Source organism: Pagrus pagrus (assembly GCF_965226575.1).
Source record: "Pagrus pagrus genome assembly, chromosome: 9".
Lineage (NCBI taxonomy): Eukaryota > Metazoa > Chordata > Actinopteri > Spariformes > Sparidae > Pagrus > Pagrus pagrus.
This window is the reverse complement of record NC_140193.1, coordinates 6,198,544-6,472,797: the sequence shown is the minus strand read 5'-3', so window position 1 is coordinate 6,472,797 and position 274,254 is coordinate 6,198,544. Positions and strand designations below refer to the sequence as shown.

Below are 274,254 nucleotides of genomic sequence, written 5' to 3'. Positions count from 1 at the left end.
AAAAAAAAGGGTCACTCTGGCTTAGCTCCAGAGATCCTGAAGGACAACCATCACTGCAACACTCCACTGATCTGGGCTTTATGGAAGAGTGGCCAGACAGAAACCTCTCCTCGGTGACAGCTCGCAAAAGAAAGCATCTAAAGGACTCTCAGACTGTTAGAAACAAGACTCTCTGTTTGGCCTCAGTTCTAAGCATCATGTCTGTAGAAACCAGGCACCGCTCATCGCCTGCCCAGTACCATCCCAACGGTGAAGCACGGTGGTGGCAGCATCATGCTTTGGTGGTGGTTTTCCAGCAGCAGGGACTGGGCAACTGGTCAGGGATGAGGCAAAGCTGAACGGAGCAAAGTAAAGAGATATCCATAAAATGCAAACCTAGTCCAGAGCACAACATCTCTGGAGAGATCTGAAAATGGCTGTCCAGATCCAACCTGACAGAGCTTGAGAGGATCTGCAGAGAAGAATGGCAGAAAATCCCCAAATCCAGGTGACAAATTAGTGTGCAACCCGTGTGCAGAGGCTTTGTCCTCACTGCAGCGGCCAGGGTTCAAGTCTGACCTGTTGCCCTTTGCTGCATGTCATCTCTTAGCCGTCCTATTGAAATATGGCCAAAAAAATACTTTAGAATAAAAAAGGAAATCCCCAAATCCAGGTGTGCAAAGCTTGTTGCGTCATACCCAAGAAGACTCGATGCTGTAATCGCTGCCAAAGGTGCTTCAACTAAGTACTGAGTAAAGGGTCTGAATACTGATGTCAATGTGATACTTCATTTTTTCCTTTTTAATAAATTTGCACTTTGTCATTATGGTGTATTGAGTATAGATTGATTTAAATGATTTTAGCATAAGGCAGCAACACTGAATACTTTGTCACATTTTATACATAAATACATTTCTTCATATATTTTTAGTAAATACTTTTTTGTGTATTTATTTATTTTGGCAGTTTCAGTCCTCCATACCAGCCTTCTTGAGTAAAAGGTGTGAAGGCTCATCCAGCCACTGGTGCAGAAAGTCTACTACTAGTTAAAGTCAAGCAGTCACACAGAGGGAAAGTGTCAATCAGCTACATGCGTCACCCGCCACCAGATGGAGCTGTGTTCATAACAGCCCGGGTGAAACTCGAACATCACGGCTGTACCACCGGCCTCAGAGATCAGTGTGGAGCGGGTTGATGAGACCGTTCCCTGTCAAAACCTCTCATTTAATGACACTGTCAGCTGGGAGTAATAGCCTTGCTCCCACATTCACTACCATCAGTTGTCGTGGCCGAGTGGTTAAGGCGATGGACTAGAAATCCATTGGGGTCTCCCCGCGCAGGTTCGAATCCTGCCGACAACGATACATCTTTTTTTTTTTAAATTTATTATTTTTTTAATTTTATTGATTATTATTATTATATGATGCCACCACAACACCAACAGAAGTCAATATGAGTAAGATCTACATTTTTTTTTCTGCACTCCTTTGGCCATGAACATAATTCCCTCCTTTAGCCTGATGTTATACAGTTCCCTTTCCTTCTTCTTTTTATTTATTTATTTTCATTTTCATTGTTTCTTGTTTTTGTTTTGTCCTCGTTTTGTTTGTTTTTGTTAGTTTGTCTGTTTATGTAGGCCACTTTGCTTTTCAAATCACATGCTGGGATGTGAAAATGATAAATGTAAATAAATTATGATTTAATGATCAATCCATGTCAATAAATACCCGCTAGTTTCTGGACTACCTCCGAGGTCCAAACTCATCCTAACATTTTCCTAACCGGGTCCAAACGCATCCTAACATTTTCCTAACCAGGTCCAAACACATTCCTAACATTTTCCTAACAGGTCCTAACCGGTCCGAACACATCCTAACATTTTCCTAACAGGTCCTAACCGGTCCGAACACATCCTAACATTTTCCAAACAGGTCCTAACCGGGTCCAAACACATCCTAACATTTTCCTAACCGGTCCTAACCAGGTCCGAACACATCCTAACATTTTCCTAACAGGTCCTAACCGGGTCCGAACTCATTCCTAACGAGATCAAAGAGTTTCAAACGAGGTCCGAACACAGTTCCTAACAAGTCCTAACAAAGGTCACGTGACGTAGGAGGGGGCGGGGTTATCTATTTACAGTGTCGGCCATGTTTTTCACCGGCACCGCATAACAGCCGAACACCAAACACGGAAAAAAGGTTGGAAAACTTGATTAATACTCATTAAAGCAACGCCATGTATAAGCCGAATGTTAAACCGTGTGACAAAACAATATACGATTTAATTTCCCGTCCCGTTAGCACGTAATTCAACTTGTATTTCAACTTTCTTGTTACGTAGCCGTTTTGCTAACGGAGATTCTGCCTGTAATGGCGTCGCTGTACATATACTAGCACTGTGTGGTGATGGTGGGGATATTGGTGATATGACAGAATCAGAAGACCAATAGTAACGTATTTCTTTGTTTATTTGCCGTATAAACTCTGCCGATTTCTCGGGAAAAGCCTTAAGATGTGAAAGAATTGTGCCAAGTGTCATTGTCCGTCAGTGGAATAGTGATTTATCGGCTATCTGTGGCGTTTTCTCCCCTCCGGTAATGGAGCCTGGTTATGTGTTTGAGCAGAGCAGACAGATGTGTCCAGGTGTTTTAAACATGCTTAATTGTGCCAAGTTTTCGTCAGCGGAATATTATTTTTACATCTGTCTGTGTAATACTAATAATAATTATAGTAATAATTACTTTATTTATATAGCACCTTTTAAAACATACATTTACAAAGTGCTTCACAACAATAATAAAACAGTAATGCAAAACATGCCTTCGTACATACATACATTATGTACCTACATTAACCTGTTTTAAATTTAATGTTTGCAGATTACTAAGACAGGGAAACCAGACCCTTACTGGAAGGACATCTGTATTAAATATGCCCAGGGCCAATACCACTTCTCAACTGGCAAAAGTCCAGGGGCCAAGAAATGGAAAAAGGCCCTGGAGAATATAGATGCTTGTCCCCTGCAGAGCCACACAAAGGATCTGTTTGGGAGAACAGATCCTGTGGGTTCCATAAGGTAGGTGAAATTATTTACTAAGTCCTGATGAGTCACTGTAGCATGTGGATTTATTTATTGAACAATATATATCTGCACAATTCTGAAGAAAACTGTTTGTGTAGTGTGTCTTAGTTGCATGTAGCATGGCCCTCTTTTTGTAAATTCTCTGAACACCTCTCTGACCACCATACAGAGGAGATGTGTGACACCTGTGCGGCCAAGGTGCAGGGTACTGTTGGTCTTTTGAACCACATCCAACTGGCTCACTATTCAGCATTCATCATGCCATCACCGTGGAAACCAACACCATCACCGCAAAGGCCAACACGCAACACAACACTGCAACTCCACTTAAACCTTCTTCAATTCATTGGAAAGGTTTTCTTCCTGAACAGTTTCGTAAAGTAATCCAGGAAGCTGATCAGGTGTGGATTGCTAAGTGCCTCTATGAGCCTACAGGCCAGCTGAAACAAAAAATCAAGGCCTGCTGGTTTCACCCACCACTGGAGCCCAAACCATCTCCTCCTGAGCCTGGGTGGTACTACCGGCAGAGGATGTTCATCTGGTCACCAATGAGGATGTGGGGGATTCCACTTAAATGCCTACAGTGTTCCCGGAAAATGAACAGCTCCGGCATCTACAGGAAGGTCAGGGAAGTGATCGATGTGGATACCGCTGTCCTCACAACACAGCTGGCTCTGGACAGAAAATGTATGTCTTTCCTGAAACCGAGGACCAGTGGTAACAGTTCCTCCTACCTCCAGTCTGCAATAGAGGAAGCGCACAGCAAGGAGTGGGCACGTCAGACCGTCCGCTACCTTTCGGACTGTGAGCACCATATGAAGATGGCTACCTTCGTCCCCTCTGCAGCTGTCCATCTTCCTCCACCACCCTTCAGGCCCCTTCCACTTGCCCAATGGTTTGAGACAGTCCACGCCAACGACATCCTCAGCCATCTGGATGAGATGAAGGGAGTGATCACTTCTACCTTTGGTGGTCAACAAAGAAGGTTAGGGTTTCAACAGTAAAAAATATAGAAAATAGAACATGTACAATTACAACGACACAGGAAATGGGTTTACTTCTTAGTGGGACAATGTCTTCAGTTTGTTTTTGAAAGCAGTGTTTGTTTTACAGATCACCAAGAAGCTGGCTGGTGGGATTGGGGACAGTGCTGCATGGATGACAAACACCGGCTATGAGTTTGGCCAGGTTCTGAACGCTGTTCTGACGACGGGTGAAGGTGCAGGGTTGGAAGAGTTGTGCCAAGGCATCGTCACTCGCTACAAGAATGCGGGCCAAGCTGAACCTGACGTCATCTATGTCGACCGGGACTGCTGCAGCCAGTCTTCTGCTTCTTTATCAAATATACGAATGAAAACCAAACTTCGCTTGGACAGCTTCCATTTTATGCGACGCTTTAACTGCGGCCTCACTACAGAACACCACCCTCTGTGTGGCATCTTTTGCGTGAAGCTTTCCTCCTGCATCTTTGAATGGGACCAGGAGGATGTGCAACGCCTGAAGGAGGCCAAGAGAGCGGAGTGGAAGAGCAGCCACAGCGGACATGCTCCCACTGAGGAACAACTCATGGCCACCATCAGCCCAGGGGAGCTGAAGAGGCACTGCAGAAGGAGGATACGTGGAGTGGAAGAGATTCGGAGCAAGATTTCAGGGCTGCTGGAATCAGTGTGGGAGCTGACGGGCACCACAGGGCTGCGTCTGGTGAACCATGACAGCATGCGCCACGTTTGTTAGGTGCAGCAGAAGCACCTGGAGTGCCTCCAAGACCCTGCAGGTGTTAAACTGTACACAAAGGTGGGGACACTCCAGAAGGGCGGCAAAGAGCTGGACATCCTTAGGTGTGGTAGGGGGTCCTCCTCCCTGGAGAGTTTTCACCGACACCTGTGTGCTTTCATTCCAGGTACATTTGCATCAAGACACACTGTATTGTATGTCTTTTTTTTATGTTATTTTCTATGTTATGACAGAGAATGTGTTGTAATTATTCAAAATAACACAATTACCACTGTCGGGTATTCATATGTATTCACTTTACAATAATGGTTGACTGAACAGAGTATTTTGTTTCTTAGACTGGCGATGCAATGCAGTGCACATGCAAATGTACATGCTGGAGGGAGCATCAAGGTGGAACATGGGCCGGGCCAAGGAGGCAGTAGCTGTGGAGGAGGCCTCGACCCTCAGAACCTTCGATGTCCAATTGATGTCTCACCTCAACAACATGAGACAGTGGGTTCTTGGTTGAGTGGTTAAGGCAATGGACTAGAAATCTATTGGGGTATCCCCGCACAGGTTCAAATCCTGCTGACAATGATTAGTTTTAATTTTTTTTTTTAAATTGTATTTATTATTATTATATGATGCCACCACAACACCAATAGAAGTCAATATAGGAGTTAGATCTACATTTTTTTTTTTCTGCACTCCTTTGGCCATGAACAAAATTCTCCTCTATTCCTTTTTTCCCCTCCTTTAGCCTCGATATTATACAGTTCCCTTTCCTTCTTTTTTTTATTGTTTGTTTTTGTTTTTGTTATGTTTTGTTAGCTTGTCTGTTTATGTAGGCCACTTTGCTTTTCAAATCACATGCTGGGATGTGAAGATGATAAATGTGCTGCCTGCTTTTTGAATTCCCATGATATTTTGTTTGTTCCTACCGTTTTATGATTTTATGATTAATCCATATAGATAATTATAATTTTTTATCTATCTTTATTGAGTGCAGGCAGCATGGTGAGTTTGTTAAAAAAAATGTTTTGTTTCGTTTTTTTCTGTATTTGTAAATAAATAAATAGAAAAAAATACATAAAAAAACGATTTGTTTTTAGTCGAGAGGATACCAGAGTTAATTTGCATATCAAAAGTTTTATCTGGGCTAATAGCTTTATCTATTATCTAAAATAATACATTCAAAAATGTGCTTTGGCTCTGATGCTGCATGCAATCTGCAAAGTAACTAGTTACTAAAGTAATCAAATACAAGTAGTGAGTATAAAGTTAAATATAAGCCTCCAAAATGTAGGTAGTATACAAACGTGGTAGGAGTATAACGAAGAAGAAAATGGAAATGTAAAGTGAGTAAAGTACCACAAAATTGGTCTTCAGAACTGTACTCTAGTAAATGTACTTAATTACTTCTAGTTTTGGAATGGAACTAAGTCACAGGAAAAACTATGTTTTCATTTAGGCCTCTTTTTTTTTCTTCACTCAGGACCTCAGAAGAGAAGGAGTCTATCACATATGGAGGACCAAAACTGCCAAAATCAATCGATAAATAAATACGCATTAAATGCACCAAAATAATATTATAACAAAATAATTCCCCAATTTATTTACTTTCCCATTTGTTTTAGCAATTCATTCATTAAAATTTGTATTTATTTATTTGTTTACACATTTACTGATTTGTTTATTATCTTGAAAATCCAAACAATCACAAATAAATGCAGCACTAAATGCTAAATACAGTTTACAATGAATAAATTACTACATAAAATGAAAAATTAGATGAGAAAGTAAATAAATAGGGGAATTAATATAAATGTAAATAAATACAGAAAGAAATACAGAAATATGAAGTGATGTCATATTTTATACATTAATTTATGCCTACATTTATTTATAATATGTTTGGCCTATAATTTAATAATTGAGCCTTTAATGAATGAATGAATGTTTGATATTGGCGGATTCAGTCGCAGTTTCAACTGGAATATGACCTCTTTTACTAAAACATAATGAATTTCTTCATTTTTATTCAACCAGGTTAACGAACACCACCTACAAGCCGCAGAATAAGTTAATCCATGTATTTATGTTTAGCCCTGAGCAAGGACAACGTGCACATTCCTCCCGTGTTCCACATGATTTAATGTTTTTCAAAACATGAAAGTCACATTGCTATTAGGAGCACCACAAGACTTTTCTAATAAGGGAAAAGATCATAGTTCATATATGAGGTTCTCATGTGGAACTGGGGTCACTCACGGGTCATTCTGGCAGACTTGAAATATGTTCCCAGCCTGTTTTTAATGGACCGGTAGGCCTACAGCACCGGCGTGTGTTTGTTTGTCTGAAGGGCAGATCCTCCGTCTTTTATTAACTTCAAACACGTATAAATGTCAGCCCGCCTTTGCCAAGTTTAACGCAGTAACTTCAGGCAATGATGCATCGATGACTGAGTGATTATGCCGGCACACACACAAAAGCCTGAGTGCAATGAATCTCATTTTTAAAAAACAGCACCGAGAGCTCCTCTTTTCTCCTTCACCTGCAGCAACAGTCTTGTACTAGACCTCCTCAAACATTAGGAGGAGTCTGTGAAATCCCCAGTGGAGAGGATGATGCAGAGAAAAACACCTACAACAGAACGCTGTTTGTCTATTTCAGCTTAGCATTCATCACAATCACACCCATGAAGCTGATCGGAAAACCTCACTCTGGGCTTGAGCACAACTCTCTGCACCTGCATATTGGACTTCCTCACAAACAGTCTCCAGACAGTTCAGATTGGCCGTCAAGCCTCCTCCACTTTGGCGCTAAACACCGGAGCCCCCGGCCGGCCTGTGAGCTCAGCCTCCTGTTTACATTGTACATCCATGACTGCACTCCCAGACATCAACTCTCTCGTTAAGTATGTGGACGACACCACCATCATCGGTCGCATTGCAAAGGAAAGCAGGAAAACAACAATCTTGCAGAGTGGTGCACAAAGAACAATATACTGCTGCAAACGTTGAGCAATAAACGTTTACCAATGTGAAAAAACGTTTCTTTTTAGGACGTATTTCCTCTACCAAGGAGGTTATGTTTTTCTTAAATTACTAATTTGTGCTCTCAATTTACTGTTGATGCTCTTAATGTTGTTTCTGGTTTGAGACAGACATTTTCAAGCTCTGTTTCACATCGTGTTTTTTGCGCATAGCGCGTCATGATCACTGGTCACTGAGCTGACGCTGATCCTGGGCCTCCATGTGGGAAATTGCCACCTGTTGTTTACACTGACAGGCAGAGTTCCCGTCATTGGTCAGAGAGGACGCAGTGTTGATTGCTGACATGATTTGCCCTTTAAAATATATGTTATTTTAGAAAGTTATGCAAAGTTCCTTGGATAGTGGTTTTCTTTTGTTTTACTTTGTGCCACAAGACACTTTGCAGTAGGACAAACACATGGATATTATTTCACATGCAATCAGTAACTGTGTCCCTACTTGTCTGGCTATGATATTCAGGCATCATGTAACTCGTTCATGACCTGACATCCAGATATCTGATGTCACACTCTGTCAGGCTACAATATGACCTGATATAATTCAAATTCATGTTTTTCGGGAGTGATGCAGCAGAGCTCGTTCAGCGTCTGGACCGATTACACTCATTCTGTTACATGTCTCTTCATGTCAGTGTGTATGGGAAACACACACTTCATGTAGCTTTCTCTTCTGCACGTCGGCGCGCACTGAACCTCAATTCATGGTATTAATGCTGATATTGACTGTACGCTCTGTTGGAACAGCTGTCACGATCGAAACGTCTCCAACAGGACTGGACACGCAACTCCCCATCGTGTAATTGGTTTTCATTTATGACTGTCAGATATCTGATTTCATGCATGTCAGGCTACAACATCAACTGATCTAATATACTGTATAGTTATCTTAAGTTTTATTGAGGTTTTATTTGCCAATCAACCAAACATTGAAGGGATTTCTAAGGCAAAGTACTGTTTCAGAACGATATATCATCTATGTCGGGTTCAGCGATGATGATAAATGATCTCAGGTGAACATTTGAGTCAGCGATGTTTCATTCGACTCAATAAAAGTCGCATTTCTTCTATGATTGGTCTGAAATTTGCACAGTTAACTTGATTAATCTCTCAATATTTCTGAAGTCAATCTTTTTGCTGTCTTTTGTGTGTTTTCAACCATTTCAGACGGTTACAGTTCAGTAAAAAGTGGCTGGATATTTACTATTTTCTTACTTTCACATACTGTAAAAATAATAATTTTGATAAACTCAAATATAAGACTCAACCTCCCTACACACACCACCACCACCCTAACAATTGCACGATGTCCCTTCTAAATTATAAATAGCAATCAAGTCCCTGCTGCTGTGCCGCATGCATCAACATGCCCATTCTTAATTTCATGTATTGTTCCCGCTGCTGTGCGAAGCCTCCAGGTATTTAATAATTAATAATAGAGACATTGTTCAGTGACATGTGAACGTAGCGGTCTGTGTGTTTGTTTGCGTGCCTCCACTAACTTCTTTATAGAGTTTGAAGATGGAGCGTGGGAGAAAAAAAAGAAAGTCTTACGTTTAGATGTTGTTTTGTGTGCGGAGGCAGCAGTTAACCTTTACTGCTACTGTATAGTTTACATTAAGGAGTGGCTTTGTGTGGCGAGAGAGCGAGACACAGCCTGATAGCAGCTGTCTCATGCCAAAAACAATACTAGGCACAAATTAGTAATTCAAGAGCATTAATTATTAACCCGTGAGCATGATTTAGTCATTTGAGAAGCACGGATACGTTTTTGTTTTTCTCAATGACACCCCCCGTGCTTCATACCCTGCAGTTCATCCCCTTGGCACACACCTTTTTTTGTGTATACTCATCTGTGTGTCTGCTCAGTACCCAGCAGACCCAGTCAGTGTAATCCTGTGAGTTTCCTGTCTTCTCCTGCTCGTTTCGGCTCAAATCCAGTGGGCCCGAGGCCAGGGAGGAGTGGGAAGGACACTTCTGTGAATGTCTGAGTATCTGCTCTCATCTGAGGTCAAAGAATGTGGTGAATGCTATCATTAATGGCCAGAGAGCTCATCCCACAGTGGACTTTGCTGTGCGTACTTCAGAGGAACGTTTGAACGACACGTGACACGCAGAGGGAAGTTGCTTTAAAAAAAGTTAAGCGCAGTCGGCTGCCAAAAGCAAAGAAATCCCACTTTGCTTCCAGAAATAAAGGAAGGCTTCTGCCATCTGTGGTTGTACCATTTGCTGCTACTACTTGGGATTTGCATGATCAAGTTCAAACAGAGTTTGTACAAGTAACAGCTTGCGAGGGGTGGCTGGTGGAGGAACATACTGTACCAGTGTTAAAGCTTAGATCCAACTTCAAATTGAATGTTAGTCTTTTAAGAAATTCAATGTTGACATGAAGCTGCTGCCAACAGTTCAGTCCGACATTACTGTCATTTTACACTGTCCCAGCTGCCTCAAGTTCAAGGGTCTACCTGCAGACCTCATCTGGGGACTCAAAAGTACTGCCACAGAAGGATAAAGGCAATATATGTTATAAGTAAGATAGAGAGAAAGTTTGATGTTAGTCAGCTAATGTGCAGTTAAAGATTAGCCTGCTGTATCTTCTGAAATTATGTTTGTTTCCACAGTTTGGTACCGTTACCTTCTAAAAACAGTAAGTATGTCCGCCTGTCCAGCCCAGAGACACTCTGGCAGCGAGGAGCAGTTTCAGAAGACATGTGACCCCGAGCAGCCTGGGAAGGAGGCTTGAAGTGGTTGGTGTGTTTACTAGGAGAACTACAGCTCATAAACCGCCACGACAACAACAAGAAAAAACAAAAAATTAGCAGGGCAGCCCAGTCACCGGGATATAATGTTAGCGGTTAACGTTTCTGCAAACTACGTGTGTCGAAATTAGTACGTGTCATAGGCATAGAAAAAGAGAAATACCAAAGCTACACTATGAGTTGACAGTTTAAGTCAAGCGTAGATAATAACAGAGGGATCCAGTATAACATGGTTTAAAATGCATCTTTCCTTTCTGTTAAAAAGACAGACAGTGCATCCGTCCGATCAGCAACGGTCCTTGTCGGTAGAACGTACAGTACCTACGTTTTCTGCAAGCCATTAATGTCAATGTGATTTCTTATTTGTTGTGTTTTTCTACTTGCTGTTGTGATTTGCGTTTCAGGGCCACAATACAACTGTATGTGTTGTTAATTTCTACCCCTTGTCATGATCTAATGTACAAGCGAAAGTGTGGCCATACAATGATGATCCCTGCGATCAATCTCAGATGGGTTGAGTTTGTACAAATACACTTAAACTAATCTGTTTTCATCACGACAACCAGTTCACACAGATGTAATTCCCTGCACACATTCCCAACCCAACACTGAGCAGATAAGCACTTAGCTTTGGAATCTGACACTTATCTTTGAAATGCATAACTCCTCATGTTGCTCCTCACCATTTAGGAAAGCATGTTTGAACATGCCGTCTTATTTTCCAGGGCATTGGAAAATGGAAAATGGCGAAAACTGAATAATAATTTTTCCTCTCTGTCGGTGGTGTGGAGAGAAACACCTGTGATGAATGAAATAACAGCAAAGTCAAACCATTTTTGTTCGGAGGCACGCGGCTGCCTTTCAGGAATCCACACTTTGAGAACCTTCAGGCTGAATGAACGGCCACGAGGGCCCTCGCATCGATTTAACAATCAACAAACTGCACCTCAACTCCGTCGCCAGGGAAGGCTTGGCAAATTGGTCTGAAAATTGATGGTGTTGGACACATCAACATACACACTCACATGAACAAACACACACAAACACACATTCCTCACATTTTGAGGGTGTGTAAAGCTCAACGCCTTGAAAATTGGTCCATTAGCCTCACAATTGATAGCATCAAAGAAATGACATACAACAGAAAACACATACGCACTCCTGTGGTAACGTACAAGGCCACCTTTAAGTGAGCGTGTGTTAGACACACGCTGGGCTGTGAAAAAGGGTCATTTAAAGATTCATCGCCATCTGTTTTGGTCCCAGCATGCCATTTTCCCCTCTGTGGGGGCCTTTGATTTAGCGACAAAAGGGTACCATTGCTTCCTTTTTTTCCCACTGCGCGACCAGACATCCAGTCTGAGCCGGTTATAGAAAATGAAACACTGCCGGGCATCCATCGTATCATCACAGGTATGACCACCTGTGTGGGACTGTTGATGGTAATCACAATCATTAGGGGTCCCATTTAAACACTGATCAGTGAACCTGTTTGTTGTCCCTTTGCAGATATCACATAACCAGGAGCGAACAAAACTGACTGAAATATGAGGAAGCAGGTGGATGAATGGTTCTGAGGGCTGACCTTTGTTTAAAGGAAAAGTTCACCCAAAAATGAGAATTCATGCATTATCTACTCACTCCCATGCCGATGGAAAGTCGGGTGAAGATCTGTAGTTCAGCAAAACAGCGTTGCAGCATTCTCCTAAACAGGTGAAGTAGATAGGGACTTATTTTTAAACATAAATAAAGAACAAAACATGGAAATCTCTTAATCTTGTGTTAACAGACCTTATTTTATGCATTTAACCAAAAACCCATTCAAAAAAAACTCACCGACTTCGAGGTGAGGGAACAGCAAGTGCATAAATGCTAACTTATTTTCTGTGTCTTAAAGCAACACTAGGTAGTCACTACACGTGAATTTGTTGACAGAGCCGGCGAATCACGAAATCGTCTAAAAAACCTCAACCGAGTGCCAACAACAAGCTAGATTGCTAGAGATAGCAGTTGGTAGTTTTTATTAGCATATAGGCTGCACAGCACATTAGCATGCTAGAATTATTCTCATACCGAATTGGTTGTAGTGATTGCACCGACTAAGTTACTTCCAAAACACGACGCTTGGGCGTGAATGTGTTTAGTAACATCTGAAAATATAACTACGTTTTCGGGAGTTACTAAATACAATCGCAAGTGACGTTGTGTTCGGCGTAATAACTACAACCAACTCGGTACAACAGTAGCTAAGTAGCATGCTAACGTTACCTCCCGATCACACTGGCTGTGTCCGTAATCACTCACTTATTCCCTACTCCCTACTCACTATATAGGGAGTCCAACATAGTGGACTATATAGTGAGCTCATCGGCAGAAAGAAAAAAGCACTTTCGGACACTACTCAGGCGCCGTTAATTACGTCACTGCTGTCGCACAGTTGAAATGCCAGAAGAAATGTTCTGGCAATGCATGATGGGATATCTTGCTTCGGTTAGTGACCATCAGATGTTCACTACATTTCGCGGTGCATTGTGGGACACAATGAGTGCACTATATCCTGATCACTATACATTCGGACACCACTACAAAATGGCGTAGTCATTAGGGGGTGATTTCGGACACAGCCAGAGTTCAACTATTACGTTGATTATCTGCATGAAATAAGGAATCCGCAACTTTTCAAGACAAGACGTTCATAGTGTTTTAGTAAGTTAGTCATCGTCTACAGTCACTACATGAAAACATGCAAGCTGACGTTGTGTTTGGTGCAATAACTACAACCAACTCGGGACGGCAACAGTAGCTAAGTAGCATGCTAACGTTACCGATAACAACAATAGCCTGACGTTACCTCCCGACCACACTGTTCAACAATTATGTTGATTATCTGCATGAACTAAGGAATCCGCAACTTTTCAAGACAAGACGTTCATAGTGTTTTAGTAAGTTGGTCATCGTTTACAGTCACTACATGAAAACGAGCAAGCTATCGAAACGGACAGCATTAGCTTATCTCCCGGCTTTATTATGGTTATAAACTGTGGACAAATAGAGCCCCAATGAACACCACATAACAACAAATCAACTCAAAGTAAAAGTCGGTAAGATAATAAATATGTATATATGTAATATATGACTTACAAATCCAGTAGCATCAAGACTAGGTCGCCGTCAGTTCTTTCAGCTCGCACCACCGAGCGTAAGCTGGTCCAATATTTATCCCTGTCCGGCTCATGTTATATCACTTTCTCTTTTTCTTTTTTCTTCGCCTCCTCAGACAATACCTTCTTGGGTTTTTTAGCTGGCTTGGCCATGGCATTGGTTTACAAAAAATCCAAGTAGCTGCTGGCTAAATCCACCCACAAATAAACGTGCCGTAAAGCAGGTCGCACTAGACTTCTTTACGTCAGGTATGTCCCTACCCGCTCTGGGAAGTTACACAGTGCGGTTTCTGCCTGCGCGACCCCCCTCAGGCTGCAGGGGCGTCACCGTTCACCCTATTAACCGTTATTTTACCACTTAACTGAGTTTAGAAATATTATTTTAAGGTCGAAAAGCTACCAAGTGTTGCTTTAAGACTCATTCCTACAGCACTTTATTGCACATCATTGCCTCTGCTACTTCTCATTTAGCAAGATAGCTGATAGCTGTTACAACCCCAAAAGAAAGCTCGTGGCCCAAAGAGGTCCAACATAATTACACAAGTCAAGGAGGTCCTAAATAGAAGAATTTTATTTCAACAGACAGAACATGACCATCAATCTAAAGTTAAACATAACTAACCCCCTACAAACTGATGGGCCAGCAAAAAAGAACAAAAAAAAGGAAGCCACCTCGGTCCAACCCTTACAGGGCCGTCGAAACCGGGCTCTTCCCTCTACCCTACCTAAACATTCCCAAGCTAAACCCTACAACAGAAATAGCGGCACAAAACTGAACCACCGGACCCACCAGAAAAGGCAAAAGAACAAACAATCAAAGCTACATGAGGCCAGTCTGAACAGCTACAGCTACTGCTGCTGCTGCTGCTGTCAGGCCAGGAGTGGGAAAGAGAAAGACTTGAGTCCCCTCCCCCTCTTTATTGACTCCTCAATCAGCCTGAGCAGGCTCACCTGGAGAGAGGGAGAAAACAACAGACCATGAGTAAGTGACATCAGGGCATCACATGATCAAGTAGTGCTTCATTTTTCATCACATCTATATTCTTGGAGGCGGGGAATGTATAAAAGACAGATCCAATAATGACCTTATCCCTGAGGCCTTCTAGTGTGGCAGCCCAGTTGCCAGAAATAAATGTTGGCAGTTAACACTTGTAAACATCTGTAAGTGTCACATGTATTATACTGAAATTTGAGCAACTCGTGTCATATCATGTTCACAGTACATGTTTATGACCTGACTCTCATGTCGGGAGGTGGAAGGCGATGGTGGTGGCGTTTACAGGCAATAAGGCTCCACTGGATATTTTTAAGTTGACCTCATGGGATAATTTCCAGCCATGTTTGAGTCGAAAAAAAAAAAACCCGATATTTTTAAGTCAGGACATCTCCAGCAGTGTTTGCGGTGACTAATCCGCAGATTCCACTGGATACGGTACGGCTGCGTTACGGCTCCGCCACGGCGGCGGAGCTGATCCGTAGCACTTCAGTCTATGTGTTAACTTCCACCAGGTCCGCTGCGCTGCGTGTCTGCTGCGTGCCAGCTCCGGCAGTCCGCAGCCCTGCGGAGCAGATACGCAGGACTTCTATTCTGGCGGACGCCGCAACACAACGCAGCAATTCAGCCGAATTTAGCACAGAGCAGACAGGAAGTCAGACACGAAACAACAACAAGAAATCCGGTTGATTTTCAAAATAAAACACTCCGTGTTGATACAAACACAAAAACCTCAAAAAAGAGACAAATACAAGCTCTTCTTCTTATCCGTCGGTCGGGAACACTTCGTGTTGTTGTGTTTATAGCACATACATATAACTGCGTTCGTGTGTGATAATGTAATTATCGCGGGAATTCCTCGGTTTCGTTTCTCCAGCTGATCGGCGGAGCTGCGCCGTAGCGGACTCAAAACGCAACTGGTGGGGGTTGCCGGACGAGGACGACGGAGCACAATCGTACCGGTGCCGTAACGCAGCCGTACCGTAGCTGTACCGTATCCAGTGGAATCTGCGGGTAAAGCAGGCATTTTAAGCCAAAACGTAATCTTTTCCGAACCCTCGCCAAGCGGCTTTTGTGCCTGAACCTAAGCAGAGCGTGAGCACAGTGCTGTCACAACAGAAAATTGAAAGTTGAACCTAAAAAAACATGAAGTTGCAACAAAGAAATGTAAAGTTTCAACACCCCTGGTTTGCTGAAATGTACATTGCTAACATTTATTCTAGCGATTGGGTTGAGCGCTCCTACATGCAGGCCTGCAACCAGAGGTGACAGAGGCTTCTTAATGTTATATATAAATATTGAACATAAAATGTAGATGTTGATTGTAGTGATGTAGGTAGATTGTTCCAAAGAGATGGTTGTCTGTATTTCCGATCGTCTTGTAAATACAAGTGAACATCTGAAGAAGGGTTAAATATTTGTTATTTGACCTTTTATCTGCATATTATATTATGTATCTTATCTTGTTTTATTTGTCGATGAGCTTTCTATATTCATATTCTCGTCTTCATTTTTGCTCTGTGAAGCATTTTGCAACAGTTAATTTGAAGTTCTTCTCATGGTAAGTTCATTATTAGTACTATTAGTATTGCTCTTTAGGTTTGCACTTTACCCCAGGACCTATGTATGTGCCAACATAGTGTGTACTACTGTAAACTGAGCATTAAACAACCTGTAAACAGACATACGGTGTCAAAGCAACAGTGAGTAAAATATGCAGACGGTACACTTCCATTGAGGGCATTTCCTCCTCAAGCTTATTGCATAATGTCTGTGTGTGTGAGAGAAACAGTCATTACAGTCCACACAAAGTCTGCCTCAAGGTGTTTCAGTTGCATTCTTGGTTCCTCAGTCAGCAGGGCACTCAGACAATCATGTGGCCTCGAATCACACAGAGGAGGATCCGGATCGTGTCACCACAGCAATGACAAGGACTGTAGAGTGTGCAAAGGTGAAATTAATATGTGGAAATAAGATTGAGGAAACTATTTTCTGCAGGTGATTTAGCGTGGATTATCCTTCTCTGCCTTTTTGTGTGTACAAATGCATTGTGTGAGGTGGAGCTTCAGGTAAAAGGGAGGGGGAAAAAAACAAGAACTCGTTCATCAACCATTTGTGGAAAATCCACCCAGGTAATTTGCCAACAGCCAACGGTCACAGCGTTACCACACCCCCTGCTGAAGGTTTTCGAAGCAATCACGGTTTCCCAGGAAGCAAAGCTCGTTCCCACAAGGATGCGACGTGCAGCGGCATGTTTGTCGAAATGATGGAATATGATGATTGCTGTTGCTGCTCCAGTAGCTTCACTCACTTAATTTCTTTCTAGAGGATTTCGACAGTAGAATATTTGATTATGCACTTGCTGAGTGCAAGAGTCCAAAATAATAAGAGAAGAATATAACTGAAGAAGGCGAGTCTTAATCACCTCTTGCAAAAAATTTAAAGGCATGAGTTATAATTGGAAATGTACACACACGAAACTGTTAGCATTAAGCCATGCACTTGCATTTCACGACCTCCAGAGGGCAATTTCTCCAAGCTAACATGTACAGATGTCCATCCACCGGCTCATCCTCTATCCGCTCGAGTTCATGACATAATTGTTTTTGCAGTATATTCCATTATATGTGACTGTAGGAAGGTTAACAGCAAAAAGATCCCTTAAATAAATAGAAAGTGTAGTCAGAGAATCGGCAAGGGAAAGACCTTCCTTTACACAACACTGGGAATGTGTGAAACATGCACCAGGACACTGGGAAAAACTGGAGGAAGTCAGGAAAGCAGATGATACGTTACACAGAGAGGAAGAAAAAGGGGAAAGGGAGGGATGGAGAAAAGGGGGAGCTGAGGAAAGGAAAGGAAAGGAAAGGAAAGGAGGGGGGACGATCGGAATAATGACAGGATGGGAGCGCCATTCCCCTCTGCTCCATCTCGGGGGCGAAAGTGGGAAAAGTCAGAGTTCGAGAGGTAGGAACGGGAGGTCACACTTTCATGTTGACAGAAGTGGTGTGTCTCCATGGAGAGGCAGTGACAGACAGAGACGGGTCAGAAACACTGGGGGTTTGTGTCAGAGGAGGAAGGAAATTTGTTGCGTCTAGCACTTCCACTCTACTCTGACAGCTTTGAAGCTTGTCGAGCGAGTAACCTCTAGGAGAGGTGTTAGTCTTGGATGTTGACATGGGAGAATCTGTCAAGAGCACTTCTGACTACATGTACTGCTGCGGAAAAGATTGAGCTGTAACAGAAAAATGGTGAACTACGACTATCAAGCCACCACAGGTAGCAGTGGTCTCTTTTTAAAGGAATAGGTTGACATTTTGGGAAATAAACTACGTTGCTTTCTTATTGAGAGTTATGGTAGGTGTCCACAGATACATCATTTCCATGCTTCCCATTTATTGTTAATGTAAGCAGCTGTGCAGTGAAGGGACGGGGCATCACGTTGGCCACTCCTCATTTGAATAAAGTTGAGGTCGAGGCTACGTTATACAAATCAGGGGCGTCCAGCACTACTCGCCACCTCTGGACACTCTCAAAAACCTTTGAAACAAGCCGTTGTCAATATAAAATGAAGACAGGTTCAGTAAACCCCATGACTTCTTCTTCTTGCCTTTAATGTTTCACAGAAACACCTTTCAAAAAACTACTTAAACAGGCAATTGACAACTTTTTTGTTTTAACTAACTTAGTCTGTCATTGCGCGACCAAAACAGGAAGAGGCATCGTTTTCCCTGATCACTATCCCCAGGTAACGATGGAACAACTGGAATATCCGTGGAAATATTTGAAGAAATGTTTGTGGAAAAAGTGATAGTAACCGAGGTAGAACAAGCTTGAGCTTGAATGAGAGTCCCGGTGTTGCATCAAAGTTGATTCCCCCATTGATATGTGTGGTTCCCCTTACCATCGGTACTCAAGCTGGTTCGATAGCTGCTTTCTTTCTACTGGATCAGTAAGTAACAGAACCTGCCTACTTATTAATACAACTGGGTGTTTTACTCGGCCTTTACATCGAGCTGAGATCAGGGTTTTGAGGTCAAATTGGGAATCTTGCGGTTGAATTTTTGCTTTGGACAGTAGCCAGGCTGCTAATGCTGCCCATGTGACCACGGCACCAACAGTACTACCACAGGTGAACACTGGTCCGGTTTGAAATCCAGGAGCACACATCCCATGAGCGAACGCGTTGGTCCCATCAGGTGCAGCCAGGAAGCGTTTGCACAGTTGCAAGAGGACGTAGCCTGTGCGGCCTTGAGAGCACCTGTCAGTCATCAATCACGACAGCACCTGGTGGCGCTCCCATCGAGTCCAATTCGTGACCTCCAGCATTTAAATCACCCCGGTCGACGCATGAAGCTACAGGCCACAGCCGATTAGCTTAGCTTAGCAAATAGACTGTAAACTGGGGGAAGCAGCCAGCAAACAAAATCCTGCATCTCTCAGAATCAAAGTGTAGATAAAAAGGACGTCAATGCAGCTGGCCAAGAAATAGTCACATGAACACATGAAAGTGCAATGAGTCATTTTACGGTTTGGGTTTTGTACAGATCAAACAAGCAAGATAACTGATGAGTGATCTTAAGGATGCTGGTGGGCGGCTTTTTTATCTTTAGATAGAGCCAGTCTTTGTGCTAAGTTAAGCTAACTGTGTCAGGCTGTCGTGTCATCTACCTCTCAGCAAGAAAGATAAAAATAAACATTAACTTCCTAAAATGTTGAGCTACTCCTTTAAGTCAGCAGATTTGAAGGCAGCAAAACTTGTCAAAATCAGTTCACCGAAAAAAAACAACACAATTTAAAAATAACTGCTTTTTTATGTTGTGGTTTGGACGTGAGGAGGACTGTGGACTCTGCCAACATTTTTTAATGTGGTGCGAAGGTGTGTCTTTTCTGTGCGTGCGCACACAAGCGGCTGCAGAAAGCCTAATCTCAGTTTAAGGGTGTGAATACTTTGTATTGATTTTTCGATGAGCTGGTCGCTGAACAAGCCTTTAACCATATCAGGCAGAATCCAATAAAAGCCAGGTGCTGTCTTGGATGCGTCCCAAAGTTTGCAGTGATAAAGTAGATTCTTGTCATAGCTGTAATGCTGTAGGTTTTTTTTCTGGGAGGGAGATGAAGACACACACGCATCCATCTTGTTGCAACAACATTCCTGTTGCCGCGTATTTACTTGATTTCAACACGTGTCAGATCGAACGAGCGATTGTGTCGCCGCGAACGAAATATTTACAGTCATGGTGACAGGGAGAAAAGGTTGAGAGCGAGGACAGGGATTCACGCCAGGGCACAGATGAGCTCATTGTTGAAACAGGGATTTCCACATTTCCATGTCGGTGGTGCCCCCATGCCATGACACAGAGCTCGAAAACAAGAGGGGTAGGGAGAGAGGAAAACGGGGGAGCTTTCAGAGGGCACGTGGGGGGAAACACATACAGCACATACACCAGACTCTGGTGATTTATCTCGGGAAAAGGGAAAAAAAGTCAGCTAAGTTCCTGGAGAAACACCGGCCTGTGTGGATTTGCAGTTTCATCTCCTCTTTATGGAGTTGTCCTTACTACGCAGTCCTGTACACACACACACACACACACACACACCACACACACACACAACCAGTGAGTGCAGTAAACAAAAGCAGCCTCCACGCACATTTTTGCAGGCGTGCACAAAGTGGAATTGTTGGCAGTCACATGGACACGAACAGCGAGCAGAGCATACAAGGAAGGACACACACACACACACACACACACTAAACTCTACCTCTGCTCTGTCAATAGGGCTAGGCCTGCACGGTTTCCATAGCAACCACGCCCCTCCCTTCTGGCTCGCAGGGGAGGTGTTTTGAAAAGTTCACAGCGTGTGTGTGTGTGTGTGTGTGTGTGTGTGTGGACAGAAACAGACAGACAGACAGGGGCGTGGATGCCGAATCAACTCCAAGAAGAAGTAAATCACTCTGCTCTCAGTTCCCAGCTGGAGCAAGACGTGACAGCAGCGTTCAGAGAAGAAGAAGAAGAAGAAGGAGAAAAAGTCAAAGAGCCACCACCAAACTTTTTGTGTTGCGGTGAATTACCCGGTTGCAGCGGGACATCCGACCACCTGTGAGCCATGGAAGACGACGCGTCCCACGCCGACCTCACCAACAGCGTCTCCGGCAGCACCCACACCATCCCGGGGCCGCAGGTCGAATCCACGCCCGAGAAAGACATCATCACCCCGAGCTTGAGCCCCTCCGCACCGGCCTCCCCGACCCCGACCAGCACCCTCTCCCGAATGGGCTTCAAAGGCCTGACCAGCCCGACCGCGGCCGCGCCGGGCAGCCCCGTCGCCGGCGGCCAGGTGAGCGCCATCACCGTGGTGGCGCTGCTGGACAAGCTGGTGAACATGCTGGAGTCGGTGCAGGACAACCAGCAGCGGATGGAGCAGCGGCAGGCCGACCTGGAGGGCGCCGTGCGGGTGGTGCAGGGCGACGTGACCCGCCTGTCCAAGACACACGTGTCCACCTCCAACAGCGTCAGCAAGCTGCTCGAGCGCTCGCGCAAAGTCAGCGGGCACCTGAAGGAAGTGCGGGAGCGCCTGGACAAGCAGGCGGTCCAGGTGAAGAAGCTGGAGTCGAACCACAACCACCTGCTGAAGAGGAACAACTTTAAAGTGCTCATCTTCCAGGTGAGGGGAACAAAAACGTGAACATTTAGGAATTTTAAAGGAGCAGTCCACTGATTTAAAGTCACTTTACTAAACTGTAATATTTTAAAGGAGAAGTTCACCAAAAAATGACATTTCAGTCATTATCCACTAACACCAATGCCAACTTTTATGGAGGTTCCCCTAAGACAACTAAAGAAGCCGGGGACTTGTTTAGAAATGTGAAAAACAACCAAAAATAAAATAAACCCAAATAAAATTGCTCCATACAGCTCGTCCCGCATAATCCAAGTGTCCCGAAGCCCACTTGATATGAAAAGACATTAATTACACCCTCAAGGCTTGGTAGAGCTCGTGCACCCACTTTAGACGAGGTGTGTGCTAACACTTTTAGCTTAGCTACTAAAGTGAAAAAAGAAAAAAAATAATATAATGGCATCATACTGCATAATCCAAGTGTCCTGAAGCCCAGAGATCCCAACTTAATTGAAAAAAACACCCACTTCACATGGGGTGTATGCTAACGCTTTTAGCCTAGCACCTAAAGTTAAGATTTCTGCTTTAGAAATGTGAAAAAACAACCGAAAACCCCACCATGAAATGGCTCCATACGGCGTAAGCCCCAAGATCGCAACTTGATTTAATGAACGTTATTTACAACACGCAGTAGAGCTCGTGCACCCACTTCAGACTGGGTGTGTGCTATTGCTTTTAGCTTAGCTACTAAAGTGAAGATTTCTGCTCTAGGAATGTAAAAAACAACCAAACCCCCCGCCCCTCAACACGAGGTAGAGCTCGGGGGTGCATGCTAACGCTTTTAATTTAAGCAGCCACAGTGAAGATTTCTGCTTCTGAACGTGTGTAAACAACGCAGGGGGAACTGATCCTTTAAGTGGCTCTGTGGTGGTATACTCCAAAGTTTTGTAAAATGACCCTGGTGATGTCACAGTGATGTCATCGGGGTCATCTCGGGCTGGGCTTGCGACGAAATATTTGTTGCTAATAGAAGCCTGTGTTACCAAATTGAGGTGTGAGGTTTGTGATAAGTTAGCATTTAGGGGGCAATTTGATGGCACCAAAGAAAGATACTATCAAGTTGCATTGCGGGTAATGTAGGATCCTGTTAGTCTAAAAGTCATGATATCTCTGTATCTGCTTTATAAAGACCAGCACTCAATAGCCGGTCTACCTCTTTAAGGTTTAGGCGTATAATATTTCTGTCATTGGATATATTTGCATCATAATCTCCTCTTGAGGACTCATTGTAGTGTGTGCGCGCCATATTTGCATTCATATTTGACTACAGTTGTGGGTGTGTTTTGGATGTGGGCACATTTCTTTTCTGCCTGCTTGGCACAGAAAGGCGATATGATGTCGGTGCACAGCAATTTATTACAATTTCGACACTTAAAAACTTGTTTAGCAGGACTTGGGCGAGCTGTGGAGATGATGATGTGATGATGTGCTGTTTTCTTACCCTGGGAATGTATTTCAGACACGCCTCTTCTCATATACATTAAATAACAACTTTGAAAATGATTTGGTTTCTTAGATAAGATCTTAATAGTTTTACTACACACATTTTTAAGGATTCTCCCTTTCCTGCCCTCTGTGCATGTATGTGTGTGTGTGAGGAGAAGGGTGTGTCTGGGAATGAAGCTACAGAGGATAATGGAGGAGGGCTCAGACACCGACTTCGACTAGATCTGTTTACACCCCACAGTCATAATTCAGACAGACAGATGGCTTTTGGATGGATTTACCACTCGAACTGCCATACCACACCTGTGAGGCTAAAACTCTATACTGCCTAGTGATAAACTTCCCTAATATCCTCAGGAAATTACGAGTGGAAACTATGAGGAACATCCTCGCATATCGCCATCTTTCACTTATCTCCAGGCATAAAAAAAAAAAGTATTCTGTTTACACAGATTGTACAAGAGAGATCTAAATTTCAGATTCATGATTTGCAGATAATCTTGTCATGCGAGATGAAAGTGGCCCTGGAAAAAAAAAAAAACATGGCCACAGAGTATGATTCAGGCATTAATAAGTGGATGTTTTTTTATGTGTGTGTTTTTCTGTGGGTGCGTCTGAGCCTGTGCGTACAAGTGTGTGCCCAGGACGCGAAAGGAGGGGGGGCCATTGTTGACACAGCCAGAGCTACTGAGAGCTTTTAACCGGCGTTGTTATCTGGTTTCCCAGGTACTGAGGCTCTGTTGTTCAAATGCAACAGGTGCCAAGACCTTAACCTGCACAGGGTGGCTCTGTGTGCGGTTGGGTGAGGCACCGCGGATCGATTTGATTGAGCCACCGGTCAGTTTTTTATGTGTTTTTGAAGGGGGAGTGCCCCGTTGCTATGGAGGTGGAGAGAGTGGACAGTGGAGCTGCAAAGATTTATTTGTTTTTCACCTTTCTGTGCATCATGTGAATGTATTTAGTGTTTTTTTTTTTGCTTGATTTTTATAATATTACCATTATAAGAGCGTGTAGAGGTAGAATTTAAAGTTTACTTTGTGTTTCATGAGTCTTGTGTTGTTCATAGGCTCCACGTTTTGGTTTATAATTGTGTCATAATCGCCAAAAGTTTCGGTCCCAGCAACACAATCCTTCAGGGCAACTGCGTCCGTCCACTAAATATTCTTCTCTTTGCTGCCGACAGGCTGAGATTGTTTTTCCAAATGTGTCTGACAACATTGTGGAAACGATTCATAGGGAGATAGACTTTTTGTTTTTGTAAAAGCGAGCAAAGTAGTTGGAAGAGCTGTTGTGACGACCGTTGTAGGCGACTAGCACTAGCATGTTCCTGGCTGGCTAGGCTGTTTCCATCAATGTATTGTTTTGGGCTTTTTAGTAGTAACAATAGTAACAATAAGCACCTTTTTGTAACCAGAACCTCAAGTCTCGCTCTGAAATCTTGCGTGAGTCATGTTGTTGGAAGACGACAATGGAATGGTAAAGTCTGAGTTTGTGAGATTTTTTTGGAGTCCATCCAGAGGATCTGCCATCACGAGTTTATTTCCAAAGACAACAACAATGACAACTCACCTCCCGAGATTTCAGAGCGAGACTTCTACTTGGGCAAGACCTGTATTTCTGGTCACAAAAAGAACCTTGATCTTTAACAAATGGTCTAATTCTGTAGGGATCGTTTCCATAATGTTGGCAGACACTTAGATTACCAACCTCAACCTGTGAGTGGCAAACAAACTTTAAGTGGACTCATTTTGACGGTCGCAGTTGCTCCAAAGTATTACTTTACGCAGCTGCCAGCTGAGGGATCTTCTGGACTGAATCTGAATCTTTAAGTATGAATCATTTACACATCAAAATATGTAAATACAGAAATCCCCCTTTCAAGCAACATTATGTAGAAATTGACACTTTGTGTGATGTGGCGCCTGGCGCAGTTTCTGAGTGCAACACCACTGTCCTAAATATAAAAACCCAGGTCTGTAACAAAGTGCTACATAACAAAGTTAAGTCTTTAAAACTTGTATCCTGAAGTAAACGTGTAACGCTGTGATCCTACCCTCTCACTGAGGTTACATAGTGCAGAAACAAGTGATGGCGGGCGGAGTGGCTGAGACAGAGACACCATTCACCCCGTTACAAGACACTGTACCATCAACGTGATTTTAAAGCTGTTATTTTAAGGTAAAAAAAGTTACATAATGTTGCTTGAAGAGTGTCGATCTGACTTCTGCCGAGTTGAGATTTTTTTCCTCTAATTCTGAGTCAAACTGAGAGCAGAGCTGTTGTAGGCGGGTGAAGAAGAAGCCAGGTATGATCCCAAGGGCGTGTGTGAGAGCTCCAGCATGTGTGTGCGTGCAACTTGCCCATTGGATGCTGATGTGTTGGGTCAGGTGTATGCAGTTACAGCGCGGGTAAATGAGACTTGGCTCGCCTGAGGGGAGCAGGAAATAAAAGAACTAAGTGCAGCCCTTGTTCCCGCTCCTCGCTTGAGCTCGTGTTGACTCTCTTCTGTGTCCATCACATTCTGCCTCGCCTCGTCTCTCTTTCGCCTCCAGGATTGTTCTTTTTCTTGATTTTTCTCCATCTGCTGTTTCGCTGTCATGTTCTTGTCTGATTTTTTCATTTTGGTTTATCTCTAAATGTGCAGCCATCTTTTCACCTCTCGCATTGTTCTCCATTGTCTTTTATGCAAACTCCAACTTCCACCCTTTTTTCCCTTTGGTCATGCCACCTGTCCTGATTCCCTGAACCTACACGAAAGCACATGCTGTGCGCCTCACGCCACTCTTTGATAACGCACATTCGCCGCACGCCCAAGAGCCAAACTTTTCTATCCAAGCCCTGCGGCTATTGGCCGAGGGGGCCCTCCTCCTCCCCCGCCCTGCTCGACAAAACAGATCCAGAACACTCATCACCCTGTACGTGCCAGCTGAGGTGGAAACACAGAGGGTTTCTGGGTAAACGCCCACTGCTGTACGGAGCAGGGGTCTATACCAGGCTCCAGGCTTTGGCCACTGCTGGGTCAGAAAAAATGACAGTGCTTTGTGCCGCTCCGCTGCGTTCCTGTGCATAACGAGGACTAATGAGGACTTAATTACCGCTGCTTGGGCCTTGTTTGTTTGTTTTTGTGCACCAGTGCTTTTCCTGTCTCCACATGGCCCTCCCTTCTCTAGGCCCTTTCTCTTGCACACACACACACACACACACAATACCCAGCCACGTGAGATTGCAGTGTGTACAGTGTAGAGCCTGTTTTGGTAATTACTTTTTGGAGAGGTAAACTGTTTTGTGTCTGATTACATGAAGCAGATTTTTTTTTTTTTCTCCTTTTCCTAGTGTTTGCCACACAGGTTAATTTCAGAGCTCATTACCCGAGTGTTTAAGTATCCACAGTCACCCTGGAGATCTTATAGCTTATCTCACCGCGGCATGCGACGTGAAATACGGCGCATTTTTGAATGTCATTTCCTGCGACAGACGTCATTTATTTCTGAGCAGATCTTAATCTCCCGGCCTGTGTTTATTTCACAGAGGAATTTCATCACAACAAACAAGTCGGCCACAATGGCAAATTGAATTGGAACGCCGTGAGAATTTCATTTGTTGTTTCTCGCTTTTGCACATGAGGGCCCAGATTCATAGTTTCTTTCTGCGAGATACTTAGCAGAGAGAGGGGATTTGCGCGGCTGTCCCTGGTGCGATGGGATGGGAAGAGGATGTTTGGTGATTGTCTGTGTTCTTAGGATCCCTAATCGCAGAGTGGCAGGGAGTGACAACAGTCAGAGCGCTCACACACTATCAAAGACCGCTCATATCACATTGCAGGGAAAGAGAAACATGCTCCCCAGCCAAACTAAACACCGTGACTGCAACAGGCTTTTAGTTGACACACGCTGAGCTGTAGATGTAATGGAAACTTGATTCTTTTGTTTGTCATTATTCAAATATACACATAAAGAGCTCCAACCAATGATTTATTTTATTATCGATTAATATGCAGATTATTTTCATGATTCTTTCTTTTGCCCAACCAACAATCCAAAACCCAAAGACTCTTCATTTATTATCATACGTAACAAAGAAAAGCAGGTCTTGGGGAGTACTATTACATATGTGAAGAAAGTAGCATAAAGCCTTTTTTGGCTCCAGAGGAAGCTGCATGTAATCTGATGAATTGCCTCCAGAGACATCGCTCAGTGGCTAAGTTGCATTGTGGGTAATGTAGGCGCAAGTTTTTAAAAAGGAAGAAGACTGCGTGGAATAAAAAAGGCGTTAGTTCTTGTTCTGCTGTGTCGATTCCAGCAGTGTTATGACTGCAATGCTGGACCAGTGGACTGCTTTTCAAAACCTTGCGCCTAGATTACCCACAATGCAACTAAGCCACTGGCAAATCTGTAGGCAATTTGTCAAATTACATGCAGCTTCCTCTGGAGCCACAAAAGACTTTGTACTACTTTTTTCACCGATGCAGTAGTACTCCACAAGACCTGTAAACACACGTAAGTATGTAAAATGTATGGAGTTACCCTTTAAGAAGCTAAAACCAGTGCATTTTTTGACAATTTTGCTTTAAGAAAATGACTGAAATGAATAATTGATTATCAAAATAGTTGGCGATTCATTTTCTTTCATTCTATTAATTGACCAAGCGAACTAATCGATGATACTCAGGTAGTAAGATAAAATTAATATATTGTAAATTAAAAGTTTCACAATCTGTGATGTTTCAGTCTATCACCACATCCTTACTCGTCCCTCAGTACATGAGATGGTTACAAAGGTTTAAAGGTTTTGACTGATTGGCTTAACTTCACTCACTGTCATTTTGTTTGCTCTGCTGCCAGTCGTCATTGAGCTTTTGTGTATCGACACTTGACCAAAGGTTGTGACTTAATCTTAGCTTTCAGCAGCTGGAAGTAAGGCTTGTTTTTCCACACACTGTTCAGACCCTAACATGGAGGACAAACTGGTAATTCTCAGCCTCGCCCCATGCTCGTACCTTTTAGTTTAATGACGCAAAGCTCAATACTCTGGAGCTGACAGAAGCTAAATAATGGTCGAGTAAATAAGTAGTGCTCCACTATGTCGGATCCAGTTGGGTCCCATTTTGTGCATACAATCAAATGTGACACAACTGGAGCTTTCGCAACAAGAGAAACCCCTTTAAGCCGAACAAACCGCAAGAGAGAGAGACGTTGAGAGTTGAACTTACTAAACTTGCCGCCTCCCAAACAATACAAGCTTAGGGGTAATTAGATATGCGAGGGTAATTGTGGTGCACATATTGCGTGTGTTCAGTGCAGAATCTTACATTATAAAACCATATCCATCTCCACAGGTTGGAGCAGGCCACTGGCTGTAGGCTACAGCTGGGAGTGTGTGTGTGTGTTTCCCTCGTCCAGGTGATATATTGAACCAGCTTGTAGCCCAAAGCAGTGCTCGCTGCTTTAGTGCATTCACACAGGCTGGGCCTGCATATTCCTGAGCTTTAGCCCATGGAGATGTTTAAGATAAAAGGATAGTTAACTCCAAGTAAGAGGCTAGTTGTTATAGCTCATGCAGCTAATGCCACTGTAGACAGACACATTGACAAAAACATTAAATAAAGAGAGAAATGAATAGCAGTCCTGCACCCATGGGCACATTAAAAAATACCATGTGACAAGGGTTTTTTATTTCTTTAAGCTGGATATATAACCAGAAGGAATGTGTTACAGTAATGTGATTATTTCTCTCTTTAGAAAGTAGGATTACTTAACTTTGGCATTTCAATGAATTGGCTTGATGTCTGTCTGACCAGGAGTTAGATTGGACAGTTGGTGGTGCTATAGATGTTGTATAAAACTGGATACAGGAAGCAAAGCTGGCATCTGAGAGTTGCTCACCTGGTGCATACGCCAAAAAATGCTTTAGCTTCCGGGTTTACTTCCTGGTTACGTGGCCCAATGAAGTTTCTCTCTCTGGTCTCGCCTGCAAATTACCACTTGGCCTGTAGACTTTAAATTGAGACAGGCTTTTAAACCGCTTTCCTTGGCACGAAGAAAGTTTTACAAGTGTGAACCTCCACGGATCAAACATTCCTAATAGAAAGAGTCATGATTGACCTTATTGCAGTTCGAGGTGTCAACATTTTTACAGACGTCTGGTTTATAATAGTTTTTGGGCTACAGGGGAATTTAACGCTGCGATACCGTGAGTGGTCACTGGGTAAAACTGGAAGCAAGGCTTATCAACGCCATTGTATACCTGTCTGAAAAATAAATGTATGATTCAGGAATCAGCTAGCCAGCGCAAAAAGAATAGAAATACATATTACAGTAACTCAAAAGTTGCTTTATTTATATTCTATGTCCTCTTGTCTTGCCGTTGCCATCGTTAGACACGGGTAAACTTACATTCTGGATGGTTTCTCGTTAAATACAATGCTGCTTTTTCTAATTTTACCACTACTTAATAGAAAAAATGTGACATGTGGCAGAGGCTTTGGTGTTGCATTAAGGTGCCTTTAGACAAACAGTCTAGCTGACAGGTAGCTGTCAGCTAAGTTAGGCTACTTGTTGAGTGTAAATGACTGAAAGCTGGTGGACAGCGAATTGTCAGATGATATGACACGACTGTATCGAGCCAGTTTCAGGGCTTTGGTATTGTGAATCGTGGCACACTGGAATAGCTTATTGTGACACTCTATGGAGATGAGCACTTGTTAACGAAATGAGTTACATGTGTGCTTTTCTGCCTCTGACAAGCGTTTTGTAAAAAAGGACACAACAAGTGACCTTCATGCATTTTGTCCTTTGCTATCTCAAAGTTGCATTTCCACAGGAGTGCTGTTGGACACTCTGAGGAGTAAAAACTGCTCTCAGAGATTGTTGTCCACACAGCCTTTGAGGCACGCTCTCTAAATGAACAATGAGGTTTGTTTACAGCACGGCTTCTGGCTTTGTTATCATTCTTTATTTTCCCTTTGGGGTTCATTCCTCAGATAATCCTCTGGGTTTTCAGAGAACAGCAAATAAAGACGGGAGAAGAGCAAAAGATGGATAAATATAGAGAGATAAACAATAGACAGAAGGAGAAAAGACAAAGTGACAAATGTGGCCTGTTTTTGTCACTTAATTATAAAAACCATAAGAGCGAGTTTGGATAAGAGATTATGCCTACATGTGTGTTTGCTTTAAGTATTTGTGAAAGACACGCATGTGGATGGGCAAGTAGTCCTCTGCATGATGTCACATTCAGGCTTGACGGGTTTGCTCAATTGTTTCGGTTTGTGAGGCAAAGGCAACACTTGTGCTGCAGATTAATGCAGTGAAAGTCTTGTTTTAACAAGGCGGGAAAGTGATGATGATGTTCCAACGTCTGAGCAAGCCTCCGTGACGTGACAGGACATGAAGTTGTGTGTAAATTGTGTTTTATTATGTTGTTTGCACTGCCATGACTTGAGTTGAGGGTATGAAATGATTAATAAAATCAGTCCCTAAGTTAAGGTCGTCAAAAGTATCTTTCTCAAAATTGTTCAATGTCAATTGATTATAAATAAATATAAAAAATAAAAATATAAAATAAAACAGATCTACAATCAGATTTTCAACCCAAGACTGCACAGACAGGCTACTTTACTACACTACATTCCTGCTTCTCCACGTTCACTACTCGCTTCATTTATTTGATACCTTAAGCTAACAGTTACTCTGCAGATTCAGATTATTCAGTATTGATAGGAATTACATGTGACATGTAATAACATGTGGCATGTAACCGATCAGATAGTGTTGTGGGCGGGATATTCAGTGAATCCACATTGATGACTACAGTTATTTCATCAGTAGTTGGACACAAAAAACACAAAAATGCAAAATATCTGACTTATTTGTCATTTCTCTGTGGTATCAAAAGAGTTATGGAGTTTCTTATACCAGTGTTGTATTAAAGTTTAAAATTCCTGAATACTGACAACCTTACCCTAAATGAAAGTACTGCAAAGCAATAGAGACAAAGCAGTGTGTTCAAAGATAAATAAAGGTGGAGGCTCTTAAGACAGTTTAGCCTCTCAGCATACCCCATGATGCACTGCTCTCTCCGGATCTGCCAAAAGCACATATTTAGCGTGTTTTTCATTAGGCTGCAGGTATTGATCAGGTAATGCCATTAAGCTCTTTTGCACACTTGCACTCAAATGCTCTTTCTTCGTTCTGGCTTGCTCTTTTTCTTTTGAGATTTCTCTTTTCTTAGTTGCATGGCATGACACGTTAGATTCAGGTGGTGCCGTATCAAAGGGGATAGAGTTTAAATGCAGGTATTAATCCAAAGAAGCTCAAGGTCCCATTATACAATGAGACAAAAAACAACTATCTTCTTTTGACTTCTGCTATCAAGTTCCTTATTTTCTGTCATTAGACGTCAGGACTCCATCTTCGTGTGTGCTCCTCCTTGACTTTTCAAACCCCAGTGTCCATCCAATCCACTTCCCAAGGCTGCAACATCCATGGCCGGAAAAGGGAAAACAATAGCCACGTTGGTTCTCAGTGTTCTTATTTCTCTGCTCTTAAATCAAACATTGAAAATACAGCACATCTGGAGATAACGTGATGACTTCCTGGCTTCTCTGCGGATACTCGCGCCCTCTGACCTCCATACAGGGTAAACATTGTGACAATTGGTGGTAGCCTTATCAAAAAATGCTCGTGGTATCTCTGCACAGCCCTTATCAAACAATGGCTCAGATAGGCACGGTTTGGGGATTGTACTGCAGCAATGTGTAGAGGGGGACCTTGGGGGGGTGGGGGGTCGAACAAAAGAGCCAAAGGAAGAAACAAAATGGAGAAACAAGAACTATATATGTACAGGAATGTGTTGTGGTGACACATTCATCATACATGCGGAGGAGAAAGTGCAAGATAAGCAGGGAAAGTGCGGGTTTAGTGATGCAAGCTGGTGTAATGAAGAGGAAGTGACAACGAGCCCAGTCAACCACGGACTTTATTATAATGAATACCACGTCATGTATGAAATTAATTATGCGCCTATCTAGCAGTATCTTAAAACATATCATCATCCCAAGTGCACAGACTGCTCTCTGGAGAATTACAGGTTGAGTGAACAGGTTTTCTTCAGACGTCCGACATCATCGTTTATGTCAGCAGGAATAATCGCCATGAACTTCATCCTACCAGCTCGTCAGCATGACATCGCGCCTCAATCGGTTATTGTGTTGTGCGATTACGCAAGCTCTGCGAGGCCAGTAAACATGCCGTGTTTTCTCTTGGTGAGGCAGATATGGGAGGGGTGCGGATGGGGAAAGAATGCCCTAACTTGTTGTGCAAAGCTTTATGGGTAATAAGCCAGAAGGCATTATTCAGGATTGATGTGAACGTGTTGACGAAATATTCATGATACTTGGAACAATAGTGATTGTCACAATATGAGAATACTCGGTGCGGTAGATTATTTCTATGTACATGAATCAGTGCAAGGCCGTGTGCAGAGTACAGTACAAAGAGTGAGAGTTTATCATGTCACCCCGTCCCATGACAAATAGCAGAATTCCATTTCCTTTCCTTCCTTTCCTCCCTACTTCCTCTGTCCACAGATGGCTCTTCAAGCACATTGAGATGGGGCGGAGGGGTCGCGATGTTACGCAATAAGCTGGGTAGGGGTGAACTGTAGAACAACTCTCTGCACTTAAATGGGAAGGATGCAATCAAAACATGTGCAGCTGAAAGCAAATTTGCACAGTGGATGAAGCGGGAGGAAATTTAGAGAAGAAAAAGGAGGAACTTTCGTTTGACCCCTTATTTGTCTTGTACATTTCAGTCAATAAAAAAACATCCGAAGCTGTTAACAAATTAATTGCAGGGGCTTGACAACAGCAAATGTGTGCACACATGCGTTTCTATGTGTGTGGTGGTGATGGTTTACCCTGTCATCGGCGCAGTCGCCCGCAGGCACCTGACTCACTGTGCCAACACACCTGTACTAACCTCGCCTGGTAGGATTAAGAGAAACTACATAAGTCGTCTTGAAAGGCCAAACACACAATCACGTATTTGAACATGTAACTATGTGTTTTTATTACTTTAAGATGTGTGCACATGTGTAAAAGTGTAACATATACAAGCTGTAGGTAGGTGTAATGTTTAGCATGTTCACAATTTGTGCAATAGTATGCTAAAGTGTGCAAATTAGAACTAAACACAGCTGAGGTTGACGGCAGTGTCATTAGCTTTGCAGTTATTTAGTCATGAGTATTGTACAAAAGGAAATGTTGACCAGATGGCTTTGAGGCACGACAGGAAAAGTCTGGGGTCACCAGATTTATTAGGTTTCATCCTCTGAGCATCATGAATGTGGTAAATATCCTGGCAATCCAACGACTAGTGATGGACTAACTGCAGTGGTGGAGTGTAACTAAGTACATATTCAAGTACTGTACATAGTCTATTTTTTACTTCTACTCCAATTCACTTCAGAGGGAAATACTGTATTATACATGCTGTTTATTCAACACTCATAGTTATAAGTGTAGTTTTTTGAGTCCTTGAGTCTTTTGAGGCTTTTAAAGGCCACCGAGAAAGATGGGGAAGGTATCATTTTTCATGTTGCATTACAGTCCACTCACATAAAGCCAAAAATGCTACGATTTGTACCACAGAGCCACTTTAAGCAATCGATCTGAGGGCTCCATCCAACACTTAGCAACTGACAGGCCGCGATACCTTTTCCTAGAGCCATGCCGCTAGCATTTACATTTATTTGTACATATTCATACTGATTTCAAACTGTCATCCAGCCGTAATTATAAGCCAGTATTTCGCTGTAGATGTCTGCACACACACATAAACAAAGGAGGTAGAACAGACGCAAGAGGAACAGTATAAGATATAATTACACATGTGGTATAAACAGAGGCACACATTCAGAGTAACATGAGCTGATTGGAGCTCTTTCAATCAGTGGCGACTCCGTCCTGCCCCGCCCTGATCTCTGTCATTTGAATAGAGCAGGACACTCTAGAGAACCGACTTATATAAGCAACCGCTGACTAACACCTTGCACAACTTGCAATTAGATGGTAGTTCTGCCATGCAACTGTTAAGTGAGCTCTTGAACTCCATTACATGAGCGTCCGAAATATCTCTGAAGAGTGTGGCCTTTAACATACAGTAAACTTGCTGTCGCAGAAAATTAACTTTGTTTTTTGGTTTCGGTCCAGTGTAGTTTAATTCTGTTTCATGTTGCTCTTTTAAACAGCTTTAATAGTTTTAAACAATGTCTGATGTCCTACATGGCTGCACACAGATACGCACTGGCACACAGATACTCGAACACACACGTATCACATCCTCTAGTGGATAATGAGCGCTTGCTTAGAGGGTACATTAATTAACAGGGTTCCCAAGAGAAAAGTGCCAGAATGTGAGGTACACAGAAACACACACATGGGACAGGCTCGGGTCAAATGGTATTTAGGAAAATGTTGTTTGTTCTAGCTTGCTTGCCAAGTTTGTTTGGGGTTAAACTGGGGACAAACTAATTTCACAGCATTTTCACCAGTAAAACCAAATAAAAGCCGGATGAAGTCAGGGCTGAGTGGAAAAGGCGATGATGAGCGCTTGGGACTCTTGCTGTTTTATCAGTATAATGACTCTGGTTAAAATCAACAAGTGAAGGATTGGTGGATTGTCTACCAAGCTGGCATATGATGATGTCAACAGTGAAACATTGAGATGGACAACAAAATTTTTTTTTATTTTTTTTACCTGTTTCTTTTTTATATTTTTCTTCCGCATGTCACAAATGCCAACAAAGTCCTTTCTTGGTCTTTCTTAGCCTCTTCACAGTGTTACAATGGTGGGGGGATTATGGGATGATGACTGTCAGCCATCTGCCATGGACGATTGCCATCGGTTCAACCCCCAGTTGGTGGTATTTGTCACCACGTGTAACACAGGAATCAATCAGAGCTCAGTCAGTTACTATTACAACTATTTAATTAATCGCCAACAACGGTAATTTAATGATCGTTGTGAATCATCTTTCAATGAAAAATTCAGCTTAACAAATGTGATATTTTCTGGTGTCTTTCATCCTCTGTGACAGTAAACTGAAATTTTTTGGGTAGTAAATAAAAACCAGACATTTGAGGAAGTCAGTGATCAACATTTTTGACTATAATTCTGAGATTTTATGGACCAAACAACCGATCCAATAACCAATACTGTAAATAATAGTTAGTTGTGGCCCTGGAATCAATCATCAGAACATGTTTTAAAACTTGTGTTTCTGCAGCTGGTCTGGTACAGTTTGTGGTAGGCGACCTCAAATTTCTTTGGAGGTTGTTTTGAGTTTCAGTTGCCGCCTCCCACACTCTCCAGAACTCCAAGACTGATTATATCAAACATGTTGAGCCAAATGAGAGAGTCTATGGCATGCCCAGACTGGAGCAGAGGTGTGAAGACTGAATCTTTAGAAACCTTAATGCCACCAAACAATCAAAACATTTGTGTTTATCTCAGGGAATGAGGAACCAGGAGAGGCCGTGTTGGCTGATTATTTAATCGTGACTGGTCAGATTTGAGGTGGGTGCTTAACCCCTATGCCATCTCACACATCTTGCTGATTAAAAAATTTTTAAGTGCACACAGAGAAAATGGAGAAGTCTAGAGTAATATAAACTTTCTATGTATAAGCAAGCTTTCTGGTATTTCTCCAACATGTCCTGTACAAGAGCCGTCGCCCACACAGTTCCTTTCTTTTTCTGATTTTGATTCTGCATGAACACGCTCAAATCCACACAGTCTCTGTGGGTGTGGCAGAGCAGCAGCAAACTGGGGCATCCAGATACTTCGCATTCACACATGACAGGAGGGAGCTACAGAGAACAAAACTGAAAGCAAGGAATTACAGCTTCGCCAAACCAAAGGTAGTGGTAACCAGAGCTGGTCCCCAGGGTGCTTCCTTTGTTTTTGATTTCAAATTACAGTGCAGTGCATCTCAACTCCCAGCTCCTATTGGATGATAACGTTCCTCTAGTGGTTCTTTATGGTATTTAAAAAACTCTAAAACTTTCAACATACACATTTATTGAGTTCCTTGATGTTTTACAAGTGTTACCTACAATGAGGAACACCAGTAAGTTATATGTTCCACTGTACTGTATGTTGTGTTGTGTGTTATAAAACATTTATTGTTCTCCTTTTCCCTTTAAATGTTGGCCTCTTCTTGAGATAGATGTTGTGCCTTTAAGAACACGCTGACAGATTTATTGGCATTAACTTGAAGATACCACACATGCTTGGCTCACACCTGAACAGTGAATCATGCCCGCGTGTTTGAGATCAAGGCAAAGGTGTCTGCAAGGTGGTAAAAACTGGCAGGTTTCTGCATGGCTTTCCCATTCTCTAGAGCTTTTAATACTTGATTAGGCGTCTAAATACAATGCTTTTAACTACTGCAGATGAGGGTAAAAGTGCTGTTGGACAGAGTCTCTGTAATCAGGAAAGTGCAGAAAACTTCTATAAATGGTTTTGGGAACAGGACACACTTTGATACTTTCTTGTGATGACCTAAATCTTCGGTAAGTATAGTATTTGACACTAAAATGTATTGATCAGATCTTTTAATCAGTACAGGAGTACTCCACTTTGCAGTTTTCAGATCACCATTGCACTCTCAGGCCTCTTTACCACACTATATCCTATAATTGTCACAGAAACTATCATCTTCTCTCACGCATGTGACTGAGTTCATAAAAATAGCATCAAATGACAGTGTCAGACAGGCTCAGGTTGGCAGTGACAGATTGCAGGTACAATAAGAATGTCCTTTCCGGCAAAAACACACCAGAAGTCATGAGTGAAAAATGGACAGAAGGCAGGAATCTTCCAGACCATCTGGTTGGCCCAGTCCTTAAGTATGTGTTAATGACAGCCCAGGAAAGATGCATTGCGTACTCCTTTAACAACCCATAGACATCCAGTTGCTTCAAGCACTCTTACGTCTCAAGAGCTGCCATGCATTCTTTGAATTCAGTCATACTTCAAATGTAGACACATTCTTACAACAATAGTGAACAGAAACTACTGTTTACAAAGTGTCATTCCAGTGTGTACTGAGGTTTTGACAGGGGAACACACTGGTGTTTGATTGTAAGTTATTCTGAGCTCAAATATCAGTTGTTCCAATATTGACCCATGACTGCATATATTTTGAATTCCAAATTGTTGCCCGAAAACTTAAAATAAACAGCCACAAAAAACTTGTAGTCTTGGCCCAAAGAGAAATTACTTTATAATTACTTACTTATCCAAAAATGTAAGCACTGTCGGGGTGTGGAAGCCATGAAGCCTTTGCTGGATTTGATTTGTTGTGGGCAAATGAAAGTGTTCATGTTAGCTGCTCATCCATAGACATGTCTTGTACCTGAACTTTAAAACTGTGCTGCATTAGTCATCTAAAAAAAACAAGCATCGTGATACTTTCAGCTGATGTCACTGGGAGGGTTTCTTTATGAGCATTTCAAATGTGTAGTGGAGTATGTCAACCACTGAAGCAGCACCTTCACTCTCCACTCACTCCTGGGTGTGAAGGCATGGGGGTGGGTGGGAACTGTAGCTCATAAATCCCCAGTGTGTGCCCGCATGTGTGTGATTGCGTGATTGTGCACAGATGGATGGGCAGCAAGTAAAAGGGAGGAGGAAGAAACTGAGGAGAAACAAACGGAAACACCGGATATTGAACTTGCTGCTCTCCATCTCACTCTTGTTTTGGTCATCATTGTGCTCAAGGACAGCGAGTTAAAGGCAGAGACTGTTATAAAAGAGAGAAAACGGAGAGAAATGTGTGACTCCTGCAGAGAAACATGTGGAATTCCGCAGATGTCTTGAGGAGAAGAAGGGGGAGGCATGCTGAGACTGGTTTACTCAGTCCTCAGCAGGCAGACCAACCTGACATGAGTGTATTGGACGCACTCATCCATTTACAATGGCCATACCATGGCCAGAGGTATACGTAAACATATTTATGGGGGTTGTGCGTTTGGAAATACACCTGAAATATCTTCACTTTGATCATCACGATAAAGAATTCAATAGAAGGCACTGGAATGTGCACAGTTGCCTAAAGTCAAACCCTGACCGTAACCAGTTCAAACAAAGATATCATGACGGTCATTCCTTGTCATACACTAAAACCTTGTTTAAGCAGTACCTCTAAACCCAACTTTTTATGTTCTTCTGTTTCCCAATAGGAAGACAATGAGATTCCTGCCAGCGTGATGGTCAAGGACTCCCTCAAGACCCCACAACCAAGCCATTGTGATGCAGAATCCATCCAGCCTGCTCCATCTGTCACAGGCTCTGTTGATGGCGCCCGTACCCATGAGGAGGGTCTTCAATCCATTAGCCTTTCCTCTGATGAGGGGAGTTTTGCAGCACACGCAGAAGGCGACGATATGCTGGAGTACGAGGATGCAATGGGTATGGGCACTTCCCGTACATTTGAGAGAAGGGCTGACAAATTCAAGCGTAACAGTCTCAAGAAGGTCGATAGCCTCAAGAAGGCCTTCTCGCGCCAGAGCATCGAGAAGAAAATGACCCAGATCACCACCAAGATTGTGCCACCTGAGAAGCGTGAGAAAATCAAGAAGAGCCTCACCCCTAATCATCCCAAGAGCCCGACTACAAAGAGCTCCTCATTCAAGGTGTCTCCCATGACCTTTAACGTCAGAAAGGTCAGAGATGGCGAGGCCCCAACACAAGTTATGTCTTCACCTGAGGAAGGAGTCCATGTGGAGATTCCTCCTCTGGGAAGCTTTGATGGAGAGATTCCCTCGGCAGAGATGCATACTGACGACGTTGTTTTTGAAGTGAGTCCCTCGGCAGAGATGCATACTGACGACGTTGTTTTTGAAGTCTCCAGCCCGGAGAGCATGAAGGTAGGGCTGGCAATCAATGGAGAGTCACCAAGCATTGGGCACCAGTTCAATGGCGATCGTGCTGACCTGGCAGTTCCAGAGGACGTCGAAGATGTTGGTGAGGAGGATGAAGAAGAAGAGGAAGAAGAAAAAGAGCAACACAAAAGCCTTGTTGAGACAGCAGCAGATATCCAGATTTCCTCAGCAAATGCTGTCGAGCAAATGATTCCCACAGCAACAACTGCTGTAGAGCAAACGATTGCTGTGGAGCAAACAATTGCTCAAGTGTCTTAATTTGATTTTAGCAAGCACCAATTCTAGTTTCCCATTCTGTCTTTCTCCCCAAAGTTTCGACATTTATGAACACCCAGCAGGCACAAATTATCCCTCCACTGTAAGCAGAGTAGTGTTCTTGCCACAAACACACATACACATGGAAAATACTCTCGGCTTCCTAAGATAGTCCATTCTTGGACGACTACTGCAACACAACCTTTGATGATCACTAGCACAGTCTAAAAACCTTGACACAAACTGCCTAAGCAACTAGACATGATAGGGTCTAGAATCAAAAATCAATGCAAATGCTTCCTAAACCCTGTAGAAGGGTTGTCCAAATAAAGGGACATTGCAGCAATGCACCATAACTCACTCCCATCAACCGGTGCCCACCTCTTCAATAGCAGCGCATCACCAGGGCGCTGGGCCAACTATCTCCCTCCTGCTGTGTTTGTTTCTGGAGCTGTTTTTCCTCACTGACAGATAGCCTCTTTGTTCTTTCTGTGTTTTTGTGAAAAATAGTAAATCTTTGGCAACAGTGGTTCTGCCCACAGTCTGTTGAGGCAGTGTGTTGCCAGGTTGTGCAAGAGTTGGAATGGGGGAGTTTCTGGGTTTTCGGGGAAAAGGTCCTGGGGTGTTTTGTAGTGAACTAGAGGTCGTTTACTGAATTCTTTGGACCTGCTCTGAAAAAACCCAGATCTTAGCTAACAGATGACTTTACTTCGGTAGAAGTGGCACTGCCTTATCTCCTGTCCTTTGGGACATCCAGTTCCTCATTTCCGGCTTTATCATCGATGGCCTACCTAGAACACCAGACGAGTTGCGTGTCTTATTTCAAAATATTTTAGTAATTTGTGTTTGCCAATTGAGTAAATAAGAATAAACCTCCAGGTGCTGAAAATTAGAATAGATGGAATTTGAAATAGTCTAAATGTTCTTGAGAATCACACTAATCAATACTTAAAGTAAAAAAAAATAACATTGTTTGAAAATACCAGATAACATGTTTGTGCTCCGTCACTATAATGCAAATGAAGGACATCAATGCAGGATAGATGGCGAGCAACATACCTTAGTGACACAAAGTACCCGACAGATTATAACACTGACACATTAATGTCCGTTTGCAGCCCTTTGTCTTTTCTGCAGGGCAACTTTGTATGTTTATGTACAGGAATCTTTTTGTCTTTTTCTTTGTGAGGCACACTACTCTCTAGGTATTTCCATCTTATACACCATGAATTAGTAACTTTATGATAACTGCCTTGAGTGTGTGTACTCTACAATAGTAAATGTTGTATCTGTGAATTTGTTTTTGAGTCACTATATGATACATGGGTGTTTGTAAGTCGTCTTTTTCTTCAGGAATCCATAAAATGCATGGTGAAATGTTTACTCAGTTTCAAATGTTTAAGACATAAATACTATCTTGTACATTTGCCAGGGCACCATCACTCTTACCCTCCTCCATACATGCACGCATGTACTCCTACAGTGCCTTTACCTTGCACAGGCTGGTATAAGTAAGTGCACTCCTCAAGGGGATGGATTCTTATATTTTTGTAGATAAGAGTGGGAGTTAAACATGCCTGATTATTATTTTCCTTTCAGCTATCACTTTGTGGGGCATAGTCAAGGTTTGATACCCACCTACATTAAAGCCAAGAAAGTTTTAAGTTCGAAGGAAAGCAAAAACCTTCACAATCAACTTCATATTTGCCTGAAAGTTAGTGTAAAAATGACCTTGCTCTTGTTGCACATTGTTAGTGCTTCACCAGCCTTGGCTACAGATGTCTAATGCCACGACTCCCCAAAAATAATTTCGCAAGCGGTACCAGGTGCCGAGGCTCCAGATACTAGAGAGGTCACAGAAGTGGATAAAGGCAGAGGACAGCATTCCTAGCTTTGACGGATGACTCCTGCTCAGCCCATTTTTCATGCTCTTCGCGTCCTTGTTTAGACGGTGCGAAGAGGGGAAGAAGCTCTCTGGAGCCACAGGTGTTCGGCCCCTGTGGAGGCTCCTGGGCATGAGCTTGTAGTGGAAGAGAGACAAGTGTGGGTGTTGGAAAGTGGGAAAGGACTTCAGCTGTTGGAAAGGATGATAAAGTTGCCTCGGGGTGAGCATATGGGCAGCTTGGCAGAAAGGTATTAAAATTAAGAGAGTCTGAAATGCATTAGAGCATGGGAACTGAAATATGTTGTAGAGGGTATATGTACCAGTGTCTGACCTATACGCCGTTACGTGCATTATAATTACTGTCTAGATAAGATAATTCAATGGATTCCTAACTCCTTAAGACACAATAAGGTGCCAGAAATATTTTGATATCTTAACTATGCAAGAAAATCACTGTCATGCTTTATAATTATCTGGTAAATACGGGAGAAATGAAATGGCACATTTTTAGGCCTTTTAAGTGCTTCATAACTTAGAAAAATGTACCTGCCAGTTTGCTCGATGGGATCTTTAAGTAAATAAATAATTCAACTTAAATGAGTGTTTATTAAATGTGCTTGTTCTTTTTTTTTTTTTTTTTATCCTTCTTTGTGTAAATCATCTTACTGAAAAGGGATCGAAACACTAGGCTTAAATGTACACTCTGTGTACTGTAGAAGTTCAAATGTGACTGGCTTCGAGGTATTTCTTTGTCATTCATGCAGTTGTGTTACTTTTGTGATATCTTTATCTGCTAATATTACAATTTCTGTATGTGTTTAAACGTCTGTTTGTATTTGTCCTGAAATCAGATGTTTAATCTGGATTATATGCGAGAACTTTTATTTTGTTAGAAAGTTAAAACACTACAGAATCATCTTTGTTCATACAAAGTTCTTACTTTATGGCCTGTTGGTGTAGTTGATCACATAAACCAAAGAAGTTTCCTTCACAGCAGAAGATTCCCCTGCCACTTGAGTGTTTCAATGTACTCCTCCTGACGCTCTTTTCAAGCATCTTGTAAACATGCCGGCATTTCCTTTCAAAATTTAGTATTGTATACATCAATAAAGATTTTATAACATTCAAATGGTGTTTGTGCCCTTTTTATTTGCTGTCCTTCAGGTCAAGTTAGATTAGTAAATGTCATTTAATACAAATTAGATAACGGTAGGCTGTAATGTTCTGTGCGTCACTCCTGTTCTGATCCCTGTGACTCCTGGAAACCTGTAGTTAAGCTTGCTGTCGCTTGGGCCACTGCGAGTTTGGAAATAACTGTAGGTCATAGCGGTGTAATCTGGTGAACCTAAGTGTAGGTGATAGGGTAGAGGAGGATTAATCTCACTGAAGGGAGTGGTTCAGTGACTCGGCCTTTATTTGCAACATACAGAGTGAGAGTGTCAGACTGCTTTATATTAAATCAAGATAAGACTTTGGGATCAAATAAAAGATCACTTGAAAAAAGTTATCGTTTTCATTACTTACCTGAGCACTAACATCCAAACACTTAGTGTTACTTGCTGATGTTTCTAGTATCTGTCTGAGATATATCCCTCCACCCCATCACAGTGAGGTTGAACGGAATTAAATTTTTTGAGCTCAAACATACTGTTTAAGTTTCCTGTTAGTCTTGAGTACAGAAAACACTAACATTTTTCATTGGAGCTACTTTGAACAGAAGAACTTTTGTGTTTTTCGAAGGGGAAATTAAATCACTAGCAGTAAAAAGCTAATGTTAGGCTATAAACAGACTATATTACGGTCGCATGGCGTAACATCACTACCACTAAACGTCTTACTACACAATTACTGTACATGTTTTCTATAACTGAATCAATATAAAAGTTGTAAAGTTAAGAGTTTGAAGATCTAGTGAGTAGATGAGTCTACGTGTTCGGTGCCATTACGTTGTATGTCCCCGACAACCTCTGTAGTCTCATTCAGATGCTTGTTAGCAACCGCCATTTTTAAGACACGTAAGCGCTTTATAATTAAATTGTGGGACGTTTAATGATGTATTTAATGTTGTAGGCTAAAACAAAAGTGATTTCCAGCTGTTACAGACCACACCACTCTATTACTATGAGCATCATAAATCAAATCCCATTGACCATTGTTTGGGGTCAGAAATCTCTATAATTTGCCTTTAGGTCTATTTTGTGGGGTTAAATAGGAGTGAATATTAAAACTGTCTGTAAAAAATAAAGACAATAAAAAAATCTACTCAAGAAAATGTCCTCCAAAGGAAGAATACAGTCAGGTTGAACAGGTAAGCAAGAAGCGTCGTGTCACACCACGTCACGTTACAGGAGCAAACCAAGGACATTTGCTTCACATCCAGTCACCGTAACGATGAAAAACATCTTAAAACTAATACTACAGTGTCGTAGATGTTCTGGTAACATATATGTTGCATTTCTCAAGTTATATGAGACGTTACCCTAACGTGTCAACTCCGATGAGGGATTTTCTTCCCAACTTCCGTGGGTGAGCCGAGATGTTTTGACGGAGTTTGTCTCCCCCCCCTGTCCAGACTCAAGCCAACACCCTGTGCTTCTTCCGTTCGCATTACCGACCGACATTATTATCGATGCCACAGCTACAATTAGGGAGCCAAATAATATGTTTGTGTCATTCTCGGAAATTTGTGTCCGTACACGCCTGAAGTCACTTTATTATTGTCACAAACAAAATGGGTCCTGGGAACGTAGTCAGTAGATATAGTCACGGTGGCCGAGAGGTTAAGGCGTTGGACTCGAAATCCAATGGGGTTTCCCCGCACAGGTTCGAATCCTGTTCGTGACGTTATTCCTTTTGCGTTACATACATGTTGTAGCAGCCAAAGCTAACCAAAGCCAACCAAAACCCAGTGGATTTACAACTAATATATCTCTGTAACACATTTTACACCACTGGGTAACTTATGTGCACTTACTATTTGGACGCATTTTGATCTCCAACCGCTGTGAACGCATCATTTGTCAAACGGGCAACACATTATGTTTAATAATTGAAGTAACAATTAGCCGCGATGACATTAAATTAATGAATAATGTGAATTCATGTGCAAAAAAACAAAAAAAAAACATCAACCCTCGCTGGATAGTTTCATCTTTCACACACTAAACTCTCACGTTGTCTTATTCTCGCGTTGTTTGTGAATGGAAGTCAGTTGGTTGGTACAAACCAACTACTTCTTTCTTCTGTCTGTTCACAGGTCATCACGTTGTCTATTTATAGCTGTTACCGCATTGTACGTAGAAACAGAAGCCCGATAATTGTCAGTATCTGTCGACTCGGTTGTATAAGAACACACAAAAAGAAGTTTCTAGCTACGTGTGACCCCCTTCTCTATGCAGAATAATGGAACCGGCCGAGTTATATAAATACGACCGGCAGTACACGCTGACGTAGTTTTTGGGGCATTGTTGAAGCAGGGGGAAAGCGTGTAGTCAACAGCTTGGTACAGATTTTAAATAGCGTTTTTGGGCTTTAGTATTGTCTAGGCATAAACAACCAGGACACTTAACACAAGGCTTTGCGAAAAACTTCAACGTTACAGGGGCCATAGTTTGGATAATAGACACACTAGACTTCCAACAAAGCATCTTGACCAGACTGCGCGCTAGCAAAGCTAACAGTTCATTTTTAGTCCAAACGAGACATACAAAGGAAATGCGGGATTTTGAAAATATTAAGGAGAACAGGAGTTGTCTGACGTTTAATGGTCGTGGGAGATAACCTAACTCTTATCACAGATAATTGCTCCAGCTCTGGTGTAACTTGCAGCCAGTGGAGCGGTCCCTGCTAAAAAAACAAAAAACAGAAAAGAAACCAAACATCTCAGATTTGACTCGCGATTCTGGATCTGTCAGCCTTATTAATACCATTTTATCTGATTTCGACATTTTGGCCACATCGTTCAGTGGCTACAGGGGCTACCATTAGTATGCCACAATACCTTATTTGAAGAATGAGGATGCCGTTATGGCGACAATCGTGAAAAGAAAGATGCACAGAGACTCGCATCCTGAAATTGAAAGAAGGTAGCTAGCTTATAGTACGAGCTAGCTGACGCTGAGCAGAGCTAACTTATCTTGCTAGCAAGTTTAGCCACACTGCTAGTGTGTTTGCTGCTTTGAAGAGGGACGTTAACTGTAATTTGTATTATGTGTCACCGTGTTTATGGAAATTGACTTGATGGTTATCACTAAGGAGCGGAGCCTTTTGTCTATAAACAGTTATTATAACGTTACAGTGTTTGAACTTGGCTTTAATTAGCACTCGGCTAACGGGCTAGTTAGCTTAAGCTACCGCTAACGTCGTAGCCTCCCCCCATTAGAAAGTATCGACAGACCCCGCACGACTTTCAAATGAGTTTAAGTGACAGGAAAGGGACGACCAGCGGGTACTCCTCGTCGAGGCAAACAATGGCAAACCCCACAAACGAGGCCTTGTTTTTGCTAAAGGATGTGAAGCCTGGGTCGAAAAATTTGAATATTGTATTCATCGTATTGGAAATAGGTAAGTAAGTTCGCCTGTGGCTCTTATCTCCACACCATCAACTCGTGTCTGTCTGTCTTAAAGGGGCCAGCAGCACAAACTGTGCATTATGACGGTTAACGTTTATCGATTAGCTTTGATTTGACCGGGTCGACACTTAACAGTCGCTCTTCCTCCATTAGGGCGAGTAACCAAAACGAAAGACGGTCATGAGGTTCGCTCATGCAAGGTGGCAGACAAGAGTGGGAGCATTGCCATCTCTGTGTGGGACGAGCTGGGCAGCCTCATTCAGCCAGGGGACATCATCAAGCTGACCAGAGGGTAGGAGTCATGTGCACTGTGGAGTGACAGATCAATGCACACAAGCAGAAATATGTGCATTTGACAGATAATGTATCTGAAATTGTAGGAGAAAGTATCATCCCCTAACTTGTAATGTCTTTTTTAGGTATGCATCCATATGGAAAGGCTGCCTGACCTTATACACTGGAAGAGGAGGAGACCTGCAGAAGATTGGAGAGTGAGTGGGAAGACACACATCTATTTATACTTTGGAAAGTTTTTGTCCCTCTTTTGGAAATCTGGTTGTCAGTTCTCCTTTTCATGAAAAACCACACAAGATTTTTGTTTACATGTTAGCTGAAAAACCCTCATATGCAACTTTATTATATCATGAGCACACTGAGAAAGTTTTATAACTGGTTATCAGATGTTTATATTTTTTCCCTAAATACCTTAGCATATATAATCTTTAAAGGGGCACTATGTAGTTTCGACAGAAAGAAATCAGAATTTTCATAATTACAGTATTAATGAGGTAATAATACAAACTCAGAAATATCATTTTTGCGATTACTGAATAAACAAACTGTTCTCAGAGGAAAATGAGGTCCCCAGAACACTGTTTGAAGCTAGAAAGGTGGCAGGGTCCGTCAAATATAAACAAAGTACAACGTATGAAAACAGAGTTTGTTTATTTAGTTCGTTTAGGAATTAAAAAAAACAAGACAATGAACGATTTCTTCCCCAAAACTACATAACGCACCTTTAATTCCAATTATTTAACGCTTCAGAGAGCAGCCTCCTTTACAGTTTAATGTTTTCCTCTCAAATCTAAATCTAGAAGAAAAACCAAATGCCTCCGTGTTTCAAACTGTCCTAACCAAACACATCATTTCTGAGGTTTGAATGTTATGTCAACACATTTTTTTCCCCTCCACAGGTTCTGCATGGTGTATTCAGAAGTGCCCAACTTCAGTGAACCAAACCCAGAGCTGCTAACCCAAGGGAACCAGCAAAACAAGTCTGTGAGTATCCATACACCCACTCCCAACTTTAATATAGTAATGGGAGTATTTTGCAAATGCAGAATAACACTTGGATCAGAAAAAACATAACTGTTTGATGGCCTAACTGGTTGTAGGGTGTTAAAGATGGTGTTCTCTTCCCATAACAGGGTAAACCAGACCAGAATCAGAGGGGAAGCTCTCCACCCAATCAGAATTCAGGTACACCTGCCCCACCAGGTCAGTATATATTCCTTTATCCAGTCAGGAAATGTGTGTGTTCTGTAGACTGGTACACACTGATGTTGTCAGTACAGAATGACTAGATTGTTGTGTGTAATTACTACAGTGAAAAATAGTATATAAATAAATAATACAATCAGTCAAAAAATCATTGTTTACTCTGCAAATCTGATTCAAATGAAGTGAGAATATGAATATTTTCAATGTATTTTCTAAATGTGTATGGTGAGTAGGATGATCAATCAGCCTTTTCTCACAGCAGACATAATAACTTTGCCATAGTAGGAAAATCCATAACATTAACAGTGGTTCTGTTCTTTTAAAGTGTCCTGGTAAGTCATGACAGGGAGCCAGCGTCCACAATGCCTGGACCCTGAAACAAAATGTATTAACTTTATTATTCACCGTTACCATTTCATACTGTGACATGTCAAAGTGCCTTATGTTCCCTATGGGATGAAATGTCTTAAGGTGCCTTTATTTGTCTCCGAGGACTGACTTGTATCCTTCCTCCCACAGGTAATGGTTCCATGCCGCCATTTGCCAACAACAACAACAACAACCCGCCACCTGGTGCAGCCCGCGACGCTGCGTTCGGGGGCATGGGGCGACCCAACGGTCGGACACCTGGAAACGGAGCGTCTCAAGCTGCTGTCGCAGGACCCCCAACGACCGCAAAGTCTTCAGTTACCATTAGCAACGGCAGGGACCCACGGCGTGCCAAAAGATGAAATTGGGGGTTACAGGGGATCATGTGGGAAGACGATGGACGTCCCCACTTCCCCCCTGCCTCCTTTTTTAAAAAAACTTTCACCCCCTTCCCCATCACAGCCTGTATCGGCTCTCAAAATAATTAATTAAATTAGGGACTACTTGCATCTTTTTTTATACGGGCTAACATAGTCGGATGTGTCGTTTGTCATGGGTCGTAGTGCTTTCAGTAAGCAGCACAGTGTGATTGTGATCTACCACTCGATGCACTAGCAGGACTTCTTATAAAGTCGAGCCCGGAGTCGTGGTTCCGCCTTCTCAGTCCACACCCTCGTCCTGGAAATCTCACTGCAAATTTGCCAGTCCTGTGCCAGTGTTACCTCCCCCTGACACACTGTCCTAACTCCCCCCTCCTTTCCTATTATGTTCTTTCAGACTATACACCCTACTTGAACACTTGATGCACTTTCTTCTCTTAATTTATGTCTGGGCAAAAGGTTGCCTGTCATTTAAATCAGGAAATCAGTTTCTGCTTCTTTTTTTTTTAGTGGAAAAGGCCTTAAGTTGGTGAAAATGACTTCTTGGACTGAATGCACAAGCGACATTCTTCACGAGGGTTTTCTCCCCTCCTAACCAAACTGTATCCGAAGTGACTCTGTGACAGGAAAAGGTGTTAGTTTTGAATTTTTAATGGTAGGTAGGTTGATATTAAAACTGTTTTTTCATACGACATGTTTTTTTTTTCTTCTTGTTTGCCATCAATTGTACCTTTTTGATCGAGGTGGGACCACTTTAAATACTGGTTAACGGTTCACCGAATAAATTTTACAGTAACTCTGCTGCCACATTTTGGTTTTCTGTAGTCTGTTTGACAGTTGAACACAAGTTAATATCAATAAAATGTATGCCGAGTTGCTCATACTGCACGTTGAAAGGTTTTAAAACTGCCTTTCAAAGCAGTATGACTACCGAAGATAAATTTACTGTTAATGTGCAAGGTTCCTGAATGTAGCGTTTGTTTGGGAACCAGGGGGATTCAAATATTTTCTGTTGACTCGCATGGTTTTCCACAAGTATCACAGTCAACAACCTGACACAAGAACTTTATAAAGGGTTCTGGAAACCCTCCAAATGACCACTAAGACCTGCCATTTTTGCTAGAGCTCCATGTTTCCACCAATAAATATAAAGTGAGCCTCACTTTCATAACTTCATGTTTAGATTCTACAGCACCATCTAGTGCCTACAAGCATAAACTACATTTGTTACTGTAGAAAATGCTCCAACATTTGAGTCGTGGGTTGAGTATCTCATCTTTTTTACCCCCTTTTTGTTTCAAAAGCAAGTTGTGGTAAAATCGCGCAATAAAGCCGAGCTGGAGGAACTTTTTTTTTTAATGATTTAACTTCCTTTCTCACAGCATAATGACGACATTTATACTGTTATAAATCAAAAAGCCCTCACATGAAGTATTCCAGTTTGAAGCAATGCATTGCGTACAACAACATAACCCCCGTGTTTCCTCACATCCTTTGTTGCACCAAGCATCTAAAACACAAGTGGTCTCCGGATGTTTCATGTCGCCCATTTCACTTTTGACGCACTTGCACTTTTCTTCTTCATAGTGTCCAAACTGGTGTGCTAGTCGAAGAGATTAATCCACGTCCACATTTTTGTATACAAAGGAATCTGTTAGACGAAATATAACAGCTCTCTGTCGTTCGAGCATAAAAGTGTCACATTTTTTTATTTCAAAGGCGAGATGAAAGTGGCCATCTGTCATGTTTTATCTGCCCCTTGAGCTACATGAAATTTAAAAGTTTCTGTCCAAAGTTTACAAATAGCAAACACCAGTTATCTTTATTTTTTCTCTCCCACGGGGCTCAGACCCATATGTACAAAACATGTTGTTGTAATTCCTCTTAAAATAAAAAAAACTGCAGCACTTGTGACACTGGAAGTTGAAACACATGAGAAGTGCGGCAGGAAATGTGATGCTAGTCGCTCATGTGTCAACACAGATGCATGTCATGAGCCGGGAACTTCCTCTCAGCAGCGGTCAAACAGATAACACAGTATCATCATGAGGCTGAGGGTATTTTAAATTTCACTGCAGGTTGATATCGGCCCAGATGCGAGTCTCAGCCTGTTGCCCCATCAGTTTTTGTGGGTTCTAATCTTTAAATTAACAAATAACCCAGTTTTTTCTTATGTTTTATACATTTCTTTTCATATAAATGTCTTACAGGGCATCAGATAAACAAGATGCGAGTAGAACATCTTGATCATTCATCCCGTGTTTATTTTGAATCAACAAACCTCACATGAACTAATGGTTTCTCTTTCGACTTTGCATACAGTGTGACAGCATATCTCATGACATCGGTGATTCAGGCATATTGTGGCTTGGGTTTGTTTATGGGGAAGTGGTTTAGGGACAACAACACAGTGACTACCGAAAATAGTCTGATATATTAAAAATCATCCCTGACATAAATAGAAAAGAAATGCAGTGAGTTAAATATGTTGTACGGATAAAAAAAGAAAGGGAAAAATGTCTAAAGAGAAGCTTGGCGAAACATTTTTATTGAAAAGGTAGTCATTGAAAATAAAGAATACAATAATTAGTTAGTGTACAACATCTACAGAAACATGACACTGATGAGCTGAAACACAACTTTCTTTTTTAAAAGGTGTGATATATTTTCTTTAATGTGTTTAAAATCATATCTTCCCTTTTTTAACTGGCAGAGAAAATCAAAGTATGTGTCCATGACGACAAACAGGAAAATGGGCTCTGCTGTGAGGGTGATGGGAGGGGTCTGGACCAATACATAGCGTTGTTGCTTGTCAGTTTGTGACATAGTCAGTGCCTCCTACAGAGAAGAGACCACAATGACTGGTGAGTAGTTTCATCCCTTAGAAAAATAACTTGCATTACAAATTATTGATATTGATTGAAACAACGAGAAGAGACAGATTAAAAAAATTCTGATGGAAAGTCTAAATAAAAATGTATGTCTTTTTTTTTAATTTTAGCTCCAGTTTCCTAAAAAAAAACAGTAAAAAATGTTTAATATTTTCATGTTATTTATTCCAGGATATGTTGACAACACTGTGCAGCACATTAGTTTGTGTTTCACTATAGAGATGTTGTGACAACCTTTGTATGTATATCTGTTGTCAGGGCGTCTGCAGGTCCTTAAAAAGTCTTAAAATGTAAAATTCAACGTTATATGTACGAGGCCTTAAGAGTTGTTCAGTAGTCTTAAATTTTAATTTGTGAGGTCTGAAATTATATCTAATTTTAAGCTGTTCTGCATGGAAGTCCATATTTCAGATTTTACAGATCTTAACCTGAACCTACCACTACTTTTGTACTTTATACAAAATGTGGATTATTCAACTCTAACAACTATATACCTACATAAATCCGACAGTTATGGACAGATCAGAGTTTCCCCCCGAGATCCTGATGTTAACAGGTGATTTCTCCAGATCTAGGTCACAGGTAATCAGGAGCTATTGGGCGCACCTGTGATGTTCTCCCTCAGCTGGCTGCAATCAGTCAGCTGGGAGTCTATATAAAGAGGTTGCAGTTCCCCTGCTCAGCTGGTTGTGTGTTTTCAGGGAGTCAACACCATCAGTTGGCTTTCTGTGTTTTCTGCTTGGGGTGAAAATCTGAGTTGAGTGTTTGAGATTTATTACTTTTGGCCAGTTTCTATAAATAATGTCAGTGACTCCCACTTCACCTTTGGTAGAGTCAGTGGGTGGCCGTGGGTTTTATTCCCACCGCCACCTTTTAGACACCAAGGCACCAGTTTGGTTTGACCCTTTTGTGATTCGTGCAGTGCCTTGTTAGTTTCCCTTGTTAGTTGTCCTTCAGGTTTTGTGTTCTGGGGAAACGTAACATCTGGGATATTGAAATAAACCTGTTTTGCAAGTATTTTGGTTGGTCGCTTTTTGCATCGTGGAATAATTTTGTTTACTGCAAAAAACATGGAGTTCACATCGGATTCATTTATTGAGAATCCTACTCAGGAGACGCTCGACTCATGTAAAAAAAGCAGATCAAATGCAAATTGCACGGCAGTTTGGCATTGCAGTGACATCAGGAAGTAGGAAAAGATGCAATAAAACAGTCGGTGGTCACTGGTTTGTTGGAAAAACAGATCCTCACTGATGTCTTCTGAACCCAAATCAGAAAGTGTGGGTGAGGAGGGTGACAGTGTTTCCCAACCTGTGACCACCTTGTCCTTCAGGTTTTGTGTTCTGGGGAAACGTAACACTAACTATACAGTTTACTACTTATACCTCCATATGATACAATTTTGATATTATACGATGCGAAACAAACTTTTTTGTCACTTTATACTGAAATTCATTTGGCATCCTCCACAAGAAGTTCACACTCAGGTTAGACATACAGTTACACATGTGACACACACAGTCGTGACCATGAAACATGTTGCATGATATCCTCAGATTCAGATCCAGATCCTATTTAGCAACACACTGATTTTGGTTTAGCAACAGTCTAGTAAGGTATAAAATAACATCCAGGATGTTGAAATGGGCTCTAAATTACCCATCGCAGAGCAGAAGCTCTCCATTTAAAACAACTGAATGGGCCTTAAAAATAATTCAATCTAAGTTTCTGAGACCTGCAGACACCCTGTTATGTTATGTTATGTTATGGTTTATAATAGCTACATGTATTTTGTATGATTAAAATGTTGTTTCACTTGCTGTCCTCAGATCCAAACTCATCTGCTTTTGTCTTAGACTTCGGCTCCATCTACGACGAGCTCAACTTGTCTTATAATTACAATTACACCGACTTCGTCGTCAACGAAGACACGAAGCCCTGCAACCCCTTCACCGTCCCAGATGCAGTGATGGTCGTTGTCTGCATCTTTTACATCCTCATCTTTCTGTTGGCGATTCCTGGAAATCTAATCGTGGGGCTGGTGATCGGCCTCAGCAAGCAGGCGCTGCCTCCCTCCGACCTCTACCTCCTCAACCTGGCGGTCGCAGACCTCCTGCTGGCCCTCACGCTCCCGTTCTGGGCCACCTCTGTTATGAAGGGTTGGGTGTTTGGAGACGCCATGTGCAAAATTGTCACCATCCTCCAAGAGCTGAGCTTCTACTCTAGCATCCTCTTCCTGACTTGCATTAGTATGGATCGTTACATGGTGATCGTGCGAGCTATGGAGGCCCGCAAGGCCAACCGACAGGCGTTCAGCTGGGGAGTTTGTGCCGGTGTCTGGGGTGTTGGAGCAATTCTGTCTCTGCCAGGGTTTTTTAATTCTACCCAACGTTCTCTAAACTCCAGCCAGTGGGTGTGCGACGAACAGTACGATCCCAGCAAGGCCGACATATGGCGGCTGGCCACCAGAATTTTTCGCCACACTTTGGGTTTTCTTATCCCCTTGGCCATCATGCTGCCCTGCTACGGCGTAACCATCAGGCGCCTCCTTCGTATCCGCGGGGGGTTTCAGCGGCAACGAGCCATGAGAGTGATTGTGTTCGTGGTCGTCGCCTTCCTGCTTTGCTGGACGCCGTACCACATGGCGGTGATGACAGACACGTTTTTCAGGTCAAAGATGGTGCCGTATCAGTGCCCGGCGAGGATGGCGGTGGATCAGGTCATGTTGGCCACCCAGAGCCTGGGCCTGCTGCACAGCTGCGTCAACCCGGTGCTGTACGCCTTCGTAGGAGAGAAGTTCAGGAGGAGGCTGTTCCAGATTTTGAGGAAGGCGGGCATCATGGGGAGGACATCTGTGTCGAGAAGCAGCAGGTCGTCGCTGTCGTCAGAAATCACTTCCACTTTCATGTGAGGACGCCACAGAGACACTTGGAACTGTTCAGATGAATCGATCACATCAGTGTATTTTACTGCAAATGAGTAGTTTTGATACTTTTTATCACAGCTTGTATTTTTTTCATATTTTTTTTTACTTTTTCAAACTCAACCAATAGAAAACAATTTATTTTTGCTAATTCTGTAAATATGTTTTCATGCCTTTGTCTATTTTTGCTCCTTATTTAACTTGAATTTTGGATCCAATTGAAAGTCATGCTGCTTTTAAAATAAGCTGTAAACATCCGTAGTGATTCCCGTCGAGTCACCTCGCTTTCTTCAGACGTGAAGTTCTGAGGAAACTGTGCAAAAACATGTTTGCCAAGTTTTAATTTCAAGTGTGTGTTAATACTGTGTCACAACATCAAGACAATACATCCGCTGATCAACACCTTGAGATGAACGCTCTGGAAAAAAAAAAGCTACAACTGGACTTTGATTATCAAAATATTTTTCTATGATTCAAATTTTCAAACTTCCTTCAAGGTCCTTTGAGAGAACTCAGGGTGTAACATGAAACTATCCTGTTTAGTTTTGTGTTTTATGTGTTGTAATATCTGTAAGACTGTCAGTTTGATGTTTATGTATATTTAGCTAAAGACAGCAGGGTGTCATCGGCGTGCCAAACAGTTTGCATTGTGTTAAGTTGCAATTGTCATTAAAGTTTTATTTTAAACATGCACCGCTCTGTGTCTCTGATCAATAAAACACCACAAAAAGCTTTTACATTTGCCATAAACAGCTGATAGAAGACAGGACTTCCCTCTGACTAATCCAGCAAGTAGTGTTTTTCTTTTTTTTACGTCCCCATCCACAGCAGCTCGAAATAGAAGATATGACTCCAGCAGCAACAATACAGAAATCGTTGGAGGTCAGGAGGTATTCTGCCTCTGTAAAGAAGAAAATTGCTTTAACAACAGTGCTGTAAAGTGATTTCTGGGAAGTGCAGCTGACAGACAAAGCTGCCTGTGAGAAAAGCAGAAGAAGAAAATGTTAGTGAAAGATTAGATTGCCACATTAAATCAGCGTTTTCATGGTTGATTGAGGTTTTAATGCGTCTGGAATGAAGATAAGACTTTTGTGCTCTTAGATAATCAATTCAGCACGAACATGACATTATTACATTTTACAGGCTGCAACAACTACTACTAATGTTACCATCGCCACTGCTACCAATTATAACAAACTGACATTTACTGTAGAGGCTAATGTTAGCTTAAGGTTGGCTGCTGTATCTGACTCTCTGACAACTGGATATTGTGTTTGTCACCTTGAATCTGCTAATGAAAGATAGAGATGAAGCTAGTAGACTGATAAGTTATGTGCTTTTCTTCTAAGGTAAGTCTTATTTAAAGCATTAAACTATATCATTCAGGTCCCACATGTTGGACTTACTGTTGTTTCAGGCCACCGTAGCTAACGATAGGCAGCTAGCTAATTTGTTGAGAATGTGTTGTTACCAGGGATGTTATAATTAGGTTGTTACAGCTAGCGTTAACTGTTAGAAACAACATGCTAGCTGTGTGTAGCAACACCAGAAGTTCACATTATAATATTATATACTTGTGTTTGAGCTATTACGAGTGACTTTATGAATTTATTTGACTGTTTGTTGGGAAGGAGCTTTTTTTTGCTTGTGGTGGTGGTGCTTTGATAAGTTAGCTAATGTTAGTAGGCTAGATAAATCCATTTTAAATACCCAGTTGTTTAGTTTTCACACAGTAAATTCTTATTTACAACGTTGAACTTTTGATATCTAGTAGAGTAAGTCCTGTGCTCTTCTTTCAGGAATTATTTCACAACTTTAAACCACTTCATTCAGGTCCTGTACGTTTAACTAAAAACTTCTTAAAGCAACTTCAGCTAACATTAGACATTAATTAGAAACATATAAGCAGTGTATGTGAGGCAATACTTTATATTCACAACCTCAAATCAGGTACCAAACGTTGGAATTACTATTGTTTCAAGCAAGTTTAGCTAACGTTAGGCACCTAGCTAATTTGTTGAGAATTTGTGGCAACAGCTTGCGTTAGCATTTAACTGTTAGAAACAATACGTAAGCAGTGTGTGTGTAGCAACACTTTACCTTCACCTTTTAATATTTTAATTTGTATTTGAGCTATTACAAGTGACTTTATTCATGTATTCGCTTGTGGTTTTTGGGGGTATTTTTTGCTTCACATTTGTCTTTCAATCAAACTGTTATGTTGATTTGATTGTTAGCTTATAGGCTAGTTAGGTTAATTTTACATTTTCAGTTCTTTGGTTTCGTTTGTTTTTTCTTACCTTGCAAGTTTTATTTTACACTATTGAACTGCTTGATTCTGGTCTTGTATAATGGACTTGGTCCATAATCCTTATAACAGTTTGCTAGCAGTAGCCTATATGTGTAGTAAGTAGCTATTTAGCTGTAATGTTAAGTTAGAAGTTGTAATTGCATTTTAAATTGTATTGATGAGCTATGACAGGTGATTGGACTACTTATTGATGGTGTTGTCAAATTTGTGCCAATGTTATAATTATATGCATTTTTTTGCCATTTATTAAGGCACTGATAGTAGGATAGCATAACTCATGCTAACTTACTACTTAATCACCAATTTCCAGTGAATGTACTTCATCATACTTCCTGTATTCAGTCTACGAGACCGCCTCAACTTTGTCAGTAAATATAGAAGATACTTAAAATATCCATTATAGGGCCACAGCTGCTAGTTGGCAGTGTTAATGCAGTGATAGTATTTTCTTTTTCATGATATTTGACCACCTCAACACAATCGGGAAAACCCACGTCAGCCTCTACATTTGACCTACAAATTAAATATCTGCCCCGTACAGACCACGCCCTCCTCAGTGCCAAGTGTTGCACCATCTCACATGTGCTACTGACCTCAGGTTGGCTAAAAATGACGAGGGGGGCGGGAGCCTAGCGGTGAGTGGGCAGACGGATCACCATGCAGCTGTCATTGTAGGACTTTCTGGTCTCTGACTGTCATTTCCCCCTCCGGACTGACTGGCAAGAGGTAGGGGGAGAATCATGAGTAGGGTGATTTAGCTCATGGGACAAGAGTGGGAGGGGGGGGACACTGTGCAACTTGCTGGACGGGACTTGATGCTTGCATTCAAAAAAGAAAGCCAAGACAGATCTGAAGGCCGCTGGGAATAAAGAGGAAACTCACTGAAGATTTACACACCTCTTGTTCTGCGGAGAAGTTACGAGAAGTTGCAAGCTTATTGGGAAATGGTTACGAGAGGCTGAAAAGTTCATCAGGAAAAGGAAAAAGGGAAAAAGCCAGGCCGTCACTTCCAAGAGACAAGTTAAGGGAGCTGTTAATGCAACATGATCCAGTGGGTCTTGCCCTAAAAATACCTCTGGGCAGGAGAGTGGAAGCTATCTCTATCTGCATAAGTACCTGGTAATCAACTATTTCTTTTTCTTCTTCGGACAACAACTAAGATCAGAGAACAGCAGTTTGAGGAGAATGAACCCATGGCAGTTATGTTTCTATTTTAATTTGCCCTCCTAAGTAAATGAAAGTTGTAGATGTTAAATTCAAAATGTGAGAATCTTCTTGACATTAATTTACATGTGAAGCCCGCTAATAAACTCTTAATGCCCCGACTGGATTTTGATCTAGAGAGGGCCTAGACTTAGTTAATTAGTTATAGTTATAATCCACATCCACAGTTACAGAATCCATTGAAGGATCTACCAGACCAGCTCAATCATGAGAAAGGCCGAGGTGCAAATGACCCTTAAAAAAGGGGCAGATGAAGCAGGGGCACCCCCGAGCCCCATCATCCCCTCAAAGCGGTCCAAAGCGAACCCCGAGCAAGTCGTCCCGGACCCTCGAGGACCCGGTTATCCCACCCAAACACCGCCTGTTTTTATCCGCAAAATGAGGAACGCTGCCGTGGGGACCGGCTGCGACATCCGTCTCAAAGTAACTGTGGCTGGAGACCCCCAGCCTTCTTTATACTGGTACCACAACGACGACCTCCTCAACATGGAGAACCAGGAGTACGGAGGACTCTGGATTAGGGATTGCAAACCCAGTGATGCTGGCCTCTACACCTGCATCGCCAACAACCACCTGGGAGAGGCACGGAGCAGCGCCGTACTGGCTGTCTTGGATCTTGGTGAAGGTAATACTCATGAGGAACAACTAAAGCATGACATTTAAATCAAAGTACTAAATAACTCATTCCTCTAATGCACCATTTTTTTATTGTCATGCTGACTGTTATCATGAGGTTTTAATTTCCTTGGAAATTACCCAGCAAGCCACAGTCATTCAAGAGGCCCGGCCGCCTGACTAGCAAGCACCAAGTAGAAATGTGAGCCTGTTTTACTTCCTGTTCCATTGAATGCAACATAAAATGACTAAAATCTCAACCAGGACACAAAATACAATCATTTCTATTATTTCAGCATTCATTTAGGCTGTTATAAGGCTCAATTGTTATTGTCTTTGTCTGATCTTTAGCTTTTTCTTTTGACTTGTGTTCCCCAGTTGTTTGAAAAAGACAAATGAAAAAGGATCTCATTAAGTTTCTCTGTCACTGCCCCCCAAAAAGCACAAACACACATTTACACCAATGAACATTGTTGTTTTTACATCCAAAGCCAAATACTCTCTTGTCCTTTTTCTCTATCAATGCCATTTAAATGTTTCTTTGCTACATACAATTAGAGTGAACTAGAGAGAGCTAAATATTACATGCAGTTGATTAATTTCACTAAGGCACATAAAGATAAGAGAGTCGTTATTGCTAATGCCTCATTTGGGGTTGGTTTCCCCACAACTGTTTCCCAAGGCAGCTGTAACGGGTCACAAAGGCAACAAGGATAAGCATCAGCTGGTACTGTACAAAGACATCAGTGTCAATACTGGGTGATTGCAGTAGTTCGAATTGTATATACTGTTTTATATACTTTAGTTGGATTGAATTCATCCCTCTGTTGTGGAAAAGGATAAAAAGATGCATAATTTCTGAAAGATGTTTTTCTGAAGCAAGGTGAGGTTTATCTTTCACGGGGAGCTCAGAGGAGGCCCTGGATATTTTGCAAACATAGACACTGATGCTCTTGAAAGTCCCTCAGCCCGTTAGCTAAATGTTTTCTGCTCTTGGAGATCCAAAATTTGAAAAAAGGTATTTTTGTGTTTGTTGTGGGTATCGCTGTTTGGGTATTAGCATATGAAGAGAAAGTTGAATTGATTCCCGTCACTGAAAACGATTCATTATTTACTTTTGACAAATTCAAAAGTGCACTTGGGCTTTGAGTGTTTCACAGATTCCTCAATGTCAAAGCGAGGATGCTCAGAAGTATCTTTTTTTTCTGTGAAATCCAACAAAAAAAGCTCTTTGGATGCATCTAGTGACCTCCAGCACTGATCTAAATTCAGCTCACCTGAGTGCTTCGACCACCTCGGCTGCTTTGAAAAATGACATTACCAGCTTCACAAATATGCCCTTCGTATATCAGCTCGAGTACTTTGTCATTGTTCTGCAGCGCTCGGCCTGACAGCGTAGCTGAGACTCATTCTTCAATTTATTTCTGCCTTTTTCCTGCTGAGAGAGGAAATGTGAGCATGGATTTGCATGCGCCAAGATGTCAAGACTCATCGCCGCTGAATACCCTTCAATCAGTTGAGCATGAGTAAAGGTCTGGCAAACGATAGCATTTTGTGATGACGCAGAATATAAAAGCACAGGGGTGCTTACATAACCTGCTTAGTTCACTGTGCTCACTTAAATCTGGGTACTAAAAGAACGGTGATGTCTGCAGACCGTACAACACGATGACAAGGAGTCCTTTTTAGTGTGGGCAGCAAGATTTCACAGCGTATTACATTTTTCCTTTGCTGAATAAATAGTGGATGTTTGGACGGAGGCCACATAAAAAGATGCACCGTCAAACATGACGTTACAACCCCGTCTGATGAGATTATGAAAAAGATGCTGACAACAAAACATGCTTGAGTCGCCGCATTAGTGTGATTCTTGGGAAAGAAACTCTGAGACTGAGCTTTTCTACTAAACTTTACTATAAATCAATGGGACCGACTTTGTCAGGAATCAACAGATTAGAAAATGAAGATAAGAGGCCTACAATATCAATATAGTCATTATTTTTAATCTATCGTTTCCAGTGTTCACAGTTTGATCACTGCGTCACCTCAATAATGTTTTGCATGCTTCTCATCAGGGGAGGCACCATATTTGGAAACACGGTACAATAGAGAAGTGGGTATTTCACCACAGCCCTGTGATACAGTATCGCAGTAATGATGCTACACTGAGGATATTACAAAAAAAAACAAAACAAGGTGGTTGCGTGTGAACAGGCAACAACAAGAGTCATCTAGATTCCCACAGATCTGTTTTGTGTTGTGGCACATTGTTTTATTTCTACGCAACATGTAGGTCATGCAGTATCAACGGCAGCTTTTAAAGGTTTTAAACCAGCTCTCAGTCCAAAAGTTTTCCTTTGACTCTCCATTTTAACCTTCAGTTTGATTCAGCTCTCGACTGCTTTGCCATGTGCGTAGTCTCCAGCTGTCCCATCACTCAATGATACTGCCCGAACCCTTTCTCTCTCTCTCCCTCTTTGAAAATGTCTCTCTGGACCGCCCCCCTCGTCCACCAGCTCTGCCTAGTTATTTATACAGAGGAATGTGCCAGGCCTTAGATTTTTGTGATGTTAGCAGGCCAACGTCTCTCCTGTTACATAGGAAGACATCACTGCTAATTTTAGCCTGGCCCTGTATGACTTTTTTCCCCCTCAACTAATCAGGCAAAAGGGCCAATTTAATTTCCAGAATCTCTAGTAATTAAGGATGCTTGACGTACGTTGTGATGTCATGATCCACGTCGATGTCTCTGTCCTCTTGTGCTGCGTTTGATTGTGTGGTCAGTCCATTATTCATTAATTCAAGATAGTTAATCAGCAGATTAACAGAAAAAGGTAAAAAAAAAAAAGGTTCATTCAAAAATAATAAAAGTAAAGATTCATGAAGATGTTAAAACTCAAAAACTTTAAATATACATTAATAGATTTCTTGGCCATGTGTCGGCAGTGAAATATGAGCATTGTATGAAGTTGTGTTGAAGCTAATTGACTAATAGTTGCTACTTCCTGTTCATGCATCTCAGCAGACACAGACCAACAAGTGTTTTTTCCCGGGGCGCCTTTTTTTTAGCTCTGTTTTAGTCTCCACCAACTACTACTCCCCAAAATAACTGGCGCTTTAGCATGTAAATGCTCCACTATGCTAACCTGCTACTTGCTAATTTTATCTATCTGCTGTTTGTCGCTTGTAAGGTAGCGTACAGTACGTTTAACAGATTTTTTTACCCCATGAAAATAGGTGATTGCTGCAGCTGAAAACAATGCAGATGGGGGAGTACATCAAAATAGTAATGCCGTGACCATAAAACACAAAACAAAGAGCTTAAAGATGCTAAAAGGGTCATTTTTGGGCTTTTCACTCCGAGTGACACCTTGAAATATTGATTATTGCAGCTTTAAACCAGCTTTAACTAATCGTTTTTGCTGAAGTGCAAACGAGCTATAAATAAAAGCCTGAGACATAATCACATTTTTAGTTGATATGGCTAACTTGTCAGCAAACAGTCGCCTCTTAACACATCCGGCTGGTGCAGGGCAACATTAAACTCTCATGTGGAGTTATGTCTGGAGGTCTCTGGAGGTTGAAGAGGTTGGTGAGACTGAACCAAACAGTAAGCTGGAGGCTGTGAAAACGAAACAGTTACTTTAAAAATGCTAAAAAGCTGCAGCTAATGGAGCTGCAGATATGGGTGATTAGCAACAGCTTAGCAGCTGACAGTTATTTCATTTAAAAAGATATATTGCCTGTTTAAAGCTTGCAGAGTAATTATACTGTTTGGAGAGACATAATACTGGGAACTTTAGATGTCGCTTCTGAGCGTGACGATGGCGTCTTTCCAGGGTGTTTGGATAGTTTCCTTGTGCTCCATGTTGTCTTCCTCCTGGTCCATGAATGTGAGTGAACAGGTGGAGCTGCAGTTACACTGTGGAAATCCCCTACTCCGCCATGTCGCTCTAATAAATAGCTTTAATAGTACGTCAACAAATCAATGTTGTCTAACGGATGAGACGTCCTGAAAGGTAACTACGGGGTTTATTAGAGCTGTTGAATGACTTTGTGATTCTGACAGAACAGTCCTCTACTCAGTTACTTGGTTTTTGAGGGATTTCTAGTTCTCATGTTCACATTCAGTAGAATATAATATAAAATGTGTAACAGCTCATGAAAGATAAAGGAGGACAGAGCGATGAGTAAAAGCGGTTCTGTCCAAGGTCTTAAATTATTAAGCCTCTTGAGAAAAGTAACCATCTTGCACAGTGTAGAGTGAAATGAAACTGAGCTCATACATCACCAGTATGTTAGAAAAATCTGGCCTTTTGTCATGTTGCATTATGTCAAACCTGTGCAGCCTATGTAGTTCTGCTACGTAGAAAATAATGTTATCTTACATATAAAAGTGAACAACAGCAAAACCTCGTTTGCAGAAAATTGCAAAACATCAGGTCAGCTGCACAAAGTCTCTTGGTTGCAGTTTTCCTGGTTTGGTATTTTGTCTTCTGTAAAGTGCAAGAAATACTTCTTTGTAATGAGTAAAATGCATAAACTATTGCAACAATATACAGTAAGGCAAAGAATTTTAATTGTCCATATATCAAAATAAAGGGGAAAAAAACATAAAAACCAATCGTATCTTGTTTTATTCACTTTAGTTGAAAATAGTTCAATGTGGAATCACATAATTGTACAGTTTTGGCTGCTGTAATTAAAAAAATCTGCTACCCAGCAACAAAAATGTCCCCGGCGCATTTCCAAGATGAGCGTAAATGTTAATTAACACTTGATTGTCTTCCACAAAGTCAGGATTCTGCCAGTGTGGTGAGGTAATTTCACTTATGGTTTATTTTTCTGGACTAGAATATTGAAACTAGGCAAAAAAAAAAGAGAGGAAAGAACAAATCACTTCTGACTTTAGATTAAAGAAAATTATGTAAAGGTGCAGTAAGTGATTCTGGAGAATCGCTCCTGGGTCATCAAGGTCTAGGAATGAGACTAAACACTCTCCAGAATCACTTAATGCAACTTTAAACAAGTTGATTTTCACTTCAGTAGTGTGACATTATCTTTCAAAACTACTTTTTCTTTTTTTAATTACTTTTTTGGCCACTTGGGGGCAGAAAAACTCCACAGTGTGCTGATAAACACATACAGCTTCCACATTACCATCGTCTAAAGTCGTAACGGCACACCAAACACTTTTCATGACAAATTAATCCACAGGCTGTAAAATCAAAACAAAGCTCAATCCGCCAAATTTAAAATCTCCCTACAGCTGACAGGAACTTCTAATATTAGGTTTCGTTTAGCGTAACTTGCTAATACAGGATTACAGGTGCGATATTTAGCGTTTTGGCATCAATAAGTCATTCGAACCAACCATAAAATAAGAAGAAAAGCTGGATGGACTGTCAGCCTCTGCGTTCATTGTGTTTCACCAGCAGTGTTGAAGATTACACGTTGTGAAATATCACCACAACACACACATTATTATCCTGAAACAGGTTATTAATCCAGCTCATAGCCTTTTGCCAAAGCACGCTGCAGCTAAAACACTGTTATTTTTGTCACAAAGACTTGAGGATCATGACGGATATCCCCTTTGTTGATTTCATATCTGAAAAAACAGAAAAGGTCCACAAAGTGCAGCTGCCAAGGAAACAAAGAGGCACTCTCTGTGACCTGAGATTACATAAGCAACAGAGCGTGTAATTAAACCTGTAGGTATTTACACATTTTATGCACAATACACAGTTGTAGCTGCACTGATCAGACGTTGAGTACGTATCGATGTAGCTTCATGTATAACGCTGTGAGTAACATAGTGCCTTTTTTAGCATAGGTTTATTTATACCTATTTACTGAAGGTGTGTGTGTGAGCGAACTCTCAGCATGCTCACGGTGTTATTTGGTCCTGAGCACTGTGTGATGCTATGTGAATTGAAATGTCATTCCTAAGCGCATCTATTTCTGAGTGCCGATTTATACTAGGTGGTGAAATGAAATGTGTAAGCAGTAATGCCTTTTTCTTTTTTTTGCCTCAGGGCGAAAGAAGTCTTATACATACTGAGTCATTCAAAATGTACCACGTTTATGGACTACTCGGCAGTTAATACACCAAATGCATCATGTACAATAACACAACAGCTACATTATCTTTTTTAAGAGTGCAGCAGTGAGAGCAGCAATCAAATCCATCATATCCCCTGGAAACAGGATTGCTTTGTGTTGTCAGTCTTAAGCAGGCAGTAACACGTTTTTTTTTTTTTTTGCTGTGAGAGCTCAATCGAGTGCTCGAGCAATGCAGAGGAGTGAGGAGCTCCCCGTTAGCTGTTGCAGCGATTCTCCCCGTTCTCTGCCGACAGCACAACATCGGCTCATTACACCAGTTGAAGAATAAGACACAGACACATGGGGAGGAAGGAAAAAATGAAAAATGTCATCCAATGCTGTGGAACACTGATCTCAAGAGGGCTGGATCACTCCCACTGGTTTTTCTGCCTATCGGTGTGCACTGCCTGTAGGGTGGAACACAGCGGGGGAAGATGCTCACACTGTCGCTGGCTATTGTGCGGACAGAGGGGCTCCCTCAGAGTGGATGATATGCATTCAACAGACATTCGCACCTGCGGACGGAGGTTTATGCTCTGTGCTTTTACAGTAATGGATTTCTCCCAGAAGAAGTGCTGACACTCTGAGGTGCAACTTGTTATGTAATGGACCAAAGTGCCTTCTTTCTCTTTGCATTTGATTGAGAAGCTTTTTACTTGCATGTCAGCAGACTTACAGTATATATATATGTAACAAGTTGGAATCTTTGACATCCAAGTGAGAGATTACTTGCCGATGCTGAGCTTTGTAGGAAACGTCCTGATTTAGGCGTGTAGTAATGGCTCGGAGGTACCCCCGGTGTATCTCGGGGAATACCCTGCCGCTGAATGTAAGCCAAGACAAAAAATACCTGTCGGGGACATACCAACAGTGGCCATGAAAAAAATCCAGACCAAAGAGAGAATCAGGCAAGTGTTATTTCATGTTATCTTTATCAAATATCTATTGATTCAACTATTTATTGTATGCCCGAACGTAGAAGATTGTACGACTGGCTACCAGAGTGTTTTCTCACCTGACAGTGCAAGATGCAACGACCAGTGACATCTTTAATCAAGCAGGAAACAAGATTATAAACAGTGTTGTTATGGAATATAGTCACCTTGGCCAACAGACACCAAACTCGAGGCATTGCTGTCGCTTTCGAACAAACTTCAAAGATTTGCAGAAGACTTTCAGAGTTTCACTAAAACGCTGATATATTGTAATGTTTCTAAGATGTTGCTCGTTAGGGTGGGGGGGGGGACATTTTTTGTGAATCTCAAATTGGCACAATTGAAAATAGGTTTTGTCTTTAAACCATCTTGTTGTTTCTATTTTTATTTATTGTATTTATTTTCTCTTACGTCACAACAAAGAGTGCAAAAACTGAGACATTGAGGTAGTAAATCTGAATCCCATTTTGGAAGATGTAACTCGAGCGAGGTTGCAGTGACAGGTTTATGAACCACACTTTTCTGGGGCTGTAGTGGGATATGTACAGTAATACCCCGTCCAGTAACTCACTGCCACCACACCAGAAACTAATTAAGTTGTGACATCTAATTGGTTTTTTAGGACTTCTTTACTATTAAAGGTGTGTTTTCAATCCAAAACTTTCCTATAAAGCAATTTAAAGTTGCATTTTCGTCCTCATTAACTAAATTCAAATCCATTTTTAAATATTATGAAACCTCCTTTGTTCACATTGATGTTTGCTAGCATGGACCTCCTCCCTCTTGCTGTTTCCGGTGCTTTGCTATTTTTCTTTGTACGTTCCCGGCATCAACTTTCAATCAGTGGGATTTTGTTAAATGTGTAAGGCGTGGTATGCTAACGAAACAACATGCTCAATAGTGCTACTAGTGGTCAACAAGTCTAAAGCTGTGTCCCTGTGTTTTATTTCATTCCATCTTGTAGTGACTTTTCATGAGATAATTAAAAAGCTTTGGCCTGCTGGTCGTGTTAACTGAAGAGTCAGGGAATCGCCAACGTCAGAGGGATTCATCCTCTTGGGACCATGAATGTCTGTATAAAATCTATGGCAGTTAATCCAATAGTTGTTGGGATATTTATGTCTGGACCAAAGTGGTGGACTGTCCGACAGCCTCCGAGCCAAATACTAACATGGCTAATACTAGCGTAGCTATAATTAAATGCTCTTGTGCATACCCAGACTTTAATGCAGCATGTACAGTACCGGCCAAATGTAAGCAGTTAAGTACATGATGCAGAAACGTGTTTTACTTTTTGGTGTTTCAGCTTTCTTGTGCGCTCTTTGTCATATTTCATCTCCTCATTAGTCACTTTTCTTTTTATCCTAAAACCATCCAAACCTACATCATATGTGACACTTCTTAAATCTTATTTTCTTATTTAATCTAGGCAGAGTAAAGACAGACAGAAGTTTGACATGGCTTACAGAACTCATTTGGATTAGCTGTAAGAAAAACGGTCAATATTTATTACTTTTTGGGTTTTAGGAGTGACTTGTGTTGGTCTCATGTTCTTGGTTGGCGAACATTGTTACAGTATTTGAGATTTGGACAAAATCTGTTTGCTTAAGATTGCTTTTGGGAGCATCTGCATTTGTAACTGCTTTATTAGCTTGTGTGCTATTCTGAGAAAAGGATTGCAAGGAAGTTTTATTTTGAAAACTGCAGTGTAGGGATATGACATGAATATCGCATTGATGTGCGGCTTACTTTGAATGTATATTTAATGGCTTTGCTTGACAGTTCCTAAATGTAAACCACTCAGAGACTGCACTGTTTTGCTTTTTCACTTAAAAATGACTTAGCTGACATTTAGGAACATGTTTAGGTGTAAAGTTTGGTGAATTTTGTGCTTCTGCTAGTATTTCTCTATCATGTTAATATGGCAAATACTATCCTATTGTCTTCTTTTACTGCAAGGGAACAACAGAGAGCCTCTGATTTTTTTTTATAAGTAATTCCACCTACTGTGAAGCAAACACCTCATGAGAGCTGCTGGGATGCCAATGACTCAATAGTGCTTTCTATTTTCAGTTCTACCAATGACTGTTTTTTTTTCTCTCTGCTAGAGGAAAATAGTCAAATTTTTCAGTGGGTGAAGCTGAAGCAAAGAAGGAAGAAAGAAGTTGATTTTCTCCTGAAACTACTGAAACGCTTCTATTTAATGCAGATGCTGATGAGATCGTTATAAAGGATAAAGACTCAGCAACAATTCAGCTGCAGCACATTTAGTACAATTAGCTTAGCTGTGCTAATGAGACCCTCAGGGTGGCAACTTTAAAAGTCAAATAATTGTAATTAAATAGAGTCCACTGCAACGGATAAACTCAATTTAATCTTGGATACGCAGATCATGAAATACTTATTATAATATGTCAAACTAGCATACCACTTTTGTCTTCACACCTGTGATTTAATCCTTAAAAAAAAATGCATGATTGAAATGTGTCACCTTCAGCATCGCTGGGAATTTTCAGTCCCTTTCACCAAACACTGTTAAAGACTAAACTGAACAGAATAATGTAGTTTGTTGGTTTCTATGGTAACAGTGTGCTCTCTCTGCTTCTTCTGCTGCCACTTTGTAAACATTGTTTTCCACTGATGCCAAAAAAGATCAAAAATTGTCTGACTTCAACTTTGTAAATGGTTTTTGTTTTGTCACCGATTTCTCCTGTACTTTCAGATTCATTGAAACATATTTTCAATTGTTTTATTTTAATTTATTTTTTATTTTTCAGATTCCGAAACAACAGAGGATGAAGGTGGAGACCAATTTGAGACCAAAGAAGATGGAGGGGATGTTGAGGACCAGGCTGTGCCCACAGGTATCCACCATGTCCCCAGCTTGCAACTATTCCTTTTGCTAATATAATGCCACAATACTACAACTTTTTTAGATACTGAGAATTCTGATATGTGTTAAAAGAAGCTGTTGCTCGGCTTCCAAGTGCTATATTGGCGGCAACTGGACTTGTTTCAGTTTCTCAAAGACATTTCACCTCTCATCTGAGAAGCTTCTTTAGTTCTAACTAACTGGAAGGGAGTTTCAGGTCCAAGTCCAAGTCCAGTTGCCTATGATCTAGCACTTAGAAATACCATGACCTGGTTGACTGAGAACCTTCATCAACATGTTGCTCAGCTGCTTTTCAAGCTGCATTAATTGATTTTATTCTATTTTTTGACCACTTACAGGCAGTGAAATGAGCTGAAAGCATTGCTTTGACATATTATCACATTATAAAGTTTAAGTCCAAGAAAGCATATACTTGTAATGTAAACATTTAGCATACCTAGAGCAACGTTTATGCTGGAAAACCAAAACAATGAGCTCAAAGGCACTAAAATGCTCTGTAGAGCTGAGGGGACCTGCAAAAAACTGATCGATCGTTAATTCCATTGGTTCGTCAGTAGAGTAACCCCTTTTAAAATGTGTCATTTGATGCAATGTTTTGGATCAGTGCATCTTTACATTTGCAAGTACCTGATTGCTTACCTGTACAATATGTCATACCTCCTCTGAGATGCAGTGATGGACAAATGTGCAGAAGATGACAAAAGAACATATGGACATGAGGATAGCTCTAATACATCCAGGTGAGAAAGAAATGTGCCAGTCTAAATTCCCTACTAAAATACAATACTTCACAGACTGTGAATTACTAATTACCGACTGATTCCAAGAGATTTTGCTTTAATCCTCTATTTCAGGAACCAGTCAGAGAATTTCTCAAGAGAATCTCCACCACAAGTCCTCCCACCACCATCCCCAAGACTTGTCAAACGTCCCTCGACCTCTCCCATGCCAAGTCGCTCTGGTTCAACTACGCCTATCAACTTACGGAAGAAGGCTCTGTTGCCAACTGAATACCAAGACACGGTGCCTGGGGAGTTTGAAGAAAAGGTTAAGCAGCCAAAGTCCCTTTCCCAAGGTAACACCCAGGACTCCAGACCACAGACTCCAGTGAGCGACTACTCACGGAAAGAATTTACTCCCAGACCGTCCCCGAAGCTTACCAGGGCAAGCTCAAAGGTCTTTGAGAAGGTCCGTGGCCTAGAAGAGCGGAGACGAAGCCTTGATATTCCAGAGGGTTCCATCTCGGGAAGATCCTGGGCGGGGTTCAATCGTGCTGGATCTGTGGATTCAGATGATGGAGGAAGCCGGTTAGGCATCTCTAGAGAAAGTTCAAGGGAAGATCTTAGGGAAGCTTTGAAAGAGGATGCTGCTGAACGAAGATCTATGTTCAGACAGAGAGCTGCTTCGCTGGAGGAGAAACCTCGCGTCTCCCAAAAAGTTCAGGACATTGAGAATAAGTTCACTGAGGAGCTGCAGCGCATTAAGAAACTTGTAGGTAAACCTCACATGAAGAAGTCATTTTCCACTGAACAGCTCTCTCTGAAGGCCAAGCAGCGCCAGCCTCTCAGGAAAATTGAACCTATTCCTCCACAAGTCCTTCAAAAGCTCCAAGAACGGGAACGTGCCCAGTGGGAAAAGGAACAGAGAGAAAAGGAACTAAGTCAGCAACCAATGCAGCAACAACAGCAAATACCGCAAGACCAGCATAGATCCCAACCCCTAAAGACAGCCAGTACTGGTACAACAACTGTAACAGTCAGTAGATTTGGAGAAGTTGCAGGCACCCCGGAGTCCATGCAGTTATCTGACCTACCAGGACAGCGATCAGTGAGGGAATTAAGTAGAGTCAGCCCAGTTACAGAAATCATTCAGAGGTCATCATCACCAGCGTTATATTATCAACAAAGGGCCGAGTCGCCAAGCAGAAATGTTGCTGAGATGACATTACGCAAGGTTGAGCGAAGGCCACCAAGTCCGCTTGTGCAAAGGGTATCTCGAATGCAAGAATCTCAGCACATCCAAGACGCTCTCGCACAAACATCACAAAAGGATGAGACTTCGGGGAGAAAGACGCCAATAGAACTCGTATTAAGAAAAATTGAAAACAGACCTGAAAGTCCACTGGTACAAAAAAGGTCAATCATCGTGCAAGACCTTCCTCCTCAACCTCCTCCTAAAGCCTCAAGGATGTCACCTGTAACTCCAATGGAGGAGAAAATGGAAGTGGAGCTATCTAAACCCGCCTTAAAGATAAGAATCCCCGCTATTATTGTTGAAGATGAAAAAATGGAGGAGGACGTTCCTGTAAAGACGAGTGAGCCTCAGCAGATTAGTACCGGTGCCAAAGAGGGACAACAGCCGAAGACCAAAGGAAAGAAACGTCGCACTCGACCCTTGTCTCCAGAGTTAGGTTAGATTTGTTTTGCTTCTTTCAATTCACTTTCCTAAAGCGTCGTGTGAAGTTCGATTCTGCTTGTTTTTCAATTAAATTAAGCAGTTACTCATTCCTTACTCGAGGGGGCTTTCCTCTAATTTGATCACAGAAAAAAAACATGACTTCAGGCTTGTGTTTTGTTAAACCGTGCAGATTCGTCAGATGATTCTTATGTGTCTGCTGGAGAAGACCCAATGGAGGCCCCTGTGTTTGAGTTTCCCCTCCACGACGCCGTAGCATCTGCTGGTGCAGATGTGCTACTAAAATGCATCATTGCCGGCACCCCAACTCCTGAAGGTGACATGTTGTACTTTGTGTTGTAACAACAAAAACCTCGAGGGTGAGCTTGAATTGTATAATTTAGCAATCATTTACCTTCTCTGCCATCTCTGTTAAAGTTACCTGGAGGAGAGACAACACTGAAATCACCAGCTTTGCACATTACACAGTCAAAGTGGAGGGTGAACGACATAGTCTGCTCATCAAATCAGCTAGAATGAGTGATGGAGGAAAATACTGTGCGACTGCTGCTAATCAGATGGGCAAAGCGTCCAGCAGTGCTACCCTTATAGTCAAAGCAGGTAAGTTTTTACTTTTGTGACTATATACAGAACTGATTAATGGAGATTTATTGTTCTTTTTCTTATTTCTGACTCTTTGAAACTTGAAACCTCATCTTAAAGTTGATATGTTTTCATCTACAGTTCAGGTTTTGATTGTGTGTTTGGTGCAGACATTAACAAAAAGAGTTCGCTGCTGCGACCGACGCTGATAAATATCTCTGCCCATTGAACCTGGATGAAGTTATTTATTCTCGTGAACAGAGAATTGTTGTGTGTTGTGTTTCAGCTGATTTCTCTCCTGCTCCTTTGTCATTATCTCTCTGAGCAAAATGTCTGTGCCATATATTCCAGCTGAACAACCTCACTTATAGTTACCATAGCAACTCAGAGGCGAAACTGAACCTATAATTTGCCCACTGAGGCTCCCTGACTCCACCCACTGTGAATCCACTATTGTTTAGATAACATATTTGACATCTCGGATTCTAATTATATTTTAAGGGGTTGCTTTGTTTTTTTCTTTTCTTTTCTCTCTTTGTTTTTTTTTTAAATACATGAACCCCTTGATCTCCTGTTTTCTCATCGACCTGTGCTGTCAGTCAGAAAAAATAAAGTTTCCAGAGTGAGCTGGATTGTACAAAACTACAAAATGAAACATAACGCAACACTGTTGTTTTTTGCAGAGACCGCACAAGAGCCGAGGGGAAACCTTGGCGTGCCTATGGATATCAGCAGCCCTATTACATCTGATGAGGAGTATCTCAGTCCCCTGGAGGAAAGCATGGATTTTGGAGGGCCAGAGCCGAGGCGAAGCATTGACTCACGATTCAGGAAACCCCCTGCATTCCTGGTGAGACCGTACAGAGCTGGGCCTAATTGTCTTCTCCTTTTAGAGTATGGCATATCTATTTTTAGCATTGACACTTACTCAACTGCATTTTTGACTGGTTGGTTGCAGACTATTGCATGAAAATGTTCTATGCACAGGATGTCCTTGATTCTGTCTATAATAATTCATCCCATCAGCACATCTGTCGATTAAAACTTGCAGGTAAGATGCATCTCTTCGGCTTTTAACTTACATTACATCTCAAACAGGTAACAATGAGTGATCAAGCTGTCATTGAAGGACAGGAGGTCACCATGTCTGTCCGAATAAGTGGACAACCCAAACCCATGCTCTATTGGTAGGTCCCCTCACTTCATCAAACTGCTCAAACTCATTGCGTGCATGGGACATGGAAAAGACTTTTCTCTGTGTCTGTGCCTGACTGCATACGTTTGCTCAGGATCATGCTGCTTTATTGCATCTGTTAAAGGAAGTGGAAGCTTAATGTTTACTGCCTAACAATCTCCAGGCTGACAGAAAGAGTCTTAATAGGGAAAGGGGATGAATAACACGCTTCCCCCAATTACCACGGAGCTGCTCAGTGCCCAGAAACACAAATGTCTTGCTGAACTAATGAGCCCTTCGACAACAATCTGGAATTCACATACAGTGCTGAAGGCATCCAAAAAAAGAGCCAGACCTGATTGCACTTCTTTCTTCACCATGGTCAGATCCTTTATTGTTTATAGAGCCCTTCCTCATGTCAGCCAGTGGTTCTTTATTGCTCTTGTTAGCTGCTGCAGCAGCTCCAAAGAATGAGGCTGAAGATATGTTCCATATTTTTCTCATCCCATAAAAAGACCAAAGCCGGATATGTCTTATTCCTCTGTGCAATACAGCTCAGTTGTTGTTGTGGAACTACTAAATCACTTTACTGTTAACTGCTCCTTCAGCACAGTGAGCATTGGCACTATGTTTGATTTTGAGTCAGTCCCACATGCACCATCCTGCTGCTGTAAATACTCACAAATGCACCATCTATGGTGTCGAATTAAAAATACTTTCTCACACCTCTCAATAGTGTGAGAAAGGATGGTGACGGTTATGATTATTCAGCACGGCTCGCTAGTTTTCTCCGTTTTGCGTTAGTACTAGCTCATTTTACTGATGAGGGGAACAGGGCATGCTCTGGGCCAGATGAGACGTGCATGAAGCACAAGGCAGGATCTGCTTTGCATATACCCTTTATAGAGTGTTTTGAATTCAAACAAATGATCACAGATCAACATTTACATTTTTCCTGCGTCCTAATGGCAGCTCAAATTTCAAATAAAAAGTTACAGATGAAATGTGTTGACAGATGGACTAACACATTGCAGGTTTTGGTCTTTTCATGGGAGACAAGAATAGGCTGAATCACTCTGGCATGTTCTGTCATTGCAGTTAGTCATGACTCTCGAGAGACAATAGCAGAAAAGAAAGTGCTAAACATAATACTGCCAGTCCTGGTAATAATAACGTATCCAACCCCACACCCACTTTTATACCACCCAGAATAGAGCTTGCAGTTGAAGGAGTGTGTGCTTGGTCATCCTTCATCGCATATATTAAACTGAGTGGCGTATGAGTGATTCATCTCTTGTTTTTATAACATAGCAACAATTGTTCCGTTATTTCTGCTCCATTGTAGGCTGAGGGACAGAGTCACGGTGAAAACGGGCCCACGTCACATTGTGCGGGAGACGGAAGATGGCACTTTCCAAATGACCATCAAGTCCGCAGTGAGATCAGACTCTGGGATTTACACCTGTAAGATCATTAATGAGTACGGCACCAAGCAGTGTGAAGGAAAGCTGGAGGTAAAAGGTACGCTTCTTTTTGAATCTACAGGTGTTTGCTGTTACTTTTTAACAAATCAGAAATACAGATTTTCCCTCTTACCTGTAGTGCTATTTATCCAATACCACTACAGGTAAGAGGGAAACAAGTGTTTTTGATTGTGGGGTGAACTGTCCCTTTAAGAATCTACAAGTCGTACAATACCATATATGTTAACTTCTTCCGGTGGATAATTAATCTGTTTTTTGTTACTCTGTCGTGAAAACTATTTGCTACTGCAAAAACACTCCTGCCACTAGTTTGCATATTAGACAGCATCCCTATACACTGATGTCTTTATCTTTATTTGATCACAACTATGTACAATACAGTGAAACTGGTTCCCTGCATTTAACCCATCCGGAGGAAACAGTGGGCAGCGGTTGTGCCCAGGGACCAACTCCAGATCTGAGTCAGGTCCTTGGTCAAGGGCACTGACTGGAGAATTAACCTAGTGTGCACATTTTGATGGTGGGGAGAAACCAGAGTACCTGGAGCAAACCCACGCAAGCACGGGTGGAACATGCAAAGTCTGCGCAGAAAGGCCCTGCCCCAGTGGGATTTGAACCCAGGACGTATCGTATCGTATCGTATCGTATCGTATCGTATCGTATCGTATCGTATCGTATCATATCGCGTCGTACCTTCTTGCTGTGAGGCAACAGCGCTAACCACTGTGAAAAAGTGAAATGGAAAAAAAAAGTGAAAAGAAACGCAAAATAACAAGTGATCATAGTTCACAATAAGTAAACAGTATACTGTGGTCTACATGGGATACAAACCCCTTTCTGCTGAGTGAGAGTTCTGCACTTAGCCCACTCAGCCAACAGCGTTTCCAGATGTGAGTTGCTTCCTCTGAATTTGAAATGATGGTCCTGGAACAATATTTACACAAGACACAAAAGTTATTAAATCACAACAGTGTGAGTGGTCAGTTGCACTGATGGTCCTGGAACAACACAAATTATCATGCTGTAGGAACAAACAAACAGGGCTATATCAGATACACTGACTGGTATCACTTGACAGCACTCTTTACAAAATGTATTTTATCTCCACCCAGCACCACCAGTTGAGCCGGGTCTGGCTGTCATCCGCCCGGTCAGGGACATCACGGCCAAGGCTGGAGAGACAGTTTTGTTTGAGTGTCATGTCATTGGACCGAAGGACACCGATGTGGACTGGCTGGCAGATGGGAAACTGATCCAGCCGGCATTGCTCAACTGTAAGATGCACTTTGATGGAAGAAAGTGCCGCCTGCTGCTCAACTCCGTCCATGAGGACGACAGCGGGACGTACATGTGCAAGCTAAGCACGGCTAAGGGTATGATTCATGATTAAATATCACAGTCTGTGTGATGTCAAATTAATTAATTTATTGTTCTGTCTGCCTCTTCTTCTACTTATGAATTAAAATGTTTACTCTTCAGAGGAAGTGACATCATGTGGCAAACTCAAAGTCATCCCTTCAATTGAACCTCTCTTCACCCGTAAGCTGGACGTTCTTGAAGTCATCGAGGGACGAAATGCTCGATTTGACTGTAAAGTCAGTGGGACGCCACCTCCTAAGGTCACCTGGAGCCACTTTGGTAGGGCTGTATATAGATTTTTTTATTATAACGTTTAACCAGACCATCCATGCCCTTTGTGAAATTGGGGTTTCCCTTTTTCTTTACTTTTTTCTTTTATTTCTTACCCTCTCTTTTCTGTTTAGACCATCTACTAAAAGAAAGCGAGGACATTCGTATTCTTCAGGAGGGCGGCCGCCACTCTCTCATCATTGCTCATGTGACCAGTGAGGATGAGGGTTTTTTCACGGTCACGGCCCGTAACAATCAAGGCGAGGCAGAGAGCTCCGCCGAACTTTACATACAAGAACCTCGGCCGGCCATCTCCTCACAGATGTAAGAGCGTGTTCATCTTTCACTGTTGCCGCTTATGGGTTAAAAAATGTCATTTCTGTGCAGTAACTGACATTTGTTCTCTTCCCTTCAGGGCTAAGCTGGAGAAGATGCCATCGATCCCAGAGGAGCCGGAGGTCCCAGAGAACGAGGTGGAACGTTTCACCATGCCCGACTTCATCAAACCGCTTTACGACCTGGATGTGATTGAGGGAAAGGAGGCTGTGCTCAAATGTAAAGTGGCTGGTTTGCCTTACCCCACCATCGTCTGGTTCCACAACGGCAAAAGGATCGAGAGCACCGAGGACAGAAAGATGACACAGTGTAAGTGGATTAATGTTCAATGAATGTTCAAGCATTTGCAAAGCTATTAAACTCTGGGCTATTTATTCCAGACTGCTCTTATTTTGCATTTTTATTGGAAGTTTTCATTAAAATTAATATTTTAATGAAAATGAAAATGAAGCAAGAGATTAATCAATTGACTGTAGGAAAGAAAACTTTAATATTAAATGACTATGGCCCTGTTATGGCTGTACAAACCGTATATTGTTTAAACTAACACTAACCTGCCCCTGTCCCTGCGTGTCATTAACCACCACATTATCAATGCAGTATATATTATATTAATGAATTTATAAGAAGAAAAGTTTTTGTTAATGTTTGCTTAAAGAGTCTAACTGACCAGTACACTTCATAGCCTTTCTTCTCTGCTTTCTCCTGCAGTCCGTGACGTCCACAGCCTGGTCATCCGCTCTGTGTGTCACGCACACGGTGGTGTCTACAAGAGTGTCATCTCTAACAAAGTTGGCAAGGCCACCTGCTATGCCCACCTCTACGTCACAGGTGACTTTCATTCATTTTTCGGCTTGCAGCTCAACAGAAACCCAAGGGGCCTCATGCAAGATCCAGGTATGATCTGATGCTACTTCAGAGGCAGCTGTACTATTATTATTTTCTTGTCTCTTTTTAAAATATTCTCAACAACAGAGAGGTCTATTAAAAGGACTACATGTAATTACATCTGACAGCAGTACTTGAAAGTACTTGAAAGGTAATATTTTTGTCAATGAAATTTGCCAAAAATGGAGCAGAACAGGCAGTCCTGTGTGACAATTGTAGGGCTTTAGATAATGCTAATGAGGAAATCTCACAAATCCACAACTCCTGATGAACAGATGGCATTCATCAGGCTGAAACGAGCAATTTCCGACAAATGTACAGGCAAGGGCAGATCAGAATCATTTATGGACCTCTAATGCCATTGTGATAATTTCCAGATATCCTGCCCGACCCTCCTGATGGGACTCCGGTGATAGAATCCATCACCGGTAAAACCATCACCTTAAGCTGGAAGAAACCAAGGAGGCTGGACCCGTCCATTGGTACGTAAGATTGATATTTTAAATTGATTTGTTCATCAGATTAAAAAAGGAAATTAGATTTTTATTTCAAGGATTTATCCCGCTGTGTGAAAGCTCATCTGACAAATGATCTCTAACACAGAAAAAGACATAAAGATCTTCAACAGTCTACTGTTGTAAAATGTCACTGACAGACAGATATACACATGTAGATTTATATGCTTTCTACACTGACTGATAGGGAAATGGACCTCATTTTAAGATCTTCATATTAGTTTCAACATTGTGCTGCAGAATTTTGCATTGAAACCCCTTTTCTTTTAGATCCCAGCTCCCTGATGTACGCCATCCAACAACAAGCCCTGGGCTCCATCCAGTGGACCATCATAGCTTCTGGCCTGAAGGAGACCACCTACACCATCACCACCCTCTCCAAGAGTGTGCGCTATGCTTTCAGGATCCTGACCATCACCTCCAAAGCCTTCAGCAAGCCCTCATCTGCCACGGACCCAGTGCAGCTCCTGGACAGAGGTACATTCAGATTCATAGAGCATCCGTCCATCTTTAAATGTGCATGACCTGTTTATTAAATATTATCTGTGCGCACATTGTCTTCCAGGTGCCTATCTTCAGGAGGCTCCAGTGATTATTGATAAGCCAGACATTGTGTATGTGATGGAAAACCAGTCAGTCTCCATCACAGTCACACTCAATCATGTCAACGCTGCAGTCATCTGGAAGAGGTATCTGTCTCTTTGTTGTCAAGCTTCTTATTAGTGTGTCTTTTTCTGTATTTTTTTGCTTAGAAAAAGAAAATATGAGTCAAAAAGCAACTTACTTTCCCAACAATTGTTTCTCCAATATATGCATTGTATTCGTATACAGTCGTCGTTGTTGTTGTCATTAAACAAATAAAAACCTTTTATACTGCAGTTGTAACTGTAGATTTTAACATCCATGCTGTTATCACATGATAAGCTATTTAATTAAGTCAAATGAGGGTGAGGTCACCACCTAGTGGATCAAGGGTATTGCAGGACGGTCAGGGTGTATGACCGACGAGGCATAAATACAGTATGACAGTGCAAACAGGCAGCTGTTTAATTCCAAGTGATTATCAAAGATTCCAGCACAGTGACAAAAGGGTCTATCGTTGTACCCTGGCTTAACACTCTAGCAAGAGCCAAACCTCCGCTGCTCTCCTATCGACAGTGTATTTATCTTTGTTGACAATATAAATACTTTTTCTGCAGGAGGGGAGCTGTTCTGTCCAGCAAGCCAGGCCTGTACGAGATGACAATGCCAGATGACGACCAGCACACGCTCAAGCTGCTCAGAGTGAAGAGTGCTGACATCGGAGAGATGATGTTTCTGGCCTCCAACAAATATGGCAGTGACAGCTGCACCTTCAATGTGGAGATAGCGGGTAGGCAGTAGATTCATTTATTCATCTGTCTGAACATGATGCAATTTGGTATTTTACCTTTGCAACTCCGTCCGCAGCTCCACCAACGTTTGAAACTATCATGGAGGACTTGGATGTCCGTACTGGGGAGACCCCTCGCTTTGCTGTGGTTGTGGAGGGCAAACCTGTTCCCGACATACTCTGGTTCAAGGTTTTTATCCGTTTTTAAACTTTAAAAATTGAAATGTACCCAAGTAGATTGTTTTTTTTTTAATAAATCTTCAAAGAACCATTGCTGAAATGTACAGTGTTTGCTTTCAGAATGACATCCTGCTGTCGGAGAGCAGTCATTACACGTTTGTGTACGATGATAATGAATGCTCCCTGGTTGTCCTAAACGCTCGTCCAGAAGACTCCGGTGTTTACACCTGCACTGCGAGGAACTTGGCAGGATCTGTGTCCTGTAAAGCTGAACTCACCATTCATGAAGGTAAGCGGTCGACAAAAAAGCTATAAAATCTAACAGTCTCTTGAAGTGAAGGAACATCCAGTCTCGTGTGTGATTAGATGTGTATTTCCCTTTATCCAATTAAAAAACTTGCTCATTACTGCAGCTAAAGTCAAAGAGGATCCGATGGAAGATGAGCAGACTATCCTGCGGAAAATGCGCAGACTGACTGACCACTACGACATCCACAACGAAATTAGAAGGTGAGCGATTTTTAAGGACACATTTAGTCCCATATTTTGATGCAAGAGAAACGTGTCATCATGCTGTTCTGAACAGATCGAGAATTATCTCAGATTTAAGTGTTTCCTCCTGATTTGTTTTCCTCCAGAGGTGCATTTTCCTATATAAAACGTGTGACGCAGAAGGTGGGCAAAATGGAGTATGCTGCCAAATTTATTTCCACACGGGCCAAGAAGAAGGCATCTGCTCTGAGAGAGATGAACCTGCTTTCCAAGCTGGACCACGAGAGAGTCCTTTACTTCCACGATGCCTTTGAGAAAAAGAACGCAGTCATTATCATCACTGAATTGTATCCTTATTATGCAGTGAGAACACAGAGTACTCACTCTGGTGCAGAGTACACAATTAGCCTCTGAAAGTAAGTGAAATGATCTGAATTAAAACGTTTTTTTACTGTCACTTCAAGCTTTGTGTTGTTCTGAAAAGCTTTTCATAAGAAAATACTCTCTTGTTAAAAGTGGAATAAAGATGCGTACGTACCGTTAAGCCTTAATTCATCTTTGAAGATGCCACGAGGAGCTGCTTGACAGATTCATAAAGAAATCTGCAGTAATGGAGTCTGATGTAAGTCCTTTTTCTTGACTGAACGGCAAATCTTAAACTAAACATTTTGGTGTTGATTTCAATGTAGTAATCACATGTACGTAATTTAAAGATCTAATAAATAACAGCTGTACTGGCACGTTTGTGTTCTGGGATCACCAGGTGCGTTCATGTATAAGACAACTGCTTGAGGGACTGGATTACCTTCATCATCTAAACATCATACACCTGGACATCAAGGTAGATACTCGTGGATCCTCAGTCATTGTCACTGTTTCATGTAAAAGCTTTATATTAAAAAGAAATCTTCAAACTCGCACTGGTACTGTTTTTTCTGATGGCAGAAATAATAAAATATATTTTTCTCATTCTCTCCGAAGCCTGATAACATCCTCATGGCGGACCCCCCTAGTGATCAGATCCGAATCTGTGACTTCGGCAACGCAGTGGTGTTCACACCCGATGAGGCTCAGTACTGCAAATACGGCACACCAGAATTTGTTGCACCAGAAATTGTCAATCAGACCCCTGTGTCAAAAGCATCAGACATCTGGTAGAGTACCTCTTTAAATTACCCCCCAACAGCCTGTTTGTTTTGTCTTTACCCACAACCTTTTTCTAATTATCTTCTTTATTTTCCCAGGCCAGTTGGCGTTATTGCATATCTGTGGTGAGTAAGATCACTGTCATTATAATAATTGATTTTCTTCATGATTAAACGTATTCCAGGATGCTGACGTCAGTGTCAGTTTATGACATGTTTGCCTATTCAGGCACAATTCATAGGCTTGTTACTAAATGTAAGTATTTCCTTATGTTATCAGTCTGACAGGCGTTTCTCCATTCGCTGGAGAGAATGACCGCAGCTCCGTACTGAACATCAGGAACTATAACGTGGCCTTCGAGGAGAGCATGTTTGCTGAGCTTTGCCGAGAAGCCAAAGGGTTCATCATAAAGCTGCTGGTAGCAGACAGGCTGTGAGTAACACTGCTGGATCTTTTTTTTTTTCAAGGTTTAATGTGTGTCAGTAAACTTTACAGAAAATTACTCAACACAAACACAAACACAAACATCACGTCAACAAAGAGATAATGACATGAATTGTGCTGTTTGTCCTTGCAATAGACGCTTCATTCACTACTCTCAGGTTTAATATCATATTTTTTAGATTTTCATGTAATATCATAATGTTTTTATTTAGTATTTCAAAATTGTATTTGCTATGTTTATCCTTTATGGCTTATTTTTATATAAGTTTTTATATAATTTCTTTGATTTACAAAGCTGGTAAACAACTCTGTAAGAATGACTCACTGTCATTGAAGCCACAACATTTTCTTACTGTCTTTTTACATACTTGATCAGGAACAGTTTCTCTATGCAAAGTCGCTCATGTTAATCATTTTGTCTGAATATTAGATGCTTATCAAATGGACATCTGGTATCATACTGCTTTTCATTTAGAGTTGGCTTAGACAGTGCACTTTATTAAGCCATATAATGTAACAAATGTTCATGAACCTGGAAAACTGAATTATGTCTTAATGTCTCTCTAGGAGACCTGATACTCAGGAATGTCTCCGACACCCCTGGTTCAAGGTAAGACGAGGCCAGTGGCACTTCACGCTACACTGATAACCATTCATAACCTCTTTCTGCATTAATTTCTACTTGACAATACTGAGCAAGGTCCCATTCTTAATTTCATTACAGACACTTAGCAAGGGGAAGGCCATAAATACAGAGGCCCTGAAGAAGTTTGTATCTCGCAGAAAATGGCAGGTGAGAGATGTTGTATTTACTATTTGGGTTTTCTACATAGCATTATTCCTTTATGCCTGTAAATTATTAAATGGCCATGTTTTTCCATTTTTTTATGGTATCAATTTTCTTTTTTCACAGCGTTCACTAATCAGCTATAAATCAAAGATGGTCATGAGGTCCATACCTGAGTTGCTAAACGATTCGTCCAGCCACATCTCCATTGCAGTACCCAGGCACCTTAAAGAAGGTTCGCCTTTGCCATCATCATCCTCCGATTCTGATGAAGACATTGATGAATTGCCATTTATTCCAATGCCGCTTAACATGGAATTCTCCGGCTCAAGGAAGTCGCTGAATGACATCCAGACCAGTGAGCAGGAAACGGGAAAGCAGGATGGAACCAGTAAATGGTCTGGATCTCCTGTTCAAGTCCAGGAGGCGATGGAGTGCGAGCCAAAACAAACGGAAAAAGAGGGGGTTGAATCAACAGGTAAAAGCCGTCAGCGGAAAAGGTCATCCCAGGACAATGACAAGGGTTCCTCAGATGAAGAATCGCCTGGTGAATTGCCGCAAAAGTCAGAGATGGCTAGAAAACCCCTGAGAAGGGGTTCAAGCATGGAGTCAGACAAACCAGAGGGCGGACGGCGAAGAGGAGAGCTAAGACGTGGAGGCTCAGCGGACAGTGCGTTGCTGCTCCGGATTACACCCGAGGAGGGACCCGAAGAAGGAAACCAAGAGGATGGCAGGAGAGTTCTCAAGAAAGCTGTCTCTATGGAACTACCGAGGAGAAGCACCAGCCCAGGAACTGCCAAGATGAGTCAAGAAGATTATGCTCTGAAACTGGAGATGATGAGGCAGCGACTGCTTCGTGGTGGCTCTGCGGACAAGAAGATGAGTGGACTGAGAGGACCTCTGTTGGAAACATTAGGGATGGGAGATGAAAATCGTGCAATATCCTCAGATCGCTACTCTCGTACTGCTCGTTTGGGCCCACCTCCGCTAACTAGAGCCGCATCGAGTGATTCAGCAAGGGACGAAGTTCCTAAACCCAAAGTTTTGCGCAAAACTGCATCTTTCAGTCAGGGTGATTCAGAACCCATACCTTTACACCGCCGGTTAGGAGCTCCCTTGGAGATTCCCTTGGCACAGGTAGAAGAGAGAAGACTCAAAGAGGCCATATCTATGTCATCTCTCACTGAGCAAATCAGGCTAGACTCCCGTCCAGTGACTCCCAGGGAACCTTCGCCAAGACCACCGACACCAGAGTCCATGATGCAGGAAAGTCCAACCAAAACAGAAAGCGAGGAATCATTTATGGAGAAAGAGACGAAGTCTGATGAGGCTATGAATGAAAAGATGGATGGGCTGACAACCGATAGCAATTTTGATGAGAGATCGAGCACAAGTGGCTTCTCAGAGAAGGATATGAGCATATCAGAAGAACCAATGATTGAATCCGAGTACATGGGCCAGAGAATTCCTACACCTCCTCTTGCAGTTCAGAGCTCTAAACTAGAGGAAAAAATGGAGGAAGAAGAAAGAGAAAAAGAGGAAGAAGTAAAGGAAGAGATTATGAAAGAAGAAGAGGAAAGAATTGTCAGTGTTGCTGAATTAAACGCTAAAGAAAATGAAAAGGTTTCTGAGGAAAAGATTGAAGAAGAAGTAAATAAGCCTGCTAAGTCTTCTGACATTATGATAACCACAAGCTCTGTTATGGTCAGACCAACACAAGAATATTCTCATAGCTCAGAAAATGTTTTGTCAACTTATGCGCCACCCTCGCTTCCTTCTCGAGTTGTTCTTCCAGATGGAAGGACTTCAGCATATGCCAGTATTATGCAGACCATCATGGTCCCTTCACTTCAGCCTGTCAGCGAAGAATCTTTAGGCCCCTCTTCACCTGTTGTTGTACCAGCCACCTCACCATATTCAACTGAGACAGGTTTACCAACATCCTCACCTGCCAGCTTACCTGGTCAACTAAAGCCAGTCATCATATCAACCACTGAACACCCTGCTGTATACTCCAGGGTAGCATCGCCTGAAATGATCACAAAAGAACCGAGTCCACCATTGACTGTCACACATTCCTCATCCCAACAAGAGCTCCCACCAGGAATGGACCTTAAAGACATTAGCTCTGAAGAGGTCTTTGAGGCTCGCTTCAAAAAACGTGAGTCTTCCCTGACGAGAAGTCTGAAATTTCTGTCACGGTCAAAGAATGAGGAAAAAGCACAAGCAGACTCTACAGAGTCAAGTGAGGAGATATACAGACCTGGGCCAATTGGTGCACCACTGGAATTATCACAGAGGAGACTTGAAGAGAAATCAAAGTCAGTCCAGGACCTTCGTGAAGCTCAAAAGGACCAAGGCTTTATGAGAAGGCTCTCTTTGCGCCTGAAGAGAACTCCGTCTGCTGAGCGCAAGGAAGAAACGACCAAAGACGAAGACTCATTTGCTTCGAGACGTAGGCTTTCTTGGACCCTCGGCAATAGAGGGTCACAGGAAAAGAAGGAAGTAGAGATGTCCCGCATGGATGGTGGAGGTGATGCAGTGACGGAACAAGATGAAAAGGATAAGAAACCTTATGAGTCGCCGGCCTTGGCAATGCGCAGAAAGATTGAATCAACAGTGGCTGGTATCTCCACAAGAATTCGCAGCTACTCAGAGGAAAGGAAAGCATCACAGGACAAAGACACAAAGAGGACACCCATTCTTTCCATGCTTCGGCGTTCAGTGTCCGAGAACCGTGGTCCAAAGGTTCCCAGTGTCCCTCAGAACCAGCTGGCATCTCAGGCCAGCAACGGTGCCTCAACAGAGTCTCTAGACTCTATGTCCAGCCTCAAGTCCGACACATCAAAGGGTATGAAGACATTACTTACACATCTCATTGAAAATTTGACTCCATGTTTGACTATAGAGTGCTATCTTAAATGCATAATGATTGATTTGTGGATCGGTTGATTTTTCTTGCTTGCAAAGGTGTGGAGGCTGAGCGCAGATCCCGCTGGGATCGATGGGGTCTGACCAGAGGGAGGCGAGACAAGACGGTATCACAGCCTGACATACCAACAGCAATCTCCAGAGACGGTAGTTCACTACGGTCACGCCAGTACTCCAAACTGGCTTCTGGTAAGTCACGCAAGAGTGTACAGCATATGAAGAGACTGTGATTGCACGGTGTCAATGAGAGTTACAATGAATCCTTTTCTTCTTTTGGGTTAGATAAGAAGACCAAATTTAAATCAGTCCATTAAATGTGAGGCAAAAGCCAGCAGCCGGTTAGCTTAGCTTAGCAGAAGGAGTGGAAACGGCTAGCGTGGCTCTGTTCTTCTCCTTCATCACCGTGAGGTTGCCAGGTAACCAGCTAATACTTCAGGAAGTGGCTGCTCCCGGCCAAGAAATAGTCTGGCACGTAAACCCGAGCCCCAAGGAAGTGCATCAAGCCTCGAAGCAAACACAGTGGCCAAGCCCTTTAATTACATCACCCAAGTCTTTGTCCCATTGATTTCACTGTGAAAAAGAAGTGGCTGCAAAATGATGGATTGACATTTTTGAGTGTCATAACTCCCACAAAATGACTCGTTTCTCCATCAGAATATAATCTGTTCAGTCTGATAACATTTGGAAAGTATAGAAAAGGCTGGCGGAGGTCTCCAGTGTGCACATAGACCATGCCCAGAATGCATTCATCCGCGTAATTTCTTCACCACGGGAAGTGTTTTGATTTTATTTTGGAAAGGGCCCCGCCTCCAACACTATATCCAGTTCTCCTTAATACATCTGCTGTTAGAAAGCTTTTGTTACCTTCAAAGAGAGCCTGAATAGCTGTTTCCTTGTTTCCAGTCTATATTCTAACCATCTATATATATATAACATCTGATATAAGTTGTTTAATCTGCTTTTCTCCCAGATTTCCCTCCAGTATTCCACATCAAGCTGAGAGATCACGTCCTCCTGGAGGGGGATCCAGTCACACTCAGCTGTTTGCCAGCAGGCAGCCCCCACCCACACATCACCTGGATGAAAGGTAAGGATGATGTAATTATGTAAATAAGGCAGTATCACACAAATAGTCGTACAGATGGATGATCAGACTTACTTCACTTGCTAATTACAGTAATTTACATAATTATTCTCGGGTGCATGAGTGCAGACACATAATGATGGCTTACATTGTATCTCGCTGTATACTAACATATGGTACCAGAACAACAGATGTTGCATAAAGTGTATAAAGTAAAGGCACTGATTGAACAAACAGTTATGTGTGTTCTTACAGAATGTTTTTATAATCTCGACAGAACTTTCTTTTCATCCTTTATCACTTATAATAAGCACTTTTAACCTAAATATATCCATCATTATGACGATATTTATGCATGTGTGTTTCCTCAGATAAGAAGCCCCTGGAGATCGACGCCAGGATGAACATGATCGCCTGCCCTGATGGCCGGCAGCTTCTGATGATCATGCAGACCACCAAAAAGGATGCAGGGGTCTATGAATGCGTTGCTACAAACCCTCTGGCCACCGTGTCTAGCTCCTGCACGATATCTCTTGCTCGTAAGACCTGATAAATATATGACTTTTATGTCAGTCTGTGAGAAGCAGTGAAGCAATATGCAGTATATTATAAATAAACAGAGTAATAAATAATGTCCTAGTCTTGGCTGGGAAGAAACTGGTGGGCATGTAAGAGCCCAAGGACGGATGATGTGAGTGTCATACTGATATATTCTGTGTTTACAGGTCTTCCCAACCGTCCTGGGACCCCTGAAATACCTCAGAAGTACAACAACACAGCCTTGGTACTGTGGAGGCCTTCAGACACAATGGCCCCGTGCACATACTCTCTGGAGAGGAGAGCAGAGGGTCAGTGTTTACTAACAGTGATTTAATGTTTTATTCAGTTTTTAAGCTGGGCACACACTGCACGATTATTGAAGTGTTGTTTACCTTATACTATACGAGTGAATCGTCTGCGATATAAAGCAAAAGCTCATGATTTATGTGCTCACACTGCATGAAAAAACAAGGAAAGAAATCAGCGCTCATATTAGTCGCTATAGGAGGAGGATACATTAAAGAGAGGCATCTGCTGAGGACCACAACTCAACAAACCTGTCGCCATGGCACTGTTTTTGCCACTTTAGGTAGGCGCAGTGAGAAAAAAGGTCAATCTGTTGCTGACCACAAATTTCTGACTTGTTAGAAATTCGTCCCATGGCAATTCTCGAACAGAGCGACCGGTTGGCCCTCACTTCCCCTTTGTATACAACACGGCAAACGATGCCTGACAAAGCAAAAAAAGATGAGTCATGCAGCTCAAAAACCAGGTCAGAAACAGACTCAAAGCATACAGTGTATCCCCAGCTTCAGAGAGAGGACACTGATCAGATGTCCAGGAAAAATGCTTTTTAGATTGAACCCCCATCAGTGTCTGACTGAACGGGTTACATAGATCCACACATAATGTTCTGCCAAACCATATGTTGTGTATTCCTTCAAGCTATATATACTGGAGGTATACATATGTTTCACTGTGCAGCACATCAACTCACATCATCAACAAGAGCACATCAATAATACAACATGATCTTAAGGTTGCTATGGCAACATGTTGGCCACGGCCTACAGGTGAAGATGAAGCAGTGATCTATACGGCAGATGAGATCTGCCAGCCTGGAACATAAATACATTATATAAGCCTCAACAGCTTACTGTAGAGCCAACACTCAACCGAATGGAAATGTTTAATCTACAGTATTGATACCCCCATAAATATGAAAAATAAGACTGGCTGAGGATTAGTGATATTGTGTATTTGATTTCTAATAATGGCAAGTGTGATATAATAACACTATAAACTGTGTCTTGAAATAACATACTGATGTTATTTTTCCTCCCCCAGGTGAGACCAACTGGTTGATCGTGGCTACAGGGGTGGCAGACTGTTATTACAATGTGGTTGACTTACCAGCAGGGGGCGCCTTCAGGTTTAGGGTGGCTTGTGTCAACAAAGCTGGCCAGGGCCCCTACAGCAACCTCTCAGAAGTCATAAGCATGGATGCTGCAGGTATGTATAAAGGAAAATATTGGATAATGTGTTGATTTTAGATAAAGCTGTACAAAATAATGTACGTTGGAACTGATTTTTATGTACTGTATTTAACCTAACTGCACAATGTGTTAAAGGGGAGGTGTCTTAGTTGTACATTGCATGTATGCAGTATATCAAGTCTTTTGTTTTTTATCAGAACCAGCTAAATCCAGCGCTCCTGTGGTGGTGAAGACTGTCCCAGCAACCACACCTCCTGCCCCTGTGGTGATGATGTCATCCATGAAAGTGCCTCCCATTAAACCAGCTCCTGGTAAATCCACCACAGTAACTCCCACCCCTCCCGCAACTTCAGCTCCTGCTCCATCTGTGACTAAATCTGCTTCTCCCGTAACAATCAAACCCCCAGTGCAGGCCGAAGCTAGCCGCCCCGCTGTCACTCCGCCCGTTACTACAGCTCCCCCCTCAGAACCAGCTCCTGCTCACACCACCACCGCTGTCCAAGCCCCGCCAGCCAAAGCCAAGACCACTCTTAGCATCAGTATGAGCAAACCTAAGAACAAGTTGGCGCCTCCGCCTGTTGTGCCACCCAAACCTCACAGTCCAATAAGCCTGGTCCCCACTATAATCACCAAACCTCCTTCTCCTGTGTCACCACCGGCACCCGTCATCGGGAAGCCTATTTCATCCGTTCCCATGTACAAGCCAACTGCGACCGCTCGTGTTACGCCGCCTTCTCAACCCAGTTCCACTCCGACGACCACCACCCCTTCAGTCACTACTGTGACCATCACACAGCCCGTGGTGGTGGTGCAGAGCTTGAGCCCTGTGCTGCAGGGAGGGGACAGCCGGAGTACCCCGTCCGGGCGGATCACACCGTCAGGACGAGCTACACCTTCGGGACGCAGGACGCCGCTGGGAAAGCCCGGAGAGGGATCTCTACGCCAGGGAGTTCCACAGAAGCCTTACACCTTTATGGATGAGAAAGCAAGGTAACGATAAAATCCCCCCCAAAACTGTATGTTGTTGTTCATTTTGTACATGATTACGGCTCTCTCTTCGCTCTTTTTACTCAGTGGACAGGGGTGTATTGACTTCTTCTTTATCGCACGCAGGGGTCGGTTCGGTGTGATCCGCGAGTGCCGAGAAAACGCCACAGGCAACCTCTTCATGGCCAAGATTGTCCCGTATGAGGCAGACAGCAAGCAGGATGTGCTGCAGGAGTACGACATCCTCAAGTCTCTTCATCATGAGAGGATCATGGCTCTGCACGAGGCGTACGTCACGCCGCGCTACCTGGTCCTCATCTCCGAGTACTGCAGTGGGAAGGAGCTGCTCTTCAGCCTCATAGACAGGTGAAGCCAAACAGCTGCACTTGTTGAGCTGGTTTGTCTGATGTGAAATCATTACGTGGTTTCTTATTAACACTGACTTCAAATATTCATCCTGGAGCTCTCCTCTAACAAGCTGTTTTTCATTTTCTGGTGTGTTTCAGGTTCCGTTACTCCGAGGATGACGTGGTGACCTACATTGTGCAGATCCTCCAGGGTCTGGATTACCTCCATACCCGGCGCATCCTCCACCTGGACATCAAGCCAGAGAACGTCATCGTCACCTACATGAACGTCATCAAGATCATTGATTTTGGCAGCGCTCAGACTTACAACCCACTCTTCCTGAAGCAGTTCAGCCCTCCTATTGGAACACTGGAGTACATGTGTAAGAGTCCTGTTTTAAAGCGGCTCTAATCTAAATTCTTGTGTTAACAATTGATCAGATGACTGTGTGTAATGTTAAAATGATCACCCGACTGCAGCTTTTTGCTATCTTTCAGCTCATTATTGTAGTTTTACGGCCTGCAACTTTATTGATTTTATTCAGTTCACGGGTCTCATTAGTGGTGTTTCTGATCACACAGAAAAATCCCTAATGAACCGACTGTGAGCTACCTGCCCTGCACCAAATGTCAGACATTTAGCATCTTAAGAGCCAGATATTTCCTTTAAGAGTTGGTTGAGACCAAAACAGAGCTAAAAGGGGAGCGATGTATGGCATTAATATTCACCAGGTGGATGGAAACACGACAGTATCAGTATCTGCTGGATGTAAAATTAAGCAACTCTTTGCTAACACATATTAGCCTGACGATTCGGACAACAAGCTGTGACCAGAAAATCAAGTCGCTTTTATTCCTGTATTTACTTTATCCGTGAGTTACCAAAACTTTAATTACTCAGCAAGTTTCATTAACGTCAAGATCTATTTTTACAAGAGGGACACGATAAAACACGCACAAGATTAAGACAAACTTAATTGTGACACAGACACTAAATTAAAGGTGCAATAGCTAAGATTTTTAGATTGAACCATCAAAAAACAGAATGTGATCAAATAACAGTGTTGATAACTTGTCAAAGACATCTATGTGTTGGGGTACAGAGATGTCTTCTCAAGTTAGCACGCTAACCAGCTAGCCCCTCACCACCTTTTACCTCACAAGGTAATAGTCCGATAGTAGAACACCTACACGCAGTCGGCTAGTAGGCAGCTACAGTTAACAGCAGTTATTGGTGTGGTCCCAGTGTGAGTGTGAACCTGACAGGTGGCCAATTCTCACATATTGCACCTTTAAACAATCACAAGTGTTATACATTTCAATAGAAATGTGTTTAATGGAAGTAACCGATGGTGTTAAGTTAAGTCTCTTAAAGGATTAAAACAGTAGAACTGACTTTAGATTTTTATTCAACATTTTATTACAGCCATTTTGATTAATTAAATATAACTTTTTGAACCTTTCAGTGCAAATCTTTACTTTGCTCTTTTGTTATAAAGAAAACGAAACAAAGCACACTTTATAGAGCGCAACCGAAAGATCTTCCTCTTTGTTGATATATTGTATTGATACAGATCTTCTCATGTTATTTGCTGATATCGACGGTTTATGTAACTGTTCTCTTTGTGGGCGTGCACCAGCATCTGAAACACAGGAGAGTTACAATCTAACTACGCATTCACACATTTTAAAAAGCGACACATGCCCTCACAGCTAATTAATAATAAAACCGTTGTTTGTGTTGTTACAAAGAACATTTTCAGATGAAATCAAAGTTCTGTACAAAACAATGACGGCTGTGCGTTGTTCCTTTCTTCTCCCTGCAGCTCCGGAGATGTTGAAAGGGGACGTTGTTGGCCCTCCAGCTGACATCTGGAGCGTGGGCGTACTAACTTTCATCATGTGAGTTCTGCTTTCACAGCTTCCACCCAGCAAGCCCTCTTTAAATAGCAATGTAATAGTGTTCTTTATGTGAAATGAAGCTTATGATTGAGCAATTTGTCTGCTGCATTCGCATTTCAGATTTCAGGTATTTTCCCTTATGCTGTGATTTTACATCTCGCTGCTCTTGTAATATTGAATTAATTCACTACTAACCTAACAAACCTTCTCAGATATTATTTTGCATTGTTCATATGTTTTGAGGGATCTTTTGTGAGTTTCATATCTTCCCCCGGATCTTCCAGGTTGAGCGGCAGGTCGCCTTTCGTTGAAATTGATCCTCAGGAGACTGAAGCCAGGATCCAGGCGGCAAAGTTTGACCTCTCTAAACTCTACCAGAATGTGTCCCAAAGTGCCTCTCTGTTTCTTAAGAAGATCCTCTGTAGCTACCCATGGTAAGATGAACATTAACTTATAGATCTAATATGTCAGATATTGCTTGTATTATATTATGAAACATTCAAAATGTGAAGAAATGTGTAGAGAAAGTTTTGACGTGATTTCACAAACATCTGTGTATTGTGTTGCTGAAATATCCACTGAAGTTAGCATGCTAACCAGCTAGCCTTGGCATGTCCTGACATAATAGTACTTAAAGAAGTATTTGTCCAATAGTATTACCCCGTCGTGGGGGGCAGGGCAGCAGTGTAGCTAATAGTTCAAGCAAGACACGGCTACAGGACGGTCACTGCACCACACCATGCATACGTCCCTCTAACATCCTCACTGTCCGGTCTTCAACAGGGCCCGTCCCTCCATTAAGGACTGCTTCAACAACTCCTGGCTTCAAGATGCCTACCTGATGCGCCTCCGCAGGCAGACTCTCACCTTCACAACCACCCGTCTCAAGGATTTCTTGGCCGAACAGCAGCGTAGGCGGGAGGTGGTGGCCACCAAGCACAAAGTTCTCCTGCGGTCCTACCAGAGCTCGCCACAAACCCCCACCAGCCCCGCCACGCCGAATGTGCCAACTTCACCCACCACACCTGTCGCCCAGTGAACACAGGCTTCCTACACACCAGTTGGGCGGGGACTGCAGGACAAGACGTTGAGGCGGTCCCTTCAGGTTTGAGTTGTCGAACTTGGTCGGAAGAAAAAAGAGAAACTCAAGAAACCAGCAGCGGCTGTGATCTACAGAGACGTCTTTTCTCTTTTCTGGTTCTGAGAGAGAATCGAAAAGAAATCTTTCACACCGAAGGGAACTCTTACTTACAAGAGCCTGAGTGCATTTTTTTTATACGGTGGACCTTTGTTCATACAAGGCGGAATGTTGTCTTCTAGCTAGTACCTCAAGGTTTGTAACTTTGCATACGTTTTGGATAAACGACTTCCTTTCTTACCGTCAACTCTACAGTCATTAGAGGGGACACAAGCGAATACCATGAAAGGCCTAAAATTACTGTTTCATTCAAGTTGCTCCAAGATTATGAATATTTAGCACCATTTCAAAACAAAGAGTGTTTAAACGATTGCTACACCTCCACTTAATCAGTCTATACAACCATAGCCACCTGTTTCCTGACCAGATTTACAGTCTACGACGTCTAATTCTGCGTCCTTGACGAAGGCCAGCCTTGAATGCTACATCTTTCTCTCCGTAAACGTAAGAATCAAAGCAGTTAGTCGTGCTACAGCACCTGAGTTTTTATACTGCTGTAGCATCTCAGTGATTGTCAGGATTGTAGCAGTTCCAGTTCAAGCTCCTTTTTTGTTTTGAGTTTTTTGAGTTGAGAGGAAACATCGGAGGATTCTCTACAAGGGCTACTAGAAAAAGCACTCTTACAATCAGCACAGATTTCTTCCCTAATGTTACTTAATAGGATAGTAATGATTCTCTCACTCTCAAGGGCAGAACTGATTGTTTTTTCAGGCCATCATTTCTGCTCTGAGAAACGATGTTGACAGCACAAGTGGCTCCATGCGGGACTGTCACGGTCGTAGCTGCCTGGCAGGCGCTAGTTCCTTCAGCACAAATAAGCTAACAACCACCACATTGGCTTCCAGGTAAACGAAACTCCTCCACTCAGCCCGGCGTAAAGGATCCAGCGTGATTAGCCTGTTAGAGAAAATGAGATTTACAAGTGTGCTGAGTCAGTCAGTCATTAAATGTCAGATTATTCAGGGGGTTAGTGGTGATATGAATCCCTTTAGAAAACCCACTGGTGATCCTGGGGTGCCCCCAAGTGCCCTTAACCAGTCAGCAGTAGTCAGCATTAGAAAATAGCCTCTTTAATTCATTGATAGGATGTTTATTGAGACGTTACTGAGTGTATTAGTTCTTATTTTAGCTGTAATTTTCAATCGCTAACAGCTTTGAAAAAAAGGTTTTGCTTCATTTGGTTTATATAAATTATAGTTTTTAAATGGCAGAACTTTTTATAAATAAAGTGAAGTAAGATTTAAAACGGTTATAATTATATTATAATTGATTATTTATTTATTCCCTTAAGATGAAGTGTCAAACGCCTGTTTGGTTTCCAGCCCACAGAAGCTCACAGGACGCTGTACACAGTGATCAACACATGAATTAAATACATATGCAAGACTGTTGCCCCTGCAGACTGTACAGAGCATAAAATCATAGATGTTAAAATCTTAATTTGTAAATAAGAGACGCTCTTATTCCATTTTCTATACCTCTGTCTGTACCTCTTCAGCCCTGTTCGCACAGGACTAGTATTACCTGGGGAGCTCTGGTCATTTTTAATAATTGCAGACGTCTTAATCTTAATCTGTGATTGAATCTGTGATCTTAATCCTGTGTAAATCTGCCATGTCCGTAATTTAAACCATATAACTACCATATTTCACCAAACACCGAGGTCATGTTAGTCTCTTTGAATCGGCATCTCTGTGATTAGGGATTGTATTTTTTTTTTTTTACATCTGAAGTAAGAAATTTGATCACAGTTCATAATATATGAGCAGCAGTTAACAGCTACACTGTGAAATTGGCTATATTGGCATTTAAAATGAGTGGCAGGGACAGTTAGGAGGAAAAGTACAGCTATAAAGCAACTTTTGCTTGATCTAAATGAGCTGGAAATGTGTATTTATGCTTCTAGCACATGCAGAAAATTGGCAAATCAACTTAATAATGTGGCTGCTGAAGAACAGACACTTGGATATGAGAGCCTCGACATCATATCCAGGAGATTATGTCAGTACATCAGAGTAAATGCGCCTCACAAAACACAAACGTGAGGTGATGATTTTGTCCCCTGGTGATACCAGTCCTGTCCAAATACGGTTTTAATCAATCAATAAAATAACAGAAATCAAAATAGGTACATGTTCATCGTCAAGATGACGTAGATAAGAGGACACATGCCTCTCAAACTTTTTATTTTTGTTTATTTTTGTTCTCTCTGGTTTTAGTCCCATAAAACTCTTAACTTTCATTTTCGAGGACACGATTGAAGACTGCAGTTGGACACATACTGAAACTTGTCCCTGGTTAAAAGTTGAACACGACTCAGTGGTTTAACAGTGTTTAAAAGTTATTTACGTTTCTCAGTTTAGTCATATGCAAAAGATGAATACACTGAATAAAGAACTATGTAGTTTAGAGTTTCCAGATGTGTTTATTATATAAGATATATACAGAAGTTTATCCTCCCAGTACATCTGCTTCAACATCACATGGATGGTTTGATCTCTCCTCGTTATCTTACAGTAGATATAAGTTGTACTTCTTTGTTTCTTTTCACTTTTTAAGACCAGCATGTGAAACATTTGCACAAATGTCAGATTATTTTTGATCACCTTTGATCATTTTTACTGTCACGTGTGTCGATATCAAGTACAGATTTTCACACTTCACACACACACAGAGTGTCATTTCTGATTTATTTTTAATAAAAGAGGTCATCAAGAGGTCATAGTCAGACGCTGACGAGATGATATTCAGAAACACCATCATCAAATCAATCTGTGCATTGACTGACAGAGATTGTTGGTTATTCTATGAGATTATTTTACTACTTCTATATATTCTAATGCTACTGCTAGATGAAATACTGCCCTCTCCTGCAGCTCTGCGTCTCTCAGAGGGAGCTGTTTTTAAAATCTGAATGAACACATGCAAGATCAGCATGAGAATGCAACGTCGCATTGAATTTCTAAACGTCTGTGCAATATATTTTTGTTCTTTAGTCGTACGAGATGAAAAACAAACAGGGTTTTGAAGAAGATGTTGAACGCTCCACATTTTGTATTTAATAAAAAAAAAAAACCTACGCCGTATTTTGTGGCATGTGTTGCGGTGCCTCGTGATGGATATTAGACCCACAGAGAAAATAGTTTGTTCAACGAACGACAAGTTCTTTATTTTGATTATATGAATGTGACGGCTTCGTGTGTGTGTGTGTGTTTGCGCAAAACTTTGTTTATTTATTGAGTGACTGTATTTGTTATAGCTTCTGCTTTTTATTTTGTGAAATTTCTGAATCCGGCATGGAAAAAGGCATGACAGCTGTTAAAGGCTATGAACAAATAAAGGAAACATGACAAAGATGTGAACGCAGTGAAGCTGTTTGTTGTTACAGAGGATGAAAACCTGGTGCGAGGGTTACGAATTGTTTGTTACATGTATAATTGTTAAGAATGTGTTAATAACCAGTGATGAAATGTAACTAAGTATTTTTACTCAAGTTCTGTACATTTTGAGGTATCAGTACTTTACTTGAGTATTTCCATTTTCCACATTTTGGAGGTAAACATTGTACTTTTTTACTCCACTCTATTTTTTTGGCAACTTTAGTTACTAGTTACTTTGCAGAGTGTGTGTTGCATCAGAGCCAAAGTGATGCTTTTTTAAAATGAATTCAATTTAACAGCAATCAAATTAATTAAACACTGATTACAATAATCACAAAAATGCTGAATATCACGTCTGATAGTATAAAGTATATACATTCATGTAAATGTATCTAGAATTGACATTTACATGTACTTTTGATGCTTACCTTTAGCATTTAATGTCCGATACTTAAAGGTGCAATATGTAAGAATATTCCTTTAAATATAAAATTGGTAGTTGTTAGTTATTAGCAGCTATATAAGTATTAGTAGTTATTAATAGTAACAGTAACAGTTCTGACGTTGATGGCATGCTAACCAGCTCCTGTGCTAGCCGTGTAAACAAGACCCAACACTCCCCCAGTGCTCCTAGCTCCCAATCCGGACAGCTAGCTGCACTGCTAACTGAGCTAAAGAGCTAACAGCAGCTACAGTTAACGATTTCTTTGTTGGGAGCATGAATTTTCCAAGTGGTCAACTCTTACATATTGCACCTTTAAAGCGTTTGACTCACACTGTCACTTTTACTAAGTAATATTTTATCATGGTCACTCAAGTATGACTTTTGGGTACTTTTTATAACAATGCTCTGAATTTACAATGTTATAAAACTGACTAATTTCACTCTTTGGTGCTAGAAGCTGATTAACACAAAAGATTGGACTTGATGAGACACTAGATCGTACGGAAGCGTATTGCTGCCACACCAGCAAAAATAAAAATTGATCAGTATCATGAAATAACGTGATACTTATCGTGAAATAACGTGATATTTATCATGAAATAACGTGATATTTATCATGAAAGAACGTGATACTTATCATGAAATAACGTGATACTTATCATGAAATAACTTGATATTTATCATGAAATAACGTGAAACTTATTGTGATAGCTTTGCCTATATAACACTGTTAATATATCCATGACAGATACTGAACACGGAGCCTACTTGCAAACGTCTGCCTTCTTTATTGCAGTTCTCAGACAACACAAAAACAGTAAACCCAGGTATTGCTGTATTACCAAAAGACCACTAGATGGCGGTGGTTAAACACAAACTGTGTAACATATATCAGCAATGCAATTATAGTATCAATATACTACACTTATCATGAAATAACATGCTAAATAATGGTCTCGGACGGAGGTAGTCCCCGCATGATCTACTTCCGGTTGTGAACCGCCAGTGGTCTTCAGCAATGAATTCGCATCACCATGGCCCAAAACACGGATGTTACCCCACTTTTCATATTTTTACGAAATCCAGTGTACCAGAGGAGTGCCTCTCATGCTTCCGTAAACATCCGTGTTTTGGGCCATGGTGATGCGAGTTCATTGCTGAAGACCACTGGCGGTTCACAACCGGAAGTAGATCATGCGGGGACTACCTCCGTCCGAGACCATTATTTATTACGTTATTTCATGATAAGTTTCACGTTATTTCATGATAAATATCACGTTATTTCATGATAAATATCACGTTATTTCATGATAAGTTTCACGTTATTTCATGATAAATATCACGTTATTTCATGATAAATATCACGTTATTTCATGATAAGTATCACGTTATTTCATGATACTGATCAATTTTTATTTTTGCTGGTGTGGCAGCAATATGCTTCCGTAAGATCGCATGTAAACACACACAGAGAAAGTTCTGAGGTCAGTCTAAGGCCACTCCCGTCCACATGTCCCCTACGACCAACAATCATGTGTGTATTTTCACCGGGGATGACTCACATTTCAACCACGACCACGACTATTAACTGCTCCAAGAAATCACAGGAGTATTTGATATGGAGGCTTTATAAGGACGGAGAGGATCTCTGTAACATTTGTCGCACATCTTCAATCAGTCTCGTCATCGTCTTAATATCCATAATGGGAGGGGAAGGTCTGGTTAATGAGTTTTTCCAGCCTGATCCTGGAGGACCTACAAGACTCCTCCTGACCTCCACATATAAAGCATGAAGTCTTTAAGGTTTGCTGACTCTGGAGTGGATCTGAAGGGTGCAGCTTCGAGAGGATCTCCGAGGTAGGAACTGAGACGCTACGTTGTATGACAGGACTTTTTCACAGAAGAAATATTGACATGTCACAGTAAAAAAAAAAAAGCAAAGGTGTCATTTACTAAATTAATGATGGCTAACTTTTAATACGCTGTATAGCATGTTCTGCTAACTGCTCTGACCACTGCAGATATCCAAGGTGAAGGCTGCACCCCCTCCTGGGTGCACTCTGAACATCAACGATCCTCAGGTCCAAGAGGCAGCCATCCGAATCCAAGCATCCTATCGAGGCCACAGGTACCAAAATGTCCAATGTGTTCCTGGTGTCATTGATATTCAGCTGCCTTTTGAGCAGAGTAGAGCCCAACCAGTACTCGTTTTTTACCAATACTAGGGAGTAATTCATATATTCCTGTGTTTCTCATTCAGGTCGCGTAAAGAGCTGAGGGAGAAAGGCCCTCCGAAGATCCTGCAGGATCTCAAAGACGTGGTTCTCGTCGAGGGCAGCGCCGCAAAGCTGGAGTGCAGGGTCAGCGCCTTCCCCGACCCTTTCATCGTCTGGTACAAGGACGGCAAAGAGCTGAAGGACGGCCCGAAGTACCGCTACGTGTTTGAGGACCCAGATTTCGTGGCGCTCGTGGTTCGAGATGGGGTTCTGGCTGATCTGGGAAAATACAGTGTTACCATTAAAAACCCGTTTGGAGAAACACGAGGATCTGCTTGTATTCTAGTGGAAGGTGTGTAGGTCTTGTTTCTATACTGTCTGCTCCTGTTTTGAAGCATCTGTCTCGTAGATCTTTATCTTTGAGACAATATCCAATATCACTGTATTTGCATAATGTTCTCACAGTCCCTGCTAAGGTTTCCAAAGGTCCAGACAACCTCAAGGCCAAGAGAGGCACAACGGTGGTGCTGAAGGCTGAAATAAGTGGGGAGCCTCCTCCGGACGTTGCCTGGCTCAAAGATGGAGACGACATTGAAGAAGACGACAGGTGGGCTCTCCTAAGAGGAATGCTGTATTACTTAATAACTCTAAGGGAGGCATGTATAACAAATTGTGCTGATGAAGGTGCTTCAAATGTCTTTCAGGGTTTTCTTTGATATCGGAGACACCAACACAATCCTGACCATCAAAAATGCAAAGTTGTCCGACGCCGGGAAGTACGAGGTGTTTGTGGAGAACAACCTGGGCACGGATCAGTCCTTCGCTCGGGTCGACATCCTCTGAAGTCCTCTGACGATATACTGTATTAATGCTGTGTGACAACCTGTATATAACTTTAATCAAGCTCATAATAAAAAGTGGACTTTCTTTCCGTCACCTTGTTTGAGTGTTTTTTGTCTTTTTTAGTCGATGATGAAACCATGTTATATTGTGATATCAACCATCTTTTCATTTAACATCTGGATGAGAGGTTTGTTTATTTATTTTTTATTTATTTATTTATTTATTTCGGCATGTTATTAGACAGTCATCATCACACATCATCTTAGTTAAAAATCAGGTAGTACACATGGCCGAAAGGGAAAGCGGGAGAAGCAGATGCTTATCTAGTCCCGCCCCCGTTGCCCACAGAATACATTATTTCCACAAGTTATATTTCTTTTGTATTTTGACGTACATGTTACAGCAGCATGCAGTGAACAGAGCTGCAGTCCAGCTCTAGACAGTCAACAGACTACGTGTGTGTCTGCACAGTGTCTATATTGGTCCATCATGAGTGAACAACAGTCTCTACTTGTTGCCTGGAGTGTAACACAGTCATAAGGTGATCCAATCGATATAGGTTAGTTTCAGTTATTTGGTTGTTAACTGGGATGGTGTGAGAGCCAGTATTGCCGTCTTTATTCATCCATCTCTTCTGTAGCTTTCGCCGCGCTTAGCTTCACCAAGACCTCTTGGTTAGAAGCCACGTCTGCTCGCATCTTTCCCATGTACTCGCACATTGTGGAGATGCCAGATCGCATCTCCACCACAGCACTCCGAGTTTTGGCGTTGTCAGCCCTCACACTGGTCTGCTCGGCAGCGATCTTTCTCAGCTTCCGAAGTAGCATGAACATTCCATATCCCAGGGAGAGCATTCCGATTGTCATGAACGTGAATATGTACACGTCCTCAACGTCCTCTATATCCATTACGGCAAGGCACAAGACTCTCCATTTTCCCCATCCATCCATTGTGTAGCCGGCCATGAAGGTCCCGTCCGGGCATGTAGGCTCACCAGAACCAGTACGCCTTGTTGAGAACACTCTGTCGATTGCATTCAGTGACCAGTTTAGCAACTCCATCATGGACCAATTGATTCTCCTTTGTGTCTCGATTAACAGAGTCAGTTGAATTCTTCACAAAAGTGGATATTTGTACTTTTCAGTGTCAGCTATTGTTTGGGTACAGTTGGTACTTGTTTAGTCTTCCCTGTAGTCTCAACATAGCGTTTGCTGATTCCTGCCTCTGACCTTTACCAGACTCTCTTGTTGGTTCAGTTTATAACGATCAATAATCATATTTACATACTTTTTTTTGAAAACACTCAGATTTGCAGATTTTTTGAGTTCCTCATCAAGATTATTCCATTGTCTGACACCCATGACCGACATGGTAAAAGACTTTAATGTAGTTCGTACCTTTCTCTTTCTGAAAACAAAGTTCCCTCTCAGATTGTGTCCCTCCTGTCTATGTAGGAATAGTGTTTGTAAGTTGTGAGGGAGGCTTTTGTTGGCAGCCTTGTACATCATTTGTACTGTGCGGTAGTTTATTAAATCAGGTAATTTGAGTAATTTTGATTTGATATATAATTGATTGGTGTGTTCCCTGTAGTTGGCAAAATGTAGAATTCTCAAAGCCTTTTTTTGAAGCATTAGCAGGGGATGTGTGTTACCTTTATACGTGTGTCCCCAGACCTCTGCACAGTATTGTAGGTGTGGAGAGACTAGTGCACAGTACAACAGATATAGTGCTTTTTGATTAAGTAGTTTTTGCGCTTTCCAAAGTATGGACACACTCCTGGCAAGTTTGCTTTTTAAGTGTTTAATGTGGGTTTTCCAATTTAACCTGTCATCGATAGTCACCCCCAACACTTTGTATTCATTGACCCTTTCGATATTCACTCCATTGACTTGAATGTTAATACTCTTGTTGTGGCCCTTCTTCCCATATAGCATGTATTTAGTTTTCTCTAGATTTAGTGATAGTTTATTTATATTGAACCACAAGTGGAGCTTGGCCATTTCATTATTGACTGTTTCCACTAATTGGTTCAAATCGTTCCCCGAACAAAAAATATTTGTATCATCTGCGAATAATATTAATTTCAAAATATTGGTTACTTTGTATATATCATTTATATATAGTATAAACAGCTTTGGACCCAGTACCGACCCCTGCGGGACCCCACAGACTATCTCCAAACAAGTTGATGAGTTCTCTCCCATTTTAACATATTGGGATCTCTTGTGTAGGTAGCTCTTGACCCACGTCAACACTATGCCTCTAACACCATATCTTTCCAGTTTAGCTACCAAAATATCATGGTTAATTGTGTCAAATGCCTTTTTTAGATCTATAAAGATTCCTATTGAGTGTAATTTTTGGTCAATAGCATCAGTGATGAATTCCACAGATTCCGTTAGAGCTAGAGCAGTTGAGTGTTTCGTTCTGAATCCATATTGGCTATCGTATAATAGATTATGTTTGTTGATAAAGCTATCTAGTCTATTGTTAAATAATTTCTCTAGGATTTTAGACAGTTGCGGCAGTATTGAGACTGGTCTGTAATTTGTAAATTCATGTATATCACCTTTCTTGTACAGTGGGACCACTTTTGCAACTTTCATTTTGGTAGGAAATACTCCAGTTTGGAATGACAGGTTGCAGATATATGTGAGAGGTGAAATGATTCCATCTAAAACTGTCTTTATTAGCTTCATGTCGAGGTCATTGACATCAGTGGATGTTTTGGATACGCATTTGTTGACCAGGTGTCTAATCTCTGTGTCCTTCACTGGTGTGAGAAACATTGTGCTGGGATTTCTGCCTCTGTCCTTATCAAAGTGGTCCCAGTGTAGGGGTGAGTCAGGAATGTCCTTGGCTAGATCTGGCCCCACATTAACAAAGAAGTTGTTGAATCTTTCTGCTATGATTTCCATATTGTCTTCTTTCATATTATTATCCTTAAAGTAGGGAGGGTAGCTGGGTTTTGAGTTTTTGTTCTTGATCACATCATTTAGAATATCCCATAGTTTTTTGGTATAGTTCCTGTTTTCTGCTAGTAGATTACTGTAATATTCTTTTTTGTGATTATTTAGGATATTATTTAGTTTGTTTCTGTATCGTTTGTATCTCATTTCTGCCTGGTCCGTCCTTAATGTTATGTATTGTCTGTACAGGGTGTTTTTCTTCTTGCAGGCATTTATCAATGTTTTTGTCAGCCAAGGTTTCATGTCTTTGCTCTGTTTAGTTTTTCTTTTTTCTACCGGACAGTGCTTGTCATACAATGTTTTAAATATATGCAAAAAGGCATCATATGCATCATTCACATCTGTTGTATTGTAAACACTGCTCCAGTTTTGCCTTATTAATTCATTTTTTAGTGTATTCAATCCTTTGTCATTCCTAACCCTTCTATACGTACAGTTGGTCTGTATTCTTCTCACAGTGTGTTTCCAGTCATAGATAGCAAAGATTGGTAGGTGGTCACTTATGTCATTTATCAGTAGTCCGCTTGTTATGTCGTTCCCCATAATATTAGTGAAAATGTTATCGATTAAAGTGGCACTGTGGGTAGTGATTCTACTTGGTCGTGTAATGAGAGGTTGTAGGCCCATCGAATACATCGTATTGGTAAACTCATCTATCATCGTATTATTTTTTGGGTTAAGTAGGTCAATATTTACATCACCACAGATGAATACCCTCTTTTGGCTAGTTTCTGAGAATATCCCACCCACACATTCATTGAAATCATCTATCTTGGAGTCTGGTGCTTTGTAAACACAACTTATCAATATATTTCTACCTTTTGCAATACAGATTTCAATTGTCACACATTCCATTAAATATTCAACAGCTATAGACATATTTTGTACCGTCTCGAACTTGATGTTATTGTCAATGAAAAGGGCCACTCCACCTCCACCTTTGTTTCTTCTGTTCACACAAACAAGCTTATATCCTTCCAGGCAAAAATCTGCGCCTTTGTCTTCATTAATCCATGTTTCCGACACCGCAATGATGTTGAAAGGATTTTTGAAGTGGTGTAGGTATTCCTTGATGTGGTCAAAGTTGGTATATAGACTCCGGCTATTAAAGTGAATGAGAGACAGTTTCCCCTCCATCTCAATGCTCCCATTGTATTTCTCATCCGTGTAGTATTGGCATTTCTCAGTCATGTTACAGTAGAAGTGATTTTCCGGGTCAATTCCTTCATTCGGGTCTGTTAAGGTGTGTTTCACATGTTGATGTGTTATCAGCTCCACATTTTCATGTGTGGCAATCCTCTCTGTTATATTCATTGTCTTTTTGTACTGTGTAAGAACCCTTAACCTTTGTTGCTCTGTAGTTATGGAGAGATCGTCAGCCATACCTTAATTGTTGAATTTGTCCAGTTCTTCCTCACTCCTGATTTGCATTATTTTGACGTCTTCTGGTGAAGATCCATTCATTTTGATGTAGATTCTGCAGTTCGCCGTCCAGGTGTGTTGGATCTTGCCTCCTTTCTTCAGTTGTCGAGCTTTTCTGGCGATGCTCGCATTCTTTCTGGTGAGATTCTCGTTGATGTAGACGTCCGAGCCTTTGAGCTTCCTGCCCTGCTTCAGCAGTGCTGTCTTGTATTTTCTGTTGGTGAATCTCAGCACGACAGCTCGTGTTCCAGAGTCCTTCCTCCGGGGTAAGAGGTGACATACTTCCACGTTGTTGAAATCCACATCGATATCTTTGCCAGCCAGGAACTCAGACACCTGTTTCTCCACAGATTTGATATCTGATTCATCAGGCTCCAACGAGTTGGTCGCCGTCGCAGCTGCCTTTGCGTAGGTCTGATGCTTAATCTTGAGGCCCGTCACAATCACCTCGTTGAGTCTCCCTTGCTGTTCCAGGTCCTCCACTCTGTTCCCCAGCTCCTTTAGCAGCTGGTCTTTTTTTGCATTCTCTTCTTGGAGCTGTTTGATTTCAGCCGTCATCTTTTGGAGAGGTTCCATCTTCTTCATGATTTCGGTCATGCTTGTCTTAAGCATTTCCTTTATCTCCTCTCTCAATGCGTTCATAGCCTCCACCATTGTCTCAGATTCGGCTCCACTGGTTTTATTAGGTCTTCCCATTTCCTTTTCTTGTCTTTTTCTCCTTTTCTGCTTTTCTCACTTGCTTTGTAGTGCAAGTTGTCTCAAACTTGGCTCTGCTGCGCTCTGTTGCTGCTTGCAGCTCCACCAAGGACGAATGAGAGAGAGAGTTTAAAAGAGTATAAGAGGATAAGAGGTTTCTTATTGTTGTAATAAATTATTAATTTGTACGATCTCACTTGTCCTGGTTGATAATAACAGCTGAAGTCTGATTTGAGTAAATGACATTTTGTACTACGTGGACACAGTAAGAGATTTGTTTTGCTGTCAGCACCATCTAGCTGTGATCAGATGAATTACAGCTGGATCAGGCTCACCACAGAGAAAGTCTGCACCTATACTTTCCATGTCTCTATATCTATTAATTAGTTGCAAATGGTGAAACAAAGACTAGATTTCCTTCTCAGATTCATTTAGAGATAGAAAACAATCAAATATTTATACACACACATACAAAACAATAAAAACTGTTTGGAGAATATTTGTGAAAATATAAAAAAAATTTCCTGTCTTTCTCTTTTTCATATAAGATCTAAGATATTGTTTCTTTTAAGGTGACTTCTCCCATTCAAAAGACAGTTTGTTAAATGGGGCATTCAGGCTCATTCTGGTTGGTTAATTGTAAATAATGATATATTTGTCTTTATCTCTGTCATCATGACGCTCTTCAGAATCAAAATCAGCTTTATTGGCCAAATATATGTACACATTACAAGGGATTTGACTTGAAGATAGATAGCCTACCGATATTTGCTAAGACAACATATCTGAACAAAGATAAACACTGAACTATACGGTTAAAGGTGCAATATGTAAGAATTGGGCCACCTCACCAACAACTAGGGGGCAGCAGATCACCAGAGTAACAGCTAACTGTAGCTGCTGTTAACTTTGGTAGCTTAGTTAGCCGCACAGCTAGCGGTCAAACTGGAAGCTCGGGGTGGTATTGAAAAAAATGCTGCATCCAGATCTCTTCCCTCCGGACTTCAGACTGAGCCCTGGCGGACTTCAGTCCAACGTACCCCGACGCTTTACTTCTACGTATTTCTGTATCATGATGTGGTTAAATATTATATCTGTTTCAATAAAGTAACTGCTTAACACATTCGTAATAACGTCACACCTGTATCAGGATGAATTATGGATAACTACATCACTGAAGTCCGGAGAAGGCTGCAGAAAGTCCACTTGAGAGCCCTTGTGGACCGCGAGTCTGCAAGTGCGGTGACGTTCGGACGTTTGGATGCAGCTGACTGGACCAGGGCTAGCTGGTTAGCCGCTACTTTCAGTAGATATCTGCAACGCGACACATGGACGTCTTTAATAAAACACCAAATCTCTTACTTCTTCACATCCTGATGTTAATTCTTACATTTTAATCTCAAATTCTTACATTTTGCACCTTTAATAGGCTAGATGAGGACAAAATAATCCTATAAGTATGTTTAAAAACACACAAGTTGAGCTGTATCTGTGAATTTAACATAATAAATTAATAATGAATTATCAACAAGTCTTTATTTTATCATTCGTGATCAATAAATTCGTTTGTGTGTTGTGTATTTCGAGCAAAAGTCTTTTTTTTGCAGATTTAAAGACCCACTTTAAAGTTTGGCGTGGGCACTTTAAACACAGTCCCTAACTTCCTCTTTTTCCCTCGGTCGGTTTCAAGGCTGCCCCCAGTGAGCTGACACCGTCTCAGTCAAAGTGCAGCCTGGACTCATTTTAAAAAACACAAGAAACAAAAAAAAAAGTCATAATTAAACTCCAGAAAAGTGAAATTAATCCACTTTAGACGCACAAACTTGTGGTAAAATACACGTTTCATGCACTTTAATTCTCATTCCCACTCAAAATAAAACAATACAAAATAAAATACTGTTTTTTTTTCTTTGCAATGTCTCCACGACATTTAAAAAAAAAAAAAAAAGTAGTAATAAATAAGTAATCGAGTAAACCGCGTTACATTGAGGTGATGCTGTGTGAAGCAGCTTCACATCCTGCATTGTGGCTTTAAGAATGGGGCTTCCTTGAAACCGTCCAGGTCCGTGTTAGCGTGATGAACTTCTCCAACGTGACAACTTTTTAACAAAACACCTTTTTATTTTCCCAGAACACGTTTTAACCTTTAACACTTTTTACACCGCGTGTTTTTAATCTTCTTCTTCTGCTCAGCGTCCCTTTTCTTCTTCTTCTTCTTCACTTTGACGCTCAGTATGCGGACAGTTTGCAGACAGGGAGTGGCGAAATATAAATAATTGTTCTGTTTTTTTTTTCTCTTTTCTTTTCTTTTCTTTTCTTTTTTTTTGTGTCTTTTAACTCCTCGGACATTTTTAATCACGTCCTCGCTGTTTGAGTGACGGATCTCATGGACCACTCGCCGTCGATAATCACGCAAGTAACCAGAGACGAGGAGGAAAATGCGGCTCGTCGTGATGAAGGTGAGTTTGGGACAAAAGTTTTGCTGCAACTTTTTATGTGTGTGTGTGTGTGTGTCCAGCTGCGCATGACACCGGACAGGACAGCTGTGTGTGTGTGTGTGTGTGTGTGTGTGTGTGTGTCCGTGCGTCACCGCGATATAAAGCCTGTAGCAGCTTTAACACCGTCGGTTCCGCTTTATTGTTACACTTCTTGCGTCCTTCACTGACTTTTGTCGCGAACACCGGTTGTTTCAGTCAGTTTGTAGCCGGGTGTCGTGTGTGTGTGGGCGGGTAGGAAGGCCGGAGTCATGCGCAGCTGCTTTGGGTTTTTCCAAAAGTCCAACAACAACAACAACAACAAAAAAGTACAAGAAGTTTTGGATTTGGAAGATTATGTGATGAAGAAAAAGTCCAACATGTTGGTTGTGTGTCCGTGTTTTCCGACAGTTTGTGTGTGTGTGTGTGTGTGTGTGTGTGTGTGTGTGTCCGGAGGGGGCGTGGTCACTGTGACAGCTCACTGTTATTGTTTTGGCCGCTGCAGCACTTTGTCTTCACTAGGAGGTGTTTTTACATTAATGGACACAGTGTGATGATACAGTGGATGTTTTATGCGCCAACTTCAGCCTCGGCCACGTGTTGTGTCACTGTGGGGACTGGAAAGCACCGGTGTTACTAAATAGTCTGTATTCAAATGATTTACTTGAGTCAAAAGTGCTTTTAACACCATGTGAACATACTTTGTTTCATGTTAAAGTCCTGCAAAATGTTACTTAAGTAAAAGTATGTGAGTATAGTCAGGAACATGTACTGAAAGTATTCAAAGTTAAAGTCCAACATCAAGAAACATGTCCCTTGTGACCGTAACATATTATTTATCGTGCATAAATGTTCATTTTTAACTATTTTGTATGAGACTGCAAGTAATGATTACTTTCCTTAAAGGATCATTATGTAGTTTTGGTGTAGAAACTTTAGGCTCTGTACACACGTACACAGATATTTCTTAAAACTCAGCTTTTTCTGTGTTTTGGCTTCTGTACAGACGTAAACAGTGTTTCAGGTCACTGAAAATGACGCTTTTGGAAAACTCCTGCCAGCGCGAAGATATTCAGAGATGCCGTTTTCATACCGTTGGTGTGGACGGGAAATTCTTTGACAGCGGAGGATAGAAAAAAATGCGTTTTCAAAAATACCCGTGTACAACAAGGTCTTAATCAGAAGAGAAAGATCTTCATTGACTGATTTTATGCTTAAACAATCTAAATAAACAAACTGACCTTAAAGGACAACACAGTTTTATACTTTTTGACTTTGTTTATATGTGGCGGACCCTGCCACCTTTCTACCTTCAAACAGTGTTCTGGGGACATTATTCTCCTCTGAGAACAGCTTTTTTATTCACTTATGAGAAAAATAAATATTTCTGAGTTTCCATTATTACCTCTTTTCTTCCACAAGATACACAGTGTGCCTTTAATGGATAAATCTCCTGATTGTGATTATTTTTGATTGATTATCTGAGTCCACAGTGACACCTTCACCCTATTTGTTTGGTCCAAGCAGCAGCACAATGACCATAAATAGATTAAAATCCTTGAAATAATTAAAAGGAAAAGCAGCGAATGATTATTAAAATAGTTTTCTATAATTTTCTGTCAATTGACTGATTATTGTTGCAGCTGCTTTTGCATTTACTGTTGGCTAGTTTCTTCATGTGCTCTGTCTTGTGATTTATTTGAACAGATATTGCGTCATGATTCACGATTAGTGGGAATGATTAGATTTTTGCAGCACAATTTTCATTTTCACTGGGGAAAAAAAGGAAAGTCATGATGGCGTGACATTTGTTGGAGTCTGTGCCAACCAAACATGTTGTTTCTTGCATCTGGAGAACAGGATTTGTAGGTCAGGACATCTTCAGCACTACACTGCTTCATTATTATACTGTCACATTTTACCTTTATTTGTGATTTGGATTTTTCACTTGGCCGTATTGTGATTTCGATTATTGTGCAATCAACTGTGCATGTTTCCATGACTTTCCTTGAGTAAATATACTTAGTCACATTTCACCACTGGTCTCAGCAGTGTGGCTCCTTCTCCTTCTCCTTCTCCTTATTATCAGTAGTTCTGGACTATTAGAGGCTTCCTGAACATACAGAAAGGATAATTGTACTAACAAATATTCGTGAAATGCACCAGAGAACTCATGAAACCTGCGGTGGAAATCAAGCTGCAGCATCTCAGCCCGCTGTAAAGACGCTTATCAGTATCCTCTAATGAATCCATGACTCTTACGAGTACGGTGCTCATCTCTTTGGACTCACTCGTCTTTAAGTTTATCTTTTTTCCCCTGACAAATCTCACTATCACATTGCACAAGCTGCTGTTTTCCTCAGTACTAATGCTGAGTAAAGGTTATTACGCCAGACGTTGCTTAATACGAGCTTCATTTTTTTTTTTTGCACCATCATGAACGAGGCCTGAAGGCTTTGAGCAGTGGCTCAGTGGTTGGCTGTGTCTCCTTACAGAGTTGATCTGCCTGTTTGTGCTTGTGGTTTTACGCCTCGTTTCTACCACACGGTCCGGTTCAGTCCAGTTACTTCCACATTAGAACGGTTATTTTTACGTTTCTATTATCAAAAGTTGTGGACGGTACCTAAAGAAGCCCTCGGCCGTCCTGTTTTGTCGTAAAGGTACCGAGCACACGGATCTGACACTTTGCTTCGACTTCCTCCCACGCTTAAAGACGTAAAGGACTAGTTTAAGGAATAGTCCGTAGCCCTCCTGCTGTGGTATTCCCTTATCAATTGAATCTAAATAAATGATTGAAAAGGAGTTAATTCATTCCTTAAATAACTAATCGACAACCGAACCGTCTCCCAAAGGGCTGCAGCTTGTTAGGAAGCAGGATGAAGAAGGGAAAATCCAGCTGGTGCTTAACTGAGTCCAGCCAGAAGGTGGCGGCAGTGTCCAGCTTACCAGCATAAGCCGACACCAGCCTGCTCTTGGGTTACTTCTTCCTGTCCAAGAGGTCATGAGTCCAAAACACGGCTGCTGTCCAGAAGAGAGGGGCCGGAGAGAAAGCAGAGGGGGAGCTGTCTTCAGTTTCACATCTTTTAGATTTACAAGCAGCTGCAGACTCTTTTAATTAAGCAGATTTTCTTTCAAATGTCTTGGAAAGTCTTCAAACCTTCTCCACATCACAGTTCCTTGATGTTTCAGTTAATGTTTGGTGGCATATTTATGATCTCGTGTCTCTTCTGCGCGATTATAAGTTTCACGGCCATATTAAAACTCCAATTAATGTATATTTATAGTTTATATTCTTTTCAGATCATCTTCTGCACCACCGAGACATATTTCCTTCTCGCTGAAGTCAGCACAACAACTTCAACTGTAATAGCTACACCGCTTTTTTTTTTTTTTTTTTTTTGTCACTGGACACGAGACAGACTGTAAGGTGGACATTTTCCGATTGCAAAAAAAAAAAAAAAGGGCTAAATCTTGATCTGACCTGACCTGAAGTCGCGCTCGAAACCCACCGTGCCATTTGCTCCGGCCGGGGGTGTGAAGCAAGTTGTCGGATTGTAACAGAATATCAGGTGTCAAAGTGGCAGAAAGTCGGCCGCGGGAGGCCTCATTCTTCCTGCGTCTGGATAGGAATAGCAGCAGAGGCATGCCTAACCGAACGGGTTTCAGATAAGCCTGCTTTCAACTAAGTAGGCTGAAACATGCTGATGTGGCGCGAGGTCGTTGCTGCCCCTCGGAAATGCTGTAACCTCATTATCAGTGTCTGAGCCTCTTGGATGGGGAGGTGTGAGGAATGCGGCGGTACAGTTCAGCTTCTTACTCATTCCTGCTACTTAATTGCACACCTGAACCCGATTAAACAAAGAGCAGGAGAGCGGAGAAGGTGCAGCTAATGAATCGAGGTGCAGTCACATCAGTGTGGTGAATTGCAGTGAAGGAAATGGTGTGAATGAGCGTCCTTGCTCAAACTTGGCTGGCTATGTGTGTTTTACTCTGGTAAAACTAGGTTTATAGTCTTGGAGAGGTCTTTAAAATCAGGTTTCAGAGGACTACCGTCAGTGTGTGTAGCTCTTAAATACCAGACGAGCGAGAGGTTTAAAAGTTTTGTCCTTGGTCCAGCGTGCCATCAAGATGAAGATGTAGGTGACCCACTTACAGATGAGGATCCAAACCTCACCTTGTATTGACTGCACATGTAAATGCACCCTCGCAGAGTTCAAGTGCTTTGACCATGTGCTGAAATCCAGTATTTTTTAACACCAGGTCCACAGAGCCTGCGTAGGTGGTGCAACATCCTGCATGCAACAGGTTACAGCAGCCACACAACCCACAATGCGAGGCTGCAGCGGCACATCGTCTCTAGTCTTGCCTTTTTTTTTGCCACGTCACGTGCAGCTCTCAGCAAAAATAGACCTGAAAATAATCTGTACCCGTGTTTCACTACAGTTTAGCATCTTTATCTGTGGATGATGCACACAACAGGTGAAGAGCAGTATTTTTCTGGTGTGCTGTCTTTGTCTTTCTTTCTCTCTTTCAACACTCGATCATCTTAATTGATCGTCAGAAGCAAACTGTGAAGCACTGCTGCAGCCGCCTGTGTGGACACACATGCATGTTAGCAGCAGTAGTTGAGCGACGCAGCTGTCATGTGCTGCTCATGCAGGCAGCGTGGACTGAGCTTCAGACTCGCCTTCCAGTCTGCTTTTGTCGACACATTTGGTTGATGCCTTCATAAATGACCAGGGGGAGTCAAAATGTAGTTTTTAAATTGAATTGAGCTTATTCTGTGAAGACGACACAGTGAGGCGAACTGATCAGTGTCAAAAGCACAACTCTTCCAACACCTCCTGCCTCCTGGGAGCCTCAGGTTGACTCGGAGAGGACGCACCACCTCAAATACAGAAACACAGTAATGAGAGGACAGTCTGTTACAGATCCCTTCTGCTCCGTTTGTTCCAAATTGAATGTTATATTACACTTGATATCATAAACCATCTTTTATAAGAAGAAGAAAATGTAAATGACAGTTGACACAGTTTAAAACTAATAATCTATTGATCTTTGACCAATCAAGACTCAATAGTCTAACAGTGGTATAGCTGTTTAAATCAAAACAGAATTGTGACCTCGACCCTCATCTTCACTTCAACAATTTGACACTAATCGTTGTTCATTTTCGTTTTAACTAACCAGAAAGCTGTAGCGCTCATAAAGTGAAGCAGTGGTCTGATCATCTGAACAGGCTGCTGGTTTAACTCTGCCGCTGGCCGACTCTTTCAGTTGGCATCCTCGTCCCCTCCAGCTATCTGCCTGTTACCGTCCCAATCATGACACCGAAGACGGGACCGTGGCTCGAGTCGAGACGACGGACGTCTTTTACTTCGCTCTTGGTTTCAGAACCATTACACCCATAACCACGTGTTTCATATTTATTTGTAAAACTTCACGTCTAATTCAATTTCATAGCTTTCTAATGTGTTTAACTTGATGCATACCATAACGATGAGGAAATGTGTACACCCATGTCACGTTCCCACTTTATTTTTAGCCCCGCTAACAGCAGGGCTCTAGGGACGGCCGTGTTGGTCAAGTCCATCCAACCAATTTGGTCCGGACTGAAATATCTCAAAAGTATTGGATGGATGGATCGCCGTTACATTTGGAACGCACATTAATTAAAGTGATCCTTTTAAACTTCCTCTCGCGTGATCAAAAATACATTTTGGTTTCTGACCAAATATCTGCAAAACTAATTACATTTCCATCAGCAGCGGCTGTACATCGTGTTTCCTGAACACAGTCAACATCACCTGCTCGACATTAGGGTGTAAAAACTGCGAGCGTGCCAGCATGCTGACGTTAGCATGTAGCTTAAAGCACCACTGCTAGCTTTTAGCTTACTTACTTTCCAAATAAGCTAGTTAGCTCCGTAAGCTCTGGCGACAGAATGGAAGTGTGGCACAAAAACAGGAAGTTGACCAACTTTTTACATCTGCGTTTTTGAAATAAGGTGAATATTTTTGCTTTGATAGAAAAAAAAAACTAATTTAGAATTGATTGTAAATGTAAATGGCCTAAATATTCATGCCATGTCCTCATTCTTCACCACTCAGCCCACCTGTTTCCAATAACTTTTTGTTGTTGCCTTTCCTGAGGAGTAAGCAAAACAATATCCCATAATGGGCAAGATCACAAGGACACTGAACCAGTTTTGTCATTTCAAATGAGATTTAAATCAGATCATCAAGTATTGAAATTACTTTTAAACAATTAATTTTATTCTCCACGAGCCTTTTCTAACTGACTCTCCTGCAACTGTAGGCTCATAGCAGACACACAGTGATACGCTGCACACCTCTTCAAGTGGTCGTGTTTTTTTGACTCCTAACCACAAATGTGTGTCAAAAAAGTTTGAACAAAGGAGAATCTGGTGAATTGAGAAAGAAAAGTTTCACCGTTGTCACTTTGCATTTCTCTGTCACACGCACATTGTCACAATCATCTATCTTTCTCCAGGAAAGATGCTTTAATATTTCCCAAATATCTCCCCTTTATTTCCCGTCTCTCAAATGGTTTTCATGCAAATGTCTGAATATGTAACGTTTGATTAGAAATTTACCTATTACTTCATCCACCCTAAATGTCTTTCGAAACATTATCTATCTTTAACAGCATGATGGAGACCATGTGAGACCAGCAGCTTTTTGTCTGAACTTTATGAACTCTCTTTTTTTGGACCTCGTTCTGTCAGGAGCCGGAGCCATCTGTGCAACCCGGGTTTCTGTTTATGTTGACATCTGCAATATAGACGTGATGGTTAGGAGGCTTTGGGGATGACGTGATGTTGCCGAGTATACGGTGTCGCCGATTGAATTGAATTAATTTGCACTGAAGCGTCTCCTTCTGTCCGGTGTAAACACGCAGCTCGGCCGCGTCCCGCTGTGAGTTGTAGGTGACACAACGAGGTTTTGTTTGTGACTGTTTATGGGCTGGTGAGAGTATGCGGCACTAAATATATACATAGAATCTCATCATTAACCGCTGTCAGCAGCTGCTCTGGCAGGCTATTTTAAGCTCTCCGATATGTAATGTCAGAAGAGGTAATGCACCGAGCAGCGTGATGTTTTTTAAGACTACGAGCTTCACCTGCCCAGTTCCTTCACACGTGTTTGCACACAAACCTTTCATCTAGGGACCAACAGAGGTATGTCCCAACAAGCACGCCCAGGCCGTGATGACCACTCTCCAGGGGCTTTGTGCACTTTCAGCCCCAGTTGAATGAAGTAGTCAACAGGCTGAAGCCATACTGAACAACACTGGAAAGTAGGTCGGGTTGTTCTGGGATGAAGCTGAAACTGGGCCAAACTGAAAAGTTAATACATGTTGTTCTTTAATAATTTAGAATTGCGATAGTTGAGATAAATACAGTATGTAAAGGAATCTGATCAATGTGTTATGGCTTTTGAGTCATTATGTTCATATTTAAAGTGTTTTCGTCTTCTTTTTGGGGGTTTATATGTCTCAGTTTGTGTTTTGTTTTTAAATTGACCACCTGATTTTGTTAGACGACTAAAAAACTTTTAATGTTTAACCAGAAGTAGCCACAAAGTTTTGAAGAAACAGTAATTTTATTGCTGTAAAACACACTTCAAACTCATAATAAACCCCTTCTCGGTTTGTCTTTCCACTGTTCCAGCAATCACCAACTCTGGTTTGGTTGAAATAAACACGTTAGATGTGAAAATATTCACGTGGCTCTACACGCTGTTTCCCCCCAACTGCTTCTCCGATGTCTGACCTCCCTCTTGCTTCTCTCCCAATATTTACACGTCTATGGTGGTTAATAAAGAGTTTACCTAGACTAATTGTTGGTGATTGTTTGGTATAAGACTTTACCACATCCAGATCAACAGTAAACGTACAGTTTAGGTCTGCAAGCAGACATGTGACTCAAGTCATTTGGTCCAAGTATTAAGAAAGACCCAAGTCGTTTTTTCTTGGGCAAATCAAGTCAAGTCACAGGTTGTGTTAAGTCAAGTTGAGCGAACATACCTGTCTGATAGTAATATTATTGGACAGTTTATTTAACCTATTCAAAAAAGTCTGAAAATGAATCAAATTTGTATTATAATCATTCATACTTGGTGAAAAAATGCAATAAAAACCTAAAACAAATGACTTTATTTAACCTTATTTATATCTTAATTTCTTCACCATCAAGTATTTGCTGTCCGTCTGTTTGCAGAGTATCTCAGGTCTGAACAGATTCAGGCTCTTCGGCTGCATGTGTGCTAACCCTCGCCCTTTGAATAAACATCCCGCTGAATTAAATCAACTACTCAAACATAACATGAACACAGACAAGTCATTTGAGTCATCATGTTTCAAGTCACATTACATGTCTCTGAACTGTGAAGTCCAATTCTCAGTCTTTCGCACCTCCACGTGTTGACTCCTAAACAAACGCATCCACTGCTGCCCAACGACTTTATCAATCATCCCACATTTTACACCCAAAGCAGCCTGACGGGTTCGTGATACGCCCCCACACCGAGGCATCAGATTTAACCTTGTCTGAGCAGCATGCTAATGCCTTAGCTGACAGCTCTGACTGGCCATCAAGTCTCAGCCAATTTGTCACTGCGTTTTTTCTTTCTTTGAGAACACCAGCTCTCATCACTCCGACACCAGTTGATGGGATGGTTTCTACCACTTGTGTATGCCAGTAGCTGTTGTTACACGGGTCGGATAAAATGCAAACGGTGTCGCAACACGTTGTCGCAACACGCTGTAGCAGTGTCAGGCAGACATCTGACCTGACCTGTAAGGAGGATTCAGGCTCAAACTGCTGTCTGTAAAATAATAAAGTTTTATTTTTCACATTCTTGGATATCGACGATGCAAATATATTGAGCTTGCACATACAGGACCTTTGACAGCAGCTTCTAACGTGATTTTACTTCATGGTAGCATCAATTAAACTCTTTATCTGTTCTTTCAAGTCATGAATATTTCCCTGCTGAGGCCTGTTACACCACATACAACATCATACATCATCACTGTGACTGTATGGTATTTTTAATGCCTTTTCTGTGAGATTGATTTGCACGGTGATCACAAAAGTAAGTAATTTAATGTGCAATATGTAAGATATGGCCAGAAATTGTATTTAAAATCATCCAAAAATTTTAATTTAATAGAATGTGAGAAATAACAGTTTCTGTCATGTCCAAGACGTCTGTGTTGCAGAGATGTCTGCTGAAGATAGCAAGCTAACCAGCTAGCGCCTGCCTGTCCCGTCTTTTAATACACTCGTCGTTTCAGCTCGGAGATCTGTGTGAGCAGTGAGCTCACTATGTTTCACAAGCTCGTTTGGTTTTTTGTCTTATAAATTAACAAAATAACACAAAAAATGAATAAAAGGAAATATTTTACACCTGTTTTCCTTATTAAACTGAAAAATACAACCATACACCGTCTGAATTTAGGTTTCTTTCTTTTACCGATCGAAGAAGCTTGTTAACTCTTCATAAAACACACTTGGTTCAAACTCACGCCCTCTCTCTGGCTCCTAGTCGTTATGTTCCTCAGTTTGGGCAAATTCTTGCTATTTTAAACAACAAAATCTACTTTGATAGCGAAACTGGTCGAGGATGTCTTCACCTGACTATTTTCGGGGCTGAAATGTACACCTATACTTTGTTATGCAATGTCTTATAACCTTTTGGCTGCACGGCTGAAATAGCCATATGCGAGCAATAAACAACCTGTCGATTCACGGTAGGGGTCCTGCTGACAGACCAGCTGGACTCCTGCTGAGTGGGATGTACAGATCAGATGGACCAGCCCAGCATGAGCGCCAGTGCTAACGTTAGGACAAGGATCATGTCCTGACCAGAAGGGCTGAAGCTCAATACATTACATAACATAAGTAGAAGTATCTTTAAAAAAACATAAAATATAAAGTATAATTGAAGAATTGTCCTAATCAGCTCCACTTAGCGAGGTTTAAGGGTCGATATTAGCCCACTTCCCGCTGTGGAAATACTGCAATCAGTATCAGGAAATAATAAGTTATTAACTATGCATCTCTGTCATGTTGGTACAGGATGAAAGTTATATGTTTCTTTTCTCTTGTTCTGTTCCAGGTGATTCCCAGGTCCCCCCCTCGAAGAAGCCTCGCAGCAGAGGCCTTTTCCACAGTCTCTTCTGCTGTTTATGTCACAAAGAGTCAGAGCCACCTCCACTAAAAAACAATGCCCCCCTCCTGGTCGAAGAAAACGGGTCTCTTTCAAAAGTAAGTTAATCTAACGGCAACCCTTTCTCGATCTTTCTTGTCATATCCACTTTCTCTTTCCTCCCCTCATCGTGTTCAGCTCGATCGACAGCCATGTGATTCCTAAAACACATGTTTTCTTGGCTCCGAGCTTTTCATGTTTACAAGCGCATCTCTCCAAGGCTGGTGAGTAATGTACAGCCGTGTTGAAAAGTACTGCATGTTCAGACATCCATCAAGATAAAGTGGACGTCACATGAAGGGGCGGAAATGGTTACACAGGTGGACTGGGAAATCCAAGAACGGGTACTGTAGATGTGCCGTGAGCTACGAGGGAGAGGCCCCTTGACTTTCAGCCGAAAACTTTGATGTAATTTATGCGTCAGCACTGAGAGAATGTGGTCTTGAAGTCTTTTAAACTTCCCTGGATTCATAAGAGTTTATTTTTAGAAATTAGGGCTTCAACACTTCAATGTCTAGTGTGTAAAATGTCAAAAGTTGCGGGAAAGTGATCATCACAATTTCCCAGAACCCAAACTAATGTCTTAAAATTCCTCCTTTCATCCAACCAACAGTCCAAATCCCAAAGACGCTTGATTTACTGTCACATATGACAAAGAAAAGAAGCAAATCATCACATTTAACAATCTGGAACAAGCACATGTTGAACATTTTTACTTGAAAATGACTGAAACGGCTTTTAGATTATCAAAAAAGTTGGAAACAAATTTTCTTTCGATCATTTTACTTTTAATTAATTAATAGACATCTTGTTAAAGCTTGTTTGAATATGAAAAAATATGCATGCTTAGTATGTTAACTTATGCTAAGACAGTGCTTGATAGTCCACCAGTGACTGACCACTCTTCATTTTTGGACAATTGACAATACTGCCTTTAGATAAACTGAGTGTATTCCTGGAAAAAAACATGACTTCTGGCAGTTGTGGCCTGAGGATCAAGTGGTCAAGACGTTCTCAGGTGTCAGTTTCAGATTAATGCCTCGGTTCAGCCTTTTATAGAGATTTGATATTCTAGAAGTTATTTGTCACATCTTTCCAAGCCCCCAAAATAAGTTGCTTGGTCTCTGGCAAAGGAGGAGGGGTTGAGTCAAGTGCTAGGCTCAGTTTTGGTTGTGACAACCTGTCATGTCAACGTGCATGCTGCTCCTGTGGCTCTCTCAGTGACTCCCCCCACTTGCCGTGTGGATTTCCACTCTGAATGGACCTTTACAGTTACCTGCCACTCACTTGAACTCAGACTCTGCAGGATGAGGAACCAATGCGTGGAGTAAAACCTTTCTACAAAGTCAAGACTGAGTAAAAAAAAACTTCATGATGTATCTGGAAAACTCTGAGAAAAGTAAAGTCTCCGGAGAAGGGGAGCCGTCTACTGAAGTCATGCTTGCTGAACAATGCCAGCTTCTTCCCAAAACAGAAGATTTAAGCAGCTCTTCAAAGGGAAGTGCTGAACTTGACATGGAAGTCCTTGTGGAATATACTGATCAGACTGTTGTCAGCCAAGAAATGGACTCTTCCTGCACATTTTGCAATGGACTCTCTGAGAGCTTTGAGCAATACTCAACAAGTGATGAATTTTCTGACTCCGACCACATCGTTGATAAGTGTGAGACTTCTGGGTTAAGCCAACCATTCGATGAATGTGCTCAACACCGTGAGTGTTTTAAACCTTGCGAGTCCCCTGAGCACTGTGCTAATCATAGCTTAGCTTCCAAATGTAGTCCTTGCTGCGAACATTGTGCAGAACACCTCCAATTATTTCAGCAATGTAAGCCCTCTGATCAACAGCTCGACTTTGACTCGGACGAATTGGCAGTGGACTGCGATGGTTTGGGGCAGTGTGAAATGTCTGATTTCATACCTGAGTGCACGGACCACCTCGAGCTGCTGCAACAATACGAGCTTCCCGATCAGCAGCCTGAGTGCTTTGACTCTGAGCCAGACGCATCAACAGAGGACTCTGAGCAATGCGAGATGACTCATTTCACACCCAACATCTCTGATTCAGAGGACTTATTGGACTGTGGCACCGAACTTTGTGACGAAAATCTAAATCAAACTGATGATGATGAAGATGATGAGAGCTATCCGTCTGAGCAAGAAGACGAAAATGAAACGGAGCTGATTTATGAAGAGTCCGAGTTATCGGAGGATGTAAATTCCTCAAAGTTTGGCGCACCTGTTCACGTTTATTTTGACGAAAGTGACGATGTTTTCTTCGGGAGTGAATGCTGTGAGACACACCAGCAAGCTGACATGTCCACAGATCACTGTGAAATGTGTGAAGCTGACTACTCTGATGACTCCCAACAGCAAGACTCAGAGTTTTGCCCTGAAGAAGACGCCGCCTCTGATTGCTCTTCGATCGAAACCAAGTCCTTCAAGACTTGTCCTGATGGCAGTCTTCCTTCACTCCCCTGCTCTGATTCATCGGGGGAGTCAGAAAAAGGAACGCAGGAAGATTCAAGTGATGAGCAGACGCAGTGGGAATCTTTCGAAGACGATGAAGAAATAGAGCAAAGCGATATTAACAGAAGTAATGAGGACAAAAAGAAGATGTCCACCGTTGATTTCGTCATTGACGATTACTTCAGTCTGTTCGACAGATCTGACTATTACGGACACGCGTTTGCGCAGCAACAGCGTTACATCTCCTGCTTCGACGGGGGAGATATCGACGACCAAGTTCATTCTAAGCTTGCCAAAAATGCATACAAACGTAAAGAAGTCAATGAGGAAATTCAGGTACAGGAAACTGAAACGTGTTTTGATGCTCCTGAAGAAGCGCCTGAAGATACTACAAACGAGGAAGATGCAAGTCAGAGAGATGATGCCTCTTGTGGGTCGTGTGAGTCGGAGAGACAACCTGAAGACTGGACTGTAGAGTCAGAATCGTGTTTGGCAGAGGATGAAGTTGAAGAAAGTGAATCAGACGCCCTTTATTCAGAGAACTGTGAGGAAGCAGAGGAAGATGAGGAAACTTGTGAGTTTGACGACCACGTTTCTGAAATTTGTGATGAAGAAGATGTCGAGGTCTGCCTGCCCTCTGGCAACGGGGAGAATATGTGTGCGCCATGTGCGGACGACATTTCTGTCGAAGGAGATGCTTACGAAGATGAACTCTCCGATGCCCAGAACAATGAATCTCTTGGTGATGAAACCTCTACCATAACAACTGTTACAGATGACAACAAGGAGGAGAAGTCTGAAGACAAAGACTTTATTGATAGTTCAGAAATGGAGCCATATTGGTCACTTGTAGATCATGAGGAGGACGAAGAGTCGTGTGAGCCAGGCGTCGAGGAGTATTACTTATATCAGATTAAAAGCATTCAGTCGTCTGAAGCCCTGAATGGATCATACAATCAGATAATCTGTGGAGAACCTGATGGGGATGATTCAGGAATTGAAAAAGAAGTTGCTCTGTTATACCTGGAAGAGACCGACTCACAGACGAGCCCAGAGGAATGCAAAACTGTCCGATTTGAAATAACTGACGTTGTTGAGCTGAGTGAGATTTTAGCCGACTGCTCTTCTGCTGTGGAAAAAACAACCAGCGAAGAAGCTCCAGAATCAGACGACGACAGCGGATTCAGTGAAATTTCAAGAGGCATAAAACCTCCTTTGGACATTATTCACAGCGTTGTCGCCGAAGAAAGCGGGGATTCGGAAGAGGAGCCGAGTGACGATGAATCCTCTGAGCCGTGCGAATGCGATTACTGCGTTCCCCCGATTGAGCAGGTATTATACGACTTTGCACCTTAGCTGAGAGATTTAATTGACGTGTGGGAGAAACTTTGAATCATTGTGTTTGAGGTGAATCTGTCAATACTGCTGCTCTATTTTTACACTCATTAGGACTGTACTAGCAACTGTGGCAGTGAACAAGTTACAGCAGATCTCAGCTTGGCAGATTGTTTGCGGTATCTGTGTCAAACTCCAGCTCTGCCATTATCATCACGCGGCTGTTCTCTACACGGACAAACACATGCATCGGTGTTACAGGCGGCCCGTCGGGGTCATGCCAACTTGTTTTTAGCATCAAGAATCACATTAACAAACACCGATCTCCGACCACTTGTTGACGGACGGTACACAGCGCGGTGGCACTTACATGCTCCATCAACGTGGCAGCAGCTGTAGGCTTCTTGTAAACCCCTCAGCCCGAAACACCGCAACACAATTCAGTCTCTTAAGTGACGAAAAGCACACGCACATGCACACAATGAGCTCCCACACGACAAAACGAGATGGTAATGTCTCATGTTAAATGTAATGGCAGCTGGACTTTAAAAGCTAAAAGAGCGTTTTGAAATAAATGAGCTTTAGGTCTTAACTCTGCGTTTCTCCTCAGGTTCCAGCCAAACCGCTGCTCCCACGGATGAAATCGAACGACGCGGGGAAGATCTGTGTCGTCATTGATTTGGATGAAACCCTAGTGCATAGTTCATTTAAGGTACGTTTGGCCGGTGTGACCGCCTTTCTCATAGTGATACGTTCATTAAAGTCTTCATGGGATCATTAACAGGTTATTAACCACAGGCATGCATACAGTATACTGATGTTTCTCATTAAAAAATACTGAGAGCGAGCTCATCCAAATATAGAGCTGGGATCAGTCCGATCAAATATCAGTATCAGGTGCTAATACTTATGTTATGGACTATGTACTTGGACTTGTTATGTTGTGGACCCTCTTCAAAATTTGTTTCTTTAGTTTTGATCTCATGTATAGAAATATAACAATTTGCTCTCCGACACCTGTTGGTATATAAATCCTACTTAACCTTAAAGGAGCATTATGTAGTTTTACAAAGGAAAAAAACTGAATTGTAATATTTACAATATCAACGACGTAATAATACAAACTCAGAAATATAGATTTATTTTCCATAACTGAATAATCAAGCTGTTCTCAGAGGAACATAAGAGCTACAGAAGCTACAGTAGAAAGGTGGCGGGGTCTGCCACATATAAACAAAGTAAAACAGTATGAAATTGGATCAGAATTGCTTTTATTGCCAAGTAAGTTTACACATACAAGGAATTTGCTGTGGTAAAGACTTAATAAAACCATGAAAATATAGATAAAGTGTGATTTTAAAGTAGGTGAAGACTGTCCAGATTTGTCCAGCAGTGCAAAAAGTTTGACCTAGATTGTGCGAGGTCGCAGTAGAGTCTTTTTTTTTTGTTTGTTTGTTTTTTTTTCTGGGTCTGAAGGTTTCCCCCATGAGTTAACATTATTACATCCCACACATAAATGTTTTTCTTCCAGGAACACTGTGATTTCTTGTAATAAAGACAGATCATTATCAATGTGATGTTTTAATAGAGCTGACCTGGGTTTATTACTGGCACAGTGTTGGTTTGTGCCAGTTGGGTGTGACAAAATGGCACATGATGCTTATTTCTTGGACAAGAGCCGTAACTTCCTGGAGTTTTACCAGCAGGTTATGAGACGACCAACAGAGCCTCCAGGAAGTTAGTGCTCCCAAAAAAAGTTATGTATGTATGTGTATATATATATATATATACATATATATATATATATATATATAAATATGAGTAAACATGGGATGATTTTCATGTCACAGTGGTTTACTGTGTTCCGATCCAAATAATTGTGATTCATGATTTTATCCTGATAATCATCAAAAGTTGCTTAAAACTCTTAAAATGATGCTGAAACATACTGGAATCACTTAATCCTACATTTTGTTAAGAAACAATTACGAACATACATGAAAAACAAACTGTTCAGTGAACAGAAGTAGATGGTCATCATGGAGATGGGTGTGGTGGGGAATACAATGGGGCAAACTGAGCTTTTCAGCCATGTTTTTTTAATGCAGTTGTACATCCAAAAGCTCAATGGCATTTTCAAGTTACTCGTGATGATATTTAAAATAATCCCAATAATGGAAATTATCGAAAACAACGTCAGGCAAGCCGTTTCCTTGTTTTTACCGTGTTTGTTCTAAACCAAGCTGACTGGTTACAACTATATCCTCACAATCTTCTCATCTGACACCAAAAAAATAGAGTAACTGTATTTTACACCCTTTGACGTGTTGATGTACTTAAGTATTGAGAGGTTGACGTTAGAGAAGCATGTATACAATCACTGCAGTACAGTGTAGCTTTGAGTTTGCACCTTCACTGTCATCCCAAGCACACTCAAAATACGTTTTTGCATCAAGATGTTAATGAGCTCATCGGAGTAAATAAATAGTTCTCAGTTAAATCATACGCAACAAAGTCTTAGTGAGTAACAATGACATTCTGACGGCGTGACTGTCTGAATGCTGCCATTAGGCCATTAAAGCATGCTGGGTAAGTAAATGTTAAGTTTAATTTAGATATGTTCACTCTCTGTAGACATCATACGCACGTTCTTCCAAATCAGTTTCTATATCAACTTCTTTGATTTGAAATAAATGGCTTTAATAGCCTTTTATTTTTATTTTTTTTTACCTTTTGCTTTTAATAACTTAAAATGTCGTCTCTGCAAATATGCACAAATAATCAAGACGTTAATTGATATTGAGTGTCAAAGCAAACGTTCTACTTGCCAAGCTAAAGCAGGCCTCGCAAAATAGCAACAGGATTTGCACGCCATCATTTTGTATACTTTTACGAGGCACATGACTTATTTTTATCTTACAGGACGGAGCTCATGTGCCACCTATAGCCTACATTAACCATTTCATGGGTGCTCTAGTTTCACGATTCAAGTGAGATGTAAAAAACTTTATTACAATCTGATTTCCAGGAATGAGAAGCAAACACCTTTTCCAAAAAAAAAAAGAGTCTCTGCACAACATCAACTTCAAAACTGTGAATAAACCAGTGTTAATATACCTGAAGTAAAGATTTCAGATGAACATGTTAACTTTTTACATTGTTCCCACAAATAACTGGCTTCCTTTTGATCAGTTTGATGCCTTTTAAGGTAGCATTCGGTGAACAAAGTAATCAATGCCACAAGTCAAGGCTCCTGTGTCACGACAAATTATGTAATGAATGCCATGTGGTGTCTTAGTCCGTCTCAGGTCACAGACTGTTCTGAAGGATGTCACTGGATATCGCCACCAGCTATGTGTAAACAGGGTCAGACTCTGTGAACTCCGTCAGATAATAAAACTGGATAATAAAACTCATTATTACTTTGACATACATACTAAAAATAGAGTTAGGTAGCACAGTTTTGGAGACGCCTACATGTGAAAGGCAGCGGAAAGCCAGTGTGCTGTGTGAGTCTTTATATTTAGGCTGGGTGTTGGTGCGGCCCCCTAGACATGTTTTAGTGGGGAAAAATTAATAAAAGAAAATGATAATATGATTCTCAGTTCATGATGCTTTATTTTTAAATGCTTCTAAATAATAGGACACCTAAGCAAATATGTCAATCACAGATATTACAACCACAAATAAATGTTAATCATACAGTGCAGGGCCTTAAACAGTGTGTAATCTTGTGTGCAGAAAGAATCATAAACTCATTTATATTTCAGTTCTGCTCCTCAGTGGCATCATGTAGGACTAAAATTGAAATATAAGTATAATATATAATATTAGAGTATTATAGCAGAATTAAAACAAAATTCAATCCAATTGTGGTAAGCATGATCGTCCCTTGTGGAAAAAAATTACTTTGGAATAAAAATATAACTCAACAACTTGCAAACTGAACCTTTTAAATGTTTTGTAACAGATCATAGGACAATAGATACACTAACACCCCTTTTACACTTTTTATGTGAGTTACAAACAAATACGCTGAGGCTATGTTGTGTTCGGATGCCATTATGTTGTACGGATTGCGTTTACATCGACCACAGTCTGCAACGTTAGGCAGATAGATCTCACTCTGATCAAAGCACATTCACATGTTGCATCAATGTGCGTTTTTTCCTTATCCAGATAAGACGTCCTGATACAGATTGCAAATTGATACTGTGCACCAACAGTGACAAATATAAATCATACAAACAGCTGATAAACTAATTGAACTGACTAACAGATACATCAACCAGAACTTAAAGCTGCGTTTCTACCAAAAAATGTGCTGTAGTTGGACTTCGAGCATCTTTGTGCCCAGTTTCTTGGTGTCTGACGAAAGATCAGAAGAAATTATTAATTTATTCCCATTAATTTGTTATTCAAATACAAAACATTTGATCCAGCAGGTGCAGGACTGAACACAATAAGCCTGCAACACTGGGGAAAAAGACTGCATTATTTCTAAACTTTCTGGTTAAGATTGACGTTAAACTTGTTCTGTCTTACATGCATTACCTCATAGTATAACAATTTAGGCCAGGGTGTTATTCCTTATATAGAACACACATGGTGTGATACTAACATTTGAGAATACATTTCAGGTGTGAGACTTGGCTTTAATAAATCCTGACGACTTTACGAGCCTTGTCACTTTCTGTAGTGCCTGTATTTCAATGATGGAAGTCACAAGAGTCGTATTATTTACAGTGTTGTGTTATTTAAAAGTGAGGTGGCGTCTTGGTGTCTATTTGACACATCTCCACTGCAGATTTGTTGCTACCACTCTCGGCTCTATGAGTCTTTTCAGCGAGTCTCGTTGTGTGTTTAACGTTTCTTCTTCTCTTTTCTTTTTGTTTTTAACAGCCAGTGAACAATGCTGATTTTATCATTCCAGTGGAGATTGATGGAACAGTTCACCAGGTAGGCACTTTATATGCTTAAGTGACTGTTTGCTGCCTTTTTATGTCGCTTCAATCACATCACCACAATGTCAAAGCATAAAGCCATCATGGAAGTTTCTACGAACTTGCTAGACTTCCTGCCACAACCCCCAAAGATGTGTGTATTAAAAAAATGTGCAGGCAGGATTGACAGAGCACCATTTTATGTGCACTGACCATCAGCATCTGACCAATAAGATCCTTTATGAACTGAAAATGAGCTCCCAAACACAAAATTAAAGGAGTAAAATTTAAAAAAATCCTCCATGACACCACTGCAGACACTTGACAGTGCTGTGGCCCGCTCTGTTGACGGCTCCAAGCAGCAGGTGGCTATTTCCATGGCCTGACGAAATGAGGAAACCCTGGCAGGCTTCTCAGAAATCACAGGCCATCAATCTCACACTGTGGCGCGTATTATGTATGCCCTGCTTATTGGTGCAGGGGAACGGCAGTGACTATTCCCCTGCAGGAGTTTAATGGTCACTGCAGGCTGTTGTGCTGGGCCTCCCAGAAGACACAGGAGCTTTGTTGTCCAAAGGGCCTGGGTCTGTTTCAAGTAATCCAGGATAGGCTTGTTAAAGTGGGGAAGGCCTATTCGGGATGACTTGGTTCAGAAACAAGGCTGCCAGCATCTTAGTGTAAGTAGATGTAAAGACCTGTTGGGGTGTTTTCTTTTCCTTTCCTGCAGTATTTGACATCATTATAGCAACATGGAATCATCAACATATAAAATAAAATGTTAAAGGTGCAATATGTAAGAATTGCACTTTAAAACATTCATAAATGAACAGAATGAAGAAAAAACTGTTCTATTGAAGTTAGCATGCTAACCAGCTAGCCCCGACCCGTCTTGCCTCATAATACCACTTTGTATAGTGAGTCACTGTAGTGTTCAGTCTGTCCAACAACACCAAGGGGGTTTTCTTGCTGGGTTTGGCTCCTGGCACCCCAGGGCTGACCTCGCTGTCACCCTCGTTCAGGCCTCTGCACTTATTGCCTGGTGTCCTCGCCGCCCCAGAGTCTGGTGCTGGTTGGAGCTGTTGTCAATCACCTCTGTAGTTTTTCCCTATCAAACTAGCCTTCGTCGGTCTTGGACCCAGGCTGCTGAGCTTGGTTCTGTTGCCTGATCACCCGGCTTCAGTTCCGGTGCTCATTCTAGTGACGCTCCCTGTACTGGCAGAATTCTGCTGGATCCCCCACGACCCCGGGCCTGAAAACCTCCTCTTCCCAGTGGTTAAAAAGCTCTTGCGTTTGCGGCGTTACCTAAACACCAACACTCCCCTGGTGCTCCGCGCTCCCAGTCCAGGCAGACAGCATAGCTAACCAGCTAACAGCAGCAACAGTTAGCAGCAGTTAACAGTTATATATCTGATGATATGCTGCATCCTTTTTGTTTGGAGTTTTACAGGTGGCCAATTCGCACATATTGCACCTTTTTAATGGTAGAGAAAATCAGTGCAGACGCTGGTTAACACCATAAAATGTATTTTATCACTTTTCATCCAATATGACATCTTGATAATGACAGATATGTCATGTTTGGTGACTATTATATGAATTATATAATATATAAAAGCCTAACTTTAATATTCTGGACACATGGGTCAGAAGCAGAATTACCATTTCCTTTATTTATACATATTTCCCCTTGAGTAGTTTGGGTTCCTGAACATATTCCTAATAACAACTGTGGATTTCATACTTGTTTGCTTTTTGTGTCTCACCCCAGGTGTATGTGTTAAAGAGACCCCACGTTGACGAATTCCTCAAGAGGATGGGAGAATTGTTCGAGTGTGTTTTGTTCACCGCCAGTTTATCCAAGGTCAGACTGCTGCTGCTGCTCATTCTGTGTATTTTATAGCTGAAATTGACCTAATTCTAGCAGACAGGCTGCACACAAGCTGACCTGATGTGTCAAGTGACACCTGTTGTTTCAAAACATTATGCTTACTGGAAGCTGCCCAGTGTCACCTTCCACATACACGCTCACACATAAAGATATATTTATGATACCTGTCAGACATTTTAACCTCTAACATTTACTCCAAACTGTGTCAACCTCAGTCTTAACGCTGCGAAGCATTTGAAGCATAACTCAGTGACTCACTCATACTTGATTAAATAGGTTTTAGTTGCCAGGTTGGGCTGCAGCACATGACAGTATCATGGATATATTTTAGCATACATCGTCTGAAATCAGACGCCCGTCTCGTGAAAATGTCCAAGATTAAATGTTGCAGATATCACTTGTCTACGGTTGACACATACGTCAGTGCTTAAACTATGCGTTGAAATTTGATGCAGGTTGGTTGATGGCCTTCTTAGGCCATAATGTCAATTTTTAAAAGGCTTAATATAAAAAATAAAACACTATCAGCTAAAGATAATGCACAAAACAGCTTTTTTTAAGTACCATGACATGAGTAGACTAATGTATAATGTATAATTTAGCTATAGAGATGATAGAGAGGCTAGTCCCCTCTGCTCTTCAAAACACAGAGTGGGAAGACTAGCCAGATACATAAACAATTTGCTAACACAGACACATGTTGCGAAGTCAATGTCAAAACCCAACAATTTTTCATCTCATTCTTTTGGCCTGAAGTGGTTTTCAGATTCAGCAGTCAGTTGTTTTTAGTGAATAAACTAAGAACTCAATGTACATTACTGAGCATCAAACAACAGACAAAGTTAGCAACTAGCTAGTGGTCATTGCTGACCATTTTCCTCGAAAGTTGGTGGTGGAGACCAAAAATGGAGCTAAAAACAATTTTAATGTTGGAGTTAAGTTTTTCAGTTGTACAAACACTTGAATATGAATGTATATTAATGTTGCTGTGTATCTGCTGGTGTAAACAGGGAACTATTTGCTCACCATTTCAACTTGTTACTTGCGATAATAATGATGTTTTTTTCACCTGCAAGGTACCTGCCTTGTGTAAAAAAAAAAAAAAACACACTGTAAATTGTTGCTTATTTTCTGCCATTTAGTTTAGTAGTCTGTTTTAGTTATGTAAAAAAAACAGTTTAAACTAACATACCAATACATAATTCTCTATATCAATAAAATACCATGTATATGTAGCTCAGAAAAGTTTAAAGCTTGTTTCTGGGTTTTTCCTGCTACAACAGTACGCAGACCCTGTGTCGGACCTGTTGGACAAATGGGGCGCCTTCAGGAGCCGCCTCTTCCGGGAATCGTGTGTCTTTCACAAAGGGAACTACGTAAAAGACCTGAGCCGTTTAGGAAGAGACCTGAACAAGGTCATCATCATCGACAACTCCCCGGCCTCCTACATCTTCCATCCCGACAACGCAGTATGCTATTTATATTTATTCCCCTACAACGCATTTCTTTAAAACACACTTAAAAAGTTGTCTTTTGTTCACTAAATATTTTTAAATCCACTGTATCTTTCTTCTCCAACCCTCCAGGTTCCTGTAGCGTCCTGGTTTGATGACATGTCAGACACTGAGCTCCTCGATCTTATCCCCTTCTTTGAGAGACTAAGCAAATCAGATGACATCTATGATTTTCTCACGCAGCAGAGGACTTCAAGTTAACCGAGGCAGGACATTAGGAGGAAACTAATCACCAGCAGCTGTCGTCACGGGGCCACGGAGGCTGGTGGGCCGCAAGCTCCACGCTGCTTCCAACTACAAGGACCACACTGCAAAAAATGCCTGTCATTCAATCTCGTATTCTTACGGCTTCTTGTTGCATAAAAAAGAAATCCGCTCGATAAAGACTGAATATGAGATTCAATGACCTCTGTAGATATCTTTTGCAGTGCAGCTAGTGTGTTGTTGTTGTCGTTATGTGACAGCAGTGACCTTTGTATGTGTGCTGTAAACCTAGATCGTGTGAACAGTTGTTCCGTGCCATTTTACAAACGAACCACATCAATCATTTCATGTCAGTGCAGCGTAGCATTCGTAATAGTATTTAAAGCTCTCGCACACATTGTAACAAGTCACTGACGACTATCCTCTAAATCCCATTAACGTTCTTTCTTTGTTGCCTAAAACAGCCAAATGTGTTTGTAGTAAAAAGACAATCATTAACTTTAGAGAATTATGGTTTAATAGTTTAATAATTAAAACACGATGTGACACATTTCACTACAAAAAAAACATATTTTTGATGTGTTCCAAATACTGAGCACTTACTGTTTGTCTTTGAAAGTAATGTGGAAGAAGTTTGGCTTCAAAAACACAATATAGAGATATTTTATTGATTCAGATTGAAAAGAAGCCGAACAGAAATCAAAGGAAACCATATCTAGTAGTGGATTGCCTTTGTTCGTAGTCTTTATTCACTACATTACAGATGATTGAGAAGGTTTCATCACTAATATTACTGGAATCTATATCTGTAATCTGTAATAACCCTTTTCTATGTTATCTTATGCACAGTTCAGTCACAAGAAACCAGCCTTGACTTGCCATACCAACAAATCTTGAAAAAAGCTAATTATAAGTAGGGGTGTCACAAGTTCAATCCTTAAAATGAAAATGGGTTGAAATGAGCGTCAGATTTTCGATTATGGAAATCAAAAACAAGAAAGGTGATTCTCTCAGTATTTCTGTTCCTCCTCCCCTCCCTACTTACCTGAATGTGGCACACATTCGTCATGTGTCCACCGGTGGCTTTCTGCAGATGAAGAAACTCCAGCTGTGATTGTAAAGTAGCCTTCTGCCATCTAGTGACTCTTATTTTTAAAGAAGAAGGTGAACGTGGAAATGACTGGAAGTTGTCAGGGCCTGAAGTCATTGATCTGTCGATCTTTACACATGGCATAGTCGTCTGTGATGAAAAAGTTTAAAGGCAAACTCCTAGATTTACTTGTTCTGGTCTTAAGAGTCGAGTTGTTGCAGGAAGACATGATGGAAACATGATTCAGAGTTGGGGAGAAAGTTTGCTTCAAGGAATTACCAGCAATAATGTATTTCCAGAGTCATGGCTGACTATAAAATTAATTATGACAATCTAGAACAACTGTAAAGACCCACCTCGCGAGATCTCAGAGGGAGACTTTTCCTTTTCCTTTTCCTACCTTTGTAGGAATTGTTTCCATATTGTTGTCGGACACTTAGAAATAACAACCTTCGCCTGGGAGCGGCAAAAACAAGCACTTTTTAGATGGTCGCTGTTGCCCCAGAGGGTTACACTGCAGCCATTGCGGAGATCTATTAGACTGATTCCAAATGAATTCATATGAATCATCTGCAAACAAAATATGTAAATATTGGGTCTAGGTTTAAAAGTAACAGAACCTAAACACTGAAAGTCAAATAAAATTGTGGATTTGGAGACTCGTGACACCCCTAATTATAACACATACAATGATGTATGTTGGACAGTTCTTGCTCGACAGTAAGAAAACAGATGAGCGCACACACATCGGACCTTTCACACCACTGCAGAAATGTTGAGATTATTTTTGTACATACAGTATATCAGGATTTTTAGGCAATTGTTCTGAATTGGTTTTAATGTTATTTTACCTTTTTTTGTTTTTAGTTGAACCGGCCGCAACAGCGTTCAGCTCGTCAATGATGCAATACTGTTTTTATGTGAGACTGTAACTTTAAATACGCCTGACGTTTCGTTTGAAAGCACACTTCGATGCCTCCTATCGGTAAACTTGAATCCGAGATGTTTCGCGTAAGACATTGATGCAGTTGAGTGTGCCGCCTTATCGTTCTGTATATTCAGTTTCACGGGGGAAATGTGTGTGTTCGAGCCCTGATTGATGTCGCCTCAGTCTGGAGCGAGTGTGTATATTTGAATGTGTGTGTGTGGGTTTCAGTGTGATTGCGTCAGTGTGAGTATTTACATCGGTTTAAGATTTTAAAGAAAGACACTTTGACAAATATGTGAAAAACCATAACCTGTCTTTGAATAATGATTTAACTTTTTTTTACTGTATGCAACAAGAGTATTATTAACGTTGTGACTCAAGTTAAGAAACTGTTTCAAGTTTAGTTTTCAAGTTTTTAAATTGCTGCTGTTAAAATGTTAAGATTGAGGAAAAAAAAGACAACCAGAGATATTTTTACCTTGCATCAATAAAGCATGTTTTATTGAAACAGGTCATATGTCACTACAGAACTTTTTTTTTTTTTTTCAAAACATACCGAACGCTCAACACGACATGGCAGAGGTGGAAACAAATGGAAAAATGGAATAATGAACAGATTTCATATGAAAACAACTATTATTCTCCGTTAAGTTCAAACACAATATCCACTCAACAATAACACAAACATGCCCTGATTATCAATCAAGGTGATCAAGTAATTTTATTAAACGTATTTCTTTCCTAGATTACCGGATTTTTGGCCCAATGTATTTACATTACGAGCCCGTTTCTGCAAGACAGAACTCTCGTCATTCAAACTGCAACTTCAGGTGTTTCGTGAAAACGTTAAAAAATGTCTATACAATAAACAAATGGTGGAAATAGACATGAATTGTTAGACGTAAGTAATTAACAGCTGTTGTTTAGATGATCCTGTCTGCAGCCTGAAGCTATATATAAGTTTGAGATGACGCGTGGCTGTTACGGAAGCCCTGAAGGGGCAAGAGAGGGAAGGATTTTCTTTTCTGGTGATCCATTTTTTAAGTCTCTGTTGTGTTTATGACTGGAGACTGGTGGAAAAAAGATGCCTAGGGATTTTTTTTTTTTTTTTTTCAGGAGAATAATTTTTTTCATGTGTGAAACCAAGTCGGAAAAAAAAATAAAAAAAAAAAATTGAGGAAAGACAAATCCTAAATTTGCTGAAACTCCTGAATTTTTCCTGATTTTCTCTCCTGAATTATAAATAACAAGAAAAAAAAAATCAATCAAAAGAATTCAGGAGATTTATTATTATTATTTTTTTATTTCTTCAAGGAATTTTTTTCACTCAGTTTCACACACGAAAAAAAAAAATCTCCTTGGAGAAAAAACAAAATCCAGTGTGTTTTTTTCACGTTTACACGGACTAACATTAAAAAATTAAGAAACGTAGAAAGGTTGTTGTTGCATTTTTTTTCACCAGTTGTCAAGTTTTAAACACAGGACAGAAATAATATATATAATCTATATAATTTTCCTCATTTTGCCCCTCAGGGCTTCCGTAGATGTCGTCAACTGGACATTAACATTACGTTTTCTATGGTGTAATACTTTTGTCTGAGTACACTCGATGTCACAACAGCTGCAGCCATAAGTGATCAACCGGGGACGTTTCACTGTGATATCTAGCAGTTAGTTTCTTGTAGTGTCTCCCCACTACACCTGGAGTGGACAAGATCAGGTCTGACAGTTATACAGTCCAGATATAATCTTAGAGTTTGTTTTACCTTCAGAAACTGAGCAATTAAATCAGATGTCTCTTCACATGCATCGTGGCCGGGTTGCATTCAAACTACTGTACGTAAAACTGAACTCGCACTCCACTTGTTTCATGAATCAAACCACATTTTTTTTTCCCACTAGTGAAGTCATTTAATCTTTACAGTATTGAAATCAGATATTTATTGTCACAAATACACATTCGGCTTACACCTCAAGTCAGACAGTCAGCAGATCACTTACACACAAAAACATTATTTACATCCAAACTGCAATTTGTATTATGATGATAAAGGAACCATTTCTTCACACTCTTGACTATGACACATTTTATATATGAACAATAAATGTAAATCCTTAAATGCAAAGTTACTGAAAGAAAATCCATCACAACCCTGTTTAAACCTCTTTTATAGACATACGGTTTGTAAATATGTAAGCAACGTCAATGTTACAACTTAAAAGCAAAGTAATAATCAATCTCTGTCAATTAGGCCGGCGATGACAGACGGATGATGTCACTCACGGATCACCTGTGAAATATGAGGAGAAAGAGTTAGACGGAGGGCCGGAGGGCGTCGGTCAGCATGTTCGGCCTGATTCTGTCAAAATCTACACCTGTCTGCTGCAAACTGTCCATGTCAGCTGTTACTTAACATATTGACATATTATTAATTAGAATCTGCAGCTAATAACGTCAAGGATCATTCCATGAAAACTGAGCTCCTAAAGTCAAAGCCAGACCTTTTTAGCTTTGACCTCTAAAAATAAATCAGTGTCACTTAAGACCTGTCAGCAGTGTGGACAGAAGCTGTGAATAGTTCGACCAGCGAAGGATTTTCTCTTCTCAGTAGTGTCAAACTTAAGAAAAAGTGCAGCTAACGTATTAAAGTATTAATTGGTACAAGTGAAAAGTACTTGAGTAAAAGTCCGAAAGTATCTGATATTAACTGTACTTCAGTATGAAAAGTACAGGTAAAAGTAAATTAAAAAATATATTAACATGTATTTATTTACTGTATAATATGTGTCAACTGATAACTGGCCTAGCCGGTTATTGGATCAGAAAGTTAGTATTTTCAGGTATCAGAATCAGTATTTTGTTTTGTTTAATCTAATTGCAGACTTTTTTTTTTTTTTTTTTTCAAATGTGCTGCTTTGGCTCTGAGTCAATCTGCAAAGTAACTAGTAACTAAAGTTATCAAATACATGTAGTGGAGCAAAAAGTACAATATTTGCCTCCATTATGTGGTGGAGTGGAAGTATGAAGTAGAAGAAAATGGAAATACTCAAGTAAAATACAAGAACCTCAAAATGCGCTTAATTGCAGTACTTAATTAAATGTACTTAGTTACATTACATCTCTGCTTCTCAGATTGTTTTATTTGAATGATTTTTAAAGACAGAAAAAGACTTAAAACTGGAGCAAAGTCAGAAAAAGTTAAATTTTGTGCAACAGAAACACCTGTTTTTTCTTCCTTTTACTCATATTGTGACCACTGAGATTTATCTCTTGACCCCTCACGACCTTCAGCTTGGGAGCTGCTGGTTTAAGCTCAATTTAAAACTTGCTGCAGATGTTGACTTTTGGATTCCTTCAACCTCTGGATACTTTTGACAATCCTGAAATCGATTTCTGATTAAGCTAAAGACCTGAAAAAAGTCATCATCCCCCAGCTGTAAGTACATCATTCTAGCTTAATAACGCTGTGTGACTACAGAAACGTCACAAGTAGCAGCAATAATGATGCATTGATTCAAGATGGCATCCTAATGCAGTTTTTATTTATCAAATGAATAAACCAAAGGCAGGTTTTTGCATTAGAAGCATAAAAACCCTCATAAATCCTTCAGTCTGGTTCTGAACTATCAGGATGGCGTGTTAAAGTAGGTTACATGACTGGGCACCGTCCATGTAGCACACAGTCATAAATACAGTAGATGTTTTGGCTGCTGGAGCGCAGCATTCTGTAAATGGTATAAAGTGTTTATGGTCCGACTCGATGTGCGAGCATGCAGGTCAAGCAGCAGCAGCAGAGAGCGCAAACCCACGAGAACCTTCTCAAGCTATTTCAGATGTGTAGGAGAAACTATTTTTAGTTTTATTATGTTGGCTTTAGACTAAAGAGTATTATGTTCAATCATCTGGCCCAGGTAGTGAATTCATTTGGATTGGTTTTATAGGGCGAGGAGAAGCATCACGACTAACGCTCAGCCTGGAGAAATTAAAACGGTCGGAAGGTATTTCAATTTCCATTTCTACTCCACTACACCAGAGACAAATCCTGTACTTTTTACTTTACTACGTTTAGTAGTTACCTTTTGTAATAGCAGATTGTTTGTGCTTCCTTGTACCTGTGCCGCCCCTTCCTGTCACTCATGTCCCCTATATGCATCTAATGACTGCCATCAAGTGTCCGATATAATACTGCATGTGTCTAATCAAAGTAACATAACATATAAACAACAATAAACAGAAATGGCTCCTTCACCTTTAGTTTCTTGTTACTTTGCAGATTCAGGTTTGTAACACAACATATAATCAACAATAAATGATGATGATGATGTTACAGTTTAAGATTCACAAGGTACGCAGCACTACAGGAAGTCATTAGCTCTCCACCTTTAGCAGCTGTAACATTAAAGTAATGTACATATTAATCATAATCAATATATCATACTAAAATGTGCCACTGTGCATATTAAGTACTTTTACTTTCTGTACTTAAAGTATGTGTTGATGCTCGTACTTTTGGACTTTTACTCAAGTAAAAATGTAAATGTTACAGAGTATTTGTACACAGTGGTACTGCTACTTTGACGTAATTCACCACTGATCTCAGTCTATACAATATAATCACTGGCAGTGGAGAAAGATTAGATTTTCTCTGACATACACTATGCATGGGACAGACCCATGACTTTGTTATTACTTCCATCTAGTGGTGATTCTTCTGTATTACACCACCAGGCTACAAATGTAATGCTTCACCAGTTTGTCAGCTAGATGGCAGTAAGGAGCCTGACTTCTCCCCCTACAGGTGCATGTGACTGTGATAAATGATAAATAATGAGCTATTGAGAACTTCATTTTGTCTTGTGTGTGAATGCTCTGAGATCATCTTACATAAATGCAACACTGTGATAACTTGAAACTAAAGCATAATTCATCCCTGCAGCCTTATATGAATCCCACATGTAGGTAGATAAATCCATAAGTCCATAAATCAGCATCCATAAGTACAGTTAAAATGTAAATACATTCGAAAAGAAATGTAAAACCTCAGATAAAACCTCTACTCCTTCCACTTACTGAGTACTCGCAGCTGGGCCGTGCTTTTTGCCTTCCCAGAGGTGAACTCCACCTCTCCGCTCATGTCCGGGGAGGTCTGTCGCAGGGTCAGCCTGTGGACCGTGCCCATCTTCTCGAGTCGCACCTGAGAGCTCGACTGCAGAGGCTCCCCGTTCAGACTCCACACGGGAGCTTTGACGACAGGGGCTGAGAGCTCACATTCAAAGCAGGCGTCATCGGGGGCCATCACCTCCACATCCTTCAGCTCTCTGACCATTACCAGGGACTGGGCTGAGTCACAGCACAGAGGAGAGAGAACGCTGTCAGCTTGCAACGCTTATTTTTAACAGTAAACGTCATGTTCTTAAGAGTAACAAACTCCTGAATGCACATCTTTAACCTGACATCCACAGGCTGAAATGAAGGAGTACAGTCGCAGGGGTGGACAGTAATAAAGTACATTTACTTGAGCACTGTACTGAAGTATTTGTACCTTAGCTGAGTATGTAATAAGTAGTAATTTTTCCAGAAACTTGCATCATTTACTTCACTACATTTCTCTGAAGGTTCCCATTACTTTGAGGCCGAACTTTGAAGTCAGAGGATGATTTATCTTTTTCTTTTCTACAATGTGATCGGCCATACGCTGTATTCATCACAGGAGTGAAAACGAGTTCTCCTCCTACGTCTTTCAGTCAAGTTCAGAGTGCTTGCTGTATTTTTTGAGCAGTTAAGTTTGAACTTGGTGGAAGTGATGATTTCTGTGGCAGATGAAGATGACGTTTCCTCGCCACCACTGCACCCATGGCCTACGTGAAGTCCATGTTTATAATGAAGATTCATATCGTTCATTCAATATACCACAAACATAAACTCCATCATTTCATCCCTGTCCGACCTGAGAAAGCTAAAGCCTAAAAGAAGCTGTCTGTGCTTGTAGAAGGTGCAGTTTTTATGCCATGGTTGGTCAAATCAAACGACTTTTTATAGATTTTTATATATTTGCCCATCAAGTTGTCAAGTTGGGTCTGAATCCGCTGCTGACACATGCTAATAGTTAGCTTTTGGCTTCAATCTCGTCAAATAAACAAAGTACTATTAGTAGGGATCGATACCAAAACCCAGTATCAAACAGGCCTGAGGTCTAAATACCACAATGTTCTCACATTCAACATAAAATGTAATTTTCAATGTCATTCATGACAGCGTCGGCCAGCTAAATGGAAGAAAGCAATCATTATTATCATTAATTATTGAGCCCTTTCATTTTCCTTCTGTGACCTGTCAATATGTGCTCTATGAAAAAGGCCTGTTGTTATTCTTTAGGTGAAAAATGTCATCATTTGTCATGTAAGTGCAACGTTCATAGGACACTTTAACAAAAATTATATATATATTATTGGTATGTGTCCAGAGGAAGACAAATGTGAAAGGACAGGGATGTGAAAATGGGATTAAATCTTATGCGAACACCTCGCTGTATCTTTACTTTGCCACTAGATGGAGCTGTGAGGTTAAGTATGAGCTCCTCCCTCCTCCTGTTGCACTCCCATCAGGAGTTTATAACACTCTTTGTGTGTGTTGCTTGGAAAAGGAAGCTTTGTTGTTGGGTTATGAAAACTTCCTGTTATTTGTCACTTCAACCTATACATGTGGGATTTTTTAAGACCATACACATACTAATAAAAAGAGCAGGACAGTATAACAACATCCCAACATTGAGAGTCGTGCACTGAAACATGCAAATAAATAAATAAAATAAAAAATGTCTGTAAACCGGGATCTCTCTTACCCTCCACTGTCAGTTTTGCAGAGCACGTATACTCTCCAACCTGCACACTGTACGTGCCGTCGTCTTCTAGCGCCACCTGCTGGATGATCAGTTTGCGATAACAGCCTTCGCTGCAGATCTCGAAGCGCTCGGAGGGCAGGATGACGTTGACGCCTTTGTACCAGCGGATGCTGCATCTGGGGTTGGACACGGTGCAGTCGAGGATCACGCGGCTCTTCTCGAGGGCCGTCTTATCCTGCAGAGGTTTAACGATGTTGACAGGAAGCTCTGAAAAAGGACAAAGTGCAATTCAGATTAAGGTTTTACAGTTTAACTGGGTGACAGAAGACATTAAATACACTCTGACTTGATGAAAGACTTTACAGGCGTGTTTCCACACTTTGTTCAACAACTTATACACATACTTCATTTGTTACATTTGTTAATATATATTTATACCTTCCACCTCCAGGTAAGACACAGATTCAATGTGTCTGGCGACAAACTTGATCTCTCCGGAGTCTTCTGGTCGCACGTTGCACATAAGAAGAAAGTGTTTGGTCCCTGAAAGAAGAATTAAAATGTCAAGGTGATATCCAGACACATCATTTCTTTCCATTTCTATTAATGTCTCCTCTTTAGTTTTTGTATTTCATTGTTTTTGAGTGTCAGATCATGGTTAACCTCTCTCTTCGGCAGACATTTGCACACCCTGTGAATGATGTGTTTGTGATTTTGCAGCTGACCTTCTTGGCGGATCTTGATGGTGCTGGTTGGTTGTATCCTCTCCCCGTTCTTGTACCATTCTCCCGGCACATCCTCCACCGAGATCTCACAAACAAACACCGCGTTCTGATCCTCCTGGATGTCCAGGTCCTCGAGGCCCTGCTGTATCAGCAGCTCGCGCTCTGCAGAGACAATTAACATCAAAGGATATTTAATATTACAATGGGAACCTATTAATAATTCAAAATGCAAGCGTAGAATGGAGCTGGCACGTCTGCGCTACATGATCACCCTTCTTTAATACTGAGCTAACTGCCATGGCACTAAAGTCGTCTATTGTTGTACTGTCATTTGCTCTAAGCCCGGCTCTGGTTCAACAGGCAGCACTCCCTCCTATTATTACAAAAGGAACTAAAATTAAAATTAAAATGTAATATTTGTCATACATAACAGAATTATGCACATCGTAGTAAATACTGTTAGCAATCTAGCTACAAGGTAAAATCTGACAAGGTGATTTTACCTCAAAAACACCAGTGAAGTCAATTAAATTCAAGTTGTAAGAGCTGAACTACTTGGCGATTTTGAGGAAATCGGTTTACTTGATTTCTTTTAAGTAAAGTCAACTTTTTAAAATTAACAGTGCACTAATAGTAACTAGAAAAATTGTATTTCCTGCGAAAATACAGTGTGAATGCTGATTGCTGAAGTGATTTTGCAAAATCTGCTGAATGTACTGGAAAACACTTGCCTAATGCATAAAACATGCATAAAACTATGAGAATGAATAGTCAAGAATTTGCAGGAAAACCTGATTTTTTCAAAAGCTGAAAAGGCAGAAAATCTGAACATTTTGATAGCTGAACAGTTTCTCTAGCTGAACATCAAGCTGAACATTTTGATAGCTGAACAGTTTCTCTAGCTGAACATGAAGCTGAATACTTGAAAAAGCTGAAAAGGCAGAAAGCTGAATATTTGAAAAGGATGAAAAGGTTGAAAAGCTGAAAAGTGCAAGGTTGAAAGAGCTTAAAAAGCTGACGATTTTGATAGTTGAATGGTTTCTATGGCTGAACATAAAGCTGAATATTTGAAAAAGCTGAAAAGGCTGAAAAGCTGAAAGTAATAGGCTGAAAGAGCTTTAAAAGCTGAACAGTTTGACAGCCAGACAGTTTCTGTAGCTGCACATATGCTGGAGCAGTAGCAGAACCAAAGTTGAAAATGTCCCCATAAGAATGAATGGGAAAACACCTCCCAAACAGCTGCAGGTTTAGAAAAAAGTGTAATGGTTATGGCCAAAATATGTATACAGTGAGTAACAGGAGACATTGCTGAACCATGTGATGTATTTTTTATTTCTGTAGAGTGAAAAATGAGGGCACAAGAGCGAGAGACAAAACCGGTACCGTCTGCTCCACTCCAGAAATTTAGGCTCAAAGTTAACACTGCGGCTTATGGGGGAGTTGCTGGAGTGCTTGTCACTCGAGGGCTTCTACAGCCAAAAGTTTAAGTCGCACATCTGAAATAAGACCATCATATGAAAGCCAACAAGATTTCCTACATTTCTATGTATATATTGTCTATGTGAAGTAAAAGCTGTGGGACCCAAATCAAGCTGAAGAGAGTTTTTTCTAAAGTTTTTACAGCTGCTCTCCACTCTAGCGATGATGTCACCCACTCTAGCTCACGCAATACACACCCATTATAAACCCAGAAGACGAGCTAAAAATCCTTCAAACTAAAACTGTGATAATTTCAAAACCATAAAAGATTTTCAAAAACTAAACCTATGTCTAATAGTTGAAGGTCTTGTGACTATTTTAAAGTTGGAATGGTGTCTCTAGCTCAAAGTATGAGGGAGCAGAAGAGGTTCAAAGTGGATGAGTTTTGAGGAGGATTTGAAGATTTTCCCATTTGCTTCCATATTAAATTTTTTTTTGAAAAAGCTGAATATTTGAAAAGGTTGAAAAGTTAAAAAGCTGAAAAGTACAAGGCTGAAAGAGCTTAAAAAGCTGAACATTTTGATAGTTGAACGGTTTCTATAGCTGAACGTATGCTGAAGCAGTAGCAGAATGAAATGTGAGAAAATCCCCATAAGGATGAATGGGAAAAAATTTTGGTTTTAGTTTTGAAAAAGCTGAATATTTGAAAAAGTTGAAAAGCTAAAAAGCTGAAAAGTACAAGGCTGAAAGAGCATAAATAGCTGAACATTTTGATAGTTGAACGGTTTCTATAGCTGAACGTATGCTGAAGTAGTAGCAGAATGAAATTTGACAAAATCCCCATAAGGATGAATGGGGAAAATTTTGCAGAAAAAGCTGAATATTTCCAAAAGTATAAAAGATAGAGAAAAGAAAAATACACGCCATCATGTCCTTAACGAGCTGGACATTTTGATAGTTGAATGGTTTGTGTAGCTCAAAATTTGTAGGAGGAGAAGCGAGCCAAAAAACGTACGGAATCAGGAATAACTAGAAAAATTGTATTTCCTGCGAAAATACAGTGTGAATGCTGATTGCTGAAGTGATTTTGCAAAATCTGCTGAATGTGCTAGAAAACACTTGCCTAACGCAAGCTATAGCTGAACATGAAGCTGAATATTTTGATAGTTGAATGGTTTCTATAGCTGAACATGAAGCTGAATGTTTTGATAGTTGAACAGTTTCTCTAGCTGAACATAAAGCTGAATGTTTTGATAGTTGAACGGTTTCTATAGCTGAACATAAAGCTGAATGTTTTGATAGTTGAATGGTTTCTATAGCTGAACATAAAGCTGAATGTTTTGATAGTTGAATGGTTTCTATAGCTGAACATAAATCTGAATATTTTGATAGTTGAATGGTTTCTATAGCTGAACATAAAGCTGAATATTTTGATAGTTGAATGGTTTCTATAGCTGAACATTAAGCTGAATGTTTTGATAGTTGAATGGTTTCTATAGCTGAACATAAATCTGAATATTTTGATAGTTGAATGGTTTCTATAGCTGAACATAAAGCTGAATATTTGAAAAAGCTGAAAAGGTTGAAAAGGCTGAAAAGGTTGAAAAGCTGAAAAGGTTGAAAAGCTGAAAGTAATAGGCTGAAAGAGCTTAAAAAGCTGAACAGTCTGACAGCCAAACAGTTTCTGTAGCAGCACATATGCTGGAGCAGTAGCAGAACCAAAGTTGAAAATGTCCCCATAAGAATGAATGGGAAAACACCTCCCGAACAGCTACAGGTTTAGGAAAAAGTGTAATGGTTATGGCCAAAATATGTATACAGTGAGTAACAGGAGACATTTCTGAACCATGTGATGTATTTTTTATTTCTGAAGAGTGAAAAATGAGGGCACAAGAGCGAGAGACAAAACCGGTACCGTCTGCTCCACTCCAGAAATTTAGGCTCAAAGTTAACATTGCGGCTTATGGGGGAGTTGCTGGAGTGCTTGTCGCTCGAGGGCTTCTACAGCCAAAAGTTTAAGTCGCACATCTGAAATAAGATGATCATATGAAAGCCAACAAGATTTCCTACATTTCTATGTATATATTGTCTATGTGAAGTAAAAGCTGTGGGACCCAAATCAAGCTGAAGAGAGTTTTTTCTAAAGTTTTTGCAGCTGCTCTCCACTCTAGCGATGATGTTCCGCACTCTAGCTCACGCAATACACACCCATTATAAACCCAGAAGATGAGCTAAAAATCCTTAAAACTAAAACTGTGATAATCTCAAAACCGTAAAAGATTTTCAAAAACTGAAAATCAAGTTCAATAGTTCAAGGTCTTGTGAATAGTTTAAAGTTGGAATGGTGTCTCTAGCTCAAAGTATGAGGGAGCAGAAGAGGTTCAAAGTGGATGAGTTTTGAGGAGGATTTGAGGATTTTCCCATTTGTTTCCATGTTAAATTTTTTTTTGAAAAAGCTGAATATTTGAAAAAGTTGAAAAGCTAAAAAGCTGAAAAGAACAAGGCTGAAAGAGCTTAAAAAGCTGAACATTTTGATAGTTGAACGGTTTCTATAGCTGAACGTATGCTGAAGTAGTAGCAGAATGAAATTTGAAAAAATCCCCATAAGGATGAATGGGAAAAAATTTTGGTTTTAGTTTTGAAAAAGCTGAATATTTGAAAAAGTTGAAAAGTTAAAAAGCTGAAAATTGATAGGCTGAAAGAGCACAAATAGCTGAACATTTTGATAGTTGAACGGTTTCTATAGCTGAATGTATGCTGAAGTAGTAGCAGAGCGAAATTTGAGAAATTCCCCATAAGGATGAATGGGGAAAATTTTGCAGAAAAAGCTGAATATTTCCAAAAGTATGAAAGATAGAAAAAAGAAAAATGGATGCCATAATGTCCTTAATGAGCTGAACATTTTGATAGTTGAATGGTTTCTGTAGCTCAAAATTTGAAGGAGTTGAAAAGAGCCAAAAAACGTACGGAATCATGAATAATAATAATAATAATAATAATAAATTCCAGAAGAACAATAGTGTGAATGCTTTGAAGCATTCACACTAATAATAACTAGAAAAATTGTATTTCCTGCGAAAATACAGTGTGAATGCTGATTGCTGAAGTGATTTTGCAAAATCTGCTGAATGTGCTAGAAAACACTTGCCTAACGCAAGCTATAGCTGAACATGAAGCTGAATATTTTGATAGTTGAACAGTTTCTCTAGCTGAACATAAAGCTGAATGTTTTGATAGTTGAACGGTTTCTATAGCTGAACATAAAGCTGAATGTTTTGATAGTTGAATGGTTTCTATAGCTGAACATAAAGCTGAATGTTTTGATAGTTGAACGGTTTCTATAGCTGAACATAAATCTGAATATTTTGATAGTTGAATGGTTTCTATAGCTGAACATGAAGCTGAATGTTTTGATAGTTGAACAGTTTCTCTAGCTGAACATAAAGCTGAATGTTTTGATAGTTGAACGGTTTCTATAGCTGAACATAAAGCTGAATGTTTTGATAGTTGAATTGTTTCTATAGCTGAACATAAATCTGAATATTTTCATAGTTGAATGGTTTCTATAGCTGAACATAAAGCTGAATATTTTGATAGTTGAATGGTTTCTATAGCTGAACATTAAGCTGAATGTTTTGATAGTTGAATGGTTTCTATAGCTGAACATAAATCTGAATATTTTGATAGTTGAATGGTTTCTATAGCTGAACATAAAGCTGAATATTTGAAAAAGCTGAAAAGGTTGAAAAGGCTGAAAAGGTTGAAAAGCTGAAAAGGTTGAAAAGCTGAAAGTAATAGGCTGAAAGAGCTTAAAAAGCTGAACAGTTTGACAGCCAAACAGTTTCTGTAGCAGCACATATGCTGGAGCAGTAGCAGAACCAAAGTTGAAAATGTCCCCATAAGAATGAATGGGAAAACACCTCCCAAACACCTGCAGGTTTAGAAAAAAATGCAATGGTTATGGCCAAAATATGTATACAGTGAGTAACAGGAGACATTGCTGAACCATGTGATGTGTTTTTTATTTCTGTAGAGTGAAAAATGAGGGCACAACAGCGAGAGACAAAACCGGTACCGTCTGCTCCACTCCAGAAATTTAGGCTCAAAGTTAACATTGCGGCTTATGGGGGAGTTGCTGGAGTGCTTGTCGCTCGAGGGCTTCTACAGCCAAAAGTTTAAGTCGCACATCTGAAATAAGATGATCATATGAAAGCCAACAAGATTTCCTACATTTCTATATATATATTGTCTATGTGAAGTAAAAGCTGTGGGACCCAAATCAAGCTGAAGAGAGTTTTTTCTAAAGTTTTTGCAGCTGCTCTCCACTCTAGCGATGATGTCACCCACTCTAGCTCACGCAATACACACCCATTATAAACCCAGAAGATGAGCTAAAAATCCTTAAAACTAAAACTGTGATAATTTCAAAACCGTAAAAGATTTTCAAAAACTGAAAATCAAGTTCAATAGTTCAAGGTCTTGTGGATAGTTTAAAGTTGGAATGGTGTCTCTAGCTCAAAGTATGAGGGAGAAGAAGAGGTTGAAAGTGGATGAGTTTTGAGGAGGATTTGAGGATTTTCCCATTTGTTTCCATGTTAAATTTTTTTTTGAAAAAGCTGAATATTTGAAAAAGTTGAAAAGCTAAAAAGCTGAAAAACACAAGGCTGAAAGAGCTTAAAAAGCTGAACATTTTGATAGTTGAACGGTTTCTATAGCTGAACGTATGCTGAAGTAGTAGCAGAATGAAATTTGAAAAAATCCCCATAAGGATGAATGGGAAAAAATTTTGGTTTTAGTTTTGAAAAAGCTGAATATTTGAAAAAGTTGAAAAGTTAAAAAGCTGAAAATTGATAGGCTGAAAGAGCACAAATAGCTGAACATTTTGATAGTTGAACGGTTTCTATAGCTGAACGTATGCTGAAGTAGTAGCAGAGCGAAATTTGAGAAATTCCCCATAAGGATGAATGGGGAAAATTTTGCAGAAAAAGCTGAATATTTCCAAAAGTATGAAAGATAGAAAAAAGAAAAATGGATGCCATAATGTCCTTAATGAGCTGAACATTTTGATAGTTGAATGGTTTCTGTAGCTCAAAATTTGAAGGAGTTGAAAAGAGCCAAAAAACGTACGGAATCATGAATAATAATAATAACTAGAAAAATTGCATTTCCTGCGAAAATACAGTGTGAATGCTGACGGCTGAAGTGATTTCGCAAAATCTGCTGAATGTGCTGGAAAACACTTGCCTAATCCACAAAACATGCATAAAACTATGAGAATGAATAGTCAAGAATTTGCAGGAAAAGCTGATTTTTTTCAGAAGCTGAAAAGGCAGAAAGGCTGAAAAGTACAAGGTTGAAAAAGCTTAAAAAGCTGAACATTTTGATAGTTGAACGGTTTCTCTAGCTGAACATGAAGCTGAACATTTTGATAGTTGAACGGTTTCTATAGCTGAACATGAAGCTGAATATTTGAGAGCTGAAAAAGTTGAAAAGCTGAAAAGTAATAGACTGAAAGAGCTTAAAAAGCTGAACATTTTGATAGTTGAACGGTTTCTCTAGCTGAACATGAAGCTGAACATTTTGATAGTTGAACGGTTTCTATAGCTGAACATGAAGCTGAATATTTGAGAGCTTAAAAAGTTGAAAAGCTGAAAAGTACAAGGTTGAAAGAGCTTAAAAAGCTTAAGATTTTGATAGTTGAATGGCTTCTATAGCTGAACATAAAGCTGAATATTTGAAAAAGCTGAAAAGGTTGAAAAGCTGAAAGTAATAGGCTGAAAGAGCTTAAAAAGCTGAACAGTTTGACAGCCAAACAGTTTCTGTAGCTGCACAGATGCTGGAGCAGTAGCAGAACCAAAGTTGAAAATGTCCCCATAAGAATGAATGGGAAAACACCTCCCAAACACCTGCAGGTTTAGAAAAAAGTGTAATGGTTATGGCCAAAATATGTATACAGTGAGTAACAGGAGACATTGCTGAACCATGTGATGTGTTTTTTATTTCTGTAGAGTGAAAAATGAGGGCACAAGAGCGAGAGACAAAACCGGTACCGTCTGCTCCACTCCAGAGATTTAGGCTCAAAGTTAACACTGCGGCTTATGGGGGAGTTGCTGGAGTGCTTGTCACTCTAGGGCTTCTACAGCCAAAAGTTTAAGTCGCACATCTGAAATAAGATGATCATATGAAAGCCAACAAGATTTCCTACATTTCTATGTATATATTGTCTATGTGAAGTAAAAGCTGTGGGACCCAAATCAAGCTGAAGACAATTTTTTAACAAGTTTTTCCAGCTGCTCTCCACTCTAGCGGTGATGTTCCGCACTCTAGCTCACGCAATACACACCCATTATAAACCCAGAAGAGGAGCTAAAAATCCTTCACACTAAAACTGTGATTATTTCAAAACCGTAAAAGATTTTCAAAAACTAAACACATGCCTAATAGTTCAAGGTCTTGTGAATATTTTAAAGTTGGAACGGTGTATCTAGCTCAAAGTATGAGGGAGCAGAAGAGGTTGAAAGTCCATGAGTTTTGAGGAGGATTTGAAGATTTTCCCATTTGTTTCCATGTTAAATTTTTTTTTGAAAAAGCTGAATATTTGAAAAAGTTGAAAAGCTAAAAAGCTGAAAAGTATAAGGCTGAAAGAGCTTAAAAAGCTGAACATTTTGATAGTTGAACGGTTTCTATAGCTGAATGTATGCTGAAGTAGTAGCAGAATGAAATTTGAAAAAATCCCCATAAGGATGAATGGGAAAAAAATTTGGTTTTAGTTTTGAAAAAGCTGAATATTTGAAAAAGTTGAAAAGCTAAAAAGCTGAAAAGTATAAGGCTGAAAGAGCATAAAAAGCTGAACATTTTGATAGTTGAACGGTTTCTATAGCTGAACGTATGCTGAAGTAGTAGCAGGGCGAAATTTGAGAAATTCCCCATAAGGATGAATGGGGAAAATTTTGCAGAAAAAGCTGAATATTTCCAAAAGTATAAAAGATAGAAATACCAAAAATACAAGCAAGAATGTCCTTAATGAGCTGCACATTTTGATAGTTGAATGGTTTCTGTAGCTCAAAATTTGAAGGAGCTGAAGAGAGCTGAAAAACGTACGGAAGCAGGAATAATAATAATAATAATAAATTCCAGAAGAACAATAGTGTGAATGCTTTGAAGCATTCACACTAATAATAAATTCCAGAAGAACAATAGTGTGAATGCTTTGAAGCATTCACACTAATAAAAACTTTAATAAATTCCGGAAGAACAATAGTGTGAATGCTGTGTCAGCATTCACACTAATAACAGTTATACTTGTAGGTCTTTATACTAATTTCACTAAAACGTTCATTAATATTTCTACAAGAGAAAGAAAATATTTTTTAATAAATGCTGGAATATATATCCTTACGATTAATTTAAGTTTTAATATATAAGATGAATGGCTGATAAATGAAATTATATTTTGCACATATTTGGTTATAAATGATGTATTTGTATGTTTATGTATATACTGTATATATGTGTATATATATTTCATATGCATTTATTTATGTATTCATAAGTTATGATTAAATAAGGAAGCATATGCTGAATTATTAGTATTTCTTCTCTGTTCTCTCAGTTTTGTGGGTATTGTCATCTTACTATGAAATACATTTGCATAGATTTAGCTTAGTGCTGAACTCAGTGAATACCTCTATGGCTTCTAGTTTCACGGATATCGTGGTAGAAATAGCCAATAATGTCGCTGCAGTGTTTGTGTAGTCCGATGGTTTGTCATAGTCTGGACTCTGGTCTGGCCTTTCAGAGTTTTAGTACATGTCGACAGTGATTCCCACCCATATATTTTCTTATTTTAGGTGCAATATAACGCATCTCCGGTCACTTTCATGATACAGCCCACTGTGAAACTTTACACCCTCGTCTGTAAGTCATAGTATTTAGATAGCAGACTTTACCGTAGACCTCCACGGTGCAAGATGTCGTAGCATCTCCAGCGTCGCAGGTGTAAATCCCAGAATCACCGACATTACACTTCATGATCTGAAGAAATCGTTTCCTTCCCATTGCATAAATGCGCAAGTCCTTGCCTGGCTTCACCTCAACCCCATTCTGAAAAGGATTATTTTTTTTACAGTACAAGTTCAATTTATCATTAGGAAACATCTGAGATGAAAGTTATGGCTGTTCAGCAGGTGTCTTAGATTTGTTATCTTTCATGTGTCCATAAGAGGGTGTTGTTGGTTACGAAGAAAACCAAAAATTCAACACTTGCCTTCATCCATTTCACATCAGCGTTATGTCTTGACAGCTCACACTCAATAGAGATTACTGCCCCGTCAGGGAATCTCTGGTCTTCCAGTTTTCTGAAAATGGTCACTGGAGGCTCTGGTGGAGAAAAAGCATGATAAGTTAGGAAAACAGAACAAAACATCTCCACAAAACGAATCCAAGCGTAATACACTGCTGCTTAAATTTAAAGAGGCCTATATAGTGAAGTTATGTGGACTAATTCCTTGCGATGACATTTTCATCCGATCGTCATCCTCAGCTTTTCAACCCCTAGCTCAAAGGGATGATGCATACTGAGTGACTCGGTATGGAGCGGATTATTTTACAGCATGAGGTTAAACTAGCACCTGACAGAAAAGACTGAACAGGGCTACCGCTTCTCACCGGGTCGTGCTAGGCTATTTTGTGTTGTAACGTGAGCCTGGATGAAGGCAACAGTAGCAGAGCCGTCACTTTATTCTATTATCATGCCTCCACTGGCTGGCATTTGGTCTACTGAGTGGACCACTTTAGCTTCCAGTCTGAGGTCACAATAAAATGAGTATAGTAAACAGTTGTTTTGGTAGTAAAACAACTTACAGCACATGGTTGTGAGCTTAGACGTTACTAAACTGGCCCACATTCCTTATGACAACACTAAGTATGTTGAAGAGAGGGTTGGTACTTTGTTTTAGAAGCACATTTGAAGGAAATCTCTTGATATCATGACAGCAATCAACATTTTGATAACTCAGTGGTGTCTGTGGCTTTTGCAGGCCTGCGATAGGCCTACCACAGTAGCCATGGACCTACCAGCCTGTTTAACTATGTACCTGCCTGCCTCCATGACCAGTCTTCCACAAGGCTTGGCTGATATAATCATTAATCTACAACTTAGACATGGATATGCCGGTGCCACTCAGCCTTGTAACTAATTTCAAGCTATTTTAAAACTGTGATATTGTCACAATATGAAGTCTAGGGGCCCAGTGGAAGAGACTCTACTGTGTGTTTCAGGGGGTTGCATAGCCAGGAAGTAAACCCAAAGCTAGAAACTGTCTGTTGCACGCACCAGGCGATTCTCATTGGACTGAATTGGGGCCATTTTTAGGTCTGCTATCTAGTTCTATAATAAATCTATGGCTTTATTGTTAAAGCTGTTTGTGAGCTAGTGGCACAAAAACAGCAGAATAAGTGCAGTCAAAGTTTCCCAATACTGACATGCTAGCTTGAGAGCTGTGAGTACTAAATAGCTATGTTTACCTTCACGATGATAATATAAGGTGTTTTTTTATGAGTACTGCACAAAGTATGAGTCGTTCAGGAGCTAATCTAGTAGCACAAAGCACACACAAAGCTATTTTGCTTTTTTGCTTCGTTTGAGTTGTTTATTTATCTATTATGGTAATTTTAAAAAGGTAGGATCTTGTATAACAGTGAACTCACATCTTTCAGGCGGCTAGCAAGAGCTACAGGGCCTGAAGGAAGGCGGTGGGATGATTTCGGTTGGCTATTTTAAAAAATGTAGTTTGCTCTTGCTAGTTTCTCAGCAGCACTTTTCAGCTGTAGTTGGCTTTGTATGAGTGCATTTTCTAAAAAGTCCTTGTTTCTTTAAATAAGACCACATACAGTAATTGTGCTTGCTACTATGTTGAAATAAAATATTGGTCAACACTGTCCAAAATCTCATCTCATTTCCTACCTTTTACTACAAGCCTTGCAGACGTCTTCAGTTGCTCTACAGAGAACGTAAAGGTGGCCGTGTCCTCTACTGACAGGTTCGAGATGGTCAGGCTGTGGACTTGTCCCTTGGCGCTCATACGGAAGTGACTTGTCGGCTTAAGCTGGACTCCGTTTCTCATCCAGGTGCCGGTGACTCGGGGATGTGAGAGCTCCACCTCAAACGACGCAGTTTCTCTCTCTGTGGTTTTAATGTCGGTCAGTTCTCTCTTGATTGTGATTTTTCGAGCTGTAAGACAAATCGCAGAGCGGTGAAAAAACAAGCACCACAGTAGTCCAACAAGTGCATTTAGCTTTCTACTTAATGTGTATTTTTTTTGTAGTCAAACAAAGGTCATGTTTGAAAGATTGGCCCCAGCTACAAATATTTTCATTCCGCTTGAACAGTGAGCAGACGCGGTGTCCACTTTCTGTTACAGAATAGGCTCGGAGTCTGATCTGCACACAGCAGTCTGCAGTTAAACAATACAAGCTGGCACACACTGAGGAGCCGATATTTCAGTCATTTGAGTACGGGGCTTTACACAAAAGCCGACTTTGAAACTGCCAACATTTTTCACTTATTCTAACACAGACGAGCATTCCCTGTGGAAAAAAGGAGTGTTTATTTTGGAGACCTGATGACAACAACCTTAGTTTTGAAGGCCAGGGTGTAAATTTAGATGCAATGAGAGGAGATCCAAATTCATAGGAGGTGCCAACAGCAGCCTGAAGTCCTGACTTTCCCTGCCCGCCCACACTAGTGTTGAAAGAACAGCCTTTAATTCACCCACTGGCCTGTGGATCACAGGACTGAGAAATATAAGAAGCATGCTCAAAGAAAAACAAGCATAAGTACGTCTTAATCACGACAAGATGCCGGCTTTTATAGCGTATCAGGCTTGCTCGATTTCCAGAGTTTTAAACGGTGCTTGTTTGTAGGAAAACTTTGCTAAATGTAATTCTGTATGTTGACTCTCATGTTGTTATTCAGGCCCTTCCTTTAAAACTGTCATCTGATTTGCCTTTGACACAGCTAGTGAAATCATCAGGGCTTCATTGATCCTGTGTCAATAAAGAAACCCTGCACTGAAAGTCAGCCTGGGCTGTAAGTCTGTCACCTGTTTGTTGCCATCATGTTCCAGTAAAAGTGCCACCCTGGTCCCCGGTCACTCGAATTACTCTTACTCAGTTAATTGAGCTTCGCCTTCACGAGAAGAAGCAGCGATGGTGGGCGTGCGAGAGGTGGCCACGTCGGCAACGGTGGTAAACAAACAACAACAGGGCATAGTGAGAACACGTGCACACTCACGTTCCACTGTGAGCTGGGCTTGCGTGCGGTCGTGGAGGGTTTCACAGCTGTAGGTGCCCCTGTCAGACACGGCCAGTTTGTGGATGGTGAGACTGTGTTTTAGGCCCTTGTGTTTCAGGGTGTACTTGGGTCCGGGGTGGATCAGCACCCCTTGCCGCATCCACTGCAACTCTTCCGAATCCAGACTCACCTCCACCTGTAGAGTCGCCTCGCTGAACTCTTCGGCTACAACTGGTGTCATTTTCTTGGTAAACAGCACCTGTTGCTCTAAACACAACACAATCAACACTCCGGGTAGTTTTATATGATTGCAAAACAAAATACAATCTCAACCAAAGAAAATCAGCTAAGTCTCATTGCAAGCTCAAGCACAGAGAGCAACTCTGAGGAGTCTTTGCCCCCCTGCAGCGTCACATACCCCAAAACCACCGAGCCACTTGTCTCTGTCAGTTACCAGAGGAATTCTAACAGGAGAAGCTGCTAAGCGCTAGCCGTCAAAATGCCTCTTCAACAATTTCAACTTATCTGAAAGGGTCTTTATTACACACATTCAGTGTATGCTTATGTGATACCAACATACACAGTCTCTTTTATGTTTGCATTGACTCAAGTGTTGCTGAAAATAACCCACGGTTGAAAAAATGGTGACAACTACCAGAGAGATGAGGGTATTGGACAGTAAATAGTTGTTAAATGTTGTGACTTCTGTGATTCATTGAGACAAATGTGTATAGTTGTAGTGTTTATGGATGGGGCAACAACTCACCTTGAACCTGGAGTTCGGCCTCTGATACCAACCCCTCCGCATCAGCTGTCACTCTGCCGCTATCTGAAACCATGCAGTTGTGGATGCAGAGCATGTGGCACAGTCCGTTGCTTGAAATGACAGTGCGCTCATTCAGAGCTACTTGTTTGCCATTTAAGCGCCACACCAACCGAGTGTCCTCCGGCGAAACCACGCACTTAAATACTGCATCTTCCCCCTCGCAGACCGTGATGTTACGAAGCTCCGCTATGAACTCGACAAGACGGGGAACTGAGGGCAAAGCATTCAGCCGAATTAAATTCATGTGCTTTTAAAACTATTTTCATTACTCATACTTTATTTCTTATCGCTTTAAGTTCTACTCACTTTCTACAGTGACAGTAGCCGAGGTCCTGTCATCTGTTGATTCACAGGCATACTCTCCAGCATCTTCTTCCACCAACTGGTGGATGGTAAAGCTTCGCTCTCGACCTTGCGCTCGTATTGTGTGCTGCCGGCTTGGAGCGATCTCTTGGCCATCTTTCAGCCACTGGACGTCTCCTTTGGGCTTGCTGATCTCACATCGTAAAATAAGGCTGCTGCCCTTCGGAGATGCAATGTCCTCCAGTGGTCTGATAAATTTCACCATCATTTCTGACAAGTAGAATGAAGAAATGTAATTCCAGAGATGTTTACTTTATGACAGTAAATGTTAACATGGAAACAGAGGTCACATTGTGCTTGGGAGAGCCAAATTCTTACCTTTGACTAAAAGACTGAAATACATCTCATCTGTGCTTGCGTCACAGACATATTCTCCAGAATCTGACAGCTGCAGAGGATTAATGGTGAGCTTGTGGGTATTACCCTCACTGGAGATGTGAATGTTGTCCTCGTTCAATAGTTGGCCATCTTTCAGCCACCGGACATTAGCTCTTTCTCGGTTCACAGTGGCACACAGTGTAACGCTCTCGTTTTCATAGGCCGAGATGGCATCATCATATTCTTCTCTATTCACAAAAGTGACTGGTGGTTCTGAGGAAAATTGGAGTTACACAGTGAGTTCATCAAACAAACAACAGAAAAGAAAATCCGAAACATCTGTTAAACTTTTAAACCTTACCTTGGACCTCAACAATTGTTATTAATTTGTCATCGATGGCATCACAAATGTATTTTCCAGAGTCTGAAGGCTGAAGTTCAGAGAGAACAAGCTTCCTCACAACGTCGTAGCTGTCGATTTGTATGCGGGTGTCCGGTTTCAGTATCTCGCCGTTGCATAACCACTGCACGGTGGCGTTCGGCCGAGAAACCTCGCATTCCAAAATAAGGTCATCTCCTGCTACCAGGATATGATGCTCTGGGTGGCCCGAGTTGCCAACGATCTGTACCGGAGGCTCTGAACATACAAGACATTGCATTACTTTCCTCCTGAGTGAAGGAAAGACAGATAATGTTTGCATTGCATAACGAAACCATTACCTTTGACAGTGATGTAGAAGAGCATTTTATCATCCACTGCGTCACAGCTGTACTCTCCTGAATCTTCAAGCTCAGCATTTAGGACAACCAGCGATCGAAAAACACCTTGCTCCTCACTGCAGTACCGCTCAGTGTCATCGATTAACTGATTGTCTTTGTACCAGCTGACTGAGGCGTTGGATCTTGATAGTTCACACACCAGAATGATGTCATCAGACACTAAGAACTGCTTTTCTGTTTTTGCATCGGTTTTTCCAAGAATTTTTACAGGTAACTCTGAAAATGAGAAAGAAAGGAACATTTCCAGAACAGAAAATCTCAGCAATCTTGCAAAAACTCCACCTTTTGTTTCATAACCTACCTTGCACTTTCACGTTGAAATCCATCACATCGTCCTTTGCGTCACAGACATATTGCCCAGCGTCTTCCAGCGTTAGTGCATGAACGGTTAATTGACGCACGACCCCGTCCTCCAGGATGGTAATGTTTCTGGAGTCCTCTACTTCTTCCCCGTTCTTCTTCCAGGTGACTTCGGCATTCGATCTGGAAACCTCACAGTCCAGAACCAGAGTCTCCCCGGCCACCTTCTCTACTCTGCTTGCCATCTTCCTCGGACGTACGAAGCGAACAGGAGGCTCTGTGCGTTAAGAAACGTGTGTGTTAAAAATGGATAAGAAGATGACACAACAAGACGTTTAGAGGATTTACTCTTTCGTTCTTTACCTGCTATGTTTACAAAGAATGTCATGGAGTCGTCTGCCGTATCGCAGACGTATTCAGCGGAGTCTTTGACTGTAGTTTCAGGTATGATCAGTCTTCTGTACACACCATCCACCTCTAGAATCAGGTTGTCGTTCTCCTCCACTTCCAGTCCGTCTCGATACCAGCGCACCACTGCATTAGGCCGTGAGATCTCACAGCTCAGTACCATCCTCTCAGAGGTCTGCTGGCACAGCTCCATTTGGGACTGACTTGGGGACACAATCCGCACCGGAGGTTCTGGAAAAGGGCGTTAACATCCAGTTTAGCCATCACTTATCAGTTTAATGAATCCTACAAATAATCTGCACCGTTATCTAGTTGTCATATTGATACATATATATCCCCACAGGACCTGGATGAATCAGTTAACCCCTAGCTTTGGCAATGTTAAAGGCGTGGGTATGCCAGGGAGCAGCGGCATTTTCCATGGACACAGAATGCTAATCCTCGTTGTTCGATTGGCATGGTGTATCAGTCATTCAGGAAGATTTAGTGTCGAGTGGATATAATTAACACTATTATTATTGCTCGGCCCACTTAACTAACTCTTCTTAAGCCTTTAAAGTGCCACTTGTGCATTGGTATGATACTTTGTTATTTATGCTAGCACTGCAGAGCTCCAGAAATATCACTCATAATAGATAGGCTTGTTCCTTTTCTATTTCAACGCAACACTTTTGCCTTTAGACATGTTCGGACGACACTTTCTGCAAACTTGTTTTGTTTGAAGCATACTGATGATTTCTAAGAAATGGTCAAAGGTGGCTCCAGAACTATAGGGGGCAGCATAACCGCTTGCTGCTGCTCACAATACTGGAAAAGCTACTCTTTGCTATAGCTGTATTTTGGCGGCAGCAACTAGCTGCTGTTAGCAAGTGGCTCAGTTAGCTGTGGAGCTAATTGGCCCTATTAGCTGACGGGAGACTGCCCGCACTGCAACTTCTGATGACGGGGGGCCTAACCGTGGGCAAGAGGCCTCAAAAAGTCACTCCAGCAGATGTCAGTTTCATGACAGAGGATTCAGTAAGGAGGCGATTTACAGCAGCTCTGACCAAGATTGACTCCGTGGACGAGAAGACACATCTGGCGGGAACAGGAGAGGATTGTGGCGAGAGAGTCGGGTATCACCTCTTCTACGAAGTGGTATTATGAGACAGGACTGGCCTGTGCAAGCTGGTTAGCATGCTAACTTCAGTAGACATCTTTGCAACATAATACCCCCTTTAAATACCACATTGTACTTACTCACTGTGCTGTCAGATTACTGAGATACCTACACATATATGCACCACATATGTAGCATCATGGAAGTTACCTGTAATATTAAGGTGAAAGAATATTGAATCGTCGGCTGTATCACAGACGTATTCTCCAGAATCTTCAACTCCACTCGACAGAATCTTTAGTCGTCGGTAAGGGCCTTCGATCTTGAGCTTGATGTTCTCACTCTCTTGCAGCTTTTGGCCGTCTTTGTACCAGCTAACAACGCCGTTGGGACGAGACAACTCGCAGCTCAGAATAATTTCCTCGGGGACGTGACGTTCAAGGTGGACGTCCTCCTTGGGGAAGACTATCATCACTGGAGGTTCTGCGGAGGAAGAATATACGAAATTGAAAACATTTTCTTCTGTACATTTCAATATAGGTAAAGTTTTTCAGAAGTATTACCTCGTATGTTCACTTTGAACATTAAAACGTTGTCTCCTGCACGGCATGTGTACGTGCCCGTGTCAGATAGTTGGGCTGAACGTATAGTCAGATTCCTCTCGGTGTCTTCTGCTTGCATTGTAATATTATCACTCGGATGCAATTGAGTTCCATCTTTGTACCACTGGACAACACCGTCAGCCCTTGAGACTTCACACAACAGAACAAGCTGTTCTTGTTCCACGACGCTCTTGAAAAGGTCCTCCTCTGGGATATCAGCAAATGTTACCGGTGGCGCTGCAGAAAACAGTACAAAAATAGAAGTAAGTCGTCTCTTGAAAGTTGCTTTCGTTGTTTATGCTCATGCATGCAGCAGCTCTAAGGTCATGGTTGTCACAGCTTAGACATGCTGATCTCAAGCCTTGCTATCTACTGCAGAGAACATCATAATGATCAGTGGGCGTTAATCCACTTTTGAAGCAAGATGGAAAAAAAACAATTGAAGCAGTGCGCTAACATAAAGCAAGTACCGTAGTTGGACAAAACAATGGACTCAACAAAATACATGTTAGACACTAGCCATAAATGTGAAGCATGTATATGAAAGCACCCAAATGTTTGATGAAATTAAGACACTTAGAAGGAAATCAGCTATGATGAATATGATGATGATCAGGTTTTGCTTCCTTCTTAGATATTAGAGATCATGAAGGTGCATACGACTCGACAATGACATGAGCCAAGAAAAAGCTTAGCATATCACCTTTCACCTCCACAAAGTAATCGTTGAAATCTGAGTCATCATCATCATCAGTTTTACAACTGTACACTCCAGAGCACGAAGACGTGGCCGACTCCGTAACCAGTGTCGTCTCATTGCCCTCTGAATCGATGTTTATTCCCAATTCTGGCAAGAGTTTTGTCCCATCGTCATACAGGCATGTCTGGTTTGTGGGGTCTGAGATCTCACACTGCAGTTTGATCGGGCTGCCTGCTTCAACAGACTCGCTCCTTTCAGCTTCTGGAACAGCTGAGAATCAAACTGGTGCTATAGGGATTTCAATCCACTGAACAGTAATTCAGAGTTGCTGTGCCATGCTATAACATATTTAAATGTATAGTCTAAAGGCTGCAAAATTGACAATTTTGCTACTAAAGGAACAGATGATAAAGTCTGTGCCTACTAAGGTTGACCACTTAGTTACTTTGACATCACTAGAGTCATGGACGCACATGCAATCTGGTGATTGGTGATTAGCGACCTGTTGCACAAGGTAGTTTGATCCCATGTGCAGTCTGAAGCCACCACCGGGCTCTTAAACAACAAATAGTCAACCACTTCCAGTCTGAAAGGGCCTTGCGGTATTTGCTTCTTACGGCAAGAAAGACATTCAGCTACATATTCAGATACTTAAATAATAGCAAATAATCTCTTATCCTTTATGTACTTATCATGATCAAATTTAAGCTGTTACGACATTACATTTGTCCACCAAAAGTACACATAAGTATTACACAAGTATTAGTACACATGATCTTAATAAATAATACATTTGTTGAAGCATACGTTGGTCTAATCGCCAAGCATTAATTGAAAGAAGTTAGTGATTCTGACAAAGCTCAAAATACTTAGATCACCTGCAACATCCACCTTGAATTCTATATGGTCATCTACGGCCTCACAGCTGTACAGCCCAGAGTGTCTGACTTCTGCTGTCTCAATAACCAGCGCTCTCAGTTTTTCTTTTGTTTGGATTTCATAATCACTCTTTGGAGGTAGCTGCTCTCCATCCTTGTGCCAATAGACTTTGGCAGTCGGCTCTGAGACTTCGCACTGCAGCATAATTGGGCAGCCTGCTTCAACCAATTTGTTTCTTGCCACTTCTGGTAGTGCTGAGAACCTCACAGGAGTGTCTGGTGGGGGTATTATAAGATTTACAGAGTACTGCTGTTAAGCTGTCAGAACTTCCTCTAACAAGCACATCAAACTTTTTTGGTGTGATTATTTTGGCTCTGTGTTTTCATACATAACAATGGTTTTTGCAAATGTACAGTTAAGGATAATGAAGGAAAATGTTCAACAATTAAAACTGAACACAAGAAAATCACCTTCGATGTCCACATGGAAAGTCACAACATCGTCAATGAGGCTACAGCTGTAGAGGCCAGAGTCAGAGACCTTAGCAGAATTAATCATTAATTTTCTCAGGCTGCCGTCTCGTTTCATATCAAGGCCAGTTCTGCAAAAAAGCTCCACCTCATCTTTAAACCAGGAAACCTGGGCAACAGGGTCTGAAACCTCACACTGGAGGATAATTGGACAACCAATTGCAATCATCTTGTATTTTTCTGATAGTGGGATTGGCATGATCTGTGGCGATCGGCCTAAGAGAAGGGGATAACAAGGGTTTTGGATAAGAGATGAATTGGACTTTAACAAACATTTGACAAAACATACTGCCCAGCCAGTCAAACCATAGAATAAGATGGAGGTGGTACGAATGTTAGAAGATAGTAAGCAGAGAGATAAATCACCTTTTACTTCCACTGTAAATGTGATGGTGTCATCTGATGTTGAACATTCATAGGTGCCACCATGCGTGTCTTCAGCTGAATGGATGTGTAGCGTCCTTGTCAGACCATCCGACTGTATTTCCATATTGTTTTGCGGTAGGAGTTTCGTCCCATCCTTGTACCAGTCGACATGAGCCGAGGGATCATGAGAGAGTTCACAGGTGAGGACGATGGGAGAGCCTTCTTGGACCGACTTGTTCCTGTCGCTCTCTTCAAGGTCTGAGAACTTCACAGGTAGTGCTAAAGGTTTCAGATATTGCAAAAAGAGTGTCTTAATATACTTCATAAATGTAATTTCTTGAAGTAATTACAAAGAATTTCAGGACAAAACAACAAAACGCACAACAACAAAAACACAACTGACAATAAGTGAAACAAGAAATGATTCTAAGGGTTAAAAGAGCAAGAATCAAGTTATCCTCAGTTACATTACGTACACTGACATAAAGATCACAGACAAAAAGCACAGACACAAACAAGAAGGTGTTTGAATGTGGTAAAGAAGCCGTGTTCAGTTAGTGCCTTTGATGAAAAGGAACCAGACACTTTAGCTTTCTTAAGATATTGGCCGTGCATGATAAGAAGCTGCATGGAGAGAACATGTCTTATATTTAGTTTCTTTGTTTTCTTTAAATTGTTTCACGAACTTGTATGAATCAAACTGTGGAAGTAATTCAGAGGGAACCGGTTTCTTTAGGGCTGCAGCTAAGCTATTTTCATTATCGATTTATCTGCCGATTATTTTCTTGATTACTCATTTAGTCAGTGAAATATCAAAAAATTGTGAATCACAACCCAAAGTGATGTCTACAAGGTGCTTATTGTCTCCAACCAACTGTTTGAAACCCAAAGACTAGTCATTTACTATCATAAATGACAAAAATAGCTAAGTTTTTGCTTGAAAAATGACTGAAATGATTAATCGATTATTAATATATTTCATGGTTAATTTTCTTTCTATCGACTAATCAATTAATTTACGAATTAATTTTTCCTTGTAGATCTAATTTGCTTTATTTTTTAGAAAAACAGTAGATAAAAGTAACACTTTTTCTGTTAGGGGACTGGACTTTTACAGTTAGTTGGCCGTGCAAGAGAATGAAAGCGCTTCAGCGTTTCTGAGCATCACCTTTAACTTCCACAGCAAACTGGATGTCATCATCCTTTGACTCACAATGGTATATGCCGGTGTGAGCCCGCTCTGCTGAAGGGACAACTAGACTCCTCAAATTTCCTTCGGCCTGGAGGTCTACTCCATTTTGAGGTAGGAGCTTTGTTCCATCCTTGTACCAACTGACTTGTCCCGTGGAGTCTGACAGCTCACACTGTAGAGCAATGGGACAGCCTGCCATGACCATCTTTTTCTGGTCAGCCTCAGATAAAGCTGAAAACGTCTGAAGTGGAGCTACAGGGTTGAATGTAAAATGCAATCGGTCAATGAAACAGGTAATGTTATTAACCAAATGAAGCAAAGCAAAATCCTGAAACTGAAGCCATCAGTTGCATGTTCAACCATTACAAATGTTTTATCCAACAATTTTGCATCAGTATATATGAAGTATAAATGAAGAATCAAGTCAAGATAAAGCTTAAATTAGGTCTGACTGCGACCATATTGGAATAATCTATTAATCGAGGGGCACCATCATTAAAACCTGAAAGTTTCTGAGCCTATTTTTCACACATTTCGGCTTTGTTTAAGATGTATGAGCCCAGAGAGTATCCTGCCTTTTGAGCAGCAGGTTGGAAAGGAAAGGGACTCATGAACCCCTGGCCTTCTGACTTAACCTGATCTTCTTTTCTTTAAATGAAAACCTTCACAAAGATTGGGTCACAACAGCTCATATGACTGCACCAAAATGAAAGTATGTATTTTTCGGGTTTCGTATCTATGTGACTCAATTCATGGACGAGGTGCAGCGACGTTTACAAGTTTAATTGATGTTACATTTAGTCACATTTGCCGACCTCCTTTCTCTCTCTCTGATTAATCATCTGATGTTTTCCCGGAAGCTGTAGAGACAAGTGTCTAAATAAAACTCACCATCACGTCGAGTAAAATTACAGACTTGCAGACTGTATTTGAACATTGTTAGAAGCTGTTTGAAGAAACTAAAGACCTCTTTCTTTTTTCTCTCTCGTGGATGACCAATGGGACTGATTTTGTTTCTCCTTTTTTTATTTTTTTATTTTTTTTAGGTCTATTAGCAGCCGGCAAACAACTGATTTGTTTCCAGTTTGGCAACCTCTACTTTTTCTACACTGTTGTAGCCTGTAGCACCAACTTCTGATGAAACCACGCTTTGTATATTTTCAAAACTCAAAAGGGTGAGTAAGTACTTTACATCGTGTGTCAGCTCATCTCTTCACCAACTCAAAGATTTTGTGAGCTACCTAAATAGGTGAGTCACCTTGTCTCAGGTAAGGTTTTATCATCGCTGAATGATTAGGTAGATGTAAAATGTCACTACTTTTGTCCAAATAGTGCTAAATAATGTAGGGTAACTGAAAAGTTGTATGTTTTAAACTCGGTAGTGTCTTAATTATTGCTTGTGTACAGTTTCTTGAAAGAGGAATATGATATTTTACTTTTCCTAAGTCGATCAAAAGCACTTCAATGCACTTGACCCAGACTAAAATCTATTTGCAGTACAAAACATCAAAAACAACTTTTGTCACCTTTGACATCCACATGAAACTGCACTTCATCATCTGTTGTCTTGCAGCTGTAAACCCCTGCATGAGACGGCACCGCTGACTGGAAAGCCAGTGTTCTTATCGAACCCTCTGCCAGCGTGTCTTGCCCGGCTGCTTCATGAAGTTTTATTCCATCCTTGTACCAAGTAACTTGAGCGTTAGGATCTGATATCTCACATCGCAGCGCTACGGGTTCACCAACTTCAACAGACTTGTCCCTCTCAGCCTCACCAAGTGTTGTAATTCTCACAGGCGGAGCTGGGGATGTTTGAGGTAACATCAAGAGAAAATTGCATCACTATGACTGACTGCAACAAAAATGATGCTTTCAAACAAAATAGAAGAGCAAAAAGTTGCAAATCAAGATTAGTCATGCCAGTATAAAAGTTAAAATAAGTCATAATAAAAAATATGTCTTTGTTATTAGTAATCTAAGAAGAGGTATCTGTTGTTAGACTTGAGATAACTAGGCATTCGAGTTAGGACTTGAATCTAAAGGAGTTACTCTTTTCCCTGTCTTTAATATTCTCACAGACCACCCAAGCTCAAGTTTTACATTGACTACTTCAGTAGTTTTAGTACGAACAAAAGTAAGTAATTTACATTTACAAGTAAGTAAATGCAGAAATTGTCAAAATGTCAAGGATTGCAAAAAAAGCAATCGCTCCATTTTGCACAATGTCAACATTGTGCCCGTCCATTTTTTTGTTCGATAATGCTAACCATTTAAATCACCTTCAACAGCCACCTTATTTGCAGTGACACTGTCAATCCAGTGACTGTCACATGTCCTTGAGAGATAGATCTCTTCTGATTGGACAGTAGGTGTCTGCTTGACATAGTAAGGCTCTGCAGACGGGGTAGATGATCTTTGCCCACAGTTAACTGTGCTGTCTACTTGGTCTTCTGTGGCCTTCATGGTGTGATGACACTCTGCTTGGACAGAGTGTTGTGTTGTGGCCTGCGTGGACTGATACTGCACCTCTGAATGGTCAGGAATCGCTTGTCCTGTGTGATAGAGGTCATCCGATGCTGACTGTTGAAAACGATCCCTCAGTTGGATAGTTTGTGCCTCTTTAGAGTGATACAAATCCAATGATTGAATGGATGCAGTGACAGGTATGTCACCGAGCCTCTCTGACTGGATAGTTGATGTCTGCAGAGGCCTCTTTAACTCTTCTGATTGGTCAGTTGTAGTCCATAAGGAGTTACAGGGGTCCACTGAATGGATAGTTTTAGTTTGTAAGCAATCAAGAGGCTTCTCTGACAGGACAGCTGGCATCTGTATGGAGCTACAGAATTCCTCTGATTGGACAACAGCAGTCTTTAAAGATTTTAAAGTCTCTTCTGATTGGACTAGTGCAGTCGTTAAGGATTTAAGAGGTTCCTCTGATTGGACAGTTGAAGCATATAAGGATGTAAAGGGCTCCTCTGATTGGATAGTTACAGTATGTGAGGATTTAAAGGGCTCCTCTGACTCCAGATTTGCAGTCTTTAAGGGGTTACAGAACTTGTCTGATATGACTGTTGGGATCTGTAAGTGGTTAGTAAGGTGCTCTGACCGGGCAGTTGAAATCTGCAGAGGGTTACCTAACTCGGACTGGACAGCTGGCATCTGCATTGAGCCATGTAGCTCTTCTGATTGGACAATCAGAGTCTTGGGAGTGGATTCCTCTGATTCAACAGTTTGTGGACAATTACAAAGGTCATCTGTTGGGACTGCTGTCTGCAGAAAACTATCAAGCTCTTCCGATGGGGCTTCTGCATGCTGTATATAGTAAATAAATTCCTCACCTTGTGATTCTGTGGGCTGTTTAGTGTGATGTTGTATTTCAGATTGCATTATTGTCGGCTTTACGTAGTGATTGTAAACTGGAGATTGAGCACTTATTGTTCGTTGATTATCAGAGAGCTCCTCTGGCTGTTTAGTTGTAATCCGGTCAGTCGTATGTTCATACGTTGACTGAGAATATGGTATATTCCTGGAATGATCTTCATATGTCTCTGTGTCTCCTCTCTTGCCACAGAAGATGTCAGAATCACATACTGAGGACATGCAGTCAACTTCAACAGGATAAGCCTCTTCAGTGGACTTCTTCTTCTCTTGGTCAGAAGAGAGCCTTGGCGATGTAGCTATAAGCATTGTGATGTACACAGAGAAAGGTTTTCAGTGGTTGATGGTCTCAATACTTCTTCTCATAACAGAATGTTTTACATCAGTGTGGGTTAGCATGGAGTTATGGGATAATTCATTGCAAAGACAAACAAGAAGGTCGACCACGTTTGGTCTGAGATTGAGCTCCTATATTTCCCCCATCAGCTGGCTCCTAATACTGTTAAACCACCAGTCTGAACACTACCCTTTAGATCCTAAAAAGTACATTAATTTTCTTCTCTTTGATAAGAGTTCGTTGTCATTGCAACGGTGAGAGGTTCAGGGCAGCAATGTGAATGAGAGGATCTGGTGATGAATAAGAAACAAGATGGACTTTTAAGAGTTGTAAGCTGCTTGTTACAAGCAAAGATGACGTTAAAATGAAGAATTAATTGACAAACACAACATATATGTTAGTATGAAGAGCAGCTAGGCAGCTACTAAACACCAACATGTTTGATTAAGAGCCAAAAAAAAAACTGCAGGAAATGACATGAGACCAGGATTCAATATGACAGAAAGCAATTTTCTAAAGGAAAAAAAAAATACAGATGCCTCAGATGATTGTGCTAACAGTGAAACACACCACTATTGTTAGTGGCATGTATGTGCTGGGTTAACATGGATGACTGATGTTGAAATATATCAAATCACCTTTGACATCCACAGTGTATTGGACAGATGCATCAGCTATCTCACCAATCTCGTCACCATAGTGACACTGCTCTGCTGTTTGGACAAAGCCAAAGAGAAAACAATGAGCTGGGTGATGGCGTCATGTATGTCACTAAATGCTTGATTCTTAATTGTGCAGGTACGATGTGGAACACCACCTTTCACGTCCACAATTAACTGTGCATCACCAGATGTTTCGCAGCCAAATCTCCCATCGCCAGACAAGTCATGTGACTGGACGGGCAAGGCTTGGCTGCTGCTCTGTGATTCACAGTCAACTTCGTTTTTTGGGTAGATCGGGGTTCCATCTTTGTACCAACAGGCTTTGGCAATGGGATCTGAAATCTCAAATTGCTGAACAATGGGGCTGTGCACTTCAGCAGACTTGGTCTTCTCAACATCGGGACCAAGAAGATATGTTGGAGATGGCGCTACAGACAAGCATTGGGGGGATAATTTCAGTGTGCATTACCCTGTTTTTAGATAAAACTGACTTAAAAGAGACATTGTCACAGATATTAGCTCTGCAGTCTAACAAAAAATAAGAAGACAGACTAAAAGCTAACATAAAAAGTTAGTCATAAGCTAAAATAGAAAATACATTTACAAAAAAAATATCACCTTGATCGTTTACTATTAATTGGGCAACATCATCTGCTGTTGCACAATAGTATGCTCCAGAGTTTGCAGGATGAGTTGGTTCAATAACAAGGGTCTTCTTGATGCCACCCATTTCAATATCAGGCTCACTATTAGAGTCATGTTCTGTATCCCTCTGCCATGACACCTGGAAAGCAGGGTCTGAGGTTTCACATGTCGGTGCAGTTGGGCAGGTCGCTTCAAGTGACTGCGTCTCCACAACCTCTGGCGAGGGTGACAACGGCAACGTTGGAGCTGAAGATGATGATTCATATTATAATTGTGGATTTAACAGTGCATATTTAGACTCTGATTAAGAAAAGGAATTATAGGTTTAGCTCTTCCAAATAGGAAACTATTCTATCGAAGGAGAAAGACTCACATTTTAAAAGGATCACATAGATATTTTTTCATTTCGTCAGTAGAGATTAATTTGAACCAAGATTTAAGAAACAGCAACTTCACACAAAACACCACAGACAGGACAGATATGCATATTGTAAATGTTAATTGCATCTAATCTCCAGAAAGCTCTACGCTTTTCTCTAAAAATTCAACAAATTTAAATTCAAGTCACCTTTGATATCCACAGTGAAGTGGATCGTGTCATCAGAGGTTTCACAGCTGTATAGCCCTGAGTGCAAGAGCTCAGCAGATGGGATAATGAGTTTCCTCAATGTGCCATTACTCTGTACATCCCAACCATTCTGCGGGAAGAGCTTTACTCCATCTTTATACCAGTAGACAGGCACAGTGGAGTCTGCAACCTCACATTCCAGCTCCAGAGGTTTGCCCGCTTCAAGTGACTTGCTTCTCTCAACGTCAAAGATAGTAGAGTACGTCACTGGTATAGCTAGCAATGGGAATTCAGGAAAGCTAAATAAAATCAAGGCTGTGGCAATGGACACCTTGCAAAAAATTTTAACTGCTGAGCAGAAAATGACAGGGGGCTTTGGAGACTTTGAATTCAGGTCACAGCAGTCACAAAACAAATGATTAGAAGTAATTACCTAGTGCGTTAACAGTTCTTTAAGATCATGTGCAATGAAACAGTTCTTCAAACCACATACAGAAGAAGCAGGGGCTATTAGTGGCATCTAAAAAGAGGAGGTGGGGTTACAATATCAACGCACAAGATAAAAAGTGTAAAGTCACCTTTGATCTCCACTTGAAACTCCACGGTATCATCCTGTGTGGTGCATCTGTACACACCCGAGTGGGACAGCTCTGCAGACTGAACAATTAATGTCCTTGCGTTGCCCTTTGAGTGGATTTCTAATCCAGAGTTTGAAATGAGCTGCATTTCATCCTTGCACCAGCAAACTTGGGCCTCTGGATCCGACACCACACACTGGAGTAAAATAGGGCAGCCTGCTTCGATCGACTTGGTCCTCATTGCTTCAGGAATTGGTGAGAACTTCACAGGTGGAGCTACAGATATGTTTAGATCTTATGTCAACCTTAATTCAAGCCCTTAAGATCATTCATCACAATCTATTGGCAACTAAATTGCTAACATGCTGTAATGCAGTCAAAAGAAAAAGATGACAGCTTAGCTGTGCTTAGTGAGTGCTAAGAAGAAGGGCAACAGACAACATACACAAGGGTTCATAAGAGTTAGTGGCTTTGCTGAGGAGGAGCTGGTTAATGTTTCACATCGCTTAAGGTAAAACAAATCACCTTTGATGTCCACACTGAATGTGATGGTGTCACCCTTTGTCTTGCAGCAGTATAACCCCGAGTGGAAATATTCTGCTGATTGGACAGTCAGCTTTCTCTCCAAGCCATCAGTTTGAAAATCTACGCCAGTTTGAGGATGGAGCTTTGACCCATCCTTGTACCAGTGCACCTGGGCAGAGGGATCTGAGAGCTCACATCGTAAAACAATGGGGTAGCCTGTTTGGATGGTTTTGTTCCTCTCAGCATCTGGAATTGCTGAAAACCTCACAGGCGGGGCTATGGATATTTAGATATTTTAATAGTTTGTTCAGTTGCACATATGATGTTTTGTTAAGTCAGACTTTAAGAGAAGACCAAATGCATTTGTAAATGTAAAAGAAATGAAGAAAAGGGGGTAAAGTCACAATTAAGATGGTTAGTCTCTGTGAAAAGACACCAGTGTTATTAAAAAAAACTCACTCCACTCACCCTCTACTTCCACATTGAACCTGATGACGTCATCAATGGCATCACAGCAATATACTCCCGAGTGTGAGAACTCTGCTGACTGGATGACAATCCTTCTCATGGTGCCCTCTGATTGGATATGAAGACCCTCTATTGTTTGTAATTCCACCCCATTCTTGTACCAGTGCACCGGAGCTGCAGGGTCTGACAGCTCGCAGTAGAGCACAATGGGGTTCCCAACTTCTACAAATTTATTTCGGTCCATTTCTGACAGTGGTGAAAACTTGACAAGAGGAGCTGCCAAATTTCAGAAAAACATCGATGTTTTTGTCACGTTAATGTGTTTTGTCATTTAGGGTAATAAACCATAGTAAACAGTGCGCTGGTGTCATCTTACGTTGTTGGTGCCAAAACATATTTGCACATTTTTCTTACCAAATGTCAAAAAACACAATAAATTCTAAGCTGACCAGGGCACATACTCAAAATATAATACATATTATCACAGTACATACCTTGAATGTACAGCGCTGCAGAATCTCTGATGCCGTAGGCAATAAATGTGATCTCAGCTCCATTGTCTGTATCACGTACTCCTCGTATACGAAGAGATTGGTGCGTTCGTGTCCGACGCATGGAAAAACGTTCATCCTCCTGAAGCTGAGTTCCATTCAGGAACCATGTACCGATAACTGAAGCAGAGAGCTCGATAGAGAAGAGGGCATCTTGTCCCTCTGGCACCAAGGCATCCTGTAAGGGAGCCTGTATTCTGGCAACTGGAACTGGGAGAGAATATCAGTTTATATGTCATCGAACAACGTTAACTACTTGGAACAATTGATTAAGCACAGTTGTTTTAGTATTACTCGACTTACCCAAGTGAACAGCCTTAGGGAACTCAACATTGTTGCTCTTTCCATATTTGTTTACGCTGCAAATGCGAAATCGATAGTCAGCTTCACACGGTACACTGTCACCGAGGATCTCCACAGAGGTTGCAGAGTCAGTGGTCAGGCACTGTAGCCACTCCTGTGAACCGGTGCCCACTTCCTGTCGCTCGAGCACGTATCCGGATGGAGGATTCTTTCGTGAGTCCTGAGCCGAAACCCACGAGAGAAGAGCTGCGTTCGCTCGCTCTGTGTTGATCTGCACACTCACTGGACAACTGGGAGGACAATGTCTGGCCGCTGAAACACGAGACACGTCATGCATCAGTATGCCATCTGCATCGGAATAACTGGTATGCTATAATTTACAGACAAAGGCACCCTACCTTTCACCCTCAGTTGAGAGGAAGTCTTGGATCTGCCTACAAGGAAAGTCACAAGGCCAGAGTCTTGGGGCATTGTATTGACGAAAACCAGGATGTGAGTGCGACCAAAGGACTTAAGGATGGTCTGATGTGTTTCGCGAAGCTCCACGCCATCTTTGTACCAATGTATGTCCATTTCTTCTTTTTCCACCTCAACACAAAAGGCAGCATTTTCGCCTTCCAGTACATCCACCTTCCGTGGAAGCTTCCGCAATATTGTCCCTGCAAGGAGACACATTAACAGTGAAGTGTGATGATTGTGGTCACGGTTAAAAGAAACACCGTTGATTGTTGATAGGAAACACAAAGTGAACAGTGGTCTCCCATGTCAAAATCCAACAATTTGAAGACCCGACCAATCACTCCCACCTTCTCCCTTTATCGTGTTAACAAATGTCATAATTCCTTTGGCTGCTACAGTGCACGTATGTCGTTTTAAGCATTTCCAGAACGATGTTGATTTTTTTGGGTCTGATAATGGGACTAGTATTAAAGAAAACAAGCAACAATTTTGCTGCTAGTTTGATACCAGCTTCGACAAGGATTTGCCCTCCCTCCAGGTCTTCCAGGGCAACAGAGGATACAAAAAGTTAGTGTAAGTGTTTGGCAACAGACTTTTGTTAGGCCTTTGTGTTTCAAAATGAAGGAAAACAGACACAGGTTTAAAGTTGTTACAGTTTGAGTTTGATAAACTTTCATTTTACTGTACTGTTTTATTCAAAGCAATGGTGGTTCCATAAATTTATATCGATTCCCTTCCACCCAAAACTATGTAGTATGTGTGCCACATAGTCTGAATATGAAGCAGTGCTGTTGCTTTTATCACATGTATCAGTTTGCATATACTTTCCAAAGAAAGCTATTAACATATCATCCTGATTTACCTTTCACAGCTACCTCTGCAATGCTTCTCCCCCCATCGGGCATCTCACAGAGGTAAATCCCATCATCGTCGACTCCGATGTCACGGATAGTTAGTCGCCGTTTTGTTCCCCACTCCTCCATTCCATATTTGGCCCCCGGCTGCAGTCGTCTATCCTCCAGATACCATGTGATGGGAACAGAGTCCTCTGGAACTTCACACTCGAGAACAGCCAAATCTCGTTCCCATACTTCGAGATCAATGAGAGGCTGCTTGAACCGCACAGGCGGCTCTGGAAGCAAGAAGGAAGAACGTCAGTTTTATTAAGCCGATGTGACCTTTCGTAGTGCTAAAAATCTATCTTAAGATGTTCGTATTAACTTCTATCTATCAAATGGTTAGTGTTACTTAATCCACGTAAATTCTGCAAGCAAGACGACCCTGTGTAAACTCACAACACATCATCTATGACCTTGTAGTAAACACTGCAAATTGAAATATATTTGGCAGTAAATGCCAGTGAAGCAAACAAGATGAGCAAAATCATGAGACAAGTGGCTCATTTAGTCGAGGAATGGAAGGGTCATTAACACATCGGGGTGTTAGATAGGAAATAAACTGTTTGTAACTGACACCATCAGACAGTACCAGACAGTTGTAAACAAAAGAATGTGGTTCTGTATTAAGTAGTCTGTGTGCAAAGCTCGTCGTTTCCTTATCTTGCTAATGTTTAAAGTCCGATTGAGCAAAACACACGGCCGATAAAATATATTCACCATCTACCGTTTAAAGCACCTGTAAATCTATCCACTCGCCACCATGGACTATTTATCCAACCCGAATGTTATTTTCTTTATCTCGACCGATACAGTACAATACTTTCTGTTGGTGCCATGAGTTTGGACTTCTCTGAGCCATGTGAGAAATATGATTCCCTTCCCAAAGACTTTGACACATGGACACCCCCCTAGACCTTTCACAAGCTAAGTGACTTTGCAGACATCGTACTGCCTTTGGAATCCACCTCAAGCTGATGAACTTTGCCTGTTTATATATCTCTCAGGTCGAATTTCAGATCATTAATACATTTCATTTATCCTCCAGTGGTCACCAGGATTAAATTGCTTTTAAAAGCAGCTGGCGTTATATAATTTGATCACTGATTACATTTGCATCTCGCTACCCTGCTGACTGGCTGGTTCTGCGAATTCACGGAAGCCATATACTTGAAATTTACTTGATTTTCTAAACGAGGCATTTGTCAGCAACCTCAGTCATGAAAGCGCCACGGTGTTGTTTAACAGTTTGTTCTGGTCTTTGCTTTCTAAAAGCGTCGGCCAATTCTGTCATTGTTTATCTCGAATAATGAGACCAGTATTGTACCACAAAATATGAAATTAATTAATATCCAATTTTTTCTCTGTTGTAGTCGATAGTTTTATATATTGAGGCATATCTCTTTTAGCATATCCGAAACAATATCATGATGCAAAATAAACAGACTCATTTAAAAGCATCATGATACCCTCTTGAAGTTTTTATTCCGCCCTCCCTGTCTGGCCCAAGCTCAATAAATGATCTCAGAGTGCCTCTTTTAAGATATCTCACTGACATCATCCTCGCATCAAATGCATAGAAATCTGATCCAAGAGCACACCCTCGCTCACTCCTTAACCGACTGCAAAAAGCATCACACGCTGCCACCGTGTCTGCTTTTACTCCTTTAAACTGTGACTACATTTCTTCACATTTTTACAAAAAAAATTAAAACAGTGAAGCCGCTGAAAATAGACTTACCCTTTACGGAGAGGTGTACGGCACTGAGGGTTTGCCCCGCAGTATTTGACGCAGCACAAACATAAACTCCGTTATCCTTCTGCTTACAGTACAGAACTTTAAGTGTGAAGTATCCTTCTCTGTCCTCATATAACAAATAACGCCTTCCAGACAGTATCAGCCTGCCATCTTTCCTCCAAATAATTTCTGGTTTGGGTTTTCCAGTCACAAAGCAGCGGAATTTGGCATGTTTACCCTCTGTCACAGCAAACATTTTTACTTTTGTGGACTTGGTCATGGTGTCGTCTCTGAGCCGGTTTGGCACTTGCCTGCCAATCCTCTGTTTTCCCTGGCCTTTCCAGTGGCCATTTGTGTAGCCATTACGATTTCCTTCATCCTCATGTCCTGGGCCTGCATCAACGAGCAACACAGCTCCTGCAAGCGCTTCCCCAAACTCATTCCTGGCTTTGCACGTGTATACACCACCATCAGGCGCACGAGTCTTAAAGATCTTGAGTTGGAACCATCCACCGTCCTGGTAGCCCACACTGAAATGTGTGCTTTCAAATATTTCATTGAGTTTCCTTCCGTCCTTTTCCCAGACGACCTCTGGGCGAGGGTTTCCCCAGAGCTTACAAGAGAAGACGGCGTCTTCCCCGCGACCCACGCGAGTGGACAGCGGCTTGATGAGGAATCGAGGCTTATTTTCCTCTCGTAGCTCCATCTCTTGCGCCTCACCTTCCACCTTCAGTGTGGCCGCTGCGTACGTTTCCCCAATGCTGTTCTTTGCTTTGCATATGTACTGTCCGCTGTCCTCTGTGGTCACAGCTGAAATGATGAGATTGTAAACATTTCCATCCTCAAAGACCCTGTATTGTCCTTGCGGGTCAATCTTTTCATTGTTACGCTCCCAGATAACTGCAGGCCTTGGATCGCCACCAATTTGACACTTCAGGACTGCATCAGTTCCACTTTGTACCACCACAGGTCTCGGATAGGCCAAGAAACGTGGCGCACCACCAAAAACATCCATTTCTGCTTCTTTGTCAGCCTCAGTTCAGCTTAAAAAAAGTCCAGGAAATTATAAAAGTGGCAGCTATTCACCGGGGCAAGACGGTCCAACTTCTCCACTGCAAATTTCTAAAAAAGAAATAACAGATGCATTACTGTAATATCCAACATCTTTATTTGCATGAGGTAATATTTAAACATTAAATATAGTGATCTAACATGTCTGATTCGTCAACCTTATGTGAAATATCTATATATGTTATAAGGTTATACTTGTAGCCCCCTTATGCGAGGAACTAAACCCTTATGCTATAAGTCAAACTTCTGTCAGTCGCCGCCCCCTTTACGTGCTTGTGTTTCAGCAAAAAAGGATGGTATGATTATTAGCGCTAATTGAATTAGATCTGTCTGCATGAGAGAAAAAACACAGGCTAGCAGTGAGACGGGGGACTGCCTATTGCAACAGCAGCCACAACACATAGCCAGTACAGCTGGTGCTGTATTTCAATGGGAAAGTGCTTAATATAGTATGCCCTAAATAAAGACCTGTGAGGGAGTGTGTGTCAGGTATCACAAAGAAGGCACTGAAACCCGCGTGCTCACACAAACACAGGGCCGAAATTACGGTCTGCCCACCCAGGAGACCTTGCAGTCAAAATATGCTGAGCCTCCATCACACCCTTTGTTGGCAGCTCTGTTAAAGGAGCTCTTTCTTTAAATGTCTCTTTTGAAATAGTTTTTCTGTCAAAGTCCTCGATAGATATCAGTCAGGCAATCCTCGAAATTTTGTTTATAACCTGCTACACTTTTTAATTCTCTCTCCACCATGGACCACTCATGTAATCTCATCCTCAGACCGAAGTTTTCCTTGATTTCCTTGAGTTAATTTATCAGTAAACTGAGTTTATGTGTTTTGGATAAGCTCCCAAAGAAAGTTAAAGCCTGGTCCTGTTTGGTGCAGGAAGTAAAGTTTTGAATCACAAAGAAGATAAAAAATCAAATAGTGTATTTAAAACCACCTGACAGTGCATCATATTACAGATGATGGATTTGAAAAATAAGTTTTTACTGACATAAGGTATTAATAATGATAATCGTGATAAAATCCCAATCCTATAATCACATACAGGAAAATTAAAGGATACTGTCTGGTCTTCTTTCAAACCTGCTCGACAAATGGAAACTAAAAAAGATCGTCAAGTTTATATTATGATTATACTTTTTCCAGTTAATACTTTACATTATAGGCAAAAATGAATTTGATTTATATTCAATATTGATTTAAAAAAAACATGGATGTAAAAAGTTTAACGTAAGAGTTTTAATCGCTTAACAATGAGCTTTTTTACTTAAAATGAAATTGAACATTGATGGAAAACTATTTTGTAACTCCATTGATTGTACTATCTGATGTACCTGGGTGTTAACATTAATTTAATAAGTAGCTCAAAATCTCTTTTCCACATTGCAAGATGTTTTAATAACTCAGTTTGGACATTGCGTTGAAAGTGTCTTCAATATTCCCTCCGGAGGTTTAAAGAGAGGAGATTAACCCCTGTGTTTACTTGTCTGATTTAATTGGAATGACCTCTGCCCCTTGTGAAGCGGTGCCGTGTACCCCTCACATGACCTACCTCGCTTCAGTCGCGGGGAACGACCGCCAACATACATTCCGCACTTGCAATCTCTCTTCGAGGTAAGAAGCAATGCCACTCGTCTCCTGAAGGCTGAGTAATGTCCCAAGTTGACTTCAGATTCAGACACATGCTCTCCCTCAAAGGACCCAAGTATTCCTCCGGCACATCTTCATAGGCGTTCGTCCGGTAGCAGGGATAGAAAAACCAAACTCCAGTATCCACAGCAACTTCACGTTTAACAACTTCAGAGTGGTCCCCCAATCTCTGTGTCGTTCAAGCCTTAGACACCCCAAGTGTCATTGTTCGTGGAATACCGTTAAATGCTTTTGCAGCTGCTGCTGTCCCCTAAAAATACTGACTGCCTCGATGACAGCAGTGAAGATAAGTCGGGCACTTCCATTCACTTGCCAGCAGGGACTAAAGATAGTTCAGGTGGCCAGTGCAGGGGAGACTGCTTAGCTTACTTGAGGCTTTGCAATAAAAATCTAAGGAGAAGAGCAAGCTTCTGATCTCAGAAATATTGTTAAAGCTCAACTTAATTTGATGTCGAACGTTTGTTAAACGTAAGTTAAACATTCTCATCTTTCACAGTACTATTACACAGTGAGAGTAAGTTTTCCTTGTAACAGAAATAGTGTCTTATCAGCCTGGAAGAACAAAAGAGCAAGAAGATCAAATATGAGCTGATGTTGCTTTACGGTTGTTTGACACTTTGAGTCTCAACAGGTCTATTTTTTACCAGCATGTACAAATCTGAAAAAAAGGAATAGAGAACTTTCACTAGGGAATTTTTGATTACCTTAATTTTGGTTTACTAACCTTTTCATACAAATGGAAATCTGTGATTTTGATTTACATTATCAAAAGAAGTAAACCACCAATGTAAAGTCAGCAAAAGATAAAGGTAATGCACCATAATACAAAAAAAAAAAATCCCAAAATTAAAAATGCACGTATTGATATTTTAATACCAGTAATTTGGATTTAAATAAAGACAATGTAAGACCATCTATTTGCAGGAATACATCCTCCACCAGCGTTGCGGCAAGGCCTGAAAAACATTTTTCACAGAAACACTGGGGTTAACTCCTTTTTTTTTTACCCCTTATCATCATCGGTTTCTTACAGCAAACTATTTGCTGAAGTCCTGCTTGCATAACTGACTGGCATCAGCTGCTTCGCTCATACTTCTACCAGCATCTCGGCCAGCATCTGACAAGTGACAACCAATCATATTCATTTAGGTGTACGTTACAGTATAACATCTCTCTATTACTCTGCTGATTCACTCACAGGCTACATTAGCCACTGCTAGCATAACACACAGGTCTGTCTGACAGCCTGACTGAAATGTTGGTAGTCGTGTTGCATCATGGGTGATGCAGGCGCCAGGTTTTTAAAGGAAGGAGGATGCGAAGAAAGGAAAACTCGATATCTCTGGTTCTGTCTGATCTTTTCTTTTACCCATAACCCATCTGGGAACACCAAAATGGCCGAGCACCTGACTCAAGCAGAGGCTCAATGCCCTGTTCACTTACTAGATTATACCAGTTGGATGTCTGTGTATTCAAATCCATGCTTTTGAACTGGAGCTAGGATCATGTGATGATCAAAGCTGAAACCAGGGTGCTTCTTACGTTATGTTACGTGTTAGTATCCAGCCCATCATCCACCAACCAGGTCTTTTAAGCACATATATGTTTTTAACAGCAACCATGGGTTGACTTCCAGATTTATGTCAATAACAGAGTGTGGAGAGCATTTCCATTCATGCAAATACATCACGTTACAGGCTGGATACTACTACTGCTTTTTACTACATTATATTTCCTTGACAGTTGCAGTTACTAGTTACTATGAAGAAGACATGAGATCAATTTATAAAAATGATATTCTGCGATGGATTAAATTTTCCAAAAGCATATGAATAATATAAACTGTACTGTTCTTATCTGCTCTTTCATTAAAATGTTAAAGCTCAGGTGTTAAAGCTGCTCATGTTCCAGTTATATGATATAACTCACTTAAAGGGATTATTTTGCCCAACAAATACTTTTACTGTACTTCTTGTAGTACATTTTGCTGTTAGTACATTTGTACTACTAAACTCTTATAATATAAAAATTATATTTCTTCGTTTGCAAGTACAATGTTATCACGTGCTTGTGCTTACCAAGCTGCAGTCAAGTTAGTAAATCAAGTTTTAATTCAACCAGTGAGTTTATTTAAAGTATGTACTGCTTATACAGTAGGTATCATGTGTACCACTACACATCTGAAGTAGCTTTCACACTGCTATATCCAGACTCAGCATTTTTTTCTTTTTTTAAAGGAGCCAAAAGGCAGTATTTCATCTTATGCCTCGTGGTAATGAGGGGATTGGACAGCACGTGGGCCTGGGTTTCTCAGTGTGTGAGGCTGTTGTGTGATTATGAGACTGGTCTCAGCATGCGCTGCAGTGTCCCTTCAGCTGTTTAGTGGCTCCACAGCCCCACACTCCCTCCCTCCTCCCTGATTTCAGCTGTTGGAAGTAATCTGATATAACTCAGACCCCTGTAGCTGGTTATAAAACGCTTTGTGCCTACAACCGAGTAACAACTTTAAGGGTTGTTATGTTAAGAGAACTCACATATCCTAAACTGGAAACAGAGCGTGTGGTGTTGCTCTGTGTCGCATCGCATCCAGGTAAAGTGTTTTTAAATGTGTAAAACAAGGTTAAGTAATGTTTTCACACTTTGCTGATCTTGATATTTCTTGATGTTGCTCTCGGGGCAAATTACAAGCTGTTTCCTATAAACAGGCTAAAATAAATAAAAAGAGATGTGCAAATATTATGTCTCTCCTCAAATAAATAAATCATTCTCTGAAGAGCCATCTCTTTAAAATGCATGTGCAGTGTGATCTTGGACAATTGAGGAGTTTGGGAAGTTTCTTTAACTGCCGTGTATAAAACTGTTTAAATTATGTATTGGACAACCTGCCAAATGACAGGTTCAGTGAGATCACAAGGCAGCTATTTGAATGCTTAAATAAATGCTTGGAAGAATGGAGGCACTATAACATCCTGGTTACATCTTTGTGCTTAACCCTTTAAAGGTGCAGTAAAAATCACAAATCACATTGCCTACAAGCTGTACAGTGCACGACACCCTCTGCCACCCTCGACTCTAGTCAAGAACCCAAAGAGGAGGGATCCCTCTCCCAGGACGGACGGACATGTAAAGTTAAAGATATCACGTGTACAGAACAGAAAGAAGAGATGATTGTTGAGTCTCATTCACAGGTTGTCAGATACCGACATTTTGGGCCACCACAGCTCCAGATAGTGTCTGAGTGTCACAGTTTGCCTCGCCAAAGAAGTACTTGCATGCCTGAAGGTGTGAAACCATCTTTACATAACAACCAGTTGTTTGCTGCTATATTAATGTTAAAAATCATAAAAGTTTGACTCAAAACGACTTATTACTTCTTCAATAAAGTCATTAATTCTAAAGTTTTGAATGCATCCCTTGATGACCTTACTGATCAAATATCAACTTATGTTTTTAAGTTTTAAGTTGTAGGATTGTTTTCATTGAGCAGCTGTTAGCACCACTGGGGCTGCAGCAGCTCTTGGACTCAAAATAGAGTCGAGCTTGTACGATGAAGCATTTTAACCAGATACAAATAGATGTATATTCAAAAATAATAAATGGTTTATGAATGAATAAGTTGTTATTTTACTTTTGATACCCTGTGATCGTGTGCTGTAAATCTTCCATCGGTGCTCGCAGCATAAAAAGGCCAAAACAATTAACGTGACTACACCTGTGACACATCGCTCATGACAGATGATCATAGTTGATCTTTCATTATAGAGCTGCTGTGGGCGCTATATGTTACTGTTTGGGGGCGAGAGCTCCACCCTGCTCTCTGTGAGGTTACACTGCAACATAGCATTTAACTGACAACTTTGCCTTTTCTTTTCTCTGACACAGGAATGTGAGCAAAGCAGACATTCGCAGAGCTGTGGACGTGTTCAGACAGTAGCCTGCAGGTCTGCAGATAGAGCCGCAAATACAGCAGTCTAATACATGAACCCACTGCCTTTTTCTCTGATAAGTCATATAGATGGTATTAGTACCTGGTACATATACAAGTGAACGTTATAAAACTGTCCAGTCATAACTAGAACATCAGTACACTGTGATCAGCAGCAGTTTCTGAGGTCAGTTGCTCCGATGGTACAAAATCTGAGACCCCTCAGGTGAAACTATTCAATCCCTCCTTTGTTGACCTTGATTTATTTAATACTAATCACAATGGACATATCGATAAAGGGAACATTTGTAGCTTTTGAAAAACTGATAGCGGCTGCAGTTCAGGAGGTGCAATATAATTGTACATTGACACAAGTTAGCTGTCTGTATTTCTGCCTTGAACTGAAACACGTCAAAAACTGGATTAAATCTTCTATCTTGCGTGTGGCAATAGAGACAGAAGTCAATCTGAGGATAATAAGAAGAAAGAAAAGAAAAGAAAAGAAAAAACATCGACCAAACACACTCCACAGTGTATCCTGTAGGCTGACAGCAGGACAATGATCAATAGTTCTGGCCCAGATGAAATGTTTCCTCTGCAGGCTCTGAAAAGAGAAACAATCTCATCCTCTGGTGGTCATCTTGTGTAAGTGCAGCATGCCACAACTCACCTCACATCCATACATATCAAGGCACAAACACATGACTGAGGAGATTAGAGTTTTATGATGACTTATTTTTGTTTCTTCTGTTTTTTTGAGGCTGGACATGTAAGTATGATTAAAATGTTAATGTCTTTTTTTAATTTTTGGCTCAGTGTGCTGGCAAACTAAGTGATGTTGTAGGTTTCACTTTAAACAGATGATGTAAGGCAAACTTGGCAAGTATGATGAGTCTTGTAATGCAGAAATTATTATTTTGAGTCTTTAAAGTAATAACTCACTCAGTGGGAATGATATTGTATTTCTATATACATAGCCAAAAGAAGCGTGTCTTCCTCTTGGAGGTCTCACCTCTCTATTACCTCATACCAGGATAAACCAAAGTAAATACGGCTTCACTGAGACTTCATGTGGTCATTATCTTGTCAAGTCCCTGCTTGTGAGCACACTGCATCTCGAGGAGGTAAAGTGACAGTGTAAACTTTGCATGAATGACAGAAGATTTTCCGGTGGAAACCTTCAGTTTACACAGCTCATGCTGCAGTTTTTCAACTATTCACATCCACTTCAGCGTCTGTCAGCAGAGGGACGTAACCTCGGGTTTGTTAGGTTTGTGGCAGGAAACACAAGCTGTAGTCTACTTAAAGGGTAACTCCACTAATTTCACACGCGGAAGTGTGTTCACAGGTCTTGGGGGTGAAAAAAAAGTAGTATAAAGCCTTTTGTGTCTCCAGCAGAAGCTGCATGTAATCTGATAAATCAATCAATCAAGAGCACTTTTCATACAGCAAAGTAATACAAAGTGCCTCACACAATAAAAACAATGTCCCTGAAAAAGCCAAGCTCCCTGCAACACCGCAAGACGCCCCATGGATCACCACCAGATCACAGCAGGATCCCACGTGCCACCGGGTCCAACACAAACCCGCTGAGCCCACGCCAGGCTGACCTCCATCAAAGTAACATGGGGAGACACCAAACACCAAAACACCCAAAAACCATGCAAACAAATGCATAAATTGCCTCCAGTGTTGTCACAAGCTTCTAAGTTGCATTCTGGGTAATGTAGGCATCATTTTATTGAAAAGCAGGCTACTATGATCAAAACTGACATGTCAGAACCAGAGATATCACTTTTTTATTCCACACAATCTTCCTTCTATTCCAGACCTGGTGCCTACATTACCCACAATGCAACATGCAGCTTTCATACAAACTTTTCAAGACTTTTTTCCCCACATATTTAGCACTTCCAGACCAGTACTTAAGTTAAATTGGTGGAGTTACCCTTTAATGCTTAATGAGGAAAGGAAAATAAAAATGTTGCACCAAAAAAAAATAAAAAAATAAAGATTTAAACATTTGTAAAGCTTTTTTGCGCAAAATCCTAAAGAACATTATTATTATTACTATTATCATTATTATTATTAATATTATTATCATTATAATTATTGTTGCATGTTTTTAGATGACACGGGTGTATCCGGACAGTCTGAGGAATGTGTCCCCTTTTAGGACCTGGCGGAAGTCCCTGATGTGAACTCCTGCAGGTCACCTCTCTCTCGCGCTCCTCACTTCTTCTTCTTCTTCTTCTTCCTTTCTTCTTCTTCTGTTTCCAGCAGAGCGCTCGCGCTGCGTCCCCATCAGCTGTTCTCCCCGCATGCTGCTGCGGTGCCGCGGTGCTGCTGGACCAACGGGAACTGTGAACACTACTTTTTTTTCTCCTCCTCCCCGAAAAGTCCATGTAGATTTCCCCCCCTCGGTGTCGGTGAAAAGAAGAGATGAAGATGAGGTACTTTTGTGTTTTTTCTTGACAACTCTTTTTTTTTTGCAGCTTCTTCTACTGAAGCGATGAAGTTTGTGAATGATTGCTTGCTACCTCTGCAGGTGTTCCTCATGGCTGGAGCGCCTTCTGTGCTGCGTCCTTATCCTCGTCTGCCCTGCTGCATCGCAATGGCCAGGTAAGACCCGACACTGGAAACATGGACTGTGGTGACATGCTTTATGCTTTCTTATATAACATTTGCATCATCCTTAACGTTGCCTGTGTGCTAACTTGTGTAAACTAGTCTTATCTAGTCCCATACGCGTCTCCTTCACAATAAAAGCATTTAAACACTGGCTTCATTGAGAAAATACTCTGTTTTGGGAAGCTTCTGGAAATTATCTGCTCAATTTAGCAGCCATCTGACTGGAGTAATTGTTGCAGAGTTGGATCTGTAACCTATGAATGAGTGGTGATTCATACTGTAAGACCTGCAAGCCAGAGTTTGTGTGTGTGTTGCCAGTTTACACAATAAGCACTGAGATGTTTAACTTTTACTGAGGAAAGTTGCAGCAACATTTAGTTGTGATGTCGAGCATGGCGTTTACTTTATGCTGTATTTCCTTTGGCACCCTTTCACGCGTCATATAACTGTCTGCTGCAAAGTGGGCGATGGCGACACATTCTTGATGATTCACTGATGAAAAAAAAAAACAGCCAGTTTGTCCATTCTCACAAGGTCAAAGTGGCTTTGGGTCTGTTTACTGGTTTTTTTCCTCAAGTCCAAAGTCTGCGGTCTGCTCAGAAACCTGCATTCCTCCTTTGTTTGTCCTGCGTCTTGCTCTGTGTCTGACCACACAACTGTCGCTTGCGGCGGCTGCATCAAAGCCCTGAAAGATGCTTGTTTCCTCACGCTTCCCTCCTGTGTCGTGACCTGTTAGTCAGAATACTGTAAGCACAAGCAGAAATCATGTGTCCTCCCAGCTGTTGGACAAAGAGGCGATTTTTGCTGTAACGGGTGTAAACGGGCTGTTCGAGGCCACCGCGTGAAAGAACTCTCTTCTGCTGCTGAATAATTTATCTTCGGACCTCTCTAACGTCCTGCGTTTAATTTGGTAAACGTTGAGTTGGAGGACTGTGGAGCTGTCAGATGATAGGCAGAGGAGGAAACTGAGAGGACATCGATTAATATTTGATCGACTGTGGTCATCACTAGCTCGATGTAGTATTTTAAGGGGGCTTTGGGAGAAGACGCTCTTTTGTGTGTCGACTCTTTGAACTCACTGTATTGTCTTTTGTGTAAAAACCCAACCCGTCTGCTGCAAGTTTGATCAAACACTGTTTGCTTTTTGCCATTCATCTGCCTCCTTTTTTTTGTTCTCCTCTCCCTGATTTTAATAATACTCCGTCTTTAACTCCAGTGGAGATCAGAACAAGTTAAAAGATATTGCAAGTAACACTCAAACACTGACATTTTCACAGGAATGCTGTCCAGTCTGTGTGTGTCCAGGTTGAAAAAAAAAAAAAATGGCCTGGCCGCTCCGTCTCAAGAGCAGTGCCTTTGGCTGGCTTGCGACATGGTTGAATTAGGTCTGATTCATTCCCAGTCCCTGGCTGGGTCAGGAATCCCTATTGTCATGTGATCTTTGACATGCACCCAGCGTGGTTTTGCCCGAGGGGGGAGGAGGACGAGGCGGGGGGAGGGGACCGGCTGCAGGGGGGACACCCCGCCGTGCCTTTTAATGGCTGAATTAGATGCCACATTAAAAAATCACAGCTGGCTTGGGGTTTTCTCCTTTTCACTGAAGGGACATGATGACAGGCTTTTCAGTGTGCTGGGAAAGGATAACAAAACATATGTTAAAATCCCTACACTACTGTATTTGGCCCCAAAGCGTAAAGAATATCCTTACATTTGAGTATTACTGAGATTAGTTGCAGCTTTTTGACAGTGGTTCTGCAACTTCCAGCTGTAGTTGGTGACGCTCGGGTTATAATGATATATGACTATGGAATAGCAGGTCTGAAGCGGAGCTCCGTTTGACAAACATGTGTTGACACGTCACGTAAAGTTGCAGGATTTGCCGGAAAACATCTGCTTCCAGGCCTCAGATGTGTCCCGAGAATGGCGATTTGAACTTTCCTGTTTTTTTTTTTTTTTCCTTGTTTACTGTCCGCAGCTGCAAAAAAATCAATTTTGCTCTGTAGAGTTCAATTTTGATCCATTTGCTTTGCTTCTTTTCTTTGGTTTTCATGGTAACACATGATTCAAACTAGGACAAACTTCAGCTTGCTGTGTCGATGGATTGTTTTTAAGCTCAACAGTGGTGACCTTTGTGACTTTGAAGGGACTTCAGATAAGGCAAGACACAAGTATGAAGCAACAGCTCTTTTATTTTGTAGGATCTCTTCATTATTCTGTCATGTGTTTGCAGTCTTCCTAACACATTATTAGAAAGCGATGAAACTGACAGGAAATTCGGAGACACATACAAAGGAAAAGGGAAGGTCCTTGACTTGAGTTCAAACCTGACACATTACGGTGTCACGTCGTTTTGTGTTTTAGTCCAGTGTGCCAACAGGATACCCCACCTGGGCCCGATTATTTTGTAGTGATAGTCCAGATGGTTGCCAAAGAATAGCAGCTTTTAATTAAATGTGACATTCTTTATTTAATGACCACAAAGTTAATCCAGGTTTACATTGGATGAGCTCTGTCTTAAGTGTCTTTCCATTTTTTTTTGCCTTTTTGAACTGATAATAGCTGCTAAAAGTCTTTCCCATCAACACCTTGTGTATGAATGTGGCCATATTGTTATTACCTCCACCGAGGAGGTCATGTTTTCACCTGTGTCCGTCGGTTGGTTGGTTTGTCAGCAGGATTACACAAAAAATTACTGAATGGATTTCCATGAAACTTAAATGTTGGATTTCAACTTCTGGTGTGGATCCAGAAATGTTAGTATTAGGTGGCTGATATCTATGGGTGAAAACGAAAGGGGACTATTGGGCCTTGGCAGAGGTATGCGCTCTACGAGTGTCATTCTAGTTCATACATACAAATGCAGGACCATTTAAAGATTAAATAAAATATCCTCAGATGTATTTGACTCACTACAGGTAAAGCAATTTACTTAAAACACATGTGATTCTACTCAGAATCTCAATGTAGGACACGGACAAACCTTAATTCCTTAATAGACACCATTTACAGTAATTTGTTAAAGTCCACCCCTCCAATAATGAAAGTCAGGTTGTCTGTGCTGACCGACTATTAGATTGCTGTCCCTGTTAGGATCATTGTAACTCTCGAATGAAATAACTGGAACGACTGTGCACAGATTCTGTTGACTCAGTGAACCTTGTGATGTCTAATCCCGGGATTTTCTAGTCGGTAAACCTACTTATTCATGATCGACGTCTCTGGAGGTCCCTCGCATCAAGGCATGGAGGCTCCATCTGGCATTGTTTGGTTATACTGTGTCAACCAGCAGCATTTAAAAGGTCGTTAAAGCTCATCTAGGAACGATGGTTTATATCTTTGAGTGTGTGACGTTCAGTGTTGGCTTACATGTGTGTGAGGTTTGTGGGTGGGGGTCATTCAAGATGTCAAGTGTTTGTCTGTACCTCCCTGTCTGGCCTCTTTTTTTTTTTTTGAAAAAATCTGACACAAGAGATTGACACTTCCTTTATGTATTTATGCTGTTACTCGTGCCAGTGCAGCAACCTTCTTTTGTCTGTCAGTCAACAGGATACAAGTCAGATACGAGCTCTCGGCCGATAGTTTGAGTCTGAGGTTTCAGGTTTCTCTTAAAATCCCGTTCGATGCTTTGCTGTAAAAACACTCAAGAGTCCATATGTCGCTGTTTTTTTGTTGCACAAAGACTTCCACAACAGGGTTTTGTAAGGACATCTCTGTCTATGTCAGTGTAGCAGGACCACACCATAACGTAGAACAGCTGTGTGAGACCAGGAGAGAAAAGTGTCTCTATATGAGTGACACACTTATGAACATGACTGGAAAGGAAATCAAGAGGTGGTGTGGTTTACTCTAATGTGGATGTGTTTTTGTAAGAAAACCACGGTGGTCGCATCCTGCTTTGATTACTTAATTCAGCCCATCTGGATCCTGTAGGGAATCTGAAGAGTTGTATATCTGTGCCGGACATAGAAAAACATGGCCCAGTTTGAGAGGCGGCCCTGCGTCACCAGGCACGCTGTTTGAATTAAGGGTGTATGTACACATTGGAAATGTAAAGTAGATGTGACAGTCGCTTTTTACCTTTCATGATTCTTATCTACCAACTTTGAGCCATTACTTCGAAAGATGTTACCTTTTAAATTCTTTAGATTCTTTAGATGTTACAAGAGATTATGCACACCCCACGACTGCTGTTAGCTAGTTAGCTCAGTTAGCTGTGCAGCTAGCAGTTGGGACTGGGAGAACCAGGAGAGTCAGTGCTAATTTAAGTGTATATCTTTGCAACACAGTACATAAACTACTTAATGTCAAAACTATTCTGTTGATAATTTAAATTTCTGAGTGTTTTCAACTGATATTCTTACATATTGCACCTTTAAAATATTCTGTGCACCACCCAGATAAACCTACCTGGATATATCACGTTTGACCCATCAGCAACATGTTGCCTTTGAATCGGATCTTCACTGAAAGAAAGAGCTATTTGATCCTAAACCTACTGAGTTCACAATTGATTTGTTTTCTGTCAAAGGGAGGAGGAAGTGAATTTGGCCGCAGTCCCAGGATCACATTATCTGCCAGACACCTGATCAAACTGAGGGAAAACACTAAGCATTAGCGGTAGATGTATAATAATAAAGCAGGCTCCTGCTTGCTGTATTCATTTGAAATGCATCAGCTTGGCTGATGCACAGCATGAATAATTTAAAAGCCCATTATGCCTGTTTGCTATTACCACATGACCGGATTATAAGGACTTTTGGACTCTGATTAGTGCTTGTTTTATAGTAATTCTGAAGGAGAAGAGAATCTAAGCCCAGATGTTTGACTTTGGAAGTGTTTGAGAAAACTTAACCGAGTGTCAGCCGATGTCTTGAATCAGATTTGAAGGTAATCACACGCAAAAAACTGACCTCAGTCCTTTGCTCAGTATTTGTCTGTATTTGCGATCCCCTATCATTTTGCTTTCCAGGGCAGAGCATCCTTTTGAATGTAGCTGACAGCTGTTATTTGTATTTTTATGTGCTCCTACCACTCAGTGTTTCAGGTGCGCTCGGCTGTTCTCTCATGCTGTCCCTGATGTCAAAATGCCGGGTTGACAGCGGCAAAATACAGTGCGACACCATAATTACTGCCTGTGTTCCAAGAGAAGAGGATTTGTAGGGCCACTTGCTCTGTACACCCAACCATCTCCAGCACTAATGGCACACTGAGTGCCCTCTTACCTCTCAGCACCTCTTTCCTGTTTGCCGTGAAACCCTCACTTACTCGCTTGTCTTTCCCAGCCGTAATCGAACTAACAGTTAGAGGAAAGTGTGAATCCTTCTCTGCAAATAACAGGACTACAGTATATGAAGGTTTAGTTGTAAAGATCTGAACATAGAGCAAGATGGGAGGGTATCACCAACACTTTCAAAAGTGAAACGGAACCTTGTCCATTGCGAGATAATTTATTCATATGTACCATTGTTTCTACATGTGAAATTAGCCAATCGCGTATTATTCTATAAATTCCTTATGTGAAAAATACGTTAAAATGTCCAGTTCACACATGACATTATTTTCACTCCAGTTAACATGTGAAAATGTATTCAAATGTTTGTTTCTACATGTGGAAATTCTAATCCACATATGAATGTATTTTCAAAATTTTCATTAATTTGTGAAAAAGCCAATATCTCTCACATATCTGTGAAACAATGTTTTTCTTTTTTTAAACACATTTTGAAAATTCACACGTAACATTTTCATAAGGGTTGTTGCAGCAGTTGTAACTAGGGATGGTATTGATTAATTAACAATCGATTAAACGCCGTCTAGAGGTTAACCGATTGAAAATTACAATCTGGGCGCAAATACATCAAAATATATGTATGTTACAAACACTTGCTTATCAAATATGTCAAAATAAAATATAACATACTGGTATGTATTCGATTTAAAATACAAGTAATTTGTAAAAATTACATTTGCATTCTATACAAACTGATATTATCACATTTGAGCCTTTTATTAGCCTCAGTACAGGTTGGATTTTGTTGTGCCGGTGTTAAGTCTTTATTTTTTTATTTAGTTTGTCATTCAGGTAAATCAGTGTTTACTTTATCTGTTCTTTTAACCCCTTTCTGTAGCCTTCTCTGATTTTGCATGGAAAATGGATCAAGTCAGTGGCTGGAACAGTTGATTTGCATCCCCAGCACTAACAGACTTCAGCATGTTGAAGCAAGCTACCGAGCTCCAGCATCGACAAACCCCACACTGATATCTGTCACGGGTGAACATAGCAGCAGTTGCAGAAGTGAACTGTAACGTAAAACACGTAGTGTTGTTATAGACATGTCAAGCACCGAAAGCCTCTTAATAAACTGTTACATTTTAAGGCAGGGTGCCTTCTACTCTCAGTGGTCAGTTTGTCAGCACTGTAGGGTGCAGCCTGGGTGAACACTGGTTTCCATGGCCACCAGGTGCAGATTTTTCCACCACAAAGCCGTATTTGGTTGTTGCAAAGGAAACCGGATCCATCTACCTGGCACTTTGTCCCTGTCTCCAGCTTTAGGGAGTGTTCGCTTGTCCTCACTGACAGCCTGCAGAACACAGGGAGGCATGAAACCAGAGACCCCCCCTCCACCCATTTACATTCTCTTGTCCTAAGAAATCTATACCATAAGCTTTTCACTCTCCATGAACTGCGACTGATTCAGAGTGACCGAGGGTATATAGATCACTTCATGTCTACTGTTACAATGCGATCCTCTGACATGATTTCAAAGGCACGCTGCAGATTAAGACCTGAAATAAGCATATTTTAACTGTCAAGATGTGAGCGCTGTTAATACAAGCACCGGCTACCACCCAGTGCATTTTTTTAATGAATGAATAGACCATTCAGCATTTCATGAGGCCCCTCTCGGGAATGCCATTGTGCGTTTCGAAACCTCACTTTGTCGTTATATCCCTCTTTTAGCACTCCACGTCTTCTTATCTTCTGATTGACTCTCCTGATGTTCAGGCCGCTTTTCAAGGCATCCTTGAATTCCACTCATTCACCCGTCCTTCAAGAGCTTCCATGTCTGTAGGCACTTAGCCCCTCACAAATCTCACACCATGGGGGTGTGAACTGAGGAGAATCCCATGGGACGGGAGATTACCATCAAACCCAGAGCTCCTGTGACAAAAGAGGGATTTGCTGAGTCCTGTACCTCTGTCCTTCACTTTCGTATGGTCTTGCTGGAAGTGGGACTTTGGGTGAGGTATGGGATTCCATGACATTGCCTGCCTTTGCTGTACCTGTCAGACACTGAGAGGTAAACTGTCCAGGTGCACTTGGTATAGGATGTAAGCTTGGGTGGTGGACATAAATATAAAAAGATGTGGAGAAAGAAAAGAGAGGTAGAATGTCAGTTTCTGTTGTTAGCTGCTACCGTTTCTTGTTCATTCAGCCTCATAAACGTGTCTGTTTGTCCTGAAGTTAAGTACCTCTTGACATCAACTTTCATGCATCGCTGAGAATCTTTGTGAAAACATCCCGTTATCCTGCTTGACAGTATAGTGAGACAGAAAAGAAGTGGTGGAAGAAATACTCGGATGCGTAAAAGTATACCAATACCAAAATGTAAAAATACTTATGAGTAAAAGTTCTACATTAAAGCTACATTAGCTTTAAATTTCAAAAGTTAAAGTCCCTGCGACTGATTTGATCCCATTATTAGGACCAAGGAATCAATGTGCAGCTAGCATTTTGCTATTTCACCTGTGGAAACAAGGGGATCAAGTCCAGCGGTTCCCAACCGGGGGTTGAGCCCATAATCATTAGATAAATCATTGCGAGATGATTTGATGAGAGAGGATAGAAGAATAAGAGCTTTGTTGCACAAATCTGTATTGATTTTTTTTCTCTAATCTTTGATTTTTCTGTAAAATAATGACCTCCTTGAGCTTTAAACAGTTATCACAGATGTCTGAAATGCGACAAGAAGCCCCAACTATACACTTTTTTTAGGTTAGACGTTAAAATGGTTGGAAGCCGCTGTTTTAATCTTCAACAATGTGATCTGTTTTACAAGCTGATCATGTTTTTATGTCAACTAAACTTTGGCACCATATTAAGTAAACAATATGGAGGGGGGCCAGATGCATCTGCCAGAGCAAATAAAACACGAGATGACAGATTCATCTAATTCCCAGGCTAAAAACCTAATACTTAAACAAATAGACCTTTTTCACAGCAGCCATTTTGGCATTGAACAGTTGGGTAAACACAGGTGTTACCAATGATACTCATTAAGGTTCTGTTCCATTCAAGGTCAAACTGAGTCGAAGTGCTGCTATTGTGCATGTTGGCTCAGTAGAAAGTCTCCAGTACACTAAATGGAATGGAACCTTCATTAATTGTCTTTAATTAAACTTGTGTTTACCTTTTGTTTTCATGTCAGTATGGCTGCTGTGAAAAAGGTCTATAATTAATACCGAATACTTAAGTAAATAATAAAAACTTAAGTATAGTACTTGAGTAAATGTACTTAGTTACATTCCAAAACTGGATTTCCAACAAAGTGAATGCCTCGGTTGCTTGTAACTTGGAAGCTGCTAATTGTTGTGTGAATCATGAGCTCTCAGGCCATGAAGGGTGCCCTCTATTCACTGGGTGGTTGTTATGGGCCAGGTGGCACAGTGCCATCCATTGAGAGGTTGAGAGAGGAGGAACATAGGCCAACCATGGGGACGTTAGATATTTAGAGGTCCAGTGAAAGATTTGTGGGGCCATTCGTCTGCTGATACAGTGGCATTATCGGACGGAGAGATTGGCTGAAAAGCTCTGCAGTCAGATTCCTTCCCTCTGCGGCCACTTGACTTGCTGAAACATCCCATGAAACTTTGTGCCATGTTCAACAGAACCCTGTGGTTTCACAAGGCCAGTTTATAAGCTTATTATTTGGGCTTGGTAATAGGCTTGGCTGCGTAAAGTTTTTGTAACCTTGAGTTTCCTGTCCACCCCAGTTAAAAGCAGAATAGATGCTAAGAATGCAAGAGGGTAATTGGACATACTGCAAAATAGTGAAGGGTTCAGCGGACTTTCATGCTGCAGTGTGCTGTAGTGAACTGATTCCTTCTCACATGGGCACATTTTGATTTGTTCTGTTGTTAGTGTCTACACGGAGGCATTTCGGCAGCATTTTTCTGTGTTTCTGCGTCTGACGGAACCGATATGCTTCTAATTTAATCAATACAATTATAGAAAGACTCATAAAAGGCTTGTGGAATTTTGTCCGATATCATATTAAAAGGCCTTAAATCTAATCTCTTTAATTGCTCTCTGAAATGTAATTGGATATGCAAAAAAATAAATGTAAGTTTTCTTTTAGCACCTAGCTATAGCACATAAATTGTGCTTTATTGAGTCGGTAATCTGTCATGATCTCAAGGCCAAAGTTCGCCTCATGTCACCTCATTTCCTCAGTAAGAACTTGTAAAGACTCCAATGTAAAGCCTGCTGGCTGCGGAAATGCACCTACACTATATGCCTGAGTGAGAGAAGAAAACCTAATAAGAAGTCTGTATACAGTATAAGATTGTAATATGTGACCCAACTGTACCTGCAGCTGTACACACTGTTGGTTGGATGTGCCAGGACCCATATACAGGCACATGCTTGCCTGGGGCCTTGGCAGTTTTTGTGCTTGTTTTCACTCACTCGGCTCTTGTTTCCTCCCTTCTTTTCTTCCTTCTGCGAAACTCTGAAAGCATGATAAGGTCACTGCTCTATGAATGCCTTCGGGTAAGAATAACTGTAGCTTTTTGGTTTGGCGTATTACACATACAGTCCATCGGATCAGAGGGAGAGGTTGTATTGCGAATAAATTCTCTAACCAGAGTTTATTTTTGATCTTTATCTGTTTCATTTTGTGTGTCTGCATTTTGCCCTGAAACTAAATGTTTCCTGTCGCCTGTCTGAAGAGTTGGCAGAGCGTTGTCCGAGTTTACTTTGGGCAAGAGACATAATATTGATGCAGGTATGATAAAGATCATTCTGCCCTAGTGCTTATGTTGCTTATCATTTTTGAAATGCCAAGCTAAATCAAATAAAGCCATACATCTCGGCCATTGGGTCAAAGTATTTTTTTTAGCTGGTTCACTGAGTTCATTAGTTTTAGATCAAGTTGGTGTACCAGCTCACCAAAGCCCCATCACGTGGATTATAAAATGCCTTTGCCTGGCTTAAGCTGAAACAGAGGAAGAGCATGACCTGTGGGCTTTTTGTGCTAAAGTGCCCAGCGGGGGGAACAATGAATGCTGGCACCCTGGACCCTAGTCTGGCCTGTACTAATTGAGGGCCCTGATATTGTCTTGTCGATGAAAGCCCTCTTTGTCCCACTTACTTCTCGTCATCTACTGTATCCCCCCGGGCCTCTGATATGGCCATAGGCATAACGTCATTCTCTTCCAGCCATTGTCTCCGTTCATTACAGGGGATTAAAGTGTCAGTTGAAGGTGAAGTATAAGCTAGCTGGCATTATTCGCGGAAGGGGTGTTTGAAGGTGTTGTGCCTCGTAAGCTAAAAGTTCGTGCCCCTGTCGACACCCCTCGTACTGTAGAGGATGAGACTTTGCCTTCAAGGGACTGGAGGGAATCATCTGGAGGAAGTCTATGCTTCTGATTAATCCATGTGAATTAGATGTGAGTACTTGATAGCCAAGTAAAGGTTTTTGTCTGCTTTTTTCCTATGTATTTTTTGAATCTATCATCCAATTAAAAAAAAATGGAAAATGAAAAAAATGAGTCGTCGAGCAGTGAAGATGATTCTGTCTCACTTCTTGAACAAAGAAAAATCAAATACTGGGTCCATCCAATCCTGAAAACAAGACAAAAAGATAATTTCACCTGCTGAGAAAGGAGCTGCAGAAACATCCCGATCACATCGAGGTGTATTTCACGATGTCAGTGGTCCAATTTGATACTCAAAAGGAGACCACCATTTTACGGGAACCAGTTGATCCTGAAGAGCTTTGTTTTGAGAGGCAGAGTGAATGAGCTTCTCTGATGCTATTTATGAGGATGAGGATGATGGTATGCAAAGGCCTCAACAAGGATTTGGACTGAAGAACAGGGTAGTGGCTCTCAGGTGTGAATATGGCGACAACTTTGAGCATCAATTCAACCACCAACACAGTGTTTTTTCCACTTAAAAGACATTTCAAATTTAATTATGCTGGGTAGATAAGTGGGATAGCCCACATCTCCTGCTTTTATTTCATTTGCTCTAGTGGTGTCCTTCCTGTGGAATTCGTATCAGTCTCCTGCAGATGTCAAGGGTTTGAGCCCATGATTCCCTCCAATCCAAAGAGGAAGGTTTTGTGACAAAAAAAGAAGTGTTTTAGCCTCCTTTCATGGTCAGATTTACTGTCAAAGTGTTGATCTGCATTGACATGTTCTTGAAGTGCGGTGCAAAGCTGAAACTCTACACTTGAGTGAAGCCTAGCAGGTTCAAAGAACCGGCAAAAGGACAAAGAGACTGGGACTGGCCCACAGACTGATCTAACAATCTGCTCCTTGCACAACCAAGCTAATGCAGAAATGAGATCTGCATGCACATTCTTTCCACATGAAGCCCACGTCTTCAGTGGAGGATGGTATTTACTTATGCATTCAGGAGAAACAACGGGAATGGAAAGGAAGCTCGCTCTTGGCTTATGCTGACTGCTGAGAGGCTTATGCATATACATTTTCACCTTTGCCAACATTTTTAGCTGCTTGGTAAATCTTCAACCTGTGTAGGCAGGTAGGATTTGTGCATTCATGGTGAATGTGAGGATCTGATGGGCCATGAGAAGAAACAGATGAGTGAGGGAGTTGAAATGGAATAATATAGTTGTAAATGTCACCTTTTCAAAGCTTCTTTTGAAGCATTTACTTTCCATCCCGAGAGAGGATCAGATCTATGAAGCTCACAGGAAAGGTTTCCTTGTAATTCAAAGTTTCAAGTTTCTGTGGTCGAATCTAACCTAGATTGTGTCAAACAACTGTTGTAAACATGCTTTGAAGCACAGAAAAGGTTTTAATCTGAGAATATTTAGGAAAATTAGAGGAAGTTAAAATTACACACATCAGCCCAGAAAGGATAAAGTGACTTCACTTTGAATCTTGACTGCATTGAGACATCATACAGCTGCCCCAACATATAGCAGTTTAATGATGTGTATACTGGAACAAAAATTTAATTTGGACATTGTTCAGCAGCTGTCAGCATCAAGAACTGCAAAATGTAGCTCAGAAATCACTAGAAAACTTAACACCCCTCGTCTTAAACTCCCTTGCGATGGTGGCTAAAAATGTAAAAAGCCCTCTTTGGAGCCAGTGTTTGGTTTGTCTGTTCTGATAAAAGGCTTATTGTAAGGCAATGAAAACACAACGATTTAGTTCCAGTTGTTTATGTTTTCCATCTCTGCTAATAATTTTTTCCATTTCTGCCCCATAATCCTAAATACTGGAGCTTTTATCACTTCATTAACACCACTTAACCATCTGTAATGTTGATAATCATTCATAGTCCATTCGATGTCTTCATCGGATGCTGACAAAACACTGTACAAGATAAAATCCATTATGCAAACACTGCCAATTTATCTCTTAGTCTGGAAAACAACATTTGATAGGTGCTTGAGCAATCAATGTCTAGGCACATGCCCAGACTTGGGTTTTACAATTTGTAGCTAAGGATCCAGACCTCTTTGTAAGATGTTTGATCCTTGAGTCTTTGTCTTTCAGGGTGTTGAAAAGTTACCTATTCCAGCCAAAACCCAGTTATTGAAATATTGTTAATGTACAACACACTTTATTGACGTGATTGTCATTGTGCAATGTAAGGAACTATGAACCTTGAATTTTCTGTGTTGAAACATTGCTTGAAGGTTGTTAGATGGTCAGTCAATAAATTGTCCTGTGTGACTGGCAGGAGAATCTTAAGAATGCTGATAGCCTGGGAAGTTTGTCAGTGGACAGTCTGCACGCCAAAGAGGTGGGCCTCTATTTTATTAGATATGAGCACGTCTTGGAATGTGACCATAATGTACCTTTTGACTCCTAGAGCCAACAAGCAAAGGCAAGTTGTAGAGTCCTCAAGTCCTTTGAGCTCCTTCGTTGTCAGACGCGTTTTGTAAAAAATGCTAATTTCTGTTTTCTTTATCCTAATTTAAGCAGTTTAATTAGTGTCTTTAAGACTGGCCAGTTATTGCTATGTTGTCTGATTAATAAAGTAAGATACACTGAAAAAGATTAAGCACCTCTAACCACCATTATGTGTCCACATCTCTATTGATGTGCTTCCCCAACCGTTTCCACTTGGCTGAAGGGAAACAACACTGTAGCTGATAACTGCTGTCGCAAAGCAGGCAGGTGAATTTTACTATAATAGTATGAAGTCAATGCAGATTCAACACGTTCTGCAGATGCTTCACAATAAAAGCCTTGAATTAAATAGGGCTGGACATTGACTGACCTCTCAGTTTGATTCTATTTTAATTCACAGTCCAACATTGATTTATATCAGATTTAGATTTGATATGCTAATTCAGATATATCTGATAAATACCAATGTTGCTTCTCAGAATTTACCCTTGAAACTTACATTTGTTGTACATTCAAGAAGTGAGCAATACTGTCTGAAAACAGACACATCTGGGCCTTTATTTAAAGCTGCATGTGTTAAACAGTTGAGCAGGACTATTGAATGACCTGCAACAGCTTCATATTGTGTCGGCCAATATGCATATTGAAAAAGATACATGCTATCTCATTCAGCTATGCATGGACTGTCAGTACCAGGTGCTTCAACTAAGTACAGCACATCCACTTTAATGATCACTTTGAGCTCAGACAGGGCACAGAATGAAAGTCTGCTCACTAGTTTATCTGCACTGCTTGTGTTGACAAGACCTTGACCTGATTATCTGCAGACAGCTGGCTAGTTAGCGTTAACTACCCCGAAGTGATGAACTGAATTAAGTATAATCCACACATTGTTCAGTGGACTTCCCCAGCTTGAAAACTGTTTCTAAAGTTAAACAGAAGCAACTTGTAATGTGCCAACTCACTTTCCAGTGTCAAGGTGTGTATTATGCTCAAGGGTATATATTCAGACTGAACATCAGTGAGTCAGAGTAAAACTGTACAATCACCTGGGGAAACTGGGCTTGGGTTTCTTTGATTTTAATTTGAGGTTCAAGTGATGAGCTTAATCATCATTTTTAATGTTTCTCTGTTGCTGGATAATTCTGCTGCAGACACTTATTATCATTCCACCATCATTAAACCAACTGAAGAAATGTCTAACCAATCTGACACATTGTCTGGGTCTGTTCCTAAATATTCCCATAGGGTATTGCAGTATTGTGACAAACTGGAAAGTCAAACACATTATACATCAGTGACCTTTAGCATTAAATTCTACATGCTTTCTATAGCTTAAAAAGTGATTGCAGACATTGTATTGCTATTTTAAACCTCAGTCTGCCTGACCAGAATCAAACTGGAATGTTTCTTCCACCACTCCCTTCTTCGTATGTTCTTGGTGGGTTCTTGTTTAAGTAAAATAGGCTGTGAAGCAGCTGTTTAAAATGGGTCAAGTAGGAAGATTAGAGAACTCAAGCATACAGTGTGTGAACCCTGTGGTCTGTGGTTTAGGCCCACGTTGTTCAGTGGTTTATCAGCAGTTTCTGGTTTGACTGAATACAATGTGTTTCCTTTGTATAGTGTAGGGAAATCATGTAACGCTTCTCCCATCGTTTGTTACAATTAGGGTTGGTCTTAGAAAGCTTCCTTGAGTTCTCTGTTGTTTTGGCTGATGAAGTCTGGCATGCCCTTACCAGTCCACGCTGATGATTGCATTGATGCAGTCAGGAAAGAATCTGCGTCGTATCTCCTTGAATACTTACTTTAAAAATAACCCGTAGGCAAAAAAAGATTTGGATAATTTAATATGTAGTTTGATGTACTAAGCCTCCTATCTTGTAAAGGTGACCCACATGCTTTGAGGATTCAAAGGCAGAAGACTAAAGAGCAAGAAATTGAGCTCCCCTTTGGCATTTAAAAGGTGCCAAAACCAACTTGTGTTGGTTTTGGCAGTAATATCAAGTATTTGCAGGTAATTTCCAAAAAGGTCATTCAGGACAGCCATACTAATTTGATATGACAACAGTCAAGATGTGGCTATTCATGTAATCTTTAGCTATAGAAAATTTTAATGTACCAAATGAACATTTTCCCATTAAAAAATGGCTTTTTTAATTGGAAAAAGAAGTGAAGATGTTGAATAAACATTTACATTTAGACCATATTTCACTGGGATATGCAATTCTGGCTTTCAACTCCGAGATTTGGACGTGGTTTCTTCCTGATGAAATGATGATGAACCTTCTGAGGGGTGGACGGCCCCTCTACCCTCTGAATGACAACCGCACCATCAATCCCTCAATATGAATGCTCGTATTTACTTCTTTCGCCCATGCATCTCGCTCCACAAGTCCCAGTTCGGAGTAGTAAGTGAATGTGCAAGTACTTGCGTGTTGACCGTGGTCTTTAAGTGTTTGCATTTTCAAGTCCTTGTTGGATTGAGAAAAGTATGACTGCTGAAAAAAGTACCAAGAACTGTATTAGGGCATCCAAAAGTCTCAAAAGTCAACTTGATGAGTAAGCGAGTGATGAGCAGTTGCGAGCATGGAGGGTCAATCTTGCACTCGTCACAACCCTTCATTCATTTTATGCGCGCAGGTTTTGAGACAACTTAAATCCAATAGAGGAGCTCAGTTTCTCACAGTCTTCAAGTCTTTTGCCTCTTTTTGTGCAGCCGGTACATCGTCTCCTTTCTTCTAATCCTGATTTGATTTCTGATTTGATTCGAAGGTGCGAAGCAATTGGGTCGACCCTAAACTGTATTACTTAGTAATATATTGAATCAAATTTGATTGGGAATAGAGGTCACACCCTTCTTGTAATTACTAGTCGTCAAACCTCACAATGTAGGACAGCGGAAAAAAAGCAGATCGCCTAATCTAATTCTGACACCTGATATTGGATTGACCTAGATCAGATTCCAACATCTTTGGCCGAGCACAAGGAAGAACAGGAACTGATGCAGCCTCAGTTTAGAGGCACACATGTCATTTTACAGGCTTCAACTTGTCCACAGTTTTGAAAAAGCCACTAAAAGACTTCTGCATGCTCAAGTGCTTTGCTGTTTTGTGGTCTGCAACTGTTTATTTTAAGTCTTCTCACGGCCGCAGGATGATTCAATGTGATTTATGTTTTCTTCACACATAACCGTTAATGTGTCTAAATGCCGTTTCACTGGCAAGAATCAAGCCAAGAATTCACTTTATGTTTGAGAGTAAGGGCCAATTTGAAGTGATATATTGTCCAAATAACCACAAAGGGAGCATCAATTAAGCATTCAGACATGTTTTCTCTGCTGTAAAGTTACAGAATGTGATGTGGTAACTGTTGTAACACTGCATTGATGGATGGGTTTTTTTTAACCCCCTACATAACTGCAGTATTCTTAGCCCGAGGGCAAATCAGACCTCTCACTTCCCCACCCTCTAAAAAGTCTTGCCTCAGGCTCCTGACTGTGTCTCAGGCCAGGACAAAAAAAGTGAGCTGGTGAGGTGTGTCTCTGTTGGGGGGGGCAGGGGTCCATGGGGCCTTGCTTTAAGAGGCTGGCCACTTTCCAGGAGTTTAATACATCACTGGAAATTCACAATGGGGTGAAAAGTACACCAGCAACAAATTACTCCATGATGAACTCAGCGGAGGACTGAGCTGATGGCAGGCGATTTTTCAAGGTGGATCTGTGGGTGTCGAACAGGTTCAGCGTTGTTTGAACTGCGTCGGCAGAAAAAGCCATCAGGACCTGTTGGCTCACATGAGGCGTGTGTTTGCCTCCACTTCCTGCTCCTTACCTTACATACGCCTTTTCTTTTCTGCCACCGCTCAGGTATTTGGACACATTCCGGCCATGCATACCGCCGCTCAGCCCATACAGCGGCGCAGCGCTATTGGGTTACTGCAGCGTTACCTAATAGGTCTGATCTGGGCTCAAAAGCGGCATAGTTGTAAGATTGGCCTCCTTATTAAGTCGAGGAGGCAGAAAAGTCTGCACCTCTTAGCATTTGCAGGTTAAAATGGCAGAGCCAAAGCTTTTCACCAACTGTACCTACAAATTAAATGCTTAAATTGTTTTCACAGTGAAACAGGAGAGCTGTATGATTTCCTTCCAAATTAAAAAAAAAGATGACGCTGGTTCACCGAAGGTCTACTGAGTAAAAGCCCAGAGCTCTCACAGGTGTCATTAAATACAGTATGAACACTCATCACATACTAACAAGCCATGAATGATAGTTTCCTAGACTTTTATTACGAAGATGGGGTCATGCTTCTGTTTTTCTTGCAGAAGGAGGAGGTTGGAAATGTATTTGCCATTCATCTAGTTAGTTCTGGCCAATTATTTTCATCTAGATGCTTGAAACGAAGCAAAGCAGCTGAATAGAAACATAAAGAAATGAAGTACAACTCATACAACTCTATCAAATCATTCATGCCATGAGATAAATCATCTCTTGTGTGGCTTTGTGAGATCTCAGCCTCTGAATGTTCTTCCTGTAACAATTTATGGCTGCTGCGTCGTACCTTTTGTAGCCTTTGTTGTGTTTATTCTCCAGTTGAATGGTGCATTGTTTGTCTGAGAGAGAAAAAACGAGGCCCCACACACACACACACACACACACACACACACACACACACACACACACACACACACACACACAGACACACACACACACCAAGCAATATCATGGCATTAAGCTTTGTGCGTGTGGAGCTCCAAACTCTGGTGTATGTGTGTGTTAGTTTAAGGATTTCTGTCACTCACAGCGAAGTGTTCCTTCATCCCTCCCTCCACCCCATCTCTAAGTCTTGACTTCATTTTATCTCTGCTCCCCCTCAGTGAGTTCAAATGGCCACAAGCTGAAGTCGAAGTGAGGGGTCAGCATGCTTTCTCTGTCTCTCACACACACAGTGAAGTCGCCTTGGTGAATAGTCACAGCTTGTGGGGAATGCTTCACAGCAGACAATAGCCATGTATTCTTACTTACTTCTCCCACCATCCAACTGAAACACGACAGGACTCTGAGATCTAGTCTGTGTTTTCCCCTCAGCTCAAAGTGTCCCAGCCTGACTTATTTCCCTCTTGTGACACAGATCTGAGTAAGTGGGTCTACGTTGTGCAGATTTTAACCAGCAAGAACAGCTAAATGCTGCTGACACTGTCGTCAGAAACACCTTTGAAATGTCAGTCAGATTTTTAATGAAAGTGGACAATGAAACCTTTAATAGTGGAAGAAGTAAATGCAAGCATGTGACAGTAATGGTTACCAGATTTCACTTGTCTTAATAATGGCAGCTGGGACAGGAGGATCAGACCAAACCAAAACATGTTTTGAATAATTTGAGGGGGAACAATGCAAGTAAGTGGTCTGTTATCGAAATAAATTCTACTGAAGTAGGAATGAAATCACTTGTAAAAATGGAATTAAAGAGTAGGTCAGTTAAAATGGTATGGTAAGGGATAGCACTTAAAGTATACTAAAGTACCAAACATGAACAGAAGTAGGCCTACAGGTACACCAAACACTGGTATGACTAAAAGTCTACCGCCATGTTAGCGCCCAAAATATCCAATTTCGGCAGAATCGGCTCCGGTTCTGTTCGAGATTTTTGGAGCCTCCTGCTATCTTGCGAGCAATCCCATGTTTCCACCAGTTTTGAGTGGAACCATTGTAATCAAGGATGCGTCATCAATGGGGGTACGTTGCACATCTTGGTGGTGGTGGTTCCAGCTTAGAAACAAATATTTGGGTTCTGTTAATGGGTCTTAAGTAGGTGCCTGAATCGGACCAGGTTCTGTGTTGGTGAAAATGCCATGTGAGAGGCTGTACTCAGCCATAGAGGTATTTTGAGCAGAATGCTAACATTAGCATGCTAATCAGCAGGACTGATGTAGAGCAGGTCATTTTTCCCATGCTCGCCATCTTAATTTAGCGTGTTAGTTGGCACGAAACACTATACAGCTGAGGATTATGGGAATATCTTACCAAAGTAAACAAATTAAAGTTTTGGTTTGATGACAGTGCTAAAGACAGCAACAACTCATCCTCAGAAGACATGAGTGACCCAAATTTAATAACAATCCTTCCAGTAATTGTACAGATAGGGGACTAAAAACCACAAATGTCAAAGTGATGGTGGCGCCCAGTAAAGTCAAGGGATAACCAGAGTCAGTCGGAGTCAGTACCATGGATATCTGCACCAACTCTCATGGGAAAATAAAGAAAAAAAAGTTGAAAACACCAGAAGATACACAAAATAAGATCACAGAGTTGCAAACATTGACAGTTTCAGTGGATGATGTCAACCACAGTAGACAACAGACCATTATGTTGCAGTGGGGACCGTTTCTTTGTTTCTGTTGAATGATACACTGATGTGTGTGAGAAAGCGGTGGAGTGTTGTTCAGCTCTGTACTTGTGGGTCTGGGTTTGCCCCCTCAGTTCTGTCAAATCTTTGATGTCTAGGGGATGAAAGGATGCAGCCTCTTCCCTATGTTGTCTTTCGTCTACAGGGACAGTCTGTATACATTTAAGTGTCCTCCACACCCATTGCATTGCTCTTCGGACTGGGTCATAAAAGTTGCAAGGGACAGGGTGAAGGACAAGTAAAGACAGCAGGTATTCAGATGTACACCCCACCCAGACTTTAAAAGGTAGCATTGTGTCTAGCTGACACAATCCTTTGGGAGTCTTCCTGTTTTTTCACTGCTGCCTTGTAAGCTTTTGGTGATTTGTTCAGTTTTACCGGTGTTTAGTTGTCCTTGAAGCATGTAGAGCTTGGTGTAAAACTTTTCCGAACGTTAAAACCATCAAGTATTGAAAAGTTGGCGTCAAATGCTTTCTAAGATTCGAAGTCTTGTTTACTTTGATTATTCCCTGATTTAAACAAGTTCGGGAAGTATAAAAGAAGCTGTGTTTAGTGCTTGATGCTGTGCCAGGCCCACGCTGCAGCCAGATTTGCCTCTTGTGGAAAAATGTCTAGGGGGTTTTTGCTTTCCGTCTGGGCTTTAGTAAATAAAACACATGCTCAGTTGGGTTGAGGTCAGGTGATTGACCTTGGCCAGTTAAGGCCTGCTGAGGACATTTGACTGTCCGGCCATTAAAAAAGCACTCCTGGTCTCTGTGTTCAGGATCATTGTCCTGCTGTATTGTCCTAAAATTGGAGGTTAGAGGCCGATGAGTTCCTCGTTGTTCAACCCAGAATGACTGTAACCCTGAAACACCCGTAAAGGTCAATGAACGCTCAAAAACGCATCAGTTGCACGACTTCCTAACTGCTCTGAAAAGAAATCATTCTAAGGTATGCATATGGGCATTTTGGGACTTTTTCGGAAGTATAGCAGTTACACTTGAATCGAGACTAAAGAAATATCCCTCCAGCCATCTGTAGCCATTCAGCAACATGACGAATGCAAAGATGAAGGAAATCCCTGCACGTCTGTTAAAATGATCGAGGCCCTCGGTAATCCAGTTGCAGTGTTATATGTCTGGAAGACGACACATTTCTTTCTGCCTCCCTCGCCTCCTACACCGTCAGCTGTGTTTTTCTAAGAGTGTCACGGATGTGAAATAAATCACATGTGGTTTGAAAACACCTCCACCTTTTCCCCTCTCCCAAATCCCTCAGAAATCATTTAAACATGCTTTACCAATCACTCACACTTGATTGTGCAACTCCCCCCTGCTCTGCAGAATAAAGATTCATTATTTGCAGCAGCTTTTCCTACCGATAGGAAATGGGAGGCGTTTGTGATGACTAATGCTTTCTGATATTCTCATCTGAGGATTCAGGGCTGTAGCTTTCGGAAACTACTTTTATTCAGTGCTTGCCGATCAAATATATAGGAGGTTTGAGGGATGTGATGTATAAAAGATCACTGTTTCCTAGATTGCCAGTAATTTAAAAGAAATAAGGCTCATTTGTTGGCAGGACAAACGGATGGATCTCCTGACAGATAATCGAACTGAGTCAGCCTGTCTTGTTTCCAGGAGGCTGTAGGTGGAAGAAAACTCCACCCTCCCTCACTGACCACACAAAACCACAGCCCAGGGGCGATACTTTTGCCGGGCCTGCCTGCCGTTCCTCTTTCACATGCAGTATTTTGGTATTGCAAAGCCTGAACCAACATGATCGGAATGCTTTTTTTCCCCTCTTTTGTCCCCTGTTTTGTAGAGAAGCTCTTTTGTTCTAATGGGATAATTTAAGTAGGAATGTTTTCACTTTGGAGTTTGGAGCCGGGGGTCGGGGGGGCTTTTCAGGGCACTGAGGGGAAGATTGAAAAGATGGACATTGCAGAGAGAGAGATTGTCTGTTTCTCTCAGATTGTTTTGTGATTCAGTCCAGTCGAAATGATTCATTCCGTTATTTCCTTCCCTAAAGTCAGAATCGGGGCCATCTTTCTTGAACGTTTACAGAGCTTTGACACGGCACCTAAACAATCTCTTTCCATTTTTGGTATCAAATCTTTCCACTGTGACATGAGTTTACACTAAATGGCCACGATCACTTACTGTTTAAGGAGCATTCCACCAATTTTTCACATGAAGGTCCATTCATTAGTCATGCATAGTACTCAGTAGCCTGTGAAAACATCAAGTCTGAGAAAATAGCCCTCAGGATGCCAAATTTATAACAGAAAGTCTGTGTCACAAGGGGCTGCAACTAACAATTATTTCATCGTTTAGTTGATAAAATTCTCAAGAATGCTCGTCACAATTTCCTGGAGCTTAAAGTGAAATCTTCAAATCCCCTCTTTTGTCCAAATAAAAGTCCTAAAGCCCAAAGACTGTTCATTTACTGTCATGAATGATGAAGAAAGGCAGCAACCCCTCACATTAAAGAAGCTGGAAGCAGCAAATTCTTGAACTTTTTGCTTGAAAAATTACTTAAAGAATGAATTGATGATCCAAATAGTTGGCCACTAATTTTCTTTTGATCAACTAAGTGATTAATAGATTAACTGTTGCAGCTGTACTGTAAGCTGTAGTGTAATGAAAGATGGTACCAGATTACTGGAGCATTACGGGAGATGTAGGATCCGGTGTTTTTGAAGCTTGAATTGATTTCAATTGTTGGAGGACACCATTCAAACACCACTTTACATGTTTTACTACCATTTCTACCTGGTCCAAGTCGGGTATCTTAAAGTAGAGGGTGTAAGTGGTCACCTATAACTGTTAAATATATGGTATTGTCTTCCCTTTAGAGCAGGAAGCCTAAAGCTGGCAGTAGTGTCTTGTGGTTGCTTTGTTGTGTCTGCTGGCTCGACTGGGGTGTGATTAAGGGAAGGTGAGTCCTGCTATAACTGAAGGGAGTGTAAACCGCTGCATTAGCTTAAAGAATAAAACACAAACCAGAGGAGCTGAAGCAGGAACCATCGTGTGTCTCGGTTCGGTGTGTTTCTTTACATCTTCATATCTCACTGCTCACCCTTAGCTGCTGTCCACGTCCATTACCCTGATTTGTGTGACTTGGGGATAGTCTGCTGTATTCTTATAATGAGTCAGCAGTATTCTGGGGTTTTGTTGCCGCTGCCTTTGCATGCTTGTATTGTCTTGTCTTGCATGAAAGCTTTCATCTGCAAACAGTTGCCGTGCTTACAGTAGATTATGGAGATGAAGTTCCACTGAGCTTGCAAAGCCACAGAATTTCCTCTTTTTTTTTTTTTTTCCTCCTCCACTCGCTCTTTAGAGCAGATCTGCTGAACTAAGAGAACAATTGCCTTTGATATTCTTTTCTTTGGAAAGTGTGTGTTGTTTGTGAAGAACCTCTTGTCACTGCATGTGTCTCTGAGATATCTCCCTAAACCAAGTGAGGCATACAGTGAGTGTGGCCCCCAGCATTAGCATTGCATTTGAAGGCATCTGGAAAAACCCTCAGAAGATCAGTGTTGTTCTTTGTTTGACAATAATTGATGGGTATTTATTTTTATTAGAAACAGTTTGTCAGTCATGGGCAAACTGTGAGCAATATTTTCTTTCAGGGTTGCAACACTGTTCACTGAGAAAGTGATATTCAAAATCAGCTTTTTAGACTGAAAAAGTAGCTGTTAAACGAAAATAACCAGAACTAGAGGAGTGTAGGTGTCCACCAGGTGTGTCGGAGGGCATGTGGGTGGGGAACAGGTGGGCGCAGAGCAGGCTGTGTGTGTGCTCAGTGTGTGTGCATGAGAGTAGTGGATAGGAGGGGAGACGAACACTGACTTATTTTTAAATACATGCACATTTTCCATCAGTTCAAGTGTCACATGTAATGAATTTTTTAAATCATTTTGAGTCAATGTGAATAAATTGAATAACTTTTTCTGAGTAAACCTTATATGCTTCTTCAGTTATTACATATAACGTTAAGGTGAACTGTGGAAACATAATGTGATTTTTTGAGATAAGATTGAACTTTATTCATCCTGAAGGACATTATTGTGCTCGAGATAAGTACACATTTTTACAGCACGATAGATAAACCAGTCAGAACTGGTGCGTTCCTGGGTCAGGGTCACAAGACAAGACAATAAAGAGCATTAAATATTAGTGAAATATACAAAATGTCCTTAAAGTGTTTAAGGAGTTAAATGAAATTAATAAAAACCAGTGCCTAATACAAAAACAAAAGAGGTAAGACAAGTTAAGTACAGGAGTAAAATAATAATTAACTAAAATAGGAAAAAGTAGTATTGGCAATGATATTGAAAGTAGAATTGGCAGTAGTAAAGTAGTAATAAAAAGAATTTTAAGTGTTATTCAAGTATTATACGTAAATGTAATGACAACCATGACAGTTTCTTGACAATACAGTCATAAATGTGGACAGAAGATATCAGGCTGATGGATCCAGTAGATGAGCTGCAGACAGATGCACACACGTGACCAAACTTCCCTCCAGCGTCTCTCCTGGCAGAGATAAAATCTACCAAAGTATCCTTAAAAAAACATTTCAAACTTCCCTTGAAGCGTAACATCGTTCTCTGTTCGATACATTCCAAACATTTCTTTTGCTGAAATATGGTTTAAACTGCCATCTCAATCATTAGACACGGCACTGCAAAGGTCATCATAACGAACATGCAGGTAATAAATCTGTGGCTTATTAATTTTGCAAATTTGTGTCATTTCATCATGAATGTCAACTGATAATGACACCAAAATTGATTGCGACCCTTTCATATATGATCATTTTATATAGAGTTGCACAGAGAATATACTACTGTTTCTGTTGAGATTCAGCAGTATTTTCTTAAAAAGCATTTATTAAGGCTCGATGATCCTTTATAATGTAGTTAAATTCATTTATTTGGGATTGGAAGAGATGTCTTTTAAATCACCGTATTCTTTCTCGAACGCACTTGCTGGGATGATATGGTGACGAGGCTGCCTTGCACAAACCAAAAAAAAAGCTTTGATTTATCTTATATTCATTTTTTCTAATAGACCAATTGAGGGCACTTAATGCTTGGTCGGCTGAGTAAAGCTTTTGGAAATGACTCCCTTTCATTGGCATGGTCACAGAAGAATGCTCCTCCAACGGCCACAGTCCCAGGACCTTTTGATGTTTAAACACATGCTTCACCCATTTTGGGATTAAGAGGCTGAGGAAATGGGCTGGTTGGAATTACCCAATGATTTGTAAAGTCCAGGGCTTAATTCCTGTTTTAGCATCAACTGGACTCTCTGGCTTCTGAAGTCGCAAGTCGACAGACCTGGACACACCTTAACACGCACACCCATGTACTCTACCAACAAGTGTCAAAAACAGAAAGACTCTCCTGTGCTTTTATTCTTTCTGAGCTAGAGTTACCACCTGGGTGGTTCCCACTCACAACTGCACAACTGTGCGACTATCTACCCATGAAATATGATTAGATTCAGAGCCTGTTCCAGGGGAAATCATTGTTTCATGTCTCCAAATCTTCTCGATCCTTAAAGCCGAACAGATTGACCAGATAATACGCTGTCTAATGTAGCCACCTTCCTGAACATGGCGTAAATGTTTGTATGGGTATAAATGTTTGCAAATCCTTTCCCGCACGAAAAGGCCAGTCTTGTTATTGACTGTCTGGTAATAGAGACGTCTGGATTTCCCCTCCATCTGTTAGTAAGTAAGAGAAATATCCGATTTTCCTCTGCTTACTCATGCTCTTTAACAGCAAGAGCAGAGTTTTTACGCATTTTGCTGTGAGTCAGTGGGCGGAAATAAACACAGTCTGAGACTTTGAGACTGCAATCCATCCAGAGTGCTTTGTTTTGATTGTTCCGCAGCATCCGTGACACATGAATTTACTTTTAGCCATATCATGGGCTTTACAGATAAACCTGTTTGACTCTGAACAGTAGTAGGAGGAAGACTTTGACAGCATGCAAGTGTATATGTTCTCCATGAGCCAGTTTTATAAATGAGACAAAAGAGCCTTGAATCTTGTGGTGTGCACAAAGAAAAGGATGAGTATAAATAGCCACGGATGATGCTTCACATCTGAGGAGCGAAAAAAAAAAGTAACACTCCTGTAAATTCATGTCTCGGCTCATCACCGTCTCAAGACGTTCCTGGCAAAGAGTTGATTGTTGGTTTGTAGTGAAGCCAAGTTTACCAGCCTGTCTGCCGGGCCTGCCTGTGCATTTTATTACACGGGTGAAAAACATTAAAGAGATCACCGATGGAAAAACCAGCCAACAACCTTTCAGTGCATGTTACAGGAAATTCTCAAGTAATGTGGGTAGACGGCACGATTACCCATTTCGAGAACAATCGGTTCAAAAGTGAAACATAAAAGAGAACCAGGCCACGAAAATGAGATTGTTTTGGATATCGTGTTAATGGTGCCTTTCATGCTGGACTGGACCTTAACAAACACCAAACCTTTTTCCTATCCACATGAAGGTTTAGTGTTTTAGTCATACATTTGGCTCAATTTAACTTTAGGAAATCTGGCACTTTCAACAGCTCTTTCCACTGTGCCTACGTTGCTACCTTTAATCAGCGTTGAAAACAGAAAATTACACCTTTTAGGCAAAGATGAGGCATAGCACCCGATACCTAAGGTACTTATCATTTAAGATCTTTGTTGATTTACATATGTTTTACCCTTCTGAATACACAGAAAGTTTAGTTGTTTTTGTTGGTTTGTCTTGTTAGTCTTGTTGTGTTCTTGCTTCAGGATCAGGAATTTCCCCAAATACCCTTGTGGTTAAAGATGTGATGAATTTATAACGAGCTCGATCTTCAGCCTGTCCTCACAAGACAACAAGCTGTACAGGTCGTCTGTGCAAGTAGCTTAGTACAACCCATATTTCTGATTATATCTATGGTGGGAGAATGAAGGGAGAAAAGGAGGAAATCAGTTGACATAGTATAAAAGTGACCAAGTCCAGACAAACAGGCGGATGCAATAGGTGGTTTGGAGAAACAACCACAGGACTTTCACCCAGGAAATTGCTGTTGGTGTCCCTGTGGGAAACCAAAAGTCGTTGGATGGTTCTTTTAATTACGTAATGATGTCATGTACCTTTTACATTGCTAATGTAGCTCGCTTTTTTTAAAATCCAAATACTATCTTTTCCTAAACCTAACAATTTAGTTTTTGTGACTAAACAAAACCAAACTGAGATCATTTCACAATGTTAACCATGCAACGTCGAAGATCCAGTCCGGTTCAAGTCTTGCTGCTGTAACGGTTATACGTTGTAGTTTTTGTGTCATCGTGGTAATGGACATGTAGCGCATGTCATTTTGTTAGTATATGGCAATTGAATTGTTTACGTGTATGGACGTGCTGTTGAATTTGTGGGCGTCCGCCATCTAATTTTCTGGCGAATCAAATGAGATTGCAGTCTTACTTCTGTTTCTAACCTTCATGTAACCTCATTGATTAGTGTATCCGCATTGCAAACAAACAGATGTAGTGAACCAGATCGCTGTGCTGATTGGACAAATTAATTCAAATGCTTTTCATTGGATGATATAAACAGTGCAATGTGAGTTGTTCCTGGGAACATAGGAGAACTTTCTCAAATGCAATATTGTGATTTAATGGTGGAAATGGAGAAATTAATCTGTTGGTTCAAGTCTGGCTGAAGTTCACAGGGCATTTCAAGAATGAAGGGAAAAAAAGGCAATTTAGATTGAGGATGGTAATCGCTATTAAAGATATTGTGGTATTAGTGTTTTTGGCTGGATCGCCCACCCCTATCCCACACCATTTCCCTGAGATTAAACTATACAGAGACATATTCTCATAACCCACATTCATTCTGCATGTTCTCCTCTGGGAAATAATAATAAAAACAACAACCATCAGCACGAAAATAAATATGTCCAGGAACGAGTCCTCTGGGGACGAATACAGTGTACATATTAGTAGAGACATGTCACAGAGTAACAGACACAGCCTTTTTGAGAGAAAACAGAAAGGTCAAAGGATTGTTTAAAGGATGTCAGTAGTGTTTTCCATTTCTCTGCAGTCACTTACAGATGCCTCTCAAAGAAGTATCTGGATAATTTGTTCTCTTTCTGCCCATCCGGTTATGGATCCTAATCCCCAAAGTCAACACTCCTAATGCCGGACTTCCGATCTCCACGTTGTTTCATCTTTGTGGGAAGTGAGAATGACGCCGTTGTCATCACCAGCTGGCGAACCCTTCCCCAAACACAACACTGTAGCTGATCAGGTAGCAACCGTCAGGATTTCCCTTTGATTGGTGATGAGCTGCTGTTGCACAACCTGAAATTATTCAACCCTCTGATCCTCAGCCAGTAGTTTAGACAAGGTGGCAGGAAAAGTATCTGCTGTTCTGTTTCGCAGCATTTTTATTGAGCTGATTTTCCCTAAACATGGCTTTGGTTGGAATCTGACATTTTTTATGAGGTGTGAAAATATGGCTCAGCTTTTGGCCCCAAATTGGACCCCTTTGGCCTCTTTCATGTGTGTCAGATGTCTGAGGAAGGAAAAGTTCAGACTTGCCGTGCACTGTGCTGGTAGGCAGTCACAGGGAAACAGCTGGTATTTGCAATTCCTCGACTAACCTCTCCACCTCCAGACTCACCTCGACTGGTGCTCACCAATGGAAAAACATGTGATTTTATCTATTTTCCACTTTAATTTCTTCAACATGCTGTTAGTTTGGTGGTTCTCGGAAAAACAGAGATGTTGACAAGCTGCATTTTATCAGTATTAAAGTAGGTGGCATTAATGGAGCATCACTCAGTTTGTGTGGTCCGTACACAACTGTGATTTGCTGTAGGGTTGTAAATGGTCAAAGACGACCAATCAATACATAAAAGTAAAGCATTAAACTAAAGAAGAGCCAAGTGTAGAGATGCAACGATTTGTCGATTAACCGATGTTGTAGAAAATGTGTTTAAATGCAAAGAAAACTGAGTTATGTTATTTTATCGATCAATCATTTCAGTCATTTTTCAAGCAAAAATATCAAACTTTTACTAGTTGCAGCTTCTTAATGAATTTCTGCCGTTCATGAGAGTAAATGAATAGTCTTTAAGTTTTGGACTGTTCGTTGGACAAAAGAAGCAATTTGAAGACGTCACTTTGGGACTTGTGATATAGACTAAACTAACCGATTAATATGAAAATAATCAGCAGATTACTCGATAATGAAAGTAATCTGAGTGAAGTGGTTGAACTATCACACAGTCATTTATCATTGGCCAGTGAGCTGCTCCAATTAGACTGTAAGTGCCTTGCTTAAGGACATCTTCATGCCAGTTCGTCAAAAGAAAATGACACTCACTCATTTATTCCCCCAATCCAGATCTTCCCAGCTGCTTTTAGGAGACAAACTCTTAACCCTCCAGCCAAAAACCCCAATTCTCTGACCTGTAGCCACCTGGTTGTACCTGGCCTGCTAATGACCCTGTTTTCTACCACAAAGAGAGGAAAAAACCCTGCTGAGGATGTTGAAATACAAAATGTTAACGCGCCAATCTCTAATACCGTGCCTAATTCTCCAACTTCTTAATGTTCACTGTTAGAATGCAGTTTTTACACGAGTCATTAGATATTCTGTGGTAAATGTGTAGCGAACCTGAGCGGGGCATTTTCAACTCTGTAACCCTCTAACCCTCTAACCCTGCCCATATTGGACAAGCAGAGTGTCTGGATTCCAGGTGTGGGAGAGTCCCTTTCCATTCTTTTCAGGTCTAGAAAGCAGGTAAATGATTTGTCAGAGCGGGATGACCCTTCACTTCAAGTTCATCCAGGGCCTTCCTTTGAAAAATGAATTAACTCTTACATGCACCGGTGGTCATTTTTCACCACACGCTGGGCTCTTTCCTGTTTCTCCTGTTTTTTTTTCCTGTTTTTTTTTCATAAGCGATGAAATGGGCAGTGAAAAATAACTTTATTCACTTCTTTCAGTTCAAGTATTATCATCACTGTTACTTTGGTTTGTACTTACTCAATTAAGGAACTGAGAAATGTCTTTCAGCTCTGACTGGATATGACTTTTTGCTTGGTTTAAACTTTATTTGACTGTCTTTAAACATTTTTTTGTTTTGTTTTTTCACCTAATTAAGTCCTTGTCTTTGGCATAATTATTAACATTGTTGCATTTCTGTTTTAATTCAATCAGCTTTAGGAGTGAGGTGTGTTGTTTTCACTATAATGTTGTAAATAACTTTGCTGTAAGTGGAAGTTTATATTTGTATGATTACCTCCGACCGCCATGTTCTTGTTTGGTTGGTTTGGAAAAAAATCTGTTTAGACGGCTGGTATCCATGAGTGAGTGAACAAGTACAAAGGGAGACTGGATTCTATTTAATAACTGTTTTGATAAAGATTAAAAGAAATACAGATAATTTATACAGACAGTAGAGGGAGCATTGTGTTACTCATGTTGTCTGTCTGCAACATGGCACTTTGCTGCAGGTTAGTGTAACTAAATATTTAGGCTGGGCTTCCTAAGACGACCTGGTTGGACTTTGTCATCCTGTTTGTCGGCTCCGCCTGCCTCTCATTTGATATGTGTGTTGTGTGTGCGTGTGCATGCCGATGACAGTCCTGTGACCTCAGTGCTTTGGACTGTAATGAGGTCAGGGTCCCATTGAACCTCCATCACAGACCTGACAGTGATTTAGTCTCCCTCTGCTGATGAGAGCAGTGAACAGCAGACTCGCTTGTGTTATCAAAAGCTTCTGTATGTTGATGAGAACATGGAGGTAATGTAGATATTCTGTGTGTTTTTGGCACAAAGATGAAAATCTGTTTTGAATTGCATGCTTGAGTCAAAATGAGGTTTGCTTTGGCAGCGGTGATAATTACATAATCCACCCATACGTCCTCCTGCAAGTCATCTCATGCACTATTAAATGTCAAAGAGCCAACACCTCGAAGGACGTAATTGTCGAGTGCCATCGTTCAGGAAACATAATGACGGTGATTACATGTTTGTGGTTTTGTCTGCGCTGTGACATCAACAGTGCAGGTGTGTTGAGAGTTGTGCTGGAGGCTTGGCCACCACATCGCCGCAGCTGATGAAAACAAACACCTCGTAATGAGATTATTATCTCAGTGGGAATCACATTAAACAAGGATTGTGTGCAATGCAGTCGTTCCCTCTGAACTCCAGCACACACACAATTAGAGACACGACTAAAGATTATTTTCATTATCGATTAATCTGCTGATTATTTACACGACTGATCGATTATTTGTTTGGTTTTTAAGATGTCAAAAAAAATGCTCATCATAATTTCCCAGAACCAAAAGTGATGTTGTGAAATTGTGTCTTTTGTCCAAAAGAGCTGCAGTAATTAGCCGATTAATTGATTAGTCACACAAAGGAAGTTTAATTTTAATAATCGATTCATCGTTTCAGTCATTTTTCAAGCAACATTTGCTAATTTTCTTTGTAATTTATGAGTCTTTTAGTTTTGGTCTGTTGTATGGAAAAAGTAAAGACATTTCAGGACATCACTTTGGCTCTGGGAAAATTTTGATGAGCTTTTTTCACAATTCTTTGACATTTTATAGACTAAACAATTACTTGATTTTTTGCGAAAATAACTGGCAACTTAATCGATAATGACAACAGACTATTGTCAAACCAACAGTCCAAAACCCAAAGACATGACAAAGAAAAGCAGCAAACCGTTTAAATTTAAGAAGAAGGAACCAGCAAATGTTTGTCGTTTTTGCTTGAAAGATTAATTGATTATCAAAATATTTGGCAATTTATTTTATATCGATTGACTTATCGCCTAATTGTTGCAGCTGTACACACGATCAACTGTACACACATTTTTCAAAGCTTGGGTACCAACAAATGAGTATTTCCAGTGTAGATTAATCTGTTTATTATTTTCTCGGTTCATCGATTAGTTGTTTGCTCCATAAAACGTAAGACAAAGATGGAGAATGTGGAGCCAAAGATGACCCGAAGATATTCAGTTTAATGTCATAGAGGAGTAAAGAAACCAGAAAATACACAGTTAAATTAAACTCACAGAGAATTTTTACTTATTTTTCTAAAATTTTTAAATATCTGGCGAAAATGTAGCAGCTGATTACTCATCATGTTCTGGATTTGTCGCTGCAGCTCTCCACATTACCTGGTTTTTCCTCGACACCTGGACTACGTGCCTTATCTGCCACGAGGTGCTGTTTGCTGTTGACAGGCATTGTGGACGTTGTGTTTGATTTTCCGCAGGTGTGTTTTTGTTGGGGGGGGCACCAGCTGTCTGGTAAAGTTAGCTTTTTGTCATTTTGACACAGTCTGCAGCTGAGAGGATGTGGGACAGCACGTCAGAGAGCGGTTATTTTTATTGATCGTGGTGAGCTCATTCTTCATGACACAGGAGAGAGAGTTAATAAATATTGGGTCACTTCATTATATGGAAACTGCTTTTAATGCATTTAAATGTAGATCAAAATTAATCGGTTAAAAATAGACAACTGAGGCGAGGCTGTGTGAGTGAGTCAGCCTGTTGTGTGTGGTAGCTCACCTTGTGAACAGTAGAGGGAGCTATTTCCCCACAGCTACATGTCCCTGCTCTGGGATGTGATCTGGTACCCCAGGCAGAAATGCTAGCACACATTTTTCCTAAGCTGCTGCTTGTTATTTGTAAGTCTGTATCCTGAGGGCGGAAATATTCTTCCTTGCCAACGCTACCAACACCTCCCAACATGTTTAATGGACGACAGTGATATCTTGATTGTATGTAAACTCTCACAAAGCGTCTGTAAAGCAGCCAAACAAACTTACTACGAAGTATAAAAAGCACATTTATGTGGTAAACCTCTATTAGAGTAATGTAGTTGCTCTGCAGTTCCAGCTTGTCTCGCCATGTTGTGCAAGTTTTGTTTCAGGCAGTGGACTCAATACCGTGTCTGTCATTAGTTGAGATTACACCTCACAGGCAGTTGTGGGCCAATTACAGTCGTGACATTTCCGGATGCTCCGACTTGACAGTGCACTAATTAGTGGAGTCATTACAGGTAGAATGGGAACGACCGCGAGGCAGCATTTGGTCATTTCCTGCACTACGTCTCTATTTAAGGCAGTGTCATGTTCAGATGAGATAATTCATGAGAATATGAAAAGAAAGCTGAGTGAAACTGGGGTCCATCCTGAGTTATTTTAGTTAAGTTCTTAGTTTATTGACATAAAATTGAGAATCTGGCGCCTTGTTTTGCCGGTGCGTCGGTAGAATAACCCAAACATTCATGTTTCACGGGGTTTTATTAAATCTCTAGCCAAAGAATAACAAAGAAACCAATGACTCGTCGGTCGCCAGGGAATTTCATGGTGTTTCAAACTAACATGTACTCGTCATATTTTCTTAATGTACAGAACACGACTCTGTCTTTGATCTGCCCTGTTTGATAAATGAGTGTTTACAGAGAAAATTACATTTCTTCAGTGCGTTAAAGATGGTAAATGCCTCCCCTCTATCCCGTATACAGTGCAGCCTCCACCTCTTCTCTATACTGTTACTGTAGTTTAGGCACCACAGGCTACATATTCTCCTGTTGTTAAGGAATGTGTCTTATTCAGAGTGACAGCCAAGCTGTTTCTGCTTGCCTGAGCAGGACTGTGAGTAACCCTGCAGGGCTCCGTCTGACTGTCTGTCTCTTTCTACAGGAGACTGGATTATTCAGTTGAAGCGCTTGAAAGATTCAGTCTGTGAAGCAATCAACAAAAAGCTGCCTTCATATTTGGTGTCTGCTGGGATTTGAGACGACTGTAATGACAAATCACTGCTTACTTTGCCATACGATGGGATTTTTTAAAAAGTTCAGGTTGGAGTTGGTGCTACAGACTTTTCTGTCACTGTTACAGCTATTTGTAGGAGCTGCGGGTTTTTTTTTACTTAATCCCACTCTTAAATTCAGGCCTTGATCAATACTACAAACACAAAAAACAGGACTAATGGTGCTTCTGGACTGCCACTGGAGGCAAAAACGTCCTGTAGGCTTCCTCATTCATGTCGATGAGATCACTGCGTTCAGGTAGTAGGGCTGTCTTATTGCACTTCTAAAAACTAGGGGTGGCAATCAAAGAGTAACTCATGATAGGATGCAGTTCACTCGATAATGATTGATTCACGATACAGTGATTATGCGAAACATTGCAAGATAATTATGTAAGAATACTTCACGCTATCGGTCTAACTAAAGAATACAAATTCAAACAGATCATTACAGATGTGTTACAGATACAAACTGTAGTTCAAATTTTGGATAAAAACTGACGTCAGCAAAAAGTTCTGCAGTGTAGACGGGATACAAAGTTGACTTATTGCTGCAGCACAATCTGATTTCATCCTGTGTTACACACACAAGAACATACACCAGCTGTAAGACCTCGTAGCTCATTGTGTTATTTTACTGTTTCCGCTGCTATCTTAAAATCCTGCATCACAGGAGTGTAAAACTGCTTCGCTAATTGCTTTTCTTACTGACTCCTCAATCCACATTTCTTCTGTTCGTGCCCACGCAGACGCAGCTCTTTGTGTTGTTTTGTGAAGTCGTCAGCACTCTCCTAAAGTTCTCAGCTATTCTGCAGCTCTTTTTAATAGACGACAAACTTGAGAAACTTGAACACTTTGCGTTTACGATAGTTATCGTGTTGGAACACAGCAGACGAGGCTCCTCACTCACAACCTGCTGCTGCAGACCACTCCAGCCCTGCGATAAGTCTCTATTTGTGGGAAACAAGACCCCTTTTCCCTCCTAATCTGATAGCTGCGACCTCCTGACCTCCATTCTGTCAGCCAACCCCCCACCTCTCATTCTCCGGCTGTCTCGCATACTCAGTGACACACATTCACTGCTCAGAGATCTCAGAGATGTGAGACAGGATGTCATTTGAATTAGGGTTTTTCGTTCAGACGTGGGATTTGTCCTGTGTAGTGTGACAGTACAGAGGCGCTATATATGTTTCAGAGCACAAGCTGCTGCTGCCAAGATGGATTAAGTGTAACCTTATAAAATGCATGTACAATGCTGATATGTAGGACTTTCTGAGACTGACACAAATGCAGTCTATCCTCCAATCTCAGTCAAGTGTTGCACTGTCTAACTATCTAGGCTAATGTGAAGTTTATAGTCTTGGATGCACAGTATATTACGCCAATTCCCATGAGGCTGCAGCAAGAAAAGTACATGGCCACAAACGTCTGTTTGTGCCTTGAAAAGAGGGGATGAGATATGTGAATCATTCCTTTTTTCAATGTTCTGAACAGGCTTTAAATTCAGCTCCAGAGCCGGTGAATAGTCCCTTTACTGTACTGTGATTCACTCTGTTGCAACCTGTTGCTCGGGGATACAGGGTCAGATGAGAGAGGTTTTCTTTTGGCTCTTTATGCACGGTGTTGGAGGACGATCAGATGATCGTATTACAGGCATATCGTCATGTGTTTTTATTCCTGCAGCTGATTCAAATTGGGACGTGTTTACAAGAGGTCAACCGATACAGCTTTTTTCAGGGCTGATACCGATTATTAGAAATCAAGGAGACTGAAAAATGATATTTGGGACCGATATTTATTTGCCGTAAAAATTAAACGCTTCAAACAACCAGTGCTGAAATAAACCTGAGTACAATTTACTCAAGTACTGTTCTTAAGTACAATTTTGAGGTACTTTAGTTGAATATTTCCATTTCCTGCTACTTTTAACTTCCTCTCCATTACATTTATTTGATACATATAGTTACTAGTTGCTTTGCAGATTCAGATTATTCAGTGTTTATAGGATATTAATTGTTGTCAAATATTGTCAAAGCAAAATAACTTAATTTTATCAGCAAACTGCAAAAAAATCAGCTACCAATAAGCAGAAAATGCTGAAAATCGGTCTACCCCTAATGTTTACACTGCTGCTCAGCTGTGACGCTGTATGGCTGCAACTCAGACAAGAGAGTCGTGTGTGTGTGTGTGTGTGTGTGTGTGTGTCAGCCATATGTTCACTCGTGTTTATGTCTGTTTGCGTCTTGCTGTTTACACTGCTGCTCAGCTGTGACATGCTGTGGGACTGCACCTCCAAGTTTGTTTGTCCGCTCATGTACTTCAGCCATATGTGGGCTCGTTCACAAGTGTCTGAGGATATCCTAGTTTGCGTGTGTCATTTTAAACTCCCAGCTACGAGCGCCTCAGAGCTTACCGCTGAGACGGCGACTATACTGTGACTCACAGCGAGAGGTCAACGACCCCTCACTTGCTGAAATAACAACAGTGAAGGTGCAGGGAGGGCGGCCAAAAGGCCCTCTGGCTGCTCTACGACCTACAGAGAGTAGACCTTCATGTTTTTTTGTATTGTCAACCTGTGTTGTGACTTGCGTCTAGTTTCATGCCTCTCTGTTTGTACAGCAGTTACACTTAAGGTCAAAAAGACTTGGCTATAGCATTGCCTTGCAGTGGAACCCTTGGGCCAACTAGCTGCAGATCCTTTGACAGATAAAGATGTTATTTTAAGGCTTTAACGTTGTAGGGAAGGATTTCTTTAAATGCATACTTTCCCTGTCTCCACTGCCACCTGTGTAGGATAGTGTTGCATGCCCTCATATTCTTTAAATTATTCACAAAAGCTATATTTAGGCACTGATGAAACAGGCACTCTTCATATGAAATTCAATATGTGGATGACAGTCGGTGTGACATAAAATACTGCTGAGCAGTGACAGGTAATTGGACACCGTCGGGCCCTTGTGGATTACGTTCAGCAGGTTTTGTTGGTGTTGTAATTAGTCGATCATTCATCCTCCCATTGATGGTCTCAGCCCTCACACTCATTGCTGGTCTTAGGTTTCACACTTTTGTCTGTGCATTGTGAGGACTCGCACCGGGGAGGCCTGGAATTTCAGTCCATCCATCAAACATAGTTTGAAACATCTCAGGATTTCACAGGTCACAGACATTAAGGAAATGTGTCAGGAATACCACTTAATGAGTAGAGATGTGAGTTCATAGCAACACCAAACCAGTCAGAAATGACTTAAAAAGTAACATAATAAATGTATGAATCCGTAGTTTTATAGTGTGATTCCACATGAATTATTTCCAGAATGGTGATGAGATTTAAAATGATTCAACCTACTTGTAATAAAGGTCTTTGTATTGTATTAATAACATTTATAAGAAAGTTTAACATTTATTGTTAGATTAGAAGACATTTACAGGCACTTTAAAGTTTATAGACTGCTCAAAAGTGTTAAGAAAATCCTAATGAGTACCAGTTGTTATTTTTGTTGGTTTAATAAGACTAACACATACTTTATTATGCATTTCTTAGCAGTTAAAATGCCTTTTTGGATTAATAGTTCATTTATTATGCTCTTATAAACTGATAACAAGACATGCAGCAGGGGCTCCATTAACTATAATCTAACATTTATTACAGGGGCCTTAATATAAACCATTACCACCTCTCAGGGCCGTCAACAGGGGTGAACACCAGGTCAGGGCCCTTTAACCCTCAACACATCATGCTGGGGGCCTTTGGAGATTAACTTGCCCTAGGCACAAGCAAGACTATCTGCTTCATGTGTGAACATTTGAAACAAGATTTTAATTTGTTCCTGTGTAATGTGTGATAACTGGTCTCCGGTCTCTGATTTATGGGTTCACTACAGCAGAATTATCAAAAACATCTCTTGGTATCGAGCCATGGAGATTTGGTTTTATCTACTTAAGCGTTTTGTGGCTACCCAAACAAAATGGAGGTGAGTGGAATTCCATTGGTGTTGCCAAAAGCACTGGAAGTCTTATCTTGTTTTTGGGTGTAATTTGGGTGAACTGACCCTTTTAGATCACTAGAGATCCCTGCTGAGATTATGGTCCTCTGTCACAGGGCAGAAGTTTGACAGCAGGTGACCAGCATGTGAACTGGGTTACAAGAAAGTCCTTATTAAAGACAGTTTGGAGTCTCCAGAAGGAGGAACCGCTTCATGTGTAATGCAATAATTAAAGCACATTTTAATACGAGCATGTTTGGACATAGTCATGACACTATTTTGTTGTTTTCTGGCAAATGACAACAAAATCCAAAGTTTTAGCCCACTTAGAAACATTTTTCTGCCACTTTCTGATTTACAGTACATTTAAAAATGACTGCTTATCCGAAGTCTTTGAGTTTGATTCCCCGAGAAAAAGATCTATCATCAGTAAAGTAGATGAGATGCATTCCTGTGTTTAGGCTCCCTTCTGTCGTCGACGCGCAGTACAGTGCAAACTTTTCCGCCATGCTTACTGTAATTACCTGTTGCAATTACAAATCTCGAAAACAGGAAATCTTCCAGCCGTGTTGTCATTATGACTCGCAGTAATAGACATCAAAGGCATGTTGAAAAGAGAGAAACAGACATGTGACAAGTTCAAGGTATGTTAATAGTATGATAAGTGCAGATTACCTGTGTTGCAAAAACTGTCACTCGAAAAGCGCAAATGTTCTACCTTCATTAAGTGCAATTTAGTCTTTACCTTGTCAGGTTTTACCATCAATAAACAGACCATTTCCTTATTCTGAGGTGACGGGGTGTTTGTGTGGCCACCCACGTTTTTTGGAAAGTTTCCCATTTTCAAGTGTTTGAAAACTCCCAAACTCTGCATAATCTCTTATCTTTCACAGTCATAGAAACACACCTTTCGGCTACTTTGTTGCCATCTTTGTCATGGAACAATAAGACTCTGATTGGAGTCTTCTGGTGATACATTTTGGGTTGGGTTTTTGCATCTTGTGTAGTTTAAAGAACAGAAAGAGATGAGGTGAAAGAGCATATGACAGCTTTTTATCTCTTAAGAAAGTGTTTCTTGGTACTGAAATCCTAATGCAATGAACCAATGAGTCCATAAGAGAGAATAATTTATGTTTAAGGCTAATCATTACCTTTCACAAGACAGAGTTCATGACCCTGGGGTTTATTAACCAAATCCATGCTATAAACTGTTTTAGTTTACAGACTGACTAGTGGCTTTCATCACTGAATTTGTCGGACCACAGAAACTTGGCTTGTGGCTAATTTGATGTTACTTCTGATCTCCTTGTGATGGTGACTGTCTTGCATAGCATTGCCTCAAAAATATATAAAAAATGACTTATTTTGCCATAGAAATGTGTCAATCTTCTATGATTCTATGATTACATCACGCCACAGTAATTTACATTTACTATTATCCTGCTACAACCAGCATCCTAGAATTTCATCACTGAACTGAGGATAGAAAAACATTCTTAAGTATTGTAGTGGAAAATGCATTTTCTTTCTTTTTTCCTGAAGGAAATGTTCTTTATAAATAAGAGTCAGACATCAGCTAAAGACAATCATATTCCCTTAGCCATATTTGCCCAAAAGGAAGCTGCTTTTCATATGACTACACACAATATTTTTCTTTCATTGAACCTTTCAACAGGGCAAGAAGTGCAAAAATAGCTTGGCCTTGTGAAAAATAAGTGAGCTCACAGCCACTTATTACATTTAACAACTGAAGGCTGTATTGTAGACATTTTTACATTCTTGCAAGATTTTATTATATTTTCCACCTTTCTACTTTATTTCTTTGGTGCTCACTCTCCCTCTTTGTTAGACCAAACAAACATAATCTTGCAGACAGGGGTCAGCAGGAACATCAGTGACCCCAGGCAATGACCGAGACTGCCGGATAAAGTTGTCAAGCTTGTGTCAAGACATTTATGCAGCTCAACATAAGCACCTGGAACCTATAGCGGGCTGGCAGCAAGCTGTGCACAAATGAAATAAGTTCCTTTCTATCAGCACGTGAGGTTACAAGCACAAAATGCTTCCTTTTATTTTAAACCCCTGGTACTATTAGAGAGACACTTGCACAAACCTCCTGTTCCTTTTTTCACTAAGCTCCCGTTAGCAGATGTCAAGGGTCTCTGTCAACTGATCACACTGGCTGTATGGAAAACCAGTCTGAACAAGAAAGACAGGGACTGGATTACTGTGTAACCACAGAACACTGAAAACAGGGGGTCTTAACTGAATTGAACAATAAATGGCACCATGTAGAGCAGAGACAATGCATGCAGGGACACTAGGTTTAGGGCGCATCTAAACTAGAGGAAGAAAATAAGCTGAAAAAGTAAGTAAAGGCTTGAATTTTTACACTTTCTTGATATAAATGTCCAGAAAAAACCTTTCACTTAATCAAGTGGATTTAATTTCTTTAGTTTACTTTTTGTCGTTCCACCATTATCCTCAAAAATAATACAATTAGCACAATAACATACGGTACTGTTGTTAGATTATCTTAAAACATAGCAAACATCACAAAAGCAGCTTGACTCAGTTATTGGTTGCATTATTGCAGTGTAATTGGACTAATTTAATCCATAAGGATGAATTCCTTATATTTCAAACATTCACCCAAAACTATCATACAGTTATTTTTGTTGAAAACTGAAATCAGCAAATCACATGACCACATCCTGAGCTCTCACTGTAGTATCAATCAGTGTTCAGTTTTTTAAATCTAGATCTGCAGTTTTCTTATTATCATGTTTTAACAAAGAGAACGAGTCAAGGGGAACAAATTGCCCTTCTCTGTAAAACACTGAAGGCATCAGTATTGTACGCTGAAAGGCAAGGCTGCCGTAATTCTAAGGTATCAGTCAGCAGGAGAGATCGCTTTTCAGTGCAGTGACAAAAGGAGAAGGAGGAGGAAGGAGGAGTCAGAAGAGGAAATATTGCCAGGGCAGCCAATGCAGAGCCCACCTCCTCCTGCTTTCCCCCTTTACTCTTTTGAATGGGGCACTCCTCCTCACTTTTCCTCTCTGCTTCTGGAGTGTGTGTGAAGACAGAGCTGGAAAGTGTGTGTGAGGAGTGTAGTGGCTGTGTGGACATGTCATAGTTCACTCTGGGAGCCTGATAAAGCAGGTGGACGTGGTCAAGACTGGACATTATATCCAAGATGAGGACCCAGTTTGGAGTTATACTTTTGTTGGCCCTGTGGGTGGTCCACTCTGATGCTTGGTTCTGGTCCTGGACTGGTACTACAACTTTGGCCCCAACAGTGGACAATGAGGGATCTGGCAGTCCAGCAGGTAGTGGAGAACCACCATCAGAGAATATTGCAAGAGCTGGACTGGAGATAATTGATGAGGGACCTGGCATCCAAAAGGTTGTGCAGACTTTGCATGAGACCACTCAGGCTCCTCGACTGACCACTACAACACAACCAGAAAATGAACATGCTTCAGAAAAGGGAGCAGCTGGGATTTCATCACGCAAACATAAACCTGGTAATGCCACATTTTCATTAAAGGGTACGGGTTCTGAAAGTTCTGATCATTTAAGGTTTACAGAAAATGTATCAGGATCTGGATCTGGGCTTGAGTCTGAATTGACTTCAGACACTGGTTCAGGTCTTTGGTTTGGCTCTGGATCTGGATCTGGATCTGAATCTGGATTTGGAACAGGATCTGAAACTAGCTGGGGAATTGAGGAAAACCAACAAGGAGAAGTCATGCCCACTGATCTTAGGGGGTTAGAAAGCGGAGACAGTGTAGTATCCCAAACAAATGAGCTAAAATTGAAGTTTCATAACAGCACCGTAACCACTCAAAAAGAAACAGATGACGGTTATTATCTTGGTAGCACAAAAAACCCCAATAACACCAAAGAAAATACACAACTTAACAGTAGCTCTAGTTCAAATGCTAATGCTTTTAATTTGACAAAGTATACTCATGAAAACTCCACCCCAGGAGATTTACTAACCCCAATTGTAGGCAACAACTCTGTAACCAAGGACAACCAAGTGGTGGAAGTTAATCAGTTACCAGCTACTGAATCAACAGCTAAGCAGGAAACTTTGCCTAGCCAAAAGTTATGGACTACACAAATTCCGTTTGCTATCAAGACACTTCCTACAACCCAAACACCAACTACTACCCCAAAAATGTTATTTACCCCATTTCAAACAGCTAACAAAAAATCAGACACTACCTCAATACCCACAGCTGCCCAAACTCAACTGCCCAGTCAAGCATCAGCAACAAGCCAGAAAGTGGTGACCACCCAAGTTGGTCACTTTTTAGATGCAACTCAAACATTAGTAAATGAGCATGAGCCTACCCAAGCAACATTAATTAGCCAGGCAGCTGTAGGTAACTTAGATGTTGGCACATCTTCACTAAAGGATATGGGTTTTGGAGGATCTGATCATTTAAAGTTTACAGAAAATGTGTCAGGGTCTGGATCTGGGCTTGAGTCTAAATTAGCATCAGACACTGGGTCAGGTCTTTGGTCTGGCTCTGGATCTGGGTCTGGTTCTGAATCTGGATTTGAAAAAGGACCTGAAACTAGCTTGGGATCTGCAGAAAACCAAGAAGGAAAAGTCATGCCCCCTGATCTTAGGGGGTTAGATAGTGGAGAGAGTGTAATTTCTCAAACAAGTGAGCTAAAATTTAAGTTTAAAAACAGCACCTGGATCGCTCATAACAAAACAGATGAGGGTCATAAACTTGGCAGCACAAAATCAGAGCAAAATCTTGATTTTTCAATCAAAACCCCAAACAACACCAGAAGAAATAAAAAACTTAACAGTAGCTCCAGTTGGATTACTAATGATTTTAATTTGACAAAGTATGCTGACGAAAGGTCAATCACTGGAGATGTACTGGCCCAATTTGTAGGCAACAACTCTGTAGACACTATCCAGGTAACTAAAGACAGCCGAGTGGAAGTTACTCAGTTACCAACTGCTGAATCAACAGCTAAGCAGCAAGCTTTACATAATGAAGTGTTATTGACTACACAAGCTTCGTTTGCTATTCAGACACTTGCTACAACACAAACACCAACTAGTACAACAAAAATATTAATTAGCCAACTGCAGACAGCTGGCAAGAAACCAGACACTACCCCAATACCCACAGCGGCCCAATCTCAAGTTCCCAGTCAAGCATCAGTAACGAGCCAGAAAGTGTCGACCACCCAAGTTGGTCATATTATAGAGGCTACTCAAACATCAGTAAATGAGCATGAGCCTACCCACGCAACCTTAATTAGCCAGACAGCTGTGGGTAGGTTAGACTTTGGCACATCTTTACTAAAGGGTGGGGATTCTGGAAAGTCTGATCCTTTAAGGTTTACAAAGAATGAATTGGGATTTGGATCTGGGCTTGAGTCTGAATTTGCCTCCGACAGTGGGTCAGGTCCTTGGTCTGGGTCTGGATCTGGGTCTGAATCTCAATTTGGAACAGAACCTGAAATTAGCTGGGGATCTGAGGAAACCCAACAAAGAGAAATCATTCCCACTAATCTTAGTTTAGCGGAAGCTACTCCGGTACCAGCTGATGAATCAACAGCTACGCAAGAAACTTTACCTAACCAAATGTTATGGATGACACAAACTTCATTTGCTAGTCAGACACTTTCTACAACCCAAACACCAACTACTACCCCCAAAATGTTATTTACTCCATTTCAAACAGCTAGCGAGAAACCAGATACTACCTCAATACTGACCGCTGCCCAAATTCAAGTGCCCAGTCAAGAATCAACAATAAGCCAGAAAGTAGTGACCAACCAAGTTGCTCACTACTTAGATGCTACTCAACCATCAGTAACTGAGCACGAGCCTACCCAAGCAACCTTAATTAGCCAGACAGCTGTAAGTAACTTAAATGTTGGCACATCTTTACTAAAAGGTAGGGATTCTGGAGAATATGATCGTTTAAGGTTTAAAGGGAATGTGTCAGGACTTGGATCTGAGCTTGAGTCTGAAACGGCACCAGACACTTTGTCAGGTGCTTGGTCTGGATCTCGATTCAGATCTGAATCTGGATTTGGACCAGAACCTGAAACAAGCTGGGGATCTCAGAAAAACCAACAAGGAAAAGTCATACAGACTGACGGATTAGATAGTGGAGACAGTGTAGTTTCACCAAAAAATGAGCTAAAATTTTATTTTCAAAACGAAACCTGGATCACTAGTAACAAAACAGATGAGGACCGTTATCTTGATAGCAAAAAATCAGAGCAAAATCTTGATATTTCTCTCAAAACCCTTAATATCACCAGAGGAAATACAAATGTTTACAGTAGCTCTAGTTGGGATTCTAATGACTTTAATTTGACCAAGTATTCTCATGAAAATGTCACCCAAGGAGATTCAATTACCCCAAATGTAGGCAACAACTCTGTAACTAAGGGCAACCAAGTAGAGGAAGTTATTAAGTTACCAGCTAGTGAATCAACAGCTAAGCAGGACACCTTACTCAGCCAAATATTATGGACTACACAAGTTCCATTTGCTAGCCAGACACTTTCTACAACCCAAACACCAACTACAACCACAAAAATGTTATTTACCCCATTTCAAACTAGCCAGAAACCAGATACCACCTCAATACCCACAGCTGCCCAATTTCAACTGCCCAGTCAAGCTTCAACAATTAGCCAGAAAGTGGTGACCAGCCAAACTGCTCACTACTTAGGTGTTAGTCAAACATCAGTAAGTGAGCATGAGCCTATCCAAGCAACCTTAATTAGCCAGACAGATGTCGTTAGGCTAGATGTTGGCACATCATTAGAAAAGGGAACTGATTCTGGAGAATCTGACCATTTAAGATTTACAGAAAATGTGTCAGGATCTGGATCGGGACTTGAGTCTGAATTGGCCACAGACAGTGGGTCAGTTCCTTGGTCTGGCTCTGGATCTGGGTCTGAATCTCGATTGGGAAGAGAACCTGAAAATAACTGGGGAACTGAGGAAACCCAACAAGGAGAAATCATGCCCACTAATCTTAGTTTAGTGGAAGCTACTCAATTACCAGTTAGTGAATCAACAGTTAAGCAGGAAGCTTTACCTAACCAAGTGTTATGGACTACACAAGCTTCATTTGCTAGCCAGACACAACCACCAACCCAAACACCAACCACTACCCCGAAAATGTTTTATACCCCACTTCAAACAGCTAGTGAGAAACCAGAAACAACCTCAATGCCCACAGCTGTCATCTCTCAACGGCCCAGTCAAGCATCAGTAACAAGCCAGAAAGTGGTGGCCAGCCAAATTAGTCACATCTTAGATGCTACTCAAACATCAGTCATTGAGCATGAGTCTGCACAAGCAACCTCAATTAGCCAGACAGCTGTAGATAACTTAGATGTTGGCACATCTTTACTAAAAGGTAGGGATTCTGTAGAATATGGTCCTTTAAGGTTTACAGGGAATGTGTCAGGACTTGGATCTGGGCTTGAGTCTGAATTGGCCACAGACAGTGAGTCCGGTACTTGGTCTGGCTCTGGCTCTGGGTCTGAATCTCGATTTGGAACAGAACCTGAAGTTAGCTGGGGATCTGAGGAAAACCAAAAAGGAGAAATAATTCCCACTATTCTGAGTTTAATGCAGGCTGCTGAGTTACCAGCTAGGGAATCAACAGCTAAGCAGGAAGCTTTACCTAACCACATGTTATGGACTACACAAGCTTCATTTGCTAGCCACACACTATCTGCAACCCTGACACCAACTACTACCCCAAAAATTTTATTTACCCCATTTCAAACAGCTAGCGAGAAACCAGACACCACCTCAATACCCACAGCTGCACAATCTCAACTGCCCAGTCAAGCATCAATGTCTAGCGAGAAAGCGGTGACCAGCCAACTTGGTCACTTCTTAGATGGCACTCAAATGTCAGTAAGTGAGCAGGAGCCTACCAAAGCAACATTAATTAGCCAGGCAGATGTCGGTAGGTTAGATGTTGGCACATCATTAGGAAAGGGAACTGATTCTGGAGAATCTGATCATTTAAGGTTTAAAGGAAATGTATCAGGATCTGGATCTGGACTTGAGTCTGAATTGGCCTCAGACAGTGGCTCTGTTCCTTGGTCTGGCTCTGGCTCTGGCTCTGGCTCTGGATCTGGGTCTGAATCTGTATTTGGAACAGAACCTGGAAATAGCTGGGGATCTGAGGAAACCCAACAAAGAGAAATCATGCCCACTAATCTTAGTTTAGTGGAAGCTACTCAGTTACCAGTTAGTGAATCAACAGCTAAGCAGGAAACTTTACCTAACCAAATGTTATGGACTACACCAGCTTCATTTGCTAGCCAGACACTATCTACAACCCAAACACCAACTACTACCCCAAAAATGTTATTTACTCCACTTCAAACAGCTAGTGAGAAACCAGAAGCAACCTCAATACCCACAGCTGCCAGCTCTCAACGGCCCAGTCAAGCATTGGTAACAAGCCATAAAGTGGTTGCCAGCCAAATTAGTCACATCATAGATGCTACTCAAACATCAGTCACTGAGCATGAGTCTGCACAATCAACCTCAATTAGCCAGACAGCTGTAGGAAGGTTAGATATTGTCATATCTTCACCAAAATTTGCATTAGACACTGGGTCAGGTCCTTGGTCTGGCTCTGGATTCAGGTCTGAATCTGGATTTGGACCAGAACCTGAAACTAGCTGGGGATCTGAGGAAAATCAACAAGGCGAAGTCATGCCCACTGATCATAGGGATTTAGATAGTGGAGACGATGTACTATTACAGGGAAATGAGCTAAAATTGAAGTTTGAAAGCAGCACTTTGATCAGTCATAGTGAAACAGAAGAGGACCATAATCTTGAAAGCAGGAAACTGGTGCAAAATCTTGATTTTTCTTTCAAAACCCCCCCAAAAGACATAGAATTTAGAAAACGTAATGGTAGCTCTGGTTGGAATGCTAAGGACTTAAATTTGGCAAAGTATTCACATGAAAACTCCACCACAGGAAATTTACTAACCCCAGTTGTAGGCAACAACTCTGTAGACACTATCCAGATAACGAAGGACAACCTAGTAGTAGCGGTTACTCAGTTACCAGAGAGGGAATCAACAGCTAAGCAGGAATCTTTACCTAACCAAGTGTTCCAGACTACACAAGCTTCATTTACCATTCAGACAAATGCTACAACCCAAACAACAACTACTACCACAAAAATGTTTTTTACCACACCTCAAAAAGGTAGTGAGAAACCAGAAACTACCTCAATACCGACAACTGCCCAATCTCAAGTTCCCAGCCAAGTATCAGTAACAAGTCAAACAGTGGTGACCAGCCAGGTTGGACACTCCATAGGTGCTACTCCAAAATCAGTAACTGAGCATAAGCCTACCCAAGCAACCTTAATTAGCCAGACAGACGTAGATAGGTTAGATGTTGGCACATCTATAGTAATGGGAACAGATTCTAGAGAATCTGATCATTTAAGGTTTACAGGGAATGTATCTGGACTTGGATCTGGGCTTGAGTCTGAATTGGCATCAGAAGCTAGGTCAGGGCTTTGGTCTGGCTCTGGATCTGTATTTGGAAAAGGACCTGAAACTAGCTGGGGATATGAGGAAAGTCAACAAGGAAAAGTCATGCCTACTGATCTTCGTTTAGTGGAAGCTACTCAGTTACCAGTGAGTGAATCAACAGTTAGGCAGGATGCTTCACCTAACCAGGTGTTACAGACTACACAGGGTTTATTTGCTAGCCAGACACTTTCTACAACCCAACCACCAACTACTACCCCAAAAATGTTATTTTCCCCACTTCAAACAGCTGGCGAGAAACCAGAAACGACCTCAGTACCCACAGCTGCCCAATCTCAAGTTCCCAGCCATGCATCAACAACAACCCAGAAATTAGTGACCTGTCAAGTTTTAGGTGCTACTGAAAATGAGCCTACTGAAGTAACCTTCATTAGCCAGACAGATGTAGGTAAGTGGGTGCCAACTGAAAGCCACACAGAAGTCGCTGGATCAGCACTGGTCGTAGAATCCCCTCAGTGCTTGTTGGTAGATACTGATCTCCCTTTCTGCTCCTCCATGGTTGGGGAAAAGATTGTTGTCCCCAACTACCTGAACCAGAGCACTTTGGCGGAAGTCCAGGAACTCCTAAACGATTGGGCATGGCTATTGAAGTCACGTTGCCACCATAGTTTGGAATGGTTTTTCTGCCTTCTCTTGGTACCAAAGTGTGGCTCTATGGTCCCACTGCCGGTGTTGCCTTGCCGGAGTTTCTGCGAAGTCTTGCGGGACAGTTGCTGGACACTTCTGGACGAGGGACAACTCCCTGTGGAGTGCCACATTCTGCCAGACGAGGAGGATGATGGGTATCAGTGCTTGTCAGTTAGTAACCAGAAAGGTAACCACTGGTTCAATTTAATCCTTGTTTGTGGATTGATTTTGAACCAGTTTTCAATATCCCTACTCCCCAGTTTGTCTGGTGTTACCCCCACTACCCAATACCCACCTAAAAAATGGACCTATATCCCTGTCAACACAGTCAAAGGCATTAACAATGCATTGGTTCCCACAGCAAAACAATATCAAAGAAAAATAAGCATGCTTCAGCTTTGCTCATCCTATTGTTAAGGAAAGTTCTGGCTACAGTCTAACAAGCATGGTGCCAGCACTCCTTACAGTGTCGCATGTATGTGTGTCCCTTATCCTTTGAATTGCATGTGCCTACTACTTGAAGGTCATTATAACACACACACACACACAAACACATACAGACACACACACACACACACACACACACACACACACACACACACACACACACACACACAGTTCAGTGGGTTTGTAGTTCATTATATGAACAGCTGATGTCTATTTCCTCTATATACGTTCTGTTTATCCCATCCTGCCATTCAGTCATTGCATGAACAGACATGTAGACTATAGTATTGAATGGTGTCAAGCAAATTTCAAGCATGACATGCCACAAAAAATGTGAATGAAAGAACATTGCAAAGTTGAAGGTTATGGGATAATCTGAAACATAGCCATACAAAAAAGTATTTTCTGTTTCCAGTACTTTTCAAAATAACATAATTATTTATAAGAAATCAAGTACTAATTTAATAGTATTTTCATTCTGCCAAAGGCAAGGTTGTTTTGATGCTTCTTATATTAGATCTAGACTGAAATTGCCTTAGCAGTGACGCATCTTCTTAAACAATTTGTGCATGAAATACTGTACATAATTTGGCATGTAGAATTGCATGTCTCTTTTGACAGTGAGTTGCTTGCAGGCAGCTTGGTGTGCATTTGTCTGTCCATGAATGGACGTTTAAGGTTGTCATGCATGGGAAGCAGTCATGTTTGCATCAATGGTTTGCAGTGGGAAGTACTTATGACAGCTGGAAAATTACTGTCCAGAGGTAACGGGTAAAATTTTAAGGTAAAAAAGAAAAGAGTCAAAGAACTTGTTTCCATCTCATCTGGAGTGATGTGCATAATCTAGGTTGTTTTAGTTTATTTAGTTTAGAGTATTGAGAACTCTTAGATCTCATGTGCTTATAATTACTGTGTCAAAAATACATTTAGATTCAGTGAATATGACATGTCACATACCAGATGAGTTAATTTGTTGTTTGAAGTGGATATTTCAACCAGCAGTGCTAAAGCTTAAAAGTGATATGTGCCTTTGAGTGTCTGCTCCATAAGTAGCCAGTACAGTATGTGTCCCTGGTGACCTAAATAACCTAAAAAAAGATGGAGAAAATGATTCACATGTTTATTGATACTAGTGGGTGCTGATTCATGTGAGAACATCCTGTATGTGTTCGGTGTCAAACAATCAAACATAATACATTCTATTTTTGTGAGCAAGCCTAAGCCTTTATACTGGGCCGCTGTCCTGCCCTGCACTCTCAGGACATATCACTGGGAATTCTGACTGTGTCTTTTTACAGCGTTGTTATCTTTCTGACAGCTTGCTTCACTGACAGACATGAGTGGACAAGATGTCTTTGTGATTAAGTGATGCATCCGGGATGTGCATTTGTTTGAATTGTTTTAACTTTGTTTATGCTGGTGTGCAAGGCAAGAGTGCAAGAGTTTCTACATTAAGTTAAGGTTATATGTTGTGTGCTGGTGTTCGAGTTTCCATGCCTTACTGCAAAGATTTCACGCTTCAGTTGTTTAATGCATGTGTAAAGTAAGGTGTAAAGAGTTTTAACTGCTCCATATTTGTGTTCGGGAAGAGATCAAGATATATGTAATGGCTTCTGGACTTAACAGTCCTGAAATGGCAAATAGACCTCAGGCAAATGAAAAAGTATGCTCTTGTTACCATCTTTACACCCTGAGGATATCTTTTATAGATTCTCCAGAACCTGGTTTATCACCAAGACATGTTGAAATAGCCTCAGGGTGTCAATGAAGTGCTTTCAGTCAGTCTCAGTCTTCATGGATAGACAGAAAACCACCAGTCACTCACTCATTCACACAGCAATCTTAAAAATCTACCAATGGACGCTGCTTATTACGCTTATAGTTAAGATAAAACCCTGAGGCTGAATTGACTTGATGTAACAAATGACCTTACTATTGAGTTAATGCTGACCCTATGAGCTCTATTTTCCCCCAAATCCTGAAGATGACCAGTAAACATCAGAGTCAATTAAATGTTTGCTATGAGCGTTCAAACCTCACGTGCATATTGTAAACAAATTGCCTTGTGTGCCTTTGCCAATGACTGCAGCAGCAAGTGGCCATAATGATAATTATTTTAAGAGGTTGGTGGGTTTTGGCTCACAGATGAATGAGGTCGAATATAAAACCACATCTAAAAAGATGGTGTGTTACAAAGCTCTATAAATTCATGCCCTGGAGTCAAATTTGCTTAATTTCCCAGTTTATTAGCCCAGTAACTTTATCTTGGGCTGTTTTCTACTGCAGCTACCCGGTAAGAACTCCTTTGACCTCTCAAATTTCCCTTCTATGCAGTGTCTGGGAAGTTTCACTATCTGCAGCTCTGTTGGCTCAAAGTGTGGGAGGAGGGCACTCATATTTGGGCCTTAATACCTTCCCACTCCTACATCATTTAACTATGACCTGTCACTCAAGAATGTGTCCTGATATACTTTCCTTTTAGTTGGTATTTGGGATGGACTTAAAGGGGAAAGAAACACAATGAATCAGTTTATGCACTAAGATATGTAGCCTAAATACAGATTAGTGTGGGAAGATTGCAGAGATATCAGGATGTGCATGGAAACTTTGTTAAAAAAAAAAAAAATGAGTCAGATGTGATCCTTTTACCACGGGAGGGCTACCCCTGTGGTAAGACAGGATTGTTAGGGCACAATAGCCCTTTTAATGATGTTTTTCCATGGTTACCAGTCTCCTGCTTGAAAGATGAGCAGTCATTCATATCAGGGTTTAGAGGTCAACTGCAATTTATTTTGGTTGGTGCTTAACCGTAAAACTATATCCTGTATGAGAGACTCCATTAGTATCTGTCAGTTTATTTGAAACAAATGAAATCCTGCCCCTGAGGGTCTCTGTGGTGGTCCAAAAACATGAAAAGGACGTCTTCCTGGTAGATATACACTGTCGTTTTGTTGGTACCTGAATGTCTGTGTACATGTAGCCTGTATTTTGTGGCTTGTACACCCTTTTGGTGGTCTGACACTGATTTGTAGCACCATGGTTCCACTGAGCCGAGATTGATATTGTATCTCATGACAGGAAGGCCCAGAGCTGGCTCCGGTTCGTCAGCGTGCTGCTTGCCAGGGAATCATTTTGAGTTGGCTCTCAGGGGGGTTCCAATTATGGGCACAGCGTAGTCCGACTTCTTTGCTGCCAGGAAATCATTGCCCCCTCCGGCTTGTGTTGCACTAGCACAAAACGAGAACTGATGAGGCACTGTTGCAAAACACAGAACTGAAGCACAGGGATGTCTCGAGCTGGATGAGAGCCCAGTTGTGACACTGTTAGAGAGTTTTAAGCACTTGAACCCTAAAGGTTAAAATATTTCCTTACATTTTCATGGAACGAGACCTTATTTTAGAAGCTATTTATAGTCTTTCTATAGCTATTGTATCTACATTCCTTAATCCTTAATTCCTTAATCCTCACGCTGGACTTTTATTGCACCTTGCTGCAGTTGTGTGTGACATATCACACCACATGTCCTTAAATATTCAAGAAAACAAAGGGGTTGTATGTTTATGGCTTCACTATTGCATAAAATGAAGCATTTTAGATGTTTTGCATCAAGGAAAAAGGGGTTTGTTTATACCCTGCATGTGGCCTCAAACATTTGTCTCTTACAGGTAGAGAACTTGAACAGTATCATATTACTTCTTCCCCAAAGAGTAGAGTGCACAGCTTGCGGTAGACCATCTTCCTTTTTGTGGTTGGGGAATTACAGCCCAGCCTTCAAGGCAAGCCAACATGAAATCTCCTTCCTGGACTCTGATGTGGTTTTTGGTTTAATATCTGTTTCCGAGCATTCTGCATCACCAGGTTAAAAATGCTAGAAAATTTGCCAAGAGGCTCACAGAATATCTTTTGCAGAAAGATGTTGATGTATATCTTGTTTTTTAAAACATCCTGTGTGCTTTTTCATCTGTCAGTTTAGTGACAGTGAGTATTTATCTATGTACGTATATGCCTCTATAGATGTGATGTTGATTTGTTTCATGCAGTATGGAAGTTAGGTAAAGTAATGATGGTACCATATCTCCTTGCATGAGATAAAAATAACTAGAATGGCACTAAGTAGAGTGCATACCTCCGCCAAGATCCAACAGTCCCCTTAAATTTGATTTAAGCCTAATCTAGTATCGAATAAAACAAATAATAAAAGATGCTAGATTTGGATTTTTACTTTAATCTTCATCAGTGTACTCACTCAGCCATTCATACCTTTATTTCCTGAGAAATTAGCAAAAATGTTGGCAGAAAACACCCTATCTCGCACTAAAGAAAGTGAGAAACAATCTCCTGGATCTGTACCAAAAGTTAATTAGATCTATTCTGGGCCGAGAGCCATCCTCCATCCAAAGTGTGGAAATCTGCTCAGTAGTTTTTGTGTAAACCTGCTGACAAACCAACCAACCAACCAACAATCGGACACCAGCAAAAACATAACCTCCTTGGCCGAGGTAATTAATTGTTGTTGTTGATTGTGTTTGGTTCACTTGGATGTATCAGAATTCACAATTTCTTTCGCAACAAAATGGGAATTTAAAGGGAAAATCCCTCTTGTAATATCAACAAATCTTGAGCAGTATTTTCTTTTGCCGGATAAAATTGATTTCAACAGTACTTGACACAGATTTAATAATATAAGCATAACGAATGACTTTCTCGAACCCTGTAACGAGGCAGACAGACATGAAACTACAAGATCAAACAAAGATCAGATAAGCATGAACAAACACAAGTACCATATCATGACCAAATTGTATTAACTACGCATTTAAATCAGTCGGCTGACAGGGACTCCAGACATAGTTTATACTAAGATAATAATTCAGAGACGACCTCTTGACACTCTGAACACACGTCAAACCACTGACCAGCCTTTTTTGCAGGGTGACGGGAGAGATCATTGCCCTTGTCAGCAGGCCTCGAGGGATGTTTTAAATGGTGATGGAGCGTAGTGAGCGAAACCGCAAAGTTGTCTGGGACTGTCCAGATGTTCACATGTTTTCCCATGGATTACACAGGATCCTGTACCTCCCAAAGCTGTACACACAGTTTCACACTGTATATACAGCTTTATCAACAGGGTATCACAAACTGTGGTACCCCGTCCTCCTGGAATGTGGCGTTCCTGGTCAGTTAGAGGCCGTCCTGACAAGGGAAACTAGCGCCATAAACCCAGCACCGCTCCATTCATCAACAGTCCTTCTCTGTGCTTGAGTGGCCTTGAAGCTGTCACTGGTTAACAAAAGCTATTTGGGAAACCTGACTTGAGATTGCACTTAAAATGCTAATGGTGAACCGTTTGAATACCCAACAATTTTTGATGTCTGCTTTGGGACCTCTGTCCGAACTAAGGCAGGCCAAACCTTTTCATGTGCTTTAGATCCGGCTAATGAAACCGTCTTCATTTACACTTCCAAGCTTTCTGACATCTGGCACAATTACATCAGGATACTTTATTCAGAATTGTTGTTTGTTAGTGTTTGATTACCGTCTGGTTCACATGGATGTTTCTCCATTCATTCTCCATCTGGTCTGCGTGAGTGATGACTAACAGGTGAGATGTTTCACTAATAAGCGGTTTGGGAAGCTCGGAAGATGAGCCCATGTGTGAGGATGTCTGCTGCTCATTTCAGCGTTTCATTCATAAGAAAATCAGACGTTTGCGTGGACAGTCGGGCTCTGTTTGAGCGATGCGCCTCACATTCCAACTCGCGACTGGCCTTGAAGTTTTATCTGCACGCTGATCAAATATTTATTTATGACCGGCCACTACTCACGCTTAACAAATTGCATGTTTCTTGCACATTATTGAAGAAAGTGAATTGCAGCCAGTAGACATTTTTCCGTACAGATGTTGTCATCCAGAGCAAAATAATTCTCATTACTTTTTTTAAAAATAGTGTTGCTGCTCTAAAGATAGCTCACATGTCAGCTTCAGCAGATCTAGAAATTAAAATGGTGCTTTCACACATGATGGATTTCAACACTGAATTACTGCAGTTTTTTTTTTCTACTCTACTCTGGGAGTGATTGTGCTCACACAAGGAGCCAGGTTCAAACATGTGAGCACAGGCCCACTGAAGAGACCCTTGAGGTTTCTCATTCTGACTTTATCAGGGCAAAACATCTGGTTGGGCTGGTGCAAATGACAGTTTATTGTTGCTGCCATCCATGCAGCCATCAACCTACGGTGCTCTAAACCTGGGACTTTGTGTCTGTCTGTGTCTGTCGTCCCATGGTTCACATATTGTAATTTAAAGGAAGAGAAGGAGATTCTGGAGAAAGATGGTTGATTGTTGAGTCTCATTTACAGCTTGTCAAATACCAGCACTTTTGGTTGGTCTTCGACCTGAAATTCTGACCCAAAACGTTGGTATTTGACGACGTTTGAATGAGACTCGACAATCAACTATGTGTCCCCAGAGTCGCCCTTTCTTACCTTTCAGTAGAACATGTCTGTTAAGTTAACTTTTATTTTTACATTTGTATCACTCATCTTAAAGTGCTTCTCTGATTTGGTTGGTATTTCTTGCATATCTTTATGCAATCAATGCGTCATTAATATCTCCTGGTGACATGTTCACGATAAAAACAAGTACAATCCGTTCAGTGATGGATCTCCAGATATATCTGCCTGATTGCTGTAGAGGGGGGACTCCATAATTAATACTGGAATGTATTTTTATTGCTATCCTGTCACGGCTTGACTGGGCTCTCTGTTAGCTCAGACTCCAATGAAAGCATCTTCAGTTCTCCAACAGCATCCCGAATATTCAGACGTGTGTTTATGGTTATACAGCAGAGAGCAGGACCCAGAGTTCAGCTAAACACCTCGTGTGTTTAAGCTCTCAACAAAGCCGACTGCAGACCCCACTGATCTCCAGCACTCAGGCCGGTGGGGAGGCTTTGAACCGAGCAATAGAGCTCGCACATTAGTCACCAGGTGGTAAAGCAAAGCGTTTCTTCAAAGCGCCAGAAAGTGTTCTCCCAAAACAGCGATTTTAAACGTTTGTAAAGAGACATAACTTTTGATCAAAGCAGAAAGTTTTAGTCTCAGGTTTGTGTCTCATCAAAAAAACTCTCCACCGTGTGAATGATGGCTCTTTGTGTTCCTTGTGTTTCCTAAACGCTGCAATTATTATGCACTGACCTCACCAGAGTCACCCAGGGCGATGGAAGAGTGAGCAAAGATATGCAGGAGGCCCAGCTGTTGGTCCACCCGAGCCCCGGAGCAGTGACATTTAGCAGATGTCACACAAGTCGGAAGAGTTTTTGTCTTTCTTTTTTTTAGCGTCTTCAGGAATGCGATGCATAGTCATCTGTCTTTATACTAAAGCTGCAGCGATTAGTTGATCGAAAGAATAAAAATTGCACACTATTTATTTGGATTTTTCAAGCGAAAATGTCAACTAACTGCAAAGATTTGTTTCTTTTCTTTGTCATTTGTGATTAACAATTTTTCAGATTTTTATTTTAAACATTTTATAGAATAAATAATTAATCATGACAATAATCAGGAGATTATTAGATAATGAATGACATTTTCTAGGTCTGTTGATGTTTTCTGCCAGATTTCACACGTTTACACATCTAGTGGTTATAAAGCTGCATATTTTTGTCTCTTCTGAAACACCCTGAAATAATATGACTCTAAACCTTTCCAGGTAAATACAACACATCAGAAATGTAAAGCTTTTTTTTCATGACACATTGGGGGTGAAGCTGTTTCTGACTCAGATAATGTAAGAGCTAAATCAATCAGCTCTTGTATTGTGTCTTCTGGACTGTGCCTTTACATCTCCCTTCAGTTTAGGAAGTTCAGCCGGTCTTGTCTTTGGATTACAGGTCGTGCAATGTCTGCTAAAGCGATCTGCTTTTCTTAGTCTCGTACGGCCTGTCCTTTGCCTTTTTTGTGAATGTTGATATTTCCTATATTTTGGTCTGGGATTTATAAATGGGTTTGTTTGTTCGTGCTCCCCTGAGCACGGCTGCTTTGCCGATGCTTCTCAACAAAGGTCACAGTTTGGTTGGAGGCAGTTGTAGTAAGTTTGCATTTGCGTTTCATGAAGTGTGTTGATGCTCTTTACATTACTTTTGAAAGGGCAAATGTAATTGACCAGTTATCCTTTTTGATTTGTTCGAGCACATCAAAGATCTTTGCAAGTAACGGCAGTTGTTCCTGCTCCCATCAGGCACATTCACTTTGAGTCAACCCCCCAACAGCCTAATAGATCCTGGTCTAACATTACACCCTGCCATGCTGCCCTCCCTTCTAACCTCCAGTATATATCATGCGTACTGTGGCCTAATATCTGTTTTCTCCTCCTGTAGAAAACAGTGGGGTCTCCCTGCTGCAGCTGATCGGGGACCCTCCTCCAAGTGAGATCAAGCGGGTCTACGGATTCGACAACAGCCCCAGTTATGTCTTCGGCCCCGATGCCAACACAGGCCAGCTGGCCCGCGCCCACCTGCCGAGCCCCTTCTACAGAGACTTTGCCCTCATCTTCAACCTGAAACCCACCTCTGACAGGGGCGGCATCATCTTCTCCGTCACAGACGCCTCACAGCAGATCATGTATGTGGGCGTTAAACTGTCAGCCGTGCAGGGCGGCAACCAGAATGTCATCCTGTACTACACGGAGCCCGACTCGCAGCAGTCCTACGAGGCTGCCAGGTTCCTTGTACCCTCCATGAGGGATGCCTGGACTCGTTTTGCCATCGCTGTGAGGGACGAGAAGGTGATGTTCTACCTCAACTGTGACACGGACCCTCAGGTGACGCGCATCGAGCGGTCCCCGGACGAGATGGAGCTGGAGGCCGGAGCGGGGGTCTTTGTCGGGCAAGCCGGAGGAGCTGACCCTGACAAGTTTCTGGTGGGTACACAGACTTTTTCTGTTGTGAACAAAACAATATTCAGACCCGTGATAGCAGGAAATTCAAGTCTTTAGGTGTTTATGAAATAGAAAAAATATTTTCAAGAGGCTTCTGCACTGAATCAATCAGACTTATTCTTGTATTCTTGTATTATCACATTCCCAAACTGCTTCTCTCTAGAGACAACATGACCTGTGATGAGGCAGGACTGCTGCCGGAAAACTACAGCATCATGTTTTGACTTTGCACTCGGTCACATGAATCATCTTGGCTGAATAACTCTCATATGATTTGATTGCTCAAATTGGTCCTCCTCTAAACCATAACATAAATGTCCACATCACCTCAGCATCTTCCTCAGAGTAGTCTGCAAATAATTGGAAGGCCTCACAGTTGGTAATTAACTCCAGTCATTTGACGGCTGTAAATCTCAGCAGTTGACCGCAACAACTGCTGACCTTAGCTGTTAGAGGGTTATGGTAGTTCGCCCGTGGCTACCTGCAAGTAGAAAACATGCAACTGTGGGCCGTGCCATCAGTGATAAATGTTCATCCTGCAGCTAATGATTTAAAAAGATAAACCGTGGCCTGTAGGTACAGTAGTTTTTTTTCACTTTCGCACAAATCCAATTAAAACAAATTAAGAAAAAGTGACTAGTTGTCCAAGATAATGGAGAAGAAAATGGGAAGAAAGCCTCTGTATCTTTTTTATTAATCTGTTTATCTTTTTAAAGCTGGTATTTTATTTTCTTGTGTATCTTTTTCTGGTTTTTCTTCGTGTCTGGGTTTTGGTTTTTGTTTGCACTGATGTGGAATATGTCTTTAATTCATGCTAATCTTCTTTATTTCTCTAGATATTTAGACTTTCACTGTCTCAGATGGAAGCTGTTCAACCATATTCAACAGATGGCTGACTTCCATCAGCATTAAGTGGCCTTATTTTCATGACCTTGTTGTCTTTCTTCTTTTGAGTTAAAGTTTAACATGATGTTTTTCTTTGCAGTTCAGTGTTGCCGAGCACGGCATGAAGGCTCGCTGTATACATCGACATAAATAACCTCCCTGTTCTGTTAATAAGACCGAGTTGAGGCTATAAACACAGAAGCACTTTTAACTTTACAGGCAAGGCAGGAAAACTGGGATATTCCCTTTTTTAATAACAATAATCAGAGATAAGAAATCTTTACACTACTTAATTTGTCCTAATTCAAAATGAGTTGTTTCCATCTGGTTCCAAGCACTTGAAATAAAGTTTGCTCAGCTGAAACATCATCTCTCGCTTCCTCTATCGGCTTTAATCTTTTTTATTGCCGTGTTTGAAGACAGACTTTTATTTTGTTGTAAACCGCAAGTTTTTCTTGTTTTATTACACAAACCCATCTATGGTATTTCCTTGTGGTCGGACACTTAGTCAGAACGATGTTTTACAAGCTGCTTATTTGGGGAAAAAAAAGGAACTTAACCCCGTTTCTTGTGTCAGGACTTGTTAGTCGTGCTGTTTGTTGACCCTAGCGTGACCCTAAGCTGGAGAGGTCTCGTGAATTTAATTTCTATAATCACATTCAGACTTTTGGAGCATCTTTGGCGTCTAAATATTTACATTTTGTACTTATAAAATGGACGTTCCAGTTTGAAACAGGATTTGTTTAGTAGATGTCCCGATTTCTTATTATCCATCACGAGTAAAAGAAACATGCTGCAGTGACAGTTTGGTCCTTCTGCTCTGGATTGAAGATTCATTGTGAAGATCTGAAGCAGTTTGTTAGAAAAGACCGTGACACGTCGACTAAACATTGTACAAGTTACAAAAAAAACTATTAAAAGCCTGTGTAGATACAGAGTTTAAAGGTCAAAGAGCCTCTTGTCATTTATCTTCAAAGCTCTCTTAAAAAGCCCATTTGACTTTTTTGTTCTCAGGACATAAATGTGTCGACTTCAAATATCTCAGCCAGCAGCAGAGAAACCACCTCTTCATGCAGAGCTAAAGGCCCTTTGATAGGCAGGGCAGATAGCATTCATGCTATCTGTGTGAGCATCCTGCATGGGAGCATGTATCAGATGAAGTGTGTGTGTGTGTGTGTGTGTGTGGGGCAGAGATAGTGGCACTTCACAGGCTCAGGCTCAAACTGGAGACTTCAATAGCTCCTCTGATTTTGTGGAAAAAAGGGGAATTCCCTGCAAAATATCAGCAGAGATAAGCCTCCGTATCTGTACGTTGAAAGTGAGACATCTTATGTGAGCGAGAGAACAAGTGCTGTTCTCACACTATTGTATTGTATCATCAAACATTAACGCGTCTCGTCCTTGTGTGTAACAGGGGGAGATCGGTGAGCTGAGGGTGGTGGGAGACCCTCGTGCTGCCGAGAGACACTGCGAAGACGATGAAGACGACTCCGATATGGTGAGTGACGAGTAATCTCATTTTCGAGGCGACATGCGATTGAAATGTTGCAGACAACAGAAACACTGTTTGTCAGAAAAGATAAAATTACGTCTGGTGATGAGACACGTTTCAATCTAATTGACTGTTGGCAGCAGCCTTCCACCCCCGAGCAGCGAATGTCCAATCATGTAATAAGTGGTAACCAAGTGTTTTCACGTTTCACATTATTTTAATGATAGAAGCATCTGTTTCACAACTAGGACTCCCACTGTAGGGAAGCCGACTCTGGAAAGTATAGAAGGACTAACTATCACTGAGCTACAGTACAAGAAAAATGCTGTTTCTTTATTTCCATGTCAGCCATCGTGTGCACAGTTAAACAGCTTTTTACTAGAGATGTTGTAGGTTAACTCTGATGTAGTGAGCTGCCGACATGTTTTGTAGAATAAGATTTTTTTTTAAGATTAAATTGTGATCAATTCTGACTGTTTTACGAGCATTTTCTCGGTTTTACACAAGTTGATTGGTCTCAGTTTAAACATCCCTCCTTTCAATAAGATTACCGTTTCAAATCGAGTCGGCAGGAAACACGGTTTTACACCAGCTCACGGAGAATATTAGCTTAATTAACTAACTAGTTACGGCTGACAACATCTGCAGCGACAGTTCGTTTCAGCCAGCAGAAAACTGACGGGAGTGAGATGACTGTTTTAGTTCAACCTCTGTCTGAAATCTAGATCTAGAATTGTAGATCTGCCTCGTTCATCGTCGTCACATGTATGTGCCGTGTGAGGATGTAAATCTTGAGTAACTTAGTAACTAAGTTAATGGTCAATTCTGTTAAAAAGAATAATTTAACTAGTAGAGATAACAATAAGTAACTAAAGGTTCAAACTGTTAATTTAGGGAAGAGAAAAAACCTGAAGTAACACACTTAATGACATTTTACAATAAGTTTGTTGATTTATTCCTGCATCACTTCTCACCAGCAGTGACTCTGTCACAGATAAGAGTCTGACAGCAGCCTGTTCACCGCTGACCCTGACCACCCACACAAACACAGGTGCATCACTGCAGCCCACCAGCAGCCTTTTACTGTTATTTAGTAAAACATTGCCTCGGCAGCTGTTCTGCTCGCTGAGACCACCAAACCCTCGTCCCGACTGACGGAACGAGCTTCAACATTTTACCCCGTGTCGTCGTCGAATCTTTTAGATGTTGTTTGGATTAGATGGGAAAATCACATTCCAGGTGGAAAATGACGGGTTTCTGATTTCAGGATGTGTCTTTTATCTGACATGATCACCTCACACACAGCTGCTCCCCGAGCTTTCAAGTGTGAGACCTGTTTACTGTGTTGTACATCGTCTGATACAACAAATATAACAGCATTCAAAGTACAAATACTTTGTTATTGTACCTAAGTCGATTTTTCAGGCACATGTATCCGTACTTTACTTTTTCAGACAACGTTTTTTCTTTTCCTCTCTACATTTGAACACAAATATCTGTCATTTCTACTTGTTACATTTTCAAAACAGGCTCGTTACTCTAGTTTTAATGCATTTGAGGGGGATTATGCGTTCACAAACAACTGGGACAAATCCTAAGTTTAATACTCTTTGAACTATATTAATATGACATTAGGGTTCAGTTGCTTTGCACAGAAAGAACTTCTTACTTTTATACTTTGAGTACATTTCCGAGCCTGTACTTTATTACTTTTACTTGAGTAAAGAAGTTGAATCAGTACTTCCATTTTTCTTTTTTCCCACGAACATCTTTACTTCTGCTTGAATAAAGAAGCACAGAAATAAAGACAGCTTAGAAAAGGGGAAATAATGCTTCCACACAGAGCAACAAGAGGTTATGTATGTGAAATATGCACGTTGTCCTAAATTGCTAAATTCCTTTTGAAGCTGACTTAATTTGACCAAGAATTCAAGTGGAGTTCATGAACGGGACAACGCACACACAGTTAAAAGAAGATTGAATAAAACAAATGATGAACATCTTGTGGACATTTTAAATTGAATTTAAAATGTATGATTGGTCTCCTCAGGCTTCAGGTGAAGGAAGCGGCTACGTGGAATCCAGACCTCCAAAACCAGCCGTGGACAACCACAGATGGACGGTACGAAGCAACTCTGTGTTTATTACTGAGCTCTTTGTCTCATTTCAAACATGTGACTTTACTCACCAGCTTTTGTTTTGTTTGCCTTCATTATTTTAGCTCGGCTTAATTACTTTTCATTAATAACGGCTCGTTCCATCACAGTTAATCTATCGTCCTCATTCTTCTTGATACACCTTTGACAGATTAACAGTCGGTCTTCCATTTTCTCACTGGAAATTGCACTGGAACCAGATAGGTTTGATGTGAAGTTGTAAATCAAGAGTGCTTTGTTCAAACAGCTGATCAAGCCTGACATGTACACCCGGCTAACGAAGATTATTAGCAGCGCTCGGTGCATCTGCAAACCGAGTCATCCCAGTGTAAGATGGACCGCAGATGTCTCAGGTTACTCGGTTTAAGCGAGTGAACACTCATCTCTCAGGAGAGATTAAAAACTGCTGAGTTGATGTCTGGAAATCGAGCTGCTTCTGTCTTATACATTTAGGGACAAAGACTTTGTACACAGAGAGTTTCCTCTTCGGGACGAGAAAGAAAAATGACCTTGGAGAGTTGAAACGGGACTTCCCCGAAGTTTGGGAGTTAATATTAAAATCCTTCTGGAGTTTTATTGCTCTCATATTTTGCTCATAGCTGTTTGAATGGAAAAGGAAAACAAGCCGGAAGAGTTTTGAGCTCTGAATGTCAGTTTTAGCTCAAATACCAGGAGCTTTACCTGGTGTCAGGTGAGGTGTGTGTGTGCTTTGGACAGATGTAGCTGTAGACTTGTCACCTGGATGAAGGCCAAACCCAACAGATATCACAAGATGGATGACAGATGATAAAGCACCGTGCACACTGGCAATGTTCCACTCACTGACTCACTCACACCAGCCCTTTTTATAGAGATCGTTAAACTTAACAAAACAACTGTCGCCCCAGTTTGTATTTTAGGTAGCATGTCGGCATTCTGCCAGCCGAAGAGGCACGACGTGTAACACAACAGCGCCGGCATCCAGTGTGATGTTGGGCGCTGCTTTCTAAATGAAAAGGTTTTAGGAGCTTGTGGAGCTCATCGTCCCTCCAGTTCTCAGACCTTTTGTCTTCTTAAATATCATTTTTGGGGGATTTTTAGCCAGTTTGCAGACATTTTTGTTGCTGTCCTTCTTCTTTGAGTTAGATGTGGGTCGCACACACAACATGTTATCAACATGTCACATCCCTGTCCTGTCCTGCCGCCTCGCCAGCTCGCTCTTTTTTACACAAACATCGATTTCGGTGCTGTGCCTTCCTCCACTGCTGCCTCCAGAGATGACCCAACTAGGATCACTTCAAATTACAATCGATCAAAACTGCCAAATCTAATATTTCTTTCCTTATTGTTCCGACTTCAAAACAAGATAATTAGCCCAGTCGACAGATTAAAACATTTGATTTTTACGTTTCTTCAAACTGTGGATACGTTCACATTTGTTTGTGTCATATGGAGCATATCAACCTCTCAACACTACAGCTGATAGCTGAAGATTAAGCTGAGGAAACTGAAGCTTTCGAGCCAGAGACGGGATACATTTGACGGGATGTCGGGACATTTGTCACAACATTAAACGTACATTGCCAAACTTTATTTTGCCGACTGGGTTCCACCTCTGGCTGGCTGCCCCCTACAGCCCACTCAAGGACCTCTGTCGGTCCCATTGACCCCAGTTTGAGAACCACTACTCTAAATCGTTGCATGTACTTCTATCTTTTTCGGTGTCTTCCTTCATCTCTACTTTAGTCACTTCCTCTATCTCCCCTCTTTGTCATCCTGTCTTCCTCCCTCTGCTTCCCGTCTCTCTCACACTCACGCAATCAGATTCCACAGACACCCACTCACGTCTCCCCACCGTCACAGATATCCACGCACCTCCGCCCTGCACCACCACCACCACCACCACCTCCTCCTCCTCCCGTGTGCGTGCATGTACTCCCCCTCGCAATTATAGTGAAGAGTTAGAAAAACCAGATGTCAATTTGGACTCGATCTGATCCAAGTCAGAGGCCCCCCCACCCCCCACGCCTCCAGGCTTTGTTATTCTGACTGCTTTCTCAATCAGCTGTGCACAGGAACTCACAGAGGTGGAAAGAAAAGTTGGAGACGGCGAGGGAGGGCAGGGTCGGGTACCTCAAATCGGAAGTCTCTTCATCGTGCTCTGCCTTGATGCCCTGCGACTTTTACAAGGGGGCTTTTTCCATCTGCTCAGCAGGCATCATGTAATATGCGATGTGATGTAAAAGACAACAGCTGGCATCTTAATTCCTACCTGCCGACATTTTTGTTTTCCATCTGATGTCTGTTCACACAAACCTACACTCTGCATACAATTGTCCGACCGGTGCAATTAAGGCAAGTCCGGGCAGAGGCGAGCCAGAGAGGGAGAGTCGTACGAGTGTAACTTTCCATTTTGTCATCCGAGGAATTCGTGGTGATAGATGTCGAGGGTAGTCGGTCATCCTTAACAGTGTCGCTGCAGGAATTCAAGTGTCCCCTTAAGCATGAAGGCCAGACAGGAAGTGATGCAAGAGCATGATGCTAACAGGGTGGGATGCTAAAGGAGTGTTTCAGGTAGATTACAGCCACTTAGTTGTTGTCTGTAATGACCATCAGGTAAAGAAAGACCATCTGAAGTCTTCATGGGAACAAACGTAAGGCTGTTGTGTATAAATAGTTAAACTATAATGAGAGCTGTAGGCTCGACTTGACTTGGCGACCCATAAATAATAAAAACTGATCTGCTGTATGTAGTCGTGCCTGTTGGAGTTCGGCCAAACTGTCATGAAAAATTTATAGAATAACCACGATGTGTGCAAAGTCTCCATCATGTAATGCAAACTGTCAGCTGCCTGCACCAGAACAAAATGCACAAAAACTATAAATTCAGATTAAAGAAATGAGCCTTTCATTATCAGATTAATTCTACTCTCCTTCCTGTTCTCCCCTCGGCAGCCGTGAAGAGGATCCTGACGTACAGATCGTTTAATTATCTGCTTATTCCTGCTTTTACTTTTACTAGAGCGACTTTTGTTATTATTTAATGCGTTTTCACATGCGTACTTCCTCACTTATTATCAAAAATCAACATTTTTTATGTCACACGTTCTGTGTTAAACAAGATGGTAAAGAGGGAGACCGCCTAGGTGAGGAATAATATCTAATTAACTGTTTTGTGTATAAATGCTCCGGCAGCTTTAATGGTTGATGATCTGACTGCTGACAAGACAGTTTGGAGAAACTCTAACATAATGCTGTTAAACGCAGCCAGCACACTGTGCATTGTAATCCTCAGTGAGATCTAATAATATCGATCGTAGTTGAGCCTCATTAGTTAAGTTGAACGCAGCAATAATGAGTCTTTGTAGTGTTCTCGACGAAAAAGTCCTTCAGGCATTTATAATAAAAGTTTGGTTCAGTTGTTCACATTCAGCAGCACTAACAGCGCTCTACAGTACACTATAAAAAATATAAAGTTGTCTTAACATAATACACATGACCGCTGCCTGAAGAAAAAAGACTTAAGTTATACTGACGAGATCTGAGAGCTGACCACCAGTTCTGCTCATGTCTTTCACTCATAAGCGGTATCAAATGACATGAAAACAACTCTAGCGAAGATGCTGACCTCGGAGTTATTTGTACATATTTCCTCCCATTTGTGCTTTCCCTAAAAAAACGTGCACAGAGGCTTTAAAATCTGCAATCAGGGCACTCACAGTCCACTTCTACTCGATAAGCAGAACAAGTCAGAGAGAACACATTAAATATATTAAATTACATTTACCAAGAAATGATTAGGTGCAACAGAAAGGATCACAATCTGCACAAGTGTTTTTAATCATGAGTCCTGGTGTGGGCCTGGGGAAAAGTGAAGCTGAGTGCTAAAGGAGCCTTGATTTGACTTTTTTCAAATAAATTCCAAGCACCAAGTGACCGAGTCTCAATGAAACGCTGCAAAATTTAGAGGGAAAAAGGTAAAAAATCTTGACTGCGTCTTTCTGCACCTTCTCCCATTTATCATCAAATAAAGGGAGAGTCTAACCTTTTTTTTATAAACGGCCTGTTTTTCTTTCATTCTTAGGAAAAACACAAAAACATATGCCAAGCTCCCTCTGTGAGATACTCCACAGGGCTTGCATTGAAAAAAAGGATTAAAAAAAAAAAAACATCCTCCGCTCCTGCAGAGGTGGAGTATGTTCATCGCCGAGGGAGCTGCATACCTGCTCTTAGATTCGGGGGGTTGTGTGGTTCAAATCCATCAACACTATGTTCTAAAGGATCGGAGCCTCCCGCCCGTCGTCCCCGGCTGTGATGGATAGGTGAAGGAGTGAAACAAGCGGGGTATTCTTTATCACATTAATACATATATCAACTTTAGAAGAGTCAATAGTGGTCCGGCCAAAATTCTTAGCATAGTCAGCGCCGTGCAACGCGGCGAGGGAGAGAAGCTTCCCAGAGAGGAAACTGGTTAATTATCAACACTGGCTTCACTCGGCCCTTCAGCCGCCCCCCCGCCTCAGACATTCTTCATCCCGAAGACTCGTTTGAATTCCACAGGTGACAATCGAGGTGTGTCACCGGTGAAGAATGAGCTACAGGCGGGGGGTGTTTGCATTATTCACCTCCTCCCCCCCAGCCAACAATCGCTCCTGTTGCTTCTGTCAGTCCTGCTGTGTTTGTACTAACAGACAACACTTCACTATAAAGGATGCACAGTTCTTCTTTTATAAAAGCATCATTTCTGTCTCTATTGTGACAAAATGCAGTCGTATACACAGAATGTCTTTAGCTTTATGTTTTGCTTTCCCCTGGCAGAAAGTGCTGATGAAATAATAACGCTGTGTGTGCTTTGATTGACGTTAGCTACGTAGCTAACCTAATGCTACGTCAACAGAGGGTTGCCTAGCCTACACAGCTAACAACAAGCCCACAACACAAACAGGGATAAAAGGACATTTACCAGCAACATTCAGTGTCCAGCCTATCTTAGAGCTGTGTTCCTGCTGGCCTTCATGATGTTCACAGGCCGAGGTACCAGACGTCTGACAGCGACGAACACATAAACTGCAATTACTGACGACAACAACAGTTTGACAAAAAAGGGAAAGGAAAGCTCTTGTTCTGTCCTTGGTTTCTCAGTCTCACGCCGGTGTAGAGCTGGGAAACAGTGTTTTCAGTCAGGAAGAGAGCTTTGACTGCACAAACCGTAAACAGTAGTGCCAATGAAAGTTCTCAAACTTTTTTTTGTCGGGATTGTTTGGGATTTCATGTTAACAAGCTGACTTTTTCCCACGCTGTGGCATTCTTCTGGCATTGTTTTCAAGGCTCTTCAATGAGGGGGGATACCAGAGGAAACAGCCATAAAATCTACAGCAGGCTTCCTGTAAATATCATCATCTACTACTCTTTTTTAAATATGTTTCTTTTTCCCTGCAGACGACTCCTCCATCTTCCCGACCCATTCAGCAGCCACCGGTGATCAGGAAAGAGGAAGTGTCAGTTACAAGAGAAACAGGTGAGTTTATCTGGATACAATCAACACTTCCTGGATAAAAAACGGCTGGATTTCTTTTTTCATTGTTTCGGATTTAAAGATCACACACAGTCCTTTAGTTGGACCACCATCAGCACTAACTTCAGATGGATTTTTGTGTTTCTGTATTTATGAGCTGCACAGACGAACAGTTTAACATACTTTTTATCAGCCCTCTTCAGAGTGTTTTTACAGATGCCTTTGGATCTGCCCCCTTGCTGTTTGTGCACACATCCCTTCATAAATTTAGATTTTTTACTCACAAAGATGGAAAATAGATGCTGTACTTCCCCATGAAGCCGACACGTGACTCGGCTCACCTGAGGGAAATGTTTCTGACAGCACACAGTGTCGCAGGGTTCATGTTTCCTTGAACACGCTTGTCTGATCTAGTCGGAAACAGATTCACTGACGCTTGTCTCCATCTAGTGGACATGAGGATTAATGCAAACTAGAGGTTGGAAGTTGTGAGAAGCACTCGAGTGTCAGTGCAGGTGTTAATAAGTAATGTTCACTACTTAGATTCATTTGGAGAAGGATCTTCATACTTAATACTTACCCATTATTTAATTAAGTGATTAATCCAGAGATCATATGAAAAAGATTTTTGTTGTCTGTTTTTGCTGCATTTTCAAAAGTTGTTCCAGTAGAGGATAAGACAAACTGCCTGGTGTCATCAAATTATCATTAAAGCCACTTGGTGTAAGATTTAAAAAATACCGTTGGCTCCATCTGGTGGTACTGACAGGAATGACAAATTGTAAATAATAGTCTGAGTTTGACCTACTGTGGCACAACATGGCTTTCGTCTGCAACATAACGTGTATAAACATAATTTGTGGAGCAGTGTCACATTTTAGGTGAGCCTGACTTAAAAAAAGCATCGATATTAACTCTAAATGTGAAGATACAGGCCTGTGAAAGAGCGTTTAACAGATCTCAGTAGTCATGATTGGGTGAAGAGGAAGCAAGAGACAAAAAAATGACTCTACTGTCAGTACTGTATGTTCAAAAACCCTGACTTTCCCAATTAATCTGAAACTGGGAAAAATATTTAAAAATGTCTGTAAATGTCTGTTTGTTAAAGGGTAACTCCACCAGTTTTACACATTTAAATGTGGGGAGTACAGCTGCATATGTGAAAAAGTAGTATAAAGCATTTTGTGGCTCCACAGGAAGCTGCGTGTAATCTGACCTGCCTCCAGTGATGTCACTCAGTGGCTAAATTGCATTGTGGGTAGTGTAGGCACCAGATTTTGGAAGAAGGAAGAAGAGAGTCTATGAAAAAGTATCGATTTTGTTCATTTGTTTTTAAACCATCCATAATGACTCCAACAGACCAGTGGACTGCTTTTCAAAACCTGGTGCCTACATTACCCACAATGCAACGCAGCCACTGAGTGACATCACTGGAGGCAATTTATCAGATTACATGCAGCTTCCTCTGGAGCCACAAAAGGTTTTATAATACTTTTTTAAAATACCACACAACAGTGGGCGCAAAAACAGCGAATCATAGAGAAATAAATTAAAAATGTAATAGAAGAGATGGAATTTATGAGCAATAAAGCAAGAAAGATATAACAGAATATGAAAGAACATAAAATCATTTTAATAGACATTACAAAATATTTTCCAAACACTTGTCTGCACGGCTTTTTAACCTGAAGCACCGACTCAGCTGCTCTGATGTTAAGTGGGACTTTGTTCCACATGGATCCATGAAGCTGACATGAAACAGTGTAAACCTGGAGACTTAATGTAACACTGTCTTTTGGTTGTGTTCAGCGAGCGACTCCGAGCACGTTTCAGTCTCTGCGGGGTCCAGGCCCGGACTTCCCGGGTCACCAGGTGGGTCGAGGGGGTTTAAAACACAGAGACAAGCATCCACATCGCCTGTGTTTTTTATTATTTCCTTTTATATTCTCTGGTCTGATGTTCTGCCTGCCTCATGTGTACTCCTCATGCAGGACCTCACATGGATTTCAAAGGGGCACAAGTGCAAGAAAGCATGAATCTTTGTGTTTTATGCTTTTGAGTTCATGAAGGGTGGTGGACATGTTTGTATAGAGGACAAAGAGGACAAAAAACTCAGCTGTAGCTCCCTGAAAAAACATGCAAAAACAGAAAATGGAATTTTTATATCTCTTAGAGAAATATGAAGAATTGGACACGCAGGGCTAGCTGCATATGAGCTGAGCCTAGTGATGCTATGATATGACGTTTAGATGCATGAGATCTGTTTCTCCATCGCTAAACCCTTAAACTGAAATACTGAAAAAGCCGGACATCATTCTGCGGTGCTTGGCAGCTTTGTTGGAGATCAGCGACATGAAGAAGTGGGCCGCATTTCATACAAGCTCCACTGAAGGTGACACGTTCAGTGGGAAGAGTTTAAGGTCAATTCAGCTCACAACAGAACATAAATCTCAGGATGGTCATGCATGCAGGTGTGGGGAAGGTGTATTCAGACATGGCCTTTTAAATTACAGCCGTGCACGCTGGGATTCTCGCTCCATCGAGCAAAGAGTCATTTTCATTTTCCTCTTCTCCCCTCTTCTTTTTGGGTCCTGTTTATTGTTTGGGATGTGGGATACAAGCATTAATCATTTCTGAAAGGTCTTTTCAGGAGGGTATTAATGACTCCGTCCTGTGTCGTTGTTTTCAGGGCCAGACGGGGCTAAAGGAGACAAGGGTGACCGAGGGGACAGAGGAGAGAAAGGAGAACGGGGTCCAATCGGGCCGAAGGGGGAATCTGGATTTGGCTCGAGCTCACGAGGTGGAGCCCGTGGAGAGAAGGTTTGGACTTTTTCAACTTAGATCGTGAAAAGAAAACTTGTATTAGAGCAGCACACTTTAGTGTTTGTCCTGCAGTTTTGCAGAGAGTTTGGATGCACTGCTGACGCAGGAAAACTTTATTTTAAGCAGATTTGTCCTTTAAGGTTGAGACGGGGACACAAAGTCAGTTGTTGTGAGGACGAGCAAGGACAGCAGCGATGTGAGCTGTGGTGAAATCTCCCAAAGCAACACTAGAGGGAGCTGCAAGTCCTAACTGCATGCAAACATGTGCATTACGTTGAGCCACTTCTATGTTCTTTGTGGACATTTTGTGTTTTTATTACATTTGGTACATTTAAATATAAGGTGTACACACGTGTGTGTAGATCTTTTGTCTTATGAAGCCTAAATGTCATCACAAATCAAATGGAAAATCCTCTGACGTGACGACGCTGTTACAAAAACAACACACATATAACACACCTGCCCCAATATACAGTCAACCTACAGGAAAATATAAGTAACTATAAGTAGTGTGAGACACAAACAAGGTGTAAAGAAGCACAACACAGGACAAACACTAAAAACACAACAAAGTTTATATTCTGATTCAGCTCGTGTATATTATGTTGGTTAATGTCATCAGTTATAAAAAGTTTTAGAGGTTGGTTATTTTTTTGTTATACAGAGAGTTTATCTCTGCGACTCAGCAGAATTTCATTTCCACCGGTGCAGCCGGCTCCACGGTACAGATGTTGACACACCGACTCATCTCTGTTTCTTCTTTGAATTTTCAGGGGGAACCGGGGGAGAAGGGATTAAAGGTAAGTGAGAGATCGTCTCATTTTGTGTGGTGACTTTCAGCATTTTGATTCAAGTCGCCTGGAAGTAAAGCTACAGAGATGTTAAATAAGGACTGTTGGTCTGTGTCACTCGCTCCTCTTCAACATCACCAGTTTAATACATTTATGTAACAGCTGTCAATGATCTGAGCCTGGACTTCTCAAAGTCTGGACCTCAGACAGGGCAGCATGTCGAGCCTGACCCCGCGAATACCTCGTCTAAAGAAGGCTACAATACTTAATGAAGTGTAAATGACATCACTTTGAGATTTATCGATGCTTCCCTCCTCTGCTGTGTTTGACACACACAGTTGGACGGGGACATCATGGTGCATTCAAGTGCACCTTGTAAACTCAGAAATCTGCACACTAATGGTCACAAAGGCTGTTTAACATTTCAACATTCAAATAGGGGAATTCAGTTGTGTTGTGTACATAAAAGCTCACATGTGTAATCCCTCTTGTTTAATCTCTACCTCAGTTAACAGTTATTCTTCTTTATCTCCAGGGCAGCGCAGGCTTTGGCTACCAAGGAACGAAGGGAGAGCCTGGACCTCCTGGGCTCCCCGGTCCCGCTGGCCCTCCAGGGCCCGCAACAGAGTTTTCGGTCGGCAGTGACGGCTCAGTTTCCTCCAGTGGCCCTGGACCCCGAGGACCAGCTGGACCACCAGGTACCCCGGGCCCCCAGGGACCACCAGGAAATGATGGAGAGCCAGTAAGTAGATCAAGAACTTTTTTCTTATTTTCATTTTTTCTTCTTTTGTTGCATGTCCTGCTGAGAGTTTCATCCAAAGATTCAAATATTCAATATTCCAAAATCAAAATTTCTTTCTTACAACTTGTGTTTGTTTCAATCTCACAGGGCGATCCTGGTGAGGATGGAAAAACTGTAAGTAGTTTTTTTTCCTGCACAACACTCAGAACACCAGTGAAATGAATGGAATGATGGATTGTTAAAGTTGATTATCGTTTCCTCTCAGGGTCCTGAGGGACCTCCCGGCTTTCCAGGAACACCAGGTGACTCTGGACCTAAAGGAGACAAGGTAACAAGCTCAGTTACCAGAATAACAGAAAATTAATCCTCAAAACATAAAAGTAGAATCTGTGAAATAGAAATGTCCTTAATGAGTCTCGTGCATACAGGGAGACCATGGAGATGGTCAACCTGGCCCCAGGGGACCCCCAGGACCTCCAGGACCCCCAGGACCAGGACTCAGATCTGTGAGTTCATGTTGACCTCAGTCACACGCTGCATTTTACAAAAACGTATATCGGCACATGACTGCCTGCCTTTGTGAATCATACAACTGATGTCAATGTGTTTCAGACCTTTGTGGACATGGAAGGCTCCGGGTTCCCCGATTTGGACTCTGTTCGGGTGAGAAGAGCTGAAATTTTAAACACGACTCTCAACATTAACAAACTGTCGTAAAAGGACATCATCCTTGTTGCTGTAGGACTGTAAACATCATAGATTACTGTAAACTTAAATACAAAGATCCTTCTTGTTATTTTTGTAGGGATTGCCAGGCCCACAAGGTCCTCCTGGTCCCCCCGGTCCTCCTGGTCCCTCAACAGCAAGCGCAGGATCGAGCTCTGGGGCATTCGGACCACCAGGAAAGGATGGAGCACCCGGTCAACCGGTACGTGTCAATATATTTGTCTCATAGCACCACTAGCGAAGTTATTCTCTAAACCCTCGAACTGTCTGAATCTTAATTAAAATGAAGCACAGACTCACCAAGTCAACAACTTCTGTATATCTGAACCAAATCTCTTGGACTCTAGGGCTTGCCTGGTCTTCCGGGTACTGATGGCCTCCCAGGAGCTTCTGGTCCCAAGGGAGAAAAGGTAAAATGATTGTTTCTTCTGGAAATCTAACAAATCTCAATTTTGGTCAAAGTAAACATGAGATGTGAGTAAGTGCACATGTCCTTGGTGGTTGTTGCCAATATTAGTGCAGAGACTTCAAATCCAAGCACCACATCAGCAGTCGACCTGCTGGGGATCCATGTTGTCAGCAGTTGCTTATCTGAACAAGCCCTACGTTACGTACTGTTGTGATTTGGGTCGTTATTTGAATCGCTGAGGTTACCGGACTACCCGGTGCTGTGAGATTTGACAGTCTGGTCATTTGCTTTCATTGCTACTGGCACCGTGAAAAGACGCTAGCTTTACGCCCTCTGGTCTGTAACGCAGGAGTGAAGAAGGAGATTTAAAATTTCAGTTCAACTTTCACTGGCGCTTCTACTTGACATGTTGTGTCCTCTTCTTTTCTCCACCAGGGGGATTCAGGCGAGCTTGGTCTTCCAGGAGCAATTGGACAGAAGGTGTGTATTTACATGTTGATTGTTTCATTGTTGTTGTTGTTGTTTGTACCTTAAAGCAGCTGCAGCTTTTCAATAAGACCAATGCTCCAAAACACAATCAAATGCACATTTCCCTCATTGTTGTAACAAGTATTAGAGAGAATTTATTAGTCATAATCCTGAGAACAAGGTACATAAATTCAAGTCTAATTCGGCGGCGTTCTTTCGGGGATGTGTAATGGCGCCCATTCTTGTAATTAGAATGATATATCAACTTTTCATCCAACTATTTCTGAAGCTTCTCTCATCCCTTTCATTTCTCCAGCCAAGCTCCTACCTTTCTTTTCTCACCAATCTGCTGCCTCACTATTTATCCTCCTCCTCCTTCCCTAAGCCTTCCCATCTGCAGGTAACTGGGCTCCAGCACGTCAGCCATCACAGAGGATTTGTGTCTTCTAACAATATGCAAATATTTGTCAAATATCGTCAGCTACAGATGTGACTTAAAAGTTTAATCTGAGTGCCGGATATTGTTTGGTTTAACACGTCTGAGTCTGGCCCGAGAACAATGAGCATGGGTGTTTGTGCAGTTATTCTCCTGCGTGGTACTGGTTCTGATAACACGACACACCAGTAGTTTTGTGCAGGATGCATGAGATCCCTGACAATGAGTTTAACAATCTACCCGACCATGGTTTGATGTAACTCACTGAAATCTTTTTGTAAGTTTGTATTTCTTTATTCTTAACACTGATATTATACTCACCCTTCCATCCTACAGGGAGCTCAAGGAGAAACTGGTACGCCTGGAACTCCAGGAGAGACCGGACTGGCTGGTCTGCCTGGACCCATGGGACCAGTTGGGCCATCTGGACCTCCCGGGCCTCCCGGACCGAGTTATCGTGTTGGATTTGTAAGTTATCGACACGTTTGGAGTAAAAGAAAAATGAAATGCTACATTTTATCGCAGTAATTTGGCGGTTTGTCATGAAATCTTTGTTGGTGTTTGAAGGACGACATGGAGGGCTCTGGTGGAGGTTTCGGCAACGGACTTCCTGGCGTCAGAGGACCAGAAGGAAGCCAGGTCAGTACTGAGTATTGAAGAAATACTTCAGGTTATATGTAAGACGATATGTCCTACTCACAGACAAACTTTAAAATAAGCAAGAGTTCCTCCTCGGCTAAAATTCTTTAAATGGTGTTGAAACAATCTCATGAAAACATTTTAGTGTTTCTATATAAACAACATGGCATGTTTTTTCTACAGGTCTATATTTCACATGTCTTTGAATATTTAAAGAAACTGTTCTAACATATTTTAGTAGGAAGCTGCAAATAGATTAGGAAGACGTACTCGAGCGTGCAAATAACCAAGGAAAATGTGTTTGCTTTCAGGGTCCTCCTGGCCTGCCTGGACTTCCAGTAAGTAACTCATTTTTTCCAGTAATCTGTCATGATCTTATCGTCTTGCCCCCCTTTCACCAGTTGTTTTTCTAATTTTAAAGCAAACTATTGCTATTATAAATGAGTGGAAATACACAAACAAGCCTGAGGTACAGCTACCTGGGACTGACACTCGGGTCTCTCGGGCAGAAGCGACTGTTTTCTATGTATCCTGATTGGTTTATTTAACATTCAGGTTTGTTATTGGCAGAAGGCTTCTCTGCTGTCATTTGACAGGTTAATTGTATAAGATATTAGGGTTGAGAAAAATGAGCTGAAGCTTAACTGATTCCCGAGAGGAGATAAGATCCATGCCCCGTCTAAAGAAATAGCTGGACATAACAACAATGAAATCGATAAATGGACATAAAAAGCAGTGGAATAAAATGAGAAATAAACTTGTAAGGCATAGATTCATACAGATTATTGCATTGAGTATAATGCATGAAAATATAAGGAGCGGAAAGACAAACAGCAGCGCCGCATGAGTTTATCCCCAAGTTATTGTGTTACAAGTCTGCACATTCAGCAGAAACAGCAACAAACGGCTCAGGTTTGGTCCACCATCAACACAACAACAGAGATATGAGCAGAGAGTTGCAGGAAGCTGCACAGAGCTGCAGAGTCGTGTTTTGATGTATGATATTTGCCAAACTTTTCACATCATGGGTAGAAATGCTGTTGTAACTTTATTTTTGAGTGTTTCTCTGGTGTAACTTGTGTTGATTGCACCTCTGCAGGGTAAACCCGGGTTCTCCGGTCTGCCCGGTCAGAAGGGCAGCGAAGGATCTGTAGGAAGAGATGGACAGCCAGGTTTGGACGGCTTCCCTGGACCTCAGGTAGAGTAAATACTCCCCTCTAGATCTGGAACTCTTAAAAAAAAAGTGAAAAGTCATAATGTTACTACACAATGTAATATGAGTTGTGCTTTTATTGTCTTAAATGTTCAAAGAATAAGAAGGTCGTTCCTCTCGTCAGACCTTAACGAAGTGCTTTCACCTTTGTTTTAATATCTTTTGCCTCATTCCTCTTTAATTCTACAGGGACCGAAGGGTGACAAAGGTGACAAAGGAGAGACGGTGAATATCATTTTTAACCCTAAACATCTGCTCATTCATACATTATATTCACTGCACAGCAATTCTCAATAAGCCGATCCAACATTGCAACAAGCGTCCCTCTCACTTCTGCAAATGTGTGTGTGGTTTCAGGGCGATCAAGGTCGGGATGGAACCGGACTTCCAGGTCCGCCCGGCCCACCTGGACCACCGGGACAAATCATCTACAGGTCATCTGACAATGTAAGTGACAAAAAAGCGCAGTGGCAGACGTGCAGAGTCATTACATTTACACTACTGTTACATCTTAACTGAACTCTTCTCTTTGTGTCGTACAGTTGGACGTTGCTGCTGGAGCTGTCGGGCCTCAGGTCTGTATTCATGTTTCCGCGATAACGAACACAACTTAGTTTTAAGAGTGTCGATGATAATTGAGTTATTACTACATACATGCAGGGCTGCACGGGCGCACAGTTGTTGTATTCACACACGGCTTCCTCCTCATTTTGCCCTCTGTTTTTAAAACGCTCACACTGGTGCCACAGATGTCGCCTTCAAACTTAAATCTAAATGCAGTTGGTGTTACTATAAAGTTCACACGGCTCTCTACATTTCACTGAGCGTTTTACAACACATATAAAATTAATTGTACGCTTGTAATTGTAAACCGTAGAGCGGGCTGCCGGCTGAGACATGACAAGATGTCGGACCACATGGTGAAACATACAATTAGCTCAACTGTTCTGTGTCCGGGCTGCAACAGTGGAAGCTCTGTTCGACAGACGCATCAAACTTTATGAGGACGTGTGATTGTTGTCATCACAGTCTGACCTTTTTTTATATGATGCAACCACAAAACATCTGTTTCCATTTGAATACATTATTTAAAGGGCAGCTGTATGTTATTTACTCACGCTTGGTGAAAGCTGCACTTATTTCACAACCTACATTTTAGAGTCGGCTCAGATCAATCAGGACCAGAATCAGTTTTGTTACATGTTAAGTCAGTAGAAATAAATGTTTGCACGCTCGTCTGTTGGCAAAACACAGAACATGAATCAAATGAGGCTGTTTGTGGAAATGTTTTATGTTTTCTTACACAGGGAGGAGCTGGTTTACCTGGTCAAGCTGGATTCCCTGTAAGTCTCTCTGCATTACATAAATAATTAACCTTGCCCTTATTAGCACCATAAATGTGCAGTGTATTTATCCGTACATACATAATTGAGGTGTTTGTCTTTGTGGCATTCTTATAAGATTCTCGACAGGCGGTAATTAAAAATACAGGCCTGTTTCCTGCCTGTTGTTGGTCTACGTTTAGTCTGTGTTTGATTTATTGTCAACACTTCCCATGAAAAGATCAAAATGTGTAGGTATATCTCTCTGAACATGACAACTTTTCTATCCTGTCTGATGCAAACCTTAAAAAAAGGATCACAACTTATACTTATAATACCAATACTTATAGTCCGCTTGAAGCCATTTAGGTACATTTTTGAGAGTTAAACTTTCGATGTATAATGACTAAAAACCTTTTCTGTGATACTTTCACGCTTTGTAATGAATATTTCATTCATTCGAGGGGATGTAAGTCCTTTCCTTAAACAGTAGGGCACTAGTTTTTAGAAAGGGTTGCTCAGACAGGAGTGAAGAGATGTTGGTACAGAGTTTAGAGTAGTAATCTATATTAAGCTTTGGCTACAGAAACGGTTCTTGTGAGCAGGATCGATGGATTGTTGGTTTTTGGTCTTTTCATTTAATTACTGGTTCATCTGCTAATTCCTACACACTCGATATGCAAACAGTCGTCCACTCAGCAGTTCAGAAGCTGCACTGTACGGACAAAAACTAATAGAGTGGCTCATCACATGGACTTGAATTGATCTCGGGGAAACAAAGCCTGTCCTGTTGCCAAACGACTACTTACTCTATTTATTCTCTTTATCCTGCAGGGTCCTATCGGGCCAAAGGGCGACAGAGGAGACCCCGGCCCTGTGGGCTACGGAGTGAAGGTAAAGACTTTGTTATCTGTGTGTTCAACTATTAATTTAGTCTTCATTGAGACACGGCTGTAATTGAGTCTGTGTTTTGTCGTTGCTGCTGTTCAGGGTGAGAAGGGTGAGCCGGGCTTAATAATCGGACCTGATGGAAATCTTCTGTCTCTGGAGGGGCTAACAGGTGTGAAGGTGAGTCTGGTGTTCATGTCTAAATGTGTGTTGATTGTCTGCATTCAAGCTTCCTCTGTGCTACATTTGTACATTTGTATTTAAAACTAACTTGTCTTCTTTAACCATGCCTGCAGGGAGACAGAGGACCAGCCGGACCCGTTGGACCCACTGTAAGTGTTTGAACAATTCCATCTAAGATACCTACTTTCACGTACCAAAGAAGTTTTCATTATTAGTTTCACATTGTCTTTAACATCTTGATTTGTTGTTATAGGGCCCGTATGGACCTCCTGGACTTAAGGGTGAAATTGGAATGCCTGGAAGACCCGTAAGTTCCCGTCCCTGTGGTCTTACGCTGATATATTTTCATATAAAAGTTAAAACTATTCTGTGTTTTTATTAGAAACCATATATTCATTTTTCCGAACTACTTACTGTAACTTGCTATAGTTTTTACCATTGTTTCTGTAAAAGAGCAGGAAAATATCAATCAATGACTTTCTCCCTTCAGGGTCGCCCTGGTGTAAATGGATACAAGGGTGAGAAAGGAGAGCCCAGTGTTGGTTCTGGCTACAGCTACCCGGTAAGTGTTACTACTTTTACCACTGCTTCGGATACGGTGATTAACAGTGACAGAAGTTAATAAAGACAGTCACTCCAGAAACATTGGTGTGGACACATAAACTACACATACTTGGTGAAAAGTAAGAGTCTTGCATTGAAAACTGACCATCTAGCTTTTAATTTAGCTTGTTAGCTTATTTTATTTCATTTGACCCTCATTTAAAGGTCCCACTTGTAAGAAAAGTAGGTTTTCGAGTCTCGTTCCCAACGTTCTTAAAAAAAAGTCCTTAAAGCAGGAAACCTGTCCTGAGATCCTTTTGCACCCAGCTACTTATGTTTTGGTACAACTTACATACCTTAGCTGTTGCACATTATTTACCGTACATACTACCTGGAAGTGGCGATCCAGCTGACAGATAAAATCATGACCCATTTAAATCCCGATCCACAATCTTTTTTCTAAATTATGAAACTGACTGTAGATTTAAAATAACTTAGATTGTCTCCATTTGCACCATGACAACACAATACTGCATTAAAGACAGGTTTTGTATTTGGCACAAGCTCCTCATCCACCGTGTTCCTCGCAGTAACTCACATTGGATTGTTTTGAAAGAGCTCTGTGTTGTAACTGGTCCAATCAGCACAGAACCCAGTTGGCTCCATCAGTCTATTGGTTTATTCACATACTGTGGATCTGCTAGTGGATGAGGTTATGTGAAGTTTGGAGACAGAAGTAAAAGGGGATTAAATACTATTATAACTATGATTCTCCAGAAAAGTAGATTGTTGATCCCTTCACCAGGGACACAGAAACACATCCCTGTTTAAGTTAACAAATGTCAGCTCTGTGCTTCTGCCTCCTCAGGGAAAACATGCACTGTGCACTGCCATTTGTTTTAATTTTAAGTGAGCTGCTGTCATAAATATTGATAGACATAGACATGTATGTTGATACACTATTTCTCATGGATTCTTCCAGAGTGAGCGTCCTTAATCTTAATCAAAGCTTTACATTTCTCAGGCTCATCAGTTTTTGTTAGGAGAATCCAAACTGTACCAGTGTTTACATCAACGGCAGCAATCATTTGTGTCCAGAACATCAAATCACTGTCCGTCTAAGTTAAGTCTAATTAACATTGTTGTTTCCATCAGGGCGTCCCTGGCCAACCAGGCCCACCTGGACCACCCGGACCTCCAGGGCCGGCCATTCCCATAGATCGCTTCAACGTGAGTATACCACAACCTCATACCTTAAACTAGATTTTAGACACTTATTTGTTGGAGTTTATGCTACAATCTACAGATAAACCTAAGTTCACGCCTCTCATGTACGTAAACCGTATCACATCCAAGTCATTAAAGCAGTCAAACGGTCATGATCCGGTGCTTTCCTTCTGTTATTTTCTGGATAATTTAGCAGAAACCTGAGATAAAACCTCTCGTTTATTGTGGCTCGAGCTTGGAATTGCTTAATTGAGCATTTTGTTCCCTCTGCTCACAGCGCTACGATGACGCTTCGAGGAATTACCCAGGTATGACCTCCAACACACACAGCTTCTTGTTTTAGCAGCGATACGTAACACTGTAAGAAAGAGAGGGATTGCAATGGAGAAGTTTAGTGAACGTGCCAGTCAAGGAAGAGAGATTTAGAAAAGGTTTAAAGTGTCTGCAGAGATAAACAGTTCTATCTTAATTTCGGTCTGATCCAGCTGCCTCAGCCTGAGGGGATATACACTCTATTGTCAAGAGATTAAGCTGTCAGGTCTTACTAGACTTGAAGAATGACTTGATAAAACACAGAAGACATCACTATCAATGACACGGGGTGCTAAGAGTTTTTCAGCGCCAATGTCAGACACAGCTGTGAGATATTGTTTTTAACTCAACGATGCTCAAACTTATATTGTGTTGTAGCGACCAAAGGAGAGAAAGGAGAGCGTGGTGATCGCGGTATTCCAGGAATCCCAGGTAAATCCTAGTTTGCATTAATATCTCCTGCACTGCAGAAGTTTTTCTCGTGAACTAAGAGCACTAATTTACTAAAACATCTCTGTGTTTCAGGAGCAGCCTCTAATTTCGACATTTACGCATTCAAGGTAAACTATCGTATCACTACACCAGCTGTCGGTTTCATTAGTGTGTTGGACGTACTGTGAGAAGAGTTATCTTCATAATGGTGACCTTTCTCTGACAGAATGAACTGAAGGGAGAGCGTGGAGAGCAAGGTGGGAAGGGAGAAAAGGGAGAGCCTGGTGGTGGATATTATGACCCACGTTTTGGAGGAGGAGTGCAAGGTCCACAAGGGCCTCCTGGCAAACCCGGCCTGCCGGTGAGTTCTGAATGAAACATTTGTCGTATATTTATTAGTATCAGCCAAATGAAGCCAACACAGAGGTGTCAAAAACTGCAGTCAGTCGAATGGCCACCTGAGGTTGGCTCCGAAAGCGAGTCAATCCCCATCGAGCCTCATTTAAAATGCCCGAATTTACAGCAGAAATAAACATGTTTACAGCCTGGTACAAAAACAGCTTTGGTCTCTATAGCTAACTTCCCAATTCATGACAACTGGAGGGGTGATACATCGGTATATATAATTATATTCAGGCTTTGAGTGACAGCTAGCTGTCTAGCCAACTGCTCACAACCAGGCTTTATTCAGCCTGCCTCATTTTTGGATTAACTGGAGTTGAGGCAGAGTCAGGCGCTGCCAAGATGCCGACGGCTGAGGCCACCGACTGAGCTTCACAATGGCTCTTCAAAAACCCGTAGTTGACGTCTCAGAAGCTACGCCCATGTTTTATACAGTCTGTGGTGTGCACGGCCCAGATGTGTGGATTTACCTTTATAGTGAGCACATGATGTTCCTGCTAACTTAGATTGTTCTCTTTCATGTTAGGGTCCAAAGGGAGATCCGGTAAGGGGCCCTCCTGGACCCCAGGGGCCACAAGGGCCTCCAGGGGTTGGTTACGATGGGCGTCCAGGTCCTCCAGGTCCACCTGGACCTCCAGGACCCCAATCTCCCTCTCTTCCCGGAGCTGGAGCATACAGACCCAATCACCGTAAGTGGCTTTTTTCTTTGATGGAATATTATTGATATCTCTAAACTCTACAATCCTCCTTGTCCCTCCTTTAAGTAGTGTGGAGGTGACGTCAAGCCAATGTGTGCACTTGATGACCACTGGAGTCGTTCGTAAGCCAAATCATTAACCAGCTTTTGTTTTCATTTGAAGCTGTCAGTGTCCCCGGACCTCCTGGTCCTCCTGGTCCACCTGGAAGTCCTGCTCTCTCCTCTGGGGTAAGTGCCATCACTGCATTTCAATAATCCTCTAACTGTCACTATGTTATTGTTCGGCTGACACTGAGACTAAGTTATGCGTCACGATCGGTCTGCGCGCTAGAACGTGTCGGGCAAATTGATCGCGTTGTGTTTAAAATACATTCACCTGAAGAAGAGCAACTAGCAGCCATGTATCAGTGATTTCATTTACGGTCTACAAAAGCTAAAAACTTTGTGTATTCATTTTCCACAGGTCAACGTCTTGAGGTCATATGACGTCATGATTGCTACTGCCAGACGTCAGGCAGAGGGCAGCCTCATCTACATCATAGACAAAGCAGACCTCTATCTGAGAGTACGCGATGGACTGCGACAAGTCATGGTACAGTACTTTACTTTTACCTGAACCATAGAGCTTCAATACAGTTGGACTTTAAAGCTGCTGCTGTTATCAAAGTGAACTGAGACGTCAGTATTTAATAAAAAGCTTGTTTCCTCCCCTCAGCTCGGAGAGTACAGTCCCTTCTTCAGAGATCTGGTAAGTTTGACGGAGGAAAAATCATATTTTGCCTTTTCACTTCCACAGACTGTTTAATGTTTAATTCTCTTTAATTTCCGTTAAAGGAGAACGAGGTGGCAGAGGTCCAGCCCCCTCCTGTCATCCTGTACCCTCAGTCCCAGGACCAGTCTCAGAACAACGGCGCTGGACATTACTCTCAGGGTGGCTCCTCCATACGACCCATCGAGCCTCCACCTCACCCGCCTGTGGAGCCCAGATACCCTCCACAGTATGACCCCAGATTCCCAGACCCGAGACACACGGGTCAGACAGATGGAGGATTAGCCACCCGGCAGACTGAGAACAGATACCCTGTCACTCCACAGCGGAGGCCCAGCCCACCTGTAGTGCAGCCTGTTAGCCACGTGGACGCATCAGGAACAGGAGTGAGTATTTTTATTTTTGGCTTTTTTTGAATCCACAAGGCTACAATTTGGATTATCAAGAACACTAAAACAAACAAACTATGAAGATTGATTATTTTTATGAATTAATGTTATTTTTTTTTACAAATTAATCAAAGTAAACAAAAATTAATAATATAAACTTTGCTGAGGACCCGTCTACATATTAACTAACTAACCAGAAAGTCTTTGAAAAGATGGATATGACAGGAACGAGAGAACATTTGTATTTTACAAACAGCACCTGAATGCATCATGCAGAGCGCAGTCAGCTGTTTGCTGTGGGACGACACAGCGTATGAACAAGAACAAACAGTCCAACAAAAACTCAAATCTTAGTAACTGAGTGAGTCTGGTTGAGTTTTCAGACACGTCAATGTGAGTCAAGTTAAAAGTGAAGACGTTGCGATGAAGCGCACTGCCAGACAGTGAGACTTCTGGACTACCCAGGGGGATACGTTTAGAAATAAGGCAGCAATATTTTACCCGACAGCAACAATCATTTGAAAACCTACAACAACCTGTAAAAGAGGCAGTTATTTAACATAGATCTGTCTCTTTCCTCAGCTACACCTCATCGCTTTGAACGCCCCTCAAACCGGCAACATGCGAGGGATACGCGGGGCAGACTTCCTGTGCTTCCAGCAGGCCCGCGCTGTCGGCCTGAAGGGGACCTTCAGAGCTTTCCTGTCCTCCAAGCTTCAAGACCTCCACACCATCGTCCGCAGGTCGGACAGGGACAGCCTCCCCATCCTGAACCTCAAGGTGAGACACTGCTGCCGGGGAGGTGTCGGTACTGCATTTTTTTGCACAAATGTGATGTACTTGAACTTTGTCTTCCTGGTTGTTGTTTACTGCTGTGATTTCACTGCTTTATGAGAAACACACGAAGAAGACATTAAATTTAAGGCATCCTATTCTCTCCCTTGCAGGACCAAGTGTTGTTCAGCAGTTGGGAGTCTATATTTGGTGACAACGCGAGCAAAATGAGGGAGAATGCACCGATCTACTCCTTCGACGGCAGAGACATACTCAGGGACAGCGCATGGTGAGTCTTTGTTAGCTGGGCGTCATTTTGATTGTACAATAATCACATTACATGCAGACGCCTGCGGGCTAACATGTAGCTCTTCATGTCAAGCCTATACGTATCCTGACCTCTGTGCTCGTTTCTGTTTTTTCCTCCAGGCCAGAGAAAATGGTCTGGCACGGCTCGAGCAACAAGGGCCACCGGCAAACAGACCACTACTGCGAAACGTGGCGAGCGGGCGACCGCGCCGTGACTGGTCTGGCAGCGTCGCTACAGAGCGGCCACCTCCTGCAGCAGAGCTCCAGCAGCTGCTCCGGCTCCTACATCGTCCTCTGCATCGAGAACGCCTTCACAACACACTCCAAAAAATAAATCCCGTCCATCCTCTTTTTTTTTTTCTTTTTTTTTATGTTTTTGTTCTGGGCCCTAGTTAAACACTTTTTTAATTCCCTGGTAACACGCCTTGTGAACATGTGGCGTCGATGAACTGGCCCTGTGGCTCTTTGCCTGGCAGAGACGCTTTGCATTGTCTGCTCCTCCCCTCCACAAACGCCAAAGAGATGGGTCGAACAGAGGGGTGTTGGTCCTTTTTCTCGGGGGCATCGGCACATATTTTCTGCAAGGGGTGAAACGAGAGCGGAGAGGCTAAACGCGTTCTCAAATCGTATCCATTTTTTAAAAGAAATTCTGTATATTACATGTTTGTCGTTTGTGATTTTTCTGTTTATTTTTTGACGTTATCAATGTTTTACCTTTTGAAACTGTTTATAATAATGCTATATCCATCCTGTTATTGTTTTTTTTATTTTAGGTATTGATCATTTCCACATTTTTTTTTTTCCAATTTCATTTTTAGAATCGTGGGTTATGACGGGGTGCAGCAAACTTTTAAAGACTATTTTAAAAAAATTTAAAGAAGATACTAGATATTTATTTTTAAATGAAGTTATCTAAGGACAAAAAAAAAAAAAAAAACGATTTGGAAAATGAAAATAAATGCTTCATACCCTAATTTTTATTCTACACAGCACAGACCGTTTAATTCTTCTTTAAAAGAGCTTCTGATCTGAATCTGTGCCTCAGTACACAAACCGGGACCGCTTTACAAAATAAGCTCATATAATGAACCACTTCTTTTGTATTCATTATTCCACAAATATGTAAATGTTACAGCCGTTTCTGCTCAAGTGCGTCCGGATTGCTTTTTACTTCCCACTAAATTTAAATGACCTTGTTGGACACAGACACCACTGTAATGAATAATCCCACATCCAGAGGGCAAGACTCCTTCTAGCTGAAATTGAGCCTTTTGAATTGAAAATGATGATTTTTTTTTTTTTTTTTTACCACTTTATTAAAACCTATCAGTGAGTAAGCTGGAAAATGATTAGTTTGCTGCTAATCTTTGTTGGACTGATTGCTGTCACGGATGTTGGGGGACAGAAAAAAAGAGAAAAAAAAAAAGCAGTATGTTAAAGGAGACAGTTTTTGCAGTAGCCTCGCATTGAATTCAGAGACTAACCTGGACCTTTAGTGCTACTGATGTCTTGACTGAACCTGTGGATTTCCATTTTTATAACAAAATTGTGCTGTACTGTTTCTCCCAGGCACTGAATAAAAGTCATTTTCAACTACAACAATAATGCGACGGACTGTACGTAGGTGTTTTTTTTTGACTCTGCCGTCGACCCCTGACAGCACCGTGACCTTCATGCGTGTCACTCAGCTGCCCCGACCGCCGGTTTTATGTCCTGCTCGATGACATGTAGCCGGTGGCATCGACTCCACCACAAATCAGTGTCTGCAAAGGCGACGAGAGGAGCTCGTACATCATCTGTTCACCTTCACAGTTAATCTACGCGTGTGAGTTAATTCAATTTAACCAAGAAATCGAAACTATAGAATTGCTAATATCTATTTGTCATATATATATTGACTTTTCATCTACCACCTTATATGACAGAACAACCATAAAAGTGCTTCTTGTTAAATTATTGTTGGGAGATGAGCTCCATTCTTCACTAATTAGGACGCCAGCACATCGCTCCTGAGTTCGACATTTAAAAAAAAAAAAAAATGAAATTAGCAGGCAATCATGAGTACGTTGGCTGTAGGTCTACAAGTAAAGTGGATTTTAAAAGAGAAACTGAATTAGGTCACCAGTCATTGGAGATGGCTTATGAAATCCCCTCAAATCTCTTCTTTAAAGTTAGGAGGCGTTTCAAGATGATATTTGATTAAGAAGATTAATTTGAATTATTCAAAGTTGGCCTAATTTGGCAGTCACTTTAGAATGACGTGCCCAGCGGAAGAGAGTTTCTTACTTTCAGGTAGTGACAGCGGACGGTAACTTACTTATCCCTTAATATGAGGCCCAGAGATGAGATGATTCTGCCAAACTGGCACAGATATGATTGTGTAATGAGATAAATCACAGAATACAGCAGAATAAAATGGCCACAGTGTCTCATCCCTCTACATTTAGGTACGGATGATGTCTTTATAGAGACAATGTGCTGAAAGAAACCCACCTCTCACCTCTGTGAAATTTGCATGTAATGTAACACTCCACTAACATGGTGTCTCTGTGTGCAGTCCTCACTGAGCTGCTGGGCGACCTTCTCTTGTCCTTGACGGGTTGAGGGTCAGTCCTGGCAGTTTCACTCGCACTACTGTCGAAGTCAAGACCCTCGGCCACAGGGACAGGATCAGAAACTCCTTCATGCTTTGTGCTTCTGCAAAAATAACATGTCAGTAGATACTAATTTATATTCTAGCTGAGGATAAGATATGAACAAGTCTATTAAATATGAAGCTACAGTGGGCAGTTAGTTAGCTAGTTAGCTATTCTTTTCCTGGGGGTGCTTTCACCGTGAGGTGGCCAGACAACCATCCGGCAAATAAAGACGATGTAATGTGTTAACTGGGGAGCTTCAATGCTTCCACCTCCATGCAAGTCAGCAAGATCGGTGGTGTGGTGACTGCAACTTTTTGAAACGGCAGAAAATGCTCAGTGTATCCCAAACACTTCAATCCTGTTCATATCGGACAATCTCTGGATATTTAACTACTGGCTCGTATAGCAAGTTATAGTGTTGTATATTAAAGTGCTGCGTCAGCAGAGCGTTTACGTTTATTTTATGATAAATATATATTATGATGCTTTTGTATTGAGCTTACAAGCAAAGAACACTTATTTCAGAGTGAATTAAGTCTTTGGCCTTTTCATATTTGCAGCAGAGGGCTGTGGAGGACGTGTTCATGTTGTGAATGTTCAACAGGAAAGAGTTGTAGCGTCTCCACAGCATCGGTTTTCTGTTCCATTATTTTAACATATCCAAATTTAAAAATAGAGTATGGTGAAAGCTGAATATCAAATGCCAAAAAGAAAGAAAAAAAACAAAAAACAGCCACAGGTAAGTTTGGAGAACAACAGTCAAGTATGGAGAGCAGCAGTGTGTTATTAAGTCTAAATGCAACAGGAAGCACACAGTTAAAAATAACATTTTCCAAAACATTCTGAAGCTGAATGAGCAACTTTTTGTTTCCACCGTGTTCATCATATCGGTGAGCGTGTTCGCATGCGACAATTAACTAACGAGCGTGAAGCACACAGTACAGCCGAGGCTGTGTGTCGGACTAGAGAAATGCTGACCTGATGAGGGGACTTGATGAAACGTCAGTAAGATTCATCCTCTGGGCTTCATGGATATCTGCACCAAATGTCGTGCCAATCCAACCACACGTCAGCAGAACCGGTCACTGAAAGACAAAAAATGTCAGAGAATCAGCAAAGTCAGGAGGATTCACATTCTAGTGACCACAAACAGTTGAAAATTATTCATACAGCTTCAGTGTTTTTAAGTAGGTCTGTACAATATATTATTTTATGACCTGAAAGGCAAATTAACTGAGCTCTTACACTTTTTTCATTGTGTTTTTGTGTTTTAGCAGCATCAAGCTGAACATTAAGACTGCAGCACCTGATAACTATTAACACTGCTGATACAGAGAAGCCTTGCTGCTACTCAGTGGTCGGATATGACTTATGCCAACGGTGACCTCACATGCACCGCCGCTGTCCCTGTGCGTCACATCAATTTTTTGATCAATGTCTCTGCAAACCTTCCTCCTCGGTGTATCGATATCATCACTCATTAGTTATCATATCAATATGTGCTGAATCCGGTACAATCACGAAAAATACCAGACAAGATGCTTAGACCCTGTAAACATGTTGCTAATTCTGCATTCATTTGCTTTTTGACACAGTTACATTTTGTTATATTGTCTATTTTTTCCTGAATATGTACTAAACAAGCCTGCCCTTCAACACAGAGGACAGTGAACATTATATAAACTTTGCTGGAGTGAGTTTACACCAAGTTTCACATTTCAATCAACTCATCCTGGAGTTGGTATTAAATATCGGGAGTCTGAAAGGATCATCTTTACTGGCATGTCATTTGAGAATCAAGCACAGAGTCTGCACCCACTGTGCGATAAAACGCCAGCGTTCCCTAAAAATAATCAGTAAATACGGTCACTTCCCACTCGATTTCATCAAATCTGCCTCTTAAGCATCTCAACCCGCTGAGCAGCCTTTAGGAAAAGCTATAAGGCTTATATTAATTGACTGTGGTGGTGGTGGTGCGGGGGGAGGGCTCAGTGTCGCTGCAGTGTCCCTGTTTGAAAGCAAAATAAACTAGCATCATAACTCCCCTGTCCAATTCCTCAATGTCCTTGTTTGAGTAAATCTTGAGGGAGGAAAAAAAACTCACTGAGTGGCGTGTTATCCATTTAAGTCTTCTTGACTGAGCGAGGTTAGAGTGGGTGGGGGGTGGTCGGGATGTAATAACCCACAGCTGGCTTTGCTGCGAAAGTGCTATCACACTGGCTGCCTGGGGAAAGCTATATTTAGTGGGCGCTAAGTAATAACTAAGTACAGCGAAATGATCCAGCTACGGTAATGATACAACAAGGTGACAACCAGATATCGGGGGGGACTTAATTACAATCGGGGCGGTCGCAAGAAGCCACAGCTTGTCAGATCGCTGCTCTGTGTTTAGCCGAGGCTGCTGACTCGCTGTCACATTAACCCAAATCTAACAATATCTTAGAGCACTAACAGTCTTTACTTAGCAGGGAATTGTTTTGTGACCTCCTTTACGTGTCGTATCCGAGAGGAGAGCAGCCGTATTTATAATGCGCACATCTGCATGTATACAGCAAAATAAGGGTGCATTAAACTTGACGTAAATCGTCAGCACGTGTCCTCGAGTATCGCAATTTTAATGCATTCTGCCTCTCACTAGACCAACATGTTTCCCCATCAAATGAAAGGGTAATAAGGAGGCCCGAAGCAACATTTGTGTAGTGTCTGAAGTACTTAAGGCCGACTGCAAGCCTTTCACATTTCACTGACATTTAGATAGATAATGAGTAACAGTCTCCCAGTCTTTAAATCCCCTTGTGAATCTTCTGGCATTTACGTCTATTTTTTTTTCTCCCCCTGCCGTCTTTTAATATTTGATGAGGAGGGATGTTATCCAGAGTGGATATTCCTGGCATTGTGCAGATAGGCTTTGACCACTTCATCATACCTGCTCTCACCTTTACACTGACCCACGTATGTTGCTCTAATGCCTTTTATCACCTCTGCATTTGAATTCGGAGGCACAATTTTGAAGTCGAGGTAGAGCCACCTCCTGTCAGCCAGTCCTCAGGGACGTGATGCTTTCAACAGACCAGCTGCTTAGCCACGGATGTGCCTGTGCCTCCTAAAACTAAAGCTGGCACGCCCAATGAAAAGATAAGAAATATGAGTTAGCAGCAACTAAAAAAAAAAAATAAAAAATCGCAATATTATTTCTCATTACTCCCTACGTTATTGAAAATTAATTGGAAAAACCTGACCAAAGAGAGACTTCGTGTTACTTGAAATGAAAGTTCAAAGTTTAGGGGTAATTTTGGGGCGAACACCTTCCCTGTACGGCAATCAGTCGGTGGTCAGTGACAAATCTCTTTTGGCAAAGATGTCAAAACAAAGCTCTCTGGACAAGTTTGTTAGGAGGCCATGCACCGAGAACAGACATCGTCAGTAAGATAAATCCGGACACCGAAGACTGAGATGCTCCTCTGGGTCCAAAACCGACCACTCCAGCCACGACCCCAAGATCGAAACTTTCAGGCTCCTCTAAAGGCGTCTTTACGCTCCCTTTAGGTGCGTAAATAGATACGCCCATTTCAAACAAAATGCCCATATACTGCCATGTGTCCTACACATTGGAATTGATATCAAGCACAACCACTAGATAGAGGTTTCGCAGACCAACACTTTTCCTTCGACACCACACGGACACGTGGACTAATCCAGTTGACCTACGCTGCCAACCATGCAATGTACAACAATGACTGTAGGCAAATCCTCTAAATAACGTTTGATCGCTTCTTGCTTTGTCTCCTTTGCACACCTTTCTTCCCCACAGGCACACCTAAATGAATATTTCAGGGTCACTCTGCTGCTACGGACACGAAGGGATCACGACTCACCACGCCGGCCAACACTTTTTTCCTCTATCACCGATTTCCTCCTCCATAATTGACACAATTTTATTAATGAGATCTGCGCCTGTGCATTTGGTTCAATGCATATTTTATGTATTTTTTTCTGGATGAAAATGTCACAGCACAGAGGGAGAAGAAGACTTGCCAAAAATGATGAGCCAAAACACAACAGCTCCTAACGGCCTCAAGCTAACGTTTGTTACTTTTTCATCCATAAAGAACATCCTAAAGCCGGTGTTTGTGAGATTTTTTTTACGATCGGCTCCTAAATAACCACTAAAAACAAATATCTTTTGATATTTATCATGCTTTCTTTTCTGCATCGAGACCTCCGTGATGGCATCGTTTAGAAATCCCCCCAGGTCGACTCCGCAGCGCCGGCTCACAGCTACCTCACCACCCTCACACAGCTCACTACCCGTGGTCATCACTGCAGCTGGCTACATATTCGATGTGACATCTCCTTCCATCTTCTAATGAATTTTTTATGTCTCTTCCTCTCCCACTCACACGCAGACGAGGGGCTCGTATCAGCCCCGCTCTGTAAATCTATGCTACTGTAAATTACAGTGTTGCCTTTGGGTTGTGTGACCCCCTCTGTCCTGTTACCGCCACATAGATCGTTCTGCTGCACGCTCCATACTGATTGGATTTGTCAGGAGACATTGTGATGCACAGTGTCGACGCACTCGCAGGATAATTCACAATCATTGTGTTGTGTGGTTACTACCGAGGAAGGGGGGGGGGAAATCATGTCAAATATTATAAATACCCATGAAATTATTTTTTATGACTATGAATTAAGCATTTATGTCCAATTTTAGACTCCAGAATGGATTTTTTTATTTTTTGTTCTCAGGCATCTGCTGTCTGGCGATATCGATTTAAGAGAAGAGACAAACTTCAGGATTTTTTGCTCTCTGCTAAACTGACAGCTTGATGCAACACTTGTGCTGTGCATATCCGACCATGTTATAATGCACTCACATACTGACAGTCCCATTGATTTTCAGGGCCCCCGCAAACGATCAGTCAAAAAGGGGGAGTAAGGCAATAATCTGCAGGCTCGACACACGCAGCGGTTTTTACCTTGACGGATAATTAACACATTAGATCTGATCATTTTATTAACATTATCTGAACTCCTCACACGGCTCAGTGGCACTGAGTAGTATCTTCTGGACTTTAGCTCCAAAACTTTTACGAGCAGTGTTGCTGTAGTGCCCTTATAGATGTTCTGGGGGATTTTTACCGTGTTGGTCTGAAGTTATAATAAGTGCCTGAGTCACTTCAGTGTAAAGAGGTCTGAACTGAATGCTGTCAGATTTATGTACAGGCTGCAGCAGCAGAAAGTTCAATCTGCGCACACACAGCAGAGATAAACTGCACATTTTGCTTTCCCTCAAGAGTACTCCCGTATATTCCTACTGGATCACAACTGGAATGATTTTTTTTGATTAACTGATTAGTTGATAGACAGACAACAGCAACCGATTGATTATCAATTAGGGCATTCTTTGAATAAAAGTGCCAAATGGTTCCTCGTCCCGGCGTCTCACTGGTGATGGTTTGCTGCCTCTCCTCGGTGACCGTCTTCAGGTTTTGGGCGGCTGGTTGAACAACACAAGCAATCTGCTGACTCGACCTTGAGCTTTAGGAAGCTGCTTTTTTTTCCTGACATTTAATAGACCAAACAATCAATCCAGAACATAACTGGCAGATAAATTAATAATGAAGGTCATCCTTAGTTGCAGCCCTACACTTGATTATAATATCTAATGCAAAAAAAACGGCATAAAAACACAGTGAAGGAGCCAAACTGAAGTTTCCTACATATTCAATAAATGCACTAAATGAAATGATTGTGCAATAGTGCCACACAGTACCATTGTGGTAGGTTGTTGTCAGTATGAATACTTTTTCTATACATACGATATAATGGACACACACAATAGTACGGAGTGAATTAAAAAAACAATATACAATCAGATTTTCAAACCAAGGCTGCGCAGATATTCACATTATCATCAATGTGTTGGTCTGTTGTGTCCGTCTTAACTGTATGTAGGTTGTGAAAGGGGAATTCTGCTATTTCTTTCTGGTTTCTGGTTAGAAAAAGATCTTGTAAAACCCTTTCTCAACAGGAATCGTTTCAGTAATGTTGTCCGACATTTAGAACAACAACTCAGCCTGTCGGGGGAAAAAACAAGCACTTTAAGTGGATGTAACTTTGACGGTCGAGTTGCCCGAAAGGATTGCGTTGCAGCCGCTGCAGGCTGAGGTGATCTACTGAAGTGAGTCCAAAACTTTTGGTAAAAATATCAATCATTTACACACCAAAACATGTCAATATACATAGGGCCCATGTTTAAAAATACAGGAAATCTCCTTTAATTAATGCAAAAAGTTATCTTGTTTTTCATGCCAAGGACTTTCTCTTCTTTTTGCTGTGGTATAACAGAGATAGCGTGTTGTTTTATCTATACAAATATTGTGTTGGTACGAAAGAGACCTGTGTTTGAAAGCCATTAACCACTTCAACAGATACAAGAAGTCCACGTCTGAAAATGGGAAAAGAGCTTAAACACTGTCGAGCCTCTTTAGGTTCAAGTTTGACAACTTGCGGTGAAGCTAAAATAAACTAACTTCTTCCTTCATTCCACTCACTTTAAGTAATTACTAGTGTTCCCTGGAAGCCCACTGGCTCACTGCTGTTTTTAGTTTGTATGTACGCCCGCACCTCAAAACACATGCAGGTTAGGTGAACTGGAAACACTCAAGTGCCCACATGTGTCCAGGGTTTACTCCTGCCTCTTGTCCAATGCATGCTGGGATAAGCTCCAGAGCCCCCCCCCCCCGAACAGCGGTTTAGAAATAGGTGGATAATTTTCCTCGGGGACTCTTCCTTTCACAGTGAAGCCGAGTTATTGTTGGCGCTCGTGAAACATTAGGAAGAAAAACCCAGAGTTTCAGAGCACTATATAAAAACCCGGCATCTCCCCCCCGCAGCTGGCTGCCCCTGAGAATTCCCTCCATCTCTCTGAAAATCTACCTTTCAGCAAGTCGCCGCGCTGCGTTTGCTGACAAAAAGAACAACGGAAAAGTACTGCGTCTTTGCACTGGTTTTGATGGAACATTATACCTGGTGCTTCATTCACTTCCCCCGGTGCAGGAAGAGGAGTGGGATGGTGATGTGCGTTTCATTCCTCAACTTGACAGTTCACCATTGATCATTTATCAAGCTGGGCGCTTTCCAGAGCCATCGATTGAGTGTGGGGGGGGAGGGAGGGAAATAAAATAAGACTTGTGGAAGTGAAGTATGTTCCTTCGTGAACCCACGAGCAACAACAGTCCGTTCTTTATCTTCGCTCGGTGTTGTTAGAGAAGTATTTCAACGCTGGAAAGATGGTCAAAGAATTATCTTTGAAATTGGTGCTATATAATCAGAGAAAACAGAGAGAAAGGGCTGTGGTGTTACCTTTTACTCAAGAGGCAGAAAACCTAGAATAACCAGAATGCACTGAGCCACGTCAGAACAAAAAATCATCCCTGCTGCATGATGGGTAACATCCTGCGAGTTGGGCGGTGCTTGGTTTCGGCTCGCTGTCTGTTTTGAAATGGGAACAGTGAGGCGGCCACCTAGTAACAAGCAACCTGGTGTTACAGAGAAACAGTACTCTGTAACACCAGGTGTTGTGTCAGTGTCTGTTCCCATATTAGCGAGGGAACAGACACTGACACAACACCAGAGCGCTCTCCAACAAGTGAACACGCGTCTGTTCACTCTCGATTTCCATCGCCTTCTTTGCCTCCTCGATCAGCGAGGCTCTTTTTTCCTTTGCAGTGTGGAGTTTCCACAGTTATTCCAGTTGTTTCACCATTACCTGCGGATCTCGACCGGGGAAAACAACGCTGCTTCCTGTTTTGATTGCACATTGGCAGACGCATTCGCTTGCAGTAATGCAACCTAGGGAAACATCCATCCCGGTGGGCATAATAGCAGTGAAAGAGGTTTACAGGGAACCAATCAGCCATTTTTCTACATCACACTGTTCAATCAGTAGTCACCTGAGAATGATAAGTGGAGGCAAAATAATGTCTATTGCTGGTTGAATACAGCAGCCCACAAAGATTCCAAAGATTTTTTTTTTTTACGTAATTTGTGTGATTTTTCTATTTGCTCTGTTTGCAGGCGAAATGTAGAGAAGTTAACCATTGTTCAGTTGCATACACTGCCAACGCTGTAGTGACACAAAGCTGGCTGAAAATCGGAGAGTTCCCATTTAATGCTGAGCCCTGAACGTGGCGTGTAAATGTACTGTACATGACAGAAGGGGGTTGTTAATGTGGGTGCAGCCTGTGACTGTGAACACATGCCTGCGTGCATCATCATGCGTGCCTCGTTTGACCGTCCATGAGTAATTCTTCAAACTCCAGCTGACTGAAGCCTCTCTTGCTGTCTGGCAGCAGGGATTTTTTTTAATTTTTTGCCAGGTCTGCAGAGCAGCGTGCAGTGATACTGTGCTGGGTTAAGTGGCCCAGAATCTAATCACTCTAATGTCTGTTGCAG

General features: G+C 41.3%; 8 protein-coding genes and 1 long non-coding RNA gene across 31 annotated transcripts; 7 read left to right on the top strand and 2 right to left on the bottom strand.

Moving 5' to 3' along the window:
• Positions 1 to 14,304: 14,304 nt before the first annotated feature.
• LOC311262125 lies at positions 14,305 to 20,904 on the bottom strand. Its single transcript, XR_014623218.1, has 2 exons — positions 20,819 to 20,904; positions 14,305 to 14,702 (listed from the first exon to the last, which is right to left on the bottom strand). It is a non-coding gene; the product is annotated as an uncharacterized lncRNA (long non-coding RNA).
• cavin2a (caveolae associated protein 2a) lies at positions 20,597 to 42,087 on the top strand. The gene is made up of 2 exons (XM_084361329.1): positions 20,597 to 21,411; positions 38,117 to 42,087. The coding sequence occupies exons 1-2, from the start codon at positions 20,854 to 20,856 to the stop codon at positions 39,074 to 39,076; spliced, it is 1,518 nt and encodes a 505-aa protein (XP_084217455.1). The 5' UTR covers positions 20,597 to 20,853; the 3' UTR covers positions 39,077 to 42,087.
• A 2,339-nt stretch (positions 42,088 to 44,426) lies between these two features.
• Positions 44,427 to 48,587, top strand: nabp1a (nucleic acid binding protein 1a). The gene is made up of 6 exons (XM_084362132.1): positions 44,427 to 45,521; positions 45,683 to 45,821; positions 45,949 to 46,020; positions 46,723 to 46,807; positions 46,957 to 47,026; positions 47,549 to 48,587. The coding sequence occupies exons 1-6, from the start codon at positions 45,371 to 45,373 to the stop codon at positions 47,758 to 47,760; spliced, it is 729 nt and encodes a 242-aa protein (XP_084218258.1). The 5' UTR covers positions 44,427 to 45,370; the 3' UTR covers positions 47,761 to 48,587.
• Positions 48,588 to 50,619: 2,032 nt separating this feature from the next.
• Positions 50,620 to 54,283, top strand: LOC311262699 (C-X-C chemokine receptor type 2-like). Its single transcript, XM_084362297.1, has 2 exons — positions 50,620 to 50,642; positions 52,499 to 54,283. Exons 1-2 carry the CDS (start codon positions 50,636 to 50,638, stop codon positions 53,578 to 53,580), a joined length of 1,089 nt encoding a protein of 362 aa, XP_084218423.1. The 5' UTR covers positions 50,620 to 50,635; the 3' UTR covers positions 53,581 to 54,283.
• Positions 54,284 to 56,697: 2,414 nt separating this feature from the next.
• Positions 56,698 to 94,960, top strand: spegb (striated muscle enriched protein kinase b). 6 transcript variants are annotated; one of them, XM_084362851.1, is made up of 42 exons: positions 56,698 to 57,752; positions 67,560 to 67,646; positions 68,343 to 68,415; positions 68,530 to 70,085; positions 70,263 to 70,406; positions 70,508 to 70,690; positions 71,356 to 71,522; positions 71,771 to 71,859; positions 73,192 to 73,367; positions 74,443 to 74,703; positions 74,810 to 74,968; positions 75,094 to 75,283; positions 75,375 to 75,604; positions 76,007 to 76,192; positions 76,561 to 76,665; positions 76,969 to 77,175; positions 77,264 to 77,387; positions 77,898 to 78,070; positions 78,148 to 78,260; positions 78,371 to 78,539; positions 78,664 to 78,760; positions 78,889 to 79,089; positions 79,307 to 79,364; positions 79,506 to 79,583; positions 79,724 to 79,896; positions 79,987 to 80,013; positions 80,168 to 80,320; positions 80,900 to 80,942; positions 81,057 to 81,125; positions 81,246 to 83,970; positions 84,090 to 84,239; positions 85,021 to 85,137; positions 85,506 to 85,673; positions 85,860 to 85,982; positions 87,022 to 87,186; positions 87,368 to 87,481; positions 87,578 to 88,160; positions 88,284 to 88,523; positions 88,664 to 88,887; positions 90,331 to 90,406; positions 90,691 to 90,840; positions 91,190 to 94,960. In XM_084362851.1, exons 1-42 carry the CDS (start codon positions 57,335 to 57,337, stop codon positions 91,443 to 91,445), a joined length of 10,800 nt encoding a protein of 3,599 aa, XP_084218977.1. In that variant the 5' UTR covers positions 56,698 to 57,334; the 3' UTR covers positions 91,446 to 94,960. The 6 variants fall into 6 exon arrangements, with proteins under 6 accessions (XP_084218977.1, XP_084218976.1, XP_084218974.1 ...); XM_084362850.1 differs by having other exon boundaries at positions 68,349 to 68,415; positions 76,007 to 76,126; positions 87,368 to 88,160; XM_084362848.1 differs by having other exon boundaries at positions 68,349 to 68,415; positions 87,368 to 88,160.
• Positions 94,961 to 97,132: 2,172 nt separating this feature from the next.
• LOC311262869 (SPEG neighbor protein-like) lies at positions 97,133 to 98,556 on the top strand (the record flags this gene model as incomplete). Its single annotated transcript, XM_084362620.1, has 5 exons — positions 97,133 to 97,150; positions 97,451 to 97,557; positions 97,690 to 97,997; positions 98,111 to 98,252; positions 98,350 to 98,556. The coding sequence occupies 5 exons, from the start codon at positions 97,133 to 97,135 to the stop codon at positions 98,486 to 98,488; spliced, it is 714 nt and encodes a 237-aa protein (XP_084218746.1). The 3' UTR covers positions 98,489 to 98,556.
• A 7,082-nt stretch (positions 98,557 to 105,638) lies between these two features.
• On the top strand, positions 105,639 to 131,164 carry LOC311262519 (carboxy-terminal domain RNA polymerase II polypeptide A small phosphatase 1-like). Of its 2 annotated transcripts, XM_084361972.1 has the most exons (7): positions 105,639 to 106,034; positions 116,195 to 116,343; positions 120,696 to 120,797; positions 124,988 to 125,044; positions 126,797 to 126,889; positions 128,200 to 128,385; positions 128,503 to 131,164. In XM_084361972.1, exons 1-7 carry the CDS (start codon positions 105,962 to 105,964, stop codon positions 128,629 to 128,631), a joined length of 789 nt encoding a protein of 262 aa, XP_084218098.1. In that variant the 5' UTR covers positions 105,639 to 105,961; the 3' UTR covers positions 128,632 to 131,164. The 2 variants fall into 2 exon arrangements, with proteins under 2 accessions (XP_084218098.1, XP_084218097.1); XM_084361971.1 differs by lacking the exons at positions 105,639 to 106,034; positions 116,195 to 116,343 and adding an exon at positions 117,505 to 120,082.
• A 138-nt stretch (positions 131,165 to 131,302) lies between these two features.
• obsl1b (obscurin like cytoskeletal adaptor 1b) lies at positions 131,303 to 173,341 on the bottom strand. Of its 14 annotated transcripts, none has more exons than XM_084361950.1 (33): positions 173,030 to 173,341; positions 170,406 to 171,524; positions 168,631 to 168,900; positions 167,708 to 167,968; positions 167,310 to 167,621; positions 166,950 to 167,216; positions 166,447 to 166,731; positions 165,988 to 166,263; positions 165,463 to 165,738; positions 164,885 to 165,160; positions 160,821 to 161,096; positions 159,271 to 159,546; positions 158,103 to 158,381; positions 157,677 to 157,952; positions 157,206 to 157,481; positions 155,589 to 155,864; positions 155,236 to 155,508; positions 153,882 to 154,157; positions 153,520 to 153,795; positions 153,159 to 153,434; positions 152,800 to 153,075; positions 152,439 to 152,711; positions 152,064 to 152,330; positions 151,698 to 151,967; positions 150,932 to 151,198; positions 149,603 to 149,869; positions 147,905 to 148,017; positions 147,588 to 147,741; positions 138,220 to 138,381; positions 137,933 to 138,037; positions 137,495 to 137,761; positions 135,724 to 135,993; positions 131,303 to 132,943 (listed from the first exon to the last, which is right to left on the bottom strand). In XM_084361950.1, exons 2-33 carry the CDS (start codon positions 171,415 to 171,417, stop codon positions 132,933 to 132,935), a joined length of 8,697 nt encoding a protein of 2,898 aa, XP_084218076.1. In that variant the 5' UTR covers positions 171,418 to 171,524; positions 173,030 to 173,341; the 3' UTR covers positions 131,303 to 132,932. The 14 variants fall into 14 exon arrangements, with proteins under 14 accessions (XP_084218076.1, XP_084218083.1, XP_084218082.1 ...); XM_084361957.1 differs by having other exon boundaries at positions 159,316 to 159,546; XM_084361956.1 differs by having other exon boundaries at positions 166,456 to 166,731.
• Positions 173,342 to 179,338: 5,997 nt separating this feature from the next.
• Positions 179,339 to 264,762, top strand: col18a1a (collagen type XVIII alpha 1 chain a). 4 transcript variants are annotated; one of them, XM_084361307.1, is made up of 43 exons: positions 179,339 to 179,505; positions 179,601 to 179,674; positions 236,075 to 236,616; positions 238,934 to 239,017; positions 241,062 to 241,133; positions 246,586 to 246,664; positions 248,471 to 248,533; positions 249,351 to 249,481; positions 250,258 to 250,284; positions 250,811 to 251,017; positions 251,165 to 251,191; positions 251,283 to 251,345; positions 251,446 to 251,523; positions 251,630 to 251,680; positions 251,823 to 251,945; positions 252,091 to 252,153; positions 252,588 to 252,632; positions 253,393 to 253,524; positions 253,624 to 253,695; positions 254,007 to 254,033; positions 254,795 to 254,893; positions 255,098 to 255,133; positions 255,266 to 255,355; positions 255,451 to 255,483; positions 256,216 to 256,251; positions 257,065 to 257,124; positions 257,221 to 257,298; positions 257,415 to 257,450; positions 257,555 to 257,608; positions 257,792 to 257,863; positions 259,000 to 259,074; positions 259,349 to 259,379; positions 259,762 to 259,815; positions 259,909 to 259,943; positions 260,042 to 260,176; positions 260,744 to 260,906; positions 261,078 to 261,142; positions 261,378 to 261,506; positions 261,630 to 261,662; positions 261,749 to 262,069; positions 262,655 to 262,852; positions 263,020 to 263,135; positions 263,276 to 264,762. In XM_084361307.1, the coding sequence occupies exons 1-43, from the start codon at positions 179,495 to 179,497 to the stop codon at positions 263,487 to 263,489; spliced, it is 4,134 nt and encodes a 1,377-aa protein (XP_084217433.1). In that variant the 5' UTR covers positions 179,339 to 179,494; the 3' UTR covers positions 263,490 to 264,762. The 4 variants fall into 4 exon arrangements, with proteins under 4 accessions (XP_084217433.1, XP_084217434.1, XP_084217431.1 ...); XM_084361308.1 differs by lacking the exon at positions 248,471 to 248,533; XM_084361305.1 differs by lacking the exons at positions 179,339 to 179,505; positions 179,601 to 179,674 and adding an exon at positions 220,107 to 220,544.
• Positions 264,763 to 274,254: the final 9,492 nt, after the last annotated feature.

Coding starts and splice junctions, on each gene's coding strand:
- LOC311262519 (XM_084361971.1), top strand. CDS start 117,656: ATGATGTATCTGGAAAACTCTGAGAAAAGTAAAGTCTCCGGAGAAGGG. Junction 120,798..124,987: donor TAGTGCATAGTTCATTTAAG/GTACGTTTGGCC, acceptor TGTTTTTAACAG/CCAGTGAACAATGCTGATTT. Junction 125,045..126,796: donor TTGATGGAACAGTTCACCAG/GTAGGCACTTTA, acceptor GTCTCACCCCAG/GTGTATGTGTTAAAGAGACC.
- spegb (XM_084362847.1), top strand. CDS start 57,335: ATGAGAAAGGCCGAGGTGCAAATGACCCTTAAAAAAGGGGCAGATGAA. Junction 70,407..70,507: donor CGGCACCCCAACTCCTGAAG/GTGACATGTTGT, acceptor TCTCTGTTAAAG/TTACCTGGAGGAGAGACAAC. Junction 85,674..85,859: donor CTGCACGATATCTCTTGCTC/GTAAGACCTGAT, acceptor CTGTGTTTACAG/GTCTTCCCAACCGTCCTGGG.
- cavin2a (XM_084361329.1), top strand. CDS start 20,854: ATGGAAGACGACGCGTCCCACGCCGACCTCACCAACAGCGTCTCCGGC. Junction 21,412..38,116: donor TTAAAGTGCTCATCTTCCAG/GTGAGGGGAACA, acceptor GTTTCCCAATAG/GAAGACAATGAGATTCCTGC.
- nabp1a (XM_084362132.1), top strand. CDS start 45,371: ATGAGTTTAAGTGACAGGAAAGGGACGACCAGCGGGTACTCCTCGTCG. Junction 45,822..45,948: donor ATCATCAAGCTGACCAGAGG/GTAGGAGTCATG, acceptor TGTCTTTTTTAG/GTATGCATCCATATGGAAAG. Junction 47,027..47,548: donor AGGTACACCTGCCCCACCAG/GTCAGTATATAT, acceptor TTCCTCCCACAG/GTAATGGTTCCATGCCGCCA.
- obsl1b (XM_084361950.1), bottom strand. CDS start 171,417: ATGGATGTTTTTGGTGGTGCGCCACGTTTCTTGGCCTATCCGAGACCT. Junction 167,622..167,707: donor CTCTCAACTGAGGGTGAAAG/GTAGGGTGCCTT, acceptor CTCGTGTTTCAG/CGGCCAGACATTGTCCTCCC. Junction 161,097..164,884: donor CTTCACTGTGGATATCAAAG/GTGACTTGAATT, acceptor AAACATCCCCAG/CTCCGCCTGTGAGAATTACA.
- col18a1a (XM_084361305.1), top strand. CDS start 220,214: ATGAGGACCCAGTTTGGAGTTATACTTTTGTTGGCCCTGTGGGTGGTC. Junction 251,524..251,629: donor CAGGACCAGGACTCAGATCT/GTGAGTTCATGT, acceptor AATGTGTTTCAG/ACCTTTGTGGACATGGAAGG. Junction 261,663..261,748: donor GTCCCTTCTTCAGAGATCTG/GTAAGTTTGACG, acceptor TTTCCGTTAAAG/GAGAACGAGGTGGCAGAGGT.